General features: G+C 41.9%; 23 protein-coding genes and 1 long non-coding RNA gene across 32 annotated transcripts in view; 15 read left to right on the forward strand and 9 right to left on the reverse strand.

Annotated features, from left to right (window-relative positions):
- Nucleotides 1-12,040: 12,040 nt before the first annotated feature.
- Nucleotides 12,041-142,695, forward strand: LOC106638255 (Ankyrin-repeat, SH3-domain, and Proline-rich-region containing Protein). The gene is made up of 15 exons (XM_089591930.1): nt 12,041-12,777; nt 21,473-21,528; nt 112,989-113,129; nt 119,757-119,883; nt 135,580-135,770; nt 136,012-136,669; nt 136,955-137,500; nt 137,582-137,794; nt 137,991-138,201; nt 138,281-138,550; nt 139,856-140,293; nt 140,375-140,698; nt 140,780-140,946; nt 141,022-141,221; nt 141,324-142,695. Exons 2-15 carry the CDS (start codon nt 21,496-21,498, stop codon nt 141,363-141,365), a joined length of 3,561 nt encoding a protein of 1,186 aa, XP_089448056.1. The 5' UTR covers nt 12,041-12,777; nt 21,473-21,495; the 3' UTR covers nt 141,366-142,695.
- A 303-nt stretch (nt 142,696-142,998) lies between these two features.
- On the forward strand, nt 142,999-148,948 carry Wdr59 (WD repeat domain 59). 5 transcript variants are annotated; one of them, XM_089591826.1, is made up of 21 exons: nt 143,000-143,122; nt 143,204-143,480; nt 143,561-143,610; nt 143,681-143,816; nt 143,902-144,115; nt 144,193-144,326; nt 144,398-144,547; nt 144,633-144,792; nt 144,852-144,931; nt 144,995-145,064; nt 145,152-145,351; nt 145,440-145,703; nt 145,775-145,925; nt 145,991-146,184; nt 146,246-146,376; nt 146,458-146,664; nt 146,738-146,864; nt 147,666-147,695; nt 148,037-148,194; nt 148,268-148,521; nt 148,600-148,948. In XM_089591826.1, the coding sequence occupies exons 2-21, from the start codon at nt 143,427-143,429 to the stop codon at nt 148,734-148,736; spliced, it is 2,901 nt and encodes a 966-aa protein (XP_089447952.1). In that variant the 5' UTR covers nt 143,000-143,122; nt 143,204-143,426; the 3' UTR covers nt 148,737-148,948. The 5 variants fall into 5 exon arrangements, with proteins under 5 accessions (XP_089447953.1, XP_089447954.1, XP_089447952.1 ...); XM_089591827.1 differs by having other exon boundaries at nt 142,999-143,480; nt 147,669-147,695; XM_089591825.1 differs by having other exon boundaries at nt 143,000-143,480.
- Nucleotides 148,949-148,956: 8 nt separating this feature from the next.
- Ahcy (adenosylhomocysteinase) lies at nt 148,957-151,349 on the reverse strand. The gene is made up of 7 exons (XM_014351220.2): nt 151,150-151,349; nt 150,738-150,928; nt 150,096-150,437; nt 149,796-150,011; nt 149,498-149,724; nt 149,267-149,432; nt 148,957-149,189 (listed from the first exon to the last, which is right to left on the reverse strand). Exons 1-7 carry the CDS (start codon nt 151,175-151,177, stop codon nt 149,058-149,060), a joined length of 1,302 nt encoding a protein of 433 aa, XP_014206706.1. The 5' UTR covers nt 151,178-151,349; the 3' UTR covers nt 148,957-149,057.
- Nucleotides 151,350-152,952: 1,603 nt separating this feature from the next.
- Nucleotides 152,953-154,206, forward strand: LOC149374750 (uncharacterized). Its single transcript, XR_016293033.1, has 4 exons — nt 152,953-153,225; nt 153,593-153,721; nt 153,799-153,961; nt 154,037-154,206. It is a non-coding gene; the product is annotated as an uncharacterized LOC149374750 (long non-coding RNA).
- Nucleotides 154,207-154,217: 11 nt separating this feature from the next.
- On the forward strand, nt 154,218-155,583 carry LOC106638223 (choline transporter-like 2). The gene is made up of 4 exons (XM_089592007.1): nt 154,218-154,324; nt 154,398-154,706; nt 154,778-155,063; nt 155,154-155,583. The coding sequence occupies exons 2-4, from the start codon at nt 154,525-154,527 to the stop codon at nt 155,436-155,438; spliced, it is 753 nt and encodes a 250-aa protein (XP_089448133.1). The 5' UTR covers nt 154,218-154,324; nt 154,398-154,524; the 3' UTR covers nt 155,439-155,583.
- Nucleotides 155,584-156,101: 518 nt separating this feature from the next.
- Nucleotides 156,102-157,762, forward strand: LOC106638215 (coiled-coil domain-containing protein 130 homolog). The gene is made up of 5 exons (XM_014351287.2): nt 156,102-156,266; nt 156,470-156,785; nt 156,875-157,135; nt 157,213-157,351; nt 157,422-157,762. Exons 2-5 carry the CDS (start codon nt 156,474-156,476, stop codon nt 157,658-157,660), a joined length of 951 nt encoding a protein of 316 aa, XP_014206773.2. The 5' UTR covers nt 156,102-156,266; nt 156,470-156,473; the 3' UTR covers nt 157,661-157,762.
- On the reverse strand, nt 157,752-158,493 carry Lamtor4 (Late endosomal/lysosomal adaptor, MAPK and MTOR activator 4). Of its 2 annotated transcripts, none has more exons than XM_014351285.2 (3): nt 158,330-158,493; nt 158,158-158,229; nt 157,752-158,093 (listed from the first exon to the last, which is right to left on the reverse strand). In XM_014351285.2, the coding sequence occupies exons 2-3, from the start codon at nt 158,227-158,229 to the stop codon at nt 157,848-157,850; spliced, it is 318 nt and encodes a 105-aa protein (XP_014206771.1). In that variant the 5' UTR covers nt 158,330-158,493; the 3' UTR covers nt 157,752-157,847. The 2 variants fall into 2 exon arrangements, with proteins under 2 accessions (XP_014206771.1, XP_014206772.1); XM_014351286.2 differs by having other exon boundaries at nt 158,305-158,493.
- An 11,322-nt stretch (nt 158,494-169,815) lies between these two features.
- Nucleotides 169,816-171,028, forward strand: TwdlT (TweedleT). The gene is made up of 3 exons (XM_014351281.2): nt 169,816-169,887; nt 170,030-170,716; nt 170,828-171,028. Exons 1-3 carry the CDS (start codon nt 169,873-169,875, stop codon nt 171,026-171,028), a joined length of 903 nt encoding a protein of 300 aa, XP_014206767.2. The 5' UTR covers nt 169,816-169,872.
- Nucleotides 171,029-183,345: 12,317 nt separating this feature from the next.
- LOC106638220 (uncharacterized) lies at nt 183,346-187,092 on the forward strand. The gene is made up of 3 exons (XM_014351293.2): nt 183,346-183,474; nt 186,463-186,900; nt 186,978-187,092. Exons 1-3 carry the CDS (start codon nt 183,460-183,462, stop codon nt 187,071-187,073), a joined length of 549 nt encoding a protein of 182 aa, XP_014206779.2. The 5' UTR covers nt 183,346-183,459; the 3' UTR covers nt 187,074-187,092.
- A 2,660-nt stretch (nt 187,093-189,752) lies between these two features.
- On the reverse strand, nt 189,753-194,518 carry nes (lysophosphatidylcholine acyltransferase 3 protein nessy). Its single transcript, XM_014351270.3, has 8 exons — nt 194,332-194,518; nt 193,074-193,181; nt 192,759-192,881; nt 192,554-192,669; nt 192,327-192,470; nt 192,002-192,241; nt 191,604-191,912; nt 189,753-191,524 (listed from the first exon to the last, which is right to left on the reverse strand). The coding sequence occupies exons 1-8, from the start codon at nt 194,423-194,425 to the stop codon at nt 191,246-191,248; spliced, it is 1,413 nt and encodes a 470-aa protein (XP_014206756.2). The 5' UTR covers nt 194,426-194,518; the 3' UTR covers nt 189,753-191,245.
- Nucleotides 194,519-198,598: 4,080 nt separating this feature from the next.
- Nucleotides 198,599-203,760, reverse strand: LOC106638194 (putative sodium-coupled neutral amino acid transporter 11). Its single transcript, XM_014351258.3, has 7 exons — nt 203,537-203,760; nt 201,707-201,760; nt 200,600-200,690; nt 200,308-200,517; nt 199,977-200,229; nt 199,546-199,894; nt 198,599-199,481 (listed from the first exon to the last, which is right to left on the reverse strand). The coding sequence occupies exons 1-7, from the start codon at nt 203,615-203,617 to the stop codon at nt 199,029-199,031; spliced, it is 1,491 nt and encodes a 496-aa protein (XP_014206744.2). The 5' UTR covers nt 203,618-203,760; the 3' UTR covers nt 198,599-199,028.
- Nucleotides 203,761-204,652: 892 nt separating this feature from the next.
- On the forward strand, nt 204,653-207,867 carry Vps52 (vacuolar protein sorting 52). Its single transcript, XM_014351271.2, has 10 exons — nt 204,653-204,711; nt 204,792-205,045; nt 205,114-205,289; nt 205,367-205,751; nt 205,831-206,013; nt 206,094-206,219; nt 206,291-206,475; nt 206,540-206,624; nt 206,713-206,916; nt 206,995-207,867. The coding sequence occupies exons 2-10, from the start codon at nt 204,815-204,817 to the stop codon at nt 207,418-207,420; spliced, it is 2,001 nt and encodes a 666-aa protein (XP_014206757.2). The 5' UTR covers nt 204,653-204,711; nt 204,792-204,814; the 3' UTR covers nt 207,421-207,867.
- A 491-nt stretch (nt 207,868-208,358) lies between these two features.
- On the reverse strand, nt 208,359-226,097 carry LOC106638145 (uncharacterized). Its single transcript, XM_089592102.1, has 8 exons — nt 225,972-226,097; nt 220,348-220,392; nt 212,862-214,076; nt 212,125-212,782; nt 210,477-210,592; nt 210,225-210,362; nt 209,254-209,683; nt 208,359-208,454 (listed from the first exon to the last, which is right to left on the reverse strand). The coding sequence occupies exons 1-8, from the start codon at nt 226,095-226,097 to the stop codon at nt 208,366-208,368; spliced, it is 2,817 nt and encodes a 938-aa protein (XP_089448228.1). The 3' UTR covers nt 208,359-208,365.
- Nucleotides 226,098-232,159: 6,062 nt separating this feature from the next.
- On the reverse strand, nt 232,160-236,303 carry Lrt (Leucine-rich tendon-specific protein). The gene is made up of 7 exons (XM_089592103.1): nt 235,650-236,303; nt 235,327-235,566; nt 235,188-235,247; nt 234,502-234,663; nt 234,099-234,398; nt 233,101-233,547; nt 232,160-233,016 (listed from the first exon to the last, which is right to left on the reverse strand). The coding sequence occupies exons 1-7, from the start codon at nt 236,301-236,303 to the stop codon at nt 232,531-232,533; spliced, it is 2,349 nt and encodes a 782-aa protein (XP_089448229.1). The 3' UTR covers nt 232,160-232,530.
- A 217-nt stretch (nt 236,304-236,520) lies between these two features.
- On the forward strand, nt 236,521-240,455 carry LOC106638144 (dynein regulatory complex subunit 11-like). The gene is made up of 7 exons (XM_089592104.1): nt 236,521-236,666; nt 236,852-237,004; nt 237,108-237,385; nt 238,343-238,647; nt 238,711-239,628; nt 239,672-239,932; nt 240,003-240,455. The coding sequence occupies exons 1-7, from the start codon at nt 236,521-236,523 to the stop codon at nt 240,453-240,455; spliced, it is 2,514 nt and encodes an 837-aa protein (XP_089448230.1).
- Nucleotides 240,456-244,585: 4,130 nt separating this feature from the next.
- On the forward strand, nt 244,586-246,442 carry Bcs1 (mitochondrial chaperone BCS1). Its single transcript, XM_014351251.2, has 5 exons — nt 244,586-244,895; nt 244,966-245,157; nt 245,266-245,405; nt 245,487-246,086; nt 246,159-246,442. Exons 1-5 carry the CDS (start codon nt 244,765-244,767, stop codon nt 246,371-246,373), a joined length of 1,278 nt encoding a protein of 425 aa, XP_014206737.2. The 5' UTR covers nt 244,586-244,764; the 3' UTR covers nt 246,374-246,442.
- Nucleotides 246,443-246,657: 215 nt separating this feature from the next.
- On the reverse strand, nt 246,658-249,876 carry LOC106638187 (uncharacterized). The gene is made up of 7 exons (XM_014351250.2): nt 249,347-249,876; nt 248,987-249,258; nt 248,505-248,907; nt 247,962-248,435; nt 247,652-247,902; nt 247,335-247,573; nt 246,658-247,260 (listed from the first exon to the last, which is right to left on the reverse strand). The coding sequence occupies exons 1-7, from the start codon at nt 249,458-249,460 to the stop codon at nt 246,962-246,964; spliced, it is 2,052 nt and encodes a 683-aa protein (XP_014206736.2). The 5' UTR covers nt 249,461-249,876; the 3' UTR covers nt 246,658-246,961.
- A 1,254-nt stretch (nt 249,877-251,130) lies between these two features.
- On the forward strand, nt 251,131-253,518 carry Obp10 (odorant binding protein 10). The gene is made up of 6 exons (XM_014351278.2): nt 251,131-251,216; nt 251,950-252,037; nt 252,132-252,184; nt 252,276-252,441; nt 253,168-253,232; nt 253,317-253,518. The coding sequence occupies exons 1-6, from the start codon at nt 251,151-251,153 to the stop codon at nt 253,332-253,334; spliced, it is 456 nt and encodes a 151-aa protein (XP_014206764.1). The 5' UTR covers nt 251,131-251,150; the 3' UTR covers nt 253,335-253,518.
- Nucleotides 253,519-254,510: 992 nt separating this feature from the next.
- On the forward strand, nt 254,511-255,689 carry LOC106638229 (general odorant-binding protein 83a-like). Its single transcript, XM_014351306.2, has 6 exons — nt 254,511-254,627; nt 254,704-254,779; nt 254,859-254,947; nt 255,037-255,139; nt 255,339-255,403; nt 255,493-255,689. The coding sequence occupies exons 1-6, from the start codon at nt 254,565-254,567 to the stop codon at nt 255,508-255,510; spliced, it is 414 nt and encodes a 137-aa protein (XP_014206792.1). The 5' UTR covers nt 254,511-254,564; the 3' UTR covers nt 255,511-255,689.
- A 4,146-nt stretch (nt 255,690-259,835) lies between these two features.
- On the reverse strand, nt 259,836-269,795 carry LOC106638172 (solute carrier family 7 member 14). The gene is made up of 12 exons (XM_014351231.2): nt 269,344-269,795; nt 264,901-265,042; nt 264,554-264,707; nt 264,234-264,464; nt 262,427-262,635; nt 262,178-262,349; nt 261,909-262,092; nt 261,223-261,838; nt 260,998-261,142; nt 260,648-260,741; nt 260,445-260,572; nt 259,836-260,359 (listed from the first exon to the last, which is right to left on the reverse strand). Exons 2-12 carry the CDS (start codon nt 265,036-265,038, stop codon nt 260,049-260,051), a joined length of 2,382 nt encoding a protein of 793 aa, XP_014206717.2. The 5' UTR covers nt 265,039-265,042; nt 269,344-269,795; the 3' UTR covers nt 259,836-260,048.
- Nucleotides 269,796-272,281: 2,486 nt separating this feature from the next.
- Nucleotides 272,282-273,354, forward strand: 140up (RPII140-upstream gene protein). 2 transcript variants are annotated; one of them, XM_014351302.2, is made up of 4 exons: nt 272,282-272,520; nt 272,595-272,847; nt 272,927-273,175; nt 273,255-273,354. In XM_014351302.2, the coding sequence occupies exons 1-4, from the start codon at nt 272,454-272,456 to the stop codon at nt 273,331-273,333; spliced, it is 648 nt and encodes a 215-aa protein (XP_014206788.2). In that variant the 5' UTR covers nt 272,282-272,453; the 3' UTR covers nt 273,334-273,354. The 2 variants fall into 2 exon arrangements, with proteins under 2 accessions (XP_014206788.2, XP_014206789.2); XM_014351303.2 differs by having other exon boundaries at nt 272,619-272,847.
- Nucleotides 273,355-273,593: 239 nt separating this feature from the next.
- On the reverse strand, nt 273,594-280,492 carry twf (twinfilin actin binding protein). 3 transcript variants are annotated; one of them, XM_014351233.2, is made up of 6 exons: nt 280,379-280,492; nt 279,885-280,172; nt 279,681-279,758; nt 278,891-279,550; nt 278,691-278,809; nt 273,594-274,169 (listed from the first exon to the last, which is right to left on the reverse strand). In XM_014351233.2, exons 2-6 carry the CDS (start codon nt 279,907-279,909, stop codon nt 274,008-274,010), a joined length of 1,044 nt encoding a protein of 347 aa, XP_014206719.1. In that variant the 5' UTR covers nt 279,910-280,172; nt 280,379-280,492; the 3' UTR covers nt 273,594-274,007. The 3 variants fall into 3 exon arrangements, with proteins under 3 accessions (XP_014206719.1, XP_014206718.2, XP_089448050.1); XM_014351232.2 differs by lacking the exon at nt 273,594-274,169 and adding an exon at nt 274,180-277,558; XM_089591924.1 differs by lacking the exons at nt 273,594-274,169; nt 280,379-280,492 and adding exons at nt 274,180-277,558; nt 280,246-280,331.
- A 1,338-nt stretch (nt 280,493-281,830) lies between these two features.
- GlyRS (glycine--tRNA ligase) lies at nt 281,831-284,857 on the forward strand. The gene is made up of 5 exons (XM_014351247.2): nt 281,831-282,407; nt 282,510-283,678; nt 283,769-284,280; nt 284,359-284,546; nt 284,635-284,857. Exons 1-5 carry the CDS (start codon nt 282,096-282,098, stop codon nt 284,743-284,745), a joined length of 2,292 nt encoding a protein of 763 aa, XP_014206733.2. The 5' UTR covers nt 281,831-282,095; the 3' UTR covers nt 284,746-284,857.
- A 265-nt stretch (nt 284,858-285,122) lies between these two features.
- Nucleotides 285,123-285,333, forward strand: part of Unr (cold shock domain-containing Unr) — a 6,170-nt gene continuing 5,959 nt past the window's right edge. Inside the window, exon 1 of the mRNA XM_089591801.1 lies at nt 285,123-285,208. The gene's annotated coding sequence lies outside the window, so the exon portion shown is untranslated. The remainder of the gene's footprint in view (nt 285,209-285,333) is intronic.

A 285,333-nucleotide genomic window follows, 5' to 3' on the forward strand; every position in this document is an offset into this window, starting at 1 on the left:
AAATTTCGTACTGTTACAAATAATTCAAATGTCAAAATCAATTGTTGATACGATTTTTAAATTAGTAAACATACACCCAACGCGAGTAGGAACGTATAAAAATTAACATTTATTATTCAGCAAATCACAACACATGAACCATACCAACGAGGCAAGCACAAAAATGCTCGTACTTCCCCATCTTCACAGAGACCCAGATGCGATACTATTTTAATATTCCGCATCAAAATCTATGAGTAAAATATATATATATATATATATATATATATATATATATATATATATATATATATATATAGGTAGAGCTGTTTAATTAAGCCGCGAATCCGACGTGACAAACACACACACGCACACACAGCGGCTCTTATCCTCCCTGCAGCACCTCGCAATTCTCGAAGAGGAGGAAAAAAAGCAGTCGCCCCTAGTCTCCTCAAAAAGCACCGCGTCCGCAACCCTTTCTTTTGCTCTCAACAGCCATCCACTTCAAAAAGCTCCATAAATTCTGGATGAAAGGTCGAGGAGGAGGAGCTGATGCCGTAGAAGCGAAAGCCGGCTCGAGGCGAAAAAGGACAAATTGACCTTCTTTCGCGGCTAAATCCTTCTCCTCCGCGGGGAGAGAGGGACTCGAGTCCAAAGAGGAATAAAAAAAAAAAAAAAGAAAAGTCCTTTGCGGTCGAACTAGATAAATATACGTGTCCGTGTACACATAAGCGCGCGAGTGTAGCGTCTAATTAACACGAGCAATGTAGGTCGCGGCAGCGATGATTTTCAAAAGAGAAGAACAACAAAAAAAAAAAAAAAAACAGAGCAGATCCAGATATACATACGTACGTGTACATATATATATTTATAATTAAATCAGCCTTTGGCAATTTTGTTAATGATGAACCCCAAGTGTACAATAATACAACGCGAACCAGAAAAAAAAAATCTCGGAGGAGACGGCGGTCAAAGGAATATCAAAGTGGGGCACTTTTTGTTCTTGCTAATGATATTACTTTGAGGTATTTAATGGCCGATCGGTTCCCATGGCCCGGGGGGGGGGTGCGAAATTGGATTATCTTTTTTTGTTCGGCGCACATGCAGGGGCCCAAGGCGTTTCGGTGCTACCTCGATGCGGTACAAAGGGAAGCTGGTTGCCTTTTTTTTTTTTCCTTCTAATGGGAGAAAACGTTTCAATTCGCATACCTACTTACAAATTGATACGTATATCCCACGGGATGCATATATCTCTGTAAAAGGAGTCTAGGGCTCTCTGCCTTTGTTGTGTGAATATGTGCCGATAAATCGCGAGTCCATCAATCCGCTCATCTCTTCTGCCCTTCTGCCAATCGAAACTCGCCGTGAAACGACTCGAGCGCACCTGCGAGCTGCGTGAAACAATAAAAACACGTGTAGGTATATATACATGCACTTACTCGTACGAAAGGGAGTAGGAGCGAGTAACGGTTTTTAGTTTTTTTTTAAGCTTTGAGCTTGAAAAAATAAAAAATCGGTTCAACGTGTCCCGTGTTTGATTAGCATAAACTTCTTCATCGCTCGTTATTATTCCGATCCTTCAATTGCGCGTGTGGTACGGATGAAAAAAAAATATGTAAGGTAGGGAGACGGAAAGCGAGGGGTAACGAGTGAGATTGCACCGACGCGTGAGAGGAAATCGGCGGGACGATTATTACCTGAGAAAATCGACTCCTATATGGGCTAGACACAACCACCATTCGCCTCCGAATAAACGGCCAATTAGCCACGCCGAAGGAGCTAATTCAACCCCTTCTCGTTTTAATTTATCGGTCTTTAATTATTTCGGTTATCGTTTTAATCGGAGCATAGGTAATGGTTTCGCCGTAGCACTATTTTTTTAGATTTCAGATTGGATCGGGTCATTTTCGATTTCAATGGTGTACCTATAATACGTTTATAAGATGAATCGGTGCACCAATGAGTGACACAATGGCTTTACGCGCAAGGATTAAAAAAAAAATATATTTTGAGAACCGAGAGGACTATGGCGTGTCGGGAAACACATCCACTGCGCAAAAACATATACGTATACAGCTCGTCTCCTTTCCCTCTTTTCAGTGGCTGCATGTAACCTCTTTCGCTTAATTATTCGCCTGGGTCTTCCTGAGAACGATCCCAGGCCATTTCCGACCATTATTCTCCCTCTTCTTCTTCTTCTCGCCTCCTACTATACTTAATACTCTTCATTTCCCACATACATATATATATGCTCTCTGGCTGGCTTACACACACGCGTGCCTTTTTTTCCCGCAGACTCGCTCAGGCGTGAATTATTTCTTTCGACACTTGTGTTAATACGACGTAAGGGTACTTACTTATTCTTCTTCCTTTTTTTTTTCCCCCAGTCGGTGACGTCTAAGCTTCGGTTGCGAGATATTTTTGAAATATTGCGCCAACGCTTGTTGAATGAAGATTTCTAAGTTTTTGCCATTCCACGTCGACGAAGATCTTGGAATTCCATTACCAAAGTCTGCGTATGCTTTATGCTCGAAAATCGGCGCGCGCTCCGTTGGAACAGTAGAGTCATATCTCCGATCTCCACTGGCGACTGACAAAACTAAACCGATAAGGAGCCCCCAGCCCATCTGGGCTCTTTGGAGCTCTTATACACTCAAGCAAACGCATTATTTACCCTTAAGATTTCGTGTAAATGTCTAGCAGATGAAATCCCCCAAAGACGCCTCCAAGATGGACAGAAGCAATCTGCAAGAATTCTTTCTAGTCTCGCGTCACTTGAGTTTTCCAGTCTCCCGGGAAGTCATGTAAGGATGCAATTACCTTGATCTTCGAACGAGTTGATCGTCGATCGAGATGATAAATCACGTCGGTGCTATTTACCCCGAGAACACCGGAGCGATTTCCCTTTCGTCTCAACAAGTCGTGTAATAATCGAGAGCTACGGAGAATAACACCGATGGCCCAATAACTTATTCATGAAGGCCGGAGGGGGGGGGGAAGGGACCGGATTTTCCTTTGTTCTTCTAGTTTTAATCTTCCCTGTGAAATCTCCCTTTCGCGCGTGAAAAAAGCCGCCTATCGCCACGCCAGATCCCACCGAGACGCTGGAAAAAAAAAAAATAAATAACACAAGAGCAAGAGTTACTCGACTCTACAGATGTACCACGAGTTGTAACGAAAGCCAGTGAGGAGGTTTTTTCATTAGACGAGCGTGTTTTTCGCTGGTTTTTGAGGAAGGACGAATACGCCCGGCTCACCGAGATTCGGGAGGGGTAAAGCGGAGTCAGCGAATTTAAATGAAAAATTTCCGAGTCTCGCGAGATTACGGCAAGTACTCGGCTCGCGGAGGAAAACACGGGCCGAGGGAGATGCTAATTGCGGCTTGGACTTTTTCGGGTGATGAAAGTGAGTCGCGACAACTTGAAAAACATTTTTTTTTAATATTTCAACCTCGTTTCAACTCGACCCACGAGAATGAAACTACCGCGATCGATTACCATTTGAAACTTTTGCATGGTCATATATATATATATATGTATATATGTGCAGACTAGCGCCTCGAATCTTTAGTATAAGGAAAAGACAAAAAAATAAATAAAAATCTTCCATAAGCACATATTATAAATTCGACTCGGCGAGGGTCGTAACTTTGGGCCATTCGTTGCACGTACATAAACGTATACATCTTTCAATGGTAATTAGCTCTATGCGCATTGCACAGTGGGTGAAGGTAGAGAGAGTTTATGGGGCATAAACTGTTACGGACCCTGCACGAGTGATCTAATTACGTTTTGATAGCGTGTGCCGGAATCCTTTAACTATATACGTGTGCATGCATATACACTGCACACATAATGTTGGTGTATATGTCATGGTTGGCGCGCGCCTCACTCTATGTGTGTTCCGTATAACGGATCCGCAGCTTGGGTGGGCCGTGTAATGAGCGATAAGGCAAAATTGAAGGTAAATAATGGCACCGATCTCTCCCCCCCCCTCCTCTTGGGTTAAACTCGGCTGAAAGTCGCTGCTGGGATTTCTTTTTCTTCCTCGTTCTCGATGTAATTTCACGGGAAAGGTGTAGATATGACGTGCTCGAGCTATCGTTGGAGGGTTAGCGAGTCCGTCATTTCGTTGGCTCCGCGGAGAAGGTGTAAACAACCACGTGCACTCAGAAAATGGATTTTTAATGTCGGGTTGTATCTTTCGGCAAAAGAAGGGGGGGGGTGAGGAAAAAAAGGCACACCGGAGGAGATAAAATTATTACGCTTATTTATGTGCTTACTGCGTGTATACGTATATACATGCAGGGGAGCGTAAGAGGTGTGCGCTTTATATGTACAAAAAAGTGAAAAAGCACGAGTGCAATCTCGGGAGAGAGAGAGAGAGATATGACTCTCTGGATTTTTTCTCGCGCGTGCATGGGTACCTATCTTTTTTTTTTTTTTTTTTTTTTTTCATTTACACATCATACGCATATATATCCCACGTGATTATCTCTCGACGCTTCGGTTACAGATGTTCGGCTATATTATAACACTGGCGCTTGAAACAGAAGAAAAAAAACAATTGAAATATACAATCCTTGAAAACGATGAAAGTATCATACAAAAAAGTATTTAATTAATTAATCAATTTTTTTTTACTTTATCAATCAAAAGGGCAATCAACAAGAAGAACACAGCCGACAAGAAAGATTGTTCAGTCGAGACGAAAAGCGCCGAATTTTCCCAGCAACCTGCCCTACTCCTCGCATCAATCATAAAAACTCGGCTGCAACGTTTACCTGAGAATTTCGACGGCGCCCCTTGGTGGAAAAAAAAAAAAAAAAAAAAAAAAAAGATAGGTACCCATGCACGCGCGTTCAGTTTTTAAGGATCTCTTAACGAGCCCGCGTACGAGCGCATTTGGGGTGGTTAAAAAATTCCTCGGCATTTTTTCCGCACGAAATCAATCCACGCGGCCCCTGAAAGAGGAGAAAGAAGGGGGAAAAAAGCCGCGCGCGGTGATCAAAAACCTTTGACGCGGATCATTGGAAATTGCTCAATTCGAGCTCGACGCTATACTTACGGTGTACTTATTATACCTGCCTGCAGTGGTCATCAATTAACGAGTCAAGCCGAATACAACAGCCAGAGAAGGAGGGAAAAGTCGAGGGGCACTTTTCGGTGCTCGGGGCTCCATATATACGTGCACTTATGTATCGCGTGCGGCCCGTCATTACATAATATATACCCGCGCCTTTAACGACTCTCCGCGGGTCTTGGGCTTCTTCGCGTGACGTGTGTGCACCGGGCATCACCCATCCAGCGCTTATGCATTTCGGCTGGAAAGGAAAGTCGTGAAAGGTTCCCGTACTTTGCTGGGAGGCGAACAATTTGTTTGCCCATCGTGCGAAAGTATATCGAGGCTCTCGAGGGCTAAACGCCGAAGCTCTTACCCACAGCCGGCCGATCAACCGTGTAATCTTTGGCTACGTGGTTATCCTAGAGCCGTTTGATTTGTTTCGGGTACGAAAATATTTGGTGTCTCGGCATCACCCGACTCTCGGGATTTTCAGCCCGCATGGCTAAGTGCAGCTGATCCAAAGTGTGGCCCGGCTCGTTCTATTGCTATATATCGGATACCTTTCGCACTGTATATACCTGTACACTTTACATTACCGCGATTTGTAGATATATGTATATGCCGATTTTATTTAAAATTATTGCATCGGTATGCGCTCACGTGCGCGCGGGTATAATCGTCGAACTTTTGTGTCGGTGGAACGTTGACCGAGCTATTTTCTCCGTGGGGGAAGAAAAAGAAAAGTTAACTCATTTCAGGTATACCCATGCATTGGTTGTACTTCGCAATTGCACACCCGTTATTGTACGTGTACCAATATTTATGAAGGCGCAGGATAAACCATTTTTATGTATTCGAGCAAAGGGGAAAACAACATAGGGTTTTATTATACTCGAGAAATAAAAAGATGTGCTCCTCCTTCCGAGTTTCGAAAATAGATGGAAACAACATTTTAAAGAAATCACGAGTGATGACACGCCCCGCGACTATGTATGTGTCCGTGTGTGGAAAAGAGAGAAAGAGAGAGCAACCGCGACTTTGCAAACTTTGATGTAAATTGATGATGCGTATATGCGAGATCGACAGAGAAAAAGCGCGTGCGAGCACTACCTGAATTATTTAGCAATCATATAATAAGTCGTGTGTTCTCCTCCCTTGAATTTTTGTACTTTGAGATGATCAGCAAAATGAATATATCGAAATATTTTTGCACCATGTCCCAACGACGGATTCATCGAAGCTTCCTCGTACACGCGTGCAGCCTCGACGAAAGTAATTCCCATCAGTCGCGAGTTCAAACGCCACCGACTGCGGTGTCCTCCCACGCGCACCTTCATCCATGTATACTCTACACAAAACGCGAAGTAGGTACAAAGACCCGCGCACCTGTTGTCCCTCCGCTCGCCTCGACTTTGGGGTTAATTAAGCGCGAAACTCGTAAGGATTTGCGGTCCCTCTCGACCGGTACACATATATACACACACACACACACATGTACCTGGCAGAGCCCATCAAGCTGCCCCGGGGAATTTTAATCGGCTTCCGTGCAAATTTCCAGCGTCGGGCGTACACCGGCAGTCCACGGGCTTTTAATTGCCCCGGGCGGGGATTATACGTATACGTCGAGCCCTCCTTTTTCGGGTAATAAAAGAACGACCGGGTTTTATTGCACCGTCTCTTCTTCTTCCTCTGTAAATAATAATGATAATGATAACGGCGGCACCGGACGTTTTACGAGAGGTCGCATCGGCGAACCGATTCGAGGGCCTCACTCGATACGTATATATATATATATGTACTCACGGACAAAAAAAAAGATAATACGTGCGAGATTTCTTTTTTTTTTTTTCTTCCCCCCCAATGAGTCTCGAATCGCCTGACAATAAGTCCCATGTAATATCCAGCGTGGATCCCGTGGGCTGCACAGAGAGGGGAGGGGGGGCACGAGCGAGAGGAGATCGGTAAGTAGGTATGTACACATCTTCCGTGACTCGATCGCGCGCCGTTGCCGCTGTAGGCTATCGTGTATATACGAACGCAATGTGTGGGCCCTTTATTCCCGTTTGATGCATTTTTAATGCCCCGGTTCGTTGAATTTTCACGACGAAATGCAAAATTCTTCCCCACTCAGGAGCTACAAGATCAACAACAAACAACAATTGGAGATGGGTCATCGTAATTACCATTACAAAAAACGTCGACGGGGCATGGCAGGAAAAAAAAGGGGGTGGGGGTGGATGGGGCAATTACAATTATTCCGCACGAGGTATGGGAGTCCTGATTTATTTGCATAGTAATTTTCTCCCTCCCCACCCCCCCACGTCTCGCGGGATCACGATTCTCGTGCACTTTACGTCGACGAGCAAATTGCCGGGAATGCGCAACGTAACTGTCAACCAAAAGAGAGGAGGAGGACAAAGACAATGGAGCAGAGGCGCCCGGGCGCAATACGTAAAACACGAGAGGGCCCGAGTTGCGCACCATCAGAGAGATATATAATTACATGTAGGTATATACATATATATACCAGCGCGTCCCGCAAAAGAGATGGTGCAGCCTGTATAATATTATAGCCACGGTCGTAAACGCCAGCCGTTGCCCCGCGTTGCATTTATGTATTACGTACAATCCTACTCTCGAGAAAGTTGACCGGAGCAACGATGAGATCCTTGACGTGAAAATCGCCCTGCGATGTAGGTACTATACACGCCCGCAAGTACCCCCCGACACATGAGGGTGTCCCTTCGTTAATCTGCTAAATAGAGTTTGCCTCGTGTATATATATTAACCCTTACACGTGTACAGCACAACCGATGACTAGCCGTGGCAAACTCATCTGCATGAAAATGTGGCACGGCACGTATGCTCGTCGCCGTTGTTCAACAGATGAATCCAACGCTATGTGTACTGCAGAGTTGGTCAAAGGTCCTTTTTTTTTTTTTTTTTGATGGAAAGGCCAAGTCGAGAGCGACCGTGGATCTTTGTTAATAACAACAGAGAGTGCATCCAGAGGTGAACCCCCTTCGCTTATCATCGGGGTATACATATAATATTATAAATATATACAGAGGAGGGACTCTCGATTCATTGACTGCGAGATGGGGAGCAATACCTATACCCATTGCCAGTACCGCTATTTCTTTCTTCTCCCTTTCCTCGTTTTGAAGCAAGTATATATTATATATATATGTAATGTTCGGGGCACTGCTCCGAGCGGAAGTTGATTTGCCCTCGGCCACTCGATCCCTACTGCACACGAGTAGATGTACAAGAGATGACCCATCCATCGATCCGCGTTTCTGTTACACATACTACTTATATGTGATGTAATAAACAACACTGGCTGCATTCGTTGTATTTCCTTCTCGGATACCTTATTCGCAGCATACAAGTGTGTGAGTATATTAAAATAAAACTGTATCGCGTATTGATGACATTATTACGTATATATAGCAAAAGATTTCTCGTGAAACAAAAATTAAATACACATTGTATACTTTTCGAATTAAATCATTTGATATGCACACGTGTGTGATTCAATATTGGTTGTACAATGAGTAGCCGCAAGTGCAGCCCTCCCTTCCTCTTTTTTGCCCCTCCTTCTCACTTTTGGAAACCGAAATTCCTCGAAAAATGTTTCCCAACCTCCAAGGGCTGCCAACTCATTATTATCGTTGTACCTCAGGACTGACCTTTTAAATCCCCGAAAAAATGGATCGCCCCTCCTACCCGCAGGCTTACGTTCACGTAAGTTGAAAATCGAGCGTCGGGCCATCCTATTGTTCGCCCCTTTGAAAAATACCTGTATATGTGTATATCATCCTGCACGATACATCTATATATTATACACAACGCATACAGCATCCGTGCATTCCGAGACTCACCCAATTCTAGGGATGGAAAAAAAAAAAACGACGACTACCGTATACCATCCGATCGCAGCAGACGTTTAAATCTCTGCCGTATGGTGAAGAGGGGGAGGAGGGGGCCGCAGGTAGCTAAACCCCTCCGAGCACCCGAGTCTACTCATATAAATATACAATAATATCGTGTATATATATATGCATGTACGGCAGATGGCATCTTATTTCCGAGAATATTACAGTGCACGTATGTATACGCATACAGGAGAAAGATGCGCAATCCGGAACTTTTTTTTTCTAATTTCTTTTTTCCTCCTGCCCCGCAGTGCGGAAGCAAAAGATTTCCTGCCGCTCGATTGATAAGTAAGTATATAAAACTTTCTCGCATAAACGCTCGAGCGCGCACGCAACTTTCTACACAAGTATAAATCATGGAAAAAGGTAATAAAACAAAGGAAAAAATTCCTTACTCTCCCGTTGATGGTTTCTCAGCTGTGGCTTGAAATTTCTGACGGTCAACGAGCAAAGTATAGGTATAATGTACATATATACGCACACAAATTTATGTATTCTTACGATGCGGAAGCACAGGGTTTGCGGGGCAGAGATGGAGGATAGCGCAATCGCTCGTAAGTTGAAAGATCGAAGCTAATGCTCCAGTGCTATTGTGCGCGCGTAATACGTTATAATACGGTGCAAGGCATTAGGTAGATAATATACTCGATACATCGCGGAAGGGCAGCCTTGGCTTCTTCTTTTTTTTTTTCCTCTAGCAATATATACACTCCGGGGTATACATATATATTCATCTATGATGCGGATCGGCTCGCTGTGATTACCATTACGGGCCGGGGATGATTATACGGTATACCTACAGGGCGTATGGAAATCGAGCAGCGACGCGTTGTTGGGGGAGGCTGTAACGCTGTCGACCAGAGGTGTTTAATTGGAAGGAAAAGAAGAAAAAAAAAAAAAAAAAAAACCAAAGGATAATAACGATCTCACTAGCGAACTTCCGATCGCGGATCGGCATCGGTGCTGTAAAACGTAATATATCCTGTACGCGGTTCTATTGTTATATGTATGCGGGGCGGCCGGAAATTCCTAAAGTCTCGGGTGCGGGAGACGAGTCGAGGAAAGGGCCCGCGGGAAAATAGAGTAATTTAGATAAGGCTCCTCCCTCCGGCTCTCGTTATCCGGCATTCCTTCGCGGCTCATTAAACCGATGATTTGTCGACGCTGCTCTTCGCACGTGCGTATTATCCTTCCCTTCCGCCACTTGTACCATCTATATACCGGTGCTGATGTGGTGTTGATGATAATTATGCGGCAGATGCGATAGAGAGGGGGGAAAAAAAAAATTGGATTGGCGCTCGGGATGGTGTTTTGACGGGTGCACGCGTTTCGTACCCCGCAGGAACAATGCCTCTACTTCTTTGCCCCTGGATCGGTTGTTTCTTCCTTCCCACTCGCCCATTGATTGAAACGTCACGGGTGCTGGGAACACTTATATTATATCTTACCGATCGCTTACCGATCTTTCCCGGCGTCTTCCAAAACTGGCGCGAACCAAAGAGCAGAGCAGGGAGAGCTCTATCGAATTTCGCCAAGTATACCCGTGGCCAGGGAAGAGCCGATAAAAAAAATCCTGTACACTCCTCTTTCGCGCGCAACTTACCGGTCTCTACCCACGTAACGATGTACACCTGTTTATATATATATGGAGGTGCATCGTGCAGTGCCCTGACCCTCTCTCGTGACGCTCCAAGGGATAAACAACCGCCGCTGTTATGTATAATATAGCGTAGCGTCGGTGGAGGTGAATCCTGCCATGTAAATCCCCTCGTGCAGCTCTGCCCGTAAGGAGGGACATTTCCTCGTCGAGTTCTCCGTACGCGGGGGACGTATGGTCGTTCACCGGTTACTTTTCTTTTGGATTTCATTCATAATACACGGACGCGTAAACGTACGAGGGCAGCGATCGGTTAACCATCGGATGGAAAAAAAAAAAAACTCACGATCGGCTCTACGAGGATTCCATTCGTGGACGCATCTATTACCCTGAACTATAGACAGAGGCTCTCCTGAAAAGTAAAAAAAAAAAAAGAAGAGAGAGAGAGAGAGAAAAAAACGCCTCCAAAATCGAAAGAGAGTAGGTATACTTAATTGTACGTAACGTAAAAACGGCTTCACGGGGTTCGGCTCCGGTGGTGGAGGCGCGCCGGCAGGTAACGTTGGAACTCAAACACAGGCAAGCCGCGCATATATAGGCACACACACACACACACACGAGTGTACATCGCCAGGGCAAGGAGAGCGGGCAAATGGCGCCGGTATATATACATGACATAAACTCCGGCAGAGGCAAAGCGTGTATATATATATACACGAATGTACATTGTACACACGTATATATGTTTCTTTCTCTCTTGCGCGCACACGATCGGATCGACGAACACTCGCAGGGGGGGTCCTCTCCTGGCGTTCGCCAGGTGAAAGAGCCCGGCGCGACCGGCGTACAAGAGTCCCGATTGGCTCTCGGCCCATAACCTCCGCAACCGATTCGTCGGCGAGCAGGAGGTACACACTCTATACCTGCGAACGGTCGGCTCGAGGGAGTTGGAGGATGTAGGCAAGTAAGTATTACTTATGCCTGCGCGATCGGAGTCGGCGGCGCTCGGCGCTCAGTTCGAGACTTACCTTGGCCGGTCGCTCGTCCGGTCTGGTGTTTCCCCCTGTTCGCTCTTATACAGTGCGCTGCTGCGTCCGTCAGGCCAACAGGTATATACATTATTATATACATGTGTTGAGAGCGGCTATATGCACACAACAGATATACGGAAAGGTAGCGCATAAGCGCACCAAGAAGATATTATATACATATATATATATATAGAGGTGGTGGTGGTATTCGATAATATATTTTGTACCTCCAACGATCCCGCAGCGCTTCGGAGTCAAGCTGCTGCTGCTGTAGCGGCTACACGGCGGCGGCGGACATCTTGAGCCTCGGTGCATGTTTTTGGCAGTGCGCGTCTCGTGTGTATAATATACACACATATACCCACGGAGCCGATCGGTTGTGTCATTGCCGATGTTGTTGTCGATTAAGTACACCGCTGTCGGTGCTGTTTGTTTATCACCGTTGGGTGTATACTTGTCTGCTACGGCAGAGAAGGAGCATCGCGGCCAGATAATAGGTATACACTTATAGTTTTGCGCGCCTGGCAGATATAAAATATATAAGAGAGTATTGTTGCTGAACGAGTGCCAAGCGGCCATGTTTCTCTGTCTCTCTCTGTTGCTCAGGTGGTGGTGGTGATTCCGCGCGCGCGAAACGGAGAGAGAGAATTTGCCGAGAAGCTGCGTTGCCCGTGGGTGCTCTCTCTCTCTCTCTCTGCTGCGGAGGAATTTTCTTCTTCGGTTTCGGAGCAGTGAGTGCAGTGTCTGTTTGTGTGTGTGTGTGTGCGCGGCGATTTCGGTCGATTTTTACGCCCGCGGACACCCAGTGCAGGTGATCGCGAGTGTGACAAGAGTGTGCGGGGGGAAAAATAATAATAATCAATAGTGTCGTCGTCTTTCCCTGCGTGGTGTCTGTTTTTGTTTTGGTTCTCTCTCTCGCTCCATTTCGGAGCAGTTCGCGTCTGCTGTATAACCTGTGGAGCCGAGGTTTTTTACTCTTACGGTCCATCAAGAGTTCGCGAGTGAGAGGCCTGTGAGAGTTTTCAGGGTGTCCTCTCTGTTGTTGTTTTTTTTTTATTTTTAATCCAAGTGAAAGAAGAAGATAAAGAGGGAGGAGTCGAGCTCCGAAATCTGGATTACACCGGCGATCCAGGATTCACGGACAAGATTCTGCCGGTTCATAATAAAGGTGAGTGCGCCTCTTTCTCTCTCTCTCCCTTCGCGGATGCTGTGCGGTGCTCCTTTCTGCGGTGTGTTGCCCCTCTGATGTGTGCTCGTTCGCGCGTTTGAATCGGCGTTCGTTAACCGATCGAAGTGTCTATACGATTTTTCTTGGAATCGCGTTAGTTCCTTTACTTATCACTCGATTGTTCGTTGTGATGTAAGGTGCCACCTTGTAGCTCTAATTACCATCGGTTTTAAGACAATTATTTTGTAACTGTGAAGCTGTATTTGTGAAAGATTGTTGACGATTCGGTGTTTTGCCGGTATGTAAAATACAAAAATATTAGTTTAAAAGGATTTTTACAAAGCAACTTTAACCATTACTATCTTCATTTTTTATTATAGATCTTTAGATCGGTAATTCATTGAACCAAGCTGTGGTATTTAAAAAATCTAACACGTTCGATTTTAGTCAAGTCCTGACACATGTCAGATTTTGAAAAAGTTTAAATTTTTTATCACCAGTGATTAACTAATATGTAATGTAAAAGTTCTTAAAAAAACTAAATGTTTTAACGTGTAGGCTTCATTATTAAAATACCATATTGGGTGATTTGTTAAATTAATTTATTAATTAGCGATGGCTAATGACTTCTGGTTTGCGAAAAAAAAAGAACGTGCCTTGGTGTGTTGTAAAAACAAATTTAAAAAGCGAGTATATTATATTATTCGTCACGTGCGATATCACCGTCGTACATATATTGTTTATAATCGTACCAGTTTTCTCAGTTTTTTTCTCTTTTTTCGTCACGTTTTACAACGACACCAGTTCGATAAATTTTACTTTCGAAACCTTACTGTGTTATACAGATTAAAAAATTGTTTTATCGCTGATACAACGTTAAACAAATTAAACGTGTACGCACAAAAAAATATAAATTTCGATGTATATATTATATGCCTGACTCGCGTGTATCTAAATGAAATTATAATACTATTAAAGTTTGCATTATAATCGAAGCACTTAAAAGGCAATTATTCCAAACTTTAACTTTGTCTAATTACGATTGAGGAGTTTTATTTCCAAATGTTGTACCATATTCAAGTCAACCCTTTGCTATTTTTTTACTTTTATCTTTTTACAAATTTTTCAACTTGTAATTGTTCAAAGACTTTATGCAGTTTAGAATTGCTCTGCAAATCTCGTAACAAAAAACGCCGCCGTCTCAATTTACTTTTCAAAATAAAATAAAAAAAAAAAGAAAAAGCGTTTTACGTTTAACAAGTTAAAAATAGAAATGCATGTAACATAATACTCTCAAAGTCAGCCCGACGGTATATCGACCAAAATATACATATACTGCCGGCGGCGACGGACTCGCGATAAACGTATGAAAAAAAAAAAAAAAAAAAAAAAAAAAAAAACAAAGAGAACCAAAAGTACACTATATATAAGCCTCGTACCATATATACAATATTTCATGTACAGGTATACGCGAGTACACGCACATAAGTCAGGATAAGGGCATTTAGTTCCGTCGAGAGCAAGAGCGCGTGCAAAATCAAACGCCTTTTTTTTCGACAGGAGCACACGACACGGGGGAAAAAAAGAACCATCGGACAGGGGGCACATAGGCCACCACATTCCTCCAACGGCTCCAACGTATAGGCACATTGTATGTACGTGTGTGTGTGTGTGTGTGTGCTGCATCAGCGACACCCAACGTCGCCCCTTTCTCTCCCGTGCTCGACTGCTCGTACTCGTGTATACCTAAACCAGAATACCTACCTACCGTGCGCGCCAATTCAAATCTCGACGGTTGTGGTTGTGTACCTTCCTATATATATATATATATATATATATATATATATATATATATATATATATATGCTCGTATATATGTATACACGTAATATGTGGTGCCGTGGAAAGAGAAGCAAAGAGAAAAGAGATGCTGGAAGACGAGCTGTGCAGTAACCAGCAGCTCCTCTCTTCTCTCCTTCTTCTTCTGCGGAATGGGAGCGCGAAAATATAGAGCGAGTTTACGGTTAGCCGCGGTGTAGGTAAGTGTAAGTAGGTATAATACATCAGAGAGAGAGAGAGAGAACTTCTCTCGGGCGCATAAAATATAGGTACGTGAGTATGCAAATACTCACACCGATCTCGTACGAATGGCCGAGTGTCGCTCCTATTACATTATAAAAATATGTACTGACCGGATACGGCTGCGAGGAAAAAAAATAAAAAATAAAAGACTCGGTATGACGGGGACTAGGGCAGCCCATGTTACACATTCATCTCTAAGCGGCGAGTAACCAGTTCTCTCCCCGTGCGCGTCCGTATAGCTCTCGTTCTGTGCCCCGTACTTATATACTTACGCGCAAAGATACTTATTGTCGATTGTGTGTATGTGTGGCATTGACATCTCTCGCTTTTTTTTCTTTTTTTTATCACTCTCTCGTTAGTGGCTTTTTGGTGGCTTTGCTCCGCTTTTCCTTGCAGATATTCGATCGGATCTATGTGCGCGCGATAGATCGGCTATACATGGGGGTGGTGGAGAGACAGGAGCGTGTTATTTTGTCTCTGCGCGTGCTGGCCTGGCATATAAGTACTTGCTTACGAATCTCCCGACGCTTTTATTATATTTCTTTTGGAATGCGCGTGACTCTCTTAATGTTATGTTTCTCTTTGCAACGACTACATGTAAGTATATACCACGCGTTGAATTTTTTTTTTTTTTTTTTTACAATAAGCACGTTTAAATGCCTGACGCTCGATTTTTCTTACTCAGTAGAGAGTATACTTGATGGCTGATTCTTTAGTCGACGATAAAGGTGCGCCTTTGGTTGTTTTTTTTTCCCCCCATTATTTTTGTAATTGCTTTGGAAAACTATTTTTAAAGTGGCCATCGCGTGATGCACGACTTGTGCAATTAAGCAAATACAAGGGTTGCGAAGGTCATTTAAATAGGACTGCGAAAACTGCGGTGGAAAACTCACCGTGTGTGATGATAATATATACCCATCCTCTTGTTGATGTTGTTGTGTTGCATCCGGATGGTGATTAACCGAGCAAACATAAAATTTGTAAATTACATGGCGATTACATACTTTTTTTTTCCTACGACCAAATTGGTCAATTGAAATAATCCACGTTCCTACGTGACAATTTTAAAACAACCCTCGTTGCTGATGCGTCTCGCGTGTCATTACATGTTTTTCCATCACCTGTATATACTTTTTACTGCATCTGACTACAGATTGTAAAAAAAAACTCGCAGATTATAAAAAAAAAAAAGTATATAATATGTTCTCGCTTAAAAAACCCTACGAATTTCAAAACAGGAATGTAGGAGGGAGAGGAATGTATATGCTCACGCAAATTTCAAACCCGTTTTTCACTACTACGGATGTATGTTATATATGAAAAAAAAAAAAAAAAAAAAAAAAAAAAAACATGCTCTATCATCCGAAATTCCTCCTTCTTCTCTCCTCCACTCCCAAATATACCCAAATACAACAACAATAGCACGACCACAGATGTAAGCTTAATGTATACCCATACGAACAAAGCATCCGTCAAACAAGAGCTCTTACCCCCCCCTGCCCTCCTCATTCAATAAAACATCTCATCAGCATCGGCGATCGACCCCCTTCTCGCGCTTCTAATTTTCAAAGATCGTCTTTCCCTCCCATCGATACAAGCTCACTCGCGCGCGCTATCGGCATTCCGAAATCTCCGCAGGCGGCTCTCTTCCCCCGCCGCCGCGCGCCTCGCGGGTAACCTTGAAATCCCTCCCCCACTGTAACCATATACGTATATATACAGAGAGAGAGTCGTGTATTACGCGGCGATGGCGCGCTTGCGGTGGTGTGTACTATGTATCATATACTATCTTTTCCATATAGTGCGTGTAGGTGTATATATTATTTTGTAGAGTGAATGAACGTGTGGGTGGGTAACGTATATATATACACGAGAGTCACGACGAACCCTTCTGTACATGTATATATGATACACTGTTTGTATACTCACTCGTGCTTGCATACTTTGAATTTTAACGGCGTAAAAGCAGTACGGGGAGCTCTCGTCTTTTGTGTTTTCTCTCCCTTGGGTGTGTAAGATTTTTTTGTTTTTTGTTTTTTTTTTTTTTTTTTTTCACTGAACGTACGTAATTGTATACCGGGAGGTATTTTGCAAAATTTTATTTTCTCAAAATAGTTGCTGCAGCAAAGATTTTTTTTTTTGTCCCGGGGTAAGAAGAAGGGAAATATTTTCGTAATGACAGCCGCTGTTCCTTGTAAATAAACATTCTTTAACAATTTAAATTTTTGTTTGCTCAAACTGCGGCCTTGCAAGTGGGTATTTTTTTAGAAACGTAAACAGCAAAAAAATAGTATAGACACGTGTGCACGTGGAATTCCTCGGTGGAAGTATAGGTATGTGCATTTCACGGTGCGTGCGTATAGAGAAATTTTAATGGCAACACTAAATAAAAGGATCCGTATTTAATCACATTTACGTATTCGTGTATGAAATATAAATATTATTTCTAAACGAGAGTTTGGAGAAGCACGTATTTTTTAATCTCATTCGCGCAAGTGTGGATCCATTCCTAAAAAAAAAAAGGAAGATTTAAACGCAAAATAATTGCCTCTTCTTCTTTTAGAAGCACAAACTTCTTGAGCGTCTTAATTATTTGCTCCTTTTTTTTTTTTTTTTTTTTCGCTAACTCCCCAACATTTCCGGTAATTTACTGCAACTTTAATTAATTCGTTTTTCCCTGCTCGGCCCGAAGAAAAACTTTTTTCTCTCTCCGGATGAAAGTTTGGGTCGCGAAAAAAAGATTTACACCAACCGTTTAATTAACGATTAACCAACTGGGCCTCAAGCGTTAAATTGAACTATTGACTGTACGAATCTGAAAAATAAGTCGCAGCTTGGTTTTTACAAATCTTTAATTATACTCCCTGAAAACCAAATATTTTCTCTCTCTTTTTCGAAACTACAAACTACTCGAAAACCTTGGAACTCTCGATCCCAACCAACAACAACAACAAGCAACCCGCACCCTCAAAAATCCGATGACTCACCCTCCGAAAAAAAAAAAAAAAAGGTAAATAAAACCTGTCCTGTAACCGGCTGCCATGCCCACCTCAAACGAGAAAAGCAATAAACCGAACCTTAAGAGAGACTCCCAGCCTTGGGCGTCGAAAATTCGCTCGCTCGTGTGCGTTACGTGGCGCCAGTGCCTATATAATAACACCCAAAACGAGGCGGGCGAGAGCTGCGAAGCCCAAGAGAGAAAGAGACAACGAGGGAGGACCGCCAACGGAGAGAGGCGCGAAGTTCTACACGAAGCCGCCACGGCGACAAACATCTGGAATCTCCGGCATTCCGGGAAAAAAAAAAAAAAAAAAAAAAAAACCAGAGACGCGGACCACAACACAAAACAGCTCCTATATATATACAGAGGGTTCCTCCCCCCGCCTTTTCTCTCGTACGGGTGTAAGCCACGCACGTGCCTCGCTTGCGTAAGACCACTGTAGTGGCACACTTTCATTGACACCACGACGCTCTGTACGTGTATGGGTGCCCCTTTTTCACACACACCCATATATATCTATCGTACATAGGGTGTTGGCATCGTCGTAATGAGAAAAATCAACCTCGACATCGGCAGCCCGGGGCTGTCGTTAGCACCGTTTTAATTGTATATACCTCCTCCCCTTAATTGGCCTTGATCCGTTAGGATATCTCTCGGGTTAAACGCTCCCGAGAGAGCCGCGCTCGTCCGCACGTGCGTTGCGGAGAGAAAATCAGGGCGCTACGTACTTGCCGGTAGTTTAACTCTTTTTTTTTTTTTTTTTTTTTGTTTTTAATCGTTCCTCCGAGAGTTTTGTCTACATATATACAATTTTTACCGTAACGCGATCTGCAATATACTTACACGTAAACGGATCAGTCCGAGCACTCGATAGCATCGAGTAAAGTCGTCCAAGCTTTGACGTCGGAAATTATAAAAATCGGAGCAAATTTTCATCCCTCCCTATAAGTAGGTAATTAATTAACGAGTACAGATAATTGGCGCGAGAGTCGGGCGGGCTGTTCGAGCTCTCGTCTCATCATCAGCGCGGCGCTTCCGATTGGAGGGAAAATAATTTTTCACCCCTCGAAACGGCGCTCCCTGGTGAATTTACTCGGACCAACATCCCTCTTATCTTTTCCTCCCGGCTCGCTTTCACTCGTTTTTTTCAATACACCCTCACCCCCGCTCTTCACGGAGAGAGGGAATTAAAAAAAAAAAAAAAAACCAATAGAGTCGGGAGGCTGCGGCAGCAGTAGATTATAACCCGAGATATTTTTTTTCATCGACGCTGTACCGCTGCTGTTTCCCCCAGAAGCTATTTAGCGAGAATTCACAAACGGATATATTTATACCAAAAGTCGGCTATCGCGGCTGGAAACATATTGCCACTTATCATTCCTCTCCGCAGAGCGCGAGTTCACGGTAATTGAAAAGAGAATCCGACTCTCTGTATCCGCGGATGTATGCGATTACTCGAGTGTGCAAAATACCTCCTCCCCCCTCCTTCTCTGGGGCGGATCATCTTTTTTTTCCCCTTTGACTCTTTGCATCGCCTGCATTTGAGATTAGTTGCGTGCCGTCGATACTCTACTACTGTATACAAAGGGGTAGATCGTGGGATTTAATTAGGTACAGATATGGGAAGAATTTTCTTCGAGCTGCCAAAGGTCTGTGAGGCTAATTGCGAAAATTTCCAAGCGGAGGAGGGTACTTGTTTAATATATTTTTTGTTTTTCAATACGTGACGTTTTTTATACCATATATGTATACAAGATTTTTGTGATATTTATGGAAATGTATATGTTGTTCGTATAATATTTGCTCTTCCGACTATCATTTCGAAAGTATCACTTTAATGACAAAATAAACGTTTCATCCCCTACCTATGATCATACGAAGTATATATACGTCAAGGATCTCAGAGATATACACGGATATTTATGGCCATAACGAGGTTCCGGCATCTGGATATGTGTGTGTATATGTATAAGTACTTATTTAGTATCTCTCTCGACGCTCCGAAGCGAGCCTGCCTGACCGCAGATTCCGGTCCATCGATCATTCCTTCCTCTCATCTCTTCTGTAACTGTTACCTACACGAATACATGCCATATATACATGCATATGAGCGGCGCTCTCGGCAATTATATCGGTTCGAAAAATGTATGATTTCAAGAGGAATCGCCTCCCGGCTCTCGCGTTTCCGATAAACGCGCGCTCACTGCTGTAACACGCGCATCATCGGCCAGCCCGTTCTGGTATTATAAATACACATCGTGGGCGCGCCAACGGTTTTCGCACTTTTTATCGGTCGGTTCATTGTGTTATACATCACGTACGTGCGTGCGGCGCGCCAAAGTGTACAATGTATCTATGTACGTCGGAAAGGGGCGGGGCGCGCGATAAGGGGAGCGCCGGGGCTTGTTGTTTTTCTTCTGTGAACTAGTTTTCCGACTTTCTATGTTTTTTTTTAGTTTTTCGTGCTCTTAAAAGAAATTTATACATGTGGGTGGATCGGTATGACAGCTGCTGCGGGTTATCTTCTTCTTTTCGCTGCTTATCTTCCTCTTTTCGCTGCTTGCTGTGCATCATTGAAATCTATCGCACGAAGCCGTATGAATGTATTTTTCTATTCTTGATGTTTTTTTTTTTTTTTTGTTTTTTTTTTATTATTAAAATGTTCTGTAATAGTTTGGAGAATAATTGGTATATATATATAGTCGATAGTAAAAATTAACGAGAAGATCAAACGTATCGGCCTCCGATTTTCCATCTATAAAATTAAAGAGAAAAAAAGCTCTCGTCTGGCTCTGTTAAGTAGGGGATAATTGCTTTTATCAAATGTAGCTCTGCTTAGTTTCACTAATTAATGACGCAGCAGACGATGACGACGACCCTCCGTGTGGAATTCGTGCAATTTATTATCGACTTTACAGGGATACCAATGACGGCTCAATTAGATTCGTCGTGCTGTCAAATGTTTATTAATTCGTTTGGCATGAAAAAATCCAAATTGATTTTTGGTACGTTGGTTTCTTTATATTATATTAATTGACAAAAATAGAGCATTTTTTGTTTTTTGTTTTTTTTTTTAGTGTACAAAATTATTACTGTATTAAGAGAATTATTACATTAGATTAGATTAGATTAGATTGCACTTTATGGAGGCCTTGAGGCTGTGCCATGTCTTTTACAATATTACAATATTACTATCAAGAGAAAAGATGGAAAAATCCTCAGTAACTTTTTAACATTATTGCTGCTACTCTTTTAATATTTTTACTCAATATTTAATATAAACTTTGATACATAATATCTCAATACACCATAAGACGTTTACATACAGTGTCTCCCAAAGTTTACTTTTCTGCCGTATTTCCAACAAATTTGGGGCCTCTTCTAATTGAATCTTTTTTTTCCTCTCTATCACCTTGTTTATAATTTATTTTTTGCTTGCTGCAATCGTATTCACTCAAACACGTATAAAGCTCATCAGAAACGAGCAATCGGTACAATCATTCTTTTCCTTTGGACGTTTCTCATTTCATTTGGTCCCTTCGATTTATGTTAGAAAATGGTCATGTAAAATTGATTAATAGATGTAGTAATATTGTGTCTTTTTTCTTCCAGGAGGGCGCACGGACGGAGATGGCATGAGGGAAGGCTGCGGCAACGTTGCCGAGGTGGTGAGTACCGAGCACTATATTATTTGAACGAGCTTATTTCATTGAAACTCCCCCTTGGCCTTACTATATTTATGTAGAGAGAACAACATCATTATTACGAACAGGTGACCATTATGTAGGGCTGCTATGCGATGTTTAGCTTCTAATTTCATCTCCCCTTCTCGCTCCTCCTCGCAGTCTAATAAAATTTTTCTAGGACCACAGACTCTGTTTTTCTTTGTCCCCCATATATATTTTGATTTACGTCACAAGTAAGATTTTCAATTTGCCCCCTCCAGTAATAATAATTTAGTCGTAGTACTTATAATTTACCTAAAAAAATTTTGTGCGAAAAAAAAAAAAAATTACATTTTAACGTGTAACGGTGGTGAAATAAATATGATATGTGGTAAAAGAGAGGACAAAACAAAAGGTCGTGTGTATATGAAAAAGGATTGGCCGCGCAGTGTGACTTAGGTTGAGGTATAGGTAGAAAAAAAGCGCGAAAGTAAAGAGGAAAAAAAAAGAAAAGAAAAGAAACAAGTATAGTAGCGAAAGAAAGCGGTACGAGGGAGGAGAAAGATCCTCTTTCATCAAAAGAAGCCTTACGTGTAGCAGTCGTCGCTTCCTTTGCTTTGGGTCGGGCAGGGCCTGCAGATAGAGCAATGACGAGACGTGCGGCTCAGCTGCTGCCACTATAATACACGTACATTCTGTCGTTTCGTACCGCGCGTCGTTCCTTTCGTTCCCTGTCTTATATACCAGGCGAATGCGAGAAAGAAGAAAAAAAAAAAAAAAAGGGTAACCACTCTTTCTCAACCCCTCCCTTTTTTTTTTTTTAATAAAAAAATAAATGTGAAATTAGAGACTCGATTAAAGATCCATTGCTAACACCCGAAAAAGAAGAAGATACATCATCCCTGGATATCCAACTTGTACAACCATGTACTCATTTTCCATGTTTTCCATGTTTTCCACCGCGTTATTTAAAAAAAAAAATAATACAATAGTTTGTGAACCATTATTCTTTAAACCCTCCAACACACAAGCTGCAAATGAGAAAGAAAAGCTCGAATTGAAGTTAACAGCAAAGGAAAAAGTAACTCAGGAGGAGGAAAATACGTAAAACAAAACGAAGGATCGGTCCACGTTTGTACCATATAGCCGGGAGGACGATGCCGACGACGGCAAAGTAGGCTACCGGGTTAACGTACGCTCTCTCTCTTTATCGCGTATATACGAGAGAAAGCCGGTGCTCGAGTGTGTGTGTATACGTGTGCCCTTCCTAAAACGCGTGGCGCTCTCTCCCTCTTGGCCTTTAAAGAACGAGGCTGTTAGTCTAATGGCTCGCTTGCTGTGTGTCCGTATAGAGTATAGAATTCACTAAACTACTTGCCACCACTCGGAATCTTTTTTCCTTCCTTTTTCGGACGGCCGAAGGAAAATATTCCGTTTAGGGTTTCCGATTTCGTACAGGTGCAGGTATAATATGATCCAAGTGTCCGTAGACGTACACGTAGCTACAAATGCTGCGGTCAGGTGCTCTTTTTTTTTTTTTTTTTTTTTTTTTTGATACATGCCAATGCTAACGAGCCCTTTTAATCATCTTGAGAGTTTTCCGGGTGAAACTTGATGACGGACGGATTTTTAAAATATTAACTTCAATCTCGGAGCAGCAGGGGGCTCTTCAATTACCACTTTGCAAACCTTATCTCTATGGCTAATTTTTTTTCCCCCCCCCCAAAGAAAAACACAAGATTGCGTTTCCTTGCCTTAAAAAAACAAAAAAAAAAAGCCCAATGGATTTTTAATACGAACTAAAACGATTTTTGCTTGGGGGTGCAACAGCATCCATCGAACGCAAGAGGGAGGAGATATTTTCGCTCGAGGAGAAAATATTGTCTTAGCGAGAGATGCCGGGAGCCCCGGTGTTTTAAGCGCGGATGTATTTTCCTTGAGAGAAAATTACTTCCTCCCCCCCCTCGTCTCTTTTTCCCTTTCAACGAAAAAATGAGCGCAAAACTGCTGCTGTAGCTCCGAACGAGATGCTCTTCGTGAATTCTTGCCCATATTCCGCGTGCAATGCAATGTACGCATATATAAACACACGCGCTCTCATCGCACACAATGAAAAAACAAAAAAAAGAACCGCGCGCTTTGCATACACCTCGTAAACTTTAATTTCCCTCCAGATATGTGCTTTCGTGTACACTAACAGGCGCGTGTATCGCAAAAGTAAAAAAAAAAAAAAAAAAAAAGAGAGAGAAGGTTTTGCGCTACTGCGCGTGTGTACATCAGTTTACCTCCTCCTCCTCGGAGGTTATTGCTGGAAAACACGAACCAGAGAGGATTAATTTAAATTAAAATGATCCGAGCGTGTAGAAACGCGCGTGTGTTATACCTACGATCAAGGGAGGGGTCAAACTAACTAGCACAGTATAATATACACATGCGAGTTTGCTTTGTACCGACTAATTTGATTGGGGACACGCTTTCAAAGCGTGTTCATACAAACTCTATACCTACTCTGTATATCTGCGTAGAGGTACCTATATACATATCCACACATATACACGTACCTGTTGCGCGATGACGATTGTGTGTCCAATCGATACGTCCGTTTGTCAATGCGTACCTACTGCCAATATTGGTAAAAAAAAAAAATGAGAAAAAAAATTGATCGACGCCACAGGACTTTGACGGATATAGATTTTAAGAGCAAAGGCGCTTGCTCGCGAGTCGTATTCTTCGAAGTAGCGACATGTAATGCATGGGTGGGTATCACAATACACACGCACGTAACGCACGGGGGCGGCAGCTAAAACACCGCATAGCTTCCATTAGCTTATCAAGCGAAAATTATCGCCTCATTGAAACGGCAAGAACAACAACAATAACAGAGAGGAAAAAAAAAAAAAATGTAAAAATCCGAGCGAGCAGCAAAAAATGTTACCTGCAGAGTGTACAATGTACACGCCGTATCACGGAACAGATCTAGAAACGCCGCTCGCGTAATCTCGGCCCATAAAGTATCCCATAAATAATATATCTCCATTGAAAAGCGCAACGCGAGAGAGAGAGAATATACAGAGCTAGCTTAATTTCTCGAAAACGCGGTGTGTGTATATATGCACGTGGCATGTACACATTATTGCGCTCGACTTTACAACCCCCCCCCCCTCGTGCACGTGTGTAGGTATAACGAACGTGTGTGCGCAGATACGAACTCATTACCCATAACCCGGGCACTGCTATCGCGGGTCTAGTAATAATACTCGCGAAACGACCATTTTGCAGCATAAGTGGATATAGGTATACATATTATGTGCCTTCGTTGCGGAGCTCTCGATTTGCGCCGTGAAACGCTCGAGAGAGTATTATTTCACGCGACAAAACCCGCAAGATTGTTATTGTACGCGCCCCATCGGACTCGGGATTTACGGGTTATTGTGTCCGAGTGATAAAATATTCGGTGCAAACTCGTGGGAAATGTGTTTCGTGTAGCTCTGCATATTATATTTATATTATCCCGCCACATTTTATGAAAGCTCATAATCCATAATACGTGTACCTACCTCGTACCTTATACTAAAAACAGAAAGGTGTTTACGAGGGTCCATTGCCCGTATACGATAGGCAACAGCCACAGCTCGGAGCCACATCTGCGATTCCGCTCAACAGTTTGAGTTTGGAAGAACAAAATATGTTATAAGCAGAGAGGGCAAGAGAGGCGAGGTTCAACTGTTGGAGTTTAAATGGATGATCAGGTCGAGAATTACGGACGATTTGGGTTTTGGATAAAAGTACGGTGATGTTCTCTAGTATCGAGTGAATACTGAATTTAATTTATTGAAACTTGCAAAGTGATTTTCGTATCGATCCCTTTTTTTTCACTGCATTAAATATCTCCAATTGGAGTTTGTTCTATTGGTTTCGATTGGAGCAGCAAATTTTTAATTTGACCGAGACTTACGGGTGATGAGATTACCGTGTTTTTAATCTTAACTTCCATTATCCGTGTAACGTACAACCGGATCAACGATTCCAACTCTGTAGGGCTTATCATGAACGCAATTGTATACAGTTACTTTATCCTGAGTTAATTTTCAACCAAATTACATTTGTAGAATTTCAATTATAATTTAAGCCATACACGCAGGCTCTTTCTTGTTTATTAATCACTCGAATGATCGTCAAACATCTTAAAATTTGTATACTATTCATTTTCCTTACTTGGTTGTTATTTTTTTTTTCTCATCCTGATGATGGTGTTGGTATTATTCAAAACATGATCAAAAACGGAATTGTGATGGTGATTCCAGGGGGACGACGATCGAGTGGGTATATGAATATCAAATTTGTTTATTCGACAAGAGGAGAGCATCAAGAGCCTCTTTCCCCCAGCACCTATACCGGTTTCTCTCCTCACCCTATACCTCGATATCCATGAATATCGGAGCAGATCACTGCAAGAGAAATCGGCAAATCGGCGACGATGCGTGCATCACGAGGAGGATGAGACGACATCTGCGTGCCCTCACAGCTCAACTCGTATGCACGCGTGTGCCCATCATATGCATATTCATCGCGTCGGCCAAGGATGAGGGGATGATAATTAACAACGCGCCGTACGGAACTTGGCATTAATTATCCGATCGCGCATTATGCGCGGGCGAGAGACGTCGCACAAGAGGGAGGAAGGTGGTACTATATATACATATATATATACACATCGATTTACGTAGTAGATATGTCGCGGCCATGTGTTTCGAATCGCTTATCATACGGCAGATACGGGGAGCTCTCGGGTAATTGGTTGTTGCTGGATAGTTCAGTTGCGGGGAATATCGCTATATATATTTATAGAAGTGAGATTTATCGGCGCGTGCGTGTGTCGTTGGGTCAAACGAGACTTGATTTGTTGAGGAAAAAAAAAAAAAAAATAACGTAGCATCTCAGATTTATCGAATGGGTATATTAGGTGCTGCATATTAAAAAGAGATTGCGGTGCAGTGTATACGGTGTATATATAGGTTTCGGCAAATGTTTCTGGTGTTGCATCGATCGCGAGAGGGAAAATATTTGTGCTTCTCGAAACGGATTCAACGCGAAAATTGTGAAATTTTCCACGACGCGCACGTAAAATGAAGTATCTCATGCAGCGTGTTTCCATTCCCATAAATGAAACTTGAATTTCGCCGCGTAAGTACGTGAGTTTCAAGCATATATCGGATGTAAAAGAAATTCCGGGCCGGCAATTGGGTCTGTTGATGATACGCGCGGGGAAAAAGGAGGTGCATTCACGTATGGGTGTGGCTGTGTGTACAGGTGTATTCAAATCACCCGATAGCGGAAATGTGCGTCTCGCGTGCGTATACACCACCAGCTTTTGTACGAACTGTACGGAAATGGAATTTTTGCGCAGTAAGCCGGAGGCGCTGTTTTTTTTTTTTTTCCAAGGGAAAAATGAAAAAAAATAAATTATCATCAAGCAAATTCTTGGAGTAAAGAAAATCAGTTTTTCCCTAGCGTTGATTTTTTTTTCGCAAGCAGTATGAGTATCGGATGTGGTGCATCGTGTTTACGTAGGTATATATAAGGCCGATTCGGCATAAAAATCATGCACTTGGAGATCTAGCTCCCTCTTATTGATATTTCATTTCCCCGCGTCGATTCGCGATTTACACTCGGTCTCCCTTCCTCGTTTCAAATATTTACCGTAGCAGAGAGAGAGAGAGTGGCGCCATATTTTCCAATGTTTATACCATCGACAATAAAAAAAAAATAAAAAAAAAAAGTTACATCGGAGGTCTACCGCCAAGAGAAATAGACGTACATATATATACATAAATCACGCGTATAGCGCGCGGCGCGGCTGATCGCATAATTTATAAATCCTGTTATACATGGGTATTTTTGCCGCTTCGCCGACGACCGGAAAGCCGCACGGGATCGACGTTTTATTCGACGCATATGTGTACCCCTCCTCCTCTCGCTCATAATTGACGTTTAAATGGCTCGGTACGCCTGTGTATATGTAAAAAAAATATGTGCACATATAATCAGGTGCAGCCTACGTATTGCTCCGGATTTTAATCCAATTAAGCGCGCATTGATAGCATCTATAGATACACACGAAACGGCAGTATAAGAAACAAAAATATTGAACGATTTGAAAACTCGGGGGATGCCGATCAAGCAAATTATTCACGTGGATGAGCGCCTATGTGTGTTTTAAGTATACATACTTACTCGCGCACGACAGATTGTAAGTTTACGCTACATGTCCGAAGGTTCACTGAACACACGTTTACGTACACATACATAGATTTATATATATATATATATATATAGGTTTATACATATACTGCAGAAAAAGCGTGCAAGTACCGCAATGCAGAGCGCAAAAGGCGAGACAACTACTTCCGCGTGAATGAAAAGCTATAAGCCAAGTTGCAATGGGAGTCGTGTCTCGACAATAACGCCTCCTCGCGATCTCTTTCTTCTTTTTTTTTTTTTTTTTTTTTTTTTTTATTCCGCTGCCATCGGGTTCTACGTGTGTACGCTCTTGTGTATACACCTACCGACTATTACTTTTTTTTTTTTTTTTTTTTGCCAAGGAAGAAAAAGAAGGGGGCAAGCGAGAGAGATGCTCCGATGTCGCGCTAAATAAGCCCCGGCTCTCTCGTCTAGTTGATAACGGGAGTACCAGTCTTTACCGCGAAATGAGCGCCGTGCCTCTCTCACTCCCCCCCGCATTTTTCTTTTCTTATGGCTCGACGTGCAGAGCAGCGCCGTATATAAGTACAGCTGGTTTATTGGACGCCCGAGCTGCACGGCTCCAAGCTCTCTCTAGCGACGACGATGACGTTAGTTTTGTACATTTATTCTCCCTCTCTTTCGGCCTTTCTTTTGCGCGCGAGGTAAACACTCGCCGCCCCCCCCCCCCATCTTGAGATGCCGCGGGATTGCTGCCGGGAGGAACGAACGTGATTAGTAGGTACAAATACCGCGAGAGTCTCCCTCTAGTTGTTGCGCCACACAGTTTTTTCTCTCCAGTTCTCTGGTTCTTTTTTTTTTTTTTTTTTTTTTTTTTTCATCCTATATAGGAAGGCTTCGTTTAATTTGGATTCACAAAGAGTGTGCCTTTGTGCTCAATTGCCGCGGGATTTAACGAAACTGTATACACACGTGTAATATACCGAGGGTCGGGGGAGTCAGAAGTTTTGTGGATCAAGTCCACGCGATATATTCGCCCACTGCGGAATTCAAGAGTCAACGTTCGGTCGGACGAGACCCTCTCGGACCCGATGCTTTGGGCAAACGGACGCTCCTATCTTTTATAATATTCGACTCTTTGCCAACTTTGCGCACAAATGATCGAGCAAAATGATGACACAATTATTCCATGCTACGCGAGTCTTTTGCCTTTGTTCTCCCAACTCCAATGGAGTATATCCCTCGGTAAGAGTATATACAACTGCTCCAAAGGACGCAGCAACGAAATTTCCGATAAACCAATTGGTAGAAAAAAAACAAAAAACCATGGCGATCCTTATCAAAAGCCATCCCTCTCGTAAACAACGGCGCGGTCGACTCGATCACTGCGAGGCGCGCGTTAATATACACACACACAGAGACGGGGGGGGGGGGAGCGCGCCGCGGCGTCGTTAACTAAAATTTATATGCATCCGAGAGAAAGAGAGGGCCCTTTAGTGGCGATGAAGCTCCGTTTCGCTCCGCCGCTTGGTGATTGTTCCCGTTTCAAAGAGAGAGGGGGGGGGGGGGCTCGGAGAGGCGATTTGAGGCACGATGATGGGGATTCTGCTGTCCCGGCACACTGCCTTTCTCGTGAGGCTCTACCTGCAGCTGGAGCGACTAGCGTATATTTATAAATGCCCTCGTCGTCTTTGTCGTCGGGACGACTGCTCGGCGGTGCTTATCGCCCATCTGGAAAATCCTCCTCCTCCGTCGCCTTACACATATACGTAGTAGGAAGCACCGTCACTGCAGATTTTGCAAAGAGACCCCTGACGTCTTGGACCTCGAGTTTGGTTTTTTTTTTTTTTTTTTTTTTTTTTTCCTCACACAGTATACGCAAACAATGACAAAGAGGTGCAAATTCAAGAGAGCCGTTCATGAAGCCGACTACGACGAACGAATGGCTTAGAAAACATCATTCAGGTGGTTATCTCTCGCTGCAATCGACTGCTGCCGCCGTTCGCGGTACCTACCCACATTTGTCACGGGGAGCTACCATACTATACATCAGTCCCGCGGACTGTAGCATCATCAGCACTGTTATACATATATATACGCTCCTCTCCGCGGCACATCAGCGGCAACCTCATCGCCTATTAATCTCCATCCCTTTATAGCGCGCCCCCGCAGCCGTGTACAGGCTCTTTGCACGAGAGCTGCTGCAACAACGGTATATTACCTTATATACATACATCCATCCTCGCCAAGAGGAAGCCCGTGTGTGTGTGTGTACGGTGGCATTGCACGTGCGAAAATAGGACCTTTCTCGTTTGCTGATTCATCTCTCTTACCATGTGGCTGATGTTTCTTTTGGATTTACGAAGCTCTTGAGAGATCCCCTTGGCCAGTATATATGAAACTCAGCGCACGCGTCTCTGTACGTATACGGGGTATTGAGAGATAATGGAAGCTCGCGGTGGTTTGCACGTTAATTCGTTTTTTTTTTTTTAATACGACGACCCCTTCATAACTGTAGATAACGGAGTTAAGGTCAAAAAGTTAACGAAACTCCATTAGGTGTACCTAATCACGCATCGGACGCATCCAATTAGCCGGCTAACTAGCTTAAAACAAACTCGTTGGCGCAACCCTTTTTTCCCCCTCTCCCCACCCCCCTCTCTCTCGCTCAAACTCGTTCAACATGGGCTCCACTAAACGAGAGTTCATTTCGAAAGTTTTTTTGATCCACCGCCGGTGAGTGTGTGTGTGTTGTGTGCTTTTGCAAATCAGCGCGCTACTTTGGCTTATGAGTAAGTTGTCGGTATAAATACATCAGTGTACAAGGGTACATGGTGTATTATCACTGTTACAAACTCATTTTGCGCCTCTTGCAATTTGTTTGATCAAAAGTTCGCGTTTCGCAGTTGGTTGTTGTAGTGCACTGAGTTACGCAAAAGCTATGTACATTGGTAACTCCACTCCTCCTCCTCCTCCTCGGCTTGGGTTCCTTCGCAAGTCACGCTTTTCCAGCTAATCGTTAGGCGAGCACTTCCGTCATTAGAGAGTATTACCTTTCTTGTCTCGTGCCTAAAAAGACTTCCCGATCGCGCAACGGCGGGAGTATAGGGAGAAAAAAAACTTCCTCGAAGCACCGCGATGCAGCGACACTTTGCCGAGAGAGGGAACAGATGGGAACTCGCATCGAGCAGGAACCAGTGGGAAAAACTAACGCGAGGAGGAGCAGGACAGTGGCTCTAACTGGTCCAGAGGCGTAGTGTAGCCGTAAAAGCCGAGAGCCGCTCTTCTTCCTCTGTCGCCACATTCACTATACAACCTCCTCCTCCTCCTCCAACTACTCGCGTGAGACCATTTTCCACGTCACTCGCGCCGATTGCGATACGTGGGTGTACAGTATACATATAGCTATAACTGTTCTCTCTTCTCTGTGCGCGGGTGCCATGAAACTCGGAGAAATAATTTTTTTTACCCGAGAAAGGAGGGCTCGGCCGAATAAAGAATAACCCCGGGATATCTGTATATAGACAGGATTATCCGGAGCCTCTTTTGGGAGAAAAGAGATCCTGTCCGGGTATTTTATCCGTGATGCTCTTAGGGGCAGGTGTGTGGGATCCTCGTGGGAAGCGTTTTTTTCACTACAATTTCATTGCAATCCTTGAATTATACATAAATCCAACCAAAGTAGGCAAATTCAATCGGCCACTTTCTATTATTAAGAGGTAATATTTGCTTTGCCCATCGGTAAAACGAGGGGCCGTGTGTGTGTGTGTGTTTAGCGAGCAAGAGACAACTCTCGGAGATAAATACAAGCCTCGAAAATTAATTCGCGACTGCAGTAGTTTGCCGTCGCCGTGAGGGTACATACATGGGCATATACACACAAATATTTGTATACTCCTCGTAAAAGTCAAAGCTCGGCTGCATGGTTGTGGAAATTTGACGCATAGGTTGTGGATTCGCTCCTTCGGTATACTTGTACTTTCCTTTTCTATTTAAATATGTTGTGCTCTATCGGTAGATAGGAAGAGAGCGCCTTTGGAGGCTTCTCTTTGCTTTTGCCCGGGTTCGCTTTGGAGGAAGGAATTTGGCGGACCACATTTTTCGAGGGCAAACGTTGGTGCTTGTCAAAGAGAAAGGAAAAGAGGGGACCCGTCCGATGATGTGTTTCGAGAGACGAACCAACAAAGTTGTGTCACTCGTGTGCTTTGAATGCTTCAAAACCTGCGAGTTGTTTTTGTGATTATCGAGGTAAAGGGTGGGTAATTTGTAAACGAAAAGAAAGAAAAAAATAGAGTCCCAAAGTGGCGGAGCACAAAAGATGAGAGCACGAGGGGTTTATATATATGGGGGTGAAAAACGGAGAGAAAAGCAAACTCTCTCTCTCTCTCTCTCGTGTGCAGTGCTCGGGCGGTCGTGGCGTGCAATCAAGCGCGAGATTTATTGGCGCTTTGCGAAAGTCGGCGGTTCGCGCGCCCGCTCCTCTCCCCCATGCACTACTGCTGCTGTTGTTTTTTTTATTTTTCCCTTTTTTGTTTCTCCCAAGTGCTTCCTCTCTTCTTCTTTAAATCGCAAGCAAGAGGAGGTGAAAGTATATTTGCGCGTGTGGCTGTGGGTACGAAAACATGTATATACACACGGTACAGCAAAGTGAAGCGAGAGGAGAATTTTTTTTTTTTTCCCTCTCCTCGCGAATTATATATCCCAGGACCGCGCGCGAGCGGGCAAGTAGCGTAACAACGGGTTATTATAAGTGTACACCCGCTTCGCGGGGCATTGATGGACCGCTGGCTCGGCGCGTGACCCGCGATCAGCCATACATATGTATATGTATGTATGTATATATCCCCCTTTGCGAAATTCTCGTATATAGGCTGTAATCTACATTTTTCACCCTGACAGCGGCTCCGTGGTGTGGTGATAATATTACCCATCGGGAAAGAGTACCCATACCCACTCTTTTCTCGTTACTTGGCGTCATATATATACATAGATAAAAAAACGAGCATTACTCTCTTTCCAGAAACCTTAATTTACTGTTTTCTTCTACCTCCTCCTCCTCCTTCTCCAGAGCCGAGAGAAGCTCCGAATAGACTCGCCTCGAATAGTCCCGAAATAGCAGCTCGCGCGGCCTCTCCAAAATAGAAAATCCTCGTAACCCTCTACCGCTACTGTGGCGCATACGTAACAAAAAGAGGGTACGTGATGTATTGTACACGCGTACACACGCGATACAGCAGCACGAAAAAAAAACGTCCAAATTGCACGCCCAATAAGAAAAACCCTGGAGGCGCAGGAAAAGCCCACTTGCACTATGTATATAAGCAGCTGTGTTATGGATGGCCCGCGGCGATCCATGTACCTATACGATTCGCGAGAGGGTTCTAATAATAACCCCCTTAGCTCGCGCGCGGCTCTCGACTTTTCACCGTCGTCGTGTACCTATTATGTATACATATACGTATACGCAAGGCATATACCTACTACCACCACAACTATTATATATTGTATACGTGCAGGTAACGCACACCAACACAATAAAATATATGCATACTCGCAGTCGCGTACAGTGCATACGTAGCGAGATAAAACTACTGGAAAAAAAGACACGACCGTATCAGAGAATGGGAGGGTGAAAGGGTTGCGGTTGAAGATGGAAAACTTACGATGTACACACCAAATCCTAATATCCACAACTTTTGCGCTATCAAGGTAAGTTGGAGGGTGGGAGGGGGGGAGGTGAAGGAGAAAAAACAATTTAATCCCCCTCCCATCCGCGAGCGTGAAAGTATAATGAGATAGTCGTTATCGCTTGCGAAGGAGGATAATGATTTCCAGAGTCTGCCGCAACTTTTTAGAGCCGTAATTAGCCGTCGGCGCGCGCTCGCGGAGCGATAGTAAAATCACGTGCCCTCCTCCTCCTCCCCCTCTACGTTATACATACGGCATAGGGACAGACGGTCCCTATATTATACCTCCGTGCGTGTATTATACGGGGCCCGCGTTTACGCTCGCGCTTCTTCTATAGCCATGCAGTCGCGTAATTATACACGCGGTTAATTATAATGATAACAATCTGCGGTTTTCACGAATATAAGTATATAGGTATAATACTATATATATATACGTGACACTAATGTGGCCGCTTATATATAATTATAAAAATTTCTCGGGTAAGCTTTGATATCTGCCGATGGTTTTTTTTTCCCCTCGTGCTGGTACTGACTCTTCTGCAATCATCGGGGATGTTCATACCGATCAACTCTGGCGGAGGAGTGGCTGATTTTCATATCTTTTGTCTCTTAAATAGTGCGCGGCCATTGTACCCATAGGTATATGTATGTACTGACAAGGGGTGAAAAACGGTTTTCAAGATCATTGGTGCACGTTTTCTTTGTGTATATTTTTATTTTCAATCTGCCATTTCGCGTTTCCGAGCTGCTTTCCTCCCCAGGCGGATGGATGGGCAAAAACATCGCATCGATTTCCAAAAAACGATTCGCATCGATCATATTATACGAGCGGCTCTCTCGGAAACCCCCTTTGTCTCTTCCTGCGCAGCTGTGAGAAGAAGAGGAAAGACGGAAAGAAAAAAAAACTCGCTCCGCGCGAAAGGAAAACGAGTCCCCCCGCGAAAGTCGTTCTCCTCCGCTCCCATCGTCCCTCTCTCCTCCCCGTCTCGATCGGAGTCCTCCTTCCGCACCTGCCGGCGAGACGACGGGGCACAGTAGCTGATGCGCCAAGTGTGTCTCACGGGGCATGCCTTTAGCGGGAATGCCGTCCCACTGGATCCTCACCCCCCAGAGCGCCCACGTGTGCAAAGTTTGAGAGCCCCACGCGAGCGACAATTTTTTTTTTTTTTTTTTTTTTCTCCTCCCCAACCATGAATACTTATTTTATCGTCATCGATAGCCGAATTTTTATACATCAGCTGCAATGCGACTATACCCTCTGTGCAAGATATCTCGAGCGCCGCGCCGCTGTGATTTATGGGATTATTCGCGTGACGTTTCATGCATATAAATATTATTATTACCATTACTATACTCTTTAAAAAAGTTTTTTTTTATTAATTACACTATTATATTATTATATAGGTGCACTTGCGCACATGTATGCGATACATGACAAATTATAGTGAATCATGGGTATGTGTGCACATGCATGTTTCATTGAATAATGCATCACGCGTGCGTGTGTGTAAAAAAGAGCCGAGAGACTTTGACGACGATGAAAATTGTATTTTTTTTTTCTTTTTTCTCTCTGGAGTATATTTTAATTATGCTCGTGCGGAATTCGTTGGCGCAGTAAATTAATTAATTAATGCACGATTGTACGTCATGAGCGCGTATGTGTACACCTATATAGCCACCACCGTCACCAAAAAATAATCACCCTGGCTTATAATTACATTGCTACCTGTATTGGCACGCGAAAAACAAAAGTGCACTGCGTGCTTGAGGAAGGGGTGGGGAGAGGCGGCGAGCTTTAATAATGTATATAGTATATGTACCAATGCCAGGTATACGCTTACAAGAGCATTGCGAGAGTATATACCTGTAAGTATAATGTTGCTCAAGCCGAACAAAAAGAGACCCGATCGCGGAAATTCCATACGGCGTTCGCTTATAATTCCGCGATTGCTCTCTTTTTCCCTCTCTCCGTTTCCGTCTCCCGCGTATATAAATATACGGACGTGCAAATTGCGTACAGAGGTGTACCCCCGTACATACATATATACCAGCCTGCACGTATGAGCTAGTTTTTTCTCTTTTCGTCATTGCGCTCGTGTATAATAGGGCGCGTGTACCGAGAAACGCGACCTTCTCCTCGAGCTTCGATGTCTCGGTTTCTTCACCTTTTTTTTTTCTTTTCTTTTCACCCTCTCCTCCGGATCCCTTTTACAACCGCGTATACACACGGGTCTCGCTTTTTCATCGTCTTTTTAGGCCGCTGGAAATTTTTCTGCGGTAATTGGTTTTCCAGGGCTGTACCAAGTGACTCGCAGCTCCGTGAAAAATCGCGTTATAATCGCACTCTGTATAATATATTATACAAGTGTATAATGTACGAGCGGCGAGGTGACCGGCTGCTTCTTATATCTCTCTTTTTTTTTTCTTTTCGATCTCGTTTTAAAAGTATAATGTCGATACCATATATATACTTGCCGCGTCGGTAAACACTTCGTATATATAGGAGCTACCGCTGGCTCGCCGATCTCTTTTTCCTCGTCTCCTCGGCCACTGAAATTTATATGTCTCAACTCGTGTGCGAAAACTCGCTACGCCGATCGGCGCAAAACCAGTCATTATTCGGGCGTCAAATTTGTTTTTTTTTAGTCCCCCTCCCTATACACATAGCTCAGTAGACATTAATAACCATTATCATGCGTGCACGGGCTGGTATAATCACGCGAGCGAATTAATTTGCGGATATATGTATGCATGTACACAACCGAGCTAACACGACGTGACAGATTGGCCGATCGCCATCGGACTAAGCCGAAAGCTATATATATACGTGGGAGCGAAATTACAAGAACACCGTATCGGCTCTATATACGACTCATTCCAGTGCGGAATCGGCGCTCTATAAAAAGATTGTGTTTTTCCCGGCGTGCAACTGCGAAAAACTGTCGAGATATCACGAGAGGCAAATAAAAAAGGTGCGCGTAAAACGGGGGGCGTTTGTAAGCGTCTGGCCAAGCTCGGTTATTCGCACGAAGCGCACGCTGATGTGTATTACTTATACCGCGCATCGTGTCCGTCCGCCGTTGAGTCGTGAGAGAGAGAGAGAGAGAGCACGTGAAGCTCGTACTACCACCGCGTCTGGAAAATAAAGCACGGACTTTGGCTAAATATAAAGTCGGCGTGGAAGAGGAGTCGAGGAGGAGGAAGAAGCCGGCACTCGGTCCGCCGCGGTCCTATAGAGTGGAAAGAGTCTCTTCGCGCGGTGCACGGGTTCGGGTCTCTTTTCGCGGGTGGCTGATGTGCGCTTCTTTTTTTTTTTTTTTTTTTTTTTTTTTGTGGTCTAGTGATGTAGCTGGTGCGTAAAGAAAGTGGTGCCTATGTGCTGTTGAGTGTGGTGCAATGGTTATATATAGGGGTCTTGCGTTGGCCGATATGCCATACGTTTTCATGGATTTTCGATCAATATATATATATATACCCCAACACTGTCGTCAATTGTGAAACTACAACCGCGGCGATACTTGAAAATCGAGTAAAATCGTAATGGTACAGACATCTCCCGCAGGGTTGGGCTCGAGTTTCACTCGGAACGACAAAAAATTCACTCACTTGATACTTGGGTCGAAAAAAGGTATATATTCCAGCAGTAGTGGTGGCTTCGATTTCTTTTTTTTTTTTTTCTTCTCTCTTGGCTGGGCACTTCAATTTCAAAACAAATCAAAATGCCCCCCTCCCCCCGAGAGAGGCGAAGAAGCCCCACTCGACCGCTGCACGGAGGGCAAAGAGTTTATTTATATCTCGAGTACGTACGCGAGAAGATGAAAGGGACATTTTCCCCTGCGCCTATACGCGACGGTTTGATCGAGTCACTTTTTAATCTTTGCGCGTTTGCGAGTTTACTTTCGCGGAAGAGGTTGGCGATCGAGTCAATCGTTTGGCCAAAATTTTGTTTGCTGGTACCAAATGGGGTACGTGGTGAGACTCATCGAGAAAAGAATATCGTGGGAGTAGGGAAACGATCAATCGAAGGCTATGGAGGAGCTTTGGATTGCCGGGCTCCTGCTGCAGGAGCAATTTCGCTCTTGGCTCCTCTCGTCGTCGTAGTCGTTCCGACCATTTTCCGCACTGCCCGTTTCCGGAAATCAACCGGCAACACGGTTAATTCAAGCTATACCATGAGACCCGAATGAACTCGATTCGGTGCTCGTGTGCGCGCGTACTGGTGTGATCAATGATAGTATAATCATGGAGAATATTTTATCACCACTGTTTTTTTTTTTTTTTTATTTAATTTCGTGAATTTTTCGTCCCATGGATGTGGTGTTTTTCAATTTTCCAATCCGTTGGCATGCAAACTTGGGCACAATCATTTTTATGGATTTAACAACACTTTGAAAATTTTTCGCAGTTTGTTGTTCAATTTCAAAAAATGTTTTACTTTGTCGTTTCTTATTATACAGTGATCAACATACATTTTTCTTGTTTATGTAGATGTATTTCAAAAAACTAGTGTATTATAACAGTGTGGCATTTTTTTTTCCTCAGTTTTTGTCGCTTTTGAAACACCATGCGCTATTTTGGCTCGAAAAATTTTTGTCATGCAAAATATAAATTGTATACTTTTAGAAAAATCCACGCCCACGTTTTGTTTGTCTGTTGATGTTACGATTAGACGTATATAAATGAGCCAAGTTGCTTCGAAACCACCGATGACGTCCCTTGTTTGTACATTGTGAACTGTGGTGATTGTCATAAGCCTCGTATGCGCGACGCCCATTTATTTTTGCGTGCTATGAAGAAATCTTTAAAATAAAAAAACTTGTAATAGCCACAATATGGTATTATTTTCTTTTTCTACGCGCTTTCAAACACTGGATCGATGAATAACGATGAAGTCGGTAACCATAAATCATCGCCTCTCAACCTAAGCTTAAAAAAAAAAATCTCTTTCGTTTTCCTGAAACGGCAAAACTTCGTTTCTTGTATATACATTATATCACTTTCGACTCTCGGCATCATCGCATGGGAAACCAAAAATGTCAATACATCATCCCGCATAAAATCTTCCAAACTGCATATACACATCCTCCTGTAATCTATTGATAGAGAGATAGAGGGAAAAAATTCTATTCAGACGCACAATAGCTTTTACCCCCGATAGCGTTATATGAGCGCATATAGGCAGAGAGAGGCACATTGTGCCAGTATATTCAAAAGCCATTGACTAGAGGCTCCTTTATTCCTTTCTGCCGATGCAACAGCCAGAGGCTGATGATGCGCGTAAAGTTTAATTTGAATCGTTATTAAGGTCACGCTTCCCCCCCATCTACTTTGTAGGGACTTGCGCACCTACTTTCAAAAGCTACTTTTCAAAGTTTAAATTATAGTTAAACCACACCATGAGTGCCACGGCAACAAGAGCGTAAAACAAAGTTTCGTCGCGTCACGTCGAGAATTACACGTCTCTGGAGGATACGAGTATTGTAATGCGGTGGTGTGCGGATATACTGTACACCTATACATAGTCACCTACAGGTGTCTGGCGAGGAGTGCAAAAATCACAGGTCTAGAGTACAGTAAACGCCTCGTGTACCCAATGAACGGCGAATAAATCATATGTATTGTATATACACTTGTCTCCCGTGTTTGAGCTCCGTAGCGTTTATTGGCGCATGGAAAGAGTTCCCGCGAAAGTTGCCGACCTCCTTTTTAGCAAGACCCATCCGCGACAGCCTCCGAATCACCGAGGGCCCATCCCCTTCCTTCGGCGAGAAAAATCCGCGAAATATTTGCGCCATCGGCCCTCTCCGCCTCGTAAAAAATTAAAAGCCATCGCATGGGCGTTTGTCGCTATACGCGGAATCTCAGCCCCGCTCTCTCTTAGATTTTTACCATTACGTGTATATACACTTTTACGACTCCTCTCGCGGTGTTTGCTGCTACGAAGCTTTAACGTTTGTCGTTAAAAAACCCAGTTAAAGGAAGTATATCGGTAAAAAAATCTTTTCAATCGTACACAAACCCCCACTTTTTTTTTTAACTGCCATATACGACGTAATATAACGTAATAATCTCTCGGCGATCGATTGTCCGGTTAACGACTTGGGGAGATCTCGGGCACGGCTGCTTCCACGAACCCCCGCAATATATAGGTACTATACAGTAATTTTTTTTACTGTTTCACGCTCCGCTGATGTTGTTATGTACAGCTGCGAGTGGCAGACTAAACTTACGTTACGAGATGGTCGACGTAAGAAAAAAAGAGATCGTTTACACCAAACCTCTCGTTTGCACGGGTTGAAAACAAATACGCTCTGTTCAACGTAAAGTCGCGTCCCTGCATCTCTCGGACCAAAAAATCCTCGAAAAAATCCCTCTCTGGGAAGAAGAAATAAAACATCGCAACAGGGCTCGCTGCTATTCTCGATTGTAAAAACAGCCCCCGCCACATGCATATATATACGTATACCCTGCAGGTAATACCTATACATGGGGGGTTTGCTTCGCACGTGCCCGCTGAGCCGTATAGACCTCGCCACCAGAGAGGCCCGAGCTCCTCCAGCTCGAGTGTGTCACGACAACGACGCGTACGGAACGCGGGGGTGGGCAGGACAGAGAGAGAGAAAAGTCCATAAGCTAAGTGCAGACGCCTGTATCCGGGTGTATGTGTATATACATATATGTATATACAGTTGAATATCCTTTCTTCCGGACGACTTGGCTTTTCCCTCTCCATATCCACACGCCATCGCGCGCGTACACGTATCGGATGATTGCTCGGTGAAATGGGCCTCTTGAGCGTTGGCTCGCTCGCTGCGCGTCGTCTATAGGATAACTATATATATACGCATATACGGTGGAGGGAGATATCGCGTGATCGGGTCGCATTTGTATATATATATAATAATGTATACACGTGAAGAGCTCGTGTGTAGACGCGCGCGGCGCTGGATAAAAAGATTTTTCATTCGATGGAAAGAGAAACAAAGTGATGACGAAACCCCGTTTCCCATCTATTGCGAGATTTCATATCTCTGTCGCGGGGACTTTTTTATACATCGACGATAGAACTGTATAGGGGGAAAAACCCGCGACAGTAGCACGCGCATGTATATGTAGTTATGTGCTGATATAGCCGACAGCAGTCGATAGGATCCGCGCTAATGCCGCTGCAATTATGAGATTAAACTTTCGACGTGACGATGATGTTATTGTGCGCGAGCAGTGTGCTCATATGTAGGTATAGGTGTGTGTGTTTTATCCACCCGAGGATTGAAACGACGTCCCCCCGTTGAGCCTCTACTGCTGCTGGTGCTGATGCTGACGGTGTAGCTCGACGAATCGGCGCGTGTACTGGTGTTGATACTAGGATCGTTGTTTTTTTCCCCTCTCACCCGATTGCGATGGCCCCATTTTTTTTTTTTTTTTTTTTTTTTTTTTTTTTGCAAAATATATAATAGGTGGGATGAATTTTCCTTTTTCTCTTCACTAAATTTTTGTGGGGCGCGATGGTCGGTGTTTTTGTATACCTGTTACAAACTTACGTGTTGGATAACAGGTATATAGGTTATACGTGTCGAGTGACCGATCGAAGCTATACACGTTATCTCGTCGAGAGGGCGATAACTGCAGTCGATGTAACGTATACGTTTTCACGGAGGTGGCCTCCTCGGACGACGGGTTGTACAGATACGTGACGCTGTTGGATCGACGGAAGCGTCGACGGGGGCAAGTACGGGAATATGTGTGTCGAGTAAACCAATGGTTCGAGGAGCTCCTAAAAATAAAAGTCGGGCGACTGTAGTTGCGAAAGCTTGTACGTTAGTGTATTTATATACTATGTAAGTTGCACTTTGGTAGCTAATAGGAAGGTGCGTGCTGCGATGAAAGAATAGAGATCGTTGAGTATACCACCTATACACGTGAAGATCGATCGGATGGAAGAAATCGAGAGATAGTGGATGATGATGAAATGCATACGTATAAATAAACGATGTCCATGAAAACGTAGCGACAGCCAACGAGAGACGCGTGATTTTTACAGGACGAAAGCCCCATCGTGTTTGAGAGTAATGTGAAGTGACACCGCGACCGCGTGACACGAAAGACCCTGGTAATTCGAGATTACAAGGTAACAAGAGAGCCCTTGCGATTGGAGGGGAAAAAAAAAACATGTGCAACAGGACCGAAAACTAAAAGCCACGCACGTATACCTCGAGCGATACACATATACATCTCAAAGTTGAACAAAAAAGAAAAAAAGAAATGGATCGCTCTGTGTTTGTGACGGAAGAGGACCTGACCATGCTGTCGAGCATAACCGAGTACCCGGACGATGATTTTTGCAGCAGCGAGGACGAGGCGGCCGGGGTCGACGTGGACAGGCTCAGCCTCGAGGACGTCAAGTACTTCCTGGTCGACGACTCGCCCATGGCCAAATTCAGCAGGAGCATCAAATGGGCTTACAAGAAGGTAACCAAAATATCACCTCCTCCTCATCCTTCTCTCGTTGCTCAGGCATCATTAAACCGGACTCGGATTACCTGCGTTGTGTGTACAGGTATATACCCGGTGACTTGCGGCCACATCGGCCGACCGCGAGGCTGCTGATCAATCGCTCGGTGCTGACTTATGATGTAACCGTAAGAGAGAGAGAAAGATGCGAGGGGCCCCAAGAGCCTCGTCGTCTCTCTTTCGACATTTTCTTTTTTTTTTTTTCTTTTTTTTTTCTTTTTTTTTTCTTTCTTTACCCGCGATCGATCTTTGATGCAGGTATATTTTATGATTTTTTCTTCTTCTTTTTCTGTAACTTCCATTAAAATTTATGGTTGATGAATAAAAAATGATAATAAAATACGTATACAAGCGTCGACGTTTTTCAAACTGTTTGACCAAGAAATATGCTTGTTACCTACTGCATTTTCCCTCACGGTATAGCCACTCGATATGCAAATCGCGCACGAGCATCCGATGTGTTTCTCCAATGGGAGGAAAGTATAAATATGGTCTCGCACGTAATACGATGTGTTTTTTTTTTTTTTCCTCCTCCTCTTTATTTTCGATATCTGCACGAGTACGAAAAAAAAAGCTTGTGCAACAGCTGATTGGAAGTATTTTGGTATGCGATGCATACACAGACGCTACACGTGCAACGCACTCGAAGCTACTTGTTGTATGTGTGATGTGCCCTTTTCGCTGTTGCATAGGTACTTTATTTACGTTTTTATAGTGTCAGTTTCTCGAATAATCCATGGTTATTTATACGTACCTATACATATTCAAAGAGAAAATCAATTTTTTAAAACAAAAAAAAGTTTTTTTTTAACTTTTTTATTTCAGGCGTGTTTCACTCGAGAAATCGTCCATGTACCCGATCAAAATCACTGACATGAGAACGACGTCGAGATTTCGTGATGCGAAACATGTATACCTACCTATACCCAGACGCGGTCACGTATACTCCCGTCAACGCAGAGGCTGATTTCACTCACTCGTTTTTTTTTTTTTTCTCCATCGATCCCACACACGCATACACATAATAACACACACTGTCGTGAATTTAAATTGCCTGGGGTGTACTTGCCAAGTAACCCGATTTTTTCGTATAAATACAAATTCAGCGAGAGGCGAAAATTTCAGAGCAGTGTATATAGTAGCTCCCCCAAGAAGAGGAGGAAGTAAAAGTTTAAAGTGCGAGCTCTCAAAGTTGGCGGGGACTCCGAGGGCGACTTTAAGGCCTTTTAAGTTGGCGCGTCGAGGAACAGCACATCAGAAGAAGAAGAAGAAGAAGAGTCTGAATGTTTAAAACTTTCCGAAGTTTTTTGCGCAATTAGCAAAAATGACAAAGGCAACGGGGAGAAGAAAAAAACAACAACAGCTGCGTCACGGCAAAGTGACGGAGTGTACGGTTCTTAAAAAAAATACCCCCCTCTCTCTCTCGTAGCCGCGCGTGGAAAGAAAAAAAAAAAAAAAAAAGAGCCTGATGGAAAGTCACGCGAAGGAGTCGCCTCTCTTTCCTTATCCGTGCCGCGGCAGAAAACTAATTACCCGCGGCTATGGTTGTACACGCTGCGGAGCGGCGCCTCTTACTTTCCTCCCTCCCCCTCGCGCGCGTGCATTTTTCTTCTCCGCAAAAGCGAAATGGGTCATTTTCATCCCTGGGATGGGACGTGCTCGAGGGGCCCCGCCGAATCCGAGGAAGATAACCCGGCCGAAGCTCGAGTCGAGGGAGATAGCGATGGAGAAGAAGGGCTTCAGGGTGGGAGAGAGAGAGGGAAAGTTAAGGGGTGAAAGAACGACGGTGGAATTTTATTCTCTCTGTTGGTGGTTGTCAGGAGGAGGGGAAAAAATAGAGGCGGACACGCGGGAGCATCGGTATAGCAGCGTACAGCGCAGCAGCTGCAGCCGAGAGGAAAAGGGAAAGGTTTTCTTGGCTCTCGAGCAACTCGCTTGTGGCCGCGCGATTCTTTCTCCTCCTTTGCTTCTCCTTTTAAATACATCCATCCGCCTCTCTCTCTCTCTGCTTTGTATATGTGTGTATACACGTCCCGAAAGAAAGCCAAGGTGTTCAACCAAAGGAGGAGTGTGTAATACAATATGCCATCACTCATATCTGATGATAATTTACAAAATTACATCATACCTTGTTTCAGTAATTAAAATGCGTTTTCTTGCTCGCACGGCGTACAATCAGGTCTCGCGTTTTCCAGAGTTTTGTTGTTTTGTGAAAGACGAGGGAGAAAAAAAGTGATGAAAAGTAATCTTTCGGGTCTCGGTGTGGTCAAACAAACCAAACTCTCACCCGATGGATGCCGATGAAGGGCGAAAAGAGGAGATCATTCGCTGCACTACGCGGTGATAGAACGGGCCTCTTCGTATACGTGCAACGGAAGCGAGAAGAAAGTTGGACGCGCTTAGCAAAACAACTTTCAACGCGGCTAAACCGCGTGTGGGCTGTACGCGCACATCATGAACGTGCATTTAGAACTCTCTCTTTATCCGATAGGCATTATCTGGGTGCACGAGGATGTATATGTGTATGCGTGTGTGTACGTGTCCTCGGCGAGAAATCGATGAATTCGACGCGGTGGCGTGCCAAGTTCGTTTTCCCCTGTTCCGCCACCAAGTTCGAAAGTGCTGTTGCCGTCGACCGCCAGTCGAGTTCAAGTTCGCGGCGTGCCAAATGGAGCGCAAAACGTATCTTTAGGTATATCCCAAGGCAGCCGCACTAGCGTCAACGATTTCACTCTTGACCTTTTTTTTTTTTTTTTTTTTGACCGACGACGCTTTATTTCGAATAGAATATATTATTCGCGGAGGAAATCGTCGAACCGCATGGGGACACGTCGATTGGTTGTACTGCGGTCTCTCGCTGCGGGGACTGATTGAATGAGCTTCGAAGGGCGCGAGTTTCCCGAATGTGTGTTTTCTCCCTCGCTCGGTTGGTATGGTGTGTGGTGCTGATTTTTCCTTTCTTTTTCTTCCACCTGTAAATTAATACGTTTTATGCGGTGTTTTGCGTGACTCGTTTTATTTATTTTTTTTTTTTTCCTTATTCTTTTGCTTCGAAAAATTTCGAATTTAGATTTAGACGCAGAGAGAAGGAGGTGCGATCGCAGAGTTTTAAAATAAAATATACCGTCCGGCAGTCGGGAGGTGAGGGCGAATGTTTTGTCTGAGAATTTTATGCGCACCGCGATGGGTGTGTGAAAATAGATTTTTTAACTTTATTTTCTTTCTTTTTTTAACGAGCTTTTATTTTCAAGTAAACTACGAAGCTCGTTTCTCAATCTGTTTATACATGGTTTTTATTTTTTTCAACTTTACAATCTCAATGATACAATTTTACCCAAAACTCCCATAAAAATAAGGGTTGAGAATCAGAGTTTCATCGTTATCCTAACTTTTCAAATATCTTTCTTTGCATTAAAATGTCATAGAAACGGTATATGTACAATTATACCTCTACCCCCGAAACACCATTGAAAAATGTTGATGATCACCTAAAGTTGTCGTATGGGTTCTTTTTTCACTATACACCAAAAAGAAACTTTACAATCGCTATGCAGGTCCCCCGCGTAAAGAGCCCAAAGGTATTAGTCTCGGCTTTGCTAAACTGACGCGAGTACATAGCTAATCGACGGCGCTCGCTAAGGTACTTACAAAGTCTCGGGACGGCGATACGTCAGCGCGTTAGTCGCGCTTGTGTATACACGCACAGAGTCAATCAGTTTCTCGACGAGACGGAAACCGACGGCGCATGTTTCCGCGAAGCGCAAAAGGGGGAAAAAAAGTGTCCCGTCTGCGGACGCTTAATAACTTGGGCACGAGAAGCCGATATGATTCATTGCCGGTTTTTATTTGAGGTAGACACGGGACGTTTGTATACATAACGAACTCTGTATAGAGAGAAAAAGAGGTGGTGGGAGGGGAAAAACGCCGACGAGGTTGTATTGTCGATGAGTCCTTTATGCAGGATATACATATACGTATATACCTGTACTGCATTGTACCACGGAAAGGAGAAAAATAGAGTGAAAGAGCGCCCGGCATGTTCACTGATTGTATTGGTTCTGCGAAAAAAAATTGCAGGGTCCGTCGGTCCATACAGTAAAATACAGGATTTAATGTTTATTTATTTAGAAATGTATAGAAATTTAATTTTATCAAATAAGTAACAAATGTAAATAAATACACGTGGAGTCCCGAGACTTCCTTGAAAGAACTAACTTTGCCTCATTCGTACACGTGCACGCGAGAAACAGTTTGATTTTTTTTAATAGAATCAAATCTAGCCGTGATGAATCCAATTAGAGCGCCACAGCGCCCGATTGGTCGAAAATCAATTAACGATAAAGTGTACCTATATATATTCTGCAGTATCCAGCTCTACACGCACCATTAGCCAGTACTGCAGCAGGTAGGGCAACGACAAAATTGACACATATACACACGTACAGGACGCAAAGACAATGGTAAATCTAGAGACGCAATTTCTGGCGCTCCGAGTTCCCAGCTGAGCGCGCGAACGATAAATTGGCGCAAAATTAATTATCCCGGCTCCACTCGCCTCCGCTTTGCTCTGTATATATGTATGTATAAAACAACACCTACCCCCTCTCCCTTTGCAGCATTTTCCAAAATTAATATCGACCAACCGTCGTTTTCCCCTTCAGGATCCATTTTTTACGGAAAATCGACGCGCCATCACCATCGGTGACGTTCCAGAAGGGTGTCCCACACCCCCGCGAGCTTCGATCACTACATGTCCGCCTGTCCTTCTCTCTCTTTGTCAGCTCGTGAATTTCCAGCTCCCCGGGCCTCTGACGGCTCTGATCTGCGACGTATCGGCTTGTCGCTAATTATACCCGGATGAGAGCCCATTCGCCCGCGCGCTCGGGCGAGAATGGCCTGTCCGTCAAACTTTATATGACGAATCAACTAGCCCGAGTATAATGAGCTTCGCTATTCGCGATAATCAAGTTTGTGCGAGCTTTCGGCTGCCACCTTGTTTATCATTTTCCCCTTATTCATTCATCTGTCTCTGTCCATCATTGCAGCGAAGCTATTATATCTCTTGCACACGTGATGAGTGGGTCATTTATGGGCGCGTTGCGATGAAGCTTTTATTTTGTGTCCCAAATGGGTGATCGTATTAGTGTAACCACAAAAGTAACTCTTTCGTCTCATCCAAGAACCATATCGAAGCACACACTTTGGTAGACAGAAATAAGTATTCTGAACAAAAACTCCAATCTTTTTTTTAACGGCATGTCGACAGTGATAGCAAAGAAATCAAATTCGATCAATCGGTTATCTGTTAAGCCTATCAAACAAAATAGCAACTTTCTACCCCTGCAGTCTTGAGTACGTATGTATGCAATATTAATGATATAATCAGCCTCAAAGTTACTTACAGGTAAAGCAGAATAGTAACTATATCGAAAAAAAAAAAAAAAAAAAAAAAGGAAAGAAAGGGATGAGAGCAAAAGGGGAAAGGATAACAGAGAGTAAAAAGGTCGCGTTGGACTGTAACTCGAAAAAAGAGAGCCTCTCTTGCACTCGCTGTTGGGATCAATTTCGTGTGTGTCCTTAATCGTCCCATTGAAAGGCGCACGAAAAAAAAAAAAAAAAAAAAAAAAAAAAGTGGTAAAAGAGAGGCTCGGTCGATCGCGCTCTCGCTTTTCTGAAAAAGAGAGCAAAAAAAAACCTGCAATCCCAATCCACGGAGAGTTGGTCGACGCGGTAGCCAACGAGCAAAACCCGAGGTCGAATTAACCGGAGTAAAGAGAGGAAAGAATTATACCTCGATTGTGTTGCACACAGCCGAGAGTCAACTATAAATACATCAGGAGCTACTGCCACACGGCTCGCGCTTTCATTGTGTATATATATTTATCGACTCTCTTGTACCGTGTATGTATATATACATACATATGTATACTCACCGCACACACCGCGAGAGAGTGACTTTCTCTCTGCGTGCTGCTCTTCTGCCCCCATCCGTGAGAACTTTTCGGCCGAAAGAATGCGCGTTCTCACTTTTCTAATTAATATTTTATACACAACACATGAAGCCGTATACCCCATTACCCATCTGTTACCAAGTTTTGTACAACTAGCAATCCATGGAATCCAATAATATACGTATACGCAAGCGTTTATTCATCACCATTGAATACAATATTGTATCATCTCAAAGCTTATACCACGATTGGTTTAAGCTACAGATTGTCTCCCTCATTTCCGTTGAAAATATAAACGGTCTATATAGTTCACGGTCATTAGCGAAACGCACGGCGTTGGTTAACCCAAGCGCACATAGCAGGGAGAAAGAGCAAATAGAAAATGCCGGAGGCTGCTAAAAAGACACACACACACACAGCCCTTAACGTCAAAGGGCTCTCTTGGACATGCGCGTCTTTTAGATCTTTCGCTTCAAAGATCAGAGGCTAACTTCTTCAGCTGGGCTTTTGTATGGCAGCCTCGCTCGAGGCTCGTCACACTCTTAATCTCATTTTTTTCGGGGTACATACAGAGGGTTTAAGCGCAACAAAAGAAGTTTCGGAGGGGTATATTATGTATTTCCGAGCGTACAGTTGGCGAGAGAGTTGCCCTTGCATGGCGTCCGATAAGCGCTCGAGAAACAAACGAAACGTGCCTTGGGGCGGGGAAATTGAGTAACTTTCCCCCCCCCCTTCGTGCACCGCAACAGCAACAACCGCATGTCCATCCAGTGAGTGTGCGCGATTTCACGTGCTATATGTATACTCTCCCCGTGTACCGAAATTTCGTTTTCCACTCCGGAAAACTTTTTTTTTTTTTTTTTTTTCCCTCCACCACCACCACCACCACCGCCAACAACGGCACACCGGCAATTGTCCCGAGCGCAACAGTTAAAATATATACCATTACACTGTATTGGCGTGCAGCACGCTACCTCTGCTACACATTGAGATAGCCGTGCAAACAAAAAGGGCACTGCAGAGGAGGAGGGAGACAGTATCTATCTGAGGGAGAAAATCGTGGGGTGACACCTCGCGAGCGAGAGTGTAATAGCCGTACAATTAACCAGCTAGCACTCCTAAATTCTAAACACTTTTCTCATCTCTGTAGGTAGCACACAGTTGCACGTAAAAGAGAAGAGGGGAAAAGAGAGATACATCAGATCCCATTTATCTTGAAACGACAGATTCGCCCTTAAGTATATTTATAGACGAGGTGGGGGGGAAGACTCTTTAGTGCGAATCGAAGAAAGGGTGAAATTAATTTTTTTTGTACACGATACATATGGTGGAACCGTGGTAAAATCCGATAAGATCCCTTGCTTGAGGTCGGCTGCCTTATGTATTTATTTTTGAGAAAGGGTGAAAACCGACTCAACATAATATCCTAAAGAGAAAATTGTATTAGAAGTTACGCAATACTGAACAATTCAACAAGCAAACGTATAGGTACCCACGTACAGGTATACCGTAAAATATCCCCGGTGTGCATCTGACGTAAGAGAAAAAATCCACGTTAGTTAATTCTATATATGTATAAGTATACCGTGCAAACTAACGAGATTGTGTTTTTTCTTTCTGTTTCAGGTAAGTTTCGAGAGGGAGAGCCTTTCACTCGAATTACACAACTCAGTACACTTCGAAGGAGAAGGAGGAGTATGTATACGTACATACACATGCTCAGGAGGGGTTCGTAGTATAGTACCTATACACATACATATTCATACACATTATACCTATTGTAGATGTATATATATCAGCTACCGTGTATAGACAACAGTAAGTAACTCTCGTTGCAACAAAGGAGTATGTATGTATAGCTGATGCTGCGCGGCAAACAATCACCTCTCAAAGTGGTGCTTCCTTATGTTTAGGAGGAGGCGCAATCAAAGAGAGCAACTATACATATATATATATGTACACTCGCACCCCGTTATGTATACATATGTTTACCCTTTGACTTTCCCCCCTCATCTGTGATTCTTGTGACTATACTTATATATATGTATACCCATCAGTGGAAGACGCGTGATCCGTAGGTGTACGTACACGTTGAGATAACAAAAACCCAAGCAAATGAACGCCCTTGTGTCTGTGTATATGTACAATGTTTGTTTGACGGTTAAAGCATGCGAGAGAGAGAAGACGCTATTGTCTCTGCTCGCGCTGTTTTATCAGGGGCACAAGTTGAGCCGACGATGAGATATCGAAGCAAAGAGACCGTTGAGGTTTGCAGGGGTAGGTACATTACAAACACTCTCTTCCCTCAATTCTGATCACAGCCGATAATTCGCGCAATTTATTGGTCTTCCGTATAACAAAGGGATCACGATGCATTTGCGTGGGAAAAAAAATTTCACTCTCGACAGACGCGAGTAACTCGTTTACCTCATGCCCTGATGCAAAGAGTTATCCATAAAGACACGACCGGCGGTAAAAGTGCAGTTATGACAGCGAGCACACATACCTATATATACATCCGTGTTTGAAGCGTTTCAATCGAGTGGCGCGTTTGATAAATACAGAATCGAGAGGGTCCAATTCACCCCAGCCGGCTGTAAATCAACGTTAGCGCACGTCAGGAAATTTCGCAACGCATCGTGCCCGTGTATGGATATAACACAATCCCATCGAAATAATACATCTCGATGTAAAAGTTCGCGATTGAGTATAATACACGTATGTCGGGTTCATCGGAGCCGCGGGGAAAAGTATATATATATATGTACGATCGTCAATACTCGCGTAGACAGCAGCTATTCGAGATTGACACCGATATCACGCGTACCTATACCCGACGAGTAGGTCCATCATAAATATAGTATAGCTACTGTTTAACAACAAAAGAGACACTCTCACTTTTACTCCATCTCCATACTTCGACAGAATCAATACCCTCCCGCCCTATTGTCCCAATATGATGCGCTCTCTCGCAGCGGTGTATACCCGGCATGGCTGTGAATAATAACGTGTCCCGCGTTTCACGCCAAGGAGAACATCACACGGAACGACGGAGAGCTGTCGGACGAGACTCGGCTGCGGGCTCCCTTTGTCCGGTGTGCCTCTCTCGCTAACTTGTTACACCTCGTCCGATTGTCTCCCTCCGCAGGCAGAGTGTGTATAATATGTATACCTACCTATACTTACACCTGTGTACAGCCGTTCCGAAATAATTGATGGTGGAGTGCCGCGCCGAGAAGCCTTTCACCCGTTTGACTCCAGTCCCCTCCCCCCCCAGCGTTGTGTATAACACTGCAGAGTCCGAGAGTAGCGCCAAAGGGAGGCCCACCCCCGCCCTGTTTTGCGTTTGAACGCCACGTGCACCTCTCGTCCTCGACGCGGCAGTGCTCTCGACGTTTCAATTCAAACTTCTTGTGCGTCGTACTATGTTATGCTGTGCTGCGCGAGGGTGGCAAAAACGCCCGGGGCCCTTTTGTGCGTTTATATACATCCCCCGGATTGTTTGTGCAAATATACCTAGGAAATCGCGCGTTGAGAGGGCAAATCAAGCTAGAAGCGAGTGTACGTACAACAAGGGCATTATGTGCATGGGAAATAATGATTAAAAAAAAGAAAACAACCACCTTGCGAGGGTTCTCTCCTCGGCCATGCATCATCAGGGTGGGCGTGTCGTTTAAAATAAAACGGATGAGCCCTCTCTCGAGTCATCATCCCCCATTACCACCGTCGTCCTCCTCTTGGCGGGGCTTGCTTACCATTTGAATAAATTATCGCTAGACCGGATAGTTGGGAGAGAGAAAGAGCGCGATCATATATATATATTATGGATACATTTGAGGGGATAATGCGCTCTATTAGCGCGGACGTTCAAGTGTACACGCGCGTCTCGGCCGTCCATCGGACGAGGCCGTGGGGAATAAAAAGGACGGTGAGAGTTTGTCGCGACGGCGATGGAAATTTTTACCCGATGGCGTCGCGTCTAAATATACAGCGCGTTGCATTATTCAGACTCCGTGCAAGTGTATGCTTCGGGGTCTGTACAAGTGCGTAATTGTTTAAAAAAAAAAAAAAAAAAAAAAAAAAAAGTCACTTTCCTCTCCTTCTTCTTGAGTGCGTAGACTTTGTTTTTTGTAATTTTCAAGGATAAATCGGTCATAAAGTTGAGTTACTTGGAAATTTATGGTCGAGTTGATAATATGTCGTGGCTTTGGAAATTTTATGCTTCAGAGGACTGTGTTCTAAAGAACATCAACACAACAATTTTTTAACAACTAAAACAATACGCATTCAAAAGGTATAATAACGATAAAAATAATGTCTCGATTATATTAAGCAGAAGGGCCAATTATTAAATTATTCACTTAACAATGATGTCTTGCGTCAGCACGGTTGAACTTAGCTTGGAAAATACACCTTTTTACTTCTACTCACAGGAGTGAAAATAATGAAAAATTCACTAGTAACGTCCGTTTTTTTTTTTTTTTTTTTTAACTAAACGAAAAACGAGCTACTCCACCACCTGCAGGTATATAAAAATGACCAAAGTCGTGATACTTGCTCTTCTCGTGCAATGCTCGTACAATTGTACTACGATGCAACATGTAACAGGCATCGCAAAGCTTTGCTCTTCTTGTTCTCTCGTTACTTTCTTAGCTAACGTTTCTCGACTATGCATGTAGGTCGAGGCACCAGGACGAAATTCGCTGACGCTACATACATATGTAGGGGGGTAAAAATTTGCAAACGAGCGATACTCCCGATGCAGGGAGTTCCAGAAGGTCGTAAAAGGAGGAGACCCACGCGACACTGGATTTTTCCTCTTTGTCCCTCTCTCTCTCACTCTTTTTTTTTTTTTTTTCATTATCGAAGACGGATAAAATTGCGCCCTCGGGTGCCCGGGGCTTTGAATATTTAATCAGTGTGAAAATATTCTCGAGGGAATAACAGCTGTACACGGTATAGAGCAACGACGCGTCGAGTTTCAAATATTAACGCGCACCGGTGTCCTTTCGTTCCCTCATTGATTGTTTGTACCTCATCTGCCGTGAAAATTAATAATCCGATCTCCCGAAGAATCCAATTTTTTTCGCACAATCACGTATACAACAAACTTTGGCCTTCCTTTTGCACTTTCGAATAAAAAGCCTGAAAAGCCAAGCTGAACCACCTCGAACATGGTTGTTTTTGCGTTGCATTTGAAATACCATTATTTCTGAGACAATAGGCCTGCATAATACACCTTGACAAAAGAAACACAACCTCTCGTTAATCCCGTAAAAAATAAAGCACACAAAGTTCATCCCGGCGCAACATATTACAAACTGGTGCCACCCTCTCGTTCTCTTTCAGCTTCCCGCTCCAAAACTCCACTACCCCATCTCTCAAGTGGCGAGAGGGAGAAACCGTATTACCAGGGTATCGACAAACGATTCGATTACCTGAACTTGCACCAACGCACGTACAAGCGACGGCGGACAAAAAAAAAATCGCGACAGCGAAAAGGTACAGCTCCATCGGAGAGAGAAGAAGGTCTGCGGGGGCCTGATATTGCTCTTGCCGCGCTGTCCCTTTCGTCGTAATATGCCTGCTCTATGTATACCATGTGCTCCGGTATCACGGGCGAGCGCGTGTGGAATCTCCCCCCCACCCCAGGAGGAAGCAATATAATCCCAATATTCGTCCTCCTCGTCGTCTACTAGCTCAGCAGTGTATAGGGATTTTCTTTTCGGCTGATCGCACTCTCGGAACACCAATAAATCCCTCTCTTGCCAGACTCTCCGTCTGGGGGAAGAGGAAAAAAAGAGAGAAACCAGCTCTGGCTTCTTCTCCCGCATAGCAAATAAACACGTTATATACGCACAATCGCATTGTATAGCTTGTTGTAGGGGTGTATTTGGGTATACGAGGTAACACCATCACTGCACTGCTCCCCCTCGTTGACTTATTAGCGCGCCTTGTACTCATTAGGTGCGTATCCACACGCACAAAGAATAAGATACAGGATGAGGTCAGCGTGTGCCCATACGTATACGTAATTGGGCAAAGACAAACAATTTGTTCACGCACTCGCCACTGCAAATACAGAAGACCATCATATAGGACGTATGCGTATACTCGATTGCCGTAGGTGGTGGCTCTGTATAACTACAGCTGACAAAACATTACCCTGGCGCGTATAGTGTATACGTACTCGTAGTGTACACACACTGGACACGCGCGAGTCCGATTTGACCAGCCTTTCCGACTCTCTAGCAAAAGGGGTGAGGGGGTCTTACCGTGGATATGTTGTACAGTTGTAGGTGTACAGAGAACAACGAGAAACGCGAGTTGGAAACTATTGGGTGCACATTACAAGAGCGAAACCACCACGTGCCTGTCTCTGCATGACTTTGTGGATGTCGAACGAAACAATTAATGTATGTACATGGAGGATGAGGGAAGAGTCGCGGCTTGAGCAACTGCGCTTTTTTTTTCTTTTCCAGTGCTCGTCGCGATGGTTAACGCCCTGTACTTTTCATTGAAGCAGTCGTACCTTTACATGTAGGTATTTTGTCGTGGATTTTGACTTACATGGCTATAACTATTATATGTGCAGGCACCAATAACCGTGCCGAGCCATACATGGGACGGGAATGAAAGTCCCCATATCAGCCAGGACTCCTCTGGCTTTGTGCCCGTGTACAATAGGGAGTTCGCTTGGAAGTTCATTCGAAGCTGAGCTCCGTCGAAAACCCTCGCGCGAGCGCTGCTCAATGGATGATGCGACACTAAAAGAAAATGGCAATACCGATGGCTCTTGGGGGTGAAAAAAAAAAAATATTCAATATACCGCGAGCTTGGATCCTCTTTACGAGAGGGAGATAAGAAGCATCCCGTTTCCTTATTGGAGGGAGAAGAAAAAAAGCCCCCACAAACGTCTCGAGTACATTTGTTTCCTCCTCCGATCTCTATGGACTCTCTGGAGATCGATGTAATTGTAACGAGCCAACGAAAATAGCGTTAATCGGTTAACGAAAGTTAATCGGCCCCGAGCCAAATCGCCGATTCGCGCACTCGCGGATATTCTACAAGCACAGGTATAACTCCAATTTCCTCCGTCCGCGTCACTTGTAGATCAGGGAAACTCGATCGCGATAATCTCTCCCGTCGTGGACTTAACATGCGCGCGTATACCCTGCAGGTTATACGGGCACGGCGGTGCGTAACACGATAATCCGCAGCCGTCGGTCCTCCGGGAGAGAGGAGACGAGTGTAGGCTCCAATCGAATCGAGTATAGCCAGGGAGGAGGGAAGACCGGGAACAATGTTAAGTCCGCGCGCTGCGGGAGGCGGACCTTGGAGAGATGGGAACTATCACATGTGTAGAGGCACCGAAGAGCGAGGGGGAGAAAAACTAATTTGGTGGAGCCTAGGCTTGTTTTATTGTTCTCCTATTCATATACTCACTACTTGACTGCTCTGTCCATTGTATACTTTTCGCGGGCCTTGGTTCTCGTTTTGGTCCACGTCCGGGTGCGCGTGTATACGCGTATAGGTTTTACAAAGGATCGCGCTCCGAAAGTTTTTTTTTTTTTTTTTATCTGTAATCGACGAGATGAAGTTACGTGTTCTAGATGATTGGTTTCTTGCTCTTTCTCTCCTGGAAGAAGACCTTTTGAATGGACCAAAAATAAAATGTCAAGATAATACGGTATTATTAATATCCTTTTCTTTGTCGTCTCACTGTTGAAGAAGTACAATACTCTCCCGATGTGTGCTCTCTAAGACTCAAAATTGCGTTTTTATTGTTTTGAAATTATTGTTAAAGAAGTTTGTTTTTTGTTTAGGTATCGTTTGATTAAACATTTTACAAAGATGTTGAGTGCCTTTTTTCGAGACGAAAATTGTTAAAGGTGCGACTTTTTTTTCATCACTACCTCTTGAAGAACGGTTTAACTCTATATATTGTGGTGATGCTTCAAGAGAACATTGTTTATTGTAAAGGGAATTAAAGTTTATCCTACAATGAAACTCTTCTCAGTATTTAAATTAATTAGTATCTATGGACTAAAAATTTTAGAGAATTAATATATTTATGGTTAATCGAAGTTGAAGAAATTTCTGTGCCAATAATTGGCGTCAATCTCATTTGTCGATAGCTGCAATGATAAATAAATACGAGCGTCCAAAAAAAAAGTTCGTTGATTATTGTCGGAAATCGGAGGAAAGTGCAGATTACCACTCAAATCGACCGACATTACGTATGTCATTAAACCTGATTTTCTCACTAATTCCCCCCGTTTGTCAACAAATCAAAGTATCAAAACAAAAAGCACGTCCGATCGAATACTGCATCAACAAATCGAGCTTATTCTTTTCTCTCTCTCTCTCTTTTACTCTCCCGTACGTGACTGCATCAATTGTATAAATTAATAACACCCATCAGCACGATTCGCGCGCTCGTTTTCAAATGATGTATTTGTCGATGACGATTACCGAGTATCCGATGTACCTCATTGTAATGCCAAACGCCAAATCCTCAATTAACGCCCGGTTATCCGGTCCCATTATTCCGCCCCGGTGCAGTGCGTCCCGTCGTTTCAAATTAACCGATGAAATCCAGCAACAACGACATTATAACGCTGCTACCGCTCGTCACCCCTCGAAAACCCTCCTGTTCCAGAATTAATGACAACAGCGCTCGTCGCGAAGAGCCGCCGATCGCGTGTACCGATATTCCGACTCCGAATCGGCGCAGATTTTAAATCGCCATCGCCGAAAAGTCGGCCGGTGCCATTATATCCCCGTTTTAACGAGGAGAAGACGCTGACGCCCTTCCCCGAATTTCTCTCGAAAACGCGCTCTCGTAACAAAACGTGGAGTTAACGACGTGTCCCACCCCCAGCCGCTCTGTATCGCAGGACACGAGAGCCACGGTTATTATTTCCCGGGCAACGGCGGAAGTAACACCGGCATCGCCTCTTACAAAAAAAAAAAAAAAAGAATCCCCCAGCACCCGTTAACAGGCTGGTTGTCCCAAACTTTGCGTAATCCGTTAATTAAAAAAATGTTTCAACGAGCAGTTCGGGATTCATCTCGCGGCCGAGCGTGTACCGAACGAGTGTCGCAGACGAGAGAGTTTCGGTGGTTCGCCAAACGGCTCATTAGCATCTCTCTCTCTCTCTCTCTCGGCTCCGCTGATGCTTTTTCCCGAAACTGTATATCAGAGCGGAAGTCCCGATGAAACGACGCGCACGCCCACGCAGCCCCCGGCTCTGACTTTCTTGCTTCCGCCTCGGAGCCGCGTGATTAGTTTCGAATAACTTTCCCGAGAGCCATAACGTATAAGTACCTACATGTGCTCCGCAATGGTTCCACAATATGTGTACTCATCGGGTATACTTGCGACGCGTGTAATTTAGTTTTTTAAAAATTCGTCGTATTTTACTCCTCGATGAAGAGTACAATATCCATAGCTGCATTTATGAATATAGCAAAAAAAAAAAAAAAAAAAAAAAAAGGGGGGAGGATGGAAAAAAAGAAGGACCTTGGGTAATTTTCTCCGGGATCCCTCGAGGGGCGACGACGATCGCGAACACAAATGATCAGGTGCTTAAAGGAAGCGAGAGATGCGAGCAGCAGGAGAGGAGAAACAAAAAACGGGGGTACTCGGTGGCTTTCTCAATAAATCCCGCTAATAATGACAAGCCGGGAAAATTAGGGCCGTCGACGACGCCGGCTCTCGTAATTATTATACTCCCTCTCTCTCCTTTCCCTCCGCGAATGGGAGTTGTCGCCTCGCGGTATGATAAGTATAGCCTTCCTGTCTTCCGACTCCTTATATTATACCTGTACAGCGGGTTACTTTCTGAAAATGAGCCAGCGTTGCTGCAGTGACGGGTGATATCGGTTTCCACGATCTCTCTTCCCGCGCCAATGCTCCCGGGAGTAGGGACGAAAAAAAAAAAAAAAAAAAAAAAAAAAAGTACAAATACTTTTCTCGGCCTTGGCTTGTCGCCGTGTACGTGATATATTATTATGATGCACATCCTCGATCCGGTCTACTTAAGCACTGCGATGGAGCGATCAACAAAGTGCAAGTGGAATGTACATCCAGTGTATAGAGCAAAGAAATATGGATGAGTTTTTTTTTTGGATTAAGAGAGAAAAAAAAATCACAAAGTATTTAAAAATCCATGAGATAGGTAATTGTGGCCAGTACTACAATGGTAGTACTTATCAGTCAGCGATCGTGGCAAATCAATCAGGGCTCTATCGTGCCTATACACGCGGGTAAGTGTTTCACGTGTATATATATGTACAGGGAGCGGAAAGTTTCTCTCTCTCCCCTTGGTTTTCTAGGTCACCTGACATATCGCGGAAACTCATCAAAACGATCCTGCCACTCGCCCTCTCTCTTTCACGTGCCAACTATTCCGCGAAGCTGTTCCGCGCGCACGAGAACACATTATACGAGCGCGTGACGGGGGAAATCCGATGTTCCAAATAGTTGGACGATGCAATTACCGCTCGCTCCGTGGAGATCAGCTGCGCTCCTCCTGCGGGATCCATCTCTCTCTCGATCTCCACTCGGTCCGTGAGTGGCTATCGAAGCTTATTTTTTGCAAATTGATTTTTTACTGTTTTTGGTGAAGAAAAAAAAAACCTGATGATTCAATTATGGTACGGATAATCAGGGTCGGTATTGGAGTAATATACTAGTCGTCTTGTAGATCCTATACACGTGTACGCGCACTATGGAGTTTTCGGATTAAGGGTACTTTGGTTAACAAGAAGAAACAGGTGTATTATGTTATTAGGTGAAAAATGAAAAAATATCGAGTGATTTTGCCACTAGTACCCATGACTTCATCATTTACCGGTGTGTGTGTAATACGTGCCCACGAAGCATGATCGAGCTGAAAATTAATCAAAAGTCGGATCGATCGATTAACCATTTCTCCCTAACGTCATTTTGACAGTTTGGCCAAGTCATAACTTTGTGAAGCTACGTATAACCCATACCTGCACAGTCTGATGGCCATGTGAAGTTGTGTTTGCTAAGCGGTCGCATATCATAAGCGAGAACGTGGCTGGATACAACACGTGCGACTATACCCGCATGATGTTATATCCAACGTTTGATAAAGATTTAGATACATTTTTAGGAGTGTTGTTTAAATGGGGCAATTGATTTTAAGAATTTAAATTCAATTAGTCGTAGAGTATTATTGTATTATAAATAATAATGTAATGTAAAGAAATAAATTTACCGATAACGATCATCTTGATAATAAACGATGATATTCAAGCTAATTGTTTCAACTTTGGAATAAAAAACATTAGATTTCCTTGAAATTCAAACAAACCTTTGTAAACGTTCGCCAAACGTGACCATTGCGAAGTTTCGTTTAAATTTGCCAAAGTGTATAATGTTAATATTACGTGGGTGGCTGATCACCCTCTCGGCGATCGTTAATTGCCAGACACAGTATTCATTGGTCGGGTGAACAAAAATATATACACGCCCATCGATGGGATCGGGTCGAACGTCGCAGGGAAAATAAAAATGATGACACCAAGCGATGGAGAACGAGGGGAGGACCTGAAAGGTATCCGTACACCCGAATCGATTAGACTCGTAAGAGCTTGAAAAAAAATTTCGAAAAATCTCGACGCCACTTGAATCAGACAGAGATTCCCGAGTTGAGGCTCTCCATAAGTTGGGTCTTCCACCTCTTGCATATATTTTTATGCCCCCCTTACCCCATCGAGACACTCTTACTTCTCTTCAATTACATTTGAGATCCTCGAGCACTCACCCCCCTGAGTAATGAAACAAAGGATTAGATTAAATATTTGTACCCTTCTTCTCCACCCAAAGAAAAAAAAAAAAAAAAATTTTAAGTAGCTCCTTGCCTGCTCAACGAGATAAATAAGAATAAGTACATATACCTATACGACAGCGGCGACTCTTCGAGCCATCTTCTCACTTTCGTTTCTCTTCTCCCGAGTGTGTGTAACATGGTATCTCCATCTCCCCTAAAAGAATGTACATATATATATGTATATGCAATCGGTGGCCGATGGCGCAGCGATGGCCATAACATATATGTACACCCAGGGATGAGGAGATTCGGCAGTGGCGTGGGAAAAGCCGAGAGGGAGGAGAAAACACATTACGAGGCCCGTCCATTTCGGTGTGCATTAACCTGATGCTCCTCGGCTCGCTCTGCCTCCTCCCAATCCGTAAATACGCTGCGGATCATCAAACGCCAGGTGTTATTCCTGCTGCCTCTCTCGTAAAAGGCCAAGCCGCGCTTTCCACGCTGCAGCAGTGTGTATCGTCCCGGGGACCATTGTGGCGGGCTCCTGCAGCATCGGCTCTGTCTCTCGTCGTTCGACAAATACACCCCCGGACTTTGTTCCTTCCTTTTCTCTCTTTTTTTTTTTTTTTTTTTTTTTTATTTTTACATCGTGTCCGAGAGAGAGGGAAAATGTCGCGACGCTATGGTTTTTTACGATGTAGCTGCACTGCGGGTCCTTGGACGCGTGCTATTTTTTTTTTTTTTTTTTTCATTTGCCGCAGAGTCTCTATTATTTCGCGAGGAAGGTGCATTTCCGGGTTTGCTTGGAGTGCAGCGCGCGGATGATGCTCCTCACGGACTCGGAATTATTTTGTCCGCGCAACCACAAATTAATGGGCTCCGCACGATGCTGTTGTTGTTACGACCACCCCCCCCTCCTTTGCTGGTGAAAATAATTACGTGTTGTCGAGGTATACGTTTCTGCCACTGTAATGAGGGTGTATACATACATATAAACGTATGTATTAAAGTTTTTATTTTATTTTATTTTTTTCCTTCATTTACGAGAAATGTCAGCGGTAACTTTCAGCTGCAGTGATGGAGAGCGGATAGCGGGTACAGTAGTATAGTATATGAAAAGAAAGCCCCTTTGAAAAGTACGCTTTTGTCGCCGTTCGCTTTTACACGTGGGATGAGTCTGATAGGATCAGTGGAGCTTTCGTTGCTTTTAATTAAAAAGAAAAAAAAAAAAAAAAAATCTACAACAACGTGGAACCCTCGTTTTTCTTTTTATTTCGTGTTTCATGTTTTTGGCATTTTTGCGCCAACAATCTCGTTTGAAACAATGAAAAAGCCCGATGAATCCACAGAGCTTCAAAATGTTCTTGTCAAAATCCCCGCAAAAACCTCTCAATTTAGGGCTAATATGCCTTCTTTTGTCAATAAAAAAAAAAATATACATAAATTGTGACTGCTGGTCGTATATATATCATCGAAATTCAATAACCAGAGTAAAAGAGAAAAACACCAAGCCCCTGGCATCTATATAGCCTTCGTTCCTCCTGTTGCGCATTTAGCGAGTTTCTCTGTGTTTGACATACTTGCGAGAGGTATATGTATGCCTGTACCATTGGGACATTAGCTTTTACAAGTTATTACGCTGCCGCGCGTGTGATCTTAGCCCACGCCCTTGCACATTATATATCGTGTACGCGTACGCGTGTGCGTGTGTGAGTGGTCTTAATCGATGAACAATGGGCGGGTATGTGAGCACCGCCCCTCCCGAAGCCGCTGATACATGTATATACATGCAAGATCCGATAGGGAGAAAAGCTGATTTTCGATTAGCGAAATCTCCTTTCTCCTCCTCTGTTTCTCGTTTCGATCTTCAATCCGATCAACAGATTTTTCTCCTCCTCCTCCTCGTAATGGAAATATAATCTGAGAATCGAGAGATTACCCCCCACATAATGGATCACGATGGAAATGATAAAAAGCAGCTTACGAGCAAACTTTGTACACATATAAATGTATACATGTATATATATTATCCCGATGCCTTTGCCAGATAATTGATTGCTCCTGTGTATAATAATATCTCCTCCAGAAGAAACATAAGTACCACGTTGGACGCGTCACTGCAGAGAGACCCGCGCTCTCGATTTCCCCCCGCTTTTTTTTTTTGTGCCGCTTAATTTGCAAAGTGCAAGCTGTGTCTCTTCTCCTCGTGCAGCGCACGGCGCTGGCCCACGGAGCAAAAGGAAGGGAACAAGGAATTACCTGATTCAAAAGCCAAGGGAGAGAACAAAAGTATACAATGGAAAAGGATCGATCCTCCACTGCTACCATATATATATATTCGAGTCCAGAGGGGATGAGCGCGTGTACGCGTAGTGCACACGTTGTGGGTGTATTTCTTGTTTTTTTTTTTTTTTTCTTCTTCTTTTCCACGTCGCAGTTCGTTCTCATTTCCTTTAGCTGTACAGAGTATACGGGGGATTGGGTGTGTCTTCCTTTCTAGCCCCTCGTAAATAATTTATCTCATGCGACGCGGTTGTGGTGAAAAAGAAAAAAAAAAAAACATTCCAGCACCTGCTTTAACGTGATGATTCTTTTTTTTCCCCCTCGTCAGCGCGAGGGATATTGATTATACTTACCTACATTTATAGGTACATGCCTACGGTCGTGCGTGGCGAATGCCACTGCCTTGATGTCGTCCCGCCCCTGATGCATGCGAGCGAGAGCTTTTTGACTTTGGTGCAGCGACTCTTGGGAACCTGTCATTCTTTACTCGGCCTTTTTTTTCCTTCGTCGTTGCTTGAAACACAAGTTTGGAGTCGGTGTCGACTAACCTGTTTTTTTTTTTTGGGGGAAAATCGCAAGATATATCGAAGAAAGACCTCACAACGAAAAAAGAGGCTTATTCGGCTGAAGTGCGCTTTACTTTGAATTCTCGTCGTATCTCATACCTAAATTGAACCGCGTAGTCGTTGTTCAAGGCATAGTCGTGCCGTTGAAACGTGACAATAGTTCATGGGTCACAGATCGCAGGAACTGTGATAAGAAAAGAGGATTGTTGTATTATACCCATAAGTATAAATCGAGCGGTGGGAGGGATGAAATTCTTCGAAGGTACGGAAAGAGAGTTGGGGGGGGGGGGGGTAAAAAATTAGCATCGCGCTTTACTGCTACAAGTCATACCTGTGCATTAAAAAAACAGAACAAAAAAAAAGACTCGTGAAAAATAATGAACTGCTGGCATCGTAAAAACGAATCGGACGACCGCGAGGGGCACCGAGGAAGAAGAAACAAGTGAAACCAACATGAAATTTAATGTACTCTCATTTGGCCGATCAAAAGTGTGTAAAGAAGGCGTATGGGTGCGCGTGCGTGTGTGTAAACGCCTCGGATCTTAATGAAACATCATCCCATCGCGAAGAGGGGTGGGGTGGGGGGTAAAGGAATTCATAATATTACGCGCAAAAAGAAGAAGGAGCACACGCCGAAGGATATATACTATATATGTTTCTTGTGTCCCTCGCGAGCGAACGGCGAGCCTGTGTACTTTACACGCATACGTACACATACAGGACACGCTCGCTGCATCAAACACGCGATGGAGTGGGTCCGCGAGGGGGGCAATTAGCGGCTCCGATCACGCGATTTCGGTATCATCGTTGTACAAGCCGCGACTGCAGTCGGCAATGCGTCGTCTCCTCCTCCTCTTTTTATTGTGCAACCTTCCCTCTTCCCTGTGTGTACACGCACACGTTGTACACGTGAGCAAGAAGTACTGTACCGTCTATAATATATTATATACTCACTTATGGGTATATATACACAACACGATATGAGACGGACGTGCGGAACGTAGACGTCTTTTTCCGTACTGGCGCTGCAGCTACTTGACGACGAATCATAATATTGTCACGACTTTTTGTTTTAATTACCCCGTGGATCGAGTGCAAATGTCGTGTTGTATACGTGCCACGGGAGCGGCATATATACCTACTGTATTTATTATCATCGGTTCAATGAATTTTCCAAGGGGCCAGAGTGCTCCTCCGCGCGTAACTTAACTCTGTGTTATTCTCGGGCGATTTTACGACTTGCACAGGGTCTCTATATATGTACAGTGGTAATACAGCAATAAATCGTATCTCGATTGTATGGTCATTAACTTTTGATTCATATTTTACAAAATATAATGCCCCATGGCATTTACAAAAAAATCGGCACATTGGCCGTATAGGAGACTGTGGAGCTTTAAAAGCTTTCGGGCGCGAAAATGAGAATACGTATACTTGCGCCGATCGATCTGTTTATTTGAAAAATAACAATAAAAACAACAATGTACGCATTGCTTCGGGTAAGGGGAGAGGGAAGGCGAGAGAGAAGCCATAATAATATATACCGTAGTTACGCTGCTATTGTACAGGTAACACATATACAGTGCATACGCCCTCGAGAGATTTACACCAAGTTCCATGCATCGGTGTATAGCTCGTCGAACGCCCATTGACTCTTCGAATCCTATTATCTACCCCTATCCCTTGATAGTGTATTTATATACCTGTAGAGCGGTATTATATAGGTAGATATTGTATCTAAGAGGAGGTGCAACAGACGTTATAGCAAACTCTGACCCCGTCTGGAAAACTTATACTTACTTCTCTTCGTACAAACACGAATATATATCATGTCTGTATACGTATATATGGTGTGTATGTATATCATACGCACACAACGTCCAGATATTAGCGCGTCTTTTTTCTACCCCATGCACTCGTCATACCGTGGTATAGGTATACAACACATATGAACTCGTATGTTATGTAATGTATGTGTATAGCTTGGGTTGCATCCCCCTTTAATACATAATATTATATATATATACCGTTGCCAAGGGTGCATGGAGTTACGGGGGCAATGTGCTCGACATCAGCGACGACTCTTCTCTACACCCTTTCTTTAACTCCCGTCTCGTCTGACGATGCACTCAAAACTGAAATTTCGTTGTGATTCGCAGTACAATTGAAAAATGTTTTATCAGTTTTTCCCCCGACTATTTCATTATTAATTCTAACTCGTCTCGCAAAGTGTGCAGTTTTACGCGCAAAACCAAATGAGAGAAGCCAACGTCTAAGTAAAGGTCCAATCGATACATGTATATCTGTATTGTCAAGGTCGTATCTATGTAGTAGCGAGCGATGAAAATAAACCGTCAACATTCAATTTCACTGCTAAGTAAAATGTATGTACGTATGTATATATAAACAACTCATCGATTGAAAGTACAAGTCGCGGCGCGATGAAAATATCACGGTGGTGCTACGTAATATTATGTGTACTGTGTAGCTTCATCAATCACAATAACATCCATCGAAGGAGCGTGGCCTTGAAAAACTTTAGTCCACTCGCACCCGCGCGATCGCTACACAACCACCGTCTCTTAATTTTTACCATCTAATCAAAGCCGATGCTATAGGTCAATGCAAACAAACCTATATACGTGTACCTATATATCTCGCCACGGTATTATATCGATCAATCGTTATACATGCGTCACAGCCAAACTTCTGTTTTCAATTCCTGTACAATACCTCATGTCATGTCTCGAAATTAATGACCAAGAAATAATAAAGAAAATAGACGTGTGCATCAGTCAGTTTTCTCATGCGTATATCTCCCAACTAAAGATATACATATATAGGCATTATTACATATATATATTCAGTCTAAGTCTGTAGCGTAGTACTCGCTTGTACTATATATTACATTGACGACGCGCCTATTCACGTAACACCCGGCGCGAGTTATTCTCCCGCGAGTGGCTTCCGATCGCGTGTGCCGCTGTTGGGCCGTCGTGTTCCTATGGTAACGGGGCGCCGGTGGGTTTATACCCCTCTATATATATATATATGTACACCCTTACACGTATATACGTACCTTTTGTGTTCAATAAGCCCTGAATTATGAGAGTCAGTCCCTTACGACTGGGCGAGCCAACCGGGCGCGCCTCCGTGTATAGTTACGTGTCATGCGTAAATTACCTTTGCGCGGTGGAACGTTGAGCAGCCGGGGGATACGATGAACGTGGTGAAGTCGTCGCCGATGACGATGGCTGCTCGTCGTCACGCGCGCCCCGTTAATATTCGCGCTCGATTGCCCGTGCCTCCAGTCCACACTGTAGCTCGTGCCTGCAGATTGCCGAACTATGCACAGGTGAGATCCACTTGGGCACTGTCCATATTTATGTCCCAATTGGAGGTTTTTTTAAGTCATCGGTATACGCGATATCGAATGATCGATTCCAGCCATTGTTTAGCACGCGGGTGTATACATATGCCATCGCGAGCTGCGAAGTACGGAATGTCGCGGTTTTGAGTATCGGCAAGTCGTCGCGATTCACGAGTTTGTTTTGCCGATAACATTTCAATGATGTGTATAACGAACTGTCGATAAAACACGTACATCGGGGGACATTGCGCGCAAGGAGTACCTATATATTTATAGATGCAATGCTCGATAATAATAGAGTATGTAGTTCGAGACAATTGAGTGTATAATATATACAGAAAAGGGTTCTACCGTCCGTTCTTTTTTCACCGAGACCGCGAGCGCGTACACTTGTATTTGTCCCCGCTATTATTTTTGTCTTTTGTATATCGATTGTGAGAGTACCGGACAGTAAACAAAAAAACCGTTTAGCCGTTGAATCTTTTGGTAACAATATTTATTAAATTTTGCTCCATATGCCAAAAATTAGTTAAAGTAATCAAATTCAACGAAATAACATAGCCTAAGTGAAGCCAACGACACATTTCTACACGCGCTTAATTGAATGGCTCGAATTTTAAGGGAAGGGGGAACGGGAAGGGTAAACCGACGCAAATCGAGGCTATAGAAGATGAAATCCCCCGGGGGAGGGGGAAGTTTCCGTCCTTTTACGAGGGGAAGAGAGCAGCCATACATCCTATCCATCTCTCGGCGGCTGTGCGCGAGATTATATATTTTCGGGGCTAGGGATATACATGTATTTTCGCACTCTTGGAAGTTTCTCGCTGCCGTGCGTAGGTGTGTCTGGCGTATATACGTGTACAAGAGCTACGAGATAGTTTTTGACAAAGTCAATGTTTGCGTCGCGTGTATTTTATGGATGTCATCGTCGACGTAGCATATATATAGCAGCCACGTAGAGGAGCACTACCTCGCATGTACCCATACACTCGTATGTACAATATTCATACCGAAAGGGCTCTACGAGTTTTGTAAGAGAAACACGCCAGTCATCAGTCAAATAAGTACCCGTAAATTCATAATATTAGATGGCTGGAGATTTTCCCTCCCTATTCGAAGAAGTACTCGTCCCAAGTTTTAACTTTGGAAATTGAATTCATTTATTGAAACCAAGGGCCCGTGGCTCACGTTGGTACAGCGTTTAGCGAGTACACACACGAAAAGTTTGCTGTGTACATGTTACGATGTGCCCAGAAATTTCATGGAGTCTAATTTATACCAACAAAAAAAAGCAACAGTGATCGCAAATTGTAATTTTTAGGGTGAGAAAACGAAAATCTGTTGTGTAAAACGTGCGAAATCAGTTCATAACTTCCGAGAGAAAAGCTCGCGGAAGAACAAAAGCCAGCCCATCCGTTCGCGCCAGAGAGGGATAAGGTAACTCGAAACACCCACACTTTGCCCGCACTTGTGTGTGCAACGCATCAGTAAAAACTCCTTTTTTTTCCAAGCCAGCGAAATGGCAAACGCGAAAAGAGCACGGGAGGTGTAAAGTGTAGCAAAAAACGCGCGAGGCTCAGGAGAGCAGCCGTCTCTCGCGTATACCCATACACGTACACAATGGATGTATTAAAAAAAAAAAAAAAAAAAAAAAAAAAAAGGCGAAGGGTAAACTCTGATACTTGACTTCCTTTTAAAAGCTTACGCGCACATACTCGGCAGAGTCGAAACAAGAGGAGAGTCCCGATGAACTCCCCTTTTTATTTTTTCTCCACCCCCTTGGCGACGTTCGGCTCGACACGCATACACCCGCACTATAGTGGTATGCATAAAGGTATGTCGTTACGTAACCGCGCGCTTTTGTCCGCAGTTGCACTCCTTTTTCCTCTCGGTTTTTCTTAATTTATTTCCCCAGGGCACTTTCTCTCTCTCTCTCTCTCGTCCCCTCTGCTCCGCGGGAAATAACACCCCTGCACCACGTACACATACCGTTTCGCGAGCGCAAATCCATCGAGCGCGTCTTTCACTGTTGTTTCGTTCCTCCTCTACTTTACGGCCGTCCTCACGTACACCTCGGGCGTGTGTATACACGTATAAAATGTCGTAAAATGTTGTATAGACCGCGCAGCTACAAATTATAAATGGTCTGGCTGATTAGACCATTTTTTGCTCTCTTGTTGCGAGATTTTTTCAAAATCCGCGAAAAAAATAATGTACAATAAGAGGAAACAGCGAATTCGTGAAAGAGAGAGAGAGAGAAAAAACTATTTGTCACCGCCCGTCATGCAACAGGTCCAACTACACATATAAACACGTGTGCCCTTTCTCCTTTTTTTTGGGTTTTCGTTCAATTGTCGTTTTATACATATATATGTGTATACCGCCACACTGTGCTACTGTATCTATAAAGTTGATCATACGCCAAGGCTCTTCTCTGGCGCAACAAGTCCTATCGGTTGTAGTTCTCCCTCTCCATTCTCCGCTAAATGCCCGCCTGTGTGTGTACTAGCGGGCGGAAATCGAAGGAAGTAAAAGCTGAAATGTATAACCCTGCAGAGTGACGTTAACTCTCTCTCTCTCTCCATCTCTTGGTATGTGATACATTGCTATTCGTGCCAACACCGTGTATCCGACAGCATGTAGACCCCGTCCTCCTTCTTTTGTTGCGCGTCGAGGGTGGATTTTATTGAAAGCGGGAAATGGGAGTAGTCGCCGTGACAGTAACAACCCAACCGACGTGTATGTATGGGCTACCACCTATATAATATATACATACATATATTATGTGTGTGCTTGTACGGGAGAGTATCCGTGTCGCTGCAGCGCGCGGTGTACGAGCTCCGAATTAGGACTGTAATTGATGGTGTGCTGCGTGTGCCGTTGTAAAAATTCCGGGGGAGCCGAGTTTCGGTGATGCTTCGTTTTTTATTGTCGATGCCGGAAACGAAGACGAATGCGCGTGTGCGCCGAGAAACGATTACGCGAGATCGGATGGGCGTTGCCGTCACCTAAATACTCCACACTTGCCATCTCTCGGTGATGAGTGCTAAATAAAAGCGTCGCTCTGAAAAACAAAAAATTATACCTACAAATGTAACTTATTGTCGAAAAAACAAATAAATTAACATTATTATTGGTATTGTTATTATGAAATGCTAACGATGCCGTTTTCTCTCTTGTCTGTTTCAGGTGAGTCGATGCCGAAAATAACAAAAAGTACTACACACACACACATACACACACACACACACACACAAAATGTTCACATACCAATCACAACTTTCCTTCCCCAAGTGTCCTAATTGGACAAATCGATCCGTTCCGGAGCGAGCAGTACGTGAGAGTACACCCACAAACAAGTAAGTCCCATCGATTTCCATACAGGAAAAAGAGTATGGAAAAAATGATATATATATATGTAAAAAAAAAAAAAAAGGAACAACAGAAGAAGAGCAAACGGGAAAAATGAGGAGAAGAGAGAAAAACGCAGCCTCGTTATGTCGTTTTTTCGCTGCAACATCCACTTCCCATTACATGCATGGATACAAGAGTATACATGTATAGCAACTCCACCTTCGCGATATCCAACGAGTTATCGTAGGAGGGAGGGGGTACACGTATAACAATGCGAGTCTCTCTTGCTCCGGTGGAACCCTGAGAGATACAGTTATATATTTCCGCCGAGACGATTACGTTGCTCCGTGCGCAAGTAATTTTACCCGCTCGGCGAGCAACGCGAATGACTATACACGACCAGCCAGTGACTCGTTTATAATACGCGAATAATCTGCATATGTGCTCTATCGTGCAGGAGGAGTTTATCCTCACCGGCGCCGATTTTGTATTTACACGGTGCGTGCGCTTTCGCTCAGCGCCAGCAGTTTTGCACACATTGCACACAACTACCCTCCGCCCATTTTTTTAAAATAGGGATTCCAAATGTTGCTCGTCTCGAGTGTTATGTTCGAAAAATCTTTTGTTGTTTTCCCGGAACAAAAAAAAAAAAAAAAAAAAAAAAAATTAAACGTGATTTCCGAGACCCGAGCGCGCGCGTGTATATAATATGTGTGGCAGAGGAGAAAAAACAAGAAAAGCCTTTTACACGAGTTTTCCGGAAAATACCTCCGCGTCGCGCCACTTGACTCTCCCCAGTCGTCTTCAAAGCATAACTCCGCTGGTATAGGTGTACAGGGGAGCATTGAGCGTCGAGGGCACCTGAATTGGCTTTTTAATTTCCCCAAAGTATCCCAAACATCTGTACGACAATGTCAAAGCGACCTTTTATACTTTATCAAACGAAGGACGAGCCGGGGGGGGGGGTAGAAAAGGTTCTCCGTCTCTGCAGTTCACGATGACAATACCTGTATGTGTATGATGAACGCGTTGACTCTGAAAATCGTTTTAAAAACTGAGTTGGGCGCTCAAAGGGAATGGCACGTGTGCACTCGCGCCTCGAGCTTTTGAAACGAGAGATGCGTATCAAAAATTTGTGTCGGATTGTACCCAATTTCATTAGAGCGGAAGATGAGTGCACACCCATACGTAACTTGTTTATACACAATGTATTAATAAATAATAGTAAAAAACAGTTGGGTTTCTAATAGCTGATACTTCACTACAGAATAATCTTAAAACTTAATTATTAAATTTTCGTATATGATTCAAAAATGATTCACTCGTGATTCTACATCATTTGAATCACGTGGACAGCCCTTCGGTATTGTATGTACGTAGTAGAGGGAGACAGTTAAATATGATGCGGAAAAAGCTGTTTTCCTGTGTGCACACTGAGAAAAATTAAAATTAAAATTATTGTGCTAGAATGGTAATTTGGTGTCATTCTAGAGACATTTTACTTTGGCCAACCTAATCATTGCTGGACAGTAATTTCTATCGTATACAAACAGTAAAAATCACTGTACTTGCAATAAAAATGATTGCTCCGAACATTAAAAATTATTGTTCAAATAGCAAACAGTACCAAATTACCATTCTAGCACAATTATTTTTATTATTTTTTTTCTCTTAGTGCACGTGTGAAATTAAACGTTAACGAGCTTTAATGACATCGTACGTGCATATAAATATGTATGCGCAGTATGAAAAGAAAATACCTTACATCTGTGTAGTATATATATGGTAAAGTAATAATGGGGCCCGCAGGTGCGTGATTGGACGACGCGATGGCCATCAGGTGAACAAAGTACTGTTTCTACTGTGAGTTAAATTTCTGTTTGATCGGAGAGGATCCGAGTCTCCAAACGACCGATGATCATTAAAAGATTATACCGTCCGCGGTGCCTCCTCCCGATGCGCCGCGCTAATGAACGGACCGCGGCAGCTCGCTTTAATATTTCCATCGTTAGGTATACACACGCGACTAGGTGGTACGTAAAAATTTCACGTCGGCATGATTTATCGCGTCGTAAGCTTAATAATGAACTTTGACGCACGAACGCGCGAGCAAACGAAGGGGAATTTTGAGGAAAAAATAAAAATAAACAAAAATAAAGTTGACATTACGCGCGTACACGTGCACCATATACACCTGTGCGTGTCTATATACGTATACATATCATCATGTTATACAGCCATAGACTTTTTACGTCTTTTTGGTGTACACACTCACGCTTTACGGCAAATAGCAAAGGCAATCATGATGATGATAATAAAGTCGACGATGGGAATAATTAGTTTCGGAAACAACCCATGATCACGAGGACAGTAAAAAAAAAAAAAAAAAAAAAAACACTCGTATTAAAGGTAATACGATAAACCTGGATCATCGTTATCATCTTTATCGCGCACATGTAATATTGTGCAATAAAACGTGAAGAGGAGGAAAAAAGAAGTACTCGTCGCTGCTTTTGAAACATTTTATTCGCAGCTCTAAATATCACCCGAGCCATGGACGTACGGTCATTTTTTTCCTCCTCGTAAAAGGCGCCACGTACAAGGGGGAAAAAAAAAAAAAAAAAAAAAAGGGCCAACTTTCAAATTACCGGGCAAAAGAGGTACACTTCCTTGGGCGAAAATTTCGCACGCGAAGAGAAACGTGCAACGAGCCGGCATTCCCTTCTCCCACTCGAACAATGCGCGCACAAATCTGCCGATCAATCTCCCCTGTATATATATATATATGTATAGGAGGCCACCAGGAGAAGAGGGAAAAGAGCAAGGTGGCAACGAGAGGACCTCGAACGGCGTCAGGTGCACACATGTGTATATATATATACACCCTGAAGATGCGCTCGAGTGGAACCGTTACGACTGCTCGCCACATGGTATATGTATATATATATATGTATGCACGACGCACGTGTCCCTGAGAGTGCATATTCGGAATCGGATCGGCTGTTCTCCCTCGCTCGACTTTCGCACGAGGGACTTGCCCGTTGTTCCTAAATAAGTACTCGGCTCTATATGTACCCTCTTAACGGTTGCCTCCTCTCTCCTCTACAGCGTATATCCTCCCATTGTACCGCTACACGTGTATATATATATATATATATATATATATATATATATATATATATACCCTACATTTGCAGGTTGTTGCGTATACACACCAAACAATGCAGTGGAGTGCGATCTTGGCGAGAGCTGTATGTATACCTACATCACACGAACATCGTCCGTCGTTAGGTGCATCGGAGGGTCATGTATGTATACATATACGTACGAGGTGTTTGATACCCGATAGCGGAAGTGCATCGGTGCAGTGTGTGTATACGGGCTACACGTGCACTTACACGCTTATTATTTTAACGCTTGTTCTGCACCGGAGCACAACTGGAATGCGAATAATGTATACACAGTGGGTGGGGTATACGCGAGTGGGAAGCTTTTTTTTTTTTTTTTTTTTTCTTTCTGTGTCATATTTCACGGAGTTAATAACGTTTGGGAGTACAGATTATGGGGGTCCGATAAGAGAGAGAAAGAAAAGACACGCAAAACATATTGCATCTATATAGGATTTGCACCATATAGGTATAGGCATATAATATTATACAGAGGGATGAGTCGGCGAGCGTCAGTGGTGTTTGGGAAAATGTAGTTTAGCCGACCCCTCTTTGTTCTCCTATACGGGCTCGGATCAATTTTGCGCAGTTACATTCCAAAGTGCTTTCTCCGCCGCTCCGAGAGATCTGTACACAATGCATACGTGCCCGAGTACACGCGAGTTTATGTAACCAAATGTTATTTCCCTTCCTCTGTTCCGTTCTAGAATACGTGGCACGTAATTACATGGAAATGCCGAGTTGATGTGTTTGCTTTATACTTATGTATAATACCGAGTTGTTGAACGATTACATTACCCATATATAGTTACCTATACTCTGGTGTTCTCTGTAATGCTGCGTCGAGCAACTCTGTGGTTAATTAACAAAAGCCTGACCCATTGCGATGATTATGTTGATGGGCACCGATGCATCTATTTTTTCCGAAAATGTTTCAGCTCCCCTCGCCCAGCCACCATTGGCAATCCGACACCATCGGAGTCTGTGCTCACGGTCCGTTACGAAAAGTAGTTAAAAGTATAGAAAACAAAAAAAAACAAAAAAAAAAAAAAAAAAAAAAAAAAAGAGACCGGGGCACAGCGAGAGCTGGAATTAGGCGGCCCAGTAAGGTGTACGGAAACTGTGGCCGGAAGTCGGCCTCCATATAATTGGAGAGCTGTTGGCGCCGGCTTCTCGTTGCAGCGGAGAGGAGACACTTGTACATACCTACACACGGACAGGCGCGTAAACGTGAAAGAGGATGAGATTTTTTTTTTTTTTTTTTCCCTAACACTATAGACACGGCACAGCGTGGGGCGAACTGCCCCCCCCCCCGTCGCGAGTGTCACGTGCGGATGATGAAGTTCCTCTCGACGGTGCACCCTATAGACTACAACAACACGAGCGTGCTACATGTATGGGCTCTCTTATAAACGGCCGAGAGTCTAGTACTATATTTGTATAGATACCCCTTGGATGCGACTACTTTTTTTCCACTCGATTCATGAAAACTACTTTTCGCCGTTTGTGCCGAGTACGATATACGCTTGTTGGGAAGTTGTTGCTCCGATTTTGCTTAATTTCATCGGTAAATGATCCTTTTTATCCGCTAATGAAATAAAAAAAAATCCTGGTATATCCATGAATATACGTGCACAGCAAGGGGTAGACCGTTTGCAGCCCCCGAAAAATTCTGATCCTCTCGGCATGCATGCAACAGTGGAACAGCCATATATGTATACGCTATTGAGAGAGAGAGCCCCTCCACTCGTATGGGTAGGTATATACCGGTGCGCGGCTGCGTCCTCGTGGACTTCCGGCGGCGCTCGGCAAGAGAGCCAACCAACTCCCACCTCGTCCGCCCCCGCACTCTCAACTCTGCTCCACTGTGCTCCTGATGCTGCTACACTCTCGGGGACACGGCCGAGTCAGCAGTTCGTCTCCGCGAGCCGGTAGTTGCACACACAAACGTACACTTACCTCTCGACCGGGGGTGGTTCGTATATACATATATATATATATATGTGCCATTGTTGCCGCTCCTCGAGTTTCAAACAGTCAACTAGTATAATATATACATAAGTACTACGACAATAACACGCGCGCGCGTGGCACCGATCTTGATTTTTTCTCTTTAGTGTTTTTTTTTTTTTTTTTTTCTTTTTTCTTTGCCTTTCGTAAGTTAATTTTTTTTTTCTCCCCCCGATTAATCGGCATACGATAACGATTGTCAAGCTGTTCTTCCTTACGCTCTTCCACATGCGCGAGTGCCGGAGATCGGCCGACGCTCCTCCATCTCCTACTGCCACTGCTGTTGTTGTTCCACCACCACCACCACCACCAGCAGCAGCTGTTTCCAAACGCGAGGACATACTCCTCGCGCACGACAGATGAGTAAGGACGATGATGGATAACAATTTATTTTCTTCCTTCTTCTACTTTTTCAATTTCGATGTCTTCCACTTGTATACGTTATATATGTATATATATATTTTCTCTTCCCCCAATCCTTGTCGTTTATGATATACCGATATTTGGCATCAGGTTACTGTTTTACTATCTTTTACCCGTGGATTTTGTCTCTCTAGTTTACCTATACTGTTATAATCCAACCCAGTGTATCTTTTGGTCACGTGTATGCTGCCGAGGCTTCCACCGTGCCTGTTGAGTACGTTTTTTTGTACGTACAAGTATACTTTTTAATTCATGCGCTCGCGTGCTTTTGTATTTTAATTTACCCATGCCGATGAAATTTAATTTTGAGAAATTAAATAACGACGCGACACTCGCTGTGGATATATATATATTTATACGGTAGGAAAAAAAAAAAAAAAAAAAAAAAAAAAAAAAAAAGAAGAAGAAAATTCAACGTATCGGGGGAGTGAAAAATGTTGGCTCCGTTTCCACACCTTCTGGGAATTCGTCGCACGTCGCGCCGCGATTAAGGAGCTCTCGCGTGACCGGGTCACGGTGTGTCTGCTGCTTTGTAATGTACGGGGGGTGAACAAAAAACTTTTCCACGAGACGGAGGACCCGCGAGTTCCCTATGAGTAAATCAAAGGCCACCCTCGCGCCAATCTACTTTCCGTCGGTTACGGAAAAGTTCGTTTCAACCATCGTGTAATTTCCCGGATTGATCGACTATTGAAAACGAGAGATAGATGACACCCACCCGAGCGATTGACGCGGTTCGTGCACATTTTTTTTTTTTTTTTTTTTTTTGTTTCCTATGTTACATGAAAGGTACTATCGGATGAAACAATTGAATTTGCGACTCATCGGTGTGCCTCTGTAGCATACACATGATTCATACCATTATGTATTATTAATATAGACGATTTTATACATCATACATATACATTTGTGCGATCTTGTGTTTCCCTGTTTTGTGTATACTCTCCCCTACTTATAAACGTATTAATATCTCATATTTGGAACGTGTATCGGTTCAAAAGTGTATAAAGTATATACTACGTCTGGTGGTTGACAAACTCGAATCATCATTCCGTTCCATTAAGCGGCCCCCACGTACACGTTGCAAACCCACTCCCGTACTTATATGCTGGTGAACTTTTAGGGTTAACTTTCACGACTCTGCGGACCGAAAAGAATCGAGTGCGGCCCGCGCGCAACGAAAAATCGATGGAAAACTTTTTCGATAAGGCCATACACACGCAGCCAATCTTCTATTTTTGCATTTTAACGCGTGTATAAGCTCACCCGCGCGCTCGTGCTTTTAAAAGTTTTTTCGGCTTCCCCCGCCTCTTACCCAGAGAACTTGGAATTTTTTTTTCTTTTTCTCCTTTTTTAAAACATTTGTCGAGCGAAGCGGAGGAAAAAAAGGGCTTGGAGGGGAAACAACATTGCTCCGGGGACTTTTACCGCTTCTTCATTAAGTTGACGCGGAACTAGTTAAAAGTTCGCAAGGAGCTTGTAGGGCTTACTCGCTGCGACGACGGGACCGTTAACGATCGATTGAGCACCGAGTACTTTATTGTATCACGCGATCGCTCCGATTCGAAGGAGAAAAACAAAAAAAAAAAAAAAAAAACATTTTACAATAATGCGACCATGTATGCCAAGCCTGTACCAGCGTGTTTGACGGGTGTGGTCAGGCAACTGCATTACGTTAAAATCAATCACCGAAGCCACCTTTGCTCCTGTGTGGCCCGGAAGTTCGATAAGCCGCGTAATTTCATGCGGCCGCGGAGCCAACCTGCCATGTGTACGCTGCCTGTGGTTGCCCCCGCCAAATTCGATGATACCGTTTTTCACGAGAGCCCTGCAGCATCAGCGCCGACTACAAAGTGCCGTATTTCGTACAAAGACACAGCCGAGCGAATCACCAAAGATCGATAAAATAAAAGCGGAAAACGAAGTCTGTTGGGGGGGGGGGGAAGAGAGATAGAGCGCACGAGCTGTGGTGAATGATGCACGAGGCTCACGATTCCGTTTCCTTTCCCATCGCCGGGACGCGCTCCAATGGGACGGGGGCATTCACGGTCCTAATTAGATAAAGACGTGCCCGATTAGCCGCTCGTCGTCGCCCACTTACATCACAAGGGCAAACTTCGGACGTCGTTGAACTCCCATTCGGTTCGAACAAGACCAACGCGAGACGGCAGTTTTTCTTAACAGCGCGGCTGGGCTCAACAGAGAGAGCCAATATCAAGTGACGCGAGGTTGAATTTCGAGTTACAAAGTACCCGCGCGCAAAGCGGGGATACATGGAAATAAATCCGATCGGATGTGCGTGTGTGTATTATATACAATAGGAGTCGTGTAATCGGAGGTCCTCCGGCACAGACGTCGCTGCCGGGATTTCAAAGGTATATATTATACGAAAAGATGAAATGTCAGCCGAGAGTCGCGCAACCGGATGCTGCGAAAAATCCACCGACGGCAAATTAGCTCCGAAATACCTGTACCTTTTATACACCCCCACCTGGCACTGAATTCGATCCCAATTAAGCCACAATCCTGTGTTATTTCGACAAAAGCACACAACGAGCACTCCAATTATCGCGATATTGTTTAGAAGCTTATAGGTTTTTTCAGTTAGATAATCAAATACATATAAACTCTCGCGCGCGCGCGTGTGTATGTATAACGTAGATTCATCCCGCCCGCGGGGCTTTGGTGAATTTTGATGCGCTTGTTTCTGGAATTTCGCCGGATGCCGATGATGCACGCATCGCCCGGAGGGGGGTGAAACTCGCGTGGGTGAATTAATGAGGTAGCTCTGCACCTGTACGTATATATACCTACACAAGCGGCGCTTCGGGGATTAAATGTATGTGTACACCTGTGGGAGTTTCGAGAATATAGCAGCGTCATTTGCGATGGAGTTATTGTTGTTGGCCATCGGGTGTCGTTGGTTTGGAGGTGCACTTCCAAACATAGATCTGCAAACAAATGACTCGAGTCAATTATTCGCGGGTCGTTGTTCCGAGAGTATTCCTTTTGCCGATAGCGCGGGGGAAGAAAAAAAAAAAAAAACCGAGCGTTTCGTCGATTTCTGATAGCGACCTTCGGCCCCGGGAAGCATATATATACACGGGGAGGGATGATGGTCGGTTGTTCCATGTATAGCTCCAAAGCATCCGCTGAAAAGAGGGAAAGGTCGGGTATCGGAGTCGAAAGATTTTCCGCTTTCAGTGGTATTGTGTGTTGCAGTTGCACGCGGCGTGAGAGCCGGCGGGAGGCTGGGACCGGATGTGCGAGGGAGGAAAGGGATGGAGCTTTGTAGAGTATATACAGTCGTTCTCTCGTTCCGGCACACACGCGCGCGCTTTGTATCGCCCCACTTTTAATCCGAGTTTGTCGGGGTACGGGCTTTGCAACCTGTTATTCGAAACACCTAAGCCCAACGATCGTTTATTCAAACAATGGTTAATAAATTGACAACTTTACACGTTTAATCTGCCACAGGAATGGTTTTTCCCTGTAAAATCAGAGGGGTTTTTTGGGGGTGTGGCTAAGTGCTATTGTGAAAGACTTTTAGGAGTAAAATAGAATTTCCATAAAGCTTAGAAAGGAAAAAAGGTTGAAAATTAAATACACTCCGCATATTTGGTGAAGACGCTATATGTATTAAAGAGTTAAAAAAGTGGGGAAAAAACTCGGCGTACAAATTTTTTTTTTCCTCATTTAAAAAAGCTTGGTGTGTATACAGCAGACCCAGAGCCACGCGTGCGGCGAACGAGGGGTTAAAAGAGTTGGCGCGCGCGGTGATTCATATACAAGAGAAAGCTTTTTCTCGCGGCTATGGTTGTACAACACCCGAAGAGCTCAACTTGGATCGCATACGCGGAGGAGGGTAGGGGGTAACTTTTACGATTTATCTCCGTTGGGAGAGCCCAGCCCCTGGTTTTCCATACGCTTTTATACCACCGGGAGTACAGTTCTGCGCGGTGATTTGTTTTTCAGAGTCAAAAATTTATTAAAATCAAGAACGAAGAGGCAGATGTTTATATGGTGGTGCCTGTCGCACCCACCATACGATGACGCGAGATTAGCATAAAACAAAGGGTCTCGACGAAGGGAGATGTGGTAAAATGAGATACGAGGTGCGCAGGGGAGGGAGAAAAAAAAAGAAACACCGGAGGCACCGTATGCAAAGCGGAAAGTTTCCCTTTCGGTAAATCTAGTGCTTTTTGGAACCACGTGGGGCGTGGATGTTCGGTCCACTGACCGCTTGCAGATACATCCCCCTTTTTCAACCCCACACCGTACACGGGTCACATATATTTGTGTGCCCGGCTTTTGCGGTGGCGTAAATTTTTGACGCAACGGTCCGCCCCTCGAATCCAAATCCCAGCCCGCAGTTATAAAGAAAAAAAAAAAAATATCGCAGAGTAGGTATTTCTCGAGCGATTCTCTCCTGCTCCTTTTCAACGATCCTCTACCAGAGTGTAAGCGAATGTATAAAAAGAAGAAAAAAAAGCACCACAGAGTAGATCTAATAAATGGACGTTCAATTGAAACCAAAGTGGCGATAGGAAGGAGAGAGAGAGAAAAAAGAAGAAAGAACCGGGTATATAATATATATAGCCTAGCTAAGCGGGCCCGCGCATCCCGTGTACTAATCTCGCCCGGCCATTTCGGGGCGGACTTTTAATTTAATTAGCCGAGAGAAGGGAAGGCGCCGGTGATATTAATCGAATTTATCTGCAGCCAAAGGATAAGCTAGGGGTGGTGCAGTTTAGCAGCTGGAATGGGGCAGGATTCATCCCCCTTGAAAAGTATCGTACATCCGGCTCCTCCTTCCTTCCTCTCTTGATCTCGGCATGGAAATGACTCATCCGATGTGGATAAAACGCTCCGGTTCCGTCGCGTTTCTTTTTCCTCTCTCTCTCTCTTTCTCGACTTGCATAATTTCCATACCGCAACGCCCGGAGTATATTGTGTACAGACTCGTGCGCGCCATTGTCCCGCTTGACGTACTCACGGCACAGCGCAAATTACGTTCCTCCGAATGAAATTGAAAGCTCATGCGGGACACATGATGTGTGTCCAAGATTATACGATAATTGTTATTCATGTATGTGCTGCACCTATACATATTATATGAAAGCCGAGCTTTGTGAGAAAAAACAATTGTTGCAGTACCAAAGCAACGGGAATAATAGTTTAATTAAACGGAACATCCTGTCGGTGCGTATACATGTATGTATGCTCTCGGGTAAAGATTCCCATCAATCAGGTCGGATAGGAGGTGTATGGATGGGTCAACCCCTTCGGGGGGAATTACCTAATTCATTAAAGCCGAGTCCCTAAATCAACCAGACTCTAGACACGTCCTTGCGGTGTTACATTGGCCCGGCGGGTTCTTCCTTAATTCCCGGCGTCCTCTTGAATTATTCGCCGGATCCCAGGGCTGTATTGCCCCGACGTGCATCGCGTCTGGTTCGATGTAAGGGAGGATCGGGGCAAAAACCAACCTCATCGGGAGCTGTCGTCCAACGCCGTGTATAATTAAGGCTCCGCGTGCTAAGAAGGACTCTCGGCTCGTCCCCGCCAAAGTGTCGCCGAGAGTGGAGGAGTGAAATTTTAAAATCTGAATAACACACGCCCAGGGAAAGTGTTTACGTGCGCACTATTGGGAGAATTTGCTTGGGTGGCCTGATGAATAACCTACAGTTGGGTCTTTTTTACGTGTAAATTTGCGATTAACATTATAATTTCAAAGCCACGAGTTGTAAGTTTTGGTTTTTTTTTTTTTTTTTTTGCTTGAAAGTTTCGTTCGTTGGGTGGATTAAAAAGTTTTGCGCCCGGCCGGTGGCTTTTTAATTAATTGCCCACCAGTTCGGTAGGGGAAGAAGAAAGAATGGATTACACGCATTTACTTTAGCGCCAGTGCACCAATGGAGATTTAAGTGGCTGCGGATGCGCGAAGGATCGTACTGTACATATATATATTTCATGGTTCGAAAGTTTCCGCACTGATTTGCCCCGATTGGAGTATTTATTCGTTGGCTCTTGATCGCGGAGCTAAACGAGAAAAAATATCGCCAAAGTAACACGCCGTTGGAAACGCGGGCACGTAAGTGTAGTATATTTACCAGTGAAGCAAACACATTGTGTGTATCTCGATAGAAATTCACCCGAGCAAAGCCAAGTCAAGAGTAGGGGTGGGAGGGACTCTAATAAATTTTCACGGCTCTTTTCCAACGGCATAGCCACTCGACCGCGGTATATAGATCCATTCGCGCCCACGCTCCGGTTAAATTTGTAGCTGCCTCTTTTTTTTTTTTTTTGCTCTTTCTCGGTAATTATTTTTAATGAAAGCATCTTCCTTCTGTAAAGTATTTTTAAACGCTTCACCCAAAGAGCTCGCATTTATCAGCTGTTGCACCCCCGGCGAGTGGAGCTGAGTAACCAAACGTGTCTCATTACTGGCTGGATTTTCCATAAAAATTACCACTTGTCAAACTGGAAATTTTCGCTTTTCATCGCAATCGAATCACAAACGTCCCTTTTATAATCCTCGTCGTCGTCGCGTCCTCGAAAACTTTGAGCGCCCCATTTCCCGAGAAGCCACTCTCTGTCACCGGCGTCTCGGGCGCTCCAGAGGGAGAGAGAATCAAGTCAAGAAGCAGATCTTGCCGTAAAGTAGCTAGCACAGGAGAAAAAGAGAATCGCATCTGTATAGGACGGCGAAGATAAAAGGCTTGGTCGCCCGTCCTACCCCTTTCTCGACTTGCGACTCCCCCTCCCCCCTCCTTCTTTTTATTATATATACACTATGCCTCGGCGTTGTAGGACCTTGAGTCCATTGTCGATGAAATAAATTCAACTCAACTCAACTCAACTCCTTCCGCAGCTCTGCGAATTTGCACATGACGCTCGTCGGATTCAAGTGATTTCGTTACGTCACATCAGTGTCAATATTAAAACGTGGGTGGAGGTATATACCAATGTGCATATCTACCTGTACTCGAAGACACGTATTTCTTTTAGATTCGTGAGGGGGATAAAGTTTTGGCAGGCTTCGTCGATTTTAGGTGAAATTCCGTATACGCGATCGAGTTTGGGTGACGAAAGAAAGTGTCGCGCGAATTTCCGGCATACAGGAGAGAGAGAATCCGACGTGACAGTAATGTCGAAATCTCATTACAGCCCCTGCAGTGGTGCGCACACGTCTACGTATACCTATGGAGCACACGAGAGCTTTTGGGCTCGAAAATTGATTTTGCACCTTGTTTCCACCAAACCGTTCTCCCTCTCTATGACGTTGCGTTGTCGAACAAATAACTCGAAATCTAACGCAATGAGGTTTACACGCGTGACTCCGTACACGTATACATTCATCCTTAAAACAATCAAACTTCGCGTGGATAAGCCTTTCGAGTTAACGTGTTTTTTTTTTTTTTTTTTTTTTTTCACCCATTTCACGTATAAAATTTACATAGTCCGATAAAACTTTGCATACATCTGCATACATGCATACCTACGTTCTGGCTAAATAAATAAACGATCCACCTGTTGGAGGGGTCATCATTTTTCATGGGTTCAGTGCTTGATGGCGTACACACACAAAAATACCGTACCTAAATTGATGGGCCATTATTTACAATTTCACCCGAAGGCAAACACAATAACGCGCCACAAATATTTAATCAAACTCCATACACCCAGAGTCACACACACACTCACGGGTTAGCTCTGCTATCAAACTCCGATACTCAAACAACCGGCACGTCGTAAATTTCCCTCGCACCGAAAACGCGGTAGAATGACGAAACCCGGCGTACATGGTGTACTATACGTCCGATCCCTCCCATCTCTCGAAAATAAAGGGAGAGAGAGAGAGAGAGAGGAAAAAAGAAACCCGTTAACCAAAAAATTCCTCGACAACGGAAAATACAAATATATAGGATATCCCAAAGAAGAAAACTCGCGTCGAGGTTCCCACACGAGCGTTATCTCTTTGATTGCATTATCCGTGTGTGAGCTATACGGTGCAGGAAAACGCGCGGGCCGTTCATTCATTATCGCCGAGTGTCGAAATACCCCTTAAACGTCGTCGACGAAATTGATTGCTCCCCCTCCCCCCTTCTCTCTTCCACGCCTGAATCTTCGGCTCCTTTTTTCGAGCATCTCTCTTATGCCTTAGGAAGGTGTTATGGAGCTTTATCACGACTTAGACGATGTGGTGACTGCCTGCCTAAAGTCACTAGGCTATTGCTGGTCAAAGCCTTAGTTTTTCCACATCTTGACTATTGCTCTACCCTCTTCTTGGGACTTTCTGCTGAAATGAAACTAAAGCTTGAGCGATGCAAGAATGCTGCTCTGCGCTTTTTCGAGGGTACATGAAATTATTGACCTTTGGTTTAATTAACTTATTATATTTTATTTTTTGTTTCGAAGAAGCTATAATAACACTAAGCTGCCTGTACTTATTTATATATATATGTTTAGTGCTTGCAAGCACAAGTAGATTGCTCATATTTTGAGCCTTGTATAATGCTTAGGCTATTAAGGACCCTGAGTCCTTAGCCTTAAATAAATTTAATCTTTAATCTTTATGCCCTTTCTCCCAAAAAAAGGCACCTACGGGTAAACTTTATCATCTCCCGTTTCCCGGCGTCGTTTGGCTCTTCGATAATGCCTCGTTAAATATTTAACGCGCCCGAGCGCGGCTGGGAACGAGTTTTACGTGCAATATAAATCAAATCGATAATCGTGTGAACTCAGGTTACGAAGGGATTACGATCGCCGAGAAAAAAAAAATCCATCCACCTATTGCTTATATATAGCCATTAAGTGTATAAGGTGTATACGCAGTGTATAAAATAAACACCGACTATAGAGTATACAGGCACACAAGTGCGAGGTGCAGTTTGGCACAATTAATCCCTTCGCAGTGTGTAATTCCCGTCTCCATTCGCAAATTTTCGCAGCGCTACGAGGGAGAGAGCTTTAAAACTCGCGTCAAGCCCTCAAGGTGCCGCTTGTACACACACCCGCGCGGAGAGGGTTCTAATGCATCGTTTGCCCTTTACTCCAGTGCCATTCATCTGCCCTTAATGACTGCCCCCCCCCCCATCCGTAGGTACATTCTGACTTTTGCTTCTCCTGCAGACACGCGTGTGCACTTGTACTAAACGATTTTGCCCCTAGGGTCGGGAGATCGACTCTGTTTGCTTGGGAGCCTTCGATGGTCCTTCCGAGTAACTTGATTGCTTTCGCGCATCTGTCGACAAGCCCCACCGTTGACAAAATCAATCGAGGGTCACCGAGAGTGCCTTTTTTCAATCGAAACGAAGACTTTGTACCAACATACTCTTGTTTTTCAAATTAATTTACCCTTAGTAAATCCGATGCCACTTGTTTTGCGGGCACACGTGCTCAAACTCGTTGTTGTTTTTTTTTTTTCCACCCTCGAAGCGTATAGACCCAGGGAGAGCTCGTTAAAAACGTGGCGACAATGGAGCGGTTGCTCGTTCGCGGTCGCCTTGTGCACACCGCAAAATTGCCGTTTCGTCAGCCGTGGCGCGTCACGCGAAAGCCCTTTGTGTACCTACATGTACGTTTAAATGCCACGCGTAAAACTAGCGCCACGTCGGGCGCGAAATTCTTTGTGTCTCGGCCGTGGTGCTAGCGTTTTTGCACCCGGAGTTTTCCAGACGCCCCCCCCCCCCTGCTGTACGTCTTTTCCAAACGTAAGGCGAGTGTGACGAGCGCACCTGCTCCGTACGTGAGTTTTGACGTATTAAAAACAGTTACACATCGGTGCGAGCTATTGTTTTTTTTTTTCGGGACTGGACACGCAGCTGCGAACGGGTCGACAGCTAAACATAAAAATGTCACAGTTCGCGATTTAACTGGAAGGATCGCAGTGCAGCGTTTACAAGTTCCGATAAGCTCGTCGTCGACAACAACGATACCGTTAGGGAAACAAAGAAACAAAAAAACAAAAAAAAACAAGATTTGTGCTCCGGATGCTTTTTGTGCGCCCCGAGGTGTCAAATGTATACGTGTATTGGTCGTCCTCGTCATGGGAAAGCCGATAGCGGAGCACTGCCGTCGGGAACAATGGCTCCAACGGCTGTGCCGAGGATGGCCACTTTTTTGCGAGACAGCTTCGACGCTTCGGATTTCCCGCGCTTATACGACTTTACCCTTCCCCTGGAAGCTTTTCCCTTTATTTTTCACTTTTCTGTTCTGGAAACAATCCGAAAATGTTTTTCCACTCATCGTGTGTGCAATAAGATACCGATCACCTGCCGCGCGTTGTGACGTATACAACATGTAGTTTCACACACTCTCTTTGAATTTTTGAAAGCCTCCCATCCGCGGTGGCATCATTAAAAATATTCCATGGAGCCGCATTTGCTAACAATTTCGCTGCCATCCATCTTCATAACTGTGTATATGTACGCGGGCTTGCATAACTTTTTGTCGTGGAAAAGCAAAAATTACAATGCATGAGCCCAATGGCGTACAAATGGCCCCTTTCATCGCGGAAGCTCGTAGACGGCGAGGAGCGTGGAAATAAGAAAAGGAAAAAGAGAAAGCCCGTCGGCATTGCTCGCGGCAATTTTCCTCGAAAGTCGCACTCGTCGCTGGCTGATTCCCCCCCATGCGAGCATTCACTGCAGCCTTCGCGCTATCTCCGTCGTATAGCGTGTTTACGCGAGTCGCGCGTACAGGTCCGTCACTCCGTTGCGTATGGGTTTCAGCGATACGCTTGTTTTCGGCGACAGGGAGGTATTATCGGCGCCCCGTTGTTGCGTTGGCGTCGTTTGATTCGCCGATGAATATTCATTGAACGTCCCTGTTGCGTCGGCTCGATAGCGCCGGGGAATTTGTGGCTTCGCCGATTGTCCCTTGATCGCGAAATCGTATTTTTTCGTTCCACAGGGATTCGCTGTCTCTCGTCGGTCGATTCGTCGAAACTTTATGCCCGTTTGGTCGTTAATTTGAAAAACACCACTTGCAACCAAGTATGTTGTATTTTTATTCATTTTGATAAATTACTACGCGATATATTACATTTTCTCGTCGTGATTGAGGCCACAGCTTCGGTAAAACAGAGGGGAAATGAAAGGGAAATTGCAGCGGTAATGGCAGAATTCAATATCCCCGGCGGCAGCGACGCTCTTCCGTTCCTCGTGCTGGTTTCCACGAGACCTTTATTTACAAAAAAAAAAGAAGAAAAAAAAAAAAGTAGGTACTTATACAACACATAAAAGTTTTTTTAAAACGCGGCCAGGCGCCTTTTCACGCCTGCCAGCCGTTGTTGAATGGACGGTGCGCGCGTATGCATAACCCGATTTCCGCGCGGCTGCCGGTGAATACGGAGCGTCGTATCAGTATTCTCTATTCTATGTACAGAGGGACGGCCTTTTTTTCGGAAGTTTTCCGTCACGTCTTTTGACTTAGCTGCGCGAGAAAATGTCAGCTCGGAGCCAAAGAAAAATTTTTGAGATCGTACCACCAAAGGCATTTTTTGTGTTTCAAGAAAAGAGCCGCTGTTAGAGTCACTTTTTTGTTACTACTAAGTATAAAACGAAAAAACTACTATTTTCAAAATTTGCCAAAGTTGCGCCTCGAGCTTCCATATATTATACACAATATACGAATGAACGTGACGAATTGCGGGAACAATTGCCAAGTTATTAAATTAAATCCTTTGATTTTTGGGACCAAAGTTGCACGAAACTCGGCACTTTGGCATAATAATAGTTAAGCTCCGGTGCCCTCGTGGTGATTTAACGAGCGAAGCCCTGTCCAAACGCACCCGGGCAGGCCGGTTGTAATTTCACCTCGTTTCACTTACAAAGTGGTTAAACGCGTTTCATCAAAATTTCACATGACGGAATCCCCAAAAACTCTCCATTCAAAGGAATACACGTATTAAATGTTCTCGCAAAGCCCAACTCGCTCGAATTTGTATTTCCGGGTGAAAGCTTCGCTTTTGCCGTGCTTTACCGTACGTTAGAGTAACGATTGTACGACCCCCAAACAGGATGACAGAGAGAGAGAGAGAGAATCAATTTTGCGACAAAAGGTAAAAAGAACAAACGTCCAGCTCTCAAAGGGACAACGGCAGCAGCAGTGGCTTAAACAAACGTCGAATGACTCACGCGTATGCGTGCGTGTGTGTGTGTGTGTTTATGTGTTCTGGCCGTGGAAACGGGTTAGACGAGTGAATCTATACACGGACGCACGCTCGGACAACAACCATTATATTACGTATACGCCGGTCTCTCTCTCTCTCTCTCTCGTCCGGTTTTCTCTCCCGTTGATTTACCTCGCTTCCGTTCCTATTTATATGGTACACAAAACCCGTCGTCGTCGTGATAATGCTTTTCGTGTCCCCGTGTACCTATTGGGTGGTGGGTACGAGTGTGCCGGAAGAAAAAACACGCACGGCCAGGACACTCGAAACAAAAGTCATTTTTTTTTTTTTTTTTTTTCTTTTTTCCATGTACCTATACATACTTACATATTTTTCGCAACGAAAATTTACGATCTTGTACAGCTTGGCTAACTTGTTACTCCTTGGATTATTTTCACTCCCAAAAATTGTATGTTGCGTACGTGTAACGTATACGCGTCTTGTAGGCCGGTGGTGTCCGATAAATTGAGATTAATCGAGAGAGGGATAAGTGAAAGTGGCGAGGCCAAAGATAGATACGAGCACCACGCGATGCAATAGAATACAACTGGGGGAGGGAAATGATTTTTCGTACCCCCTTTCGCACGCGTGGTGGTGTTAATCCGAGGCAATGATCAGTAGAGGTTTGGGCTGTGGAGATTAATTGGCGCAATTAGAGGTGCTGCTGGTGCCCGCGTTAATTGCCCGGAAGCTTACGGTAGCCCCCCCTTCGAGTGGGTATACATGTAACCTACGCGTGTGTGCGAAATCGCGTTTTGTGCGTACGACAGTGGCATAATCATGTATATAGACGTCTGCTCGATCATAACGTTACTTCTTCTCGAGGAGTTGCTTTCTTTTCTCTCTTACCGCCGCGGGTTATTGAAAATCGGTGTGCCTAACGGTGATTTTGAAAAATATTTCTTTCACAGGGGGACAACTCTTATGCCTATAATCGTCCCACTGGTCTGTCAACTTTTTCTTTTTTGATTGATGGAAAATAAAAGTTTTGCTGTAACACTCTACTATGAAAGGCTGTCCACGACACCTCTGGCTGTTATACGTGCGCTGGAGTAAAAATACCCGTTTGGATGAAACACTTTTGCTTGCTCGAATAAATTTTCGTGTTATTTACAAATATTTGCCAGTGGTGGCCAAAGTATATAAACGTCGATGCACGGGGTACTATGGCTTTGTTTATTTACGTCGCAATACCCTGAAATAGTTTTACCGCGCGTTTGAAAAACTGCACCCTTTCGATGAAACTATTGCGGTAATTGAAAATACCACTCCGTGGCAACAGCAGCGTGGTCTAAAATTCATCGCTCAAGCCAAGCTTGGCCATATCGTTTAATCGGGAAAGCAAGTTTGAATGGAAGTATCGAAAAAATAAAGGGAGGATAAGAGTAATTTAGAGTCAGAAGTATGTGAAAAAAGCCAGACTCCCTCTCCTCCTTCCCTCATTCTTTTCGCTCCCCTTCATTTTTATTTACTTGACCAATCAAATACATTCTCCCTTATCTCCCGACCCAACTCTCCAGGCCTGTTTTTCAGTCGAGGGAAAAAAATCTCGAGCCTTTCCACACCAAAAATCCAACCTCTTGCTTCTAACTGTATGGTACAGAGTGCCAGCACCTATACGCCGATGGAACTCGCGACTCAGACTTTCTCCATAGACTCAAGTGACGGTACCCTACTTGCACAGTTCTCTTTTTCTCCTAAATGAAGTGCCACGAGGAGTCTGCCGCAGTACACCAGGGAGGAACGAGCCGATAATCGATCCCACGTGCTCTCGTACAAGATTCTTCCACCGAGCCGGTCCCGCGCAACAATTTATAACACCCCCTGCCTCCCGAAAAGCCAGCCATCCTCCTCATCTCCTGCACATGCACGTACACGCTCGCCGACCGTAGAAAAGGGGAGAAAAATCGAGGCAGCGTCGCTTCGTATATATGTATTCACGGGCTATAGCTGTATCGGGGCGATTTTCAGGGGAGACTGACAGCCGGGGACACAAACGACGCTTATCTCCGTACGGATACGGTGTAAGGGATGGAGGGGCTGCAGCGACGCAGCTTACGTGCGCGGAATACGCCGGTTCGCTGTCACGGCGCGTAGTTTTTTATTTGGCGCGCGGGTGGGTTTGTTTGTTTATTCCGACGTCGCGGGAGGGTTATTGGGGATGGTTTCGAAAGCGCCCTGGTGAATGGGTTGGCTCTTTTTAGCTCGGACGCGTTGGCTTTTCGGAAGGAAAAATTCGAGGAAAAATTCATTCTGCTATGTTTTGTTGCGATGAAAAAAAAGAAAAAAAAAAGAATTTGTCCAACAGTGGTTATCTGCTCGTTGATCCCCAACCGCGGGCAAAAGCTCTCTCTCTCTCTCTCGCCATCGCAGAATAGCGTCACGTCGAACTCGTAATAGGATTATCTCCGTTCCACAGGGGAAAAAATTACGCTGCCCTGGTCGAAAGAAAAGCAGAGAACCCGACTCGTGTGCCAATGGAGTGTTCGTGACTTTGTCTCCGCAGGGCTACATCTCTGTATATAAGCGCCGAGCTGGAGAGTTGGAGCGCACCTACGGAGGATAGGGTGTGCTTGTTTTGGCTCGTTGAAGAAAAAAAATAAAAAAATTGGAATAAGTGGTTATAAAAATACAGCGTCGGAGGCTGAAAGAGCAAGAGAAAAATCAGCCGTCCCTCGCGAGTGGAGAAACTTGCAAAATGAAAAAAAAAAAAACAAAAAAAAACCAAGTCCTTGCCTGCCTCTCGGCCCTCGAGTGTACAAAGTCATTAAAACTTCAAAGACGCCAGCAGGTCAGACGTCGCGGAAAAAAAGGAATAAAAAAAAACGAAAATTTAGAGTCACGACGTTAGGGCACGAAGGACAAGTAGCATCAGCTGCCACAGCTATTATGCTTACACGAGTTGGGCCAACTAAGTCATCGGTATTCCTTTTTTTTTTTTTTTTTTTTTTTTTCCTCTGCTAGCGTTGGTAGCTTGTGTGTTTTGTTACATTTAGATCGATGACAGTTTCAGAGGCCCTAAAAACGCCGCAAAAAATCGTATGGGGAGTATACGGGATACACGAAAAAAACTTGATAAATCGGTCATCGATTTACGCTAGACATGAACGCGTTAAAAAAATATGTATGCGAATATTAATGTTGCCAGAATACATTTTTATTTTAATGAACAAAAAATACTAAAAGTACACGTCTGACCAATGAAATATTATTTTCTACAATAGTTAGTAAATAAAAGTGTATTTTTATTAATTTATTTATTGTTATTTTGGCACTTTCTTTCAAATTCTATTAGTCACAATTTTAATTTAAAACCAAACGAAACAGTTTATTTGACTAAGAATTTATCGATTGAAAAAATAAGTAGAAACAGACGAGTATGGTAAGACAATCAATGATGAACGCGGGATAGAATTGAAGTGACCTAATTCGATAATTTTAATTTTCAAGAACTAATTGTACCTTGAATTGTACATAATAAATCAGCATAACACGTTTACACTGAACGTGGCTGTCTTTTATGATAATCATTTCTGTCTGAAAAAAAATATTGTTAGACATCCTAGAAATAGGTCAAAATAAAATATTCCCGCCCATCCTGAGACAGATGTATACGCCTGTAGACAGTGCGAGTTTACCAAAAGCGTAAATAATAATAATAACTTTTTTCAATGCATCTTTAAAATCACGTTTGAAATATAGAAGCTCTGCGTCGACGCATTTTTTTTCGCGACTCTTTGGAATCTGCAAAAAAAATAAATCTGTATGAAATCTGTTCTATAATTTCGATCCAAGTGAAAAGCAATTCGAGCCACCGCACACTGTTTTCCATTCTTCAATAGTCGTCTGCACGGCTCGAACAATCTCGGACTGTACTACTAAGTATATATATTGTACCAAGAAGGTGACGCTGCGAAAAAATAATAATCAAATTCAACAGTGTATGATCGATCACAGCTTAAATCATCACCATTGCAGACAAATATAATCGAAGGCACTTTCTCTCACTCTCGCAAGACAACTGTGGCATAAGAGTCCATTTAAAAGTAAAATTATCCTCCCACCGCACGTCGAAGCTTCAAAACACACCGTAATCTATTCGGGCCGATCCCATTCCACGAACACCAACCATCACTCAAAACACACACGAAAAAAAACAAAAGTTCCGTTACCTCGGCGTAGGTGTCGGCAGAAATTGTTATTTATCAAACGTTAAGCACATAAAACAGCACGTAAAACATAAAAGAGGGCAAAGTCCATTTAAATTCGAATGCGAGACCCTCCGTATTTATAATAATAATAATGATATAAAAAAAAAAAAAAAAAACATTTCGCCGTCAAATTATACGCACTACCTTCTGCATCTTTTCTCGAGTCACAACGAAAAATCTCATGATTTTTCCATCCACTGTTTGCCAAATGAGCTTCTTCGCTGTGACTACTCCCCCGCGTTGTTGAAAAATACGCTGCATCTGTAAAAACCTAAAATCAAACCAAAAATCCTTTCGTCACATAATTGAGTGCAGGTATACCTCACGCATCCCCATTTCTTCGGTAAACTATCTTGAAAGGCGGTACGCAGCTCGAGGGTACCTGGAGGAGGTATATATTCACTCAAGTTCGAGCGAGTTAAAGAGCTGCACCGACAAGGCTCGGGCAACTTTGGCTGACCCTTGGCTTTGTACTTAAATAATTGATGCCGAGCTATAAGGAGACGAGAGAGGGAGTTCGTTGACTAGGGAACGTCGGCTATCGTTAAATCCACTCGAGGGACTGCAAGTACCAAAGTCGCCCCGTCCCTTGGTTAGCCACGACCCTCTTCTCGATTGACGTTCCCCTGAAATCGCGCGACCCCCGGCTCCTTTTGAAAAACAGCCGTATAAGTATACGCACACAGAGTTACCTCGACTCTCTCGCACAATCGCCGGCTTCTTTAAAAACTTCAAAGTGCCCTCTGTATCGAGTTTTAATTTTACGTAATTCGGAATAAAATAGGGAGGAAACTTAGTGCCAAGAGCGCCTCTCGAGTAGGTAATAACGAGCTCCGGGGTGTAAAAAAAAAAAAAAAAAAAGAGTTCAAGTTACAGAAGGGGTACAAGTTGCTCTGTCTCCTCTCTCTGTGGCATCAGTCACTCGTCGCAGTAAACACGCCCGCAGTCGCTCTCTTCGAAACTCCCTCGCGCGTATAATAACACCATCAGCGGCAGAGCGGTACACACGCATATAATAAACCCCACGGCGCGCGTATTGTCTCTCTCTCCCGGAGTTGGATGGAGTGGAGACCGCGAGCGCGCCTCGTTGCTCTGAATAATTTTTCGCTTGAGCTTTTTTTTTTTTTTTTTTTTTCACGCTCGGAGCATCGGCGTTTGTCCCGTCGCTCATCCCCGTGAATTATTGAGCGTCACGTGCGCGTGTCTCGTACACCTTGTGGGCGAGTGCGAGTGTGTATATATAGTTCGATAGCTCGGAAATTTTGTGGCTGGGGTGCCTATAAACACATATCGGTGTCGTTTGCACGTGCTACGGTGAAAAATAAGTTTGAGTAAGTAGCGTCAGCTTCGCTCGGCGTTAAGGACCAAGCAAGAGCTTCTCGTTATGGAAAACTTTTATAGTAAACTTCGGTGCTGTACCCCATAGGTATACATGCATACATCCTCTTTTCTTCTCGCGGAGAGTTTATTACGCGCATTGAAATTTCCTTACAGTCGGGTTTTATTGTTCGCTTTTCGTATACCTACTTTGGGATGGCATTAAACATTACACCCCTACTTCCCTCTTATTAAATGATATTGCGCTACAGTGGACTTTTATAAAAAAAAAAAAAAAACTTCACCTATACGTATAGTCGAGAATCACTAGGATTTTGCATTGAAAACCATACATTAAACATCTACTGCTATTACACTGCCTCTCTTGAGGAGGGGGACGCGATCGAAATCGCGAGCAGTCCAATATATATGTATACCATTCCGTGTCGGTTCCTCCTAATGGCACGAAATTACACACTCACCGCTAGACGACCCCACCCACACCGTGGGGCCGTTTAACGGGGCACGGGTGCATACCGATGGCGCGTGAATTATGTGACCATAGTCATTTTTTCTTCTTTGCGCCATTAGACCCGGGGAAAAGCGCAGAGGACGACCAATGGAAGCTCGGTTGTCGATTAATCGCGATCGATTGTTCCGCGGAGCTGATGCCTTTTTTTTATGTACATTAAATACTGCTATTGGTTTTAATTTATTCCCACGAAATTACTTTTGGATGCATAGTTACAAAAAAAAAAAAAAAAAAATTCCACCATGGTCGACATGTTACAAATTTGTTCAATTAATTATTTTCGTCATCGTGAGACACGTATTCAGAATGAGATAATACAAGACTTTGCATTGAACATCTAGTTGGTCATTGGTTCTAGTCCATCGTTCAAGCAAGTCAGCTGTTGTATGCTTATGAGGTACCGAAAAAATGTCAAAGCCGCTAAATAACCACGGCATATACCCAAGCTCTCGAAATTGTTCTCTTCTAGAATAAAACGACAGCTGAAACAAAAAAAAAAGGCCAAGTTGGAATGCATTATGGTAAACGCGAGTTGGCGAATGGCCTTTATAATATTTCCTTGGTCCCGCGCATGTAACGGGGGTCGGGGTATGATTGATCGCGGCGCAACGCCACGGGGCTATTAAAGTACATTCGCGCCTTTATCTTCGGGACGCGCTAGCTGTACTCATCCATCAATGGCGTTATGCATCTCTTTTTCTCCAAACAATGCACGGGCCCATTCTATTCTCGACGAGTGCGCGGTGTGTACATGTCTCTCGCGTGTCGCAGAGAAGATGTGCGGTTGTTGTATACACGCGACTCGGGACCGTCGAGAGAGGATTGATCATTTTATTCTACTTCTCATTTTTGCAACGTATACGAGGAAGCGATTTGTTCTCGCACGCGGAATTTATTGCCATCGTCAAATATTTCGCGAAGAAATCGCGCTCGCTCGATTTATTGCGACTCGTATTTTTTTATTCGAGTTTTCGTTGAACGACGCAATACCCTCTTGCGTTTCACTACGAAAATATATAGTCTTGCCCTTTGTAATTTACATGTATAAATACCGAGGCTCCAAGTAAACCTACTTACTTTTTTTTTTGGGATACAACAGAGACTACCCTCATTTCACGGGAAAAATAAAAAAGCACCCCCTAGAGCTCGAAAAAGGGAAAAAAAAGAAAGACTTTTCTATTGTTCTCGTATTTTTACGCTCGTTGTTTATTCCAAGATTTTTCGTTGTTCCTCCGTAAATTTAACAAAAGAAACAATCCAAAGGGAAGAAACAACGAAGCCATGAATTCCGAGCAAAATTAAAAATTGTAATCCCAGAAAAACGCGGACCTATACTCCCATCACTTTTCTCTCTCCCCCGAGGCAATAATCGTAAATGTTATTTTCCGGGGAGATTTACCGGCGTCTCCGGCTCCTTCCTAATGAGTTTTCACGAAGCGCGAAAGGGGCGGGCCGCGCTCTTGGACGGAAAAAAAAGGCGTGAAAATTAGCCGAAGCTCGAGAACGCGACGGCGGCGTTAATTGCCCAGCAGCGGCGTGCCGTCGACACCTTGGAAACAGGAGGCGGAATAATGCGTTGAGCCAACAGCTTGTCCTCGTCCCTCCTTTTTTCGTTTTTTTCCCACGTCTTATATGGCTTTACGAGCTCTTCCTCGAGAGCAAAAGGGTGCCCTCCCCGTCGCCTTTGATATCCGAAGGGAAAAAAAAAATCCACCGGATTCCGCAAGATGCGAAAGGTGGGAAAACTCGGCGCAATCAGTCGAGGAAACGAACGCGCTTTGGCTCGGTCGTCGGGTGTTTAAAGCGGGGCGTAATGAGAGCGGGCCACTCTCGGACAAAGGGGTAGTAAATTGAATGGCTCGCAATTTGTTTCCTTGCATCTCGCCCCACCTGGTAACCCCCCCCCCACACTCATTTTATTTCACTTTTTATAACCAATTGCGGTAATTGCATGATTTTTGAACTCTCTTGATTCGCATTTTTTCTGTGTCCTCTATTTTGAATATTCGCCTATTTTTGGCTCCTTTTTCGATTATTCTCACAAATTTTGTCATTACATTTTGTACATTTTAAAGCATCTCGTATAAATTTGATTGAAAAACCATTCAAGTTTGTCGCACCTCGTTCAGTCAAATAATTGCAACCGCACCAACTCGAAAATTTATTTCACGAGATATACATTGTAATTTTACTACCTTATTGTATATTTTTTACACTTTGTTTCGTAATAATTTTATATCATACCGCATGCTCCGTTAACACCGTTTCAATCAACTTTTGTATCAAATTTTCATTCAAGTCTTAATTTTATTTGAAATAAAAAGACATTAGAAACGACGATGGCTTCGAGTGGCTCTAACCTGGTGGAGCAAATTTTTTTTACCGATCACTGAGCTTTAATTTGTCCATTGGCTGCGCGTGAAGTTTAAAGAACAAATAAAAATTTCTAGATGGTCTGTAGTTCCAAATGGCCCCTCGAAATATCGAAAATCGAGTACCCTATTATTATTATCTACATAGAAAAAAAGTTCTTGATGTCTTAAAAAAGCAGATAACGTGTACTTTGGCCTACCAAGAGAACTTTTCTTTTGACTTTTGCTCAGAGAAAAGTCGAAATTTTGACGAGCATCTGATAAAATCCTCCAATTTGTAGTGTAATCTGATGGTATTGGGGTATAGAGTTGGGCTGAATCGTCTTTGAAGTATCTAAGGTGAACATCTTGACGCAAAAGTCGACATCATTACGTTCGCATATGTTAGAGTTACAGAATCACATTTAAATACAAATGTATGGACATCCAAATCCAATCTCGATTATTATCCTGACCCACTTGTGTTTCGTTAAAAATACTTTCGACCGATGGACGCGCGGAATTTTTTCGTTTGTTTTCGAAGCTGTGCGAACGTTGATTCGAATACCAATTGGAATGTTCCCGACACAAACTCAACGTCGAATTTATTCGTCTTCTCTGAAACGTTTTTTCGCGTTTTTTCTTAATTTTACCGTGTATACCTACCGTAGATTTGTATTCGTGTCGATTGTTTTTTTTTTTTTTTTTTTCCTCTATTTCCTAGCGGATCGTAAAAAAAACACTGGAGGGAATCCGTATATTTTAAAACATAATTGCAAAATACGATTCGAAAGAAAAAGTTTCGCCGGCCACACGATTTTAAATTTAAATATTTGGACAGAGCCGCCGTGAGGTTATCGGAAACTGAATTCCCCCGCATTCCACCGGAGAGAAAAAAAGTAGATTTTATAAATTTCTCAGCCGGAGGCTCGTCCTCCTTTTTTTTGTACCAAATATCAGTTTCGCTCTGCTTTGCTCCTCGCAGTTATTCCAAGTAAACGAAATCCACCGTTTTTGTATTTTTTAACATTTAAACTCGCGAAGTTAAACAGAAGGAAATTAAAATGGTTGCACCATTGGTTTCCAGAAAATTCATCGATTCGTCGAGTACAAACAAAGCGAGTTTAAAACAATACCCGAGTCATCGAGTGATTGGAAAAATTCTTTGTCGTTCAAAGCTCGATCTCGCATAAAAAAAAAAAAAATCCTTCCCTCGCAACCTCCTTTTAATCATTCGAGCACGAAAAGTGCCATTCACGTGGAGTAGCATCGAAAAAAAAAAAAAAAAAAAAAAAAAAAAAAGGTCAGAGTAAAGCGACGACAAACGCACATTTCGCGCGATAATGAAAAGCCAGGGCTATACACGGGGAGCGCATCCGGAAAACTTTGCCCGGTATCATACAGCGCTCATTGTGCAAAGAGTGAAACAATCGCCCGAGTGTCCCTTTGTTTCATTTTTCCCGTCGCATATATACCCTTGCACCCGTAGTCGTCGACTATGTATTTTCATTATACCCTTGGCTTTCGCTTAAAACACCGAGTGAGAGCGCGGTGAAAATTCCAAATGACGCCGAGTATAACGATTGCGATTATTTCGGACCAGAGCGAGTATAATGCACGCGAGTCCACGCTTATTTGTACATATTACACGCCCGTACGTGGGAGCTTACTTTTGATGAAAATTACATTCTGCACATTTGGATGCGCGTTTCGACCATCCCCCCTCCCTTTGAATAGGTATTGGTGTCCAGGAATAAGCAAGCTAACTTTTGTTTACTCTCGATTATTTCTCTCATTTTCCATTTTAGCCAAACTGAAGCGTATACTGCATTAAGTACAATTATGGCTTAATCGATTTAGAGCCTCTGAATGAGGTGTACTTGATAGTTACTAACGTTGAAACACCCAGTGGGTCGAAATTAAAGTCAACCATCACACGTGTACAATCAGACGTAGTATGTATCCCAGGGTGTACAGGAAGCGAGATCGCACAAAAAAAAGAAAAATAGTTGTGGCTTCATGAAAAAAAAAAAAAAAAATACGCGTGTCCCTCCACAGACTTGTGATCCGATCGTCATCGAGGCCCCGGTAGCGAGGAGGCAGTGCCGCGCTGGCCCGGCGGTGCGCGTGCACTACACGTTGGCCGGGCCTTATTCTCGCGGCAAAGCCCCGCGCGGCAGGAGCTCCGAGGCCGCGGGCCGGTTCCAGCTGCTGCGCGGCAAGACCGAGATGCTGGCGTGCGTCTACCCGGCCGAGAGCTTCAAGTCCAAGGCCGTGACCCTCAGGCTGAGGCAGCCCAACGGCGCGGGACGCTCCAAGAGACGCTCCAGGCTCGTCTCGGTCAAGGAAAAGCCGACCGCGTCCACTGGCCCGAGTAACGCCTCCACCGAGGCCTCCGCTCGGAAGCTCAACAATGAGGTAGGTGTGCGCGTGTGTGTATTGTGTATACGTGCAAGGGGGACGCTGTGCCGTCCGGGGGATTACAGGCGCTCTCGGATATTGCTGGATTACAGGCTCGATAGCCCGTGCGGCTGATGGGTGTAATCAGCTCGATGGCGGGGGACTATTGGCACTTGATGCGCAATTGCTTGGATAAATGTAAATATGCACGATTGAATCGTAGATGGTAAACATATACATATACATGTTATAATAGGTACTTTTCTCGGTTGGATGTGTATCGACGTTGGTTGACGCATAGCTGTGCCGAACGATAGTCGTTTGCGTGATTGATATAGAATATTGAAAGTGTACCACTACGCGAAGTTTGTACAAAGTTTTCGATTCGACGAAGAAATCGTATGAATTTTACTCTCGAACGATTCGCTTCGCTTGTAAAAGTCCTTTCGGCGTACTTGTCTTTTTTTTTTTTCTCGTCCAAGGCAGTATACGCTGTAATGGGTGCAATATGCACGCAAACCGAACGAGCAGCCATAGGACACACCCGCGTCAGCGCTAGTATATAGTGCGTATGTGGACTCGAAAGCAAGGAAAAAAAAATCCAATGTCCATATCATCCTCGATCTGGGCAAAAAAAAAGGGGGAGCAAGGGGAAACGATAGGAGAAAAATAACACGGTAAAAAAAGGAATAAGAAAAGCGATATACTTGCTTTTTCACCTCTGGAGGGACGCGGAAGCAGAGTCAGCGCGAACATCCCGTGCAACAGCTGTAAAACAGCCGGGAATTCCCCTAGGGTATCCCCCTCGACATCTCAGTGTTGACCTCCCCCGGAGTGTAATTATTTAGGCGAAGAAAAAGCCCTCTCCTCCGGAGAAGCGCTCGCCTTTCCGGTCGATCGGCTGCTATATTCATGCGACGTGCAGTCGTTGTCGGATATATACCAGGGCGACGCTCATACCTACGGACACGAGAGATATTACGCCGTACGGCGGATGATTTATTGCAATAGTCGTTATTCCTTGTCTCCCTATACGCTTGGCGATTTTTATCTAATCGGGTCCCCCCTTCTTGCTCTCCCGAGGAGTCGTGGTATATCCCTCGCTGTGTGATATTTCCCTCCTAAGTATTTTCGGCTCGAGTATCATCGTAGAACCAGTCAACTTTCAAGATTTTACCCACCAATTGCGTATGTATGCTGCAGACATCAGTGAGTGGTGCTTTTCACGTACAATATAACCACTCGACAATAAAACCTGAATATGTGCGGGGTATAAAACTCGTGGGTCGCAAAGTCAGCGTCATCGCGGGGTAATATCGCGAATACGAGAAAATTATCATCGCTAAAACAGAGGAGTAGAGTCGAAAGTTTCGGGGGGGGGGCTTGAAAAATCGGATTCACAACTTGGTGAATGCCGAGTATTGATGAAAAAGAATCCGAGGAGGAGGGATAGAGCCCAAGGGCTAATGAACGGACCAATCATTGCTATCGTATCCTCCGATATCTCGCGCGCCATAAAGAAGGGAGAGGAGCTTTCTTCGTCAAAGTAGCCGGATTTTCGCAAAGTACATATATTATATATTATGCTCGGCAACGGCGATAATACAGTAAATTTGGGTCGCGAAAGCAGTGGAAAGCTTTCTTTCCTCTCCCCTTCCGCTCATTAAGTCAGAAAAACACACAATGATGTACTTTTTTCTTGCCCCCCCCCTTTTTTTTTTTAAAATAAAATTGCCATGGAGGAATTTCGATGGTCGAGTGGTTTGCCCTGCACTTCAATGGGAGCTGTACTTCCGCCTAAATCTCGAGAATCGCCGGAATGGATGGCTCTAAGTGAGTCTAATTGAAACAGCCGGCAAAACAAACAGGAAGACGCAAAAGGTGCATATATTTTATGTACCTTCGCGTGAAATCTTACGAAAGAAAGTTTCGCCGTGTGCGCGCGAGTTTAATGGACTCGATTCGCAATTACATATCGTATGAAAAAAGCCGAGCAATGTGTATCCTAATTGCTCTTTTCACGAGCGGGTGCGCGTACCTTTTCCTCGGTAAATGAAGGAGGAAGAAAAAAAGGCTTACAGTTGATGCCGTGTATTATGCCAGTGCAAAAAAAAAAAAAAAAAAAAGGCGGAAGCAAATATAATACTGCGTCTCGCTTGAAAAAATTAGCTGCGCGCTCGCATGTACGGAGCAAGCATTTATTTCTAAAGAGCGCGAGCAATGCCTTTGTGCGCTCTATCTCTTTCGTTTGCATATTATCTCGTGCACTCCAGGCATCACCCGCGCATTTTCGACAAATGGGTGGGTGTGTACCCCCCCCCTCCCGTTTCTCTCTCTCTCTCTCTCTTCATAGAGTCACGCGTTTGTTCGACGCTTTCTCTTTTTGTTCATCGGCCCGTTACCCGCTACATTCTAGCGTACGTATTAGTATATGGTTGCATGTGTTACTGTCCGGGGGAAAATTATTTGCTCTTCGAGGTTGTGTTTAAAATCAAAACAAACAGAGTCGAAAGATGTTCCTCTTTTATATATTTAGAGAAGGCTCCATTTGCATGAAGAACATGCTTATTCTGGCATTTTCGTGTAGTTACATCCGAGTGTTTCCTGATGGTCCTGATCAAAAAATCAAACGTTGCATTGGTTATTGTAAACAATGGGGGGGGGGGGAGGGAAATCAAAATTTCATTCGAATGCCTCTCGCTTTGACTAAGGAGTACTTGTACAGAACCTCCTTAAACAGTCGCTGGTTTCGAGGAGCTTACGAAGATGTACGATGTGAGTCTTGCAACACTACCACTTGGTTGTGTGTATTATAGTTATAAATACGGAAGAGTCAAGCAAATTCGGGCCAAGTAAACTTTGTTCTCTTTATACTTTCGAGAGAAGTTTTGCTTTAAATAACTACACTGAACGCCAACACAAATTTAAATACGACCTTTGGTGACCGATGCGAGTTTTTTTTTTTTTAATTTAGGAGATGGACTGCTAGTTAGTTATTTATCCGTTGCAGTAAACTTAACATCTCTAAATTGAACCGACATAAAAAGAACACAACAAAACAATATACGTAGAACGTGTTTTAAAAGACTTTCAGAGATTTTTGAAATAAAAAATGAAAAAAAAAAAAAAACAAGTTGGCACCTTTGCGAGCAAACGACGTATGGTGGTAGCGTTAAAAGTATTCTTGTCGTGCTAAAATATGCTCATAATTTAGCGCGTCTGTGTCATATGAATGTACGCCGAGTGGAGGTATTGTTTTCGTTTGAAAGATCTGTTTGCTCTTGCGAGAGTTTTAAGCGCGCGAGTGTGTTGTATCTACGCGTGAAAAGTACACAAATTCCATTAAAAACGACGGTAACGCGTACATTTAACGACGCGTTGCTCATTAAATAATATTTTCTTGCATGCATTTTAGTGGAAAGAGAAAATAAGTGATAAAAATATGATGAAAAAATTACGCTAAACATGATACGACGTGGACACGCAGTGCTCTCATCTTCCTCGGATCACATGATACGTCGCCTTCGAAAGCTGCGGAACTTTGTCTCAACGTATCCTTCTCCTGGCATAATATGTTCGTCCTCGTTGCAAAGTTGCGGTATCGATGAACTTTCATGACAGAGTTCCCCAAAGCTCTGTTTCAAAAGCACACGTGTGTGCACGTTACACGTGAGTGAATAGCTTCACTTTCCAGGGAGATTTCGTTCGCTCGAGAAATTTCAAAGTCTTGTCTGATGCGGATCGTTTTCGCGAAGTTAAATTTTGATAAAGTTGCTCCGAGGCGTACCCACACATCCACGTACAGGTATACACCGGGATATAATAGATTAGTTCGGTGTGTAGGTATACCGTTTCCTTTAATTTTAATCATTCGTACGTATACCTATACTTACCCTGCCCCCGAGAGTTATTATAGTTTATTTCCCTCGAACTAGGTGCGGAGCAAAACTCCTGCCACAAAAGTAAATATATAAAGCTGAACTTTATTAACTTTTCGGTTTATCCTTGATATACCATCGGTTCATCTTGTGTGCCCACAATAGTTGGAGGCAAATCTCAAAGGGGTACGAATTCGCTCGCTCACCCACTCGTTGTTTTGCCCGAAAACTCCACGAGAGAAACAAGTGCTAATTAAATCGAAACGCCAGCTCTTTGACGGGAAGTCTATACGTGTATTATATAGGAATGACGAGTGGGAGGGTACAAAGAGAGCAGCAGGAATTACCGGGAGCTGAAAGACCGGGGCAGTGATTGCTCGTTTCAGAGGCCGGTTAACGTGAGAGTATATCCGAATTCCGTAGCCGAGGTATAATCAGGCATCGGAAGAAAAAAGAAGAAATAGAGCCTATATGGATGAATTGTGTGCGAACCGGCGTGTATATAATCGCCCTCGAGTATAAGCGAAGTACATCGCGCCTGCCCCTCGTTTCCATCGGCACTTAATCCTCTTCCCATCCATTTTGGATGGACGGATTTATTTTTAAAAAAAGGGATTTTTACGTCTAATGGAAGTTTAAGCTCCGCTCTTTTGCGTGTAGCCTCAAATGGATCTCTCTGCCGATCGGGCCCGCTAATGACTCTTCGATAATCAGGTGGGAAAAAAGAAAAATGTCCAAACAACGCCCAATTGAAGCGACCGATGTGTGTGCACCTGTGTACATTTGATCCTCGAAACGGGGAAATAATGAAAAGCAAACAGCGAAAGGGACGCTTTGCAGGGGGCATCAACAACCGCGAGCGCAATGTTATTCCCCGCTCCCCGTGTATATAATATATGTACGTTATTATAACCGGCACGCAGCTCGACCAAGAGGATCACTGTACACGAGCGTGCAATCAGAGCAGCTTAGAGACGGAGGGAAGCTACCTGCTTGCATGCCCGTGTATACCCATACACGATAGTTTGCCATTCGGCTTTGTCTAATTAACTGCGAACCGGCATCAATAGCCAACTCAGTATATAGAAGACGAAGGAGAGACAAACGTACGTAGCTTTCGGGGGGAGACGGGCCGAATCAATCATACAAAGAGCGTCTTTTGACATATATCTGGTTCAGTACCTATACGTGTATAATTATATACTGCTGCCGCGGATTAATTTGTACCTCCCGTTTTCTCTCTTTCCACACATGTATATATTATACACTTGGAAACTCTAGGTATCTTACATTCGTGCATATAATATGCGTGTTGCTATAAGTATATATACCTCCTTCTCCGGCGAGCTGTAATACACAAGCTCGTTTGTTCCGTTCGCCACCGCGATTTCTTATCGCCGTTGCGTAGGTTGGTTTTGCAAATGCTGCGTGCGGTCGGGGTACATATAATGCCTATTACAGAGTGCAGTGCAGTATATTTATAATGTATATTATATAAGTGCATATAGGTACGGGGGCTCGGAGTGTAATAATGAGCAACGCGTTGATGGTGATGGCGTGAGTTATGGAAAACAAAAACAAAAGGGTTGATGCATCGTTAACGTCGCGGTATGAGCGAGAGAGAGATGGAGGCTTGATGATGATTTAGTGAGTTACAGTTTTTTTTTTTTTTTTTTTTTTTTTTTCCAGCTCTCCGCGCCCCTTTTCGACCGCGAGGGTACATTACATTATTTATGTAACCATATGTATATATTGTATACGCATAACGCCATTACTTCGCTATAAACTTTACGATTTAATGAGCTTTTAATGAACAAATATTATTATATTCTGCTTTCATTGAGAGCCGCCTGTAAATATAGCCATTCGAGCATATGCGGCGCATGTTATATACATCACCATTTACGTATTATAATGTACATTTTGAAGGATTACGTTTAAATGGTTGTTGAATGTACCCGTACAATATATATGTATTAATAATAAATATCCAATATGTGCTATTGGGGATAATATAGTAATGTATACGCTACGCTCGCTAATATACGCCATACGTGTGCATATCACAATTATGGATGATACGTTGATTTACGAATTTTTTCATTTTTTTATTTTTCCATCGGAATAATGTATTCGTCGCTTGTCCACGTGCCACCCGACATGATTAATTTGCTCTCAACGCCCACAATATCAGATGTCATGCGCCGCGAAAAGAGAATAAAGCGAGAGAGAGAGAAAGAAAAAAAAAGAAAATCACACGCCCTTCGTTCTCGGCGAAATCCTATCGGGCCATTGTCTCTTTTCGTCGCGCGCTCCGCGAGTATAATTTTCTCTCCTTCGCGTGTTAATATATATATACCGCCAAACTGTCGCGGCACGCGCTCACGCTTCATTACACAATCGATGTGGGCGGACGCGTGTACACATTAGATATGCATATGCACAGGACAGTCGGGCTGCAATTAACGCCGCGGGCGGTCTATCTCTGCTGCTGCATCTCTTCCTTCTTTCTTTCTTCTCCGCGTGTTGTATATATGTATACCGACCTTGCGTCGTGCAGTTTCCACGACTGTTGTAGCTCGGCTTCTCTTTGGTGCGCGCGCGCGTGTATGTACGTGATTTTCATCGGCAAGACTAGTCCGTGGATGTATATATACATGTGCCAACCCTCCGGAATTCCGTTTGTCCCATTACGAGAGAGCATTTATGTGCCTTATACTCCTGTAGGCATGTTGTCTTCTGTGTCATCTCGGAAAATGCAAAGGGACATTCCTTTTTTTTTTTTTTTTTTTTGGTTTGAAAGAAAAATTTGTTTCCTACTCGCGTCAGCGCGTACATTCGTTTCTTTTATTGCCAATCGAGCTATAGATGTAACCTTCATCCGTGTAAATCAATTTCCGTCGGTGGAATCTGCTCGTACCTGTATATACGTAGCTACGATGGAATTTCGTAAATGTTTTTTGCGTCACTGTTTTGTCGATGCTCGTCTCATTTTTCAAGATTTTCCATGTGCAGTACAATAAAATTTGCTCGAGTGATCGCAGTCAGCGTTATTTTGAGACTTCTCCATTACGAATGGCTTACGCGAAATCTCCAGTTACTCCTTTCAATTTTTTTTTTTTTTTTTTCCAGACAGATTTTTCAATCTTCGTATTATTTCATTTTCACGTTAAAAACAATTTTTTACTATCGTGCATTCGAAAAAAAAGTAATCATCAACATTTTCTTTTTTACAATTTATTTCGAGGTCTTAAATAATTTTTAATTTAATTTTACATGTACGTTATTCATTATATCGTCAATGTGCAATGAAAACATTAAATTACCCCTTCAGTCATTATATATTTATAACGTAACAACCGGTCGAGTAAGTTTTTTTCATTCCAATTAAGTTGCATGTCTCGCAACATTATTTTGCAATTATTGTAACATTCCACGAATTGAGCGTAATTAGATTAGAAAAAATCTTTGTTTTCTTTTCATTCTAACTCTTAAAACAATATTTCTTAGCACGCAAAATCTTGCTGCACAGATAAAATAAAAAAAAAAAATCGATTCGTCCTGCTTGTATAAATTTTTCACAAACTCAACAGATAGCGTCTGGGCACACCTGCCGCATAGAGATTCATCCGCAAAAGCGTCAAAGGCATTGTCCATTAACACTCGATTAAATTTTAATTCTCCCTCATACATACGTGCGAGTGCGGCCGACTTTACTTATTCAACGGCACCACCCGAGCGCGGCAGCTAAAATGTTTTCCGATTCGCTTCTTTTAACACGCTTGAAAAATCGAAGCGCGCGAAATTTCCTAACTAAATCAAACCCCGTTAACGAGGCGATTAAATAAAAATACGCTCATCCGACGCATCAGCTTTGCAAATTAAAAATCCATACCTGCTTCACCAGCACGACCTGAAAAAAAAGAGGAGGAGGAGGGTTAAATTAAAATTGAAAGAAAGAAATGGAGAAAAAAAAAACTCTAAATTGGATGAAAAGCTGCACGAATATCATATATACTGCAGGTACAGGCTCACGCCACGTGTCATCGCGCGGGCGTGTATGGCTCTTTCATCTGGTAACTCGATCCGTAACCTTTCCCCCCCTTCCTCTCCTCCTCGTCGCTTTTTACGGACTCCCCATATAGCTCGCGGAGCTCGTTACGCGCGCACGCGTTTTACGATAATAATTAACGAGCACCGACGCCACTGTATACTTATATATATACTTATAGGTACACCTAAAAAAGAATCGTTACGAGCTTCATAACGTGTACGAGTTAAACAGCTACCAACTTGCTTTATTGACGTTTTAAGATGCTACCGAAAAAAAAAAAAAAAAAAAAGGGGGTATACCTATTATACACCCATACGTTATACAGGGGACGACGAGAACGATGATAGTCGCCGTCGTCGAAAATTAATTACACGCGCCACCGTTTAATGGCGAACGCGTTCGCGGAATCTAATTACACCCTCGGACTTGTGTACCATATTATATATACATACACACACGACTCGCGTTTAACGATTTGAGCCGCGGAGGAGATGATTCGTTGCGGGATATTTTATGTACCTTCTCAACAACGATCACCAAAGCTACGTGTATATTTATATGGTGTACGTATACATGCAATTTTGATGTTTATTGCATTTGTTACACCGAGTCGTACCGAGTGATGTTGCTGTTGTCGTGTACGTATGCGCCGGAATGATGAAATATACCCTCTCATCGGTTGTTGCGTTCGTAGTTGTTGCGCACGGCGTTGCTGTTTTGGCGCTTATTATTATGTGCACAGTTCGCTGTGGACCGTAATCTATTTCGTTTTGTTTCGCATCGACCGAAGTGATGGCGGTCGATCAAAGTCAACCACAATGACATCAGTGCACGGCAACTGAATTAAATAAATAAACCCTCGCGACACAGTCGAGGGTGTTAATTTTCATAAGCCACACGTCAATGCGTCCACGAGTCACCCAACCGCATGACCATCGACCGAGAGTATCCGCAATATCCCGAATGATCGGTATGATGCCGATTTCACGGATATACCACTGTTACGGCTAATGCCCGTGGGTATACGAGCACGTGGCGTGTAATGTGCATCTGTGCTCTCTCTTCCCCGATGTACAACGTCCACGTGGGGTATTTCAAGGCCGCTCGGTTGACTCGGTCCTTTGCATTCCATCGAAGCCTTGGCGCGCGAGCGAGTATAGTATAACGTATAGCCACCACGTCCTTTTTATACGTATACGTACACAAGTGTGGTAACACGCATACCCTGCCTCTGTGTGGTTGTTTGCGAATCGTGGCCTTTGGAGGGATTCTTTGGTGTTCGACGACGACCAGGACGAGGGTTTTCTTTTTTTGTGGGTATAGACAAGGGGTATATAAGTATCCAGGTGATGGTAAATCGAGAAGTGTACTACATTACAAGTATGTAATATGCGAGAAAAAACTTGTTAATGATAATCAATTGATTTCACCCATTTTATTCTCTGACATACGTATAGGTATAGTTACCCGCTGTATATTGAATTTCATTATCATTTTTCACGTGTTTGTACATGATATGCATATAGGTGCATAACATAGTTTGGTACGTAATTCTGTATTGGAATTCAATATTACGAATTACCGAAACGTTACGGAGTCGGTTGTCAGAATGTAAAATCAAATTGCGTGGAAACGGAGATCTGGGATTTCATTCATTTCTCGCATTTATGTATAATACACAAGACAAAAATTACGATAAAAAGTGCTGAGTGGAGCCGAAGTTGAAGAAAATATTTCTAACAAAGTGTGTACTTGAAATAACGATGATAAAGAGGGACAAGAAAATTACATCGTGATGGATAAAAGTAATAGAAATAAACATTATACCGAGACATGTATCGTCTTACAAGTGAAATTACAATCTATATGGTTTGTACATATTTGTACATGAGCCGTGTCCTTTGCAGGACCACCTGTACGTTGGATTTTTTTACCCAAACGCTTCCTCCGAAATCACCCAAGTGCCCAGTTTTTCCGAGATAAAAAAACAAAAGTCTCCGACCGCAACAAATCTCCCGCAATTACGTTCGGAATCCCTCTCTCTCGGCTGCGCACCCCAGAGCACCTATATACGCATTCAATGATACCCCGGCGCATCAATTCGTTCTACCCCTCTCCCTTTCGCTCTAACGAGACGACGCGCCCGTAAACGTAATACCCTCTTCTCTCTTACGGGCCGTCATCGTCATCACCGCCGCGGTAAATTCTCGAGAGCGCGCGGTGTATTATATCCCCGCGTCCATCCTCCTCCTCCTCCTCTACGCTTGTTTTTTTACGTGTACGTATACACCTCCGTACGGGTGTAGCGGCAAAAATACATTCCTGAGGTCGAAATCCGATATCGCTTTTCGCGACCGTCGATGCTGCGCGCAAAAAGGGGATCTCGGGAGGGGGAAGAAAAAAAAAAGCGCGTGCATCGGGCGATCAATTTTCATTTCGTTGCGCCGCGCGACGGTACGGATGCTCCCCTATTTTTTTTTTTTTTTTTTGCTCGCGTTGGAAAAAGCGAGAGTATGCCTTACGGTCGATGCTGCGGTCGCGTCTTAACGAGGAAGAAGTGCCGCGTGGCGAAAAATTGAATAAGACCCTCTCTCTCGGTCTTTGCCTGTGCTTTTTTCACCCAAGAGCACAAAATTGATGATCGCGAAGGCATTTATCTTTCGCCACCATTCTGTGACTCCCACCAGACTGTACATAGATGAGGGTAGAAATGCTACGTAAAGATTTTTCGAGTCTTGCTAACTTTTTGGAGGCGCGAGAGGACGAGTTTCCTGGGCTTTGTTGTGCTGTTGATGAGGCTCGACTTTTTTTATTGCTGCCTTTACAGAATAGCAGCTGTGAAACTTTTGAAGTAAAGTAACTCATACCAACTTACGCAAAGGAGCTCATTTTAACCAGCCGCCCTTTGAAAATTTACTCCAAAAGCTGCTCTTAGAGTTACCTGAATGAAACTCAATGTCCCGGGACAATAGAACAATCATCTACTATACTTTTTTACATTCAACTTCTGTTTTTTATTCAACCGTATCTATGATAACTTACATGTAGTATTGTAACATCTTTAAGTTACTGCAAGTAGAAAATTGTAAGTTACTTATACCCTTAAAAGATCATATTTGATCATATGATTCCTGAGGAAAAAATCATCAAACTATGAGGCATGCTTTTGCGCTCTAGATGATTTTTGATAAAAATTTTGTTATCGTTATTTGGCGAAGAAAAGGTATAGCTACTCTGATTTTCTTTTTCCTGGGGAGTGCAGAAAAAAGACGATAAAACGTCGTCGTGGGGGTAAACTCGTTCCTCGTCGCTCCGCAAGACGCCATAAGCCTGAAAGCTTTTCTACCCTTTTGCTTCTCGCTTGGCGAGGCGAAAACCGCGAGAAATCATTACTTACTGTTCCTGTCGGACCGTAAAACTCGTAAGAGTCCACGTATCCAATCACGAACGACACTGCATGAATGAAATTTTCTGTGACAAGCATGTGGCCTTTTTATGCTTTTTCACGTCTACTACTTATTGGAAAAAATAATACTGACGATTTTTCGATGGAAGATAAGACAGAAGCTGCTCAGTTTTTAAAATTATTTCCAATTGAAACGGCAAAGATACGAACGCTCCCTCACATATTTTTCCTTTCCTGCCTTCCATTTATGCCAGTGTGTGTATGTCTCTTTGTGAGTTAGCCTCGATCAAGCGGTGGTACTTACGAGAAAGCCGAAACGGAAAATTACGAGTAAGAGCCGATCGAATATCTCGGCACAAGAGATACGGGATTGACGGAGGCTCGACGCAATTATAGTCTCTCTCCTCTTCGCTTGTACGTCCTCCCAACTCTCTTCGTTCCGAGAAGCTTAATGGATCAGTAGAATCTTCGTGGGTTGTGTATGTGTGTACGGTATAATATATACGTGCGTTGTCTGATGCTTTTCTGTTATCTCCCAGCTCATATACATACGATTTAAGCCCGTGTGTGTACTATATAGTATGGAGGACAAAGCTTTTGATTGTCACATATACCAGAGCATTGGCTGTGTGGTTCCGTCAAAGGGGGGGCGTTAAAAGGTCAAAGTGCTCAAATCGACGAGGTTTCGCCAACAATATCTTTTTCATGGTTCCGAGAAAATCTTATCGAGTATTGATCCTCGTGTGGTCCATCGATTGATATTTATACATTTTTAACACTTTTGTCCATCCACAATAATGTGTATGTCATATAATACAGTATAGTACATATTATATTTCATGTACAATAATTATATTAATTTTTTTGACTCATCAAAAATTTGGCATGTTTTTTTATTTTTTATTTCTTGCCTTCAGAATGAAATTTAATTCACAATAGATTATCCGACCCGATGAAATTTTATACACAACCGATAATCAATCAAAAAACCTATCAACGTTTTTCACTTTATGTATACGAATATATTCAACCCCTCCATCAGACTCTTTTTCTCTGCTCCTACTTTGTTGTGAATATCGAAAATGTTGTCGTTGCTTGTACATAATTATTTTACCTTACTCCACCTATACTATATTGTCTAATCCATCCCTCGAAAAGTGCCCTTCAATTAGACTCAAGTACACAATTCAGATAAAGAAATTCAAGAGTGACCCAGAATCGAAGCCAAACTAAATTTTCGTACACACACACACACATACACATATATATGTAGGTGGCGCATAAAGGCACTCCCTGAACTTTGGCCCGGCTCTTGCAAATTCAATTTCAACTCCACTCTCGGCAACTGCTCTCTCGCGCGCGGGTGAGAGAAAAAAAAAAAAAAAAAAAAAAAAAAAAAAGAGGAGGAGGGCCGGGGGAAGAAACTTAATGAAATTGCAAATTATAACCTCGCGACGCGCTAAACGAACGTAATTACGACGCCAAAACCGTACAGCCGTGGCCACGGTCTCGTTAATAATCACCCGCGCGCCCCTACAAACAACGTCTCGGTGCACACACACACACACACAGCCACACGTGTCTCGCGAACAATCAAACGCCATCATGCACCGCATGAAAATAATTTAGTATCCCTGTGTGGTCCATGACACTTATGGACTCCAAAATATAGCTCTCTCTCTCTCTTTCCCTCGCTTAATGGCTATTTAATGAGCTCCCTCGCGTGCGATTCGAGTCAAAATTTTGCCGCGCGCGTACATTACGCAATGGCAAATTCATGCGCGACCGTGCATTAAACGTACCTGTACCTCTTGGTCGATGTATACATATATATATGTAGATGGGGGGCGTTTTAGAGTCCCTGGTAGTAGCCAAACTGCGGCGGCCTGATGATGCTGGGGGATGAGGGGCACGTAATGAAAATTCGAGCCGGGGGTTTAATTAAGGGCCGCAGTTGTCCCGTGACCGAACGACTGACCGCAGAGAGTGGAAGTTGACTAGTTTGTACATAGTCGCAGTATATATACGTATACATCGCACGAGATTGCATTGCTGCACGGGGATATCGAGATATTACTTGATATATACGCGGGTATTGTGGTTTTCAGGACACAATGTGCCTTTTCTCTACACCTTGTATTGTACGCAACTATACATGTTATGAGTGCGGTCATGGAAACGAGGCATGTGAGTATCAATATGTATATAATCACCCATTGTTTTCGGTGCAAAACAAATTTTAAAGCTAATGCACAAGGCTGGCCCGAGTTTTTTCCGTATGGCGTATTCGAGTGTATTGCGATCAGTGGTCGTATCAAGTTACAACTTCGTAGGGGGGTAGTGTTTTTTTTTCATTTTATCCACCCCATGGTTTTATGGAAGGTAAATAATGAGTAACCAGTACTTAAAACCGCAGAAATGGAATAATAAAATGTTTTTTTTTTTTTTTTTTTTAAATATCTATCCCAGTATATAAAAGAGGGAGCAAGTTTAATTTGAAATCCCCTGTACACACAAATGCGCGGCTGAATTCCCACTCGCGTAGTAACACGTATGCGTTGTGTTCGTGCACGGCCAGGTATTATATTTTATGTACTAATGGAGATCGAGCACGAAAGTTGGGGACGCGCATATACTCTCTTGCCCCACAAGTTCATGAATATTTTCAGCACCCGCGCCCGTCCTGTATATATATATATATATACCTCCTCTATATAAAAACAGGACGTGTACTTGTATAGCACAATAAGCTCGTCCACCGTGCATTTTTTATCACTACCAGGCGCTCGACTGGCAAATGACTTTTATGCTAATGAATTGTCAGCGCGTGTATATATATATAATGGTATACTGTATATATGTACCTGCTAGGCATTCCGTTTATAGTTTGGTACCCCTTTTTTCCTCCCACCAAAGATGCGAATCTATATATAAAAGGAACTCCCCCCTCCTTGCTTCGAGTTCAAGTTTAATACCTTCGCCTTTGCCTTGGACTTACGCTTTTGCTGTCATTTCTCGTCCTATGGCCTTTGTACAGCTTCTCGTCCTCTTACATATTTATATGGCACGAAGGCCGGGACGACGATAGAGCCGATCATCGATTGATTCTCGCCAATATATATATGCGTATAAGAGGTCACCTTCGGTCGTTTTATTTTAGACCAGCAGAATGAGACAAACAGAGGCGTGTAGGTCAAAGCTCGCTTTTTCGCCGGACCTCGTGCTTGATAATTCAAAGCGATGCGTACGAAAATCGCCCTCTCGTTCATATACTAGGCCATCGAGTATCGGAAGATGCTGCCCGAGGAGGATCAATGGTCCACAATTGGATGTAACGAGTGTGTCCTGCATCGATTCCGTGCTTTTTTCGGAGCCGAAGAAAATATAGCATACAGTATACGCCACAATTATCTCCTACCAACGCTGTTAGGTCGCTCTTGTATACATGTACTATAGTGTAAATAATGCATGTGGCATATTTGCTCGATTCGACTCGATGAGGGTTCGATCGATCCGTCGAGGGTACGGTATTATACTTAAGTGTAACGTATTGTATATAATTACGTACATACTTAAGATTTAGTACGTCACCGATACTCTCAGCCGAATCATCATCATCGGTTGAACATTTTGACCATCTCCGTGTCATTTTTACCTTTGACAAATTCAATTCCCCACCCACGCTCCAACACATACACACACCAACACTTGCTCGATTTAGAATGAAAAAAAAAAAAAAAAAAAAAAAAAAGGCATCAAAGGAGTTTAAAGACTAACATTTTGGCATCGTTTGTCCGTTGTTGCAGTTACCAGTGGGCGGGGGCGGTGCCGTGCTGGTGCTCAGCGAACTTGAAAGCATGGCGGCGCGGCAGCAGCGGGAGATCGCCCAGCAGCGCCGACTCCTCGAGCAGCGCGAGGCCCGGCTAGCCGTGCTCCGGGGCGCTCAGGTGAGTTTTATCGCAATATAAGTATACGCTCATGTACAACAACAACAATGATAATATCATAACACGTTGACTCTTTTTTACACCTCCTTTGTTGTTCAACGACTGCCGGTGTACACTATACGTATGTTGTATCTATGTATATTAGCAGCTTCCTCAGCGAAACTGAGACTTGCGTTTCCGGCTCGGCTTACTGGCTTTGTAACCCCTCCCCTTGGGCACTTGGCGTGCCCCTGCCCCCTCACCTTCTCTTTCCCCGAGAGTAGCGCGTGCTTTGCTTTGTGTTGGTTTTTTTATTTTTATTTTTTTTTTTTTTGAAAAATTCATACTTTTGAATGTAAACTAATACATGAAAAATCTCGTATCCGTTGCTTTTTATTTTATAAACAAATGGAATTTTCGTCGCGAGATTACAGGCTTGTGAGTTGACGTTTTTTTTTCACTGTCAATGATACACAGGAGATACTGTCACTCATGCAATCGCTAATTCAACTAGACATATATGTTCCTCTCTTTGCGTACAAAATCACGGAATTGAAAAAATTGCGCAATTAAAATGTGTTAAAGCAATTTTTTTTTTTTTTTCAGATACAGGGATATTAAATTTGCGGAAGAAAAAAATATCGTGCTCTTGAATAAATTTTAATAAAATACGAGATCGCGTATACTGAAAAACGGTACGATTTAATGTTTACGCAGCCAGTGTAGCAAATCATTTGAAACTTTTTTGACATCAAAAGAGTTACAAATGAACACTAATGAAACGATCGAGTAACCGATTCGATTTTATTTTATGAATGCCCTGGTAGAAACGTTATTACATAAACTGGCTAGAAACTCGTCAACATGTTATAAGCCCATTTAAGTGTGTACATTGACGAGTTTCTAGCCAGTTTATGTATAGTAACGTTTCTACCAGGGTGCTTTTCTCGATATTAAATTTCACATTTTCAATACTAATATACACAGCTGCAGGCGCTTACGATAGTTTTTTTTTTTTTTTTTTCTTTCTATTTTTTCAACACATAATAAATAAATAAATAAATTAATGGTAGACACCAATAGATATAATAAACGAATAAAGTTTCGATAAACAAACATCGTTTCAACCGGTACGTAATTAGTCAGCGATAAGTGGGCGGCAGAGAGAGATAAACGATGTGTAAAAGCAAAACAGCTTCTATACGGGTTTTTAATTGACAATTTATTGCGACTAGAGAAAGTTACCACGGTGGCCCATTGCACGCGAATCGGTTTGCCATAGAAATCCATATCAACTGCGCATATAGATTTACGATATCAATTACAATAAGGTCGGGCTTGCGCACACTCCTGCGGTGTCAACCGGAGAAGTGGCTATATGTAGCTGCGGGCGAACAATTCTTTTTTGCCACGTTTTTATTACCTCCACCTCTCGACGCCAGACCGCTGTTTTATGCACGCGTGCGAAAGTGAGCTAAATTTAGGCTCGATATATACTCATATTTTTGAGCAAACAAACGGGTTGGTATACTTTATCGAAACGTTATATATATTTTCTGCGGGTGGAGATAATATTTTCCATTAAATGCTCCGCCGTTGAATTAACATAGTACACCAGCTGACGCCCCTTCCTCTCCCACCTCTCATCGCGAGGTTGTTTTTTTTTTTTTTTTTTTTTTTTTTTTTTTTTTTTTTTTTTTTTTTTTTTTTTTTTTTTTTTTTTTTTTTTTTTTTTTTTTGACTTATGGAATTTTCAGTTTTATTATTCATGAATCATGAAGTCACTGATTTGTATAATGAGAGTTTTTTTTTGTTTCCGTCAAAGAAATTTCAATTGCTTATTAAATCCGACATTTAACACGAAAATTTTACGAATCGATGGTGAGTGCGCTTTGAAAAATGTTCGTATCGAATATGGCAAGTGCAAGCGCGCGTATGTGTGTCAAAATTAACGAGCGCGGGTTTTCCTTGGCATGTACCTACTTGAGAACTTTTTTCATCGCTTTGCCGCCGCGGCTCAACGTGGCGATTTACATTTGACCCTGTTTTTTTTTGCTCCCGCCCGTAGGCATTTGAAAGCTTTCGAGACTTGGATTTCCTCAGCCTTTGAGACCACATGTACCTACTATATTTCTATTACATTTTCGAAATTTGCGTCAAAACACACCCTGTCTTTTTCACTCCTAGTATTGTTCACTGCCAAACGATAATTATTAATGTGCTTTTTTGGATACTTTTAGGCACGACTGTTTAGGAGGAATGACTCTATATAAAGCTGTACCTAAAAATTTACTGTATAGTTACAAGATCAAACAATTTCTTGAACAATTTGAACAAAGCCCGAGTAGAGATAATATTTACATGATTTGAATGTATAGATGATTTTCAGACTAATTAAAGTAATTAAAATCAATAAGTTAGCACTGATGTGGTGGGTAGTTTTCTTCATATCTCGAGATTTTTTAAAAACATTCCCAGGATTTTAGCTATACTAAGCTTTGGGGAAAAAGAAGCACATTTTTACTGTAACGTCATCCAAGAAAAATGTCCATAAAACACATTTTTTTTCTTTTACATATAATTTTTTCATTTGATAAACTATTAAATACCTAACTTGCATATTTAAAAATATTACGAATTTTGTTACATTTTTTTTAAGGATGAATGTATTGATAATGCTTTACATGCAAAAACGTGGTCTTTTTTTACATATTTAACTACACTTATTATGACATTACGGAGTAACTGAAACGTTGTACAAAAATTTGAAACAGATCAAAGTACCCATGTTTCATATTATTAATTATCATAATTGATACTTGATTTTACGAAATTTAAACTAGAACTTACTTTTTTTTAATTAAACAGCTCGTCACAAGAGTAATACATTTAAGTGCAAGCCGGGGTTTAAAAGTTATGAATCATCGAAACTAATAAATTTAATGTAATAAAATTCAAATCTGTTGAAAATTCATTAAAAGTGTGTGAGAGTAAAGTTAAAGCTTTGGAAATTAACTTCAAGAGCTTTCCATTTCAAATAAATTTAAATTTTATCAATCAAACTTTATTAACTTCCATCAACTCGTGTTAGTAATATTATATTGTACATCTGATTCGGATAACCAAGAATAAGCTCACATTCTGTATTGGAACACTTGCATGTTCGAGTCTCGTCCTCTTCAAATTCGTGTAAAGAACCAAGTTGAGGTGAAGGAACTTTGAGAGAACCACTCGTAAAAGTGACATAAATTATATTCATGTATTTATAATTCGAGCGCTTTAGTAAAATACTGAAACTCGCACCAATCGTTTTTTTTTTTTCACTGCTAAAAGCCGTAAAATTTTTTATTCCCCCCCCCCCCCAAAGCCAAAAAAGTTCAATCAAGCTTTTTTCCACAGGTGCGAACGTTTTATTTTCCGAGGATCCCGAAACCACGTGCACGTGACCGTAAACTGCGCGATAAAATATTTATGAGCACTGCAAGCCCTGCTTTGAGAGGAAACAAAAGAACCTAGCCAATACGCGCACGTAACGCGAAACTCTGGGAACACTCGAATACCTCCTCCACACACACACACACACACACACACACACACACACTTATCCCATTTAAACACCTGAAAAGAGTAAAGTCAGCCAGTTACCAAGTAGGAAGAGCGGGATAATGGCGTAGAGGGGGTGGGGGGTTATATTATACGAGGCTCGCGTGCAAGAACATCCGGAAACATAATCCAGCGTCGAGACGAGCGCATACAAGTGCTCCTCTCGCAATTGTCTCTCTCTTTTGCTGGCGGCTAAGCTTTGGCATGCACGGGCCGGTAGCGCGCAAAATAGCCATAAGAGAGAGAGAGAGGAGAAGAGCCGCAGGATTAGAGGCGTAATTTCTAATTCCTGCGCCGCTAGTGAAATGGGATCGCCAAAGCTTGGGCCGTAAGCGCTTTAAGGCACTCGCTGCGTGCACCACCGGACTTGCACCGTATCTTGGCAATATTTATACGCGCATCTGCACCAGAGGCACTTTGTGCGTGCACGTGTAGGTGTATGTATACACACGTGCGAGACTTATGCTTTTGTGGCTGAAACGCCGCTCGCGAGTTATAGGGGTGATTATGTCGTTATCATAAAGGCTGCCTTTGTCTTTTGTCTCTGTTGTGTATAATACAACGCTGTTTGAGAATATGCTCTTGGAGGATGATTTTTGTTGATTTTGCGTGCCTGCAATGTTTATAAATTTGTTTGACAAAAAAAAAATACATAAAACCATTTTTTTTTATTGAGTTTTACGTAAAAATGCTTAAAACAACATTAAATCATGTCACGTTAAAATTACATCTTGTCAGTTAATCGCGGTTAGTACTGCGAAAGTAAAATTTTATTGAAAATAAATCATTCTCAAGAGTGAACTGATTGCGAGCTCACCACATTAGCCATAAACTCGTCAAAAAGTACAAATTCTTGCGGTAACGTTGTAATTCCAATCGCGAGAGGACTTCAACATCAAAGTTTGACGAAGCATTTAAAATCGGATTTAATTTTTTAAAAAGGTAGCACATAAAAAAATGTTCCTATTACAGTTTAATTGTAACATTTGTTCGTGTACTCGCACTTTAAAAAACAAGAAATTAAATTTTTTTTCATTTTTGTTTTGACGACTAAAAGCAATGCACGTTTTACTCCTATTCTGCCACACGACGGTGAAAACCTCGAAAACAAGCAAACGAAAAAAAAAAAAAAAACTTTTTCCAAAAACTATATGTCTAGCTTTTGTGCCCCAGCTTTACATTTTTTCGAGCCTTGTACCTATACGCTACGAGTTAAGGAAGAAAAAGGAGAATAAAAAAAAAAAATAAAGCGTACGTCAAACCAATGGTAGGCACGGTATATACGGTAATTAAAAGCTCGCGAAACATACAACATTCATCGGGGATATATAAAATAGAAAAGTGCAGCGACCTGTGCGCTATTACAAACAGCCACGTACAAACAAACCTATCTCAGGTACAGATGTATACTGCACAGACACACACACGCGTACTGGAAAGAGCAGGAAAATATACAGTAGATGCTATAGGGATGGGGAGAAAATTAAAAGGGAGCAATATAGCGAAGGAGAGTCGCGGGTGCGTGAAGTCGCGGGGCAGCAATGCGCGCCAAGCTAAAGAGAGATATAGCAATATTAAAGGAGCTCTCTCTTTCCCTCTCTCTCTAGGGTGCATATAATATATAATAGGGGATGGGAGCCATACGAGAGATCTGGTTCCATTTTTTTTATAACGCCTTCTATTGTCTCTTCGTTATTGTTGTCTGCTCTCTCTCTCTCTCTCTCTCTCTCTCTCTGTTTTTGTGTTTGCACAATGGGGATTGTTATTATCATTTTTATTATTATTATTTTTTTTCTTCTTTTTAATCCGGTGGGGAGCTCTCTTTGTTTTTCTTTTCTTGTTAAATTATTTTTCCCAAATTTCAAAAGCTCAGTGACTGTGCCTGTAAAAAAAGGCCCAACCTATATCACCTTTTTTCGAATGGCCGCATTGCCCCGATCTTGTCTTTCGTACCTGCAACCACAAAAACCATGCACGCATATAATATGAGCTACCCCGAGCTCTTCTTGGAATTCCCACCTTGTCCCGGCCGCGATGCCCTATATCGACAGGTGCCGATGCGTGTGCAGTGTATAATATATCACACACGTGCATACCGGCACTCGAGCTGGATAGCACTTGTGCCTCCTCCTCCTCCTCCTCCTTTCTTTGGTACCTATATCTCTTCTCTCTCTCTGATATCTAAATTGACATCTTGAGAACCAGTGAAGGAGGAGACGGAGACCCTTTGACCCGAGGAGGGTAAGCCCTCGAGGAAGCGCGCGCGCGCACACACACACGATCATATATATATATATAAATATATACGCGCTCTACTTCCTCTCTCGAGAGCTGTACATATCTATAGGTATAGGTGTATATGTATTATATATTGTAGGGTACAGCCCCGTTGGCGTTCGACACACAGTTATCTCCGCACGAGTAAGTAAGAGATAGAGATAGGGTCGCATTGTGTGGTCTCCCCCAAAGAGAGTCATTACGATAATTAACGGAGCCCAGAGCGGTCACCGCGACCATTGTATCATACATATAATAATATACGTATACCCGAGATAGCACGTACTTGTTCTCTTACTCCGTAGCTGTGCCCCATTTGGGATTTCTTATACGACCCTTTGGCGTCTTCTTAGATAATAGGATGATGATGGTGATATAATCCAAGTTATCTCCTCACAATATAACTGTTCGATCTGAAATAAATATTCTTTACATTTCCTTTCCCTATATATAGATGGGTACAAAATTATATACAAAAGTTTAACTGTTAATCCTAGAGTCTCTGTTTGTACTTGAATGATGTCCTTACGAAACAATCATGTAAAAATTAAAACGTTTGCCTATACATATAAGGTCACCAAAGATTAATTGGGTAAAAAAATAGAGTATACTCGAACAATTATAAATTATCCAAAAATCACATACATGTATAGTATCTACCCAAGCATAGTACTTAGTCACTGGCATTAATCAAGCCAAGCTTGTCTCACGTTGTTGTTGTACACCGATGTTGAATTGCATATAGTATCATCATGTTTGTGTTTCCAGGAGCCGGCGCAGCAGGACAGACTGGCGAGGCTGAGGCACAGGCTGGACCAGCAACAGAGCAAGTTGAATCGGTTGCGGCTGCTCAGGTCGCAGACCGACGCCTCGCGCGCCAACAATGCCACCCTCAGTGAGTATTAATTAATCCTTTATTGTATAACAACCGACTGAAGCATCCCGATATAACATGTACATGTTGTGTTAACGTATATTATAGTTTGGGAAATTATCACCCGTTAACGTAAACGCTACAATTTATTGCAACTGTGGGATGTATACATCACGTTAAATACACATTATCCGGTTGTTTATGTTGGGAGGATGATCAAAATTACCCTTGATTAGCTTTTCCGCCTGTTTGAGATTAGCTAGTACATCTTTTTCATCTACATTCAGGTGCCTTTTCAGTTCACCGTACCCCTTTAATTTTGAGATCGAAAGGAGAAAAAACACAGGGTCGGGTAGAATGAGCGCACAGTAGACACGGAGAAAGTTAAATTTCCAAGCGCGCGATCGTGACTTTTGGGTGTACACAAATGTATATTCCCGTCGCGTCGGAAAACCGCTTTTCCAATGACGTGCGCCGCATTCAACGAGAAACCCAACCGTGCAAAAACAAAGCCGTAGTTTAATTAAAGGGGCTTTTTCTCTTCGTGGAAAACGGGGAGACGCGCGTACGTCAAAGGGAGAGCAGTGCCATTAATAAACGTCAGGCCGATCGAGCAAAAAGGGGCTGGAAAAATGATTCTCTCTGGCTCATGAACCCCGAGGATCTCCCGACTGGCGGGTGGAGGCTCGCTCCACCAGGTAATCTCGTTTTGGAATAGTATAGCGGCGGGGGGTTTCAGGTAAGCCGTCCCATGAAATGTGCGATCCAACGGATTTCCGCCCGTGGAAAATCCACGTAATTCCGCGACGCGCGGTTACACGTGGTTGCTCACAGAGAATTGCGCGAACGGGGAGGATGCGGCTTTTTTCTTTTTTTCATACCGCCCATTCATTCGTTCGATAAAAGACACGGGCGCTCGAGCTTGCTTTTGTACGGGAGCATATTTTGGGGGGGGGGGCACTTGCACGCGTTGGGGAGTAGAGAATACGGTGACCGAGCGATTTAGCGCGTATAGTCTATATAAGTTTCATTTAAAAGACTGACATCAGCCTATTGACGTGGCTCAGTACAGGTAGTAGAGTACGCTAGACTATACACAGGTTATACATGTATCGTAAACAGTGATCGAATCGACTCACGAGCATGAACTGTGTATATTCAAAATTACTTGTAACATCACGGTTATAATATGCCCGTTAAAATTACTTGTAACTAATCAAACAAGTGTTGCATCATTACGACTCATGTAGATATGGTAGTACTTATATCACGTTTTAACGTATATATGTGACCTACAACTGCAATTACCTGTAAAAGGTTAAATAGGGAGACGAATGGGATTGGGTTGAGAATTATGTTTATCGTGCAAAATTGAAATTTCGATATTTGCTATAACGATGCGAAGTTTCATGGGCTTTTGTTGATATTAATTATCGTTTCGACGGAACGATCATGAAGTTTCATTAGCATTGTGCAATAATTTGCTGTGCACTGCAATTTAATTTATCTACCCTTCGGTATGAAAAACGAGGTCCAAAAAAATATTGCGCGTTTTTTAACCTTAAATACATTCAAAAAGTAAAAAAAAAAAAAAAATAGGTGAAGGGTGTATAACTATACAGTACCAGAACTAAATGGCATAGTTGTATTTTCTTAGCGACGTACCCATCCCCAAAAATGTACGCACCGCCACTACAAAAAAAAAAAGTTGGTATTGTACTCGCGGTAAAGGTAAAGATAAAAAAAATGAAGGATTAAAAAAATACAAATGCATAATACCAAATTCGAACAAACGCGCTGTACTAAAATTAAAATTCCACGACGAACAAGAGTTTGCCTCTTGTACCCACGCGCTACAGCACAAAATGAAACTTCCTCCCAAGAGAGAGGAGACACTTCGACCCCTGCAAAATTCATGTAATATGCAAGCGCGACGAGAGCATAAAACGCGAAAATCAACGTCGGCTCGCTGTTTATATAATATACGCCCGCGTTGGGTCGCCTGAAGTACCACTTATTTCCGGCTGACGTCTCGCTTTTATGGGGATCTGGAAACGGGAGTCGAAATTCTCCAGGACAGCGCTACACGGATTCTTGGATGTGAATTGGATTTTTGGGCAAAGAGGGAGGGGGACCAGCTTGATTTCTACATTTATACGAATAATTTCGAGACTCCTGGCATCGTTTTGCCAAAGTAACTTTTTTTTTTTTTTTCTTCTAATAATCAATAAAAAAGATTTATGAAAGGTGCAACGAGAGGACGCAACAGTTGCTCTGCCATGTAGTTAACTGTGGCGACTCCATTTCGTATGGTTTTTGCGAAACCGATGCAGATCAACAAAAGGCGATTATCGTTATCCGCGTATAGCCGAGAAACAGCATCACACACACACTACATATTATATATCGTATACGTTGGTTTTAATAGCGATAACGAGTCATGCACCCAAACACGTATGGGTCGAGCTCGCGAGCTCCTCTCAATTTCCGAGTGCTCGTTGAGCATACCCTCCGAACGTACTATACAACACGTACATAATATGCACTGTGTGCACGTATCTCGGGAAAACTCGTCAGTGTCCCCGCGGAGGCTATACAATCATCGTGACCCAGTATCTAGCGAAACACTCGCGAGAGCGCGTCCCCCATCGCTGATCGAGTAGCCTATTCGCGCGCCAGATGCTCTCCCGTGCACGGGGGAAAAGCATGGAGTGGCGCTTAATTTCCTGGATTTTCTGCACCGGGGGAGGCGTTGATTGACGGCCCCGCGCCCCGTGCCTATGACAATCGATCGCCGAGAACGTAATGGAGACGCGTCCGGCGGGGCTGTACGTATATATATATAACAGCTCGGAGGCGCGTGTGTATATACGTATTGGAGCACCGCGTCGACTCGCATACAAATGTGCGTCTCTATATTCCGCCTTTCCTCCCTCTTTCGTGAAAAGTATATTATATACCTACATGTGCAGCTCCCGAAAAGCCTTGGGGGTAGTTTTGCGGATGATCAACTGTCTCCTATGCTCCTTCGTTCATTTTTGTCCCCCATATTGTAAACCGCGGAGTCATCGCTCAACTTTTATAAATGCGTATATATTTTTGGAGGCGCGAATATAATGTATATATATTTTCCGAGCTTTCGAGGCTGCTACTGCTGAGGTGTTGTATTGCCAACGCGCTACTGCAAACACTCGATAAATCGCCGTTTCTACCTCGATATAAAGGTATACAATGAATTTATCACGTGTACGCGCTCGTTTTTCCGGTACCAGTCGACGCGGGAAAATTAATTTTCCACCCGATCGCTTCGTTAAACCCGACTCGCCGTCCCTCGTGTTTATACCCGTACTCTTGGGTGATTTTTTTTTTTTTTTTTTTTTTTTTTTTTTTCATTCAACGCCATTTTTCGGGGGGTATCTTTTCTTTTAGATCCTCGGATTCTTTTGACATTTGCCCGAATTGCGTGCTTTCCTTGTATCCATAAAAGCATACACAGTCGAGGAATGCTGATGGGGTCACGCTCGATAGTTCGGCAAAAAAAAAAAAAAAAAAAGAGACGCACCTTTTTTTCTCTTTACCCTTCATGCAGACGCTAATTTTATTTAGGTACTTGATCCGAAAAGTATGACACGGTCCGATCGTTAGGGTTTACCAGTAAGAAAACAGTAGTAATGCTCTCGTCAAGCCAACAGTGGTAATACCGTATAGATGTACATGTCCGTCGTGGTGTTGAATTAATGTTCGTGTACGCAGAGTCACGTAAAAGTAAAAGTGTCACGTTCGGGCGGTAAAAACCTGATCACACTCGGTGAAGCCGAGTTGCGAAAAAATTCATCAAACTTTGTGCGATCGCAGACAGGTGTGTATATATGGGGCGCAACAAAGAATCCCAGCAGAGGGCAAAAATCCGATAAAACAGAGAGAGACGTACTTCGAGGACGCGCGAGTATACCTGTTACACCTCCAAGGTCGGAATGCGTGTCCCTCGTGCTACTGTATACTTACTCGCTCGATTGACGAAACGCGTGGGGATGTCACAGACGGAGGAAAAACTTGGCGATCCAACTCGCTCTCGTAAGGATACCGTGTATATATGTATGAACAGAGGGAGGAGGAGAGATGACGAATGGCTGTGTTTTGTGCTTTTGCCCTGTGTACGCGGAGGTAAGAGGATGGACGATGGCTATCCAAGAGCCAAGTTTTTCGATCGACCGGTATAGGTCAAAGGGTTTTTTGCTCGAAGGGAGGATCCATTATGCATACATTTTTTCACGTGTACAATATCAGTCAAAGTCCTGCGGAGGCGAATCAAACTCGGTGTGTTTACGCGTGGTAGGAAAGCTCGGTGTTTTCGCACAATTTCTACGCACACGCTATGAATATTGACGGCATCGAGGATTATTGAATAAACAAATGAACCAAGCGTACGACCAACTTAAATTTGCATAGCGAGCTGCTGTACTCAACGATATTTTATTCATCGTTTCACAATGGCAAATGTATACAAGTGTGGGTTTTAGTTGTGCTTTCGACGTTTCGTTCACCGATAAGCTCCGCTTGTCGTCGCTTTCGAGTTGGATGCTCTGAATAAGAGACGAGGGCCCCTCGGGAGAGAGCTTTGAGCCTCATTCGGGGCGATCGTGAAAAAGCACGAGAGACAAAGGTAATAAAAAAAAAAGAGGGAGAGAGAGAGAGAGAAACAAACGTAGGGAAAAAAAGAGGAAGCGAGTTGGCCATTCGGTCAGCGCTTTTGCGCGATTGAAAAAAAAAAAAGGGGAAAAAAAGTAACTCGGTGAGAGAGAGGCTAAAGATAAAAGTAAACACCGGGCTTTTTCTCGAAAGGCAGCCGGAGACGTATGGTAGTTTTTTTTCCTCCTTTTTTGCGCTGTCGTTTATTTTTCTTCTCTTTCACCGATTGTTCGTCCAGATCTTCGACAGGGAATTTGTTCTTCCTTTGCACGGAAATTACAATCCCTCTCTTCTTTTTTTTTTCCCCCCCTGCAAGAAAGAGCTTTTTCCTTGATTTTCCAGCGACTACGTGCTTTCCCGGGTTCTCCTTCCCTCCTGGTTTTTATTTACGTGTCTGATTTTCCCGAGAAAATCCGAAATCAGGGCTTCGTGACTAATCGGCCCCCATCCATCAAACTCGCCGTGCTGCGGAGTGGCGGGGGAGATAAAAGCCCGTAAAACTTTGGCCGAAGGGCGGCTGCAAATAATTAAACGAAACAAGTCGTGCAATTAATTTTCGGGGATTTCCGTGGCTTAACCAACGAAAGATCTTCCTCCTTGTACCACCTCGGGGAGGGGGGGGAGGGGACTACTGCGCGAACTTTATGAATTAAGCACAGACCCGACGGATGTCTGGGAAGAAGCGCCAGAGACAATGGCGATTCAATGTTTTCCTTTTTTTCTTTCCCCCTCCCCCCCCCTCCCTCTTTCTTGTCCATCTTCTTGAAACTTTCCCTCTACTTTATACAGCGTTAGCTCGAGCTTTGTATTTTTATTCCGACTCGCTCTCGGAGGGTTGCGTGTAATTGGGTTCTCCCTCCCCGAGAAAATGCAAAAAAACCCGCGATTTTTTGTTGTCAATTATATATACACTGCTTCGGCACTTGCAAAAAATCTCGCTACTGCGTTTTTTGTATACTCGCGAGTCTGAAAATTGAGTAGCAGGGGACGCGATTGTTTCTTCCGAGCAACGAGAAAGCCATACATCGGTAGCGGTGACAGAGCACAGGCGGGAGGGGGGGCTCGTGGAACAAATTAGCCTCGTCCCGTATAGCCGTTCCGGTGGACTCGGAGAAGCCCCCAGGAAATGAGATTCGCGTCGAGAGAGGAGGAGCTCCGCACGTGCCCCAAGCTTTTCCACGGTTCTCGTGCTTTTTCTAAAAAAAAAATAAAAAATAAATCCGACCCACTTTTCGAGCTAGACTCCGGATCTGTCGCGCCCCTGGGCTTCTGGATAATTTATTGGGCGTACTTGGAGAGCTCGTATTTTTCGTTGTTTGCCGGCTCTGCACCGTATATACCCGACTGGAGGAACGGAGCTCAGCTTTGGGCCGTTCGCGACCGATGGGGCACGTTTTTGGGGGATTTGTTGAATGGTGCAGGCGCGTGAGGGACCAAACTACATGTATAGTCCGGCCGAAGACGTGCCATTTGGGCACACATCGTTCTCTCTCAGGGGTATGTACGAGACGAAACCGAATGAGATAGCTGCACGCGTTAAAATGCATCTCTTGATTTTCGATGGAGATAAAAGTCATTACTCGCATCATCGCGCAACTTTACTGTTTGGAAGGCCACGGAGAGAGCATTGCACGTGCAACACGCCTCCTCACTTGCAACCACAATGGGGTTTTGGTATTCGGAGTATACCTATACGCATAGCCGAGAGGAGTAGAGGGAGAAGGCGAGTAAATTTACGTAATTGTCATAACCAAGGGGGAGATGGAGGAGAACACGTGGAATCGCACGAGATTTCCGGCCGCAAGGTTACTACCCCCTCGAAGTTCCCCGCAGAAGTCAATTTTCGCCTGCCGCGCATGCAAATTCCCTCGGGTTAACACAAAGTGTATGTGTACATACACACGCGAATACACCTATACACGCGCAAGTGCGCATATGGATGTACTAGGACATGGACTGCCGTCACTTCTGTATAGGGTGAAAGGCTTTTATTTCCGCCCCTGACGCCTCTGGCGCCGCTTGTTATATACTAATTAGACGCTGCGATTCTCGCGAGTCGCGGCTTCCTCGGTGTGTAATGGTACATAATACCAACTGTGGAGGTATACGTACAAGCTGCACAGCGACAAGAGTTGAAATTTAACGAGAGCCGCTGCACTTGGCTTTGTTTTAGCTCCAGCCCGACGTGCCCCGGGCTTAGGGAGCTCTTATTCTTTGCAACCTTATCTAGTGTACCCGTGGTTTCCCCCCCCCCCCCCCACCGTCTTTTGTACGCGTCTCTGTGGAAAATAAGTATATATTTTTTACTTTGAAGCGTCTCTGACGTCTATAACATGGTTCAGTCGGTACAGGGTTATAACGTGAATGCGTGAAGTATCTCTGGAATCGTGCCCAACGCATTGTGTACGCGTGATTTATAGGCAAAAATGTTGTTACAAGAAACAATGACTCAAATAATATAATATACGTAGCCGAGTTTGGTGTATGTTAATTTTTTTGAATTTGTTATCAATTTTTTTTTTACATAATATACGTAAGTACTCATCGTGCACTTACGATCGTTTTAAAGGTTTGTGAAAAAATTGTCACAACTCACTCATAACGAGCAAGTTTTCAATGACACTTACAAAAAATACAGTCGTCCAAACGAGTTGTCGGATAATAATAATTACACTTGCCCGTGTGAGACCAATGAGAATTTTTAGAAATAAAAGCAGATAATCAAGCTCACTTTGTCAATAAAAAAAAAAAAGCTTTCATCAGAAATGATATCGATAAACGAGGAAGCGAGAAAAAGGAATGGGAAGGGGGAAAAAAAGCTCTCCTGTGCGAATCGGTGTTCTCTCGACCGAAAAAACGAGTCAAGGCTTGCGATTGATCCGCCGCTGTTGCTGCAAGCTCTCGGGAAAGCTCGTGCTTTTTTTCCAATTAGGCTACTCAATGCCGAGAGTGTAATCATTTTGGCTTCGATTTTACGTGCATGCATACACGAGAGCTTTATCCACGTACAGGTGTGGGCTAGAAAAGCAGTTGGCATTGGAGTGTGTGTGTACCTGGGTACTTGGCAAATTACCGGCAGCGGGGCTTTCGATTTCGCGCCACTGCGGAGCTCCATTGATGTTTTATCGATGAACAGAGAGACAGAGAGAGAGAGAGACCTTTTGAATAACAGTTCCTATCGATGCCAAAGTTTCGTGTGCTCGACTTTCGTTGGGACTTACCGGATCGAGTTTTAATCATCGGTAAATTATTTAGCGCAGTAAATTCATTTTTTTTTTTTCACCATTAAAGATTAAACGGAAACGTACGATGAATCGAACTTTGGGTTTAGAGCAAATACGGAAAACTCGAAATTTCCGAGATCCCTAACAAAGCGCTTCAAAACGTGTAACCGTCAGCCATCGGTTTGTACTTTAAAACATCAGCACCCTTTTACTCGCGTACTTTACGAGCAGTGCGGGAGAATAAAAAAACAAAAGAAGCGCAACAAGTGCCACTTTTAAAGGAAGAATTATAGAGGGTCATGGTATACATTATACAGCGGAAGGGTAAAAATAAAGAGGTAATGTATATACGAGTAAAGGAAGTAATGCTCGTGGAGGAGGAGAAGGGACGAGTAGCCAAATATTTTTTTCCTGCGCTCTGACACGAGTTGGTGGCAAGTGTTGTATCTTTGCTCTTCCTGCGCTCGCACTCTACACGTATCGCGCTATCCGTACGCGTCACGCCCCGTTGGTCCCGAAACTCGTACTTCCTTCCATTGACAGTCGAAGGCACGAAACAGCAGTCCTAATAGGGTCATTCCGAGCGCGCGTTTGGCGCGAGGCCAAAATCACCGGGCGCGCACGTGACGTCGGCCTTGATTTCCCCCGGAAAAACTTCCCCTCGACACGATCTGCTTTTCCTCGGAGCCCCACTTTTTTTTTTATTTCATTTTCCACGTACCCATACTTTGGAAATACCAAAAACATCGCGAAACTTTCAACTCGAGTTTAAAGCGGGTATATACCCACTTCTCCCTATAAATAAGTTTACCCTCTCTCTCTCTCTCTTGGTGCATTTACAAATCTGGTCACGTGCCGATATATTCCCATCGCGCCTGCCCCGCTGCGGATTGTCGATTCGAGTGTACACCACGGGACGACCATCGCGCGGTTCACCCCTACTTTTTCTTCAAAAGCACTCAAATGATAATAAAAGGCAGTAGGGTAGCCCCCAACGAGAAACAAACGGGTGGCCCCGTGGGGGCGTTTTATCGTTGAGACTAGAAGCGCTCGCGCGTGAGAATCGATTCGGGCTCTGCACTTGAATTTCAGCGCTACACGGTGCAATTGGGGCCGCAGACGGTAGCATCACGTACACCCGATCTAAACGAGGTGCCGTTGTCTTTGGGAAAACAACCTTTTCACGCCCGGGAAAATGGCCCTCTCTCCTTTGGGTTCATTCCTACTAGCTCTACAACAGCGTGTACTGTGTCCTCGTGTTTTCAACCGCGAGAAGTGAAAAAAAAAACAACGTATAATTGCAACGATGTGCGGAACATCCGAATCTCCCTTTCGTGCCTTAAAAACGCGGTGCACCATATAGAGAGAGAATAACATCGCGCTCGGGAGTTTAACGGCTGATGGGCGCTCCTGCCGGTGTCGTTAAAAATAATGCGACCCCTGCCAACAACTGCACGTGTGTCTATAGTGGGGAGTACGAGCAACAGCTGTTTGCGCGGTACACGTGGCATCGGTCCCCGTGGAAAACTCGCCTCGCGCATATTGTAATGTACATTTGAACTTTGAAGAACAAAATACAACATTACGGAGGATCGTGCAGAGGGGGGGGGGGGAATACAACTATTTCAGTGTCTTTGTTGATTCTGACGAATTGCTCGTTCAATGTGCACCTAAAAAGATTCGTCCACGCGCCTACAGGGGAAAAAAAGGGTTCATCCGGTGGATCGATTCGCTAAAATCTCGTTTATCCTTTGACGTTTTTACGGGCGAAATGTCCGAGCTCAATTGCCATTTTTTTTTCTTTTTTCCCCGACAACTCGGTCGAAAAATCATTTTTCCCGCGAAGTACTTCCAGGTGAAAAGAGGACAAAACAAAACACGGCTCCGTTACAGGGCACTGGATTAAAAAAAAAAAAAAAAAAAAAAAAAGTGAAAAATTCCTTTTCGAGCTATTTCGCGGCTGTTTTAAAACAATGTGCATTACAATGTGGGCGGAGGTCGTCGAGTTATAATACATTAAAATGCTACGATGATGATCACTAGCATTGTTATAGCGTCGTGTCGTACAACGTGCAAATGCTCCCGGAGGGTGGGTATACGCGTTGTACGCAAAATAATTGAAAATCATCTGATGAACAATTAATTTTTAATTCATTTGTTTGTTGTTTGATCGATCAGGCAAATATGTATATCTCACGTGTACAGTCGGTACCCTCGAGCACTAATAAATATACGCTGCCAACGCCACAATGTACGGGTACAAGCACACACAGAGTCCCACACGTCAAAAGCCAAGCGGGTGTAATTTGGGCTCTGCACTGGCGTTTAAAATATACACGCGTGTACGCGCGGTCTATAAATTTCGTTGAAACGCGCGCGAATGCATGGCGTTTGGCGCACGAAATTCCGGGCCTTTATACAAAACCTTTTGCGAAATTCATGAATATAAAAAGGGGAGAGGTGAACAACAATATTGTACACGTGTGGTGTGATGCATATGTAGTGTGCAGTGCTCGCAACCAAACTCACATCTGAATTAATAAATCGAGCGCTGTATCCATAACTCGCGGGGAGATGTAGCTCTCTCTCTCTCTCTCTCTTGGTAGGGTGGAGTCAAATTTACAACAGGTAACAAAGAGAGAGAGGTCGGCTAACTGGCTGGTTGCAGCTTTATTGTCTGTTTGACGCCAAGTTAAGAGCAGCGTTAATTATTTGATTTGCTCGATATATACACGCGTACTGGTGTACCCTGTACACGGTGTACATGGAATATAATGAACGCGGGTGTGCTGGGTCATGCTCCGATGTGCAGTCGAGCCGGTTAATTGACACGGAGAGAGCGGGAGTATACCAGCGATTACACGAAAAACCATTTGGATTCTTTTACTTTTTTCATGAAGCGTCTTTTCTTTGGATCAAAAGTTGAGCTTACTCGGGGAATCTGGTGAAGTTCAATGCGTGTCATTTTTATTTTTTCCTTGAGATTTACCATCGAAAGAAACGGAAATTTTAAGGAAAAAGATGCTTTAGTGAATTGTATAACAGACAAGGTTGAATCGATAGTAAAAAAAAAAAATAGTTTAAATACCTATCTCAATCTTTAGATGAGCCTCTCATTGGATCAATGAGCAATACTGGGAACCAAACGAAATGAAGAATAATTTATAGACAACTTTATTAAATTCTGTCAATTTTGACAAAAATTTTTTTAAATTAAATTAGTAAAACAACAGAAAAAAAGATACGGTGGTTAAAAATTAAGAGGAATCAACAAACTTTATTCGATTTTTTAACAGGTAGTTTTTTTGTAGAATTTCTCGTACAATCGTTTGTATGATATTCGTGTGCATGCAACGCTGGATCCGGGTCGGGTGTCGAATCCGAGTTTCCAGCTGCGGTCAAGCACGAACGAAAAAAGTTGAAATTTCGAAATAAAGTGTCAAGAATTATTGTCGATGCGACTCTGAACGTGAAAATATACATAAAATCACAACAATTGTTTTCTCTTGTGCGTTTACATGTGATGATTGTAGCATATATTTTATTTTTTTTATGTATAAAAAATTTCATTCTTTCAAAAGCCTCTCTGTATTCTGTCAATTTTTCAATTCGACTCAAATGTAATCAGCATCGAAAATCACACAATGCAGTGAACAAAAAAAATTTCAAAGCTTACAGAGAGTTTGTTCATCTCGTTCCCGAACCAAAGTATTTCCTCTGTCGAGCTTTAAAAAAATCTATTTTTGCCTGCACACACGAAAAGAAGCATCATCAGCTGAGAAGCTCCAAGGACACAGCGTCAAAGGGGTTGGGGGACCAGGCCGAGAAACATACATTCCGCGCGCGCGAAGCACCTCGGCATTTGTCGAGGAATTTCATCCCCCGGAGGTAACGTTAAATTAAATTGGGAAAAAAATGCAATCAACGTTACTCGACATCCATCCCGTGTCAATTTATTAATAACTTTTTTTTTTTCATCCTCGTCGCTGCAAAATATTAATCAATCAGACGCGCGTCGCTTCTACATTGAATCGCTGCGTGCGTAAAACGAATACTCGATGTGAAATTTTTTTATTTTAGTAGAATCCGAAAAAATAAAGACTTTTGCGTGTTTATTCTCCTTTTACTCGTTATTTGGGGGAGCGTTACTCTGGTCCACATTCACGCATACTTTCTTCTGAAGTAATTATCCGAGCCTTGAACACAATGTCAACGTTGGGTACACATATTGGGATCCATAAAACTACACCTTAGCTGTAGATCCAACAGAGTGTGTACAAAGTATAGCTCAAAACTCAATTTAATACATAGCCAATGGCATCAAAAAAGCGCAAAGCCAACGAGATTCTCGGTGCCATATAAGTATAAGCCTCTGTCTCCGGATTAATTTATCCCTCCCCGTTCGTCGGAGCAGCATCCCTCGGGTAATACATCTTCCCTATCAGGAAAAAAAAAAAAAAAAAAAAGGTATAGGAAAACGAAGAGGAAGTAGACACACCCAGCCAAGCAAATATAAATGAAAAGTCCGATGATAAGTCCTGGATCGGGAGGGGGATGAGGGTGATAGTGGCGCGCGACTGGCTTCGGATATCGATAAGCGCAATCTCTCGCTTCTGCCGGGACGACGATTGATTTTTCCCACGCTTCGGTGCAAAGCTCCGATGCGCCCTGCCTCCCTCCGTATATGTATATTAGAAAAATATTTCAGGCGGGAAGCTCGTGCTCGAATAAATTGACATTTAAATGCGCGCCTCTCGGGAATCTACTGCGTTTCAATCAGTTGTGTGTTTATCCGTACAAGTAGACCGGAGCAGGATCGGCAGCAGCGAAATGAGCTGCTACGAGAGCGGAAATGAGGTATAGAAACGCAACGGAGGGAAATAATGCATATATTGTTGTGCGAGGAGAGCTGGGGGCTATATATATGCAGATATACAAATTGAACCCCGTATACCGTACTTTATTTACCGCGATTTATTTTCCCGAATCGATTCGGTAAAAAGTTGTGAACGACACACGTTTCGCGTTCGTCTAGAATATTAATTTTCAGTCGAAAACGCTGTTTACGGAAGTTTCATGTATATTATGCTCGTGAAAGAAGAAGAAAAAAAAAAAGAAGAGAAACGATACTTTTTTTTTTCTATTGCATATCTACCTATATTTATGGCATTTACAAGTACGAAAGTTTGAAACGTACAAATACTTTTAGCTTCGGTATTGATTGATCGTCTCGCGCATTTTTTTCAATTCGTTTTCATTATACGCGACGCATTGAAGACTCGTTCGAGCGGGTGTCGTGAAAAATGCGCGTGGGCCTTGGGATTTTCCTCGTCCCTTGGAAAAAAGGAAAAAAAAAAATGAAAGAAGGTAACAAAGCACCTTCCCTTTCCGGGACTCGAATCGTCGCGTCGATCGCTATCCGCGAGGTATATACATTTTTCACCCTCACCCCCTCGGGACTACACGCCGTTTTTTTTTTTTTTTTTTTTTTCTTTTTGTACGTGTCACCGAGCACCAGACGCTTCTCCCCAGTTTTCGAGAGCGCGTGACTACGGAGCTTTTCAAGCTCTCTCTCGATTGGTCAGCGGCAGTAGCATTTTTCTCGATGATCGGAATGTCGACGTGTATTTACGAGTCGCGTGTTTTTATATTTCGTTTATATTTTACTTCGAGCAATATCTCGAAAGCAAAAAAAAGACTCGCTGCTACTAGTAGTATTTCCAACGGGACTATATTATCACACACTTTGCAGCATTGACGCGCTCGTGCGTTTTTTTTTTTCCTCTTCATCGGAGCAAACGAAACACGTATAGATACATATACACCTAAAGTTGCAAAATCTCCCCGTCGACGAGCACTTTCGATAGCCCGCCGCGCTTCCCTTGATAAATCCATTGTTCCTCGATACAATTTAGCCGTTCGATCCTCGTGCGCTCGCGAAAAGAAAAAGAAACCATCCTCCCCCTGTTCCGTTCGCTTGGAAAAAATTCAATTTCCTTGAACTTGCGTACACTGTTTACGCCGTAATTCACAGTCCGCGCCCCCTTGTGCGTGCTCGGGACTTACTTTCCCTCCCATACTATATTACTACGTGGATACATTGTTAGGTGCAACCTTTTTTTTTTTTTTTTTTTTACTTCCGTGCTTTCGTTCGTTCGCCCGCGCACTCCCTTTTGTGCTTAAAATACAGAGGCGCCCAGCGAGAGATGAAACTTTGCAAAAAGGTTTTCCATCTTACTCGATTTTTTGCGTATAGGCAAAAGGACGGCACGGGGGGTGCTTTCTTCTGCGGCTGATGGGGAGTTCATACGATGTCTTGCATTTTTTACAAAGCCCAAAAATGTTGCTCTCTTTTTATTTGTCCTACATACATCGCCATGAAAAAAAAAAATAAAGGTTACACGCTGAACCTCGAATAATAAAAATTCAAACTCGCCCGACCGCACTCGAATAATCCAGTCAGCGCCGTTGTAACGAACAAATTACCCGCGTGGCCGACGTTCACTGCGACCCGTCAAAAAATTGAATTTGCAGTAGACCCGATATAGATTTTAGCGCGAAAATGCCCCTTTTTTTTCTCTCTCTCTCTGTCACTTCGCTGTCATTGCGGGTGGCTCGCGTGCCACTCGTCAAAGCAGAATTTAATATCGAGCAATTTTCGCATTATTCGCCGTCCAAGGGGGGGATGGCGGAGCAATCTCGCGAATGCCTCTTTCCTCTGTTTTTCCTTTGTCCCGGTGCTCCCTCCACTTTTCTCTCCTCCTCTCGCGGTGACGAAGAACACGCAGGGGCGGGGAGAAAGAAAAGATAAGGCCTCCATATACGTGAGATGCGGGCTTAACGCACGGCTGACTCGTCGACTTGTACGTATATATATATACGAAGACTTATATGTATGAATGTCATTCGGGTGAGATGGTTTTGCTCCCGCGGAGGGTCGGTCCGACCAAAATCGACCTTTTCTACTTATACTGTGCGCGGTGAGAGCTTTGGCTATAACAAAGAAAAGTCATCAAGCTGTAATCACACGGTCGCATTAAAAAACTCAGAGCTAATGAGGGTGGGGGGAGGGATTACCGAAAAATTAAGCCGTACGCGCGAGAGCAAAGAAATTCGCCACTCTCTCCTCTCGAGCACTAATGGCGACGAGGCTAAATCGACGACACTCGAGGGAGCGCGCGTCTCGAGAGAACTGCATCAGCAGAGCGCCGGTGTCTTGGCACGTATAAGTATGCAAGCTCCGAGGGTGACGCACTCGCCAAAAGAAGAACATAAAGGGGGTGGGAGGAGGGGAGCTCTTTACCCCTTATCGTTGAGCGCGTAAGAAGTTTCTTGGGGGCCGTCGTACTAATTTTTCCGCTACTCCTCTCTCCGGTGTCCGCCCTGCCCCCCAAAGTTGAGTGGTTAATTTACCGGCTCGTCGCTGTTACCCCGGTGCAGGACCATGATGTCGGGGTTGCAGGGGGTGAAAAGTAACGCGAGCCCTGATAAGGATAACGGCCGGTGTAATATAATTCCCAGGAGGGGCGCGGTGTAGGTAATTACCCACAGGGAAGAGGAGGTGAGACCATGAAAGAAAAAAAGGAGCTCAGTAGAGTGATGATGTAGCGTAGAAGCGTGCAGTCTCACAGCGACAAAGAAGGTTATATGGCCCTATATAGTCAAGAGTCGCGCGTGCCGTTACTGCTTTGCCCATCTTTTTTTCTTTTTTTTTTTCCCCTCTCAACGACAATAGCACCACCTTCTCTCTGATGTATACCCGTGCGTGACTCCATGCGTTATAACCACCCCTCTGTTACCGCAGCATCCGACCTGGACTGCATAAGGGCCCTGTTCAACGAGAAGGAGAAGGAGCTGTCTCTGGCGGTGGCTAAGGTGGAAGAGCTGACGCGACAACTCGAGGAGCTCAGGGGTAGGCACGGACAGCCCGGGCAGCCGGGCCACCTCGGCACGCCCGCCAGCGCCGAGCTCGAGAAGCTCAGGAGGGAGCTGCTCGTGAGTATATTGTATACACCTCCCCCATATACTTCATTCATGCTTTGCCTCTCGTCTCGACATTTTTGTTGTTTTTGTTGTTTTTTCCTCTTTCTTTTTCTTCGCCCGCCTTTGCTCAGTCGTGCCCCGAGCTCCGTTGCACGCGGTCGGTGCACTACTTTTCGGCTGGAACTCTATATTTTTTTTTTTTTTTTTTTTTTTAATAATAATAATAATAATAACTCGTGTGTCGATACCGCAGTACCGGAACAAAATGAACGAGCAGCAGAACCAAGTGGTGTCGCAGCAGCGGCTGGCACTGGTGCAGCGCCAGGCTGAAATGGCCTCGATAGACGCGCGGATAGCCCAGCTACAGGGTCGGTTGCAAAGGAAGCGCGCCCTCAACCAGCGCCTCAGCCAGCAGCTCGTACAGCAGAACAACAACAACAACAACAACAACACCAACATCAACAACAACAATAACAACAACAACAATAACAACAACAATATCATTCGGAACAACTTGAACAATCCGGGGAGCACGATAAAGGGATCCGCGACGACGGCGACGATGGGTGGTAATAGTCCGGGTAAGCTGGACTTTGGTGGGGCGGTTTTAATGGGCAAGCCCCGGCCGGCGGGCAACATAGCGGCTATCGAGCCCTACTCGCACATACCGTGCAACGACAACGACTTTACCATCAACAAGAACGATCCCAAGTACCAGACTCTGCCCTACAACACCAAGTTCACGGTTAACTTCAAGACGACCGAGGACGACGTCAACAAGAACAACAACAACAAGGTACAGCATAGCGCCAGCGCGTCACAGATCGCCCAGAGACCGGTCAATCTGCAGCAGCAGCAACAACAGTTTGGACATCAGATCGCCCACAGCCAGTCCCAGTCGCATATTCAAGGTTATTACTTTTTTCTTTTTTTTTTTTTTTTTTTCATACGATAACATCCCGAAAAAGGATCGATTCACCTATGGTATACAAGTATGGACAAGTCGGTTGTTTTTTACTACCGGTATTATTTTTGCAACACAAAATCGCGTACCATCGCGTTTACTTATAGCTCCGATCGAAAAAAAGCAGTACAATTGATTTCTGTCGTTGGTAGAGTAACGTGTGCCAAAAGGTCCACTTTCGCGGAGTATGAAATGTATGTGCAGTAAAAATATACCGATACCGATCTCGCAGGTCAATCCCAGCCCTTGAACAACCAGATGACGCAGCAGCAGCACCAGAGTCCCCAGATCCTAAACAACAGCATCAACAACAATAATAACAGCGGGAACAACAACAACAACAACAACAACAACAACAACCTGAACAACAGTATGAACAACAACAATAACAACACTGACAATCACAGTGTGCAAGTCGAGGGCGGTCAGAACAGTCCCGTGCAGAACCTGAGGCTGGTCTCGCAGCACCAGCAGCAACACTCGAGTCCCCAACAGAAGCAAACATTTCTTCAGCAGCAGCATGGGAGCGTGTCGTCGTCAGGGTCCCCATCGTCTGCAGCAGCAGCCCAAGGTGGAGGTGGAGCGAACCTCAGGCCGCAGAAGCCCGTGTCCAGCGTCGCGCCGAGCTTTCCCGTCAAATCGCCCATCTACCAGACCTCCTCCACCAAGATTCATCCAGTTATGCCCCAGACCCTCAGCCTCATCGGCCGCGGTCATCCGGCGACTCAGTCTTCCTACTCGCCAAGCTCTGGTGCGCAAAATCAAAATCCTCGAGCAGGTCAGTTTTTTTTTATTCATCCATCGTTACTTTACACTGAAACAACACAAAACAAACCAACCTCCTTGAAAATTCCTTCAGATTTGAACGCAGGCATGGGAGTTGGGCTGCAAAACGGCCAGCAACAACAACAGCAACAGCAGAGTATCGTTTCTACCGTAGTGTCTGCATATCAGTCGCAAAACTCGCCGAATCTGCCAGCGAGTAGTGGCCCCGTGTTCACCGGATACGCGTACAGTCAAGCGACGCAACAGAGTCTCGACGAACGGCTCAAGATACCCGACAAACTACCTGGTACGCATCCAATGTCGTTTAAATTGCGGTTTTGCGCGCAATTCGCGTTATGTAAAAACAAAAAAAAAAAAAAAAAAAAAAAAAAGCCCTTAAAATAAGTCCGCGGTATTTTGAAACTTGGAACCGATCCCAAAATCACAACTCCGCATTATTGTTTGCGAAACTAACTCGCGGAATAATTACTTTCCGAAAATAGGAATCGATCAGTCGCAGTTGCAGCAGCAGCAAGTTAAGTACGAGACGCACGGCCAGCCGATCAAGCTCTACGACCAGTCGGCGCCCGTTAAACTCGAGCAGACGTCGAAACTGCAGCAGCAGCAACAACAACAACAACAAATCGAGCACATCGCCACCCAGCCGTACAAGCCCGAACAGAGCCAAACAAAGTTCGAGCATCTCGCTGCCAGGTGTGTGTTTTTGCCGAATTCAATCCGGAACCCAATCGCGTGCTTGCTCGTTTCGATTAATTTTTCCTTGGTCGCTTAGGTACGAGCAGCAGCAAGCGTCGCAGCATCCGCCGAAACTCGAGCCGCCGACTAAGCTGCCGGAAAAGCCGTTCGAGTACGAGAGGAAGCCCCCGAGCGGGACGACATCCAGCGAGCTGAAGCCCGAGCTGCCCTTCGACAAAACGAAGCCAGCCCTGCCTCCGAAGCCCACCAAACCGAATCCCCCGCCCCGGCTGACTCAGCACCACGAGAAGCTCGAGCCCAGTGCCGAAATTGGTGACGTCAAGCCCGGTGTTAGCCTGCCCTCGAGGTGAGCCTTTCTTTCGCCACTCCAATCAAAAAAATAATTCGCCACGGAATGCGGGTATTTCCAGTTCCAAAGCGACTCTTTTCGCTGAATTAACCACATAGCAGATTGCTGTGCGCGCTTTTTTACGCGAGTAAATTGGTACTTGTCTCGGTGGAACGTGAAAGCAGTTTTTTTTTTTACGCAAATTGGGGAGTTAAACGTCTAAATTCAAATGAAATCGCCCGTCGGAGTAGACACGCGTTTGCTTTGAATCGAAAAACGTAATTTTCTTCTCATTTTTTGTTGGTACAAAAATACGTACTTACATAGCGAGATTGGTCATTAATTTTGCTTCGCCCAATTTAGTGTTGAATTTAGGGTATAAGTAAATAAAAGGCCTTCACCGAGTGGTGTGCGTACGAGAGTGTATATATACGAGGGATAAAGACAAGTACTCCGTCGCGTATGTATATACTTGCTCATGAATAACCATCGTCGCGCAAGGATGTAAGCCCCGGCACGAGGAGAGCCACGGGCGGTTAACTATATCGCAGTGTTATAGCAGGTCGATTAAAAATGTTAATTAGTCCAACGATCGATTTGGCCGGCAGCTCGGGAGGGCCCGCCTTACTCATCGCCGCTTTGCTTCGCTCCTCTCTTTCTTTCCTCTATACCTACTCTCCTTTCAAACAATAGGCTCACCGAAATAGACGCACCACGGCGCGGGTGCTCGGATATTGTGCGCCTCTTCTCTCGATACACGAGAGAAAAGTCCATCGGCTTCGAGTATACGTGTACAATTTCTCTATTTTTCTATTTTATTTCAAACAATTACTTTTCGTCATCATGACCGGGCTGAAGAATTACATTCCCGGGTATCGGCTTCTAGCGGCTGTGCTCATCTGGACGCTCAATTTTTTCGTTGTGCTGCGCTTGTTTCTCTTTCTCTTTTATTGAGTGCTCGAAATTCCCTTGCAATTCCACGACTGTGCTCCAACAGATTATATTTTTTCACGTGTGAGAAAAAAAAAAAAATTTACCTACCGTGGTCTCCTGCTGTTACGGCACGTTGTTACGTAGTAGTTTCAAGTTTTGCGTCGATTGATTGCGTTGCTCAGGTAACGATGAAAAAAAGTTGTTTGAAACAACAAACTACTCCCTGCTATTATTTTTTGTACTGGAAAAAAAAAAACTATTGCTTGTTAATTTTTTAATCGACCTTCCCCGTGTGTGGATAAATGATTTTTTTTTTTTTTTTTTTTCAACGACTTGCACTCGGTAGTAAATAAACAATTCACGCAAGGGATTTTATTTTTCTGTGTGTAGAGCTGAAAAGGAAGAGGACACGATTCCGCCGATTCCTACGTCCGAGCCGCCAGACTCGCCGACCGATCCCACGCAACAGCAGCAGCAGCAGCAGCAGTTACTCCACCAGGTGATAAAGGCCCGGCCGTTGGGCTTGAAAAAGACGCCGCTCTCGGAGCAGCCGAAGCTCCGCTACGCGAAATCCAACGTGCACGTGTCGATAAACCGGCGCATCGAGATGCCCCCTGCCTTCCTATTCCCCGAAACCGAGATTCCTGCGGATCTTATGCAAACGGATCAACAACAGCAACAGCTCGACGTCACGGATAACAGTTCGTTGAAGAGGCTGATCGTTAGTCCGGTGTCGAACGACGAGATCTGCAACGAGAAGCTCGAGGACTCGGACATTGTCGACGCGCTCAACGTCATCAACATCGAGGACCATCACAACAAGCTAAAGTGAGTGTGTCACCGTTGAAATTATGTTTATGGATACGAAAAAAAAAAAAAGGGGTGGCTATAAATAAAAAGTGTGTACAGATCCGAGACGATCGAGATCGAGGGCGGTGGTAAGCCAGCGGCGGACGTGATAAGGCGCAAGAAGGGCAATCTCAAGTCCACGACGGGCAAGGTCAATTTATCGAGGCGGGTCAGCTTCGACCCGCTGGCGCTGCTCCTCGATGCTAGTCTCGAGGGCGAGCTCGAGCTCGTCAAGAAGACAGCCAAAGAGGTGGCTAACCCGAGCTCCGCCAACGACGAGGGCATCACCGCGCTTCACAACGCCATTTGCGCTGGCCATCTCGAGATCGTCAAGTTCCTCGTTGAGTTTGGCTGCGACGTCAATGCCCAGGACAGCGACGGATGGTAGGGCATACACGACATGATTATAGTGTCCTTTTCACGGGGCCATTTATAAAAAATCAAGTGCCATTTTTTACTGTTTAGGACACCGTTACACTGCGCCGCGAGTTGCAATAACTTGGCGATGGTGAGGTTTTTGGTGGAGCACGGGGCCTGTATTTTCGCGACCACGTTGTCGGACCACGAGACCGCGGCGGAAAAGTGCGAAGAGGACGAGGAGGGTTTCGACGGATGTTCCGAATATTTGTACAGTCGGTATCAAATCGTTAAAAAAAAAAGGAGCCAATGAACGGGGCTGATTGTTGACGTTTCGTTTTTTCTTACAGGTGTTCAAGAAAAACTTGGGATCATGAACAACGGGCAAGTTTACGCTGTGTTTGACTACGAGGCTCAGCATAGCGACGAACTTACATTGAAAAACGGCGATTCCTTGGTGATCCTGCGGAAAGGCGATGACAACGAGAGGGAATGGTGGTGGAGCAAGTTGGGCCATCGGGAGGGTTACGTTCCTCGGAATTTACTAGGCGTAAGTACATGCGATTGAAATTTTTAACGAAAGCTTGAGGAAAACAAAATAAAACAACGTAGGTTGTACTAATTTTTTAATTTTTGTTTCGTTTTGTTACAGCTATATCCAAGAGTGCAACCAGCTAAAATCAATGAATTTTAAAATTCTGAATACAAATTTAATTTTTAATGATACTGGTGATACGTGACACGAAGCACGTCACGTTTTCATACGGACCCTTGATCACTGTATAAATCTTTTATGCGATCGTTTTCTATATGCTTTTTTTTTAATTTATCTTGTTTTTTATTATCAATCGACTATCGGACGGAGATTGATAATGCATTAAGGTATATCTCGTAGGCAACGTACAACGTACATTAAAGTATTTTTCAACGTACAATGAAAGAAAATTCAAGCAATCGAAAGCAAGCTATGGGAAGAAGAAATCATCACATTATCTTCGAACGTTTTTTGTACATATTTAAATATCGATCGATTATAGCAATAATTTTTAGTTAGCGCAACACCACACAGCGGAATTCGTCTAAACTGCGTTCGTATCTATGGATATGGTGTGTAATATATATAAAAAACGAGAGTATTGAAGGAAGAAATTGTATTTGGAAAAGTCCTTTTTTTATTGTATATTTGTTGAAATCAGTTGGGTAGCTATGTCGGTAGGACGGATAGTTCACAATCAAGTATATATATACATTATAAATCCAAGTCCTACTCTTAATCCGACAATAGGATTGTAATATCGTGCGACTTTTCATGAATGGATTGTATTATTTGTTTTATTGACTCGACGGATTCCACTGTGCGGTATTTTATGCTCCCAAAGAAACAGTGGAGTACAAGAAATTATGTTGTATGTACTTAAATTAAAAATAAAAATATATATATATATTTTCTTTTATTTGTTTCACCTAAATGTTTGAGTTTAGATGAAGTCAAATTAAAATCGGAAAAGCGCCGCGTTTTAAGTTTTAACTCGCAAATTTTTGCAATCCGACTGGTCATTCGGATTTAAAAAATATAATTGCGACTAACGTGTACAAGTAAACTTGCCAGGTGATCCAACTCGAAGCAATTCTTTATTCGTTATTTTAACTATAAATGTACTTTAGAACTCTATAAATATACCTTAGGACTCACAAAGACGTCATCGAATACGTTTCCTTTTTTTCCTATCAATTTGGTTTTTTGCATATATGAGTTTTACATAAGCCTACTGTAGCGAATACATAGATGAGATTTTCAAGAGTGCAAAAAATCATTGCTGACTGCTCAGTTTGTAAAATAAGTGTTTTGTAACTAAGCATACCTGTATATGTTGGTCCAGGACATGGCTAATTTTTTCGAATGCTGTGTACTTAGTAAAACAGAGAAAAAAAAAAAAAAATAAAATTCGACTATATGTATGACGCATCTATTGTTAATGAAACATGTGCCTTCAAAAGTAATAATAAAGTAATAATAAATATTATATGAGAAAATTGTTTATAATAAAAATCCAAACATTAAATCATTGTAGCAACAATTATTTCGATCCTTTTTATTATTCCTAAAAATTAATTCACATTTGCAAAGCAAAAAACTATACCTTCAAATTTTATTCGGATTTATCGTACCATGGAAAGTTTCAAAAGACAATTCCCTACTATACCGACATGACTCAGTGAACCAAGTCGATAAGATAGAATCTCTGTTTCTCCACAATACCACCATCACACAAAAACAAAACACTGATCTCCCCCCACTCTTTCTTTTTTGACGGCATTGCCGTCATATTTTTTTTTTTCACTCTCCATTTCATGGGTTTTGTGTACTGTGTTTAAGTGATTGTTGCTCTTTATTATTGGATTTCGTGATCCACAACTCAGGTTTAGCTGCTTGACTTAATGCACATAATGGTGTGTAATTAAGCCAAAATCTATAAACGTTGTATCAAGCATTTCTTCGGCACATGAATTCATGGAATCTTCACTTTGCAGTGAATTACCGCGATCCTGCTTCGTGTTTTGGAAAATTTCAAAACATACCTATAAATGCACAATATAATGCACTTGGTTATGCTGGAGCTGATCGAGAGATAAACAACAAGTGGAATTTAATAGCAGTGGTTCTTTTCAACTCTGTGTAAAATTATTTCTAAGTTACAATCAACTGTTATTTGCACGTTACCCTTTGTTATTCGATTCCTGCGGACAATTAAAAATGGCAAAACACTGGGGAAGAGACTATGTGGTCACAGAGCATCGAGACTTACAGGTTACTACTTTTATATTTAATTGTCAATTTTTAAGTGACAGCTCAATTTTCAGTGATTCAATGCAAATTTATTCCAACAGGCAAATACTATGGCTGTTGATCTCACAGGCAGTCGTGTACTTTTGGCTGGGTTGGTTGCGCTTTCAATTAAAAATTTATTTAAATGTGTACTGTACCTTATTTCTACAATTTATTTTTAGACGGAGATGTTTGGCAATCAAAAATTTGGAGGAAGAATCTGATGCTTTGAAAAAGTTTCAAAGACAAAGTAAATATGAAGTAGGATCAGCAGAATGGAATCCTAACTTAGCCAATTGTCATTTGTGTGCAATATCTGTAAATTTTTTTTTAACTTTACCTTTACAATCAAATTATGGAGCTCCAATATTTTTTAAATAAATAAATACATTTTTTCATCAAGAGTAATACCAGAGTGGAAGTATTAAATTTTATGGAAGGCAATAGTTGTGATTTGCAACAAACACACAGCTTACGCGCGCATACAAGGGTAGTTAGTGACTTAAATTGGCATCCTAAGGATCCTGACATTCTGGCAACGTGCAGTATAGATACTTACATTCATATTTGGGACCTAAGAGACCAAAGAAAACCATGTTTATCTCTATCAGCCGTGGGTGTGTTGAAAAAATAGTTTTTTTATTACGTTTTGTCTCTGCATTCAAAGTAGTATCCAAAACCGTTTTGTTTTTAGCTGGTGCATCTCAAGTTTGCTGGAATACTTTATCTCCAAACATGCTGGCTACTGCCCACGATGGCGATGTCAAAATTTGGGATCAAAGAAAAGGAAACAGTCCAATACAGTACATCGCGGCTCATTTAACCAAAGTAGGTGATAAAAAGCCGTTTATAAGTAAACATATCAATTTCTAATAATGTACACTACGTAAAATTTACAGATCCATGGACTAGATTGGTGTCCTTATCAGCAAAATCAGTTGGCTACATCGAGTCAAGATTGTACAGTTAAAATTATTGATACCAACAATCCTCGTAGAGTAGACGGTATTCTTACTACAAATTCTCCCGTGTGGAGAGCAAGATACACAGTATGTATTACATTTTTACAATGTATCTATATTGTAAAACTATTTTTGGCAGTGGAAATCATTAATATTTTGAGTTACACCTTAGCCTTTTGGTGAAGGCTTAGTGACAATAGTTGTGCCTCAGTTACGAAGAGGTGAAAATAGTCTATTATTATGGAGCACATCAAATTTGTCAGCACCAATATATACTTTTGTTGGACATACTGATGTAGTTTTAGAATTTCAATGGCGTCATCCTAAATTAGGTAATGTAGTCTGATTTTGTAAAAGCTTACGACAATTTTAAATGATATTTTTTCATTAGATGCAAATGACTTTGAACTTATTACGTGGTCAAAGGACCAGTGCTTAAGAATATTCAAAATTCCTCCATTATTGAAAAAGGTAAAAATCTGTATTTTTTCATTTATATTGTTCTTTGTCTTATACCGATTTTTGTTTTTGTAGTTATGTGGACATGACGATATCGACGACAATAATATTGACTTTACCCAGTTCTCAGAGAGCGATAATTTAAGTAATGGTTCAATAACTTTGTTACAACTTTTTAATTACTTTTTCGGGTATATTAATGGTTAATTCTCATCAATATTTTTTTTTTAAGGAACTTTACAGTCTGAAGAACTCGAACTTCATCCATTGAATAACGAGCATAAATTAAACTATCCATCAAAGATGGACATTGTTCCTCTAAATCACGAAGAAGATATTCCAAAACTCGAAACAGAAGCACCTTCTCCAACTCAGCCCAAAACTCTTCAACAAGAATTTTCTTTAATCAACATAAATATTCCAAATATTGAAGTATGCTATAGTAATCATTTATAGTTGCTCAAAATTGAACAATTCATTAACCACGCATATACATATTTTTTATCGACACTGAAATCAGGTAAATTCAATGGACGCAGTAGAAAGAACTTGTACAGTCACAGCATCAAATAAAAATTACAACGTAGTTTTAAAAGTTAATTTTCCGGGAAACTATCCGTGTAGTGCGCAACCCACATTCCAGTTTTGTTCTGGAACCACTGTAGATAACGTAATCATGACAAAATGCCTGAAAGTCTTAAAAAACACAGCTCAACAGAGAGTGAAAAAAAATCGATCCTGTTTAGAACCGTGTTTACGACAATTGATCACTACATTAGAACAGGTGAGTACATACGCAATTATAATCGAAATATTTTGTTTAATTATGGTGTTTATTTATATTTTTTTCTGTAGACTTGCCTGAAAGATGAAACGGAAAATAACCACTTGGCGTATCACATGCAACACAACGAAAACTTTTTGAACTCGAGCAAAATTTGTTCAAATTATCAAGATTCGTACATTCCTTTTCCCAGAACATCAGGGGCTAAATTTTGCAGCGTAGGTCAGTACACAAGAAATTTCGATCAAACGAAGGGAATAACTTAATTTACTAATGTTAATTTGCAGGAGTTCTGGTATGTTTCCGCCGTTCTTCGTATACTCGTAGGACCTCTGTCAAACTCGAAAGCTCGACTCCTCGGGCCCTGTCTGCACTTGGCCAAAACGTCAACAACAAAGGTCATTTCTTGCAAATCTACTCTAACTCGTACATTCAGTCAAGCGATAAGATGTCTTTGAGTTCTTTTTATTATCAAGAACGAGTGAGTAGATGATTTAATCGTCTGTATTTGTTGGCTTATTATAAAATCTTTGTGTTTCCAGACGTCAAGAAGAGCCACACATGGACAAAACAAGAGCCACCAAAAATCGTACAAAAACTATCACTCTTTGGTCACTGTATACGACGCGTCTTCTCTCTTTTTCGTTAGCAAAGAGTTAGCCGAAAAATACGTGTAAATTTCTAATTTTATTAGTATTTTTCGAAATGATCATATTTATAAGTAGATTATTAATACGTCAATATGATTGAACAGGATTAACACGACTGACATTCCGGCGATGTGTCAGTACAACGCAAACGTAGCGGCAAATCTTGAGAGACCCGATCTCGTGCAAGCTTGGAGCTTGGCTGCCTTGGTTGTTTCACAGCATCTTACAAATACACACCCATCTACACAATCATCGGACGTAGACGTTCCTTGGTCTTTACATCCCTTTGGACAAAAGTTGATTCATTCCCTGTATGCGACATCTACCTGAGATTACGTATTTTTTGTGCAGACTTTTGCCAAATAATGATTTTTCTCTTTTTAGAATACAACATTACGCTAATCAATCTGACATACAAATGGCTGGCACATTGAGCTGCGCTTTTAGTCACAGACTGGACTGTGTGGATGTGCCTCAAAATCGTTTTATCAGTAAATCAGTCAACGTCAGTGTAAGTCTCGCATATGATACATACACCTCTGTAAATAACAATTAATTTTATTTTTTGCTTTTACAATGCACTCTGGTCAAATAGTTTTGCACAAGCAAATTACACTACAGCCGTTATGTTCCAAATTGTCACTTCCTAAGGTTTTTTAATTTTTTTTATTTTTGTACACCTTGAGAACCAAATTTTTTGCGCTCTCATTTGGCTTACATTCACTCAGATGCTACTGCTTCACTAGAGTGATTTATTTTATCTTATTTGTTTATCTAAAAATATATATGCAAGGCTTCATTACAATAATTTATGTGATTAGATTGGAGCAAAAAATCAACAGGTCTATTTAAAGGTGGTCTTATCATCTGATACGATAAAGAAGTTGTTTCGCTTTAATAAAATTTGGTAGGCCATAGGGCCTATCGTAATCTTCAAAAATTTTTACTTTTAAATACCAAGAGAAAACTTTTTTAACACGTTATCATTTTAAAGGTCCAAAGTTGCAAGGTTTAACGCATTAATTGAAAATTGATTTGCCCCGGTTAAATTTTTTTTTTTTTTTAAGAAAAATTATAAGCGCTGGTTTCAGTAATCATGCCTCACACGCAAGTAGTTACTGGCACAATTATAGCTGCTTATTACTGGGAATTTTTTTCCTGCCACTTTATTTATAATACATGCGTTAATTATAATGGTTGAAAAATGCTTATTGATCCCAATGTTTAATAAATAATAACCATTTATTGTATAAGATGACGCTTTTTATTATTATTATTATTATTATTAGTATTATTATTATGTTTGTTATAGAAGCTTTTCACTGGGAAATTATGGTTGAAGGTAAGGCAAGCTTCGTCTTACGATTTTATGGATACATATAATAAAAATAATTTGCGGTTTAGCTTCGATTTTCAAATTGATCATTATTTTGAAACTAATTGGTTCTTAGGGTTTTTGTCGCTATTTTCTTAACACTATGCAATAACCATTCAACATTCACATCAAATATTAACTGTTTTTATTTGGAGCTTTAATCATTACATCTACACTCTCCTCACAACGCACGTTATTAACAATGTCCTAATTAAAAATGTACTATCGCACGAAAAACATGATTCTCCATACTTTTTTTTGTACATATCATCGTAGATAGAAACTATCCAATAACTAAAAAATTTTAGCCTGGTAGATCACCGTATCACACCATTCATCCAGCAGATACTAGTCTGGAAGGATGGAATTTTCCTAATTTAAAACAAAATAGATCGAATTCTTGGTCAGAATCATTGGACGAACTTCAAATTCAAGATGCGTGTACTGAATATGGGCGCAATGTAAGGTATGAGTAGAAAAAATTTAAAATGACTTGGAAAAAAAAAAATATCTAGACATGCGTCTGTTTTCAATTTTAGATTGTTGGACAATAAAAATACCGCCTTATACGATTTATATAAAAAAGCTTATGCCGAAGTCTTGTACCGATGGAGACTGCTAGATGCACGTGCTCAAGTTTTAAAGCACGTCAGCGCAACATCATGCGATTCGCACAGAAGCGTAGAACTCTATAGTGATTGTAGAGTGTGCAATAAATCAAGTAAAGGACCACAATGTTCTATTTGTAAGCGATTGACTTTCCAGTGCGTCATATGCCATATTTCTGTTAGAGGTAATTACCCAAAATTGCATATTTTAAGGATACCAATGTATTGTTAATATCGGTAGTCATGTGGTTGTTAATTTACAGGTCCTAGCAATTTTTGTACTGTATGTGGACATGGTGGCCATACTAGCCACTTGGCAGCATGGTTTAAAAATGAAATCCTTTGTCCAACAGGATGTGGGTGTTACTGCCTTCGTGAAAACAGTCTTTTAAAAGTGTAATTAAGAGTATTTAATATTTTTGGAAGCTTTAGAGTTTAATTTTATAAAAAAATACATACCTGATGTTCAAATCGAAGGTTAGTTATCTTTTTATTTAAATCCTCTTTTATAAAAATAAGAACAAGTGACTGCATTAAGTATTGAATCGTGCATGTATTATGAATAGATTTTTTTTATTAAAAAAAAAAAAATTGATTAAAAAAATCGACAGCACCATTATCACACAAAATAGTTATTTATTCAGTTGTTCCAACAATGATAAATGCAGATTTAGTCATTCGCATGATTTTATTCACAATGTATCGAATTACTTTCGCACATTTAATATCTGTAGTGGTCTGGCTTGTAGGGTCCATCTACAGAAATACTTAAATATTCAGATTGAGATGGGGTAAGTTTTGTCAATTTCACACCCAAATGATCAAGATGCAAAGCCGCAACCTCTTCATCCAGCTAGTTTAAAAAAAAAATAGTTATTGTGAGACACTTTTATCTTGTACTAAAATAGTTTGAAAAGTTACTAAACTTACTTTTTTAGGAAGCATATGAACACCAATTGTGTAAGATTCAGACTTTGTCCATAACTCGATCTGAGCAAGTGTTTGATTTGTGAAAGAGTTACTCATAACGAAACTGGAATGACCAGTTGCACAGCCAAGATTAACTAAACGTCCTTCCGCAAGAACAATCACATATCTAAAAAAGTATATATGAGTGTGGTGAATAATAACATAGAATTGAAAAAAAATCGTATACTTTACCTTCCACTACTTAATTTGTAGCGGTCTACTTGTGGCTTAATATTTGTTTTTTCAACTGAATTCTCTTCTAACCATGCAACTTGTATTTCACAATCAAAGTGTCCAATGTTACATACTATAGCATCATTTGGCATATTCAAAAAGTGAGCTCCTGTTATTATGTCCTTGCAACCCGTAGACGTGACAAATATTTGACCTTTTTTAGAAGCTTCATCCATAGTTGTCACCTACAATATTTAGTTATTTCGTGAAACATCACTAATGTTGTTAAGAATATAAATAACTAGTATAAGTGTACCTCATAGCCTTCCATAGCTGCTTGAAGAGCATTAATAGGATCGATTTCAGTAATAATCACACGTCCTCCCAATGCTCTCAAGCTTTGAGCACAACCTTTTCCAACATCACCATATCCAGCAACAACACAAACTTTTCCTGCTATCATAACATCAGTTGCTCTTTTGATGCCGTCGATTAAAGATTCTCTGCAGCCATACAAGTTGTCAAATTTGCTCTAGAAAAATTGTTTTTAAACATTACCAAGTCTAACTATTGATGATAACGTATATTTTTCGTGTTTGATGAAAATTTAACTAACTTTGGTAACTGAATCATTGACATTAATAACAGGAACTTTGAGTTTTCCATCTTTCAACATGCGATATGCATTGTGCACACCAGTTGTTGTTTCTTCTGAAATACCCTTGCAGTTTTCCAAGTACTGCGGGTATTTGCTATGTACCAGATTAGTCAAATCACCTCCATCATCTAGAATTAAATTAAATGGCTTTCCATCTTCAAAAAGTAAAGTCTGTTCAATACACCACATATATTCTTCATCCGTTTCTCCTTTCCAGGCATAAACTGGTACTCCAACTTTAGCCATTGCAGCTGCGGCATGGTCTTGTGTGCTAAATATGTTGCAAGAAGACCATTGCACCTAAATATTTAAATTTTATTGTGATTAGTGCCTTATAAGTTGAAAAACGGCATTGCCAAGACAAACGTTATAGCTCTTATCTCCCACAGAATTGAATATAGATAAGATAGCCGTTGCTTAAGATAGTTTAAGTCGCAAAACAATATATTAACACAACCCAGATAAATTCTTGCACAAATGAGTTTTTCACATTTTTACTGTGCTTCTTTCCATAACAATTTTTATGATAAAAAAAGCTTGGAGAGCTATTTAAATTCTAGGCTCAATATATTATTGAAATTAAATAGTTTATTTTATTACCTTGGCACCAAGTTCCATGAGAGTTTCCATAAGTACAGCAGTTTGCACAGTCATATGTAAGCAGCCAGCAATGCGGGCACCTTTCAAAATTTTTTCTGGTCCATACTTTTTGCGAATAGCCATCAATCCGGGCATTTCATTTTCAGCCAAAGTGATTTCTTTTCTCCCCCACTCAGCCAAAGAGATGTCGGCTGATTACAAAATAAAAAAATGTAAAACACCATTGACGTTTCACATAGAATACAGAGATAAATGTCAAATTCGAATCGAATATAAAAAAAAAAAAAAAAAGAAATATGCATTGACTCAACAATATAGGTATAGTATGCGGTGGCACAACACGTGCTGCTCCAAAAGTACGTTGAATAAGCATTGGAATAATTACTACAACAAAACAAGTACTTATACGTACCAACTTTGTATGCTGGCTTGCTCGTCATTTTCCAAACGTTAAAGTAAAAAATAAAAAGTTAAAGAATTTAACAACAAACAGAGAGAAATGTTATACTGAAACTCTCAATCGAACACTTTAGGTTACAAGTTATCCGCACTACAGGATGGACGAATAAGATGTGATAATAAGATATTGGAGCAGACGGAGCTGTTGCTGTTGCAAAAATTTACGGGCCCGGTACGATACAAGGGTATGTTTACATTGATCCTTTCGGTGTTGAGGAATGCGTTCAAGCTGTTGCGTTCGAATTCCGCGGAATTCAGTGCGATTTCACAACGTCTTCAGCAAATAAAAAACCTTTTTATACGTAATTAATATATCTTTTCGCAAGCAGAACTACAAAAAACAAATTTTAGTTGATGCAAAGTTTTATCAGACATGATTATTTGATTATTACATACACAATCAAGCATAAATAAAGAAAATTCGTTTTTTTTCAAACAAATAATTTGTAGAATATACTGCAGCGTTTCCAGAGATTTTACCCAACGGGATTAAGTATACCAAGTAGCTTTGCGCTGGCCTATGGGCTTTTGCCACACAGTCTATACACGATAAACGTACTTCTGGTTTTATTTTTGATAATCAGATTTGCGTTTTATTGGCTGAAAGAAAATATAAGACTAATTTGTATGTTTTCTTTAGGTGGCATGATTTTTTCCGCAATTTCTCACTGCAGCCTTCAAGAAAGTAACCGCAATAAAAATCAGTAATGAAAATTTCGAGGAAAATTTTAATGAAAAATAAATAGAAGAAATTTTTATAATTCTCGCAACATTTGAAATGCTTGAATCGTTAAATAAGTTTTAGATTGACGTTTTTGTCGAAGTAATCTACAATAATTTTCTCGCATTTTTTGGATAATTATTTACGTGTCTTCTCTGACATCTCTTCAAACATACTGAAAATCTTTACAAAATACATAGTATGACGAGTAACACTAGTTGATTTGTTTGTATACTTACTCTAAAAGAAAAGAAAAAAAACTTTGATTGATTGAAGTTAATATAAAGTAGAATCACACGTAATTTTCTCATGTCTCTTATATAATATACTAAATACATTATCAGCTTTTTAGATTAATTTTAAGTGTCATAATATAACTACTTTAAATAATACTTATTTAGCCACAGAATATCACGGAATATCATAATAGTAACTGCGCTTTTTGATCCTGGGCACAAAAAAAAAATTAAATAAATACCTACCGCAACGTTTGTAAAAGTTCATCTTTCACACACTTAATATATTTTATGTAATGATTATTTTTGCTTTTCGCATATATATATATATGTTAAACTCAAAACAAAAGTATCGGGATGAGCCAGGTGGAGGCCATCTTGCAAAATACTTAAGTACTTATAAGTTTCGCTTTTCATATTCAGCTTTGTTTTTTTCGAACAAAGCAAAGATGCACTCGTGCTCATCCAGTCATATATCAGAGATGAGAAGAGTTTAGAGTCAACTGTCATCTCTACAAGTTTAGTGAAGTCTGAAAGACCAATAAACCAATACCGACTGCATGCATGATTAACGGTAATAATAAAGGGCGTCGTAACATTTGTTTGTTTTCTGTACTATGTTAAATGTAGTAAGCATGGATCTTTTTGAGGGCCATCATCCCTGTTTTGGTTTGGACTTGGATTCTTGGTACAACGTGTTTACAAGTATATATAAGCACCTTGCAGAGATCACAGCTCTTGCAGCGCAGCCATCGCAGGCAGAGGATCTCTCTGTCCCTGTCGCAGGACTCGCACTCGCAGGCCGTCGCAGGTTGCTTGATGCATGTTACAACTGGTTACGAGTTACGATTTGCGATGTTACTATAGGTTACTTACTTCTCTTCAACCAGCCGGCCGTGCCGGATCGTGCGTGAGCGGCAGTTGCTCGTAAAAGTTAAGAATAAGTACAGTAACAATTTATTAACAAAAAATTAGGAGTCAGAATAAAGCGACAATTTTGCACAATCGCAAGAAGGACAAACAATTGAAAAGATGTCTCAGACCGAAGCAGAGTGCAAGGCAGAGTGTTATGGTAAAGAATCTCTTTGTTTTATTCATTGGTATTTTATATTGTAAGATGGGTCAGATATACCTACGTACTTGATTGACACGTTGAATAGATCGCTTTAAAATTAACTCGATTTAAGAATTTTACATGCCAGTGAGTCGGCCTTTGGTCACGTTTTGCTCGCGTGAATCTAACTGTGTAACGAACATTAGATGAGCATTATTAAAAGTTTGGGTACGATTTCGAATCGTAAAACAACTATAGCATACTTTTTCGATCCTAGAACTTATTTGACATCAGTTTTTAGCTAAATAATGCGCGAATACGACACATTAAAGTGTACAGATTGTAGCATTCTAATATGGCGATCGATCATTTATATGTACACCAGGTAAAAAGTTCCAATATGATCCAAAATGGAAGGGACCAAGTTTCAATGAGGAGCGCAGCCCAACCGATGTTGGGTTCCTAAAAAAATTTGCTGTTTTCTCTATTATATGGCTGGGCATAGCTGTTTATGGTGTGTTCCAATATTTTTTATTAAAATCTGTAAGGATGAGAAAATTTAATCCAACAACTGCTTTTCTGTTCCTGCAGCTTATGTAAGAGGAAATTTACTTGAAAAGTTTTCCTTTTTTCATCATACTTATTTTGAAGAGACACATTATGTACAACAATATAATTCATATACAAGTTCATATAATGATAAAACTCAGTCTTACATAGCTTCTCGTATGACTGTAAACGATTTTACACCTAGGTAAGGATTATGTTTAAATGAAATGTTAAGAAATTAAAAAATGAATTTTGACCGTAAATTGATTTTTTTATTTAGTTATTTTGGTTTTCTCTACTCTTTGGCATCTGCAACTTTGTGTATTGTATACATGGTACTGCTGAGATTGTTTACAAAGCAGACTGTCTATGCAACTATTAGCATTTATTTAACAATAATATTTTGTCTGGCATGTATTGCAGCAGTTGCTTGTACTATGGGATATCACGTAGTACTTTTTTTGGTTTTTTTACTATTTGCTTTTTTATTTGTCATATCGTCAACTCTATTTGTGCTTCATCATAAAAAAATAGACATAGCATTTAAAGTTATCCAAGAAGCAAGCAGGTATAGTGAATAAAAATAACTTTTATTGTTTCAACTTATAACACGACTGAAAACTAATTTTTTTATTTTACAGATATGTGACGTTCTTCTCTAAAATCACATTATTTCAACTGTTCTCCTGCTTTTTATTTACAGCTGTTATATTGTTTGCGGGAACTGTATTTATTACTCTGCTTAGTATTAAAAACGAGTTTCACGAAATGCCTTACCATGTCAAGATCTTTCATCTTTATAATTTATTTGGATACCTATGGGCAACAGGTATTGTTCTAGGTTTTTCTCGGACGGTGCTAGCAGGAGCATTTGCAACATTGTATTGGACGCGGGAAGAGATTAATGTCTCAAAAAATAGTATTGTGTTCTGCAGTAAAAAAATTTTAAAGTAATGAATTAGATGAGTACTGGTGAATTTTATATTTGTTGGAGTATTTCATGTTTTTGTTTTTTTTTTAGAAACCATCTTGGTACATTAGTATTTGGATCATTGATTTTGACTCCATGTCAGTTTATTAAATCTTTATTAAACATTATAAAGATACTATTGAAAATATTATCTTGTAAATTTGATTGTAAAGAGCGGTATGAACATGTATTTGGAAATTTGGAGAAAGAAGTAAAGTGCATTCATCATAATGCATACATCATGTGTGCACTTCACGGTACTAGTTTTTGCAAATCAGCCGAAGATGCTTTCAATCTTCTGAAAAGAAGATCAATCAAAGTCCTCCCTATGAAAACAGTGAGTTTGATTCTATTATAAAGTAATTTAGAATACTTATAACTAAAATTCAGTTAAATTTGGATTTAAAAATAAATAACGTTCTTACAGATAAATATTACTTTGTTACTTGGCCAGGTGCTTATAGTTGGAATTTCGGTGTTACTTTCCACTACTTATTTTGCGTTTTTTCTTATTAATTTTGAAAAAGCACTATCTGTGATGTTGTCAGTTTTGATTGCTTCCTTACTGCTATCTTCTTTTATGTTCATGGTACTTAGAATTGCTATTAATACAATTATTTTGAATGTTTTGGAAGATTATGAGCGAAATGATGGCTCTGAAGAACAGCCTTACTTCATGAATTTGCATATGAAAAGTTTATTTATAGAGTAATTTGTAATATTTTATTTAATATCTTTATTTAACAAATGCAGACCTTTTTTGATTTGATTTGATGTACCTTTCAAGAAACAGATAAATCGTTTTGATATAATCATTTAAATAAGTGCTTGTTTTCCAAGTATTATGAAAAAAAAAAAAAAAAACCAAGAAGCTTTGAGATCATTTAAACGAGTTTGTTATTGTATTATTTTTGAACAATTACAATTTTTTCATTATCGCAATGTTGAGAATATAAAAGTATATTGTAAATGTTTGTTACAAAGGCCTTGACTTGTAAGAATTAACAATAAATTGAAAAAAAAATTTTGCTTTGAAGAGTTTCTCAAAACATTTTTTATTTTTATAAAGAGTAAGATATATACGTACACCAGTAAAATTTGATTCAAGTGAAAAATAATTATATAGTTATTTTTGAAAGAATAAAATAACAATACAACAATGGTTTATTTGCGTATGTATTTTTACTAATCATTACGTACAGTAAAACTAGAAAACGAAAATTAAATACGGCTCATTGGAGTATTTTTACTACATCATGAATGGAGTTAAGTAGGTACCTACTTGACAGTTTTCGCTGGTCACGTCGGCACAGTTGCCACAGTATAGTTAGTACGTCAGTACTGTCACTATCAGTAGTCACCCACTGGTCAGGAATGTCAGGAGTCGGGATATATGTGTAGGGTAAAAAGTGGAATAGTCACAAGGGAAAAATAAAGACTGCATTATTTAAGAAATAAAAAAATAATACTACATTCCGAATTTCATCTGGACTCTTTGCTTTGATACTGTTAATTGTAAAATTCGTTTGATTTAGAAGAGGTGAGTATTAATTATTTGTGTGATATTATTGTCATTAAAAACATAACCTTTTCCTCATGTAATTTTGTAAATACTTGTAATTTTAACTCGTTACGATTTCTAAGAGTATGTTTAAAACATTTTTACTTTTATCCAACACCATAATTAGGGCTATTTTTATTTTGTGCAAAAGTATATATGTGAGAATGTTTCTTACATTGCAGAAAAATGGGTGAACGCAAAGGACAAAACCTTTACTATCCTCCGGATTACGATCCTAAATTCGGAGGAATAAACAAATTCCAAGGTACTCATGCTCTGCGGGAACGAGCCCGCAAGCTTCATTTGGGTATTTTAATTATACGATTTGAAATGCCATTCAACATTTGGTGTGATGGATGTGGAAATCATATTGGAATGGGAGTCCGATACAATGCAGAAAAAAAGAAAGTTGGAATGTACTATAGTACTCCTGTTTATCAATTTCGTATGAAATGCCATTTGTGCGATAATCACTTTGAAATAAAAACTGATCCAGGGGTATGTTTTTCTCTTCTAGCCCTTATTTTTCCATATGTTGAAAACCTTTCAACACATAGAAATTCCATGTTCTCTTTACTGTTTTTCAGAACTTGGACTACTTGGTTATTAGTGGAGCCAGAAGACAAGAAAATAGATGGGATCCCACAGAAAATGAGCAAGTAGTTCCAGAGACAAAAGAAGTTTCTCGGAGATTGTATGATGATGCCATGTATAAATTAGAACATTCACTGGAGGATAAAAAAGTTGCCAAAACTAGAGTAAATGCACTTGAAAGCGCTATTGCTGTGAATGAAACTTTATGGAAAGATGATTATACTTCGAATTGCACGCTTAGATCTTTGTTTAGGGTAATGTAATACTATTTGCCTTAATCTTTCAACAATTTATAGTTTTATTAATATCCCTTACATCTTCATGCTTGCAGGATAAGAAAAAAGAAATACAAAATAAATCAGCTATGAATCAAGAATTTTTGAATAAAACAGGAATCAATATTGATTTAGTTGATGAACATGAAGATGACATAAGATTAGCAAAATTATTATCTCAGCACAAAATGAAAAGTATGGGTGTTGTAAAATTTACTTACTAAATGTTTACAAAAAAACAAAATTTAACATTGTTATGTTGCAGATGCGAAAAACAAAGCTTTGCCTCTAAAGCGGCTGGTTTCTATTGCACAGTCGAAAAAAAAGTCAAAAAGCCGTTTCAGTTTAGGAGATAAATGCAAAAGTAAAAAAATTTTATTGCCCTCTGTACCAGCACTATCTAGTCCTAGTACTCCCAGTACTTCCAGTTGCAGTAGTAGCAAGTCCATTAGTATAACATCGCTCGTGCATTATGATAATACAAGTTCAGAAAGTGATTCTTAGCACTTACAATTGATTTCACAGTATTGTAAATATGTAAATAAATAACACAATAAGATTGTTGAAAAAATTTTATATAGACTATAATAAAGATGTATAAAAAAATACACTATACTGCATTAAATTTGCAAAATTTAAAGATATATATCACAACAGTCATAAAATAATTCCAGTAATCCAAAACGAACAATTATATGTCGATCAACTGCTCATTTGAGGTGGACATGATTGAGTCGTCTTTGATTAAATTTTTCTTGACAACGTGAACTTTTTTGTTTGACAAACAAATAATATAACAGTGATCATCGTAAACGATTGATATGTTGTCAAAACCTTCATGGGATGAAAAAGCTTTGGGATCCAGTTTGTCCGTCAGAGTGATCAAATTGGTCACGATATTGGCGATTCTCTCATCATTTTCCAGTTCGCCGCTAGACTGGAAAAAATAAAGTTATAAGTGCAAAGTAAATAAAAGATGGTGACTAAGTGATTGTACTTACTGTCAGAACTGCTCCATCCACAGTGAGCATCAGATATCCAGTTTGTTCGGAAACTCTTTCGATTGAGACCATCTTTTTTAAGAGAACAATATCATTATTGTAATTTATTTATAACATTAGGAAAAAGTAATAAGATACACAAGTAACTTTTTTCCTCGATGACTGCACTCACGGTAACAGACTTGATTTCCTTTTATTTTATTTTTATACGCCGCTGTCACTCGCGTGAGCTAACTGTTCAATCGTTGTCTAATTTACAGTGATGCAGCTGCGACAATAGCTGTTAAATCGGAATAACAAAATATTATATCTTCACTGTCACCCAACTACTAAATATGTAAACACCCCCCTGAATGCAATGAGAGATCCTTTTTCGATTAAAATTATTGTCAACCGTCACGAAGTCAGAAATCCCCAAATTAGATAAACCAACAGTCGGTGAATAACATCTATATAATAAGAAATAGAGATCTCTTCCGTACCTACTGCAGTAAATGTATGACAACACTCGGCGCGCGTAATTACGGCCAGTTACAATGTTTAAAAACTACTTTTTTAGTGAGATCTCGAAAAAAAATTTCAAAATTGTCAGTCATTTAGTTTGATATTCTATAATACGATGTTTAAAGGCCGCTAAATCGTTGGGATGGATATGAGTATTATTACCTACTCATATTAGGCTCAAAAAATTAATGTGTTACGCGTGGAAAGTATAATTATATACTTTTGGTTCAGTTGATCGAGTTCGGAGAGCGGACGAAGTTAAGTACACCCATACCTATATTATTTGTGTGTGCCCAAGAAAATACCATAATTCCGTGTTTCCGCAAACACGTAAAGGCCGTACGGCTTCCAGGAAGATGCTATCGACTTCTGTATTGTATATAATACGTGCATGGAGTTTTCTCAGCCGGCACCCATAGGTATTACCTATCAAGTCACAAGGAGACTTTGGCACAAGAGCTGAACTTTCACCGTGTATACCTACCTCACCTATACCCGCATAGCGCTCTCTGCTGCAGTTGCGTCCGGATGACTCTCTTCTTCCCACGATCCCGCGTGTGTGCAGTTTGTCTGCACGCGCGAACCCTCGGCTTTTCTCTCCGATGCACCTTCTATTTCCACAACATTTATTTTCCTATATTACTCTCCTCATATTTTTACTTTTCAGTCTTATGGGCTGTGTTATCATTACTACATGGTTTATCCCAGGATGAGGCAGCCAACAACTAACAGCACTTCCTGACCGTAAGAAAATGTTCGCTCGATTAATGCGTGGATTTTTTTTTACAGCGCTCGCATAGTTTGGAAAATAATTTTCAGAAAATCTGCAGAGTTTGTTGATACATTTCACTGCAAATGAGAAACAATGTACAGGCGCAAATATACCTGTTAAAAAACATGTCGCGCTTGAAACCGTCTATGCACATATTTATGTGACACGGGAGTTCAACGATGTAATAGGTGCATATCCACACGCACGCATAACAAGGATGACCAGAGAGAGATGACCGCGTGTGCATATGTACGTAAGTGTATACACTTTCACATTTTATTAGCATCAGGAACTCTCTTGCAGCCATATGTATATAGCGAGTAAAGTATACACATCCCTGTATAATATATTATATGTATCTCTCGTGAGCGCGCAAGAAGTGATCGAGAATCGAGACTCTAAACTGAGCTAATGATAATTGCATTGCCCCCTCGACCGGCGATCACATAAGACGTGGTGGTATATATATACATACGTATGTTTGTCGAACGTACGGTGGGCCTTTTTCTTTAGCCAAGTCTTTTTTATTCCGCGCGATCGTAATTCAGCTTGACGAGATCTTTTAATTTATCGAACGAGCATATCATACACGTCCATACTGATGGGCGCACGTAACGATTAGAGATGTATATCGGTAAGTATGTTATATACGATCGGTATACGGGGATCGAGTCGTTGTTCGGACCCGGAGCTGAAATTCCTGTCTTACGGCGGTTATATCGCATTTTCATTTCCTCTTTGTCGAAATACTTATATATGCGTGTATAATATACCTGATATTGTACCGACAACGTATTAGAAGGCAAATAAATACCCATACACGCGCATGTATCGGACCGATCAATGACGGACACAGAGGGGGCCGCGGAGAGAGAAAGGAGAAAAGAGAGATGGGGGGGGATGCAAAAAAAAAAAAAAAAATTAGCTTTCTCGATGAACGCATCTTACGTAAGTGCGCCGATGATTCTTCGGGCATCGGCAAGAGCGACCCGCCGACCGCGCATTTTGCACAGCGCCGCTATGCTTGTATTGATAGTATATATATATAATATACCTGTTAGTTGTTACATATATTACTCTGGACTTTTGCAAGGAGCGCAGATCACCTCTCTTCCTGCCCCCCTCTCTCGGTCAGTTGATGCCGAGGTGACCGAGGCGAGCTTTTACGCGGATCGAAGCAAGCTTCCTCGATGAAATTTCCAAGTAAAAAGCCCTGCCAGGGAATGATTTTTACCACTTTTTTTTTTTTTCTTCCTCCAGCGCTCGGGCGCTAGTCGGCCAGTGAAAGTTTATGTATACTAAAATAATTCTAGGCTCCAGATCCACTTTATTTGCCTATTTGTATCATTTTATACATACATAAATTTGCTTATGTAATATTAAACAAACGTGAAGGGATGTTATAATATATATATATGATTTACGATTTTCCTGGATAAGTTTTGAAGCGTCGCGTAAATGAAGACGTTGGTGCGTTGCGTTGTAACAATTCAATCGACTCGAATAAACGATTCTTTGTCCGTATATATACTTGCGCGATTTCGCAATAGTTAAACGCGCAACGTGTAAATTACGAGTGCGTTGCTTCGTTGCAGTTGTCTTTTTCTTTTTTTTTTTTTTTTTTCTTGAAAATTGTTTGGCGTCTGGCTGCCGTGATTATTATTTATTCATAAATTAAGGGTATACCATTTTCCGCATTCCGAAAAAATAATTCAATCGAAAACGAGCTTGCGCAATATATATCGCATGGTATAAATGCCTGCGCGTATGTATACCTACGTGCAACGATGCTATAAAAATTGTACATTATACGGACGATGGTTTCCACTGAAGCACGAAAACGCTAAAATTATACGGGGAGGAAAATTAAAAATTATTTTTTCCATCGGCTCGTCGATCTTTATTTTTTGCTGCTATAGTAAAAAACTAAGTAACAAATCATTAACAAATTGTTTTCACTTTCGAAATTTTACCCTACACTTTTTTTTTTTTTTTTTTTTTTTCGGTAATGAGGCTAGATTTTTTGCTCGTGAAATAATTCTTGCTTATCGTGAAAGATTTTACGGCCAATGACAGGCACTTTGGTTACGTGTCGTTTTTCCCCGCTTGTGCATTTATACATACACAAGCGGATGACTTAATATAGCAAATAGTCAACTTAAAACACCGAGTTTACGTAAAATTAAAAAATCAAATATTGATACTGCTCTCGATGCCTCGTAATTAATCATCAGCAAGGCACTACTTAGTAACGAAATGTAAAAAAAATCCATCTAAAAACAATTTGCCACAGCTATGTGGCTTTCTCCGAATTTTAGGTATAAATAGGTGCGAAAAAATCGTCAACAATGTTACAATGAAAGTACATATACCTACAATTTTACGGGCCGTTTAGTTATGTATATATACGTGCATGATAATCACCTCGTTTGGCGTGACACGTAAATCAAAAGAGAGACCACAGGCCAAAACTCGTGGCGTTATCGCATTAATTAATTAGCCATTCGTCCTCGGGCTGGTTACCTCATTTTCATAAATATTTCAATTCGTAAACATTGATGGTTGTTTTTTTTAAACATATTTACATAAAATAAAATAAAATAAAATACAGCGTCCTTTACGTAGGAATTGTCTTTATTTTATACAGGTGACCGTCTCAACGAGTACACGTATGGACCTATATATATTGTACGCACAGGATTAACTTACGTACAACGCGGTGGCTTATTTCCGAAAACGCACGCATCACACGCGCGCGTACCAAAAAAAAAAAAAAAAAAAGAAAAAAAAAAGATTAAAAGACACGTCCGATCGAGCAACCAAAAAAAGAGGGAGAGAAAGAGGATACTCGAATACCCATCAGGGACTTTCGCATTCTTTCGGCTCAAATGAATTGGCCATCGGACCGTGAAATCGAGAAGCGTTGTACTTTTTGCCAATGAAGTAACCACCGTATTTTGTGTACACACACATATATATATATATATATATATATATATATATATACATGTAGGTATACCGGCGATCTCGCGTGTGCGCGCGTATATACGTGCGAGCAGCTGCTCGACCCGTTTTCCCGCTGACCCAGATGTATATGTATAAACACGCGCGCGCTCGCGAGATCGACCGATGATGATGACGATGATGCTTTGCCAAATTTCGAAACTCACGCGCGATCGATCGCAACACTATTTTTTTTTTTTTTTTTTTTCTTTTCTTTTCTATTAGTATAGATTTATATGGTGTATACACTTATGGCACATCGGCGGACAATGGGGGCAAAGCTGCCTCCTCTCGTCGAAATTCGCCACCCCCTCGTGTACAGTATGAGTACACACATACATATATATATGTAGGTACCGCGAAGAGTCGTGAAACAAGTTTCGGTTTCGGCGGTCGGTGAAAGGTGTCGGCTGACATCAGGGAAGCTGCAGGAGGCTCTGTATGATATGTGCCACTGCCAAGGAAGCGAACAAGTGTACATCCATACGTACCCACACGTGTATTTTACTTACAACGCGTTTTAGCTTCGGGCATTGCGTTTGTACACACACACACACAAACACCTGTGTTTATAATTACAACGATGGTAACCTTCCTGTCGTTTTCGTTGCTTATGGGCCATTAACGCCGAATCTAATAGCGAGGAGTCGCGGTCCACTTGTCAAACGTCGGACGAGTCCTTGGCGGTGTTTGACGAGACCGAGAAGTAACGCGGTGAGCATACAATCGAAGATCTACATGTGTGAGCTTTCAAAGATAAAAAAGAAAAAGGGGTGTAATATGTAGAGCTGCGGTGATCGGTAGCGGGGCCGCGCCACGATCTCGCTCAACCGGTACATGTACATACACACAAATACATGTATATATATATATGTACAACACGTACCGGCGAAAGTCCGCGCTAGGGTCAATGGCAGCGCGAGGAAGTTCACCTCTCTTTTCGTTACTTACACTCCTTTCCTCCTCTCTCTCTCACTTTTTTTTTTACATTCGTGCACTCATTTATTCGTATTTTCATTTTCTTTCTCCGATTTATTCTCGCCTCGCGACGGGATATTATATAGTATGCGCTTTTTTTCCACTTTACTCCTTCTTGGCTTATATAACGCGTCCCGCCGCACAATACGTTATAGAAAATAAACATTTTCACCATCCCCGCGAGTAAATAATATACATACATTACGCTCGTTCTTCGTCTCTCTCTCTCTCGTTTTTTTTTTCCATTTTCACTCTCTTTCCTATATTACGAATGACTGTAATGGCAAAAACTCTAAAATGATATGAACTACGCGTAGATATATCGTGTACCCCATGCCATTATTTGACTCTTTAGCTTTGATGTACAAGTGCGGCGAGGCACGCGCGCACTCGTGCTTACGTGTATATACGCATGTGCCCATTCAAAATATTATAATACACGTAACTCGAAAGTTGGTTAAGCGTTGCGAAGAAGAATATACAATGTAAGTATACTTAGTTCTAGTTTCTGGATGATGAAAAAGAATATTGAAACTACCGTTTGACGCGCGTAGCTATATATATATATATACATCTGCGTGTAAAAAGTCTTTCGAGCCACCGTCGTGCAACAGGAGAAAGACTATACACCAAAAGAGAGCGATGAGAGAGGATATTGATTGTGCAATGCAACGGATACTATAACTTTCTTCGTCACACCCATTAAACTTGAGAGTACAAGGTATTATGTATAAAATAAACTTTTCAACGAATTCATCATCATGTACTCTCTTGGGCATGTATATTTATTTACGCGAGGGAATTCGTGCACGCGGGTATTAAGAAAACCATCTAATCCAAGAGGGCCGTATAAATTACGACGAAGGCGTATATTCACGTAAGTGGGGAATTACGAAAATGTGCAAAATTACAAACGTGTATTATGCGTATGCGTATTATGAGTGTCCCGCACTTGGTGCATTACAGCGTGACCTATACTAGGCGTACGTAAGCTCAAAATATTCAGGCATACCCATGTGAAATGAATTTAATGTAAAACATATAGGTATATTTAATATAATAAATAATACAAGCGAGTCAACAATCGAGTCATCGGAATTGAAGAGACACGCTCCATCGCAAGAAAGTACGTATTATATGCATATACATATATAATATTATTATACCCATCATGTGCGAAAGGAATTTTCACCTCTCTTAGAGAAAGCATATCGTATACGTGCATACATGTGCACGTATAAGCGCACACATATATGCGTCCGAGAGAGAGAGAGAGACTCATCCTTCTCGCCAGATTCCCTTTCGATGCGGGTTTACCTTTCCTTTTTCACGAGCTTCTCTTACTCCCGTCTACCACGAGGATATTGAGGATATTATACTTATCTTTTCGTCTTTCCGTCCGGTGTTGCTATGTTGTATCGTATAAAACACACAAAAATTGCATATACGTACGAAAACCTTTTTTCATATTTGGTGGACGTCGCGCTCCTTGGCTCGACTTCCTGATAAAGTCCTTATATATTATACACTCCCTTCTGCCACCCATAGTGATTGTCGGATCCAAGGAAATGGCCCTCCAAATATCTGCCGCGATGCTTGCCATACGCTAGAAGGAATGGGGTTCCACCCACTCTCACTTTCCTTTTACTTTTCGAAAAGCTTCGTCAGCCGTACATATTATATACGTGCCTACTTCAAGTAAATCTCGAGTTTATTTGTATTTTTGTCTTTTACGATTTCTCGATTTTATTTTTCTTTACCTCCTCGACCTCGTACCTGCGAGGACTAACGCCGCGTGAGTTGGATCACACACGCTGCTGCTGTTGCTCTCGTTTCGTCATGTAAACCTATATACGCGTGACATAATAATTGACGGAGCGTATTTTTCATTAACAAGAGACTTCATGCTTGTGTTTCTCACTCGGATTGTGTTGCCCAAATCGTTGTTTGAAAGCTAATGGCCATATCCGATTAAATATCTAACGCACGTAAGTACACATGAGTACGTGAGAGTGCGTGGAACCGTTTTTGTTGTAAAAAAAAATATATATATATATAGATAGATAAATATACACGAAATCGGTGTTACGCGTGTAGGAATAGCCGCTCGCGTTCCCTTTTTACCTGTCTGTTCGGCATCCCGTCGTCGCGCGCGTCCCATTGTTTGCTAATGCCTGTACACAACATAATACCATATCTTCCCACTCGAGGGATCCTCACGGGCGAAGGTACATTTGTCGATAAGTATATATACACCTGTGCGCGTATACTTGACGTCCCGCCACCTGTTGCTTTTGTGTTTCATACGTATATGTATATACTTGCACAGTCAAGTGCACTTTTGAGCAGAGCAGGTGTGCGTGCGTTGCTTATGACTCGAAGAACATTAGAACCAAAAGCCCAAAACGTGAGAGGCCCCCCAACTCCCTTTCTCTCTCGAGCGTGTTTTTAATTAAGACATTTCATAATTCTACTACATGCATGTAAGTACGCGCGAGTACTCTTGGTATACGTGATGCCCCGCGTGTGCGTTTACGAGTCGAAATTGTTGCTCCTGTTGGACATTTAATAACCCCCGGGCGCCTTGATGCAACACCCTGGATTCAGTAGACTTCAAAGGAGCAAGACTCTGGAGTTTTAGGTGTACTATAATACTTGGTTCTTTTTTTTTTTTTTTTTCTTTTACCACAGCCTCATTAATAATGATGATGATGGCAAGAATATTCGTACATGTATAGAACAGGGCGTTTAGTAGGTGGTGTGAAAGTTGGAATTATCGTTGTACGTGTATTTTAGCCATTCAACCGTAAACCTTTGTGGTTGTTCAAAATTGTTTCTCCGAAATTTGGGTTGCATAAGGATGTATTCTTTCTTTTTCTTTTGTTCAGATGATCCTCCTCTGTTGGCTTCCGTGAGGATAAATAATCTTGACCGAACCTTTGGGGGGATTATTTTTTATTTTTTTTTTACAGAACTGTCAGTCAATTTACCTTGTCGTTTTTTTCCCTTTTTTTCAACTGTTGCGCAAGGGACTGTGTAACTCCACGTGGAAAGATGAGTTGATATTTCGTTGTTCCATACGATGATGTATTTCGATTCATCTCGTGAGATTTGACGAAAACATCCGTTTCGGGGAGGTCGAAAACCATACGTCCTTGCCGATAAATATTTTACATTTTGCAACGCAATTATTTTCTCCTTATTGATGTATCCATCATATTATTATAATTATTATTATTTTTTGGGGCTCCTTGTTTATGATCATCATCGGTATTTATGCTTTCCTCATTCATGAGTCGAGGAGAGGGCACGATTATAACGTTTTGCGAAAGCAGTGTCAACCTAAGTTACGGGTATCTTTATATATATATCAATAAAGCCGTACGAGCTTCCAAAGTCATTTCGAAAATTATAATGACGATGATCGCTCTTTCTCGCGTTTGCGGAATTCCGCATGATAATTTCGGGAGAAACTTTGGGAATACTTTTCGGGACGAGAGTAGAGAGTGAGAGAGACGCGCCGAAGTGCGCGCGTGAGTGCCTAAGCATGCATAACAACACGCCGAGGAGAAGGTCGAAGGGGATAAATGGAGAAGACAATTAATTGGCCACGGGGGGAGGGGAGAACAAAAAAAAAAAAAAAAAAAAAAAAAAATCAAAAGGGAACGAAACGAGGGAGCACACATAATATACAGGTATAGTGGCGCGGACCGGAGGAGATGAGATTCTTTATTGGCCGTAACGAAAGCCCATACTGAAAATAGAGTTTTGCTTGCGCAACGGCGTCGAGCCGTGACGGTGGCTATCTCGCTCTTACACACCGCCTCGGCGAACAAAGCAAAACAGACAGAGATGGAAAGTGAGCCGTGGGCTTCCGAAAAGACCACAACTTTCCCTGATAGGTATATTTCTCTCCCTTAAATGTCCGAGAGGTATAGGTGGTATATACGTAGTCCAATTTAGATGATCTCGAGCGGTGAATCTGCGCCTTTCAAAGCACCCGAGATCTGCGGTCGGAAGCTTGGGAAATGTATGGACCACGATTACTCTGTCCTCTTATCCGTCGTTCTAGCGAAATGAGCTCTTCAGCCGTTTACTTTTTTTTCTTCCTGATCATCAAACGGCGCATCTTACATGAAACACTCGCATTGCCCAATGTAATACACTTACGCGGCAAATTTGTTTTTTTTTTTTTTTTTACGCTCCACCCCTCCCCTCCCTGCCTGGCTTTTGTTTCACCAAGTGAGACGAAATATTTTTCGCTTTTACACTTGCAGCGTCACCGCAACCGTGTAATCCGCATATATATACACAGCATCTCTTTGATTGCGACGTCAACGGCCATCGCGAAATCGGCACGGGATTAATGATGATATGTATTTCGTACGAATTTCGAGCACATCGGGTTTCGATACTATGGTGTTGAGTAATCGGCGATTCGGCCGAAAGTATACGTCACGAATGGTGTTAATGAGATTAACGCGAGGATGTACACTCTGTCCGTTGAATCGGGGAGCGCACGAAGGAGCACAAGGGATCTACCAACGAAAACAAAATCGTTCCGAAACAACCTCAAGTTTGCCAGTGACGGTACGATTCGAGAAAAAAAAAAAAAAAAAAAAAAATACTATTGTGAAAGTTTGCGCCAACCTGATGCCCATGGTCCAGCCGAGCGCTATTCTCCACTGTTCTCATTAATGACGCTCTTTTCCGCTCGTTTTGGTACCATGTATTTTTTTTTCTTCCTAATGTGTCAGCTAGACATGTAATTTACCAAATTACACCCGTGTATGGATTTAATCAATCTTTTGAGAAATTTCGTCAGAGCTTATTTACAATTGTCCGATTACATATTACGGGAGATGTAAAAAAAAAAAAAAAAAAAAAAAGGTGAAGGATGTATTTACCTCGTTAGAGAATTTACCTCGCAATTTACTTGATTGATATACAAGCGTTTAGAACGAATACTGGATCATTTGTTGAAGCGATTTGTTTGAAAGTGAGACGTACGTGTATTTATTTGTTACGAGATACAATGATTCTCATTGACCGCAAGAGTAATGGCACTTATTAATAAGAAAAGTTTACACGACGGTAACAAAAACACTTTCTATTCATCGAGCACTGCAGGTAGGTACACACGCACATTTTTCCTCGTCTCTTTTTCTCGCTTTCTCGAATTATTATATAGGTACACGGTTACCATAATCACCAAATGACAATTTGCTCGTATTTATATATTTATATATGTATACATATGTCCTTGCATTTGCAGAACATCACGTACACTGCCGGTTTCGTCTTCCTGCAATGGAAAGAAAGAAAGAAAGAGAAACAATGTAATGATTTTCATGACAAAGTCCAAATGAAAACGTTGAACTCCATCGAGATGAAGTTATACAATTTTTACCACTCATCCTGCTTGTCACGCGCAGTCGAGCCTGGTAATAATTAAGATGCGCGTGAGCGATGCAATCGGACGTTTTTGTTGTTCCGAAAAAAAAAAAAAAAAAAAAAAAAAAAGGGATGAGAATGACTTTTTCTTTCTGTCCGTCTTGAACCACTAACGCGATTACAAGGGCCTTGAAAACCCCGGGTTCGCGCTATCATCGGCATCAGACCGCACTCATCGTGATTATCGATGCCGAAGAGAGGAAAAAAAAAAAGAAAAAGGAGCGAATGCTCGCCCAAAGTATATCCGGGTCACGCGGAGCCGAGAGTATTTTTCCTTTCTCGCGCTTCCTCGACGCGTCCACTATCGCCCGAGCTCGTTGTACGTATGTATATACATCCTGGGTGGCAATGATTTCGCAAGAGAGCAAAGGAAGCTGATGATGATGATGATGATGATGCCCGCGGGTAATCGAGGATAAGAGTGTACAGAGCCAAAAAAAAAAAAAAAAAAGTGCTTTCCTTGTGCCCGCAAAAGCACACCCGTCGTATAATTTATGCCAAACTCTTGTACCCACATCCTTACATCTATCGGTACAATCCAACGTGGAGTAGGTACACCTACTTTCGTTTCGCTTTTTTACCGAGCGTCAGGTTGTTGTGTTTTTTATTCGACGTTATTTTTCAAAGAGCTCTCTCTCTCTCTGTACGTATCGTGAGGTTGAAGTATTTTTAAACTCTCGTCCCTGATGGAGCAAAACCCCGGAGACACGTTGAAGCGCGTGTCGCGAGGGGTGCACGCAAGCGTGGGGCATCGCCCGTCATCGGCGCGGTGACAGCCGCGCGAGCCAATCCGGGAAGAGAGCGGGAGATTTGCAATAGCGGCTTTGCCGTCGCATCTCATAGGTGATGGCCTCTCATCGTCGTCCTCCTCGTCGGTGGCGGCGGCGGTGGCGATGGTGGTGGTGGTGGCGGGCCGAACGGCGCTCGCCGGCCGATCGTGTATAAAAGGGGCCTCCAAGACAACACCGGAGCATCAGTCCTCAAATCAGGGACCAGCAGCAACCATGAGGGCATACCTGGTAAGTTGCTGCACACACATTATCATCGTTAATACTTTTTCACGTCTTTACACGTGGCTGTATACTTTATACGTATAAACATATACGTATATGATGTATATACATACATACATCTCCAAACGATTCGATCGATTCGTTGCAGATATTGGCGCTCGCCACGGTGGCGCTTGCCCGGCCGGAGGCAGGCTACTCGTACCAACAGCCCAACCAGCCCAGCGGCAGCTACGGGGCCCCGAGTGGCGGTGGAGGCGGAGGAGGTTTTGGCGGAGGTAGCGGTGGCTTCGGAGGCTCCGGCTTCGGTGGAGGCAGCAGCGGAGGTGGTTTCGGGGGCTCCAGCTTCGGAGGAGGTAGCAGCGGCGGTGGCTTCGGGGGCTCCGGCTTCGGGGGTGGAAGCAGCGGCGGTGGTAGTGGCTTCAGCAGCGGGGGCTTCAGCAGCGGCAGCGGGTTCGGCGGTGGCTCGGGACTCGGGGGTGGCAGCGGAGGTGGTGGTGGTGGCGGCTTCGGGGGTGGCTCGGGAGGCGGCACCCTCATCCAGAAGCACATCTACGTGCACGTGCCACCACCCGAGCCCCAGGAGGACCGGCCGATACGCAACTTTGCCCCTGCCGCCCCGGCCCAGAAGCACTACAAGATCATCTTCATCAAGGCACCGGCTCCACCGACCCCGACCGCCCCTGTGATCCCGGCCCTGCCGGCCCAGGACGAGCAGAAGACCCTCATCTACGTGCTGGTCAAGAAGCCCGAGGAGGCCCCCGAATTTAGCCTGCCCACGGTCGCCCCCACCCAACCCAGCAAGCCCGAGGTCTACTTCATCAAGTACAAGACCCAGGTAAGAGTCCAAGAGGTCTTCTCCGACTATATGATGCTGGACTCGCGCCCAGTTATTTGGGAGTGCGCGGCCCTTTATCGCGTATTAATCGAGACAAACGAATGATTGCAGAAGGAAGGCGGTGGCATCGGCAGCAACGGACTCGGAGGTGGACTCGGAGGTGGTCTGGGAGGTGGCTTGGACGGTGGCGTTGACAGCGGCCTCGGCGGCGGTGGTGGTCTCGGCGGTGGTCACGGAGGAGGAGCCGGTGGTGTCTCCGGCGGTGGCCCGAGCTCGAACTACGGACCCCCGGGCGGCTCCGGCCCCTACTAGTCAATTCACCCTCCCAGACCCCGGTTCGCGTCGACGGTACATCAACGACCGAACAACCAACCCCCCCCCCCCGAGCTGCTCTCCGGAAGGCCGTCATCAGCCAAAAGGCGCGTGGGGGCCATCGGGGGAGCCGTCGAGCTCGAGTTGTAACATAGCCCCACAATAGCAGAGACGAGAGCACAAAGATTCCTCCGCTCCTCCCCGGGGATGAGGGAAGGAGGCGAGAGCGAAGAAGAATAAGCGACAGGACGAGTAACACGGGAGAGCCAGGAGCGCCGAGACGACACAATATGTTGGGCGACGATTAGCCGCTACTGGCCTTCTGCGACTGTATTATATTAATGCTAAGCGAGCGCGGGCCGATCGTGCATCGGTCCGATCCGCGGGCCCATCCACCCGTTGGATCCGAAAATCATCATCATCTTTTTTTTTTTTTTATACCTACTTTTTGCAAGAAAACGGTGGCGAAATAAAGCTTTTTTATGTATTTTTTTACATAAACACTAAAACTACTGGTGCTTTTTTTTTTGTTACCTCTTATACCCTCCTCTACACTGTGTCCTATATATGATCACGTCGCACAAAGGAGAATCAATAACATTTGAGCTATTCGATCGCGAGAGGGAGGGAGGGGGGAAATAATCCTTTCGAGAAGCTTCTGGGAGTCGAATGTATACGAGGTACTCGAGCCGACGGAGGATACTTTCACTGATCCCCGGCAATAACGTAAATCACGAGGTGAAAATCGAAATAAAGAGGAGCCTCTTCCCTCGAGCCCGTATCCTGTACACGTATTCGCGCTCTTGCGATTTCTCTCTCTCTCTCTTTTTTTTTTTTTTTTTCCAAAGCGAGTCGATGACACTTCACCTGATGCTCCAACTCTCTTCCTCCTTGGCGTTGTAAACACGGGGGGTTCTATTATACGTCCTCTCGATATTCCAGCCGCGGGAGCCTTTTTCGCTCGACTTCCGGGATGCGACGCGCGCCAAAAATGAGAGGAAGAAAAAAGAAACGGACTTGCAAAATAAAAATCACTTAACCTGCGTTGCGTAACATATATACACACCACGGGGAGCTACGGCGACGATGATAATAACGATAATAAACCGGGAAAGCGTTTGGCTTGTTTGACGATTCGGCGCGTACCTCTATATATATTATATTATAATATGTTATATCGTACATTACATATTTTATAAAATTTATATATACCCGTACGCGGAACTCGAGAGAAAATGAAAAGACGCATGAAAAAAAAAAAAAAAAAAGGCAGTGATAGGGGGGGGGAAAGGTGCAAGAGAGCACACGGCAGCATCAGCGGGAGGAGGTTGGTGAGCGCTCTGCGAAAGTTACAATGGAAAGTGGCGTTTTATAATTTATCGAGATGCCCCCGCGGGCCATCGTTGGTCATCGCCAGGAGGTGCTGCTCCGTCGTTATAATGTATATACTGTTACTGCCATTATTATAAACACACACACACACACACACTTGTAGATGTCACGTAAAATAACACACAATATAATACAGCATATCATGTACCCTGTAGCGTCGGAGCGAAAGCGATTTTCTCGCTCGCGCGATTGTCGTTCTCACAGAGAGCGAGTACATCTTCCGCCTCGCGCGCGCGTGCATCACTTATGCATGCTGGATTTGTGCGTACGGCAGTAGTCGTCGTCCCTGTATACACAATGTATATATATATACACGTATATAACGCGGAAAGAAGATGCCTCCTCGTCGGCTGCAACTTTCACGAAAAACTTTGCGTTACGTGTATATTTTATGCCTGATGTATACGGTGATGGTAATAATGGCACTTCTTGTAATTATTAGCCGTATTGCTTTCAAATGCGTTCAAAGAGCCACGATGCTCCGTTCTGATGATGGCAAATATAGTCACCATCGGAGTTTTTTCTCTTTTTTTTTTTTTTTTTTTTTTTACACAAGCGCACGCTGCGTGTATTAGAATGCGAGAAAGTGTTCGCCGAAAGAGAGAGGAAGGAAGAAAAAAATGTTAATTTTTATCGCTCAATCTCCTCTAAACGCTCGTCTTTGCTGTCAACTTCCGTGATCCTATATATATTTTAAGGTCCCGTCCAAAAGTCGCTCGGGAGATGTCGTTTGATGGCGCGCTCTTTCTCACTGTTCGGACATGAAAGAAAAAAAAAAAAAAAAATCAGTTTAACGATGAGATTTCATTTGAAAAGCAATACATTATACATATTTCCAAACGATTCGCACGCCGCGGCGACTATTATTTATGAATCGTAAAATTTGGCTCGCGATACGTAATCACGTTACACGATCGACCAAAAATTCAACCATTCCCACAATTTGTACATATATACGTCTAACGTGGGTCCAAAAAGATTAGCGCAACGACTGTACGTGCTTCGCCGATTGTATAACTCACGCACTTCGAAAGACATAAAAAACGGCAATATAACTAAAAGAGCTGCTGTTGCGGTAGAATCGAGGATAACGATAATTGCTAGGGGGACGATCGGATTATCTTTCCGAGTCATATGCGAAAGGTGCGATTCTTGCAAATTTTCGTCACTGCACATGAGGAAATCCACAAAAAAACATCCCATTTTAGTACACATCATCTACATAGATGTAATTTTACAAAACGGTATATTTTTTTGTGGATTTCCTCATACCCGAAACGGCTAACGCGTGTGGGCACATCGAATTGCGGGGAAAAGTGTGCGCCTCCGCGTCGAAATCGGTTTTCGCGAGCGTAGGTCGTATAGCCAATGGACAAAGAGAGATGGGACGGACGAGTAAATGTACCAACTTACGCGTGAACCAGGGATGGGGGGGGACTTGTGTGCACATATAACTTGGCCTCTAACAACTGACCCGTGCTTTCACCCGGTAGCGTCTCGGCGGGCTACCGTCTATATATATATACCTATCTATTATCACCGCGCTCGAGAAGATGGAAAGAGAAAGACGAGCTGTGGTGTGCAACGTTATGTTCGGGGGGGGGGGGACCTTTGTATATCTTATAGAGTTACCCATACTTATTGGGCATCTGTAACACGTACAAAACGATTTACCAATGCAATATACAAGCACAGTGCCTGTATCACGTAATAGTTATTGGTCGGATGAGAGAGCGGCGCAAAGGAGCTCGCATGAAAATTTTTGAGAAGAAAAAAGAAAAGTTCTATATACCGCATGTACGCACATAAATATGTACGTGTGTGTAACGGTAGAGCTGACCGTATAGCACACCCATAACAGCGTGTACACCATGACTGACTGACTGACTGACTGACTTGCCTGACGCAACGGCGCTTGCGTGCGTTTTTTTTCTGCAGATAACGATCTAATATTCCTCCGGATCCCCTCGTTCGAAACACACTTTATTTTTCCATATCTTGCGCAATCTTCGCGATCTTTCGCTCCTCGATTTTCCTGTGTGCCTTCGTTTTTTTTTTTTTTTTTTTTTTTTTTTGTCAACGCTCGCTTTTCTATTACCGATCATCGTGATAATAGTCTTGGCAATGATTTTTCAGCGGGCCCTTTCTCTTGTGACATTTAATTTACATGCTAATTGATAGGTGCACCGTTGTATACCGTATAGGTAATCAATTTTTTTTTTTTCTTTCAATTTACCTTTATCTTTATAAACGATCTATTCCGATGAATTTTCGATTCTCGAGTTTGGTTTTCCATTTAACAAACAAATGATTTACAATTGTTAGAAAATAGAGACAGAAAAAAGAAATTTTTCTGATTCAAAAAATGTGAATCGGATGCCGAATGAAAATGGTGTAGCGCCCTCCTTCAGCGCTGAGAGATATTTGCCCGCTCGCGGAGATCGGTACTTTCGACTTTCAGCTAAACTCCGTTGGTATTATCGCTTTGTGGAAAGGATATATTTTGTTTCGTATATATAATCGCGTGTGCCTTATTCCTTATCGACGGTAGAAATGACGAGTTTACTTTTGTTGATGTGTGTACCCTGAAACAATTTAGCGGGAATTTTCTAAAAGAGAAAATTTTTTCAAAACGAGTTCCGATGAGTGGGAACAGCACTGGACCATTTTCAAGTAACTACATTTTAACAATTTAACACGGTAGTGCGGTAATTTTTAATTGTCAGTTTGAAGTATTTATAGTGCGACCTTTAAAAGTGAAGTTCACTTTAGATGTTATAGTATTGTTATTGATTTCGGGAGTCATGTCGCAAGAAATATTAAGGCGCAAACTGTTACAAATCTGTTTTATTTTAACCAGAAAAATTCATAAAAAAAAAAAAAAAATGTTTTTCACCTAAAAATAATTGAAAACTTTAAACGACCGTATCTCCATAAATATTGGAGATATCGCAAAAAATATGATATTTTGAGGTCAGAAAATTCGAAACATTTTTTCGGAAAAAAACGATGTTTGGCATTTATCGAATTTTTAAAAACAAATCTGGGTTCTCCAAAGGCTCCATTCTACAATCGATATCTTGTGCCTGGAAATAGTTTAAAACTTTTAACGCATATACCTCTGTAAATAATGGCCTATGATTTGTGCATTTATTTATATTGTTTTATGTAAGAAGATACACAAAATTCACGAAATTTTGACGTTTTATTTGTGGAATTTAGTAAATTACACAATATTTTAAACTGTGCTCGAGTGCAAAAAAAACTAAACAAGAGTTTTTCTAATAACAATTAATAAGGATTTCATAAATTCAGAGAATATCCTTGAAAATTGTAAAAAATTATCAGTCATCACTAGGTTGACTTTTAAATTGTACGATGAAGCATGGAGGTTCAATTCATAATGACGTCAAACACTATTGTTAAGGGATTTATAAAAATTATGATAAGAAAGGAATTTTTGAAAAAATTAACGAAGAAAGTAAGTATGGTGTGTGCGCATTTACCTCGCAAGTTAGCATCATGTGCTGTTCATAATGAAATTGTAAAACTACTAATTTAAACTACAAACAGTGAGAAAAATAATGTCAATTAACGTTACGACATATTTGTAGACAGAAAATAGTATGTCCTATCGTACCTATACATATGTATAGTGTTGTTTAACATACGAAACATATAATTGTCAGATTATTTATTTTTTTGTCCGTGAATCTATTATATTTAGTGCCACGTAGCTCATCGGTAAAATTATCAACATAAAATATGAATCATAACATTCAGACGAGAATAAGATATACAAATATATGTTTTATACTTAATTTCATTGAACGAATTATTGGCACCTGGTTCGAATTAAAAAATATTTCAATTCATCTCATCACGGTAACTTTTTCCATTACGTACGTCAGTGAAATGCTGCGCACTTATGATTCACGTTATTGAGGTACATAAGTAATGACGATTTACGTAATGAATGATCAGCTGATTTGGAGCGCCAGCTTAGATTGTAATCCCCAAAGCAAATATAATGTTTTACTTTTTTTTTTCAAATCAAAAAAAAGGATACGTTTTATTGTAGTAGACTCGGTATTATGTTTGAAAATTATTTATTAAATTCATCATTATAAAATAAAAAAATTCTGACGTTGAAAGATATTTAATCAACGAATTTTTACCGATGTGATTGCCAACACGATTAGATTTAGTTTACACAGTAGAGAGATCTTTGTTTATTTTACTAAAACATTTACGTATCCCCAACAAACACGTTTTTTCAAGAAATTAATTTTATTAAATCGAAAAATTTTTTTCTCTCAGTGTGAGGTATCGTTTTTTATCGACCAAGTACATACAAAACGATGCACTCATTCGAATTCCAAAAAAAGGTACACCACAATCCAACAAACGAGTGATGGCATTAACGCACAACGCATAGCTTAGATCGAATATTTTATTTTGAGTTTTGATGGTCGAAAGTACCTCCGGTTCAGCGAACTCTAACGTATATATGCACGTATACTTCCTGTCATCATCGGAAGATGCAAGTCAGCCCAATATACCCAATCAAAAGTGACGCGCGGACACTTTCTGTCCATCGTCGGAGAGTTACAGACCAAAGGACGAGGAGCACGTGGTCCAGCATCGCAGGTTTTATCGGCGAGAGGGAGAACATTGTTCCGTAAAAGTGAAACCGCTTCGCGAGATACCCGAGACCTATTCGGGGTAAAAAAGTCGCGGATGGTTTTTTTTTTTTTTTTAATTTTTCCAAATCCCGTATAGCCTCTTCTCCTTCGATTATTTATATATCCTTTCTGTCTAAAAGCGCGAATCGATTTTCCCTTTAGAAAGTATAGTAAACGCGGCGCACTTGCTCATTGTTACTTTTGCATTAAATATTCATGCGATGAGCACCAGCAGCAGTAAGATACCCATTATAAAAGGTTATAAACTTTTATACAACGAGCACATGTATAATATACATATACGCGCGTGTATCCCACATTAGGCGTATACGATACAAGTGGCCACATAAATATACCGAAAAATCGGTATGTATACGCTTTTGAGAGCTGCGCGTTGAACGATCCCTTCTCGCATTGCACGTGTAATTGCGGCAATTATTATCAGCCAAGGTGTGTGTAGCGGCTCGAGCATCTCCAGTACCCACGGCTCTCGTGTGCTTTGTCCGAGGAAGCTGCGTATACATATAAAATCCTTTTCGAATCGGACCAAACGGTATACATACATACCCTGGCGTGCGTTGGATAAAGGTTTTTTTTTTTCTTTCGCAAGAGCAGCGCCGAAGGGCAGGGCTGATCGCTTTGACAGCCTTTCACTTCCACTTTCGCTCTAATTCGCACGTCGATCGGTATCGCGCTCGGCCTTTTTTTTTTCCCTCTTGATCCTCGACGGTAAGTACAACGGTGTACGTTTGTCTGGCTGAAAAGCCTATACGCACATTATTACACTCAAATGTCGAAATTACACGACGGCGCGCTAATCGATGGAGCGATTGGATAAGCTTTTCTCGTTCGACGCGTACAAACCGCAACACCTTGTATCAAACACACGGACGCGCGCAAGTGTTTTTTCACTTGACGAAGGCGATACCTTATACTCCCAATGGACGTGGGGCGCATCGCGTTTACCCCATCTCTCACAAAGAGGAGTTGCGCTGAAAAGCCAGAGAAGAGTACACGTTTTTTGCGCGCACGCCGCTCGGCTCTCTCGTTAGGCAAGCTTAATTAATTAACGGAAGGTACGCATAAAAAGCCGAGGATTAAGAGAAGCAGGTGCTTTTATATACCCCGGGACGAGCTCGTGCACTCTAGTTTTTTTTTTTTTTTTTTTTTTTTCATTTCATCCCTGTTTTACATGCACGTTATTTCGACGAGCAGGGCTCTGCGTTTTTCTCGGAGCCTATTTCACACTACGGGAGTTTGTAAGCACACACCGAGTATTGCGCCACACTCGCGATGGGCCACATATCGATGACGCGTATATATATATAGTGCACCACGGAGGCGAGCGCTGAATCAAGGATCAAAAGCGCGAGAGAGAGAAAAAAGCGTGCATTAGATGGAGGTCGCGGCGTTGTAGGAACGAGAGTAACGAAAAAAACAAATGAAAAGGAAGGAAAAGAAAAAAAAAAAAAAAAATAGGTGGAGGAACGACTCTGTTATTTCCCACAGGCCTCTCGCGCTCTGCCGTAGGTTTACGTATATGAGTTACTTCATATTCGAGCTATATACGGCTCCACGGTATCCACGAACGCACTTTTAACTTGCGCCATAATATATATATAATAGAGCAACGCATCGCGCGCGCTACACATCTTTGCCGCGTAATCCAGTTCCGGAGAGCCGTTCTGTTCTCTCTTTCTCGCTGATGATGATGGTGAGCGTCTGGGACTGGATGTACGCTTAATATGTACATGTGTATATATGTACAACACTTATATACATTATATGCTGAATTTTCGCAAGAGCGTGTATACAGCAGAGCGACCGACGCTTCGTAATTAGCCCGACTTTCACCCGATGGGGTCCCGCGAGCCGGGGAGAAGCAGTCGCGGCGCTTGCACGCGGTGCGTACTTACGCAGGTACATGTATCCACGTACCCACTGTGCCATTATACGAGCCTTTTTTATTTATTTTTTTTATTTTTTTTTTTTTTTTCATGGAGAGTACGCGTATAAATGTGTATATAGTACCAGAGCCAGAGAGATCGGCAGCTGCACACGGGACATCGGCTATCCCGCAACCGGCCGGGCGATTTTAATGACGCGACCAAATTCGAAATCAAGGACTCGTCACGAGAGAGAGAGGGACGCATCCCCTCCTGCCTCTGTTCTGCTTATCCGCTGAGATGCAGCAGGTGAAATCGGCTCCTGCCGCTCACTTGCAGCTCTTGCGACCGGTCATCATCAGCGGCAATAGCCCCCCCCCCCCTCAAACGCAAAGGTCACACGGCTCTCCTTTTTTACTCGTGCGCGCGAGTATTATTATTACCGATCTTTCTGAGTTTCGCAACGAAAGCGAGTCTTTTTGTTTTTTTTTTATACCCACCACTGAATTGTCGATGCCGTCGTTTCCGAGCCAAAGCATCCGCACGGCCATTCGAGCAAGTCTTCCGCTTTCCTTGGTTCGGTAGGGACCTTTTTTTTTTTCCTTTCGATTTCAAAGAGGTACCGCTCGGTCATCGGTTTTTCCATCGGTGGCGCGCGCGATTTTCCCCGTCCCCTAGCGCGTCTAGTTTCGCGATTCGAGAGGCTTCCTCAGCGCGGAATTTACGGTCCACGGGAGCGCGGTATGCAAATGGCCCTCGAAACAGCAGCAAATTTGTATCCCGTCCAGCCGAGGCTTTTCACTCGACTTTATTTTCCCCCTCCCCCGCTCGTAGTGTTACGCTCTTTTGGCATCCGTACGGCAAAAGTATATTTGTGTACGCAAGTGAAAGTTTTTCAGATCAGCCGAAAAAAAGAAAAAAAAAAAAAAAAAAAAAATGACCCGAGTCCGAAGATCGAAATTGGTTTCCGCCGAGGCTCCCTTTTGGCGCGGACGGAAGTTTCGATACTTTGGTTTTATAACCGAGAGAAAAAGGGGGATGGTATTTCGTTCGGGCACATCGGAGGAATACTTGCTTGGAAAAGTAAAAGCGCGCGCCGCGAGTACAATGAGACGATTGTGTGCGCGCGCGTGACCAAGAAGTTTGCGAAAAAAAAAAAAAAAAAACAAATCGAGAGGGTGGGAGGAGTTTGCGGACGCCCCCGGCTCGGATTAACCGGGTCCTTTTGCCGAGTGTCTGTTTCAGGGACAAGGCCGCCACCTCCTGCTCGTCGTTTTGATCGTAAATACTTGTGTTTTTTTTTTTTTTTTTTTTTTTTTTTTTATCGACTCTCACGCAATTTCACCTCGCGGCTCGTCCCGATTCCTTTCCCTCATTCTTCGAAATTCCTTTGCCAAATATAATATAGGTGTACGTGTAATTTTTTTTTTTCCTATACATATATGCTCCATTAGCTAAAATGACACACTGAGGTACTAATGAGGAGGCTTATCCAACCGGAGGGGTTACCTAAACCTCGGAAACGATTTCTCGGGAAAAGGGGAAAATCGGCAGGATGGGCCCGTTAAGATTTAAAAATTTCCTCATCGCCCCTTTGGACGCGAGTGCGCGTGGACAGACGCCGATTTCATCCGTAGCGTGTACAACACGATACACCCGTCGAAATCGTTAGAAACCGAATAAATGAGTCCCGGTCGTCCACGCGGTAACGCAACGCGGTACGTCCGCCATCAATCTTCGGGTGTACATACGCGGTAGACAGCCCGTAACAATGTACACGTAACCAGGCGTAAGAGGCAAGAAATCGGTGAATCGTTTGAAAGAGAATAGAGAAGAAAAAAAAAAAAAAAAAACCAGGGCGCAATAAGTGGGTATTACGTGACAAGGCCATTCGGTTTCCTCGGGCGGACCTCGAGTGCCGAAATTTTTTCGCGACGGGGCCATATATATATTATTTATATCCATCAGCGGCGCGCGTGATCCGCCTGTGTTATTATTTACGATTCTCGCGTAACGCGCGGACGCGCCGGCGCTAATCCGAGATTAGTATACAGCAGTCCTCCCCGCTGCGGGTTAATATGCGCGCTGCGTATTGAAAATTTCACCCGGTTTATTTACAGCCGTTCGGTGCCGTTTTCCGGACTCCTCGGCTATGGCGTCGCGCTGGAAAAACGAGCCTGGATTTACGAGGCTATACACATACACACACGCTGTGTGTACAATGGCTAAATTTCAAAATCCCGACCTGTATACGCAGCTCGGGAGTTGCGTAAATTTTTCAAACACAATAATTGCCGGTATAATGTAGCTCACTCTTTTTTTTTTTTTTTTTTTCCTTCGTACAAATATGAGTATACGTATATATATTCGGTACAATAGAGAAATATTAAAAATAGGGCGAAAACGCGCTTAAATATATTATATATATATGTGTGTGTATAAAAAAGTCCTGGCGTGCTCGATTTCTTCTCTCCAAATCTGGTTGGCTCTCTCTTTTTTTTGTCCCCCCCTTCCTCCCGTGTTACGTAACCGATGCGCGCAAGTGAAAAACCAATTGGTTTTTACTTTCAATGGGGCACGTGCATTCGTATGCTCGAGTACGTGCTCGTCCCGAGCATCAGCTAATTATTACGTTGGACAGTACATGTGTATAGGCAATCCATCTGGCTTAGGACCAAGTGCGAATGGACGCGTAATTACTGTAGGTGCGTTGGTTTTTCCTTCAATCGGTCAAGTATACATATGTGGATGTAATAGCGACACACACTCAGATGCGGGCATACCCGTGTCTTATTAATACGGTATACTCGGGGAAAAGAAGAAAAAAAAAAAAAACGACGGGCAGTGATGAACTCGCTCGCAAGTGTCACCAATTTCACGCTACCCTTGGCTCGGCGTATAACGTATACATATGACCGGTAAGCCGCGCGCGCGTGCGCGTGTCGCAATAAGCGTGCCGCGTATATTATAATGTAATATGCCCACACGGCGGGATGGATCGGTGTATACATGGACGGGTGCCACGGGTCCCTCTCTATCCCCGACACGAGTTATTGCGCGATTAATAATTTGCGAAATTTCGAGTGCGAGAGTCGTTAAAAATGCCCAACTTTTTTCTTTTTTTTTCTCTCCTCCGTCGTCATTATCATCGCGTAAGTATACATGAAACTCGGCGATGTACAGCCACGCGAGTCTTTTTTCGCCCGACGAGATTTATCGCTGCTTTTTTTTGCGCATTTATCGGCATAATATGCGCCGTGTAATATTTGTATCTGCGGCTTGTATCTCTTGCGCGCGATGTGCAATGCCCCGCATAGCTCGTTAAACGCATCCACGAAACTGGGAGATCGGCGATTCGAGGTTTCGCAAAATCATCCCGGCGAAAATAGGGGAGGTACGAGGAAAATTTTGTTCCTTCTAACCATACCATAAACTATATATGGTTGTGTATATATATTATGTACATGCAAAATAAGGAAGTCGTGTGATGGGCTTACCTTCTCGGCTGCAGGTCTGTAAGTAGTACTCTTTGTTTTCCCATCGGCTCTTAACGACGAAAGACACGCGGAACAAGAGCGGAAGAACCGACAGCAGACAAGTATACATATAAGTATCGGCAAGCAGCTCGTCGCGCGTAAGAATGAGCCCGTTGGCTCGAGAGCTCTTGCGACATCCTCGTTTGCTCGCGTTTTCCGTCGATTTGGCAGCTGCATGTAGCTCAGCCACAGCCATATCCAAGCTGGGAATGAGGCAAGTCAAGTGTCACATGTATGTGTTTTACTATATATTATATATGTATGTATACAAGGTTGAGGAAGAGCATTGTATGTACAAAGGAAAATCACCTGCAGGTCCCCGTGGCATTGTGACGATGATGGCTGTACGCGCGTGTGCTTGTAGTTTGTAGCTTATCCGAGCGCCGATCGGTATGGTGTGCCGTTACAGGGGCATACGTCGTATAGGAGGTGGTCGCGCTTCCCCTGCTCCTATTCCTCCTCCCCCACCCCTTCATCCCTTTCCACCCGTATGACGATGATGCACGAGAACTCATTTAGAGTACATGGGAACCCCTGGAGGTAAGGCGCGATCGTGACGTGTATGAATAATGATAATAATACGTGTATGTGTATGAATGAAGGGAGACCCGTGTAATGTGTGTGTGTATTTGCAAGCCGCCGAGCGCCGGCGCCGGCACCCCGGTATACCAAACCACCACCACCACCTCCTTCCGCTCGGCGCTGCCAGACGGGGAGTAGCAGGAGGAGCGCCCGCCATATAAAAGCGCCCGGATGGGAGCCGTGGAGCGAGCATACGCGAGTCAGCCGCTGGACTGTGCTGGACCGAGCAAGCTTTTCAAGTGGTTTTTTTTTTTCACGAGCACGGCTCATTTTTCCCAAACTCCGGTTTCCCGCCCGCCGATTTCTTCCTCGGTACTTACACCACGAGTTAGTGCAAAGGACTATCGGCAATGAAGGCTTTCATCGTAAGTAGTGCCTCACGCTGTTTATCCGTGGCGTTGTTATTATACGATCGATCGGGTATTTGTACGATTGGTGGGTTATTTATTTCGAGAGTTTGGACTTTGACGGTTAGAAGGGAACAAAAGAAAAAAAATCACACGAGAAGTGAATGCCCGTTGGGTATGTACTTACCGAAAGAGACAGGTCCATTCGAAGCTGCAATCTTGAACTTGAAAGTTAAACGCGCGCGCTCGCCCGAACGTATCGGTATACTCGCGTATATATATATATAGTCACGAGCTCGGAGCGTATATATTTACAACTATTAACTCGGGGATAACCATTATTTTACCTGCTCTGTGATCAACTCGTTTGTGCTTGTGTACACCTTTACTTTTTTTTTTCCCAAATTACGACGATGATAATTATAGTCAGTTGCTCCAAGAGCTTAACGATTTCCTGCGATTTTTTTTTTTTAGAAATCTACTGCGTCCGTGCAGTCTTTTGAATTTTGATGGTCGATTAATATTGCATTTCGCGTCGTTTCCTATCCACTATCAACCCCGCGACGACTTGCTCCGCCACAATTTGCTTTCTACGTAATCGCGACCAGATCGAATCGTTTCGGTAAATCCTTTCTTATCTCCATTGAATATTTTTTTTTTTTTTTTTTTTTTATATTATGTTTTACGCTTACGTAAAAATGGACGAAATTGAAAGTATGTACTTATTATATATACAACACCGAGTACAATATGCGGTTATGCATTGTTGTAATGTATATATAACGTGTTAACAAAAAAAAAAAAAAAAAAAAAAAAGGCAAAGTTTGCGCGTGTGCTCTTTCGAAACTAAAATTGGACGCGATCCAAAGTGAATTTCTCTCGAAAAATTTTGCATCGCCATGCAGCGTTTGTAAATGTATTTTATTTCGCGATAAAAAGCACGTGTGTACAGGTACACCGTCGTTTTGCATAATAAGATCGCGGGGTTTCCGCGTGATATAGAAAGTTGAGCGACGAGCCCGTGAGCGAGTTGTATTAAAATTTGGTTGTTATTGTTGTTGTAGGAAACAATGAGATATGTATATATTGGTACACCCGTTATGCTGTACACGTGAAAAAAACGGCACTTTGGCTAAAGGGGATCGTGCACGAAAGGCGATCGAAAGAAAAAAAAAAAAAAAAAAAAAAAGGTTGTGCAAGGAGGATGGTGAAAATAAGGTACACATAGAGCAGCAGAGCGCGCACGATGTATAAATACATAGGAAACGGTTTCGTCTTGCGCCCGACACATTATACACGTGCAGGATAGCCAAACCGGAAGAAATTAGCCGTGCGCTGTATGTGTATGGATGTATAACCATGGTATCGCGGTGTCCGCGTCGCGTAACAATAAACGGGGGGGAGAGGGGGGGGAGGAAAATATCGGTATGCACACAGTGACCGTAAACAGCTATACGCGTATATGCTCGAAATCGAGAGCGCGCAATTGAAATCGAAATTGAAAATTGCGGCTAGACGCACAAGGCGCGCGCGCTAACTTTCCGATGTTTACCTGTACATATACGTATATATATTATATGCATGTGATGTGCGTGACTTTAGTCCTGATGATCCCTTGTGTACTTATGTTCCGTCATTATAACACGTGCTCTGCTCCATGTGTAATGCATGTTGCGCAATCGTAAGTATAGGTATACCGAGAAAAAAGTGCGTCTAGTTTCGTCCTCCGCATGCCGTCATATTTCGGCACGGGTGCACTCGAGCCCATTACTTTTCTACACCGGAAACCATTAGGCCACCTCACGTATAGATATACATGATTTAACGCACACATATCGCAACTCACGTCTTCTTTCTCGTGCTGCGCGCATGACAAAGTACATACATACTTATACGTATAGTGGAGTGGCCAGCCAGATTCGCTCATCTTTTTTTTTTTTTTTTTCTTCTTTATTTCGCGTCTGGTCTCACAATCTGGATGCATATAACATGTACATGATGCACCGCGTGTGTCATTAGCGGCGAGCGAGGGAATCGCGAAAGCGTTAACGCGCGCGAAATTAGGAAGCGATTAGTCTCTCGCGGTATGGGCATACAAACATAAATATACAAGCGTGTATACGAGTGAGCATAGACCGCAGAGAAAGCAACCACGTATTATATACCCTCCTCATCACCGACACCCATAACTGCAGATCTCACGATTCCTACCCAATCTAATCGACTTCAATTAAATTCACATCTCATCGTCCCTATATATAACTATATGTATATGTACGTATAATGTGCGGCATAAGTAAATTCGTACGTGCGACCTGCATACTTGCTCCTCTTCTCGCTTTAATTTTCGCGTTGCGCGTATACCTCCGAGCCTCGTTTCACTTCGCCCCGGCCAAACAAAGAGTTAATAATAATAATAATAATGAGCCACGATCGGAGCCCATCGCTTGCACCCGAGTGCCACGTTATACTTAGTTCCTCGCGGGCAAATGGAATTGAGAAAATAAAAAGACAAAAGTCGATTTACCCGCGCTATACGTGCTTTTTTCGGAGTTTCTCCGATGTAATGCCGATGACGGCGTTTTTAATGAAAAACAAAAGTGGAACGAGCTCGACTTTTTTGGGTATCGTCTCAAAGAGTAATACCTATATGTACATTCAACTGATGCGGACCTTTACGTTTTTCAACTTTCCAATTCGCGCATCGATTAAATACGTATATATATATATAATATATGTTTTCGACATCGATATGTATATTTTTGTTATTGTAATGTAAAACAAGACGACGGATTATTATTAAATTAATTCGTGTATGATTATACTATATACATGTATAACATATACGTGTGTGAGTATACCTCGTATAGCTGCATACGGTCCACGCAGTCCATCAACTTTGACTTTGCGCGTGTGATTCAGGGACAATCGACGCATCATCATTGTACATAACGATATGGTGCATATATAAATGTATAATATAGCCAAAAAAATTGACGTTTGCAGATCCTTACCGTGGCCATAAGCGCGGCAGTGGCGCGGCCCGAGGCACCCCTGCCCTCCTCGTACTACCCGTCGCCGTCCGACTCGAGCGGCGGTGGTTACCCGGCCCCCGTTTACGGCTCGCCGCAGCAGCAGCCCGTGATCCACAAGCACGTGTACGTCCACGTGCCGCCGCCCGAGGCCCCGGAGTACAAGGCCCCGAAGTACGTGCCCGCACCCCCACCCCCGCAAAAGCACTACAAGATAGTGTTCATAAAGGCCCCTACGCCGCCGACCCCGACCGCCCCGGCCCTGCCGCCCTTGCCCCAGCCCGACGAGGAAAAGACCCTCATCTACGTGCTGGTGAAGAAACCCGAGGAACAGCCCGACATCGTCATACCCACCCAGGCTCCGACCCAGCCCAGCAAGCCCGAGGTCTACTTCATTCGCTACAAGACCCAGGTGGGTGACATCGACAAACAACCCTTACGCTCACCTATATACATAAAATGTATAATATTTTGTCCTTTTACATGTAGAAGGAGCAACAGGGCGCCTACGGGCCACCAAACGTCACGCCCGGCACGCCGATCGACAACTACGGGCCCCCGAGCCACAACGACGGGCCCTACTAGCGACGCGGCGTACAGGAGACAAAGAGATATGTCATATGGGGCCCACATTAGGCCCGGGAACACAACAATGCGAGGCGTCCTACACAAATATATATACATATACATAAATTATAATCGACCAGACCTGCAATGCGTGATATACATACATATTATATACAAAACGTGTATACATTATGAATCGCGTCTATGATTTCGTACAGCGGCGGGGCAAACAATATACACATAGATTGGCTAAAGTCACCCCCTCGGAGACATATATCGTATATATATATTATTCTCTCGCAAGCGCGGCGATTCTCGGGACGTATTTTTTTTTTTTTTTTTTTACATCATGTACCTACAAAATGCACACCGTTGGTTAACAAACTGTATTAAAAGTAGACTCGCGGGAACGGAGCGATTGCGAATTCTCGCTCGCTCGGGCGCGCGTATATATATATGTTATACCCAGCACTTCCGCGGAGAAAAGTGAAAATATTATTCATGTACAACGAGCCATACCTATACACGTGCGGAATATGATTGAAAGGGATCCGGAATTTTCCAGCCGAGATGTAACTCTGGTAATTAAAAACAGGGCGTACGAGTGTGTATGTGTATATATATATATGTACACGCGCGTGCAATAAACATCGCGCTCCCCGCCGCTGACGAAAACTCGCCATTTATTAATTATTGCACACGCCTACTTTAAGCGAAGAATGTCTGCAGCAGCTCCTTTTGTATATCCCTTCGTGATGTAAGCGAGCATCATATATTATACATTTGACCATTAGAACTGTATTCGAACCGGACGCAGGTGAGAGCCATCAGTGCAGTGTAGTTTCGCGATAGCCTCTCCCCCCCCCCCACATGTTACTTGTACATTTTTTTTTTTTTTCACAAATGAGAACTCCTTTGTATATAATTTTTTGTGTTTTCTTTTTTACCCTTTTATTTTTTTGTTTTTACACTCATTCCCGGCAATATGTGTGTACCGATGGAACATTGTCGTTTTAGCCGATTGACCAGGCCAAGTTTCGAATTTTATTATTTTATTTTTTTATGTAAAAAAAAAAACAAACAAAAAAAAAAAAAAAAAAAAAAAACAATTAGAAAACAAAAGCATAACAGTTTGTAGTTAGTTGTGTTATTGTAATAGCAAGAGATCCTGAGAGAAATACATGTATATTTTATGATTTTGTACAATTACGGTGTTGGCTTATTGTGTAAAACATAACACGTGCATACGTACTTTTTTATCCCTCATCCTCATCATTATATTAAATTCACACGTGTACTGCACTTGCCATATATACAATGGACTTCCTATATTATACGATGCACAAATCGTGTGACGGCGCTTTGACAAATGAACTACCCAACGACTCGTGTGCAAATCAAGATTTTTCAACCAAGCTAATGACAAAAGAAAAAAAAAAAAAAAAAAAAAAAAGTTATAAAAAATAATGATAATGACTGCACGGTGCAGTATACAAAACAGCAACAACGACGACACGTCACGTGAGACATACACGGATGAGGGTAAAAGTGAGGAACGGAAATTAAAACGGGTTTGCTCGTAACGCCGAAAAAAAGTAGGTCCCCGATGTAATGAGGTATACATTATACGTATACACTGCAGCTCTCGAAAATAATGAAAATACGAGGAGAAGGCAAGGAAAGTAGGTAGGTACACCATCTGCAGGGGAAAAAAAAAAAAAAAAATTAGGAGGGCATGAGAAGGAGGGAGAAGGCTTTGTTGTTATATTGTGAGGTACATCTCTCGCGCGCGGCTCGTTTGTTGTTGCTCTCGTGTACGGCTAATTATCCAAGATTTAGCTCGAAGGAGCTTCCAAACGAAACAAAAGACGCGCGCCTGGAAGGGAAGTAGTTTCATCCTCCGCGCAGTGAAAGTCCACGGGGTACTATCCACCTATATAATACTTATACGTGTATATCAGAGCAGATTTGCACAAAGAGCCAGTATGAGAGTATGCATGTATACATAAACACACCGCGATTGGGAAAGGCGATGTATTATCTGCTACAGAGTTAATTGTTGCATATATATCCGCGTGGGTGAGCAACAGAGTGTACCATGGTAGTGGTAAACAAAAAATAAAAATTATACATACGCGTGTCAGCTACTCATTTGTTGGACGACGCGTGAAGCCCGGAATTTTCAATTACAGTGCATGACTCATCGGTCTTGCATATTGGTATTCAAACCCTTTCCCGCACCCGATTCTTCATTTTATTTCCATCCCTGCGGAAGTAATTTATAATTTTAGGTTTTTCACCTGAAAGGGACCAAATTTATACCACTTGAAATTTTCTAGAGATCGACCGCACCGTTTTGTGCAAATAAAATTTTATTTAAAAGTTGTATTATTTACTCAACGAGGTAAGCGTACGAGAGCTGCATAAAAAACAGACGTATATTTTTCCATGTATTTAAGCGATGATTCAAGCAGTGGGTAGAATGTATACACTTAAAAATATAATCATCAGTTGTTTTCAAGGTTTTTTACAATCGTTACTGATATATATTATTTTTTCTACAACAAGTGTTTGCAATACAACGAACGTATAATGGTGCTAAATATTATCTGAGAGACCGACAACAAAAATTGTTGGTCGGTAAGGTTTTGCATGGGTAGGAGGAGCGTTTCGGTAAAAGAATAAAGAAGGCCCATCTTTTGTAATATATATAATTTAATTTTATTCAATTTAGTTATAACAGTCTTTAATAACCATGACGGAGTCAGTATGTATTAATCATCAAGCGCCTACTCGACCATCAAATTTTTTTTTTTTTAATATTCATTTAATCAACGATTATAAGAAAGAATCTTCTATACAATATATCTATTATCTTTCAAATATTTTATGCAGTATTGTTTTATCACATTATTGACGTTTATTTACATTAATTAAAATCTTATGCGTCAGACTTTATCATGAACAACAATTATTTATATTTTACAGCAAATTTTCATTGGTCTATGTTAGGTTGTTTTACGAACCTAACGATGTATTCGGTAAGCAACATTAATTGCATACATTCTCATTTATAGAAATTGTGCTTTACGGTGAAAAATTAAAATCGTACGCATGTGATCGTTAATTATCATAGATTTTTTTTATCTTCAAATATGTATAAAAAATAGCTGCTTTGGCAACGCACTAGAATTTATGTGGTTTCTGTTTTACTTCCATATATAGAATATATAAAATTGTAAAACGCTGATACACTCATTTTTTCAACATTATTACTAAGCGATTTAAAAATTGTTTCTCTGGTGTATACGTATATTAACTATTTAAAAATATCTTCAAGTACTGTTTCAAATTGAAAACTCTGTTTTATTTATGCTATGAAATTACTTGTATGGTTATTGAGTTGGTTATTTTTCGTACGTATTTAAAGCAGAAAGATTGTGTAAAAATACTTGGTAGTACTTGCTACTTTTTTTTTTTTTAATTTGAGCATGCTTTTACATAAAAAAAAGTAGCATTACTATTTTTATCACTTTTTTATAATAAAACTTTACCACACCATTGGAATAACTTATAAACATTTTCACAAGCTAAAATGCAATAATCAATTGAACATGAAATCGTCACATCCATCACATATTCTAAAAAATTTAGTAATTACATTATAACAGAATGTACTCTTATTAGGTGAAAGAAGTTTTCTATCGAACATAGCATTCTTTAGTGTTACAAAAATGTTTTGTCTACTACCATACTTTTTATTGTATTTAAAATCTTACCTCATTTAGTGTAATAAAATTGATTCTTCATTGTTTTTGAATCTTTGAGCTCTATGCGATATTTATAAATTATAACAGTTACGATATAACGCTTTTCTTAGAATTTGTAATAATTCTCTTAAAAATATCTTCTTTTCAAGTATTACATGCTTTCAATTGATTTTCTATTTATTTATGAATTTATAAGATTTTTCTGTAAAGAGGAAAAATCTTTTACCCCATATTAGTGTGTATTGAAAAGTTATCGTGAAAAAAAAAAAATGGGGAACGGACCATGTTACGAGTTAATGTAGAATCATTAGGAAGCCAAAAAATATTACTGATATCGTTTGAACCGCTATCAAGGAAGCAAACAAATCTATAAATATTACTTTGTACAAGAAAACAACGTCTGTTAAGCCTATTTCACTATTAATCAGTATGTTCTCGCTCGCTTCTCTGAGGCCTTAGTGCCTTTTTTATAAAAGGGGCAAATATCGGATAAGATAGAAAAATGATGTGTCCCATAAAGTAAAAACTAGAGTATACTTTCATGTAACGCGAATAAGATAGAAGAATAAAAGAAATCATACTATAACCCATAAAGACGAACGTGTAAACTTTAAGGACTGACCAGACCAAAATTCGAAACAGGAAGCTCTCTTTCATAAGATACTGTAGTTTGCTATGCTTCAGCAACACAGGTTTCAACTGCAAAAAGGTAGTCAAATACGACATTTGTTAAACATGTGCTAAAAATGTAAATTTAATTAATGCAAATAATACTTACGTCTTTTTCAAAATACATAATGATAAATTCCATGAAGAAGCAAGCATAGTATCCACTATGAAAACCGTGCCAGATGGCGAGGAAGATCAAAGTTGCTAATTGACTGTAAAGCTTTGAGCCAAGGAACTTACACCTCTTGTATATGTATTCGGCAGCCCAGTGATTAGTATTAACGTTGAACGACAAAATGTAATGATTGAACTCTGTGGCATTTTCGAAAGTAATGAGTTCAACATTAGCACAGCCATCCCATTTATCTTTGCCATTATTGTCTTTGCCATTATACGTCAAACCAAAAGCAATGCACACCTGTACGTAAAAAATAGCCAGTTAGTTCAAGAGAAATTAAAAAGTTAACTCTAGGCAATGAGATGCGTCTGAAAAATGTTTATCCATACCCCCTCCGCAATAAGCCAGCAGCTGATGTACTTGTACAGATTGCACCTTGCCCAGAGCCCAACAAGAAAACAGCGCTTCAAAAATCCCAAATTATCGAACTCTGAGCTTAGCAAGTACTGGTCAGATACGTAATACCTTCCGACTTGATACATGAATATATAAACGAAACCAAGTGAGGCTCGCTTTATGCCAGGCAGCAAGGAATTTGGCGCTATTTTTCGGCCCTCACTATCTGCTTCCTACAAAACGTTATTGTTTTCAATTGAACAACCATCATTGCACACAACAATTGCGAGATAAAAAAAATGGTAACAAATGACTCACTGTCTCTATAAGCTTTCCATTGACATAGTCCAAATATCGTTTCATGCTAAATTGAGGGCCAACTAAAAATGAGCCAGGAAAATAGGTATAAGCGGCAACTTCTACCAAAGATGGACACTGATGTAAGGCCATCGGCTTTTTGTTCTGCAACAACATTTAATGACATTAAATCATTTGCAAAATTCGAAATCTTCAATACGTAATACATATTATAAAAGAGTTTAAACCTCTGGCTGTCTGCCATCAAATAGATCAAAGGCAAGACCAATGAGCCTTAAAGTTAGCACACACTGCGGCAAAGTCCATTTAATGTCGTAATCATCAGTGGCTGTTGTGTAATAACCTGAAAAACAATCAATACTATTTTAGTTGGTTGTTGGGAAATAATTTAAAATTCATGTACATGCGCTGAAAGAATAAATTGATATTTACCTACTAGTAAATAGCCAAGATTATATATGAAACATATTATAACTGACTTTGACGTGCCTCCATATAATTTCAGTACTAAATATGTGCCAAGCAAAGCTGCTAACGAGTGTAGAATATTCCAATCTAAATGGCAAAAAACATATATGGTCTGTTAACTTTAGAAATTTTTTATTTAACAAAGAAGACAGCTCGAAATAAATAAGATGGGTATAATAAAATTACTTTTCAATTTAAAAAATTAAATAGTTTTTTTATATAAGAAATACTTGAAAAAATTTGTTAGAATGGTTAAAAAAAAATTATTTTTGAAATTACCATAATTCAAAAAACCAATTACAAAACCACAGGCAGTAAAGAAATAATGTTGGTACTGTGGGTTTTTCCCAAAAAAGTATTTTCTGTGAAGTAGTGCAACTGGAAAACCTGCAAATAGAAGACGGCACGTTAATTCTCGTGAATTTTAAATATCAGAATAACACAACAGTCTTCTAATTATTTGTTGATATTTTACTAGAGCACATATATATCGCTCATACATATATTGTTTGGTCAATGGTCATCATGACGTAATTGTAAATATGCATTGCATGGATCACAATTTTCTTTTGTGACACACCTAAGCATGCACGACTCATACATAAATATTTAAATACAACTGTCACACTACTAATGTAGTACAGCTATTATGCAATTGGATACATTAGTTTGAAAATTGTTATTAAGTTCAACCTGAAAAAAAATTTCAGGAAATACGTTGCACTTAACGGAAAATTTCTTACTTTCACGCATGATTGTCAGTCAAAGCGGAGCATTGACCACTGACCACACGTGCTTATCTGTATTAATATAAGTTAGTGTAAGTACATCCACGTATGGCTGTTGTTATTTGTTAAGTATCGTAATTCTGAATAGTTTTAAAAATGGACAGCAGTTTGACACGATTGGAAAAATAGTTATATTTAAGAGAAACAAATTTTATTTTTATGCACGATATAGTAAATAATTCATGACGATAATGAATAAAGTTTTAAAAGGGAACATTTGTCGATTGGTGGAGTATAAATACATGTTAATCGAATACTTCTGATCGAGTAAGTGCAATATACATTGCATAACAATAAAAATACAGTAACCGGAGTAACCCTCAGTTCTTACCACACTCTTTTCAATTTTATTCGTCAATGCGGCAGTAGTTTTTTTTAAAAGAAGAATATAGATACGTACCGTCAAATTACACCTTGTACCACTCAACGGGAATTGAAATGTTAAGTGATGAAGTAAGTAGTATTTAACAAAGAATTAAAAAAAAATATGTTCCAACTCAACACACATAACCTTGACGTGGTGAGAATGAAATGGAAAGTTTCGAAATACAATAAAATAGCCATCGTGAATGTAATCAACAATTTGCTTGTCATCGTCAACATGACGGAGATACGATAAGTATAAGGTACAACTAAAACTGCAGCATCGCAAACGCATTGCAGATTGCAAGCATGAGAGGTATTATATTTCATGATCAGGTATAGATGGGTGGTTATATGAGTATATGTATATAATTTGATATTATTACCTAAGAGAATTGAAATAAAAAGTCCAAGTGCGTCCGGCGAGGTGCCCAAGATATCAGATAGCTTGGTTAAGGGTCCGAAATGTTGTACTGCCATTTTTTTTTTTTTTTTTTTTCACTATCCAAGCACCTCTGCACGACGGCACAAGGCCACGATGGTGTACCACTCCGCTCTGCTCAAGTGAAGAGACTGAGAGGTTTATACGCGGTTTACGGAGTTACGGTCTTGCTGATGCTGCTGTTATATATATGTTTGTGGGCATGTGCTGCACAATGTGCATGTGTGTGTGTACCTATATGCTTGTTCAACTTTTATACGCAGTGAGTGACGTTGACTTGACGAGTTGACGGCATATTTATGCACATGGATCTTTCAGGGTGTGAACGTCGCATACAAAATTTTGATTATCGAAAAATTTGTTCTTGATAATTTTTGTTACGTTACTTACCTTTGGTACACAAAAAAAAAAAAAAAAAAAAAAAAAAAAAAAATCTTAAATATCATAATATCCTAAATAACGGGAAATATCAGTAAATTCAACTGCCGTTTTGCGTGAAACAACTTTGAGAAATTGATTTTCCCCATATGCTTAATGTTGAGCCGTACTTACATGGTTATACTTATAATGTGTACGAAAGCCATACGTAAAATAAAATGTCCCCATTGCTGGGTAAGTTATTGATTCACGCGGTTTTTTTGCTATACATTGACGGCAACATACTTACAACCGTTACACGCACAGAACGTCGGAATGGCTATGAAAAAAAATCTAAAATAAACATAATAAAGAAACATAAGATACGCTTTTCGGAGGAATTATGAGATGCTTTTCTTTTTATTGCAGTAAGTAAAAAAAAAACAAAATTTATAAAGTTAAGAAAGAACAAATTTTATAACGCCATTTCATCAACAAATTCCGTAAGTTGCGATTCCACACAAAATATTATTAAATGGCCAAAGCAGAGCCAAACGTAGGTATAATATATGCCGTTCGACACTTATGTGACGTCACAGGTGTTATTCCATCTTTTTATCAATTCATCATTTTTGGCCATTTACGTATTTTAAATCCTAAACATAGGATAGCCCATTTTTTTAATGTTACATTACACATAGGTGGGCGGGAATGACCCATGTAAATATACACTTCGCCCAAGCAAAGATTGACGTTAGTTGTTGAATTGCAGTTAATACCAATAATAAGGTAATTATACATTTAAGGCAAGAAATATTAGTAATGATAAATTCATACAGGATGTAAGTATTATATTACTTACCGTTTGATAAAATACAGACTGATCATATTTTTTGTCGTATATTTATGTTTTGAAGACGTTTCCTTCGATAAAAAATAATCAGCAGATTTGGTTTATTTTCGGTCAATTTATTATTTACACATTGATTACACATAGTGTAATGAGATAACATCGACTCATCATTCGCTTGAATTCAGATAAACTATCACAGAGTAAAAAAAATGGTCTCGCCATTCGTTTCAATTATTATAGATTTTTATGCATTAAATTGTTTATTTTTTAACTTTTTCGTATAGTAGGCTTTTATTGTATGTATACTCTTTGTTCCAAGTTTTTTCTCATTCAACATTCATTATAGTATATTTATATATTTGTTTTCACGACGTAAAACAAAAGCATTAATATTTATGTACTTTCATCCACACATTAATCTGTGTAAATTATTTATACATAAAAATATGTATATATGTATATAATTATAGACTCACATGCATTACATTATTTGTTTACATTTACATTTAATTTTATGTAACAATAAGAATCTCTGCGAATTATTCGATTTTAAATATTTTAATTAGTAAATCTAACTATATAAGTTATTTATCAATAAATGAAATCACAGACATAAGTTTTTAGGCATTTTGGAACGTATAAAGCTTTTGGTGCAAGTACAAATAAAAACAAAGGAAGCTCATGATACCTTACTTTCTAGTGAGTAGAGCGTCCAGTTAATGCCACCACGGGTATAATTCCATGTGCACACTAAAATTTATTGGTTTAATTTTTTTTTAAACTCAAAGATGCTCCTTACAACGTCTCATATGCTTGTGAACAATTTGACTGTTTAATTAAAAAGATCCTAAGCTCAACTGAGAAACTCAACATGTCGAAAGTCTACTAGGAATAATCAGGGAGCTTAAAAATACTGTTATTTGTTTATATCTTGCTCGGTTTCAGATAGGTATCTTCAGAAGAAAAATCTGTACCGTACCGTTACCTTTGCTTTTTTCTTTTTTTTTTTTACACATTTTATTAGGCCGATAAATTATTTATTTACATTCAAATTTATGTTTTGTATGGTAATCAATTTTCTATGATCTGCTTGGTATTTGCATGAGCTTCCTTGTACTATACTTGGTAGATCGAAAAATAAAAAAAATTCATATTGATATCCAAATTCACATTGATTTTTAATACATGTGAGTCTATTTAATAACACATCATAACATTAGTTAAATTTTTTAAGTTCGCAGTATGTATGTATTTATAAAATACAGGAATAATTTCACACCTCTGTAACTTTTTAATTACTCACAAAAATAATTTATTTAAGTTTCCTTGAGGAACGTTGTTGCCACGTTTTTTTGGTCTAATTACATTTATTTGATTGTTTGTTAACTTTCTTTAGTAAGGCTTGAGCGCAAAAAATATTTCGATAATGACAGTAAAAATATTGATATAATCAGTTCCGGAAACATATTTATAAAAGAAGTTTATGATGTATAAAAAAAATATATAAAATATTTGTACATTCATATTAAAAAAATGAAGATTTTAAACTAATTAGAATCATTCTACGTGACTATTTAGACTTTTTAAAGATCGCAAAAAGAAATTTTTGTAAATAGCTTTCTTATTTGTGCTATTAAGTACTTTCAATGCCTGGTCACATATTCCACAATCTCAAAACTTTCTCTAAAATTAGATATTTCGCATTTTAAACTGCGTCTTTTAAATATTTTTTCTTACATATATTATTATACTATACTATGTTATTTCGATAAAATAATTTATTATTCATCCATTTCATTTTTCATAGTGGAATGCATTATGCAGAAAAATAGTTTTTACTTGGTCAAGTTATTGTTGGAGGACTTTGCTAAGTGTAGACCGAGAATATAATTATATTATTACATCGAAAATTTTGTTATATTTTCTAAAGAATTGCAAGCCCCGAAAAATAATGCCTCAAAGTTAATATTCCATACAGCGTTTCTTTACGATCAACAGATTTCATTACTTTCACTCACTATTACGTTCATAAAATTACTGGACTTTCTTTTCATCGACATAAATTATGCGGCCTCTCCACTAGACTCTTTGAGGTGAAAACAATTACTTATTCTAAAAATGGCAAATGTTGATGTAAACCTATTTTTTTTATTTTTTTATTTTTTGTAAATTAACAAAAGCCCTTTAAAAATATCGATACCTTTGACACGACGAATATTGTCACCCACAAAATTATCTATATAGGTTTTTTACAATATACTTTTTTTTCAATATCTTAAAAACTACTGGTACGTCCGTAACTCATAATTAATTTTGATCACATAAAATCTTCAGTAATATATCAAATCTGAGTATCTATTTTTATTTTGCTACTTTTGCGCTATGCTTAGTTTGCAAGCTTTTTACGTAATAGAAGTCGCATAAAATTTCGTATCGTTATCATAGTAGTGCCTACATTGAGTCAAGATAATAAAGATTTTATCACTTTATCTATTTGTCATCCTAGTGTTATTTAAATTTTCTGCAAAAATTATGATGGTCAGATTTGTTCACTTAAACAAAATAACTGTATCATATATCGTAAGAATCCCTCACGTCTCGTAATAAAGGAACTTGATTGTTGTTGTTTAAGTCTATATATTATTATGTATTGTGTATAAGAAATATTCAAAAGTATAATATATCCAAGTACAGTAGCAATATTGCAAGTCGTTTAATTTTTTTTCTCAAATATTTATTTCCCCGGCACAGCTTTCTTTATCCACCTAATCCTCGTAACTTTTTCATCCCACATTATTATTATTATTATTATAATCTTTTATATCTTTTAGCATCATTGCAACTGTCATATATGATAACGTCAAGCTCCAAGAACACGTATATATACTTTCGATTAATATATATATGTATAATAAATACGCGATAGAATTTATCGTACGTAGTCTTTATCTAAACTTGATAGTGATTCACTTTCATAAAACAGTCTTTTGTAAAACTGTAGTTTTTGTTTTTTTTTTTGTTTTTTTTTACAAACGTAAATAAACAAGCAAAAAGCGATCGCACACGTTTGTATTATCCTTATATACACGATATGCGCTCCTACGGAAGGATTAGCGGAAAAAATCCCTACACAGAGACAAAATTAGCACCTAATCATCGCTAGCAATGCTGTTTTTTTTTTTTTTTTGTTTATTGCGAAAAAAAATGTACGATTCTCTTTGATTCTGCGCTCCTTTCACGTACTTTGAAACTAGCGATGCAAGATCAAGCCTCCGGTATATCCTCCGTACGCTATGAGCGAAAAAACCTCACGAAATTCACAAGTGCTTGGCTCATTGGTTTATGTATTTTGGCCGTCGTACGTTTCGGTCTCGCGAAAGTGCATACCTGGTGCAAGTCACGCATACAACTTACAGGGTCGAGGGTGTCCCTTAACTGGAGAGCAGCGACGTCACGGTGGCGTTGGCGACGGTGATAAAACTCGCCGGGTCACTGTCGCGTTGGCGCTTCTCGCAGTAAAACATGACACCCCCGTGGGCACAGGAGGCCGACGCTGACTCGTCAAACAGAAGGAGAAGGAGACCCGAGGCAGCGGCAAAGACACCTGCAACGAGGAGCCCTAGAGCCGGGAGCTTGAGCCGCGACAGCACCGGACCCTCCTCGAGCCTCAGGTAACAGAGAGCCGGGAGAACGTAGGCCAGCGGCACCGCAGCGAGTATCCCGTTCAGCTCGAGGACGATGCCCAGACAGTCGGTAGACATGGAGATGAGGTAGGCCAGCCCGATGATGCCGAGCGTGATCGCCAGGTACTTGCGATCCGAGCCCGCGATGTACGCGTCGTGGTTCTCCACCTCGTCGGTACCCCGCACCGCGGTCATAATGACCTGTATAAAACCAACGCGTCAAATGACATTGAAAAACATTGGGATGGCTCACTTTGTGGCTCACCTCGCGGGTGACGAAGCACTCGATCGGGAAGGTCAGGAGGATGGTGCCGCTGAACATGAGCCGCGAAAAGTTCATGAGGTCGTCGTCCCAGCAGTAGTTCTCCATGAGGTCGCCCTGAACGAAGCTGGTGAAAGTCGCGTAGCCGGCGATACCAAAGGCCGCGGCCACGAGGAACGAGGTGAACAGCGACCAGTGGGTCACCACGTCCCACTTTTTCTGGGTCGCGTGCTCGATCGAGCTGTAGATCAGAAAGGTGTTGTGGTGGCACATGAACGCGAACGCCATTATCCCGACGGCAGGGACGACTCCCCCGATGTGCCCGAAGCTCCAGCTGTCCCCGTGGCTCGGCCTACACGTATATATACACACACGTATGTATATTAATAATAATTGTATCGACACGTGGATAGACCGATTTATGGGAGACTCACACGATAGCCGACATGGAGCCCATCCGCACGAATATGGCGAAGAGGATGAAGCCAACGCAGACGAGCGAGAGGAAGGAGATTTTGGCGAGGCGGGCGACGTTCTTGTAGAGACAGAGCGGGATGACGATGAGCAGGGTCGACAGGAGGATGACCAGTTCGCGCCTCACGAGGAAGCTGTCCTTGTCGAGGCCAGTCACGCGTATCAGTACCTTTGTCACGGTGTCGCCCACCACGACGTTGTACGACACCATCGCTAAGACACACATGGGTATATATTATTGTTAAATGAGGAAGAAAAAAAAAAAACGTGTGTCGGAGTTGTTGGTCGTACCGACGAATGGGTAGATGAACTGGAGTGCGGTGAGGATGTAAAAGCCCGGTCGGCCGAAGGCGTGTCGCATGAGGCCCTGGTAGCTCATTTCGCCGCAGAGGTGTCCGCTACGGACCATCAGGATCAGCGAGTAGTCGGTTAAAACGGCCACGAGGACCAGCAACAGCATCCCGAGACCAAAACCAGCTTGATGGAGGGCGTAGGGTATACCTGCGAGTAAAAAAATAAACATACTTAAACCCTTTGGGTATGTGGATATACGTAAGGATTCAAGGCTTTATAAATACAATACCGATCACGCCGCTGCCGATTATGGAGTTGATGAAGTTGAAACTCGCCAGAGGCAGGCTCGAGAACTTTTCAGAGTCCCCTTCGTCTCCTTCCTACGGATGGGTCATGTGTATTTTTTTTTTTTTTTTTTTTTTTCAATCGAATGAGGAATAATAGTAAAATCAAAGGGGGTTTCGATGCGAGTCTCGATCGCTTGGCTCATATACAATATTTCTCTAAGGACTAATATGCACATAATACACGCCTCGAGGCACTGGTAAAACTGCCACTTTCTTGTGTTCAGTATAAATCATGCTCTGAATTATATATTGTTTTCAAAGCACAAACATGTACAGCGAGAGCTGCGAAAAAAAAAAAAAAAAAAACATAGCGTGTACAATAAAAATATACATGGCATTTCTCACACACCGCAGCCATGTATTGTATATATCTATACATGTATATTGTAACAGCGACGAGCACTCAGCACTATACAATATCGATCGGGCCATGCTTTTTTGTTTTGTTGCTCTTTTTCCTTACACATCTCGTTAATCCCGCATGTATTGCGACACGCCAAAGACATAATTATTACAGCCTAGACAGACGCGCTACTACTATCTTTAATTGGATTAATTAATTTTTCAACCTTTTTTGTTCATCACAAGTATCTCTCGGTCAACTATCAAAGCTTCTATTCATGCCTTGAAAATACACGTGTATATATTTTATGCGTAAGCGGCAGAAAATGATGTAATTGGTAGCATGAGATGCAATGCACATACAAACTGAGTAGATCATCGATTTTTCGGTTTTTCTACTTTTACACATAACAATAAAAACGATCCATTTATTATATATGCCGCGGACTCTACAACGTGCAAAGCATAAAATTACAAATGTATATTATATACATATATATATATATATTTAATAACGGGGATACCGTATAGAAATTATGCCAAACGTATAAAAATATGCGGTATTATCGAGCCCCAAAATTATATGACTGTATAATCGGCATCACATGGCCAAATATAATCATGCGGTACAAGTAATTGTCTATAAAAGTACGGCTACGTTGTTGCTGACGGTGACGATGCTTGCCATATATAATATATAGTCTTACCCTAACTAGTCGCTTCATGTCGTCAAAAGAATCCTCGGAGCCAAGGCTGCCTCCCTGCAGTGTCAGATTCACACAGTGATTTGTCAACCCTTATTAGTGGTTGTTAATGAAAATGTTACATAAAGTGTCATGCGAGTCACACGTGGCTATGCACTTAATTTGTACATCGGAAGTATAGGTACATGTATAATTAAAGTGCCTTTTATCGTTTGATTGATTGATTTCATTGTTGTCGCAAGATAGGTAGGTACTTTGAGAGCTAACACATCACGAATGTGTGTGTGTGTGTGTCAAGTGCACTTTTCGGGAGTAAAAAAAAAAGAGGAGCAGGAGGAGGAGGAGGAGGAGATGAGATAGAAGAGAGAATTGAACGATTGATCGGGAGAGGCATCGGACCATGTCTCTCTTGCACCCATGAGTACCTGTTGCACTGCTCGATAAATGTAGAGCACGAGGTGCACATATAAATGTATATTATATATATATACGTGTTGTGAGGGCACATGTATATAATATATGTACGTATACACATCGAATGAGAATCCCTTCTGCAGACATCACGCTGATTTAAAGTTTGTCAATATATCGTTAAAGTAATTTTTTTTTTTTTTTTTAATTCAAAAAGAGAAGAGCAAAAAAAAATTGGATGATAAGGGCCAACAGGAGTAAAGGGTAAGGTTGAAAGCCATATAAAAACGGGACGCACGAAAAATGTTAACGCAAAGTCACGAAGAAATATTTTTCCTATTACTTTGGTTTTTTTTTTTTTTTATTCTCGTACATATTGAAATACCTGTACCGTCCCTCGAAAAAAAAAAAAAGCTCGAGGAAAATCAGATTGTACCGCTCTGCCGCGGTGGAATTTAATATAAAGGAAACGCACGAGAAACGTGACTTCGCCGCATACCTTTTTTTCTTCATACAAGTATTTTTTCCTTTTCCTTATTTTCATTAATCTTCATAATAATTTTTTATAGCATGGAAATCTCAGCTGTTGTCTAAAACGAAATTGAAGAAAGAAAAAAAAAAAAAAAAATCACAGTACAAGTAAGAGTTACGCGTTATGAAAAACGTACGTCTCAATCGGAAAATTGATTAGCTCGAGGGTCTTGTACATCGGACTCTCTGGCTGTACACTTCGTACACGCGGAATAATACACGAGATGTACAATTTACAACAACAACAACACACCGTTACATCTAAAATATTCTCGTTCGGATTGGATTATGTTGGTTTCGCTCTGCGCATCAATAAATCAACGCGCGCGGGGCATTAAATTACTCGAAAGATCAAATCACCCCTGTATATAATAAAGAACAGGGAGATTAGGTAAGTAATGTTGGTAATTTTACTCGAGGGACAAAGTTATCGCACTCGGGTGGATTCAACGCGCAAAAAGAGTATAAATTTTGTAACAATCACATAAGTGCATTCACCAGGTGTGGAAGGAAATTGAAATCCGATTCGCCGTGAAGTAATCGCTAGGCCGTATATGGATAAGATACAATATGTGTCTATATATTTTTATTTATTTTCTTTTTTTTTTTTTTGCGGCGACGAAACTAGCCTCGAGGAGACAACAACTGTCGATGCGTATATTTATGTTTATTGTGATTGTTAAAGATTGTCTTTGATACAACGATAACAATTGTTGCACAATGTAATAAGTGCGAAATATTTGGGCACGACCATGTATCTTCCCTAGTGCGGTAAAGGGAAGATAGAGAGATTAGTTGAAGAATCCGTGTCAAAGCACGGGAAAACTACAACTAATTAATAATTATACGTGTAGGAGAAAAAAAAGGGGAGGGGGAGTGGAAGAAACTTACGTCCTCGAAGGGCTTCCTCGCGTCGAGAATGTAACTTTTCTCGTCCATGGTTTTCCTGATGGGCTCGGAGCCGCTCTCCATCGTGTATATTTGTATTTGTGTGTACACACGAGGGTCGATCAAACAAACCCAACTACGTCAGCAGAGGGTGGCTGCTGGTGTGCCAAACGTTTGCGTCCACGCCGGGCACTTTCACTCGGACGACTGCTGGATAAACCGAGGCGATGTATATTATATCGTCGGCAGGCCGCCCCCAGCTCGCCTCGATCAGTCAGTAAAAAACTTGCGACTCTCTCTCTCGGGCCTATATCTCTTTCTGTGCTCCCTAATCTATATACCTATAGTTTTATCTATTGATTACCACCGCCACTGCATCTGTGTATATTGCTTCTTGGTGCTATGTGTAACGCGTAACTTGAAACTTGTGTGTGTGCCTCCTGTCCGCGAGCGCACGCGCTCCACTTCGCTTCCTCCCGTTTGAATTTTTATGATAAACACCAACTATCAATCTAAAGAGTACTATATATGTGTACATGTATAGCTCCGGAGGAATATATTTGATCGATTCCTTATGGGAGTCTGCGTGGAGGTGACGCTTGGAGTCTCCGATGAGTCACTTGTGCGGGTGCTCATCTGCCGTTTTTTTCATGGATCATATGATATTGTTCCGTGGAAGGATTTCTTGAACTTTTGCAAAGTATACGTGCCAATTTTCACAGGGTTAGGTGATACATTTTGCACCATGTACACCCCTACAGCTGTATCTATCTGTAATTCGCATAAAAAAGAAGCGCGCTCTACTGTGGCTCAATTTTTGAGCTTTGAAGTACAGGTATTGAATAAAAATGACAGCCAAAATTTTTACCTCCACGTACTTATACTTAGGTAGAGATACAATTGTACTTTCGTAACGCGTCGTGCGTCGATCGTTGATCGGTTATCAACTGAGAATTAAATCGGCGGTATTTATCGGTATTTCGAATTCGGTACTTCCCTGCGCGCATGAATACTGCACATCATTGGACTAACCTAACCTTTTAAGAAGTATATATAAACAAAACAAATCATATGTATAACAGAAGACAAATATATTGCCATACCGGAGTGTTATTTGCACGCAGCTGACGTGGTGTGTGAATGAGTTTTCACCATACTGTTATACAGTATTTTAATTTGTAGGTATATGATTAACAGTCAAAAATGTGATTTAATTAGATTAGTGCAAGTACATTTAAAGTGTATCGGTTGAATGTAGGTAAGATCACTTAAAACTGCGCAATGTCGGGTGAGAACGACATCCTCAAGAAGGAGGTCCAACTTTCGGAGGACCTCGAAGACGACCTTATCCGGGAGGTCTTGAATTCTGGCACGGATCTTCGTCAGTATTCGGCCCAAATTGAAAAGGAGCTCCAGGAAGTCGAGAACAAGTCCATTCAGGATTACATGAAGGAGAGCGAAAACATTGCCAGCTTGCACAATCAAATTGCAGCCTGCGACAACATCTTGGAGGTTGTAATATTGCAGTCAGTTTAATTATTGGTTAATCAGCAGGTATATGTGAATCTTTGTCCTTGCAGCAAATGGAGTCGATGCTCATGGGCTTTCAGTCTGATTTGGGGAGTATAAGCGAGGAAATTCTTCACCTTCAGCGAAAGTCAATTACCATGAGCCAACAGTTGACCAATAGGCAGGGCATCAGAGGACCACTGAGTCAGTTCATCGAGGACATATCAGTTTCGGATGATCTCATAGCGTAAGCTCTTGCTTTGTGCATTGTCCGAGCTAGTGGTTTTTTTTTTATTGTTTGCTTACTCATTTTGTTGTTTATAGAGGGATTATGGACAGTCTTGTGGTTGAGCCGGAATTTGTAACGAATCTCGAGATACTCAGTCACAAAATCAATTTCGTAAAAGAACAGAGCTTCAAAGATACAAAAAGCTGCAATGATGTCAAAGATACACTGGAAAAACTAAAGTTGAAGGCAATGGCAAAGATCAGAACTTATCTTCTGGAGCAAATATATAAATTTAGAAAACCCATGACCAATTTTCAAGTGCCACAGAACAACATGTTGAAATTTAAATTATTTTTTGAATTCATTCTTGCTAACGAAAGAAACATTGCCGAGGAAATATGTGGAGAGTACATTGATACAATGGGAAAAATATACTACTCTTATTTCAAATCTTACTCTTCAAGGTTGAAAAAGTTGCAGGTAAAGTATTAGTATCTTATCTTAAACAATAGTTTGTGTAGTATTGTTGCTAAGTTGCTATTATATATGTGAAATGCAGTTTGATGAAAGTCCTTCCAAAGATGATTTGATGGGAGTAGAAGATACTGCAAGCAGAGGTCTTTTCCACAAATCTCATTTGAAACATAGAGGAACTGTTTTCTCGATTGGTACTCGGGGTGAAGTCTTGTCTTCCCAGTTAGAAGCTCCTATAATAGTGCCTCACACTGCGTCAAAAACAAAAGTGAGTTATCACGTTCAATGTTCCATAAACGCGTTGTATCTATGGCATTGTAATACATCTCTTATTTTTATTCTTCTCAGTATCACTATGAAGCTCTTTTTAGAAGTGAACAGTATGCTGTTGTTGATAATGGATGTCGTGAGTATTTGTTCTTGAGTGAATTTTTCAAACTAAGAGGACCTCAAGCTTTAGACATTTTTAATCAAGTAAATACTGCTTTTGATGAAGCATTGTGAATTAATGTAATTCGGGAAAAATTAAAATTATCTTCCTACAGGTCATGGGAAAAACATTGAGTCTACTGTTGAAAAATTTACAATTATTTGTCGATACCTCTTACGATTGTATAGCATTGTTCTTATGCTTACATCTCGTTATGAGGTACCAACTAATGTGCCACAAGAGAGTAGTACCAGCACTTGATAAGTATTGGGACAATATGACTTCAGCTATTTGGCCAAGGTGACATATCTAATACTTTTTACACTGAGTTGTTGATGAAAATTGATTTTTAACCTTCTTTTAGATTTGAATACGTTTTTCGAATGAACATTCAAAGTATCAAGGAGTGCGATCCAATGAAATTTACTCGAGAAACCGGGCCCCACTATGTATGTTTGAAATAATAGTCAGATTTCTTTAATCTGAATCTTCTTGTGGAACCAAAATATTCTAATTTCGTAAATTTATGCTCATTAGATTACTAGACGTTATGCCGAATTCAGTGCAGCCATGATTGGCGTTGGTGAAGGTTTCCCTTGCGAAGGTGCTACTCAACTGTTAGCTGAATTAAGAGAAGCCGTTCAGTGTTTCTTACTTAGAATGGCTGCAGTCTTCCCTCAGAGAACTCGACAGCTCGTTTTTCTCATCAACAACTATGACCTTGTTCTTGGTGTTCTCATGGTAACATATGATAATACAAGTAAATAACAAGCCTACTCAAGTTGAATTTCTTTCTTAGTAAAAACTTTTCCATTGCAGGAAAGAACGAGAGACAATTCAAAAGAGGCTGAAAGTTTTCGTGAACAAATGAATGCGAGATCAGCCGAGTACGTTGAAGAAATTTTGAGTCCTCATTTTGGTGAAATCATCCAATTGGTCAAGGAGTCGGAAGTACTGATAGAGAAAGGACAAACCGAAGATCTAAAGAGACAGGAAGGTAAAGCTCTCGCTCTTGTTCAATCTTTTACAAATAATTGGAAACGAGCATTGGAGGAAATAAACCGCGAGGTGGTGAAGTCGTTTCCCAGTCTCCTTTTAGGTACCTCGCTGGTTCAGCGAGCCATGACTCAGCTCGTTCAATACTACCACCGATTCCATAAAATCTTACCTGCCAATGCTCGACCACAATTAACCAATATCCATCACATTATGGTCGAAATTAAAAAGTACAAGACAAACTATTAATCAATTGCCCTCCCCTGTCCGTAATTTGTACACATAATTTTACACATCCGTATTTTATACGAATAATTCTATATTTTTAATTAACTTGAAAAAACTTAGCAGTATTGTCATGCCTACGTCCACCAGAGATTGGATTTATTTGTATGATTTTCATTTCGCATGTTCGCGCTTTGAAAGTTGTCCTAGAAATGTTGTTAAAAAGCTACAAAAAAAAAAACCGTATTAAGTTGTAATGGATTTATAATGAATTCCGCATGTTAGGTAAAACTCTGCTTTTTATACATGCGTCACTAACAGTTGTTAGTTGAGCTACAAAAAATTATGTATTATTTAGTAGATTTGTACATAGTTGTAAATAAACACGCTTTAAAAAGCAAGTAAAAAGAAAAAGACAGAGGAAAAAGAAAAAGAGAGTTAAATAAAAAAAATTCTGTACATTTATTAATAAAATAATACACACTTCATTACGAAACTAAGTAGTGTTTGCGTGTTTTAAAGTACGAATGAAATCGTGTATTCTATAAATTATTAAAAGAGAAACAATTTAATCCTACGAGCTAAATCGAGAAATGCAGCAATGGATATGTTCTCGTCCCCTGATGAGACATCAGAGAGAGAGAGAGGCACCGAGAGCTACAGAGAGAGAATCGCATATCTTTTATGGCATTTACTTTTTTTTTTTCTTTTCTCCAATTGATTTGATTATTCTGCATTCGTATGTATAAAATAAAGTCACGTCCAACGCGCATTTTTCTCTTCTTTCTCTTTCGATCAGGTACAGCCAAGAGAAATCTCGCACACCTCGGAGATTTTCGTTGCGCTTATTCTGTTTTTTTTTTTTTTTTTTTTTTTACAATTACAATTAATTAAATCATTTTCTTTTGTACAAAACATCGAATGGTGGTGACCGCAATATATGGATTGGAGCCTCCGTTGGAAAGCCTCTCACAACACCGTGTCGATAGCGTGCAAAACCCCGTTCGTCGCAGGGACGTTGTACGTGACGATGTGTCCCTCGTTGACTCTTATGCGCCCTGAAACACGAGAAAAGTAATCATTTCACATTGGCCCAATTACACCGAGTGCAGAGGTGGGTGGCAAATGCAAGCAAAGCCTTTCGAGTCTGTGGCAATAAAAAACCAACGGCGATCCAGACGAAGCCGGATGGTCGTTTGTATATTCATGAGGCCGAGAGGAGGCGTAAGTGATACGTATACGTACGAGAGTCGAAAGAAAAACGCCCGGTGAGCAAGTAGGTTATTGTTAGTTCCACACTCTGGCTGCATTTTACAACTGTGTATACATAAGTATTGTCTATGTATCTTTTTCCTCGGCAAAGTTATCTCCGAGGTACATGTACCCACTATACGTATATACTTGGCCGAGTAAAACCGATTTTTTTTCTCTCCCTCGCCTCGGCTCGACTAATTGTTACGTCGATCGAACGTTGAAAATACAATTAACGCCACGAAAATGCCTTGGAGAAATTGTTGTTCCACTTGCGCGCTCCGAATGCACGTATGGGCGAGCTCACGAGAAATTCGATCCCCCGAAAGACATTTTATTGCCCGAGAAAATCCGTATCTAATTCACCGCATCTCCAAAGGTTGATGATTTTTTTCTTCTCTTTTTGTCCGATCGACTAATTGCGAAAGTCCATTGGATTCGGCGTCATCGGATGCATTGCGGGGGAAAAAAAGGATGTACAGCTTTCTCGGGGAGATGCTTATCTGATTGTGGAGGAGCTAAAGGCTACACTGCGCCCAAAACTACGGTAGGTATACTTGTCGCGTAAAGAGGGAGTTGTTATTTATAAATGCTATGTGCACTCACCGCCGGTCTTTTGTATCTGTATGGGCGCTTGTTCCCTGAGCGAGTCCTTCTGGTGGTAATAGCGCATGCCGGCGGTGTAGAGGGTCGTGGGAATGACGTGCCTGAGCACGAGTTCCTTGGCAGCGTCGGGTCCGTCCGATTCCTGCCAGATGGGGGTCTCGGCGTTTTTGACGGCCGCCTCGGCGAGGGCCGCGTCCGTGGGCGCGAACACGGTGAAGGTCTTGGCGCCGGAGAGCATCTCCTCGAGGTTCGAGGCGTGGAGGATCTTGAGGAAGCCCGAGAAGCGGCGCTCGCGGTCCGCCTGGAGGGTCTGGACGAGGTCGCCCACGGGCAGGGGGAACATCACTCGGTCTATGGCGTGGGCCAGGCCTTGGGGCACCTCGACGTCGCGCTTGTTGGGCGCCACTCTGGCACCGTTTATCGTCGTCACCTGTTTTTTTTTTTTTTTTTTTTTTTGTATAATTTTCATTGGATCCACATTTCATGATAATTTGGGAACTACATCGAATCGAGTGAGTACTGCGCATTTATGGGTTTTAAATATAATAATCAAATGGAAAACTATTTTTAAGTAGGTCGAAATCGTAGCGTAAATTGTGAGCCAACAACCAAATTGTACATGAGATTCATTTACTATTGATTCATATGAACGTGCGCTAAAGGTGCGCTCATAAAAATAAGTGTTACACTTTCTTTTTTCCGGAAAACTGTATAAATTATTTGATTTGATTCATGATAAATGTTATTAGAATTGACGTTGAAATTGTGTACCAGAGAAACTCTTAAAATATACTATTGAACATAATTTACAGTAAAAGTGAATGTTTGCTCATTAAAAAATTGCAACTAGAGCCACTGAAAAATCACTGTGGCGACACTTGAAACTTAACTGTCTCGTTAACTTGCAGTCAAATGGCAAAAATAGCATTTAGTGAAAAAAAAAAAAAAAAAATGAACCTATACAAACATACCTGAATGTCATTCCACTCGTGGTCGTGCATCTGGTAGACATTGACGCGCAACTGCGTACCCGCGAGACTCACCCCGGTCATCTCGTCCTGCAAGCTGTCGATCCTAAATGCCCCCGGGACGACGTGATGCAGCAACAACTGTTTCGCAGCAACGCAAATAATATGTCCGTGTACATAATTATATTACGGCGTTTAAAAAAAAGAAAAAAAAGGAAAAAAAAAGACAATAAAGAGTAAACACAAGTAACTTACTCCGCTGAGGAGGCGCGGGTTGTCGCGGAACTTTTGCTCGGCCTTCTCGGGCCCGCCGAGCTGCACGAGCAAGGTACGGAAGGCCTTGTCGGTGGGCACGAAGATGGTGTAAGGACCTTTTCGAACACGATCAGCCAAAACAAAGAAGAACTGTGTAGGTATACATGTGTCCATACATAGGCGACATCAGGAAAATCATACGTTGCGAAAGGAAAAAAACCCTTTGTAGTATATACATATAGCGCACGTATTACTTTGATGTATAGGTACGTCTAACGCAATACCCGGCCGTTGGATAATCGTTAATGAACAATGCAACGGTGCAATGCTGCAGCTCTCACGCGTTCACTCGTGGACGAGCAGCGAGAGCTCGTATTTTATATATACCTACGGTGGTTGGTGGTATTATCATTTAGCGACTAACGAGTGCGTGTGCAGGTATATACTACTGTTTAATTGGTCACTGATGAAAATTAATCGTTTGCGCTCGTATAGGTATAAACACATATACGGAAAAGACAATACGGGAAACATTACGTACAACTTGTATCTGCCTTTTTGTTTTGTGTCTGTGCCCAATTTACATTACAAATTATACGAAGCCAATGTCATCGGTATATACGTATAATACATTGCACGGTTTCGTGTCCAAACCGAAACTAATTTCATACGTTCGGAAGTAAAGTTGTAGTATGGGTATATCGGTATACACATATAGTTATAAGAGTAACGATTTCCTCGAACGAGAATCGGCGATCGGGCGAAGCGAGCCGGCAAAAACTATCCTTTCCCACACACACGTAGGTCTCATGCGATTTGCAACTATAAAAAATACCGCACGTGTGCAAGTACTTTGCACTTAAACTGTGTGTCATGGAGAGAGGGTCAGGGGGAGAAAGGATTTTGCACGCGTGTATATATACACTTACATGTACTTATCCAAAACGATGGAAGTAACGAAGCGGCGCTAAAGTTTTTACCTTTATAATTATATATATATACCCATCCAATCGGACGAATGATACACGTGGGGTAGCCAAGTATATTATCGCATTTATCCGCTGCCGCGGCTTTTCTCGATTTATTTTTTGCCTATACATTGCGAAAACGTCGTCGTATACAGTCGCGCAAAGGATTATTATTTCGATACCGCGGCTACTTTGTCATTATTCAAGCGTTTACGATTTTCCCGAAGCTGCAGTATACATTATAGGTATACATGCGTATAGAGCCAATGCATAACAAGACAATGAAACAAAACAGTAGGTACTTTGGTTGCCCGACAATTAGCCGAATAATTAGATTGCGTATGATGTATACACGTTATATACTGCACGTGCACACAGTTTGGCACACCGATGGGTATACATACCTAATAACAACACCAACGACTGATGAAACTCTCCCGTATACATGAGTTGGCGCGTGAGAACCCCCAGCGTACGCGCAGAAGCGCTTTGGAGGAAAAGATCGCGGATGCCGATGTGTAATCGATACGCGTATCCTATACACGAGATCCACGTAGTCCAAGATACCTCGCGTAACGCTAGAAAGTGCATCTGGCCCGGGCTTTCGACTTTTCCGACATGAGCTCACGCGTGCAACAACAACACCATGTATATAATGTACGTGTGTATGTACTATATACCTGTCTCGTTGAGTACAGTGTCGAGGCCCGACTGCCTCAGGTACTTGGCCATGGCGAACAGGCCCTCCCGTCTGAGGAGGCTCGAGAGGCTCTCCTTGGAGTTGGCGTAGCTGGGGCTGATGCTCGTGGGCCTCGCCGACGCCGAGACCACCGAGGTCGCGGGACTCGTGTTGTACTCAAAGTAGTTGCTCGCTGGCGTGGTCGGGCCGAATATCTCGTTGGTGTCGAGGAGGCCGTTCGACGAGACGGGGAACGGCGACGACGACGGATACCTCAGAGTCACGTGGTTAACACCGAGTTGTTGCTGGTGGCTCGGCTTGGCCGTCGTCGAGATGGAATTGAGCGCGTGGCTGGATATGGACGAGGCCGAGGTGACGTACTTGTCGGACGAGGCGACAGAGTTCGGGGACACCGAGACCAAGGGCCCGCGGTTCGTCTGCGGCAGGGTCGGCCTAAATGTCGTCCTGTAGGTCGTCGAGTGACGCTCCGTCGTGGTCGTGGTGGTTGGTGTCATCGTCGTGCTCGTAGTCGAGGATGCCACCTGGCGCTGGGTGGTGCTGCTGGGCGGCAGCTTGATCTCGCCCTTCTTGATGCGCTCGACTATCGAGTCGACGTCCGTCCCCGCTTCCTTTTCCACGTTGCCCTTCACCCCTTGCACCTGCACGCAAAAAAAAAAAAAAGAAAAAAACCCCGTTGATGGTTTTATCTCACCCGCGGGTGTATAAATATAGGCTCACCTTGTAACTGCCGTCGGGCTGTTCCTCGAGGACGACGAAGGTGACCTTCTTGGCCGGCTGGTTCTGCAGCGGGTTCTTGCCGAGGTCCTCGAGTTTGCCGTCGTTGCTCTGGCGCAACACCTCAAAGTCGGCCCCTGGGGGTACCACGCCCTTGGTCAGCTCGTCGAGGACCGCCTTGGCCGGCTTGATGGTCGTGGTCGTGGACGGCAAACCGTTGGGCGCGTGTATGACCTGGAGCCGCTTGCCATTGGGCAGGACGACGTCTCTGGTCGTGACGTTGCGCTCGCGGTCGTCGGTCCCCGACTGGGCCAGGGCCAATTTGAGCTGGCGCAGCAGCAACTCCCTGTCCGAGGTCTGCTTGGTTGGCTTGTCCGTCTGGTAGACGAGCTTGATCTGGGGCTTCTTGCCCTGCTGCTGCTGCTGCTGCTGCTGGTTCTGAATCAGCGCCAGGATATCCTGCTGCTGGTGGTGCTCATCCAGGGACTGCTTGGCCACTGGCTTCTGCGTGCTCGCGTACTTCTTCTGGTGGGTGGCAATGGCCCTCAGGAATATGTCGTTCTCCGAGGCGGTGATCTTCCGCGCCGTCGGCGACGACAGCAACACCCCACTGCTGGTCGTAGTCGTCTGCGTGGTGGTGGTGGTGGTTGTGGTTGGCGTGGTCGTGGCTGGACCACCAGAGATGGGGAAGGGCGTGCCGAGGCTCGACGGCAGGAGGGTCGAGCGGAGCTGGAGCTGCTGGAGCCTCAGGAGCTCCTGCTGGCGTCGCAACTCCTGCTGCTCGAGGAGGAGCTGCTCGCGCTGGCGCTGGAGGATCTCGAGTTGGCGCTGTTTCTCGTAAAACTCGGCCAACTGGGGGTTGGGCTGGGGACGGGGCTCGTCGAGGAAGCCCGGCTGTTGGGGCTGAAAGTCCCCAAAGTGGTTGGCAAAGTGCTGCTGGTAGTTGAGGGGCGGGACGATCGGGCCCTGGGACTGGTGCTGCTGGACGCGCTGCTGGAGGCCCTGCAGTTGCTCCTGGAGCTGCTGTTGGCCCGGTTTCTTGCGGTCGACCTTGTAGCGGGCGAGCGAGGAGAAGGGCGCCCCGGCGTCCGTGGCCAAGGAGGCCGGCTCGCTCGGCTGTTGGGTCGCGGGCCCGTCGAACTGCTGCTGGACGTCGCTGAGGATCTGCGTTTGCTGGGAGGCCGACAACCGGGGACGCGGGTCCAACGACGCACGCGCCTGCTGCAGCTGCAACGCACACGTTTGCCGGTTGAATAGCCTTTTCTTCCTTCCCTCGAGGGATGAGAAAAAGAGAAAAAAACTCTCGATTGGGAAACGTAAATCGAGGCAAGAAAACGATCGGCCGCGCTTTCCCGTCGTATAACTGCACCTCTTGATGGCTCGTTCATATTATTGCACCGGTCGACGTATATGTATATATACGTGCCCCCGCGAGTATGCGTTTGGAGCCAAATTTACGGCTGGGATGTATACGTATAACCTAATGCGGTGTGTGTGTGTGTGTGTGTCGTAACACGCGAGACCGTAGAAAGAGAAATTAAAAAGAAAGCGAGAGTACCTCGTGGTTAATCGCGTCTACGACTCTCTGGACGTTGCACGTTGATGGCCCGGTCTAATGGAACACGTCGGCAGCGCATCTCGGCTCTTCGGGGAAGAAATCGTATTATTACTGGTTTCAATTTTCTGATGTTGCATCCACAAAAATATCTTGATTTTTTGCGGGAAAAGACCCCATTTCGTACGTTTTTTTCTATTCGTGCAATCACGGTGCCATTTTCGAGAGTTTATAGATCACCGGAGAATAGCCCCGGAGACGATGGCACTTATCCGACGAAAACCATCAGTTTGTCCCGAGTTTGAAATGTTTATGAGAAGAGCCCGAGTTACGCGGGTGTCGAATCGCTATTGCGACGATGCTTACATTACATAAGACGAAACGACGGAAGCTGCACACCATGAGGTGATGGATATACCTGCACACGCGTGCAAGTACATATTTTTGCACGCAACTGCAGGAAGACCTTGTTGTATGTATATTATTAGGATGTACCACAGCCATGACGAAAGCGACACCCATCTAGCAAACTATGTGTACTATATATGGCACGGTGTAGTTGTTTGTTCGTATGTATACGCGTATTACAAGGGGGTACATGTATATATACACACATATCCGTACACGAATTAGGGCTCCTTTGCGTTAGCGGTAGTTGGTAGAAAGTTTGTTTCTCATATCGGCGAGAAACCCCGAGCGCAACAATGGCACACAAAATCTCGCCACGGGAAGAGAGCTGCGCTCGTGCGTATATACGTACATGGCGAAATAGTTTGCAATATATCGGTGGGTTGTGTTGGTATACACGGAGAGCCGATTCAATTAAAATTAAAGCCCCATCCGTGTGCGGTGGGTGCCCCCCTCCCCCAAACGATCTAATATACGCTCGCACGCTTTTATATTTTCTTTTTTTTTTTTTTTTTTTACGAGTTTATTCCTCCGTTGTTCGTTGTGCAGTACAATATGTATACAATTAATCCCATTTAAGCCCGCTTTGTGTCGAGTCTTTTCTTTTTTTTTTTTTTTAATTTCCGTAAGCCTCGGCAAGTTACGTGTATATACTATATGTCCTATTCCTATGTATATGGTTTCGTCTTTCGTGCCTTTCTGGCGCAACGATCGCGAGAGGAATGCAACGAAAATTCCTCGGGCCGGGCCGGAGGAAGGGACAATCATGATAATGATGATAATAATGTTTAATCGGTTTCCTGCGGTGCACCGAGTGATTCGCCCCCCCCCCCTGTTTTAGCCCGTCCCATTAGGAGAAAAAATTTTTTTTTATTTCTTTCGCGATGCTAATTGAAGCTAATTGCGCAAACGCGACGCGCCTGGGGCCGTAGACTATTATTATTATTATTATCATTGTCGTTTTTGTTCTTTATATATATATATATATTCCCTCGTTTTGCCAAATGGTATAACATATAGACTGCAGCGAAGGATTTCCTTACTTTTTTCTACACCTTCTGTTTGTGGAAAGTGCTATTATGATGTACCTTGCGTATTGTATGCACAATATATTATATCACATTATTGATCGAGGGATCGATTTTAATGGCCCTTAGTATATATATTATTATTTACAAAATAATGGGAGTACGTGTACCTATACCCAAGAAAACGATCGAAACAACGGCAAAGTACCCTATCGCGTTGGAAAGTCCCGAACGAAGACGATCCGACGGAGATTCGTATACCGATCGACGATTTTATACGCTCGTCGCTGTATCGTATACATATACCTATTATACTCGAGGGATATCCAAGTTCAGAGGTGAATGAAAATGAGTTGACGGCGAGTTCGTCGACCGGGAGATAAGAGAAATTACAATTCTTCCTTCCCTTTCTCTCCCTCCCGCTATGATAGTCCGCGCAATTAACTCTTCCACCATAGCGATCGGCTGGAATTAAAATAGTCGTGCCGTCTACGTACATATTATACACATATATAATATATGCAGACGACCTCTTCCGCTCTCCAATGCAACGCAAGTGTATTGTATACGGGTATACTCCTATTAAAAGTAATACATACGCGCACTCGCTCGCATTCCGTGGGTTTTTCTCGAGTTTTCCACACGCGCCTCGTCGCATCGGCACACGCTTGTAGGTATTACTTATATTATATATGTTATACAACACGAGCAAAAGAGAGAACACCTCCACGCGCGTGGGTACAACATTACAAGTATACCTTTTACTTTCGTCTCTCTCGGAACCTCGGCCGTTTATTCCATTTAACTCTTAACGTCAATCGGTATCTCCTTCCGAGAGCACCTATATTATTATCATTATCATTATCATTATTATTATTGTTATTATTATTATTATTATTATTATTATTATTATAAGTAGCGTCCTGTGCTCGTTGTGCCACCATAGCTCGATGCCCGCAATCCATTATGTGTACACTCAAGCTATTGATGTTCTCTCTGTTGAAGTGAAAGGGGAAGATGTAGCCGTATACTTATAATTAACGAGTGATGTGTGTTTCCTTTGATGCCGAGTCAGGAAACAAGTAGTGTGTCTATATAATATATACTTGTACGCGCCGCGCGCTTCGCGGCAATTAACTTGTTACAGGCTCTCTCGATGAAAGAACTTATTGGAACGCGTTCTCTAAGTTCTCTCTTTGTCGTGTCATCATCGACGCTTTTTTTTTTTTTCCATATACGCACGATTGTTTTCACTTTTGCACACTCCACTCTGTTTTAATCTGTAAGCGCTCGCATATTTATGTCCACCGATGCAAAGTATTTGCGAGAAAAAAAAAAAAAGAAGAAATTTCTAAAAATCTAGATGATATGCGGTGCTTGTGATGCATATATACATCGTTTTTGGCGAGAAAGTTCCCCCTCCCCCCAACCCCTACAGCGTATAATAAGCGAATCGAAGAAATTCGATCATTCCAAGAATATTCATGCGGCTCTCTCTCTCGAGATGAATATATTTTTCAAAAATGAAAAAAAAAAAAAAAAAAAATAGCACGCTACTTTTCTCCATCTCTCACCTCGAGTGTTTAAAATAATCCCGGAGAAAGCGGACGAAATCTCGTAAATTTTTTTTTTTTTCTTTCCATCCCGCGATGGCCATTATTGCGCTCCGCAAATATAAACGCACGGATTACCGATGCGCGTTACGAGCTGTTAAAATTTTCCGTACAGCTGACGTTTACGAGCATCGCCTTCGATAAAATATCAACAGTTCGCTGCGTTTATCATGCATATAATAAATATATAGGCGTTCGAGTGGATCGTGAGAATAAATTCCCTCGATTGAACATTATTTCGTGACTCTGCGATTATTATTTGCACTTTACGATCGTTTATACCGCAGTGTACGCATAGAGCCATTATTTTATTACCAATAGGTGATTGATGAAAATCAATAGTTTGCACAGTGTGTAAATAAAGAAGGTTGAGCTGAAAAAATAAACGGCCACCTTATATATATATACACGTTTGGCACGTGTTACAATGTAGACATTCATGATAAAAGAAAGTGACCCGAGATGATGTGGCCGAAACGACTGTGCCGGCTTGTTTTCGCTGCTCTAGTTCCTCCGCGCGCCCGGCCCGCCTACGTGGTGCCCCCCTACCCGGTTGGGTTTAACGCGTTTTCTCTTTGGACCAACGAGATGTATTATGCATGTATACACGGTCAAGCGCTAAATGGGCACTTTTCAAAAACCGAGCGTGTTGACAAATATGTGTTTCTTTCTTTCATCGCTGTGAGATCCTTATTTCGACGCGGGGAGGAAAAAAAAAAAAAAAAGAAAAAACTTTCTTTTTCCCGCAGCAAAAGCAAAATCGGCTATTATGTGTACATAAACCAAAAACTTTGATCCACTATACCACAAAACACCTCGAGAGCCGAATCGATTTTCAACTTTCTCGGTGCGACGAGCTCCGCGGTATGGGTTGTTTTTTCCCTCTCCTCTTCGCAGAAATTTCATTGTTCCGCCGGGAGGGCCCTCGCCAACGAGTATCGGTTCGAAATCGATTGTTCCCCGTAAATTGGAGCCTCTCGGCTCTGACCTTCGCTATATATACAGGAGGCGGAGAAACTCGACGGAGCGACCATCAGCTCCTGTAGATAAGTGCCCGTCCGCGCGTTTTACAACTTGTGTGCACTCATCAAGAGAGACCGCGCACTTTCAGTTTTAGCACCGAGGTGGGGACGAGCGAAGAAATGCGCGGAGGACACCGCGGAAAGATGACATTTGTACGTGCGCACACGCATACCCTGGTGTGGATGGGATATGAAAACACAACGAAAAAGCGGAAGTAATCCCCGCGGCGAGGGAAAAGACACAACATCGTCCGCGCTTGGCTTTCTTCATTATACTTATAGAGCCGCGTTTTCGCGCAATAATGAACATCGCCGTTCCCGTTATACGTATATGATGGCTGCACACGTTTACGAGTCAACACAATTTACGCGTAACACCCCCGCTGTTACGTTCCTTGGCAAATCGCTCTTTTTTTTCTTAATCACCGTATATATAAATATACGTTTCGTTAATTTTGATGATTATAGAGCGATGATTTTTCGATGGTGGTGAGGGCCCATTGTTACGTGAAAAATTCGCCCGCGAGGGAAACGTGAGTAATCGGTACGAACCAACGCCCGGACGAATCGAGTCTTTGTCCGTTAAAAATATACGTACTAGTACACAGGCTGCCAGGTAGATGTACCGGTGCTCGGGATGAAAGTGAAAATTGAGATTTGTTCGCGGGGGGGAGAAATGTACCTACCCGGGAGCTGCGCAGAAGAAACGAATATAAATTCGAGGGAATCGGCCGATCCATCGGATGGCCGGGTCAGTGTCTCGGATGCGTGTGTATAAATATACACAGCTTCGCGGACTACAACGGCCCGCGATATAATTAACTTTCTTTTCCTGCAGCTATAAAATGAGAGTATCTACCTACTGGGTATATAAAAGACCGGACAACGCGGTGTATGTACATGTGTAGGAGAGCTCCCTGCCTCCGGACCTTTTTCTCGGCTCCGACTTTCGTGCAACCTTCCTTTGGTCCGCTCTTTGACGCGTTAGTAGGTATACATTTACATGGGACTCTCTTATTGACAAGAGGGCTGCAAACAGGCAATGTGTATAATATACATCGAGCGAGGCTTTTGTACACCATCAGCTATATATTTATATACGTGAACGCGGGCAGGACGAGAGGTCAAAGTATCCGTGGGCGGTGGGGTATCGGGGAGGGGACTCGGGTCGATCGGAAGAGAGAAAGAGGATATTATACATGCAGAACATTACTGTCGCACACGTATATATAAATACCCCGGAGGATGGTACCTACCACTCTCGGCGTACATATTAGGAGAAAGTCTATTCGCGACGCTTTTAACTCTTGCGCGCTTTCTTGCACGTGTACATACGTATAACGTACATGTAACTATATTGGCTGATGCAGTTGATCTTACAGGTCTACTATATATACAGAAACATCCTTCACCTTGTAAGTGGGTGTACAGTATATGTATATGTATACATACCCGGACGGGTTGTAGGTGCAAGTGCATTGGCATCGCTCGCAAGAGGTGTATATAATATTATATAGGCTGTTGTAGCTATGGTGGTGTACGAGTTGCCTTGATCTCTCGCTGACTCCCGCTCCTTTTTTTCCTCCCATCATTTTTGCAGTGATATACCGTACCGATCGCGACTGTAGCTATACCTACGTAGCTTGTAAAAAAAAAAAAAAAAAAAAATCAATTTGAAACGAACGATCGGGTATATCGTGAAAATATTTCGAGTTTTCGTCGGTACCTCGAGGACTTGTCCATTGAGTTTTTTTTTTCTCTGATTGAGTGTACCTATATACTCTATTTGAATTTCAGAAAAAAAAACTAAGCTCTAAGGAAGTTTCATTGCTCAACCGTACGTTACAATGTTGCAAAACACACCTCGATCTGTCGCAAAGGACTATCGGAGATGACGTTGGCCGATCGCTCGATATGTACACGAAACGGCAAAAGATATAACCGATATCCGTTGTGCGTCGCTCTCGAGCGTAGGTGTCGCACATGTAAATGCACTTGTATTGGAATAAAAGCTCTGCCATCAGGATGGCAATTACACAATTGACGATTATATTATAAAAGGAGCCGAGCGCTGTTGAGTTGTGTCGCGAGTGTGACAAACATATATATATACAAAGCACAAAGGGAGCCGCGCGCGAGGAAGTGGGCGAGGTATAGATGGATGGCACGACGCAGGGGAGAACAATCGCGTATACGGTCCTCGTGACCCGGATAGAGGGTATACACCGGGGGATACGGCTGCCGGTACGGTTATATGTATATACTTAATGGCTGCAATTCGTGCAATACGTCGCTCCACTGCACGCGAACGCGAAATTTCTCGTGTGAAACCGAACGCAACTGCATCAGGTGGCTTCGCGTGTATACCACCGGCTCGAGCTGTACCGATGCATATGCGGTAATTTGCACTTTCCGCGAGACGCGCCGGGAATCACGAAAATTACGGCAGCCCCCGGGATGTCGTCGCCGCTTTTTTAATGACCCAATCTAATCTCGGGGCGCGCCATATCTGCGGTGAAATTTGGACAGATATTGCGAAAAGTGCATCAAGAGGCTGTTCTTACGCCCGGAATTTGCCCTCTCCCCTCCGCCGTTCCATCTTCTGTACTTTTTCCATTTTTCTTTTTTTTTTTTCCCCGAGTTTGCAAATCGACTTTCTTGAGAGCAGCGTTTTATTAGCCAGTTGGCTGGCCATGTATAGCTTTTCGCGAGAAAGTGACCCCGACGCGTTCGCACAAACAGTTAAACGTATACCATCAGAGTCGGGCATTTGAAAAAGAAATTTTTTCTCGCGTATATGTATGACGCGCGTACACGCGCGAGATGCAATATTTCGCCCGACAATAACTAAAGTACACCTATGTAATAGGAGTACCAAGAATTTCGAAAAATAAAAAAAAAAAAAAAAAAGGTAGCGCTTCAACGTATAACAACCGCCTCCATGTACATAAACGTTATACATACATTCTCGACGCGGATGCGTAATGATGTTTCTCTGCGGGGCTTTCTACGTGTTTTTGATGATATAATTTATGCACGCACGTGCGATCACTTTTCGATTTCGCGGTAATTATGGCTATGAAAATGTGTACACCTAATGTGGAAAAAACAAAAAAAAATACCCAGAGTATATACATACACGCAGTCGCGGAAGTCAATCGGTCATCAATATTGGATGTATGTGTATATACGTGCATTACGCACGAGGTCATTCTCTGGATCATTGCCCCGATGAGGTCTTTGCAAAGCATATATTATACATATACTCACCAACATATATATGTATAGTTGAGATAGAGTGTAAGCGGGGATGAGACGCGAGTGAAAGTTCAGCTCATAAATATCGCGTTTCGCGAGTCCGGCGGTGTATTTGCGCTGCGTCCGATGATTTCATCGACGTTTCTCAGTCCCCCGAGACTTTCGAGGCTCTCCGTGGTATTGGAGGGGTGACATTAACTAATAGCCGTCGTGTGAAACTGATGGACAAAAAAAAAAAAAAAAAAAAAACGACGCGAGTAGTAAATTCACAGCGTCGCGCTCCCATTACGGCAACTAGGACTTTTTCTTTTTTTTTCTCTTACCCAGTGCAAAGATCCATTCGGTTTCAAAAATGAGTCACGGATATCGTAAAATACACCCGCGCAAGCCCGTCATTCCTTATCCAAAGTACCTATATACCCTATATATACATATACATATATACGTAATGTAAAGAGAAAAAAGAAATGTTAACTCGATTGCGCGCGCGACTGTCGCCGTGACTCTGCCGTTTAATCCGCGAGGCCGGATTTTTTCCGAGCCTCGGCTATTTCGCAATAACCTTTCGTTATTCTTATATACAAGTATTACTTATTTAATCTTTCGCCGTGGACGAGCAGTTGTATATATATATATACAGCCGCCAACTGCAACGGAGTCAATCAAACGAACCGCGGACTTTCACTTTTGGAGCGGAAAAATTGTACGTGCTTTTCGTACAAATCAGCGCGTCCCCCGTACAACCGTCACTAGATTCTTATCGCGAAGGGCAGTACGGATGTACGATATGCCCTACCTCGGGGTCGAAACGAAATAACACGACGATTCGTTTTTTTTTTTTTTTTTTTTTTTTTTTTTTTTTCTTTCCCATTTGTCCGCTAGCGCAACAGGGAAGAGCCCGCGCCGACAGACTTATTATCCGTGCCATTAATTATTTTCGCGCTCCCTCGGGTGTATACTTACTCCTGATGCAACTTTGGAGTCTGCGGTCGTTGCGCCATTTCATCCTCCGCGACGCGGCAAAATTTCTTTTTTCACGCTTTCGTATATATGAGTGTGTGTTTTTGCGTCCCCTCGCGCTATTGGTGGATAAAAGGAGGATCTTGGACAGTCGAAATATGCAAAAACACCTCAAAGTTCGCGAGTACTGCAGGGGGTGGATTTCGGAAACCCAAGTCTACACAGATGCACGTTGTTGGAGCGCGAGGAAATTTTACGGCCTCGGCATCGCGTTACATCGCTCCGTGTAACAATGGCACCGCCACCGCATTCTATTGTATATATATACGCGTATTAACCACACGCTTCTGCGTAAGATTTAATTGTATTACTTGCTTCTTTTTTTTTTAGTTTTCGCAATAAGAATAATTAAGAGAAGCCAAATGGAGCTGCCAAGACGAGAGAGAGAGAGAGGAACAACAACAACAAAAAAAAAAGGCCTCATAATAATATACCCACCGGGGAAAAGTGAAAATAACGTTATATAAACGGGGGACGATTACACGAGCTGCGAGCGGCCCATTAGCCCGGGTGCAATTAGGTCCGTGTGGTGTAGCGGAGAAACAAAAATCGTTCCTCCTCCTCTATATTTGTAAGGATCAAAATTCCATGACGAAAGTGAAAAACGTATACCTACATGGAAGGGATATATTTATAGGTATATATATATGTATCGAGCGATGATAGTCAGCGAGTGCATAACACGTCGGCGCGAGAGTAATGGCCCCGGGTATGTTATACACACGCCGAATAAAAAAAAAAGGCCAAGAAAAGGCGCTGTCCCTTTAGCGAGCGGACGCGCGACTCCGGACCCGATCGGCGGCCTCTCTTATCGTTTGTGTATCAGGGACTCTCGCGTTGCACCGGAGAGCCATATAATTCGTCTCTCGGCTCGGCTGCGCAGTATACACGTATACGTATACAAGTATATTATGTAGGTATATACGCTCTTGGAAGTATATATATATTCTATCCGCTGCGTGGGAACGGTCGAGATTTTCACAGGACCTTGAGGCCCATTGGCTATATTATATATGTATAATAGCCGATCGGTCGTTGATTTCACCACCGCCTCGTTGTACAAAGCGCATATAATATATATATACATACAAACAATTGCACCGATGACGTACAGGCGTGACGCCTATATATGCACATGGCTTTTGATCCGCTCCTCTCCACACAATACCCACTTATGAGTGTACTTACCCTCCGATTTTACGTATATACATGTAATACTATCAACACGCGTCTATACGTATAACGATGGACATATATATTTGTAGCCTACATAATAATGTACATATGCACACGTAGCTACGTACGTGCATTTCTCTCGCTAATTACCAGAGGTTTCGGCGTGCTACCAGCGAAGGATTTTTCATTCCGGCTCATGTATACGTGTACATGGTGTATAGGTACCGGCGATAATACACATCGCGGTAGATGAGAGAGGATTGATGCCTGAAATTAGCGCGGGATCGCGAAACTTCTTCTTCGCTCTCTCGACGTGTTCGGTATATACTATGCACCCGTGGGGGCTTTTTTTTTTTTTTCTTTAATTTTTCCCCCCCCCCGCGTAAGATCGAGCGTGTGGGTACCGTGGAATTTTCGTAAACCGTACGTATTCGGCACAACACCCGTCAATTTAGCGCGAGCACTACCGAAAAACTTACCTCGGAAAAAAAAAAAAAAAAAGAAATTGAGAAAGAGGTTGAGCTTTCTCACACGCGCGAGCATGCATGCCCGCACTTGTGGGAAGACAAGCGCGGAACGAGAAGGTACAGGAACAGCGACGTTTATTATTCAATAATACATACGCGCTCGCGATGCCGATAAGATTTCGCGAGGCGATGATAATTCCGGGAATCATTGGTTTCGGAGAGTACGTAATGGTACGTGCATCACGGACTCAAATGGGGGGGGGGGGGTAAAAAAAAGACAACTTGACAGAAACCCCGTGAGATCGTACGAACGTTGTGTGTCTCTGTACAGGTATATATATATTTTCGACAGGATAGAAAAACCCAACACACAAAGGCGGAAGCGGCGCGCTCGGGTGAAATTTTCCTACCGATTAACGTGCAGGATACGATATATAATGCCCGCGATGCGATATCTCTCTCTCTCTCTTTGCCCGTGTATGCCTATACCATAAATCACGGACTCTTATACAGATGCACAACAGGAGCATTCAAATGAAACCGCAACTTATTTTATATTATGGATACGCGTTACGTCACACACACATATTCGCGCTTATATATTAGACACCTTACAATAGGTATATATACCTCGTATACCTCGAAATTAAAGGAGCCGGCAGTGCTTGTAATAACAACATTATAATTCATCCCCAACGTAATCTCAAGTTACTTTTAATTATACGTATATGCGTAAACGAGGTATTGAAAGTTGGAAGAAAAGCGAAGCGGGTCAACAATCGCGCATTGTTCGTCGGTCCAAGGAGGACAGGGTGTTTTGTCCAAACGATGTGTAATTCGATATGCACATTTTATGTATTTGGGTATCGATGAATCTGTGTGTCCCGTGCACCTTCGATGGCGAGGACACACGTAAGTGAACACAACGCCATGAAGGAAAAAGATCGGAAAAGAAAAAAAAAAAAAAATTTCCCAACCGATGGTTGATTTTGCCGTCACCCGCGCTTTTCTCCTTTCATCGCGGCTTTTTTTCACTCGAGCAACAGTCTATATACTTGTTATAACAATGCCCGTGTGTGTGCACTCGCTTGCGCGCGAGTATCGGTATACTCATGGAATCAGCCGCGCGGATCGAAGGTCGTTATGCATCGTGGGAACGAAACCGCGTATATATACATATATGTACACGTGTATGAACGACCCGTTGTGTACGAAAAGTAGATACCTTTATCCGCGCGGTCAAAGTTTCGTTGCAAGGCTTTTCCACCCACTTTGGACGGAAAGAAACTACTTAATTGCCCTTTCCGCGCCCCGATTCGCGGGATGAGTCCACCGCGCGGCAGTGACCGCTATAATTACACGCTGTGGACACACACACACATAACGCGCTACTTTGAGAAAGTGGTTTTTTTTTTATCCAACGCTCGTTCAAGTTCAATTTTATGTTTTTTCACGGCGGTGTCGAAATTTCCATGTACAATTGCCTGCGTATATAATATACAATTATTGGGCTCTGTTTCGATTGTACGTAAGTATGTACGTGAAAATGGTCGTGTGTATACTCACTTGTTGTAGACCAGGTATGCTGGGGTCCGAGGTGAGGATCGAGGCCTCGGCCGCGCTTGGGCCCACCAGGTGGAACAGCAGCAGCACTAGGATCGGTGGACCCGTGCGGCTCGGCACTCGCCGCATCGTGCCGAAACTCGTCACAAACAAAGTACTCGCCGATATATTATATTACAAATATAGTGTGCGCGGCAAAAAGTTGACTCGATCGGCAAAAGTTTCGAAAGGGGTGAACCGGAGGGACGACTTTTGGCTTTGTTTTTTTTTTTCGTTTTTTCCAAAGGAGAGCGGACTTTTGGGCCGCGGAGTTTCGGCGACGGGGAGCAAAAAGTGTAAAAGTATACGCGCGCACGAGGGAGAGAGGCGTTCCGAGAGGGACTGCAAGAGATCGGTAAACGTCCGGGAGTTTTACCATCTCCGGGCTCGCGAAGCGCCAGGTCGCGGGGGGTGCATAGGTGGGAGAAGCTGCTACTGTTTCGTGAGCGCGGTGAAGGTGAGCGCAATACCTATACATATATGTTATACTCACTTGCGTGCGCGTGTATGATATTACATGTATAAGTGTGTGTGTGTGTGTTCGCTTCTCCTGGTATATAAACGCAAGCCCTTTCGCCCGCGCAATGTTTTCGTAACGCGGCTTCTTCTTTTTTTTCTGCCCGATTAGTTTAATGACTGGACTCATCTGCGAGGCTATTATGCGCTATACATTTTATTTTTTTTATTGAGATTTCAGTGTGTTGCGCTATTCACCGACTTTCACTTTGTTTGTTTTTTTACTTTTTCCTTCCAAACCTGTATACATCCGGTATCCTGTAACTATAATATGTTATAATTGTGCGTTAATACGCGTTGCCAAAGTGCCGAAATTTTGTACCATCATCGGTGTAATTGGTCGTTTACGGTAATACATACCTATCCATCGAGTCGGCGAATGGGAGAGTTATATGCGTATTATACCAACAAAAAAAAAAAAAAAAGCTAATCAATTTCTCAAGAAGAAGAAGAAATTAGTTGTATATATGCGTATAGGAGTACCGTGAAATTATGTCGAAACGTCGTGTGATGTGCTCCGGATGAGGTCCAGCGTCTTTCTCTCGATGACTTTCTTCCGGAGTTTCGCTCGCGGTGTTTTGGACCGTCGACGCGGGCCCCCTCGAGGTATCTGGAAATCGAAAGTATATAGGCACGAGCTGCAACGTAAAAATATACCTCGGGTTTTTTTCTTTCGGGCGAATACCTGTCCATCTCGTGGATCATCCGATCCTCGGAAGCTGGTTGATGACTGATTGTTTTCACTGAAATATAATAATACAATGTTTGACACGATGTCCATTCGCCGAGCGTACAATTTTCTTTGATGCCCAAAATCCCATTCTTTAGGGATTTTTATTTTTTATTTTTACGCTTACACGTTTTATACTCTACAAAAATATAGGTACTGGAGTTCAAAGTTTTTGATAGCAACTTTTTTTTTTTTTTTTTTTTTCAATAGTGTGGTGTACACAACGTACCATGATCTTGTTTGAAAAGCATTATTTTGGTTTATTTCAGGCTGTTGAATGAATATTGAAGATGGTAAAAAATTCATGGTATTGGCATTGATTTTTTTATTATCATACAGTAATAGTCGATATTTTTAAGATAGGAGACAAATGGCTGATTAACTTTATTAAAAGTTTGATAGTGTTGCTTTAGAGTTTTTTTTTTTTTTATTTTTGTTGCATATATTGTTGCACACTTATTTTCAGCAATTCAATTGTTACATTAATACGGCTCACTTTTTGGGTACCACAGGCTTCGGAGGATCCGTAAGACATTTTCCGCTACACCGGCATCTGGGACCATTATCACATGTTGGACAGCCATCTGTAAATTGTATTAAATCTATAAAAGTTTTACTGCGAGGAATTTTTCGTTAGATTTTAAACGATAACGAGGAGGTACAATAAACCATATCGGTTTTTTGCCTCTAAAAAAAAAAAAAAAACTTCTGTCTTCAATTGGTTATTTTTGAAATATAATAAAAATTTATACAGTTGATACTGAAAACATGTAATTTTGCAATAATTGCAACAAAAATCGTTAAGAATTCTCAAGTTGGGCATGCTGTGGCCAAATTGTTTGCATTACAGCTTTCTTTAAATGTATTTTCCGACTTATGTCTACTTATAACATTGTTCGTAATTTAATTGACATTGATAAATCGTTTACAAAAAATTATGGAGAAAACTTACCACCACAGAAAACGCAAAAGCCAGGCATTTTAACTTCCGTTGTCTTTCTTTCAAGTTGCAATACAATTTGTTACCTACACTGTGCAGTAATCAAGTTTATACTGTATTATTACTTACCATCCGAACAGTTCGGTCAAGTCCTTATCTAATCTTTTTTTTTGTTATTTCTTATCGAAACTCATATTTTTTATTGGTTAATGACCAAAATTTTACGATTTATTTCTTAAGTCATAACTGTATTTTAAATTATTGCCTATAAAACTGTAATTATTTTGTCAATTCTAAGGGTAAAAGAACATCCAAATTGTCTAGTATTCGATTAATATACGTGACGTACCAGTAATAACTTTTTCCTATCGCGTGTTGAAAAAATACATTCGTTTAATTTCTGTCTTTTACATTACCTCAACATTGAATGCCCAAAATATTTTTTGACGTAAATTTTAACAAATACTTCAATAACTGGTGATTCTCGTATTTAGTAAAGAAAATCAAACGAGTAAAGCTTTTAGTTTCAATGACGAATTCTGATGTATAAATTTGATCATAATAATTATTGAAATTCAGTTAAAAAGAGAAAGAAAGAAAAAAAAAGAAAAAAATTGTTTAATTCATGCAAATGATAAATTTTTAAAAATTAGTTTTAAATACTACTAAATACTAGAACGACTGTCGGTGAGATGCGAAACTGACGCATATTTGCCCAAATCGTTTGAAATGAAGCAATAATAACACTTGAGAAAAATTACAAAATAACATAAGTACAGGGCCTCCGTGTAGGCGAAAAAAATGGCTCGGATCCGTTGAGAAATAGAAAGTAAAACGAAGCACGTCCAAATAGCCTATACTATATATTATGTACTTTTATGTACCATTTAGTTTTCTTATTTTTTCCCCCCGATAAAGTTTATCCGAGAGAAAGAAAGACTCGTCACTACATATCCACTACCCACGCAAAGAAAAGAAAAAAAAAAAAAAAGGTAAAAAATCACATCGTTAAATTACATAAAGTATCAACGAAGTTGCGTTGAGCGAGTGTCTCCGAGCGGCATCTCACATTTATTCACTTTCTGTGGGAACAGCGAGCGCGCGCGTCTGTATAGACACAACAGATCGGAAGCCAGTTACCTTCCACTTACGCGTCGTATCTATCTATATCTACACCATAGGCGTTGCGAAAAACTGCGCGAGCGTTAAGTATATATACCTACGTGTATGACCTCATGTGTACAGCCACTAAAACTAAATGTACACGTTAACGGTGTAGTCGTAGGGCCCTCGTTAAACGTAAAAAAAATTAAAAAAAAAAAAAAAAAAACAGAACAAGCAGTCAGCATGTACATGGGGACCTTTGGCATGAGCGAGCGACGAGTGTTGTATGTTAACTGCCTGAATTTTCTTCCGGAATAATCTTACCGATTTCTTGTCTTGTTTTTTTCTTTTCTAAGCTACTTTCAGAGAAAATAATTTTAAAAAAACGTCCAAAAATTATTTCTGCTGTCACGGCGAGCGTTTTATAGTTCCATCATCGGGAGGAGGGGGAGGGGAAAAAAATTAATTACACACGTTACCCGAGCTATGCGTGTATTTTGTAGTTACGACGTACCCCATGATTCAAGTCAGCGAACCCCGTATTTTCCAAACGATGGCTCGAACAAATGATCCAAATAAAAAATATACGCCAAAATGGCACTTTCCAAGCTTGCCCTCGTTTTCAAAATGCATGCCCATCAACATTACACCCCCGACACATCAATCGCGGGCCCTCCATAGTAACATCTGCGGTCGAATTTATGGTACTTTTTTTTTTGTTTTGTTCTCCTCTCGCGTAAGAAGTGAGCCTGAGATAATGACTCGGCGCTCCCCGCGCGCACGTACGCGTACTTACAAGTGAACGGGAATTACGTAAAAAAAAAAAGCGCTGCCGGCTGCATCGGGGGCTCGGGGGAGGGGGTGTATATACCACATGAGTATGGAACCCATTGCACGGCTATACCTACGTGTTACCCGCGTATACGTGCGCTGCACGCGCGATACCATCGAAAGACACGGATGGGAACATTAGGAGCTGCTGAGAATGAAAAAAAAAAAAAAAAAAAAAAAAAAAAAAATGATGCGTATACGTATCAGAGATACGCGTGAGTACGTATACAGGTGTATAGGCCACGCAGGAAAGGAAGCGCGTTACGCGGGTGTATACAAAGGACGAAAGGAGGAAGAGGCTTGTCTGAACGAGGAGGAGGAGGAAAAGGATTTATTTATCATTAGATCATTCGTCCACGGATCTCGGCGCTATATATATACACATACCCACCTGCAATTAAATTGTCGCGTTACGCGCCGCCTCGCGTTACTTTTCGTATCGACTGACACCCCCTCTTACATATACATACAAGCGTTGCGTGAAATGGGCCCTACTTTCCGAAACAATGGCCCGTTGGCTGCCTTATATACTGTTGTATAGTGTACGTGTTATGGCGCACATATATATATATATATATTATTGCGTTTCGTTTTGTCTTTCCTCCATCACCCATCTATTGGTGCATACGGATGAGACTCGGTGGAGTTATTTGTTCGCACTTTTAGTACTAGCCACAAAATTTTCATTTTTTTACCGCTGCTTTCGCTGAAAAGTTGTTTTTGCGAGTAAACGATGCGGTGTATGTACAAGTTTCCCCCCCCCCCTGAATTTCGTTTCGTATGCAATACAACGACACGCGTCACTTTTCTCTCTCCCGGACAATCGTTTTGCAAGTTGTATGAAAAACAAGTAAAACCAAAAGATAGATACACGTGCTATGTATGAAAAAAATAATGGAGACTGAGGAGAAATTTTCACAGGCGTGACAAATGCGCGCCACAATGCAAAACAGTCGCGGGTGCATCTATTTATATATATATATGTACGTTTTTCACCTCTCGTGTATACATACCTATAGGTGTTTGCTATACCGCAGCCTCTTTCTCTCGCTCTCCGTTTTCATGTATACGCGCTTGTAGCGGAACGCATTTTTATATGCGACGCATTGCGTAAAATTTCCCGGCAGCGCGAGAAAATTCGAACACGTAGCCGAATTTGTTTCAATTTATCTGTAACTCAACACCCAAATCGGAAATTAGCTCCGCGCGAGTATGCGTGATTTTCGTTTATGTACATATATTTAAGACGTCGTTTGGACTTTAATCGAATTTCGGGCTTTTATGAAATAAACCGCCAGTGAAAAGAGTCCTTACAGCGTGGTATACTTAATGTATAGAATCGGACAACGTTGGGAGAAACGCGCCGCGTGAGAGACTGAAATACTAAAAGGAGCCGTAAAATTGTTATTTCCGTGGTTACAGAGCCGAGACAACCGCGATTGGCTTATCAGCGAAATTTTACGGTCTAATAAAAACTGTAATTAATCACCGAGTGTGTATTGTATACAATATATTGATCCGTTAAACAAGACTCGGTGAGATATAAATGCAACAAATTACAACCAAGTACCGGAGTGTTGCGACACGGACGGATCGTGTTTTGGATCGTGAGAGAAAGGATGTGCATATTATACATATATATACCCTTAGTCGTGTCCAGTTGGAAAAGAAAAATCTGAGCTGTAAGTGAGAGGGACGAGTTTAGCCGATGCTGCCGTCGCTTTTGCAACGGAAAATCGAATTAGTCGGCAGTTGCAATTTTTTTCTTTCAGCCCTAACGACCCTCGTTTCTTCGCAAAACTATAATGTGTGCCAATGAGGTGCTCCACTGATCCACTTGGTTGGGGCTTCCTCTAATGTTCACGCTTACGATTTGTGGCTGAAATGATCTTTGATAAAAAAAAAGGTTTTCGAGTAGACGATATACTACCTGATGGATGATTCTTCATTTTAACTTTATTTTCTATAATACACGTATATATATATACTTGCAACAATCAACAACGAAATAATACTTACAAATACATGGCGGTTCAGCTGAGAAATTATTTACAAAAGTTTGCCAAGATACAACTATATTATATACCTATGGTATATGCGCACAGGTTTAAATAGTCCACATTTGTACACGATAAAACATACTCTCTGTGTTTCGAGTATCCATACGTACGGTATTCTATACACTTTTTAGTCAAAGGGCGCTCATACTAACATTAATATGCATGTACATGTATTTACAATATCAACGAGTTAAGTAAACAAAAGCCTCTGAGTTAGTTCGATTCATCGTTAAAAAAAAGGGGGGGGGGCTAACAAATGCTTCATTCACTCGCTCATTCGGACGACTAGTCATTCCTTCGTAATAATAATGTACAGTCCGCGTGTCTCAAACTGTATCCCCCTCAGACCTTGGTGGTGGCAAGGAGTTTGATGTAGTGGGCCTTGTGGGTGATTTCGAGCTGTTGGTGGGCAAACTGCGGTGGCGCCACCTTCTTGGCCCTGCCCAGCAGAGAGTAACAGCGCCCAAACCCGAGTACCCCCACGCCGAGCAGTAGCATCAACAGCAGCAGCACAAACAACAACGTAGCCGTCGTCGTAGTCGTCGTGGTCGTCGTTCGTGCATCCGACACCACTGGCTGCCTGACCGCCTGCACCTCGACGCACCTCGCCCGGCCGTTCCTCAGCGCGCTCTCCCCGTTGCTCATTAGGTTCGCGCACACCCTGTACCTGCCCGGCGCCAGTCCCGTCAGCGTCGTCCTCGTCGTAGCCCCGGAGCTGCTGCAGTTCACCCGCTTCCGGTGCACTTGGCCGCTCTGCGTCGCGAATACGTCCAGCTCGACGGCGCACTCCGCGCTCGGAGCCTCGTCCCCCGACAGCGCCACCTCCACCTACGTCGTGCAACATATGTGTGTTGTAAATAACAAACCAGATATACTAGAGCTACAACACGGTTACTATAGAGCTATACCGACCTGGAGTTGGCCGTCGGCGGAGAGGTTGACGTGGACGGCGGATATGCGGGGCTCGAGGAGGAGCCGGGGTTCGTTTTCCAGCTGAGCCACCAGGTGGACCGAGTCCTCGAGCTCGATCAAGTCGCTGCAGCCGTGGCCGGAGTGGTCGTCGTAGCCCCCGGGCAGCATGAGGACCACGCAGAAGCGGTACCGTCGGCCACTGCGGAGGAACGGGCTCGTGGGTAGGCTGACCGGGAGGGTGCAGGGCTGGGGCATGAGGCGCGAGTCGCAGTGGATGGGACTCGAGGATACCTGGACCTCCTCCTCCTCTCCGGGGTCTGCTTCGTCGACGTCAGCTGGCTCGGTCGCCTCGTACACGGTCAGAGTGTCGCAGGTGTAGCGCCGCTGGGCGCACGAGTCGACGCGCCATAGCAGGTCCACGCCCGTCGCCTCGTCGTAGTGGAACTCCTGGATCATTTATTCATTTTTCATCGAACGACCCTGTGTGTTTTTATTTGTGAATCCTCGTGGCACCTTGGCACACGGTACATTCAAGTGTGTTGGAAGTACACGCTTAAAGCGTGTAGTTGAAATTTTTGTTTTTTATAAAATACACCGTGGTTTCGTGGATAAGACTTTTAAGAACAACCAAAGCTATGGTGCACCAAGTATTTCACCAGTTCTACTAAACTGAACACTTTTGAATGAGGTAAACTAATGTATGGAAGCTGTGGAGTGAAAAAACTTGGCTATCACAATTTTAACACGCTTACGAAATGTTTTACTCTCTACAACAGTCTTATGTCAATCGTTGAAGAAAAAAAATTCTTTAGTTTAATAGTTACCGTAACATATTTGATAAAAAACAAAAATGTCGAGTAGACGCTTTATCCCTATATATTATTTCAATACACTTGGATTAACATTGTAGGTCCTCGGAGTGTAGTTACGACACAGCATCAATAAAAAAAAAAAAAATATCTCGTAGGTAGAGGGTGCAACTGATATGCTGCACTTACAGCAAGGGAGAGTTGTCCGGAAGACCTGTTGGACGCGGGCGAGCGTTGGTGCAGCGGTGGTCGTCGACCGGGGGGATCGCCGCAGAGTAGACTGCTGGCCGGTAGCTCGGCCAACAGTGCGTTCTCGAGGGCAGGTGGTGTGGCGCATACCGCGGAGCGCCGGTCCGAGTCGGTGAGTTGGGTCGAGTTGGCCAGCCAGCTGGCAAAGTCAACCAGGCTGCAGTCGCAGTTGAGGGGGTTGTTGGCCAGCGAGAGGCTCCGCAGACGGAGCTTCGAGGTGGGCAGGTCGCTCGTCACCATCTGCGCGATAAATCAATGGATGTACATGTTTCTCAGGCTGCTTTGTCGCTTCGACAGAGGTGAATTGGTAATGATCGTGGGAGGTGATGAGTACTATACGCACAGTGATGTCGTTGTCGTCGAGTTTTAGCGCTTCGAGACTACGCAGGGGCACGACCAGGTCGGCGCTCAGTGAGCGTAAGAAATTCTTCGACAGGTCGAGGCTGATCAGCTTGTCCAGGTGGCCTAGTGATGCGCTCGAAACGGCTACGATGTCGTTGTACGCCTATATGTACGTAACAAACGAACAAACAATGTTACAGAGTCATTCAAATAATGGATATAAGAGACAGGTTTGGGGCTGGCATCGGGACGAGGATGGTTTTTTTTATCGTTGAGCTGACACATAAATTGAGATTTTATTCATCAAACCGATTCATCAGCTATGAGACTAAATAGAGATATTGTAATCATTGAGGTTCTTCTGGTCATAAAGTTAACTGCTACGTATGCACAAATCTCATTCGTAATGTTTTAAATTGGGATCACGCATCATGATGTTTTCAAAGATTTACGCGCAATTCTGATAAAATTGACTTAACGAGACTTGCTGACGTTGTATAAATGAACGATTGAAAACCCTTGAGAATCGAAGGACGAATCTCAATTTGAGTCTCTTTTATAAAAGAGAATGCAACTTTGAAAATCCTGAGAAAAGACAAGCATTACTCTGTTTTCTGTGCTATCGTGTGGGCTATTTAAAACTTGTCTGCAACAGGAAGAAAATAAATAAAAAACGGTAAACTGTACCAGCTCGAGTCGCGTGAGCGTCGTCAGGTGGCGAAACGCGTGATCCGAAATGACGTCTATCTGAAAAGTGAGAAGAAGCGTTAGGCGAGCGAAAACTAAAAGTTTGGATGTCCCTATATGTATATCGTTATGGTTATACCTGATTGTGGCTCAAAACGAGAGTGGACAAGTTCTTGAGCCCAACGAGGGCGCCCTGCTGCACGCTCTTGAGCTCGTTCTCGGCGACGCTGAGAAAAGAAAGCCTCTGCATCGGCGGGAGAAAACCCGCACCCACGGGCCCGCTCAGCATGTTCGCCGACACGTCCAATTCCTCGAGGCTCCTCAAGCCCCGGATCGCCGACAGCGTGGACACCCTCAACCGGTTGCCCCGCATCTTGAGCTACAACCCCCGCGCACGTATGACACCCACATGCCACTCTTTTAAACATGTTGTTTTATTATATGTATGTATATATAGGTTACCGATCTGAGCCCCGACAGCGAAGCAAACGCCTGGGGCGACAGCTGCGCCAGGAGGTTGTACGACAGGTCCAGGTAGTTCAGGTCCCCCATGCCTCGGAAGGAGGTGGCCTCGAGGGTCTCGAGCCTGTTGTGGGAGAGGTCGAGCCTCTCCAGCCCAACGAGCCGGGACAGGGCGCTCGTGGGCACGGCCTCGAGTTGATTGTTGGGCAGCCCGAGAGCCCGAAGGGACCCGGAGAACGAGGCGAACGCGGCCTCATGGACCCGGCGCAGCTCACCGGTGGACACGACCAGTCCATGGAGCGAGCCCTGCTTGTCCTCGAGGAAACTCGCCGGTAGGACCGAGACGCCCGAGAGCGTGACGTCGAGCAGGGATATCCGGGGTCCGGTTCGGCGCAGGTGGGCCCGCAGAGCTTGCAGGGCCTCGAGGAGGTTGCCGGTGCAGCGCAGGGCGTGGGCCAGCTCGCACGAGCACTCGAGGCTGCTGTCGTTGGCCGTGCTCGTTACGTTCGGGCACTCCCACGTCGTGGCCGCTGTGCTCGTCGTCGGGGCATGCTGGGTCGTCCCCTCCTCGGCGTTGACCACGTAAGCCGAGGAGCTCGACGCAGCCGCCGCGGCCAGCACCACGAGGACCAGCCGAAACGCCACCTCCGACATGGTTCTGAAAGGTTTCAAGTGTTACGTTATTCTTTTTTTTTTTTTTTTTTTTTTTCTATTTTCGAATCATACAAGTTACTCAGTTCACAGCGCGAAAAGGAGCAAAATGTCAACAGTGCAAACTTAACCCGAAAGAGTAACTTTAAAAAATCAAAAAAAAAGAGAATAAGGACAATAACTTGTAAAACCCAATAAAAAACGTAAAAAAGAAAAACAAATGTCGGACGCTCGTTTCATCAAATTATGGCTGGCGACGCAAAGGGACCTGCAAAAATTGATCCAAGTGGACAGGAGCGTGTCGGAGGACGAGCCTGTGGAGGATCGCCAGGAGGCGATACGAAAGATACTGCCGGTGTACTATCAGTTGAGCAGCGAGTATAATATATTATCGAAGCATCAGCAAGTGCTGGTGTATATTATATAACGCGCGTGTATAAATGTATCACGCAGTTGGTAACCCAATATATTATACGACTTGGCGTGAATTTAATATCGAGGACGCGCGCATGTATGTAAAATAATAAATCGTTGAATGTCGCTCTGCACAGGTATCGGAACGTAGTGCAGCGGCTGACCGTTTGCCACGACGAGACCGTCCAACCGCAGGTCCGACAAATCATGAGAAAAACGCTCGACTGCTCGATCGTCCGTATGCTCGAGTACAGGCTAGAAATCGTTAATCTCACCTGCCTCGAGTGCCCGTGAATACATCTTTAAGTAACACTCGACATTTAGGATACTCTTATTCGGATCCGCTTGACGGTTTGCGTTTGTTTGGTTTTTTCGTAAATTAAAAAAAAACAGGTGGTCCAACGATTACCTGCTCGACGCGAGACTCACGCCGGACGACGTGGATCTGCGGGCGCCACTTTACGACACCGCGTCTAGGCTCGCGAGGTTTCAGAGTCGCGCGCGAGCCGTCGAGGATCTCAAGAAATGTCCGGACATGCATGGCTATTTTACATTTTTGTTGATTTCCCCCCTTCCCTGTTTTTATTGTTCCTTTACGACTCAGCCAAGGCCGAGGACGGGGCTTCTGGAGTGGCGTCCACCGGAGGTGACGGGCGCAGTAATGAAGACGTAACTATGATCGGCACGGACGCGGAGGACGAGGCGCGCGATCGGGCGATTTTGCTCATTCAGAGCCACGAGCGCGCCAGAGTCTCACGGAGAATCGTCAAGACAGGTAGAGATACGCATGCCGAATATTTGTCACCTGAGCGTATAGTGGTAGTACTAGTGGTGTAATATAACGCGACTTTCACCGAAAGCCGTAAAAAAAAAATTAATCGTCCCGAACCGAGTAAGTATATGTACCACACACACATACACACGCGTGCTTTGGGTGACAAGAGGTTTTATTTGATGTTTTTTTTTTTTTTTTTTTTCCATAACAATGAGGCGCATGAATATTTATGATGCTCGAGAGCGATTGATAAATGCGATAAAGAGAGAGGGAGTCGAATCGAGAGAGAAAAAAAAAAAGCCTGAACATCGGAGATCGCGTGGGTGTCACACTCGCTATGGGAATTAAATCGGGCCCCGAAGGTGAAACCGGATGGTATTATATGTATACACCGAGTACCGTACACGACGCTTTTAGGCACTTGGTGTGTCTCTGTGCGCGCGTGTGTGGTACGGGTGTGTACCTGCCAAAGATACACAGCTTTAGTATGTATCTGTGGAAACTCATCATCGCGTGAATGTATAGGAGGAGGAGACAATACAAGCTTGTTATACAAAGACCGATCTCGGCTTAATCTTGATTGCAAAGTTTTTATTTTACGAGAAAGCCGCGCAGGCTGGATACGTCGGTGGTTAATTTTTCAATTTAAATACATGAGATGACTGAACGAGGAACCGAGCGTGTATACAAATTGAACGAGGACGGGGATAACTGACTTTGACGAAAGTGATGCAACCACACAACTCGTAGAAATTGTTTGTCATTTCCAACGGTGCTTGAAACAAATGTACCGAAAAAAGAAAAAGAAAAAAAAAAAAACATGTCCTAGAAAAGTCGATATTAATGTGCGCAGTTGAGCTGCGGCGCAAGCGCGACGAGAAGTTGGCCTCCGAGGAAGCGCCGGCGCCGGAGATAGACCCCGTCACGAAGGCCAAAGCAGCGACGGTCGTGCAAAAAGCGTGGCGGAGCTACGTGGCCCGTCGCGAGGTCAAGCGCAAGCACGATCGGCTCCTGGAGATACTCGGCCTGGCCGTGCCGAGCTGGAACCCCAACGGGTACCTCCTCAGGGACGGCGAGGCGAGCCGCAAGGCGAACATGGACGCCCAGCTAAGGGCCGCGCAACGACTCGAGGAGACGATCGCCTCGGAGCGACGGAAGGTCTGTTGACGAGTATCGCGATCGCCGTCGCGGGAAAGATCGGTAAACGATCGGGCACCGCAGATCCGAGAGAACCACGGGCTCCGAGTCATCGAGGACGTCCAGGACGAGATTCGCCAGTGGTTTTTCCTCTGGTTCGAAGAAATCGGCTACTTTGACTCCCTACCCCCCCAAGAGATCGGCGGCTCCAAGCTCATCGCCACCGGCCAGTCGCGCACACCCGCCGAGTACCTATCCGGGCTCACCGCCGATAACAAGCCCAAAGGGAACACCAAGAAGGAGGAGACTTCGGTGAAGGAGGAGAAGGAGGAGGAGGAGGAAGAGAAGGAGTTGGGCTGGAGCATGCCAGAGTCAAAGGTCCTGGCCCATCTCGAGGGAGCGATCGACGAGTTCGGGGAGCGGTGGGCTCACCGCGTCGACGCGCTTCTCGGCTCCGGGGGCCTGCTCGTGGATCTGGTTCAGGAGGACCTGCACTACGAACTCCAGCTGGAGATGAGAGGGGTCGCCGACGAGTTGGCGCGGGAGGAGCTGGACAAGCTGAACCGCGGCCTCGCTGCCGATCTCGCTCTCGAAGGGCTGCCCTTTACACCCCCGGCGCCCCAGTTCGACGTCCTCAAACCAGCCAAGGAGAGCAAGAACCAAAAAAAGAAGAAAGAGGCGCCGGTCGAGGCGCCCCTCGAGGAGGCCGAGGAGCTGTCGATTCTGCTGGAACTCCTCGAGGATGGCGTGCTACGGCTTCCTGGGAGCTCCGATGGGGAACCCGAGGCCAAGCTCAGCGAGTGGCCGGGCGTGGTGAGCGTGGCCCTGGGCCCCGAGTGCCGGCTGGGCGACCTCAAGCAGCCCGTGCTGGACTACTGCGTGCTGCCAGTCGGCTCAAGGTCCGTCCACGAGCTCGCGCCCCTCGTGCGCTCGGTGTGCCTCTGCGGCCCGGCCGGCAGCGGCCAGGACTTTCTTGCCCGAGCCATCTGCGCCGAGCTCAAGGTACACGTTACAATATACTTAATACGGTGTTGTCGAACGATAGCGTCACGAGCCAAAGTTCCAGGCGGCGGTGTTCGACCTCACCCCGGAAAAGCACGTGGGGCGCTTCTTGGGCCGTGACGGCCGCAACAGGCTCATCCGGTCCGTCGTCCGGCTGGCCAAGGCCTACGCCCCGTCCGTCGTACTGGTCAGGGGTGAGTCCGCGTGGCTGAAAAAACTCCCGGCGGAGCTGCGGCCCGTCCAGCCCAAGCGGTTCGCCCCGATCTACCAGAAAATCGTCAACTCCATCAAACCCGGGGACCAGGTATTTTACTTTCCTTTGCTTTTATATTTATGTTCGCACATCCTGATAAGGCGCGTGTGTATACACTCAGGTCCTCTTCCTGACCACCTCGTCCGAGCCGTACCTGGCGAGCGCGCAGTTTACCAAGCTCCACGACAAGTTCATCGTCGTACCGATCGCCGACCGGTCGTCGCTCTACCGGGCCTACAAGCTCAGCCTGATGGCCCTACACGGGATCGACCGCAACCTCGAGCTGTCCGCCCTGGCGCGGCTGACCTCGGGCCCGCAAGGCACGCCCATAGAGCTCGTCCCCGAAATAATAGCGCGGGCGTTACCGGCCACCCGGCGCATCCAGCTCAAGAGGAGGCCGTTGCGGCCGGAGGAGCTGCTGGAGCAGTGGCTGCTGGTCGATAGACCCGAAGACGCGCAGCTCAACGGGCTGGAGAAGTTCCGGGCTAAGCTGCCTCTCGAGGGCAAGAGGCGCAAACTCGAGGAGGCCGAGCAGGAGGGGCTGGCCCAGCCGGCCGGCAAGAAGAAAAAGTGAACGAAAAAAAAAAAAAAAAAAAAAATGTATCACATGTACACGCCCGAATAGGGAATAAAGGTGACTTTCTTATAGCTAACGAGCATCCCGTATGGGGCTCTTAATCACCTCGCATGGGGGGGAAAACACGAGGTAGGTCGCCGTTGGGCCGATAAATTTATTTCGGCCAAAGTAACAGCGCTGCGGTATCTTACTCTCTCAAGGGAGATAAACCGGTTATTTGGCAAATATTGCTGCAGCCGCGGATGATCTTTCGATGTTTCGTCGATAGAGGCAGGCGGAGGGGGTACCGCATGCATAATCGATGCGAGGAGCCGAAAAGGAAACGTCCGTTTTTTTTGTTTTTGTTTCGTGCGTTGTGGATATACAGGTACCCGCGTACGATTTAATGCAAATGCATGCGGGGGGAGGGGGGAGAAAGGGGGGGATCCCTGTGAATGCACGCAGGCGTCTTCTTCTTCTTTTCATTCAGCTGTAGGTATACCTACGCGCGGCCCACGTGCTGCCGTTTCCTTTTGCTTCCACTCTCCTCATCCTTGTCGCCTCCGCCTCCGCCTCCTTTCTCGTGTATTATATACACTGCACACGCACACGAGAGATCATATACATATACGTATATGTTATTAGTATACCGCGCGCGCCCCTTCAAAAGCTGTTGCTCGTTTCTCTCCTTTTCCTGCCTACGCTTCTCTCCGTCTGTCCTGTCCGACTGTTACTACTTTTGTATGAACCCACGACTGCAGCCCAGTACTTAAATATACACACCTACACTGTGTTGCACGCTCATATATATATATAAATTTTTTTTTCTCTTTTTCCCTTTTTTTTTTCGTTACTCTATCGCGAGTCACTCCTGTATATTATGCTCACTTCGCACTATTGTCCCCACACTAGATGCTTCCTTTTGAAATATAATCTCCTCTGTGATACATTGCGCGGTGTCTAGTCCAGTTTTAGCGTATAGAGTGGAGGAAGAAAAATATAGGGCGAAAATATAAATACCTGGTGCCGGTTATCGGGGAAAATCGAGTCCTCGCGCGGTGTACGATCCTCGATCCAGTTTCACATCTCCGTGGTTCTGGCTCCCTGGTCCCTTTGGGGTGAAGAAAAAAAAAAAAAAAAAAAAAAAGAAAAAAATCGGCGGAAATCGGCAAACTCGCGGTCGATGAAGGCGCAGGTGGTCGCGGCTCCGGTGCGTTCGGTCGGCGCTCCTATCGAGCAATAATCGGCAACGGTTCGAACACGGTGGCGGCGAGCCCCGCGCTCTTGGTATTATATAGTGGGAGACCCGATTGCGCGCACACGTAGTAGGTGATGCCCATGGGCAAGCCGATACGCGTGTGTGGAGCGCGGCGCATGTCTCCACTTCCACATAACATGGCCATGTATGGCACACGACGTTCACCGGTGCGGCCCTTGTGCGTATGTATATATACGTGTACAAACGCCCACCTCTTTCCGCTCTTTCTCCGATGCAACAACACACGGTATATACAATATCATATACATATAGGAGCGCCCGCACCCGAAGCGTACAGGTATATATATTTGAGCGTGTGTATATAAGTATATATGCGTACGTGTTGTTGGCCAAAGAGAAAAGACGACGCGGAAAGATGCGCGACCATCGCGGGTATATATACAATATAATACGACTCGGCAGCGAGAAATTCGCGATCCTCGAGTCGCGCTTCCTGCTCCTCGTTTTCTCCCTCTTCCTCCTTCTCTCATCTCTCTCGGCTTATAGCTCGCGATTCTCCATTGTCCACGCGTAATATGCAACTACGTTTTTTTTTCCTCCGTTTTTTATCATATATATATATATATGTACCTTTTTGCGGTGCCATATTTTTGTTGAAACGATGCAAATAACCGATTTTCGTGGCAAAGTGAGCTCGAATCCTCTACGAGATGAAAGATTCTGATAAAAGTTTGACAAATAATTGTATATACAGTTACCCGTACAAATACATATTTACGTGTAATTGCACAATCGGCAAATTTACCACCACCCCGTATGCAAGAACAATGAAAAAAACCATCAAGTATATAATATATGTAAACAGTATATTTACATGCATGTACATTAAATCGTTGAAACGAGAGCTGAGACGTCGCTTGACGTATCGTCGTATATTTATTACGAGAGAAAACTAGCGGCAGCGGTGCGGAGCCGTAACTTAACGGACAGGTTTTCTCGCGACTCTCAATTACGCGGGTCTAATACATATATATACACGTATACAAATGGTCGCGCACGCACACAGTGCAGGGGACATTGGGAAATGCTTTATTAATATTAACATAGGTATACCTGTACAATCAATGGTTCACATTATAAAAGTTGGTTCAGTTATAAAATTCGGTCGTCTTTTTTTACAAATGGACGTATTTGCCAAAACTATGAACTTTAATGTCCAACCATGCCTCTATGTCGGTCTCTTAAAAGTTATCCGAAAAATTTTGCGTTTACACTTAAAAATGTTGTGCATGATTGTGCAATAAAATCTATCGTATACTGTTTAAACGCGTGATTGGCAAACTTATACGCCTAATTGCGTAATATTGCGGATTCAAAGTTTTTAATGAAATTAAATCGTGCGGATGGAGGGACATTTTCTTCATCGCGTTTCGCGCGTAATGCGTAGATGCGGTTGAAATATAATTTCATCCAGATTAGAAAAAAATAAACACACGCTTCGTTACGCAAACACTTATAGTAGAGGATACGCATATATTATTATTCCGAATCTGTAGGTAAAAACGGTTGTAATTACCTATTTTTACCTATACGATCGACAATGTATATTAAAGTTGACGGTAATTTGGATTTTATATTTTTGTTTAATGATAGAAGAGTCGTTGTATTTGTCTTATCAAAATTCTTAAAATTATAGCGTTTTTCCCGAGATCTTTCATCATTAGCTCAATTATGTTTTTATACATTACCAGACACATGTATTTTGATAGTTTTAAGTTTACTTTCTGCTCACTGGACAGCTACGCGTAAAAAGGGTACCCATACAATGTGGTGTCAAAATAATCAAGTCACCTTTTACAATTACATTGTAATCAAGTCAAGTTTTGACAAATTTTTGGAAAGTTAAAAAAACTTTGTAGATGACAGTATGGATGAAAAAAATCTTAAGCATTAATAGAGTTCTAAAAAAAAAAAAAATAAATAATAAAAAAAAAGAAAAAAGAAAAACACAATCGCTGCAGTTTAAAAAAAATTATAGCGTTACATGTATGTTATAAATCACGTAATGTGGATGAGACAGAGCAAAAGTAAATCAATACTATACACACAATTTTAATGTTAAATGAGGCTTGATTCGGTTGAAAAGAGATTGTCGTTAAAAAATCTGCATCTGATGATTTTGATATCAACAATTGCGAAATCGCAAGCCAACAAACTAAACAAAGTTACGTCTGGCCGCTATAGTATAATGAAAATACAATAAGTAAAATAAAGACGATTGGAGACGTGGTGTTAGCGGTTGAAAATTATCTAATTGACTCTGCGTGATTACAAAAAAAGTGTAGTAAACATGATTTTGCTTAAAATGATAAATTATTGAATGATAATTTTTTAATAATTACTTTTGTTTACACTTTTTATACAGATTTTTTTTGACAATACTGACCTCTTTTAACCACTTTATCATCAACAACCGAAAAATTTCTTTGTCGGAAGAGTGGAAAAAGTGGAAAAAATTATCTAATATTTCCAGTTATTTGACACTTGTCCATCTATTGATTGTATGAATTTTGTAGGAATGAAAACGAACAATACTTAGATGCAGTAGGACACACAAGTTATTTTCGTTGTCATATTTGTAAACAACTTTTTTTTACATAACTTTATAATTATTACTATAAAATTTGTATTAAAAATTTCTACTCAAGAGTCTCTACAGGGTACTTATACTATAGTACTTGGATTAATGAGGATACTTGATTCTTGAAAATATGCATTTGGTCCCCCCGCAAATTCATTCAAATAAATCTGCGATAACCGTCGTCTGCTTGGAGCAGACGTTTTGATATAAATATATATGCAGCAGCCGCTAAATGCACATAACCTATAAAAAAATTATGTTAAAGTCAAGTATAGTGTTTCTGTGATAAATTTACATAGTTTTTATGAAAATGAATTCTCATAATTTTCATAACAATATATTAACTAGAAATTAACGATTTAGTTAACATTTGTTGTGAATGTCAAGAACTGTAAATTTTTATTCATGTAATTCTTAAACGGTGTTACAATAACGGGAAGTTTTAATTAATTAATAAAACAATAAGTATGACTATAATCGAGTATGTACAGACCTTATCCGATAATCCATATTTTGGAGCTGGATTCGGATTGTTTGGTTTGGGCGCGGGTGCAGCTTTGTTGAGAAAGAGTGCCCAAACTGGCATGATACTTTTCAGGTAACTATAGTTTCAACAGAATAATTTTTGTTATGCTTTGAAAAATATTTATTTTCACATAATTTTTCAGACGACATTACATGATAACATTAGAGGTGCCGTGTAGAGATAAAAGTTACGAGTGGCTTTTGAAATGGATAACAAACAAGGGAGCAAAAGGAACGCAACATTTGGCTGTGTCGACCAGTTTTCTGCAGAGTGATACTGGTTACGTTACAACAAAATATGAATTCATACCCAGCATTGGCACTCATTTCTTCAGGTTGGCTAGTTTATTCATTACATAAAGAGTGTCACCACGATTTGTGATTATTTTATACTTTTCCATTTGGATGTTTATGATTGCATACGTTTATGAAACATCACTAAGGTTTCGCAACAATTGGATAAAAGTCGAGAGAACAAGAGAGCAGCAGATGCACGACGTCAATTTAGGAATGCCATTTGAGTCTGTCCATTTAACTGCTCTAGGGAAAAATAAGGAAATGTATTTCGAGATCCTAGATGAAGGTAGTTGAAAATATATGTAAAATTAAGTGTACTAGCTAAATCAAAGGTGCTTTCATTAATTATTGTATTTGATATTTTCAGCAAGACAAATGGCATTGGCTGAACATAAAGGAAAAACTATTATGTACACAGCGATGGGACACGAGTGGCGACAATTTGGTCATCCAAAAAAACAAAGACCTCTAGATAGCGTGATTCTTGATGTTGGTATTTCTGACAAAATAGTAAACGACTGCGAAGAGTTTATAAAAAATGTCAAATGGTACAGTGATAGAGGGATTCCTTACAGACGAGGTTACTTGCTGCATGGACCTCCTGGATGTGGAAAGTCTTCATTCATCACTGCTCTCGCTGGCAGATTAAATCGTGGAATTTGCGTGCTCAACTTGTCCGACAGAATGTTAACAGATGATAGACTGAATCACCTGTTGGCTGTAGCTCCGCAGGAGACTATAATTTTATTAGAAGATATTGATGCTGTTTTCGTTAGTAGAGAAGAAACGAGAGAAGTTAAAGCTGCTTTTCAAGGCTTGAATAGTGTAACTTTGAGTGGCTTGTTGAATGCCTTGGATGGAGTGGCTTCATCTGAAGGTCGAATACTATTTATGACAACAAATTATTTAGACAGATTGGACCCAGCTCTTATCAGGCCCGGAAGAGTGGATTATAAGGAATACATAGGTATACCTTGTTAATTGAGTTGTCAACAAAATTTTGTATGTTTTTAAATTATTGCATGCCTTTATTTTTCAGGCTGGTGCTCTGCAATACAGCTTGAAAAAATGTTTCTTAGATTTTACATAGAAAAAAAGAACGACGTTGAAAATTTGGCAAAGAAATTTGCTGAAAATGTCCTGTCGCACAAACGAAACGTAAGTCCAGCTCAAATTCAAGGCTTTTTTTTGTTTTATAAAAATGAGCCAGAAGTTGTTGTAAATAATGTGTCAAAACTTTGGGAACTGACATGAATCTGTATTATAAAAATTAATGATTAAATAATGTACATAATTTTCAAACCAAGATATAGGGATTCTTAAAGTGTGTAATAATTAAAAAAGAATCATAAAATACATTCAATTTTTTATTACATTACGTGATTATCACTTTTAATGCGCAATATTAATTTGTTAATAAAAGTGATTCAGTTTTGTATCAAAGATATATTTTTCGATATAGATTTTCAAGATATGTACAATAGTGTAAAAATTTTTAAATTTTTAGTATGATTTTTTGTCATCAACAGAATAAAAAACTATACTTTTTTTTCGCTACATCAATAATTACATTATTGCTTAGATTTTTGTCATGATATTTTTATTAGATTAAATTATTAAAGAAATTACATCACATTTCGTAGTTGAGATCAATATTTGTTTCAAACTTGTACAGCCATGACTTATTATAAAAAAGAAACTGTATCCTCCAAGGTGTAAAATTGGATTTTGTACAAAAGTACGAAAATAGTCACAGGAAAAGCAACCGTAATTTTATGACCTTAAATGTCCTTGACACGTTTTAAATGCGAATAAAAAAAAAAGCACGTCCATCTGTACTTTTTAAAAGCTCCAGATGTAAGGCTCACAGTTCATAGGGTCCGATTGTTCCACGTGTATCGGATGAGATGTGCCGGCCATCATGCACGAGGATAGAGGAATGCTGCTAGTAAATTGACCCGGCATTGTCGGCACGATTGCGGAGAACGCCAATCTGCAATCCGGTCTCTGTGGCATTACGGGTCCCAGTAGATGTAGACTTTGACTAGGAATTGAATTCGCACTACACGCAGAAGGAATGTGCGGCTGCATAAGACCGGCTACGCTGCTCAAGTCTTGGGTTGTCTGAGTCACTGGAGGAGCTAAAAAATATCAATTGGTCGGTATTTGTCTCTGATCCAAAGTAACAGCATCAAAGAAAATTTATTTTTCTTACGTTGCGATTGATTCTGAAACTGGGAGTCGATTTTTTCCGGTACCACGTTTGCGGCTGGTGAAACAACTTTTACAGGCGGCACTTCTTCAGTTTGTTTTTTATTTATTTGTTTATTACTATCGACTCCTGTGGAACGTTTTTTCACAGATTTCTTTTTTTTGTTTCCACTGGCCTTGTTCCTATTTGATCTGTTGCCACTGGGCTGCCAAAGGTGGACGTTGTGAACGACATTGCCCTTCCTGTCGATCACACAACACACATATTTTATCATTAAAAAAAAAATAATAATTTCTCGCATTCCAAATGCTGCGGCCTACCCCTGCTTTTTCCCCAACTTCCAACTATGGAAGCCAGCTCTGTGCAACCTCTCCCTAATCGTGTCCACACTGCATTTGAGACCCAGCGCAGGTGCCACGTGTTTTGCGGCTGTCAACGGCTGTTGACTCGCCATCGCCACGATAGCATCGTCCTGCTCCTTGGTCGTGATGCGCCTCCTGCCTTTTCTCTCTTTCGTCTGAACATTGCCTTCCCTGTGCCACCTGTCGAGCCACCGTTTGACGGTCCGTTCCTACAAAGATTAACAGTTTTCAAATAAAAAGCACTTTAATCTCCATTCGCGAGTCTTACAGATCTGTTGATGGCGAGGGCAATGGACAGCGTCGACAGCCCGGCCTCGGCCATGCCAATCATGCGGTTGCGTATCTCGACACTCGTCTCGAGCGTCCCTTTGACTTTGCCACCTTTCTTCTTCTGTTCATTCTCCATGCTTTTCGCATTTTTTCCTTTGCTCGAGTCATCACAGTCCCCATTGTTCGTTTCGCTATTGCTCGCATTCGAGCTTTGACTGTTTTCATTGGAACAAATGCTGCTCGAGTTGGAACGACTCTCCGAGCATCCGGCAATCATTTTCTCTCGAGGTGGTTCCGGAACACCCTGGTGACTGGCCACCTTGTGCTGATCAAAATTCTGAAGAGGCACGATTGTCGACTGCATCGGAGTTTCCGATACGGCTCGAGAGTGCTGTTGTACCTCGTTGGTACCGTCGTGCAAGTGAGACTGAAGGTGCATTGCCGAGTGATGTTCGTGCAAGTGGACTGGATGCTGAAATCAACGTGGAAAGTAGTCAACAGAGGAGTCTAAAGCTCCAACAACATGTGCTCTACTACAAACCTGTGGATAATGGTGCGCACTGTGCACGAGATCCAGAGGCCAAACTTGCGTCATATTCAGGCCCGGGTGGTGCTGGTAGAGCGGCTGCGGCAGAGGGTTCAACGAGTGGTTAAACTGATGGCTCGGATCGAGGGACATCGTGGTCTGTGGCAGCAGAGGCGATGCCAACAACTGGACGTCGCTCGCTCGTTGCTCCAACTCCTGAGCCCCGGAAACTGGAGGTTGGTACGGCAGACTCTCCTGCTCCCTGGGCTGCTTGGACTTGACTCTGGGGGAAGACGCTTTCTTCTTTGGCTGTGCAGAGTCGTTGGTGCTGGGTCCAGGTTTGGCCAGTTTCTTCTTACCCACTTGAGTGCCGGTAGTCCTCCAGACTGCCTGCTGAATACCCGACTCATCTGAAATGCTACAATACCCCAGACTTGAGAATTATTGAAATTCATCAATATACGTAAAAGTATCCACGATGACTAATTTATACGTACTCTATCGGGATCTTCTGTATGTGCTTCTTGGAGGGAATCCTCCAGTTGTGGATGCCGGCCTTGTGCAACCTCTCGCGGACTGTGTCAACGGAACAGTGCAGCCCCAGGGCAGGTAACACAGCCTTGGCAGCCGTGATGGGGGTTTGGGTAGCCAGGCGAGCGATGGCATCGTCCTCTTCCTGAGTCGTGGCTCTCTTTCGGCCGCACCTATCGCGAGTCTCGACGCTTCCCTCCCGGTTGAATCTGTTAAGCCAGCGTTTGACAGTTCTTTGCTGCAAGCCGCACCGATAACCGCCAGGGGAAACGATTACAACTTAATTTTGATAGCCCATCGCGGCAAAAATGGATACATGGACTTACCGAGCAGTTGACAGCCACCGCTATCTCCCGCAGCCCGAGGCCAGCCTCGAACATGCCAACCATGCGATTGCGAATCTCCGGAGTGGTCTCGTGCACTCCCCTGGTCTTGCCCATTTTAAGTAATCGCCGTTATTGTTGGGGAGTAAAGTTTTCACTCGGCTCCTCGACGAGGGCTCTCATCGTAGCGATGCACCGTGACTGGGCTCGCCACTCACGTCCCAGCCCAGGATCATCGTACCCGTCCTCTTCCTCCTGACAAGAGACTGCATCATCATTATGCAGACTACCGTATACACGCGTGCTCGTGTCGTGTAAACAAATGTGTCCACACAGCCACACGCGAATTATCAATGGTTGTTTTTTTTTTCTAATAAGTATCTTTTGAATTTTGGAGCAAGGCCCAACTACTTGCAAAACAACAATCAAACGGAACAATAACTGCACGATGAACTACGAAAAAACGATACGCTCCGAAATTGGCTGTTGGAACGCAAACTGTACACAACAATACAATAGGTACAGTGAAAGGTGTGGAGTTGTGGAGCTCCGACTCGGAGTACTTATTCCGATTGAGAGATTCAAGAGCGAATGCGGGAGAGAAGAAAGGATGGAAAATATGGCACATATATACATGTACACATAACGCTATACATCGAGAAGTTCCGTCAGCCGAGAGCCACCATATAGCTCCCGAGCTTGCAAGCTCTTTTTTTAGCAAGTATTTTTTTTTTTTTTTTTTTTATACAGAAATTTCTTGTTTTTTTAAAATATACTTTTGAGGTAATGACCACTGTTGTACATACTTTTCGCCTTCAGGTACATACAATTTAATAATATAGTATATATTATGAGCTAACAAAGCTACGAATATCACGTGCAGGTATACAATTGATATTGCCAATGTAAATCAAATCTCGCGATCAATCACAAGATCGGTTGTATGTACGATTTTCCAATTGAGCTATTTTTCATGACATGAACATTTATATCGTACGTATATATATATATAGCTCACTTGGTGTTAGGATGAAGGACCGAAAATAGACTGCCGAGAGAATAAGGTGTTACGCGATTTTGCCGCCTGGTGTCCGAGATTACGTATTATCGTTGTCATAGGTGCTTGTATATGTAACATCAGGCAGGGGACATCAAGTGCCATATCCGGCGATTTAGTTGAGAACAACGCGCTTGAATCGTCGTGCTAAGGAACGTTAATTGTGACTCATGACACTTGATCCACTGACTCATTTTTGAAACGTCGCAGAATGATGCTCTTGACTTGTTTTATTTTCCCCTTGCCTCTCAATTCCACTCACGAACCAACAAATAGCTCGTGCATAACTGTTGTTCTGTTTTAATTTTAATTATTTTCTCTTTTGCTCGATGGATGCGGCATAAATTTACAAGCTCCATTTGTATAAAATGTATACATATACATGTGAGCAGGAAAAAAAGGAGGGGATCAGCTACCAGTTGTATGTATATGTATATTGTATGAATGGTGGGCGAGGGAGAGGCGAGTCTAGCTGGAGCCAAAGCAAGGAAGAGTAGCCGTGGGTGGAAGGGAGCGAGGTATACTGGCCTGGCCGCCCCCGATATCGGAGCAGTTGGCCAGTACCAACACAGTAAGTATATAGGTTGGTGGGTAGCGTATCTCTGCAGCATCAGTCGCGCACCCTTGCTTGCCGCCCGAGGCAGCTGCTCCGCGGTTGTTGTTGTTGTTGTTGTTTTTCGTTCCTTTTTCTTCTTCTTTCCGCCCACAAACGCAAGCACTTGTGCTTTTGTCGCAAAAACCACAGCAGCTATGCTCGGCCAGCTCCAGGGACAGTTTGTCCTCGCTACCCTATTCCTCGGCATCGTTTGTGCTGGGGTACGTAAATACATACACGCATTCAACGACTTTACAGATACGAAACAACAACAGCATCCTAATCTATACAAGTATACATACTTCACCCGATTGCCATGTGCGCCAGGGGCGTCAACCCTCTCCCTTCCCGTACCACCTCCTCTCTTTTGCTCGTTGCTCTCCTTCTTCCCTCTCGGGTGCAGGGAATTCACGAGTGTGTGTATCCATTGAGTACAACGCAGGAATCTAACAAGTGATGCATGGAATGATATTATATATATATATAACTCTGCAAGCTCTCGCGCGAGTCTTTTTATCCATATGCCAAGAGAGAAAAAGCATACATCATTTACAAAATTAGTGCAAGTATAGGTGTAATAATGTGGACGGTTCTCGTTGTAAAGGAACACGTTTGAAATGTCACTCGCCTTTCGACAGAAGCGCGCGCCTTCGTGATACATACGTATATTTGTATGATAATACGAACACTTGATGCCGCCAGAATCGTATGCATGCATTTATAGGTATATATAACATACGAGGGCGCATGAAAGTAGCCCGCGACCGAGCCAATCTCGCACGCGATTGTAACGTGTACACCTATATACAATTGTGCGATTGCGAAATTCGAGGGTCTGCGACGTTATATACAGCTCGAGCTTTGCATGGTGTTTACCGTATCGTACGCGCGATTAGCGTTTATTTTTTATAAAATTACAACAAATGTTACCTCGGTTGTGGTGTATATTTGCAGACGCGGCCCAGCTTCGTGTCCGACAAGATGATTGCGACCGCGGCGAGCGTCGTCAATGCCTGCCAGACCCAGACTGGGGTATCCACTGGTAATTCAAGCAGAAATTCTCTTTCTTTCTTTTATTGTATGAAATATACATATGCGGGTAAAAAAAAAAAAAAAATTGGAAATTCTTTTTTCAGCCGACATCGAATCGGTGAGGAACGGAGAGTGGCCGGACACGCAAGAATTGAAGGTAGGGAGAATATTAATGCAGTGATGTAGTTGGTTCGACAAATCTGGATAATATGAAAAAAAAAAAAAATAAATAAATAAATAAAAAATAGTGTTACATGTACTGTTTGTGGGAGCAATTTGGGCTGATCGATGAGAAACGGGAGCTGAGCTTGAACGGCATGCTGACATTTTTCCAGAGAATGCCAGCGTACCGCAACGAGGTTCAAAAGGCAATTATCGAGTGCAAGGCCCTCGGTAGTTACTTCGGAGTCAACAGTATGTACTTTGCTTGATTACAACCTCGATTTCGCTGTAAAAAGGTGGACCGATGGATTATCCTTCGACTAAATCACACATTTTGCACTCCTATAGGCCCATCTGTTTACAAAAAATCAAAAAATGATAAGTAGAGACTTGGGTGTACGTTTATTTCATGCATTTTTCAACGCTTTGATGGACAATTTTTATTCCCGAACAATAATATGCATTCTTTTTGTTGAACAATTTTTTTTTATACGTTACTATTTACATTGCAATATGCAAAGGAAAATTTTTATTTCGAGCAGATATAGATGCAATATGTATATTTTAGATAACAAAGTTTATGGTTAAGTATTTCAAATAAAATATTAAATATATTTTCTTACTTTGAGTGTGTTTTTTTATATCTTTGAATGTTTACTGTGCCCGCACCTGGTGACATTGCACCACTCTTTCAAATACTTTTTTTTTTTTTTTTTTTTTTTTTCTCTCAAACTGATTTTTCTTCCGAATGCCTGTGCATTGTTCGTGCTGAAAAATTTTTTGGCAAGTTACTGTGTTTTAAGTACTAATTAAAAAACATTTTTTGAGCATAAATAAAGCATTACACTTTTAGCAAACAATTATATTGCAACAAATTGAGAAAGTGTGTTTGTGCCCAAGTCTGGTTGCGTGAAATAATTTTTGCTAAATGAAAAAAATGTTAAGACATTAATTTTCATTAAATATTTTGTATTCTAGCAACCGACGATTCCTGCGAGTATGCGTATTCCTTTAACAAATGTTACGCAGAAAGATCACCAAAAGTAAGTTTTTGCATCTACTCTATACAATAATAACACGCCTGAGCAACAAAAAAAATGTTAGTGATTTTTTAATTAATTTTGCAGACTTACTATCTATTTTAAAAATGAAGAAACAACAATCAACAGAGAAAGTAAGAAGAAGCCGTTGGAATTACATTTAGATATTGAATCTCAAAGTGCTAAAAAAAATGTGTCAATTCGCTGACTAGCACAATCGATAAGTTTATGAATGACAGGAATTGCTGCCGTTCGTAGTGATTGTATAATCAACGACTCCCAATCGAAATGGAAAAAAAAAAAAAAAAAAAAAATTAATAAACAAACAAAGATAAAAAGGAAACTTGTTAGGTGTGTATTAGAATTAAAGAAGTAAAACAAAACAAAACACAACTTTTTTTACAACTTTTAATTTTCACAAAGATTTCGTGCGTCCGTGTAAAGAATGATTGTCTCCGCAACTTGTCCGCCTATTCGGTATTATATAAAAAAAAATATTTGACAGTTTGCGCGTGAAGACAAAAAAAGCGAAAGTCACGCGTTGAAATCACATGCCGTGTGGGCGTAAATAAAGGAGTAGTTGCGTTTATTCAACAATGACTCTGCGCTCTGGCTCTCGCGTAATTTTTCCCTACAACTATACTGTTTTGCCCACACTGTTACGCTCAAGTAAAAGACATTGTCATGATTCTGTCACTCAAAGCTCCTTTAATCATATTATTCATTTGCTATACCTTTTTTTTTTTTTTTTTTTTTAACAGTAAAAATATCTGTAAAAATCAACGCCAAACGATCAGTGCTGTGATCATATGACGCGATACTCGAGTTGGAGGTTCCGCCGAAAAAAAAAAAAGTATGTTCGAATGAAAAACAAAAAATAAACGATCAAAGCAACAACAAAGCCTACAATCATTTTCTGCGACCACCACCAAAATATTTTGCGCCTCAATCCTCCTTCCTTTTATGCGACATTGTTTTCAATTTATAATTAGTTAATCGTACGCACTGTTCGACATCCTTTGTGTCAACGCGGACATGGCATTTAATAAATTGCTACTCGGCAAGATCGGATAAGCGTGTACACGATTGTCGAAACTCAACGTTCAGCCATATACATGCACGTGCAAAATGACCGGTTACCATGTGTACACTGTGCGTACGGTTATCCACAGTCATGCGAGCTCTGCGCCCGTAATTTCCGTTCGCGTAGTCGCTCATTATTTTAAAAATCGGGTATAAAAGAACGACACCTCGGAGGTACATCCAACAGTTCGATTTGCACTTTTGCAGTCCCTCTGAGTACGACTTTGCGGGTAGTCCAACATTTTCGCCAACATGAAAAGTTTAGCCGTGTGCCTGTTGGTTGTTTGCCTTGGTGCTCTTCGGGTTAACGCTGGTGTAAGTTATCCCGACATTATCTCACGTTTCCTTCGTATTGTCGCATCGGCGCGTATATTTGTTGTTTTTGCCGCAGGAAATCCCTGAGGAATTGAAGGGCCTCGTGGAAGGACTGCGCGAGAAATGCCACAGGGAAACTGGAGTCGATATCGGTTGGTAGCCGAGTCCACGGATTTTATAGTTATATCTTCTCTAAGTATGTCTTTTAAACGTTGAATTTTCTTTTGAAAGAGCACGTCGACAAAACCGTCGAAGGCTACTTCCATCCCAGTGAATTGCTCGGCTGCTACTTCTCTTGCCTTTTCAACTCCTTCGATTTGGTAAGTATATACATATACATGGGAGGATTCGTACGGTAAAATCTGGTTTTTATAAAATTTCACCGTTATAATTTTTTCCTCAACAACAGCTCAATCACGATGGACACATCGACTTTGACAAGATGATTGCGAAAATCCCACCAGCGTACATGGAGCACGCAATGGAAATGATCAACGCTTGTCGTCATCTTAGTAAGTTTTTAATAAATTGTTATAAGGAAAATGTTTAGTTTTTCTTACCATTTCAACACTGTGAATTGATAATCGTTATTTAATTTCAATATTTGTTGTCGATCGTAAAGATAAAATTTATTAAAGTACAGCCTTATTTATTGAACGTTAACACAAAGAAAAATTTGGAAACCCTTAATTTTTAAACTTTGCGTTACAGCTGGAAAGAATCCTTGCGATTCGGCTTTCAACATCGTTCAATGTTTCCAAAAGACTAACCCGGAGGTACGTAATTTGAAATAATACATCGATATAAGTGCTTTGATAAAATAAATTCACAAACAAAATTTAACTTCTAAAATTATTTTTTTTAGAAATTCTTCATGATTTGAGAAGTTGCGCACGTACTGGATTTCCAAGCTATTGATTTTTTTTCACTTTGCTTCTTCTAGCCTTTCAAATATTCGCAAGTAATATGTAACCAAATAATATATAATGTAAAAATTTATATGAACAACATTAGGAGAAAAAATAAAATAAATAAAAATAATAAAACAAGACATAAATATCACGAGATAGTATTTTTTTCAAACATTTTTATTCATATTTCACTTTTTTCATGAGTCTTATGAACTAGAGATGAAGTCATTATGCTCGCATGGCACATAATAAGTATACATTGCAACGATGCATCGTATGTGCGAATAGTTTACACTTAATAAATTTTATTTTTGTATTTACTGAAAATTCGCAAGTTTGCTGTTTTTTTTTTTTTTCTCTTCTCAAATACAACTTTGACCAACAACACCTTTGGTTCCTTGATTAAAACGCAAATATACAAGAATAAGTATCGTAGAATATTTTAAATATAATGGCAACGTTTGTTTTTATCAATCAACAGATTTCTCAATAAGGAATATAAATATTCTGATGTAAAGTTAACACATTAGGAACATTTGACACTTATTAAAACATCGTATATATTAAAATAAAATTTGTACGTGTATAAAATGGTTAAATGTTAAAGCGGTCGATATTTTTCGATCAAAAACAATTATTAATTCAAACGACGAATTCAATAATAATTCCAACATTATTTGCTTGTCTCTATTAATTATTGCATGATTTAGTGTTTTCTTAGCAATTAAATAGCGTATGTGTAACATATTGCGCATTAATCTAGAATAACAACGTAGACTCGCTGTGTGCATTGCTTAGTCGGATCGGTAACGTGAGATTTACATACCTACCTATTTTCTTTCTCTTCAGACTACAATTAGAGTCGACATGATTCTTTTGTTCCAATAGTATTACTATAACCATCCAACGGATCTTAAAATTTTTTCTCTTTCCGGAAGATTCGAGTATTGCACAGAAATAATTTTTTTTTGTTCTATCTACTGCATAAGTAAGTACATTTTTTTTTTTTCATCGCGACTATAAAATTTAAAAAAACACGTAACGTCGCAGACGTCAGCATTCTTATTTGGGTTTATGTAACATTTCCGCAATTCAACAAAAAGACGCATTTGTTGTTCAAAGAAATAATATTTAAAAATCCTCGCTTTATTAAACATCCCACGAGCGTGTCATACATGCAAAATTACGAGGTTGCATTGAAATAAAACATAGGCCGAGCCCATTTAATGCGGATCAGTTTGAAACATTGACATACTACTTTAGCTGTGATGTATAAAGTATCTAGAGCTAACACATTTTTCCTTAAATAAATTAATGTCACAAAACTTTTATGTGATATCTATAATGGATTTACAATAGATGTACTATACAGTGTATCTACGATGGTTCGTTCGATTCCACTTGTACTAACGAAGTTGCCTAGTGCCCGCTTATATTTCTCCCCCAAAAGTACTTTCGTATTTTAAATTTTAAATAAATATAAAAATTAATGCAAAGTGATAGTCGTTCTCGAGTATCTATTATACTTTGAGTTACAAAGAAAGTTGAGTAGACAAAAGTACTCGTTTTCTTTTTATATAATAATATGTGTATGGATTTTATATGAGTGGGATCGACTTAATTAGGTAACAGAGTCGTCGGAAAGTCGACCAACTAATTTTTTTTTTTTTCTAGCGTCTGGGGTATACAGGCACTGTTTTTTCACAGAACAATCTTTGAAACGAGAGATACTATTACATTAATAAAAGTGCACAATATATACATAGGAATGTATATACACTTATAACGTATTCGAAATCATCGCAAATGGCAAGAGTTATTTCATTTTAAGTACATCATAATTTTTATTCATATCATTGTGATGCGTATTACTTTTTTTCTCGTTACCTGCTTAAAAAATTTGACTTTTCTCACTTTTTTTTTTTTTTTTATTCTTCATTTAAAATAAAGTAGGTAATTTTGTATTTTGCATACACAATTTATATAAATTGCAGAAAAAGCTTATAAAGGATTACTTGACACAATGTCATATTTTTCATAAATAATACAGAATATAATGAAGTACTTCGAACAATAAATTATTGAAGAAATATCTTCAAAGCACACTATTCCACTTTCAGAGAAATTATTGTGTGTACATCGGTACAATCAGCTGAAAACTTGGAAAAAACCTCCATTTGTAAAAAAATTTTAAATAAAAAAAAGATACTGATTTTACTAGTTAGGCATACGGTAAAACTCTCTCAATTGTAATAAGGAATAACGGTTTTATTTGTATATATACTTGTTATTTTTTACGTGCTGAAAGCAGCGCGTAATTGTTAATTGATTTTTTTAAACGTCAACAAGATTTCAACTGAAACTTGTAATACACATATATATAAATAGAGATGATTTAATATATATTAAAACTTACATTAAAATGGTCTCTTTGACTCGAATTATATTATGTACTATTTCTTAAATATTTTTTACGTCTCTTGCATCCATATACTTTTTCATCCTTGTATTATTATGACTTTTTTTTTTTCTTACATCAACAATCGCAAGATGCTATAATGTCGCACATGATAATATATTGCCGCGATAATAATTAATCAACAATCGTCCGAGTACTCATAATATATCTTTCATCTGCAATTGCTACATATGTTGTCTCTCCCGTAACATAACAATTAAATTTCAATGTCTACAACTTTAGTCTACAGATTGCGATACTGTTTCAGTAGGTACATATTATATATTGAGGTGCTCAAGAGTGACGTGGGATGAAGATCGGGTTGACTCTAAAAATTTTTCAAAGTTTTTTCCGACTGAAATTTACTCCAAGCCTCGCAGCTGATCGAGGTGGAGAGAGATTTTTTGCACCACAAATCAACTTCCATGTTGAGTCTACTAGGGGTCGTCCTGGGAGAATTTAGGACTTAGTTATGGGCAACGCATTTATCATTTGATTGCTTTTAAAAAGTTTAGCTGATTTCACAAAGAAGTTAACCAAAGGAATTGCCGATAAAAATAAGATAAAATAAAAATATCATCCGGTACAGTTTTACTCGCATTTGTGGAATTTTTCCAAATGTCTGCGACATTTTATCCAAGTGTCAGTGTGATATTTATAATATGAGGTGTATAATGGATGGATGGAAGCACAAACAAATATGAGGGAAAATAATGTTTCTCGAAGGTTTTTCCTTGAAAGTTCCTATTCAAGTTTAAATTTTTTTTTCTTTTTTAAATCTTATATTTGGTAAGACTCGTATTTTTATCGTAATTTATGTATTTAATAGATAATATTGAGTAAAAAAAATTTGAGTGTTGGCCGCACGATAAAATTTCTTTTCGTATAAAAATTACGTCATTCGATAATTATAAACCAAAGTTGTCGTAATTTTCACAAATTTCGTATAAAAAATTTAGTTTTAAAACTAAAGTGTGCTAAATAAGGAACTAGAAACCATTAAACAATTGTACAGAAAAGTACTACAGAAGTAATAAAAATAAGTAAGTCATGCTTGCGATATGTGTTGACGTACAATAGTGTATATTTGTAGTACGAATTGAAAAAAGGGTGAAAACTACGTATGATAATGATGAAATTAATGACTATGTATATACTGTTCAAACATTAAACGCGAAGTAACAAATGTGTTTACACAGTGTAGATATTATTAATAAATATCAGGAGTATCAGAATATGCATCAAAATAACTACAGTATAAGTCGGGAAAAAAATTCCGATATGATCAGTTTTTTTTTTTTTCTTTTTTTTTTCAGTTCTTCGATCCTTATCCAGTACGATTGTAATAATTTTGTTCGTGATATGTGTTTGTAGCACAGTCGATATTATATTTATGTATTTGTATATACTTCGTTAAAATTTTCAATTTTCAACCATCATTAATAATTATAATGAATCATTATTTGTTTCAAAACAAAAACTTGTGGACTTAATTTAAAACGTATATGCAAAAAGTGTATGTTAATCATATATCACATGTAATAATACTGACAACGTGGACAGCGCAGCAATGTGTGTAAGTATATCAGCATTTTCCTTCGAAAGGACATGAAGTATTGCTGTTTGCGATTTGTCAGTCGATAAAAATTATAAATAGCATTTGTACGAGCCAGAAGTTGTATAGTATATAGTATAAATATACTGCTTGTAGCAGCGATAGCGGTGTAGTATAATATTATATATGTGTGGTATCAGTACACGATCTACTGCATCATATTATCTCCTTTGTTTCGATTGGCTTAAATATATGTATAATTATGCTTATGGTTATGTAAAAAAAAGAATAAAAAGAAAAATCGAACGCTAACGAGTTGTTATATAGAGTTAAGAAACCACTGGTCGAAGATTTAGATTGTACCGTAACGAACATCGTAATGTGTGAGTCGACAATGCTGTAGTAAACAAATAAATAATGGTACTTGTACAACACGAGAGCTGTGGATGGTAAAAAAAGGAAAAAAACGCATTTGGAAGCTGTGGGGGGCTGGCGATTCAGTCGTCCCAGGTGGGGAAGTTGTCCTGGGCCATGAACATGGGGTTGGACTGAGCCGTCGAGCGGGTTTGCATGCCACCACCGAAGCTGGTGCTGCCAAAAACCGGCTGTCCGAACGCGTCCAGCTGATCCGTCTCGTAGATGCTGCGGTCCGAGTGGGCGTACGGCGATGAGATCTGGGTCGGCTTCGCTGGTTCCGTCACCCTCAGCTCGATGTTGTCCACCCCGACTGACTCGTCGGGTGCTGGTTCCTCGTTACTCTCCTCTAGACTGCTGTGCTTTATCCCGTACCGGAAGTACATTATGAAGCCTGCAAGCCACGTGGTGTATTTTTTATTTTTTTTTGTCATTTTATATTTGTGTGAACAAATGGTGTAAGATGTATCATATCTCACCAAGGGTCATCCACACGGTGAATCTGACGAGGGTGAGGATGCTCAGCTTGAAGATGAGGTATATGTTGACGGTAACGGCGATGGCCGGGACAAACGGTAGTCCAGGAGTCATGAACATCAGGGTGTTCCTGGGGGAGGATGGAAAAAGAAAATATTGGAAAAGTCACCTCGATGTAATTGTGGACAAGATGATGATGGCTCACCTGTTTTGAGGCTTTCTACTTATTGCCAGGAGAACACCGATGATCGCCACGAAGAAAAGAAACAGCAAAAATTTCGTGAAACCACCCATGTTACCTAGATTTTGTGGGCAATTCGTGGCTTGTTAAAATATATGGAGTGCACGAGGCTTTCGATGATATAATGCGTTGAAAAAAATAAATAAATAAAAAATAAAGGTTGATTTTTTAATTCCAAGTAAACAATAATAACAATAAAAAAACCCCGGATATTTTGTAAAGAGTATCCTTTGAAGACAAAAGAGATGTTTTACTTTTAATTTAGAATAAGTATAGCCTCCGTGAAACGATGGATGAAAATATATAAGACTTACCCATGGCGCATACGATGATCAGGTCGAATACCAAAATGAGGAGGTACAAAATGCCCACGAGCTTCATAACGTATCGACCCGATTGCTCCGTTGCCGGTCCCCGATCGACCCACGGGAAGAGAGCCGGGCACAGGTACTGGGCCGCCTGCGTACACGCAAATGATCAACCGGCTGATACATGGCGAAGAAAAGTGATTATATACCAACACAAAAAAAAAAGCAAACCTCCAGTCTACGCTGCAGGTAACTGAGCGGCGGCCCGATGATGGGCGTGTCCCCGGTGTACTGATGGGCACTCGCGTAGCCCCCGGACGCTGCGTGCACGGTCCCGTAAAACTTGTTCTCCGTGCGATCGCTCACGAGGTACTGGTCGTCCTTGACCAGGCCAATGTCGTCCTCATCGTCGCCTCCGTACGTATCGTCCGAGTCCGGCGACGAGCTGTTGGCCCGACGCACCCGGCGCACCATGATCCGCTGCCCGTCGCTACCGACGCCCCCGCCCAGGTGCTCCTGGCCAAGGACCGCCCCACCGAGCAGCTGATCCGGTCGCAGCTCCGACTTTGCCGAGGCCCCGGTAGGCCCCTTGCTCTGACCCGGGCCGTCCCTCGTGGGTGTGCGCAGACTCTGGGGCAGCAGCTCCACAAGGTTCGTCGAGTGGGGCTGATAGCGCAGGATCAGCACGCACGTCGAGACGAGGGTGTACGCGAGCAAGGTACCAATGGACATCATCTCGACGAGGACCTCCAGCTGGATGAAAAGCGCGGCCAGGGCTGCGGCTACACCCGAGGTCAGGGTAGCCAGGACCGGGGTACCCGTCAGGGGAAACACTTGGCTGAGCTGACTATTGGCGCGTGGGATCGAAAAATTATTCCGTGTTGTTTCCCTACGGTGGCTTGTTAGCGTGTACGTACCGGAAGATGAGGCCATCCTGGGCCATTGCGTAGACTATTCTCGGCATGGGGAACATGCTGCCGAACATGGAGACGCTCAGACCGGCGAGGGCTCCGATGGCCACGACGAACTTGCACTTGTTGGCGCCGACTTGGCCGAACATCTCCACCAGCGCCGAGTCTTGGTCGACCTCGTCGTACGGGACTGCAAGTTGTTTTTTTTTTTTCCCCCCCGTCATCGTTATCGTCTCTGTCATTATACGTGTGTGTTTATAGCAAGTTGTTCTTACCGATCAACGTCAAAACGAGACTGCTCGTCACGTAAGCGACGAGTATGATGACGAGGGAGGAGAGTATCGCCATGGGGATGCTTCGTTTGGGATTCGTGGCTTCCTCGCCCGTCGTGGCGATTATGTCGAAGCCGATGAACGCGTAGAAGCACGTCGCCGCGCCCGTAAAAACCTGTCGGTGATCGGTATACATTAGTCATGGTTTTTTCACGATTCGTGGGTGTGTATTTTTGGGTGTGCGATGCTTACGCCGCTCCAGCCGTAAGGTAGGAAGCCCCTGTGCTCGAACCAGTTGTCCGTGTCTATGTAAAACATCCCGGCTGCCATGATGAAGACCCACACCGCGAGATTTATGGCGTTCAGGACGTTGTTGAAGACCAAGGATTTTTTTACACCCGCCGCCATCAGTAGCATCATCAGTTGGGTTATTATAGCTGCTATCGCGTCGGGTGGACGACCTGGAAAATCGTGCGTGGGTCATTTTTTTTTTTTTTTCTCCCATATTTCACATAGTTCATCCGATGATTTTACAAAATCGCTTGCAGTTCCTAGATAACTTCTCGGAGGCAAACAGGAAATATGTAACGAGATCGGAATATCCCTACGATCAACGTAATATTACATGTATACTTCTCGAGCTGCGATCTGCGTTTTTCCCTTTTCTTTTTTCCTTTCGAAAGAGAAACTTACGCCCCAAACTGCTCCCGGATAACTTATATTCGCGTTGCGCGTGAAAAACTTTTTCTTAACGATGCTTAAAAAAAAAAAAAAAACAATTTTTCCCGCTTTTCGCGCCTCACAATTTCTTTTTTTTCCACAGCACTACATTGTTTGTTGTCCAAAGTTCTCATTGTTCCTACACTCATTGGCGCGTCTGTGCTCGTACACGTATATTTTATACGCTGATCTTTGCTATTTTTTTTGCGGAGGGGGAGGTTCGTCGTTCTCGTACATCCAACAGGCTGTCGGTTATATACATATATATTTTCAAAGCTCATTCGTACCTCCTCCACACTGTGAGGGGGGATGAATGTAGAGTCTCGATCGGGACCTCCGGAAATTGAAGTGGAAGAAGAAGATTGAGGGTGATAAAAAATAGCCGTAATACGGAGAGGCGAGGAAAAAAAGAGAGAGTGAGAGAGCTGACCGGGGGTGGGCGAGTTTAGTGTCGAAAGGAAGAGAAAAAAACCGGAAGGGGAAAATTGGATAGCCGCAGCGGAGAAGAAAGAAAAAGGATCAAGGGAGATAAAACGCTTTGGCCCTCCCAGCGTCGTAGCTCCAGATGATACATGTATATACACTATCAGTTGAGCTATATAGACGATCGCGGGGGTGGGTTTTATGTCGGGGTGGTTTTGGTACAAGTGTCGCAGGCGCGCGTGTATTCATCCGTGCACGCACGAATGGGGGGGAGGATCGATGAGGGGGTCCACAGGTGCTGCACAATATGTATACACACAATAACCCAAGAGTCTTTTTTTTATTACTGGCTTGGACTCGACCGCGCAAGCGCCTAATCATCGTATACTTTACTTTTTCCTTCTTTCACGTCCATATGTTACTATATTGTCCATTATTTACATTATTAATTTGTGTACATATTGACGCGAGCACTACTTGTTTTACGCATTTTAAGAGTTTTCAAATTAAAATTTCCTTTTTTTTTCTGTAATGTAAGGCATAATTACCTTTTGTATTCAATAATAAAACTGTACAAACAGTTTTTTCAGCAAAAAGCATGTATTTTGACAGATATATTTTTGGGTGGTAAATTTGTTTGTCTTCATTCAAAATATGAATCATTGCAAGTGACGAAAAAAAAAAAAAAAAAAAAATGGCACCGTAATTTTAGACGAAATTCGCGTAACGCAAATTATTCGGTAAACCATCCAGATGCCCAAATCGGTGTATACTTATAAGAGTACGCTAGTTGATCGATGGTAATCAGATTTAAGACATATGTAGTTCCCATACATTTTTCAACGCTGCAACGAATACTATTGTACCGTGCGAATGATATGATACACGTGGCGTATTAATATAAAGTAACGCTTACCAAAAATGGTGCCAAAGGTGTTGGCAATGGCCCCGGACAGCGCACCGTTGGCCATGGCGTCGAGACAGGCGCTGAGGGCGCAAGCACACGCGCTCGTCCCTATGAGATACTCCAGCACCATGTTCCAGCCGATGATGAAAGCCACGAGTTCACCCACCGTCACGTAACTGTACATGTACGCGCTGCCCGTCGTGTGAGGCACTCTAACTCCGAACTCGGCGTAACACGCCCCTTAACACACCACCACCACGTCATATAATCAACAACTACTTAAAATGTAATCGTGCAATGGTGGGTATGTATAAATATGTGTACGCTACCGGAAAATATGGATGCGATGGCCGCTATGATGAAGGAGACGACGACGCCGGGGCCCGCGTAGCGCCGCGCCACCATTCCGGCGACGAGGTACATTCCCGTCCCGACGCACGATCCCACGCCGAGGGACGTCAGGTCCAGAGTCGTCAGGCACTTCTGCAATCGATCCACACGCATCCCCCCCGATTAATCACCATCATTGTCCCCGTCAACGCCCTCCCATGCATACATACATGCACGATTAATCTTCTATTCAACACCAGTTTTTTTTTCCTCGAATGATAATACAATGAGCCACCGCGTTTTCGGGGGTGAGAGAGTAAAGTCACGTACTTTGTCTTTGGCTTACCTGTAGTTTCTGTTTCGAGCCGGCTTTTTCGGGCCCAGCTCTCGGTTGTTCGCCCTGGAGATTGGCGATATTTTTCGTGCGTATGAACTTGCGAAACAGTTCCAGGCCCTTTTCTCTGTCCATGAAATCCAGCTTCATGTTGCTGGAACCAGCGACGTTGTCAATGTATAGCAAAAATTAAAAAAAAAATATACAATTCAAACGCAAACCCACGCCAAGACAAATTATAATAATTCTTGGCCTGGAATAATAATAATAATGTAGTATCGTTTCCTCGTGTATGAGAGATTTTTCGCTTTCGGTAATTTAAATTTTATCATTCAATTGTTGGACAGTATAATTCATACTGCAGCACAAAAAAAAAACAGGAAAAATCACTGTACCCACTAACGATAAGTAAATTACCGTTTATATAATAATAAAACTTATTGTACAAAACAGTAGTCAAAACTACGGAGTAGTACCAGACAAGGTACCATTTGTAGCACAGTATAATTTTGACAATACTTTTGACTCTGAGTATACACGCATCTCTTGTTACGCATTATCTGTCCACAGCGAGAGAAAAATTCACCTTTATTTTGATGAGTTTATTTTTGCTTGCCTGAAAAAGTGTACAATGAATGTTTTCTCTCGCTGTACGTCAAAGGACTTTGACCGTAGCTCCGAGAGACTCTCCCACTCATCAGCGAGTGAACGGATATTCACGCGTTACGAGTAAAAAGTCACCCTATATATTATACTTGGATATTTCACGAGTAAATACCTGCCGGAGGCACGCAAGCTAATATATTACGCATCGCACGAAGCTCATACCCGGTGTAATTGACGTCGGAAATGACGGCGGCACGCGAGATATGAGAGTTCAACAACGCCTATACGGTATGCAGATGGTATACATCGTATGTTCAAATCACCCGAACAATGACGGGGATTCAGACCGAGTGGCAAATTAATCTCCATTGCCATGTGTACATACATATTTATACCAACAGGGCAACAAACAACTGAATCAGGGAAATCGAGGTGAGTTGTGGAAGAAAAGATGAATTGCTTATCTCGACCCACCGATTAACTGCTGATCATCGGCGGTATTATATTTTTCTTCTTTCCAGCGAATCGTATTTTCTGAAAACGCGCTCATCATCCTTGTTTCCTCAAGTAGGTATATATATATATACACATGTACCTATAGTATGCATTCGATTGGAGTTTACAGGCGAATGGTAATGAGGTAGCGGGAAAACATCTTCAAGTATGAGATGTATACCAGAGGTATTGTTGGAGAATCGCAATTTTCCCGTCGACAGGCTTGGAAAGCATCTCGATCGTGTCGATACCGCTCGGCGCTTCCTTCAATTTTCAATGGAATATATATACCAATTACGCCCCAACCGCTATCTACGGTTTTCCCGAAGATGACGCGAAGGGCACAGCGACGGGGCTTGTACATTATCTTGATGCATCCCCTCGGTGCTTGGCCTCGTTTCCCTCCACTTATTTTCCCGCGCGTCATTCAACGCTCCTCCTCCTCCCTCGAGTTAATTACGAAGCATCCGCAGTCGGACGATTTCACTGGTGCATATTGTTTTAATCAAACCGGGGATATAGTTTGCGAAAACTCGTCAATAGGATAACCGGGAACCATGTACGCCTTCAACGAAAATCGGTTTTTTTTGCAACTCGAGAGAAGCGGCTCTTGTGAAGCGTCGAGAGCAAAGAACGCGCGTGTCCCTTTGACGGTGGCATCGGGTGGCATTTGCGAGGCTACATATAACTTCGGGGGACCAGGGAAACTGTACTCGAGAATTTGAGGCGGTGTTTGGGTGGAATTCCGTCAGTTACAAACATTGAAAACCGGCCGATGACGCAAGTACGAATGTATAGTATGATTGGCCATTACAATAATGAATATACGCGAGTCTCGGCTTGAATGACGAGGTGGGCGGGAGCAACAGAGCGTTTGCTTGCTCATATACGTATAGAAAGGTCAAAGTGCTGGTGGTAAAAAAACTGACGTAGTAATGTGAGCGCGAGAGAGTAGGTGTATACCTGTTTAAAAAAAAAGGGGGGGGGGGTGGGAGCATATTGTATATCTGGCGCACTGCCAAGACTGACGCCTTTTCTTCCTACTTGGTCCTAATCACGTTTCGTTTGCTTTTTTTTTTTTTTTTTTTTTTTTTTTTTTTTGCTGGATACGTTTGAAACGGTGAGGAAAAAAACAAGGGAGAGGGTGAGAAAATAGGGGAGGAACTGCTTATTCACTTTTACTTTAGCTTCTTCTTTCGCGGCTCTTTCGGCTCTTGTGAGCCCTGCAACGTTTAGCTACTCCTTTCAGTTATACGGAAAAACGTTCACAAGAAACTTTTCCTCATCTTGAATTTTTTTCATCTAACGGTTTTTAACTTAAATTTTTTTTTTTTTTAATTATCGGTTTGATCAACGCAAAGGGCTAAGTTGTTGCTTATGATTGTAAGTTGATGCAAGAAAATAATTTTCACACACGCTACAATGGAATTCAAATAAAATGAAAGTGGTTTTATTTTTATGACAATTTTTTTCCAAACATATACGTGAGGGTAATTAAATTCAAACCATTTAATTTTTCTTTCCTACTTCCACCTCAAACAAACAAGTAAATGCTCTCATTTGAATTGATCAACTACTGTATTGAATTTTTATCCAATTTTTATATACACGCTGTAAAATTAATCATTGCCAGTAAAAACGAAAAATTCCGTGGAATCAACCCCGTTCATTATTTATGCCTAATTTATTGATTACGAATATAATTATGATCACTAAAACAAAACGAGACAATAAATACAATGAGAATAAAAATATGAGTAAAAACAGAAGGAAAAAAAAAAAAAAAAATTACACATTTCGGTACGTGAATCTACACGTAAGTAGTAAGAGTCCGCGTGTAGTCAGACACTGCGTCGCGCGAGTAAACTTTCATATATTTCGTACACCATTGAACCTCATAACGAGCGATTAACCAAATCGTTTTGAAAATCAATCAAACCATACGCTCGATCGAGCACGTCACGAACGGGCAGATATAACGTGCGTTCATATACATATATGCATAAGAAAAAGCGAGAGGGACGAGATACACGAGTGCCCGTAAAGTGACGATCGACCACGCGATCGAGCTTTGTCTCTCAGCTCGAGACACTCGAAACTCTATACCCCCCCCCCCTTCCGAAGTTGACACTCGAGAACGGCACTTTTGGCCCGCGGCGACAGCGATAACGGCATATACATACATATAGACAGGAGGCTTTCGGAAGAGGCTCAAGTGCATACTCGTGTGCAAGAGAGACATGCAGAGGCGAAAGTAGCTGCAGGGGGTACGATATTTATACCTAGTATGTCCCACGGATGCATATTATACACGCGCGCAACAGGCACCAGTGGTCTTCCGCGCGCCACCGTTTCCCTTCGGTTATACCGGTATCGCGGTGCTGTGATGGTATATACGCTTGAAGCCACAGTCGTATGGTTGAAGTAAATATAAGTTCATAGGTGCAAGTGCACACGAGAAACTTGGTCCAAGGGATGGTACCTTACCTAATACTAACAAGGTCGTAACGCGAAAACTTAATCTCGTATGTACAACTGTATATCAAATTGATAACGTTGCTTGTTCAATCTGTGCTCACAAATTTTTCTATTCCATAAGTGAGAATTGTCACGTATACAGATTGCAATGATACCTAAATTAAATACTCTGCTCTGTCTTTGATGCACCGAAAGAGCGCGCATTGTGTCGAATAATATACATCTTCGCTTAACCAACATATATATATGAATTGCACGTCTTTCTCATTAATATCGGTGGACATACATACATACATACACATACGCATACCGTACGTCGTAGCTATACTAATGAAAGAAGCTATAGGTCAGTCAGTCAGGAGGAAAAGCAACTGACTTCTCTATATGTCCCTTACTTCCCCGTAGGGGGGATGAAGCATCCCCATATACTTACCCAGTACGTATGGGTGTATAATTAAAAGAGCTCGACAATTTGGACGGTAATTAAAACCCTGTGCGCGTGATTTGTTCCATTGTCATTGTTGGATGAGAGATAAGCGTATTAAAAAAATTATTATTTATTATTACTATTGTTGTATGCCATGATCATTTTATCAACGAAACGTGATCTTATTAATTGTGGATCAACAATGTTATAACGAGCTCGTGGCAATGATAAGACGCGACACTGTATCTACATTTGTACATTGTGTCGTGGGAAGGAAGGAAAAAAAAAAAAAAAAGATCAGTGGCCAGTTCTACAGGTATACCTGCAGTATAATACCATATAGTATGTACAATTATGGGAAAACAGTGAACACACAGACGTACCCGCACGTACGTATACATATAAAAGTGTTAACTATATGTACAACATTTCACATACGAAGAACTTACAGAGCGTTGGACTCGGTTGTGCCGAGGGTGCTACAGCCTTGAAAGAGTAATCAGTGGTCTATATGGCACTAGTGCGACTTGGCTCTGTGGTGGTCGATGACGAGGATCGGGGACCCGTCGTCCTCGGCTGATTCCCCGAGCAGCAGCACATACATACGTACGTGTGCCACCTGCTGCCACTGCCGATATATGGTTTCGCGTGCACGCACTCGCGCACAGCGGGGCACGACGGGACAACGACGATGGCCCGAACAGGAGCGGATACTTAATCGATAACGAAGCTCCGAGATACGACGACGGGAAGGCTGATTGAAGGAAGGAGAGTGTCGGTCCTCGGCGATGCTGCAGCCGACAACAAACGAGAGTCCGCGTCCCTATGCACGGTTAGAGCGCCTCCCCCTCGCAGCATCAGCGCTTTAGTGGCAGCACCTGCTGCACCACCATCATCCTCCTCCTCCTCCTCTTTTGGAGTCCTCTTGTTCGCGCGTTCGCCTCCTTACGATGTATATACGCAACTCCCGTGTACTCCCGAGTCCGCCGACTCTTCGTCAGCAGCCCTAATTCCTCTCCTACCTCCCCTTTCGCCCCTACCACGGTCCGTTGCTGCGCTTGCGCCTGCGACACCCCCCCCCACACCGCCGTTGCTAGTACCTATACTACTACCCCCACGAGCCGAGTTTCGTACTCCCGAGATATAATTCGGAGCCTTCCTCTGATGACTCGTCACTTTCTTCTTATTAATTTTTTTTTTTTTTTTCACCCTCCCCGTTCTTGTACTTTATTTGTATATCAGTGAGATTTCACGTGTGCTTTTTCACCTCGCATTGCTCCTCGAGGATGGTTTAGGCGACCTTCTCGCAGCGAAATTGCCGAATTTCCCCCTACTCCCCTCCCCCAATCCCTCTTCCCTTCCTTTCTTCCTATAGTGCTAAGTGCCCATAGTAGTGCCCTTTATAGGAGCCGGACGTAAAGCACTATAATATAAAAAAAAAAAAAACTATATATCATCACGCGGTTATAGCTTACCTGCATGTGTGTGTGTGTGTGTGTGTGTGTGTGTGTGTGTGTGTGTGTGTGTTATAAGCATCGAATCTGGCTTTCGCTCTTCGGGGCGCTCGTGGGTCGCCGATGTCTGACCGAAAACTGGCTTTACTACTTAAACGCCTCCATCGTACATCCTATATGTATATACTATAACACTTTCTACTGTAAACAATCGACGCTTGTAGTTTGAGTGAATGTAACTTTTGATCGATTAAGTTTTTTTTCAAGGGGTTTCAAGAATTTTTGAAGTCGCGTCGCGATATGAGGGTATTAATTGTCAGAATAGAAAACGTATCATTGCACGTAATTCGGTTGATATTTTACTTGTCGGGAGGACTTTTTATTCAATAAGTAAAAATCAACTCAAAGTGTTTAGATAAAAACTATAAGCAAGTAAAATTTATGGGTAACGCCGTTTGAGATAAAATTGCATGGGTGGTAATTTTTTCATGCTGGAGCTTTGTGGTTTGCACTTGGAGTTGTTGCATCAGTGGAAAAAAATTCTCTGCACTTTGATTTAAAAAAATTTACTTTTTTTTTGCTACAACTTGATAAGCTTATATTTTACGCAAACGTAACCTGAGAGAAAGTTGCTTAACTTATTGAAATGTAACTTTTTTTTTTTTTGTTTACACTTTTCTCTTTGGAAAGTCAAACAAAAGTTCAAAGTTACCAAAATATTCAAAAATAGCGCGAAAAATGTTTTTCTTTCAAAACAGAAAATAATTCGAGATTCCAAAAAAGCACCAAAACATTATAGAAAAAAATAACGCCACAAAATTTTGAATCTCAAAAAAAATGTATTACAACGTATCCCGCGTTTTTTTATTTGACGTCACTCTAGCGTTGTAATTAACGGTGATCGTTGGAAATTGACCGAAAAATGATTTTGCTATGGCTGACCTTTTTATTTTATACAATTTATTTAGTCAAAGCATCAAACAAGTATAAAATCTTTCGATTTACAATTAAAAAACAAAATTTTTATCAATTTAATAAGTAACAATAAAAAATGAAAAAAAAAATATAAATGCAAATATTTACCGGTAAAAATCATTTTACAGGCTATCTCTGTTTTACAAATAATTTGAGTCTTGTAAATTAAATGAGAAAACAAAAGAAATAACCATTATTGATACAATAATTATGTCAACGCAAATTGAAAACTGTTCATTTTTTGCAATAAGACATTTTGATAGTCTCAGTATAAGCTGAAGCAACAATTTTCAAGACATTGAAGATCGGAATTTCGCTGGAATTGATTTTTACTGAGAAAACAATCATAGTAACAATTATTAGTAGGAGGCAGTTGAGATTAGACTTTTTTCAGGATGTTTTTCGGGGAATTTTTTTAGATTTTTCCTTCATCCTGGATAGCAATGTTAATTGAATTGGGCTAGTCCTCGTGGAAATCGTCAATTTTTGTTGTACAGTAGAGAAATAGGGTATATATTATGTCGAACTTCAGTCACTAGAATATATTAAGTGAAAAATGATGAGCATTTTACAATTCCAGCAATTTTTGTAGAACATCAATCTCTCCCAGTAATAAGCAACAAAGTTTTTTTTTCCACTCCGAAATCGGTTAGAGCATAGTACATTCCACCGATTCCACGTCGTTAGTTTTTCTTATGCATACATAACACTAATATTATAATGAGAATATTAACCGCATTATATTTTTCTAGTTTACTTGATTCAGATTTTTTAAAATGAAATTTCTGGAGCTAATAATGCTTTACTTTGGAAAATTGGGTTCGTCTATTAGTCAATTTTTTAACTTTTACATTGCAAAAGTGTGTTATTACCTATGTCTCCTAAATATACCTATATATATGTGGCACAGTGCAGGCACACGGTATAGACAATAGACATCTAGCAGACTACAAATTTGTGCAGTTGTATGGTTGATATCTCTCTGTGCAGCTCTATATCGTTTGATATACGCAACAGTTGTTACATATACTTCAAAATGATCATTAGATTTATCAAACGAAACAAATATTTTGCTTTCGTACCTCTTCTTTTCGAGGAAGAAAATCCTTTCGACAAAATCAGAGATAAGAATGCACTTTCCAGTGACGTTGCCAATCAAACTGGTTTTCAGAGGTTACAAAATTTATTTGAGAAACAGTAAGTTTTTATCACATAAGAAATAACGTGAAACATTCCTGTTAATATACCAGCTATTTTATTTGGTTCAAGAGATAATAGTCTATTTCATCCATCAGTCATAACGACAATACACAATACAATAACTGCACTGATAGTGGGAGGACTTTATGGTGGTGCAACAACTTCGAGAACTACATTCATAAGTTTCATTGAAAATAATGAGGCCACACAATTTATCAGTCAACACGATGCCAAACGAAGACTATCGGACAAAATGTTTACAAGCTTTATGCAAGGATTTATGAGAACTGGTCTTAAAGTAGCTGTTTTCTGTGGAGCATTATCGTAATATATACATATTTATGTACTTTAAAATCAATAGTTTTTACGATCAAAAGTATAAATGTGCATCAGTTGATTTCAGGGCTACGTATACAATTATTTCAGTCTATAATAATAAAGATTCAGTGATGTACTACACGGCTGCAGGGTCAGTTGCAGGAGCATTGTACAAGTTTCCATTAGGCTCCAAGGGTATGATCGCGGGAATGGTTTTTGGAGGCTTTTTTGGAAGCATACTTGGAGCTTTTAAATGGGTTACATTTAAAATAACAAACTATTCCGAAGAGCAACTTAGACTCCTGACAGCCGAGAGAGCAGCCGCACGGGAAGAGTATGTTATTTAATTTTATTTCTCTGTCAATTCTTATGTACACGTTGCGTAATTAAATAAGTTTATTTTTTATTTTTAGAGCCATCGTTGCAGGCATGAAATATAAAAGTGAAAAAAAAATGGAAAAAGAGTTAGTAGAAGCCATGAGACATTATTGAGCATGATTGTCAGTCAACTCATCGGCAGTATGTCAAATTTGTAAAATTATTTATATATATTTACATTGTAATAAAACTAACTATTGTTATTGAAAAAATTTTTAAGTTTCTTTATTAAAAGTAAAAAAAAAAGAACTTTCAAGACCAACGTTTATAAAATCAATTATAACGATTAAATTTTTGATTTTATCACACATTTATTAATGCTTATAAATAATTGTACAATAATACAGTTTCTATCTACTCTATAGAACCATGAATATAATGTAATATAATTTTAGAATAACGGATGAAAGAAAATTCAAGGAACGTTGTCAGATACAATATTTCTCTTATTCATCAATAATTAAATTATTACGTCTGCATTTCAAAAGAATTTGACAACTAAACTAATAATATTGACGGTTAAGTCAAACAATAGTGATCATTTTAAAATAGGCCGAATTTTTATCGAACAGTGTAGATTGTTTTTTGTATATTATTCTTTGAATTCCAGTAGGTATGTATTCATTGAAAAAATTAAGCATAATTTATCACGACAAAATATGCTTTTTGAAGATCAAAAATTCTGCAATTAAGTGATTTTGAAATCTAGATGTCTTGCAATCGATTTTGTCATACATATATTTTATGTACAAATAAACTTAAAGGAAGCTCTTGATAAAATGTTATTTTTATTCTAAAGTCTCAGCTTCCTGGACTTTGGTTAGTCTTTTTCCACCTCTGTTTGGTGGACCTTTTGGTTTGGCAAACTTTGGTCGGTGCAAGTTTACTTTTGGGTGAAGTTCATCTTGAAGAAAAGCCTCGGTCAAATCCTTCCCATTATCTATTTCAAGCTATGTAAAGACAAGAAAATTCAAGAATCATATTAGGTACTCTTTGCTTGTCAACTTAAGTAAGTGAGAAAAACAATTTTTTGTAAATTAAAATTTGATGAATACTTCAGGCCTATTGTGTAAGCTACTTGTTTCTTATAACGGTTGCACTAGTAATTTTTACATACCAATTGGTTTCTTGTCTTCAATTCTGTATTTGATAATGAAATGATAATGGGAGAATAAGTAGTATAAAAGACTGTTTAAGTTCATTTCACAATTTAATAACAGCATTTTATTATATTTCGATGCTCGGCATATTATTGGCAAGATATACACTTAAACCTAATTTATTTATTCACAATGACGATTGGTTAATTGTTGAAGCTTGGCAATCACTTGGATAAAATTGTTTATCTCGTAATAAAATAAATACGATTTTACAAAATAGGCCTGGAAGAAGCATCGCTCTTCTAACAAGATTAATGGTTAATATAATTATAGTAATAGTTCAATTGTAAGAATGTATAGTGGTAATAATCATTATCATTATAATAATAGTAATTATGCAGCTCCAGGCAAGCATCAATAAATTTAAAAAAAATGGCAATAATAATTGCTTGTATTTGTATATGGTTAAAAATCTCACGCATTTTTTTTGTATAGTTATTCATTTCGGTCGTTTTGTCATCATAATTTCGATTTTAACTACGAAATATTTGGAAGATTGCTTTGATTAAGATAAATATACAGCGATTACTTTAAGTGCACATTAGATGCAAAATACAGATCACATAAAATAGATGCACTTCTTTAATTTTATGTTTTTATATGGCTATATTTGGTTTTTCCATTTTCTTCAAACTTTTCATTGCAAGCAATGAAAATTATTTTTTTCCTTCAGAGAACCAGGTAATTAGGATCATAAAACTCCGTTGAAAAATAGTCTCAACTCATCTATTTAATCAAAGATTAACTACGACAAAGTCTAGCCAATACATTGGCTTTCTAGTCCTCTAAAGATTCAAGATAGTGAGATTTATTACCTATTGTATCTTATAATTTTTTTTGAGAGTGGAATACTTGTTTTTAAAATGTTTTTCACAGATCTGGAATGTTAGTGAAACTACATCTATTATACATTAGTTGTACATACACGAAAATTCAAAGTAAAAAGGAAAAACTATAGTCAGTCTTAAAAATTACAATTTTTCACAATCACACTTTTTACATTAAACACTGAAACCGATACATTTCCTCCATTTTTGGAATACATAAACAATATTTCGACATTTGATGGGCTATAAAAATACGAGGACATACATATTTTACAGAAAATTTACATGTTCGATTAAACATGTACAAAAATATGTATTATTTGTTTCTATTTTCTTAAACACCTGTTTTTTCTATACATCTTTTCTTTTGTCATTGATACTAGTAAAATATCAGAGACATTACACAGATTTTGGCCTGCTGTAAAAGTATAATTATTAACATTACATCCAAACTATTTCTTATTTTTAAGAATCATACGGTTTGAAATTATTCTGTTGAATGGATCACTTTTTCGATTTTTTAATTGGCATCTCGAATAAAAGATTCAAAAATACGGCAGATCTAATTTGAAAATCACCAATATCAATTGGTTTTTTATCAATCAAAGTATTTTGCACAAAAATAAAATCTGAAAAGATACTTTTACAGCTTGAGTTAATCAAAAAAAATTTTTTTTTTTGCATTATTTATATTCGCATGACTACACATTATTTTTATCGACACAAGATATACAAAAATATAAGCTAGTACTGATTACATTGTACTTATTAAGCGTTCAAAATACTCCAACTTTTTATATTCTATTACATGGCATTTCAATGAACTGACTATCGATTATTCATCAATAGAATTAATAATAATCTTTAAAATAACAATCATTCGTATAATCTTCAGCGTACGAAAATAAGATTTATATGCTCTTAGCAACCTCTTTAGGTATCGGCATTTTTCGAATCATTCTACAAATCCATTTGTAATACATTCGTAATAAAAATTAGTCAGAAAATGGTAAACTGTATACAAATTTGTAAGAAAATAATATTTGAGACTTTATTTTGAGATTACAATACTTTTTACGGAAAAAAATTCCCACAGATGTCCGAAATCAACCTCGATTTAAGTTTAATTTTGATGAATAGTTAAGTGATCACGTAAGAACATCACAATAATGGCATCACTGGACTAGTAACTAATGTGGCAGTGCACTGTAATTTTTATCAATTCAGACAATAAATCTTGATTCTCGGGCCATAGCATACGTATGTAAATTATTTTAAAACTTTCAAGAGCGGTACACAGTAAACTGGTTCGTTTGTACAGTTGAATATTTAAAAAAAATAATATAAATAGGAAAAAAAATATAACTGAAAACTAGGTGTATCACAAATAAAGTTTAGAAAAATACCTCATTTCAAGGGAAATCGGACCAATAGTTTGTAACGGGATTTTCAAAATTTTACAAAAATTAAAAATGAAATTGAATGTAACTATGAATTTCCATAATCTTAAAGAATCTCGTAATAATAATAATATCACTTGAAAATTTCAGAATAAAACTCTTATATTAACTTTGCACTGTAGGATACTCGCGCAATTTCAAATTACCATGGAATGGAGTTAGTTTTAGAAAGTAAACCAACTCTAGAAATTCTTTTTAATAGCGCAAGTCGTAATTAATTTTTCAGTGGTTTTCAAAAATAATTTATTTAAAGTTATTTTGTGCGGTGCTTCGTTTTCGTTTTCAAAATACTTCCACGTGGAATAATAAAATAACTTGTGCAATGAAAAAGATTGTCTCCAAAAAAATTTAGAAAAATACATTGTTCCTTTAATTTTTTTTTTCTTTTTTCGTCGTCTTTGTAGCTACATTATACTTGTATTTATCTCAACCAATATATCACTTTCATAGACTAATATCCTACAATCTCAAAGAGTTGAGGGAATACGATCTTTGTAAAGATTGTATTTAAATATATATCCGTTCATATATCTATATCTCAGAAATTTTTACTCTATATCACAAGATCGAAATCCGAAGTTTTGGACGTTATTCCTTTGCATCTCTTCCTCATTCTTTCATTTGGTAAACGCTTTGAGTTGTTATTGCCGTCTTTGATTCTTTGAAATTGAAAGAAAGTCATTAGATGGTGCGAGTATAGGCAGTACAAGGAGCTTTAGGCCTGTTAACTTATTATGCAGGATCGCTTCGGCTTGGATTTCTTTTGCATTATTGTATTTGGTGGTGCGCAAGGGGTCGACGGAGTTGCCGGTGTCGACGTACCTGTGCCTTCTACCTCTGACGGCGGGTCTTCCAACATGTCCGCTAACTCCTCACCGTTAGTCACTTCCAACTGCGATCAGTCGCAGTTTCGTCAGACAAAATTATTTTTTTTTTTTTCCAAATTTTGTAACTTACGTTTAAAAGCATACTTTTTTTAGAATGTTGAGGAAAATAAAATAATAATACAAAAACACTTTTAAAATACTTAGTTCAAGGCAAGTTTGAGAGCAGCAAAATTAATTTTTCGTCGATTTCACTATCATATAAAAATTAGTCTATGATACTTGACTAAAAGTAGTGAGATCCCTCGTAAACCATCATGTTTTTATATACTTCAATTTTTGTTGACAATTTTTTAATTTTATTTATACAGCCCAGTATTTATATTACCAACCAAATTTACTAAATTTTTTGTACAGCGTTATTTACATAATTGAAGCGTATAAAAACTTGAGTACTACATCGAACTAAAACAAACAATGTATTTTATCAATCACTCATGAATCAAAGAACAAAAGAAGAGATGAAAAACATTAAATCACTATCTCGCTCTCCATCTCTCATGTCTCCCGATCATGCATCTGTGAAATACATATCTCTTCCATACATTAACAATTTGAAAATGTCGATCGAGATTTCGAATGTATCCACCTCTGTGATAAAAGAAAGAACGACGGCTATGAATGATAATAAACACACATCCACATGAAAGAGGTACACAAACATTCCTTCTACCTATTTCGTATTAAACAAATTTTTAGTATTTCATTTAGGATATATGAACGGCTACACTCACAATACTGTGTGTAAAATAATTTTATAATTTTTTGCAAATGGAAAGGTTGACGATGAAAAACAAGCAAGTATAGGCCAGGCTTCGTCTGTCTCAAACTTGCCAGTGGCGTTTTCGCACAGCGTAATGATATGCATACAATTCTAAGGTGGAAAGTTTGGTATGATTATAAAACGAATGTATCTAATTCAGGCACTTGGTACACAATACTTTGTATTTGTTTTACATCATGCGTTGTTCAATTTCTCTGTAGTTATTTATTTTATAGTATGATTTACTATACACGTTTTTTTTACCATTTAAATAATTTAAATTTCTAAGTTTTTTAAGTTTAAACTGGGCTGATAATTAATCTATTATTAAAAACAAAAATGTAGAAAAAGTGCAAAAAAAACAAAACATTACTTACTTTTTTTGTAATTGTTACTCCCAAAGACTGGATCAGTTCCAGTAAAGGAGCTTTACACGAAGAATACAGCATTCTTTCCTTGATGCTACAAGTGTATCCTGGCATGCTGTATATGAAAACTGAAAATATAATAAATGTGTGTATCAAAAACTTTGTTGACTTGAACTATTAAAAACGGTTGATAACTGTAAGAGATTTACCTATGCATTCCATGTAATCTCCTTCATGGGTGTGCTTAAAGTTGTACAAGTGATATCTCGCAGAATCTGAAGGTACCTTGGTAGGAAGTTTATCCAATGAAACATCACCTGCAGTTACTAAATGAATTTTTTCTTCCTCCAGATCAATTTTTAATTGTACGTATTCGTAAACATTTTTTCCTATATCTGAGATTGCTTGCTTTGCCTCATCTGTCACGGGAAATGCAACGCCACTTATGGTTTGCTGTCTCGTTTCAACACCATAATCAGTATGAGTAGTTGTCTTTTTCAATACTGCAAGTTCCTCTTCTACAGAAGTTAATGGAGCTGGAACCGCGTCATTACTCTTATGTTTACGGTAACCTTCTAAATTAATATCATCTGGAACAGTGCCATGAAGTTCTTCTTTTATAGATGCAGATCCAAATTCTTGCTTGAGAGTCGCTTTAGTCGAGGCGTACAACATTTTCTGTCTAACAGGAGCAACATCCGGAGACCAAGATATAAGTAACCAGTCGTAACCAGAGTCAGGAGACTTTGTGTCAAGTCGAAAAAGAATGTACGCTGGCTGGGTCTCTTCAATAAGGGGTTTGATCATTTTTTCATAATCACTTTGCCAGTCTTTTACAGGTTTAGATGAGGTTGAAGGAGACAATGCCTCTGAAATGCAAAGAAATACGTGCACAAATTGTGTCAATAAAGATAAAAGAAATTAACGATACAGAGAATGGGACGTATAGATACTTAATTCAAAGTAAACATTATAAATGTGGTTGAGCACTGAGCCTACCATTTTCAATAGATACTTTGAGGACACGGATTTTTCCATCCCTACACTTGCTGAAGATTTTTTTTAAGGCTTCATTGGCTGCAAAAGAAAGTATAAATTTGTAATTGAAAAAAAAAAAAAAAAACTAAAGAAATAAATTATCATACAAAGAAAATTAGTAGATAAAATGTCCAATTGATTAAAAAAAGGGAGGATGTTCGTCACCTTTGATTCCCGTCTGGTGTGACATTTTGGTATATATGCTCCAAAGGGGATTTCGTCTATCAGCTTCTTTACGCTGTCTGTAGAAGTGTTGTGTGCACGGAGAGCGACTCTTCCTGCTTCTCCCCAAAATTATATTAACTGATCACTCGCAGAAGCATCCTCTATCACATACACCAGCAGCGTCAGTGTCAATGGCACGCGGTCAACTCATCAGCCGACGTAGTGCACAGAGCAGTTGCTATGCTTACACGTATATAGTACAGCTATACAGCTTCGGGTTCGGAGGATCTGCGATGAGATAAATATTATTATTATTATTATTATGACGATGCTGGTGGGACTGGGAGATGGGAGCACGCACACAGAGCACAGAGAAAACAAACTTTCTATCATGGACGTACGTCTACGCTTGACTGTGAGGACTTATTTTTGCACATCAAACTATTACAAAATAATCAGTAGTTATTGAATAAACGCGTGAATTTTCTGCTTACCGTCAGCTTCTCTGCTTATGCAGCGTATACACACGAGAACCCCCAGCGCGTCAGCGCCCAACAATCGGATTGTAAAAGATGTGACGTTGCACCGTTGCACCCAATGCGTTGCTATATGTATATAGCTTTTGTCGCGTGATAGCGCGTCTGCAGGGTCTGGACGTCTGGAGTGCCAGCTGAGCTGCATATAAGAGCAGCGGCCGTTTGATAAAAGAGAAACCCCGGAAAGCGGGGGGTGTGTGTTGTAATCGAAGATTAAAAAACTTCATAAGTTATTCATGAATGAATCATCTACTACTTTCAAAGAAAGAGGCACGTACAACAGATAACAAAAGCGACTCACAAGTGCTTAATACATTTTATTCGTTCATTCGTTAAATTTTTTTAGAGCCAAGTATTAAAATATATTACAACGTTTATGTTTCTTGCTCCGAATTATTTACTTCATATACATCGTTTATTGTTGATAATTAGATAAGTCCTACCTATGTTTAGAAATCCTTTTCACTCGTTACTTATTTTCTAAAAACGCAAAGTCAAAACTGTAAGAAACAAATCTAGTCTACGACGTTTTTTCCAGAGATATATATTTTTTTTCAGTTTTTACGAAAATAACACTTTTTACGAAACAAGATTTTTATTTTTACTTTTTTTAAAAATAGAAGGGGAAGCAAGAAAATATACTTGTACCTATCCTTATTTCGTGGTTCTCAAAAAGAGTCATTTGCCATTTCAATGTAAAAATTTACTGTTTCCGAATAAAAATGTTTTTCAATATTTTTCATTATTTTATTTATAACTAAGGAAAAGCATATTCATTATAATATGCCGTGTATATTGCAATATAACATCACTGCTTACGCACATTTAATTTACCGACGCAGTATTTTACGCAGTCTTCGAAAAATCGGTAAACAATGAAGTGTATATACATACCATAGTTCATTACTCAATTATCACATTTGAAAGCTAAATATAAAGGGGGTATATATTCTCATATTTGATACATAATAGTCAACAATAAGTATATATATATATATATGCATTTATTCACTAAGACAATTTTCAGTTGGATTAAATATACATATACAGCTCCGCATATATTTCATCAGCCACAACGTTTATTTCCACCTAGTACTACAACGCTTTTTCTGTGGCAATCGTGAATCTTTAACATAGAGTTTATTAGTAAATTTTCTATTATTTTGGATTCCTAGATCTTGTTCTCTCGTATAAACAACTTTCAATTTGACTGAAGCGTATATATATATATGTGACTTTTTTTCGGAGTCGTACATATATATATATATGTTGTCGTATTCGTGTGCTGCTGTCTGCTACAGCAAGAGCAGACGTCTTTGCAGTGCATGAAAAAAAAAAATATGAGAGGAGCGCATTAACGTTATTATATTATAATTTATTGCAATTGCAATATTGCAAAATGATTGAACAAAGACAACTCAAGTTGCATCAGTTGCGTTGCTCAAATTTCCTGCATCCTGGAATAAAATCCCAGTATTGCTATACTTGCATGGTTCACGAGAGGTGCCAACATCTGCTTCCTCGAGCCTTTGCAAAGCGGCGAAAGTGCAAAGTGAACGGCACAGTGAGCGGTTAACCTGCAGACAGGCATACCGGGCCAAGGTCGACCGAAAGGTATACTAGATCCCATCTGCAGCAACCTATCAAAAGAAAAGCTCGAGAGAAAGATTTGCGGATGCACTGCAGCCGGCTTTGGCGCTCCGCGCTAATATTTCCTTTTCCGCGCACCGCCACCGCCGCCACTGTCGCCGTTCTCCATCAGCTGCACTGTCAGACTCTTCTGCCGACGAGCGTCGCAAACGCAGTTTTGGCCGCAACATCAGTCAGGTTAAAGAGCCACGCGGCCGCCGTCAACGTCGCTAGCGCATCCGCCTGGGGTACCAAAAAGCAACATCGTAAGGTCAAGCTACACTTTTCCCTCCTGGACATGGCGGATCCGAAGATCGAGGCTGAGCTCGCGCCTCTGCGCGCCAACGTCAAAGAACAGGTAAATTTTACCATATGCCCGGATCCTTTTGCACCCCTTTTTTGTTTATTTTCCTTCTCATGCAAATTAGCCAAGTTGCTAAAGCGATTGCGTTTGATTTAGGGAGATTTGGTGAGAAAACTCAAGGCGGATGGAGCACCAGAGTTGGACGTTAAAAAAGCCGTGGCAGAGCTTAAGATGCGCAAAAAATTGTTGGAGGACAAGGAACTTGCGCTGACTCCTGACTCGGCTACCTTTGACAGAGCGAGAATGGAAGATCTGTTGAAACGACGATTTTTCTTTGATCAATCGTTTGCTATTTATGGAGGTATCACTGGCCAGTATGACTTTGGTCCCATGGGTTGTGCCTTCAAATCAAATCTACTGGGCGCGTGGAGGAATTTCTTTGTACTCGAAGAGCAGATGTTGGAAGTTGACTGTTCCATTTTGACGCCTGAACCTGTTCTCAAAGCATCCGGACATGTGGAGCGTTTTGCGGATTTGATGGTGAAAGATACAAAAAACGGAGAATGTTTTAGGCTCGATCATTTGATCAAAGCACATTTGGAAAAGGTATGCGCGGATAAAAAAACAAACGAAGAGACCAAAAGAGAGTGCGAAGATATTGTCATTAGACTAGATGGCATGACTAAAGATGAGATGGGTGCTGTTCTTAAGAAATTTAACATCAAATCACCAATTACCGGGAATGATTTGACGGAGCCTATCGAGTTCAATTTAATGTTTGCCACTCAAATTGGGCCTACAGGACTGATCAAAGGGTTCTTAAGGCCAGAAACTGCCCAAGGTATTTTTGTTAATTTTAAGCGTCTCCTCGAATTTAACCAAGATAAATTGCCATTTGCTGCTGCTCAAATCGGAAATTCCTTTAGAAATGAAATTTCTCCGAGATCTGGTTTAATTAGAGTCAGAGAGTTCACTATGGCAGAAATCGAACATTTTTGCGATCCTAATGACAAAAAGCATCCAAAGTTTGATTCGATGAAAGAAACCACACTTCTGCTCTACTCGGCCTGCAATCAGATGGATGGCAAGAGTGCGGAATATTTATCCATTGGTCAGGCTGTGGAAAGTGGTCTCGTGGCAAATGAAACCTTGGGGTATTTTATGGCCAGAATACAAAAGTTCCTCGTCAAAGTGGGAGTGGATCCTAAGAAATTGAGGTTTAGACAACACATGGGAAACGAAATGGCCCATTATGCCTGTGACTGCTGGGATGCAGAATGTTTAACTTCGTATGGTTGGGTAGAATGCGTTGGATGTGCTGACAGGCATGTATATTTTTGTCTATCTTGTAAATGTGTTATTAGCTGTTTTTTTTTTATTTTTTATTATTACTAATGATGTAACTAAATTGACAGGTCAGCTTATGATTTAACTCAACATACAAAGGCTACTGGAGTCAGATTAGTTGCCGAGAAAAAATTATCACAGCCAAAAACAGTAGACATATGTGAAGCTGCTCCGAATCGCGGCATCATTGGAAAAACCTTTAGGAAGGAAGCCAAACTCGTATTGGACGCACTTGCCGAGCTTGAAGAAAAAAACCTTGATATTTTGGAAAAAGATCTGAACGATAACGGAAAGTATGAGCTGAAAGTATCTGGTGCTAGTTATGAAATTACAAAAGAAATGGTAGCAATTAAAAGATACCAGAAAACTGTTCATGTCGAAGAATTTGTTCCTTCAGTAATTGAGCCTTCATTTGGCATTGGTCGAATCATGTATGCAGTTTTTGAGCATAATTTCAAAATGCGTGACGGTGATGAGCAAAGAAGGTATTTTAGCTTACCACCAGTTGTAGCACCTTTAAAGTGCTCTGTCCTACCACTTAGTGGAAATGCTGAATTTGTTCCGTTCGTTAAACAGCTGTGTAAGTAGAATTTCCCAAACAATCACGATAGTAGTAATAAAATAACAGAGATGATGATTTTTTTTTTTTAATTTGCAGCTCAAAATCTCACTAAAGTCGACGTATCTCATAAAGTTGATGATTCTTCTGGCAGCATAGGTCGCCGATATGCGAGAACAGACGAAATTGCCATTCCTTTTGGTATTACGATAGATTTTGATTCCCTAAAGGAACCTCACAGTGCAACTTTAAGGGAAAGAGATAGCATGAGCCAAGTGAGAATAAACGTAAGTAAAATAGAAATATACTTTAATTTCTAAATAGCGTAACAAATGACAATTAGTATTAACGATTGAAAATTATTTTATTGTACAGCTAGAGGAATTACCAAACATCGTGAAAGACTTATCGTTAGGAAAAATCATGTGGTCCGAGGTTGAAGCAAAGTATCCGAAATTTGTACAGCAAGAAACAACTGAAGCTTAAATAAAACAACCTCGAAATGACACTAACCATCCACCTGCATTTAATCGACACGACAGCATTTTCATGCAGCTCATACATTTTTCAAGTGCTCAACAATAAAGATTTTATAAGCAGTGCAAAATATTCTCTCTCATTATTTTTTCCAATTTGAAAAAAAACCTCATTGCGAAGGGGGGGGGAGAAAATCAAAATCCAAAGAGCCGGTTGGCCAGAGGGGAATGCGCAAAAACGGTCACGAGCTCCGTGATTGAAGAAAATTCGCGAGTCCATGCCAAAGCAAGGCGCCGATTGGCGCGGCTCGGATTTCGCCCTTTCGCTACGGGGGGGCAAGGGCAAGTGGCCGATGCGGCGTCGGCGGCGCTGCGCTGGAGAAGCGAAATAAACGAACCATCAGCGCACGAACGCTGAAATTAATGTTGACATTCAACATGGCGGCATGTCGTCAGTGCTGTGCTGTGTCGTGGTGAGTCTTTCCGAGGGCCCGAGGCCCGTTTCGCCGCGTAACCGCGCCCATAGAAGCCGCGAGCCCCAAGTCCGGTTCGTCCGCTTATTGACCCGTCAGTTTCCTGGGACCGCTGTTCCTCCGAG

The sequence above is a fragment of the Copidosoma floridanum genome, unplaced genomic scaffold (genome assembly GCF_036245765.1).
Source record: "Copidosoma floridanum isolate Cflo_tuat_1 unplaced genomic scaffold, Cflo_Japanese_pri ptg000014l, whole genome shotgun sequence".
Taxonomy (NCBI): Eukaryota; Metazoa; Arthropoda; class Insecta; order Hymenoptera; family Encyrtidae; genus Copidosoma; species Copidosoma floridanum.

Bases quoted from the DNA above. Each gene is read 5' to 3' on its own strand.
- nes (XM_014351270.3), bottom strand. From the start codon at position 194,425: ATGGCAGTACAACATTTCGGACCCTTAACCAAGCTATCTGATATCTTG. The intron at 193,182-194,331 runs GTAATAATATCA...TTCTATTTGCAG, and splicing joins TTTTATTTCAATTCTCTTAG to GTTTTCCAGTTGCACTACTT. The intron at 192,882-193,073 runs GTAATTTCAAAA...TTTGCCATTTAG, and splicing joins AATTGGTTTTTTGAATTATG to ATTGGAATATTCTACACTCG.
- Lrt (XM_089592103.1), bottom strand. From the start codon at position 236,303: ATGTCGGAGGTGGCGTTTCGGCTGGTCCTCGTGGTGCTGGCCGCGGCG. The intron at 234,664-235,187 runs GTACAGTTTACC...ACGTACATATAG, and splicing joins CGCTCACGCGACTCGAGCTG to GCGTACAACGACATCGTAGC. The intron at 233,017-233,100 runs GTCGGTATAGCT...TGCACGACGTAG, and splicing joins CCGCCGACGGCCAACTCCAG to GTGGAGGTGGCGCTGTCGGG.
- TwdlT (XM_014351281.2), top strand. The intron at 170,717-170,827 runs GTAAGAGTCCAA...GAATGATTGCAG, and splicing joins TCATCAAGTACAAGACCCAG to AAGGAAGGCGGTGGCATCGG.
- Vps52 (XM_014351271.2), top strand. From the start codon at position 204,815: ATGTCGGGTGAGAACGACATCCTCAAGAAGGAGGTCCAACTTTCGGAG. The intron at 205,752-205,830 runs GTAAAGTATTAG...TGTGAAATGCAG, and splicing joins CAAGGTTGAAAAAGTTGCAG to TTTGATGAAAGTCCTTCCAA. The intron at 206,917-206,994 runs GTAACATATGAT...TTTCCATTGCAG, and splicing joins TTGTTCTTGGTGTTCTCATG to GAAAGAACGAGAGACAATTC.
- twf (XM_014351232.2), bottom strand. From the start codon at position 279,909: ATGTCACACCAGACGGGAATCAAAG. The intron at 279,551-279,680 runs GTAGGCTCAGTG...TTTGCATTTCAG, and splicing joins CAAAGTATCTATTGAAAATG to AGGCATTGTCTCCTTCAACC. The intron at 278,810-278,890 runs GTAAATCTCTTA...TTATATTTTCAG, and splicing joins AGATTACATGGAATGCATAG to TTTTCATATACAGCATGCCA.
- LOC106638145 (XM_089592102.1), bottom strand. From the start codon at position 226,097: ATGCGGCGAGTGCCGAGCCGCACGGGTCCACCGATCCTAGTGCTGCTG. The intron at 212,783-212,861 runs GTGAGCCTATAT...TTTTGCGTGCAG, and splicing joins AGCCCGACGGCAGTTACAAG to GTGCAAGGGGTGAAGGGCAA. The intron at 210,363-210,476 runs GTAAGTTACTTG...GCTGCGAAACAG, and splicing joins ACCCGCGCCTCCTCAGCGGA to TTGTTGCTGCATCACGTCGT.
- LOC106638194 (XM_014351258.3), bottom strand. From the start codon at position 203,617: ATGGAGAGCGGCTCCGAGCCCATCAGGAAAACCATGGACGAGAAAAGT. The intron at 200,518-200,599 runs GTATTGTATTTA...TTTTACTCGCAG, and splicing joins AATCGGCAGCGGCGTGATCG to GTATACCCTACGCCCTCCAT. The intron at 199,895-199,976 runs GTGAGTCTCCCA...ATATACGTGTAG, and splicing joins GGCTCCATGTCGGCTATCGT to GCCGAGCCACGGGGACAGCT.
- LOC106638187 (XM_014351250.2), bottom strand. From the start codon at position 249,460: ATGGGCAAGACCAGGGGAGTGCACGAGACCACTCCGGAGATTCGCAAT. The intron at 249,259-249,346 runs GTAAGTCCATGT...TGCGGCTTGCAG, and splicing joins CGGTGGCTGTCAACTGCTCG to CAAAGAACTGTCAAACGCTG. The intron at 247,261-247,334 runs GTAAGAAAAATA...GATATTTTTTAG, and splicing joins GTTTCAGAATCAATCGCAAC to CTCCTCCAGTGACTCAGACA.
- LOC106638220 (XM_014351293.2), top strand. The intron at 186,901-186,977 runs GTGGGTGACATC...TTTTACATGTAG, and splicing joins TCATTCGCTACAAGACCCAG to AAGGAGCAACAGGGCGCCTA.
- GlyRS (XM_014351247.2), top strand. From the start codon at position 282,096: ATGCACTGCAGCCGGCTTTGGCGCTCCGCGCTAATATTTCCTTTTCCG. The intron at 282,408-282,509 runs GTAAATTTTACC...CGTTTGATTTAG, and splicing joins GCGCCAACGTCAAAGAACAG to GGAGATTTGGTGAGAAAACT. The intron at 283,679-283,768 runs GCATGTATATTT...CTAAATTGACAG, and splicing joins TGCGTTGGATGTGCTGACAG to GTCAGCTTATGATTTAACTC.
- LOC106638229 (XM_014351306.2), top strand. From the start codon at position 254,565: ATGAAAAGTTTAGCCGTGTGCCTGTTGGTTGTTTGCCTTGGTGCTCTT. The intron at 254,948-255,036 runs GTAAGTATATAC...CCTCAACAACAG, and splicing joins TTTTCAACTCCTTCGATTTG to CTCAATCACGATGGACACAT. The intron at 255,140-255,338 runs GTAAGTTTTTAA...TTTGCGTTACAG, and splicing joins CAACGCTTGTCGTCATCTTA to CTGGAAAGAATCCTTGCGAT.
- LOC106638215 (XM_014351287.2), top strand. From the start codon at position 156,474: ATGGGTGAACGCAAAGGACAAAACCTTTACTATCCTCCGGATTACGAT. The intron at 157,136-157,212 runs GTAATGTAATAC...TCATGCTTGCAG, and splicing joins CGCTTAGATCTTTGTTTAGG to GATAAGAAAAAAGAAATACA. The intron at 157,352-157,421 runs GTATGGGTGTTG...GTTATGTTGCAG, and splicing joins ATCTCAGCACAAAATGAAAA to ATGCGAAAAACAAAGCTTTG.
- Lamtor4 (XM_014351285.2), bottom strand. From the start codon at position 158,229: ATGGTCTCAATCGAAAGAGTTTCCGAACAAACTGGATATCTGATGCTC. The intron at 158,094-158,157 runs GTAAGTACAATC...TATTTTTTCCAG, and splicing joins TGGATGGAGCAGTTCTGACA to TCTAGCGGCGAACTGGAAAA.
- Ahcy (XM_014351220.2), bottom strand. From the start codon at position 151,177: ATGACGAGCAAGCCAGCATACAAAGTTG. The intron at 149,433-149,497 runs GTAAAGTATACG...ATACTTTTTTAG, and splicing joins TACAAATTAAGTAGTGGAAG to ATATGTGATTGTTCTTGCGG. The intron at 149,190-149,266 runs GTAAGTTTAGTA...TTTTTAAACTAG, and splicing joins TTCATATGCTTCCTAAAAAA to CTGGATGAAGAGGTTGCGGC.
- LOC106638223 (XM_089592007.1), top strand. From the start codon at position 154,525: ATGCCTTACCATGTCAAGATCTTTCATCTTTATAATTTATTTGGATAC. The intron at 154,707-154,777 runs GTAATGAATTAG...TTTTTTTTTTAG, and splicing joins TGCAGTAAAAAAATTTTAAA to AAACCATCTTGGTACATTAG. The intron at 155,064-155,153 runs GTGAGTTTGATT...ACGTTCTTACAG, and splicing joins AAGTCCTCCCTATGAAAACA to ATAAATATTACTTTGTTACT.
- LOC106638172 (XM_014351231.2), bottom strand. From the start codon at position 265,038: ATGAAGCTGGATTTCATGGACAGAGAAAAGGGCCTGGAACTGTTTCGC. The intron at 264,465-264,553 runs GTAGCGTACACA...TGGTGTGTTAAG, and splicing joins CATCGCATCCATATTTTCCG to GGGCGTGTTACGCCGAGTTC. The intron at 260,742-260,997 runs GTAAGTCTTATA...CACAAAATCTAG, and splicing joins GATCATCGTATGCGCCATGG to GTAACATGGGTGGTTTCACG.
- Obp10 (XM_014351278.2), top strand. From the start codon at position 251,151: ATGCTCGGCCAGCTCCAGGGACAGTTTGTCCTCGCTACCCTATTCCTC. The intron at 251,217-251,949 runs GTACGTAAATAC...GTATATTTGCAG, and splicing joins TCGGCATCGTTTGTGCTGGG to ACGCGGCCCAGCTTCGTGTC. The intron at 252,185-252,275 runs GTAGGGAGAATA...AATAAAAAATAG, and splicing joins CGGACACGCAAGAATTGAAG to TGTTACATGTACTGTTTGTG.
- Bcs1 (XM_014351251.2), top strand. From the start codon at position 244,765: ATGACTATAATCGAGTATGTACAGACCTTATCCGATAATCCATATTTT. The intron at 245,406-245,486 runs GTAGTTGAAAAT...TGATATTTTCAG, and splicing joins TTTCGAGATCCTAGATGAAG to CAAGACAAATGGCATTGGCT. The intron at 246,087-246,158 runs GTATACCTTGTT...TTTATTTTTCAG, and splicing joins GGATTATAAGGAATACATAG to GCTGGTGCTCTGCAATACAG.
- LOC106638144 (XM_089592104.1), top strand. From the start codon at position 236,521: ATGTCGGACGCTCGTTTCATCAAATTATGGCTGGCGACGCAAAGGGAC. The intron at 237,005-237,107 runs GTGAATACATCT...AAAAAAAAACAG, and splicing joins CTCACCTGCCTCGAGTGCCC to GTGGTCCAACGATTACCTGC. The intron at 239,629-239,671 runs GTACACGTTACA...GTCGAACGATAG, and splicing joins CCATCTGCGCCGAGCTCAAG to CGTCACGAGCCAAAGTTCCA.
- LOC106638255 (XM_089591930.1), top strand. From the start codon at position 21,496: ATGAGGGAAGGCTGCGGCAACGTTGCCGAGGTG. The intron at 140,699-140,779 runs GTAGGGCATACA...TTTACTGTTTAG, and splicing joins GCCCAGGACAGCGACGGATG to GACACCGTTACACTGCGCCG. The intron at 140,947-141,021 runs GTCGGTATCAAA...TTTTTCTTACAG, and splicing joins ATGTTCCGAATATTTGTACA to GTGTTCAAGAAAAACTTGGG.
- Wdr59 (XM_089591825.1), top strand. From the start codon at position 143,427: ATGGCAAAACACTGGGGAAGAGACTATGTGGTCACAGAGCATCGAGAC. The intron at 145,704-145,774 runs GTGAGTACATAC...TTTTTTCTGTAG, and splicing joins TGATCACTACATTAGAACAG to ACTTGCCTGAAAGATGAAAC. The intron at 148,195-148,267 runs GTATGAGTAGAA...TTTCAATTTTAG, and splicing joins GAATATGGGCGCAATGTAAG to ATTGTTGGACAATAAAAATA.
- 140up (XM_014351302.2), top strand. From the start codon at position 272,454: ATGCACTTTCCAGTGACGTTGCCAATCAAACTGGTTTTCAGAGGTTAC. The intron at 272,521-272,594 runs GTAAGTTTTTAT...TTGGTTCAAGAG, and splicing joins CAAAATTTATTTGAGAAACA to ATAATAGTCTATTTCATCCA. The intron at 272,848-272,926 runs GTAATATATACA...AGTTGATTTCAG, and splicing joins GTTTTCTGTGGAGCATTATC to GGCTACGTATACAATTATTT.